The sequence below is a fragment of the Gopherus evgoodei genome, chromosome 16, assembly GCF_007399415.2.
Source record: "Gopherus evgoodei ecotype Sinaloan lineage chromosome 16, rGopEvg1_v1.p, whole genome shotgun sequence".
In the NCBI taxonomy this organism is placed as follows: Eukaryota; Metazoa; Chordata; order Testudines; family Testudinidae; genus Gopherus; species Gopherus evgoodei.
Window position 1 is genome coordinate 6,346,707 of NC_044337.1, and position 262,021 is coordinate 6,608,727.

The 262,021-nt window shown below is 48.1% G+C and overlaps 6 protein-coding genes across 8 annotated transcripts; 4 read left to right on the forward strand and 2 right to left on the reverse strand.

Annotated features, from left to right (window-relative positions):
- Nucleotides 1–1,050: 1,050 nt before the first annotated feature.
- SAPCD2 (suppressor APC domain containing 2) lies at nt 1,051–34,088 on the reverse strand. Its single transcript, XM_030535645.1, has 6 exons — nt 33,575–34,088; nt 12,675–12,808; nt 4,435–4,581; nt 3,172–3,273; nt 1,947–2,072; nt 1,051–1,288 (listed from the first exon to the last, which is right to left on the reverse strand). The coding sequence occupies exons 1-6, from the start codon at nt 34,086–34,088 to the stop codon at nt 1,160–1,162; spliced, it is 1,152 nt and encodes a 383-aa protein (XP_030391505.1). The 3' UTR covers nt 1,051–1,159.
- A 27,660-nt stretch (nt 34,089–61,748) lies between these two features.
- On the forward strand, nt 61,749–88,672 carry UAP1L1 (UDP-N-acetylglucosamine pyrophosphorylase 1 like 1). The gene is made up of 9 exons (XM_030535799.1): nt 61,749–62,037; nt 71,627–71,831; nt 74,353–74,528; nt 75,821–75,993; nt 76,857–77,050; nt 79,085–79,225; nt 83,735–83,920; nt 85,443–85,509; nt 86,981–88,672. The coding sequence occupies exons 1-9, from the start codon at nt 61,749–61,751 to the stop codon at nt 87,065–87,067; spliced, it is 1,518 nt and encodes a 505-aa protein (XP_030391659.1). The 3' UTR covers nt 87,068–88,672.
- Nucleotides 88,673–98,551: 9,879 nt separating this feature from the next.
- MAN1B1 (mannosidase alpha class 1B member 1) lies at nt 98,552–127,789 on the forward strand. 2 transcript variants are annotated; one of them, XM_030535794.1, is made up of 13 exons: nt 98,552–98,753; nt 100,987–101,095; nt 101,816–101,943; nt 103,359–103,519; nt 105,401–105,510; nt 107,684–107,869; nt 111,436–111,584; nt 112,249–112,437; nt 115,418–115,608; nt 116,860–116,980; nt 119,619–119,816; nt 122,031–122,162; nt 124,639–127,789. In XM_030535794.1, exons 1-13 carry the CDS (start codon nt 98,631–98,633, stop codon nt 124,840–124,842), a joined length of 2,001 nt encoding a protein of 666 aa, XP_030391654.1. In that variant the 5' UTR covers nt 98,552–98,630; the 3' UTR covers nt 124,843–127,789. The 2 variants fall into 2 exon arrangements, with proteins under 2 accessions (XP_030391654.1, XP_030391655.1); XM_030535795.1 differs by lacking the exon at nt 100,987–101,095 and having other exon boundaries at nt 98,675–98,753.
- A 2,457-nt stretch (nt 127,790–130,246) lies between these two features.
- On the reverse strand, nt 130,247–166,032 carry DPP7 (dipeptidyl peptidase 7). The gene is made up of 13 exons (XM_030535798.1): nt 165,856–166,032; nt 165,343–165,456; nt 159,544–159,683; nt 158,630–158,793; nt 157,004–157,139; nt 150,781–150,862; nt 148,464–148,630; nt 145,543–145,603; nt 134,025–134,143; nt 133,788–133,944; nt 132,961–133,025; nt 132,039–132,109; nt 130,247–131,212 (listed from the first exon to the last, which is right to left on the reverse strand). The coding sequence occupies exons 1-13, from the start codon at nt 165,974–165,976 to the stop codon at nt 131,080–131,082; spliced, it is 1,530 nt and encodes a 509-aa protein (XP_030391658.1). The 5' UTR covers nt 165,977–166,032; the 3' UTR covers nt 130,247–131,079.
- On the forward strand, nt 134,150–145,517 carry LOC115636098 (kelch-like protein 9). The gene is made up of 4 exons (XM_030535797.1): nt 134,150–136,154; nt 138,201–138,453; nt 141,587–141,747; nt 143,867–145,517. Exons 1-4 carry the CDS (start codon nt 135,102–135,104, stop codon nt 144,257–144,259), a joined length of 1,860 nt encoding a protein of 619 aa, XP_030391657.1. The 5' UTR covers nt 134,150–135,101; the 3' UTR covers nt 144,260–145,517.
- Nucleotides 166,033–183,872: 17,840 nt separating the features above from the next.
- LOC115636226 (dual specificity testis-specific protein kinase 1-like) lies at nt 183,873–246,773 on the forward strand. 2 transcript variants are annotated; one of them, XM_030536056.1, is made up of 9 exons: nt 183,873–183,969; nt 222,110–222,309; nt 231,375–231,496; nt 231,666–231,714; nt 233,069–233,218; nt 237,798–237,971; nt 239,152–239,235; nt 240,967–241,053; nt 243,365–246,773. In XM_030536056.1, exons 2-9 carry the CDS (start codon nt 222,121–222,123, stop codon nt 243,464–243,466), a joined length of 957 nt encoding a protein of 318 aa, XP_030391916.1. In that variant the 5' UTR covers nt 183,873–183,969; nt 222,110–222,120; the 3' UTR covers nt 243,467–246,773. The 2 variants fall into 2 exon arrangements, with proteins under 2 accessions (XP_030391916.1, XP_030391915.1); XM_030536055.1 differs by having other exon boundaries at nt 183,896–183,969; nt 222,113–222,309.
- Nucleotides 246,774–262,021: the final 15,248 nt, after the last annotated feature.

Below are 262,021 nucleotides of genomic sequence, written 5' to 3' on the forward strand. Positions count from 1 at the left end.
GCTGCAATTGCTTCACTGCTCAGAAGACAGGCCGAAGAGGGGAGGGAAGGGAACAGTCCATCTACATCCTGCCCTCCAGCTGAGGTTTTTCAGTAGGGATTCTTAGTCCTGCGTTCATGGGGAAGGAGGGGGCTGGCTCCAGGAGCCTGCTAGCTGCTCCCTTGTGCATTTCAAGTAAACAAACCAACCAACCAAAATTTGTTACCCCTGGTGGGGTCACAAGGAAAATCTTTTCTATATTAAGTGAGTGTAACTGATGCAGGGATGTGTGCCTGAGTCTGCAGGCAGCCTGGAACAGTGCCTCAGAGCCAGGAACTGTCCCACACAGCTGACTGGGGTGTTAACTGACATAATTAAGTTTTGGGGTTAAGTGTAAACATTGACTATTTCATCGCTACTTCGAACACGAGAGAGGGGGGCTATCGTGCTATGAGGATCTGTACAGCTCCTGCAAATAGGGTCTTGGTGTCATGAGTGGTTGAAGCTTGGGACAGTACCATCATGGACATTGACTCTAGCCCAATGCTGGAGTGAGGGGTTAGGCACATGAAGGACTAGTCTCTGAGTGGTCCCTGTGCCCCTTAGATACCAACAGGAGTGTTAAACAGCAATACAGAGTCCTCTTCAGAAAGCAGCCCGCATTCAGCCGTGTCACGCAAGGGGCTGAATACTGTACAGCTGCAGCGACGGCACTTGGAGGGAGGAGAAAACCTTGGAGTACGGTGCTCCCCCAGCCACGAGCGAAATGAATCAGGAAGACTTGCACAGTGCCCCACTCGGTTTCCAAGGCAGAAGGGCAGCAGCATATCCAAGACAGAGATGCTGTCCAGTCACAACACAGTGCACAGATGTGTGGAGATGCCAGAGCTCTGCAAGAGAGACCTGGGACAGGCTCTGGTATGAGACAGGGATCAGTTCAGGTGCTTTGCTAGCACCTCTGGACCTATCGCAAATGAGGCGCAGCATCTCCAAGGAGCAAGGGACCCAATGAGACCTAGGCAGAAGTCACAGCCCCATAGAAACCCACAATAAGCCTAGGCCCCATGGAGGCTCAGAGCTGGTGTCTGAACTAGGCTGGCTGGGGCTGTTTTTGCAGTGGTGTCCCTGCCCAGTCCCTCCCCGGAGCCCTGGCCTGGGGTGTGGGAGGTCAGCTGGGGGGCTAGATGAAGGTGGAGTCCATCTGGCTTGTCTCATGGTTATTTCGGGCCCGTGCCTCAAACAGCTGCTTGATCAGGGCAGATTTCTCCTGCTCCAGCTGGGTGATCCGCTCGCTCTTCTCAGTCACTTCCTGCATAGGACGAAGGCAGAGCCCTGGTGAGTGGGGAACATTCCCTGTGGGCAGCAAGCCCTTCCCAGGGTCCTGCCCCTCCCCAGACATCCCAGACGACCGGCTGGATCTCCTCAACTCCAGGTAGTTTCATTTGGCCAGAGCAAACTCCAAAGCTCTGACTGCAGCCCCTCGTCATCAGTCTCCACTTAGCCTGTCTACAAGGCAGATCACATGATGGGTACACCTGCCCCCTCCCTCCCGCCCCATTTCCCAGAGGCCAGAGCAGTCAGCTGGCACCCGACGTTCCCCCTCCACCGTCCTCAGTGAGATGGATTCCAGTGGCGTCCAGCTGAAGTGCTCAATTCCCTGAGCCGTCGAGGCCCCTTGTGGTGAGATGGCAGAACCAGAAGAGGACGCCCCTCAGCAGCCTCATTTAATTGGGGGGCTCTGAGTATGTTTGCTGTGCAGGGTTCCCCTCTCATCTCTGCACTTCTGTTAGGCCTGCGTCCCACTCCCACAGCCATCCTCTCTCCCCCTGCTAACCTCCTCCCCCAAGATCCCCTCCCTCTGGCTCCACCTGCCACAGGGGCTGGCTCCCGGCTCCCCTGCCCTTCCTTTGCCCCAGTTCCAAGCTCCTGACCCTCTCCCGGTGGGGGGGGCTCCCCCACCCCCTCACCTTGGTGAGAAGCCGGTTTTGCTCCTTCAGCATACTGATGGCTTGCTGGGGCCCTGCCAGGGCAGGAGGCGGCGAGGGGGCAGCAGGGACCTGTCTGGTTAGCGCCGACGAGGAGGATTTCAGAGGCTGGGAAGAAGAGGCAGTTAATCTTTCTGCAGCCTGTCCTCACTAGCTTTCTGCTTCCCCAGCCTCAGGCCAGCGCTGGGCTCTCCATGTAGATCACCCATCACAGCCCTCCTCACACCTGCCTCCTGGCGGCTGATGCCTCCCTGACCTGTCTCCACTAGGTGCATGTCGGCCTGGCATGTCAATACACATGCTCAGCCTGCAGAAGGCACTGCGAGCTCACTGCTTAACCCACGGCGAGTTGGGGGGAAGCAGCTGCCAATGGACTCAGTTCACCAGCAGAGGCAGCCAGGGAGCTCATCCTCCAGCACCAATCATCTGCACCAGGGTTTCGTCAAGCTGTGCAGCCTTCCCCCTCCTCGCCCCCACCCCAGAACCAGGGGGCTACTCGCCTGAGAGCAGTGGAGTCACGTTTGGCAGCAAAGAGGGAGGAGAGGAAAAGAAACTGGCCATGACGTGACAGGTGCAGCGGCTGGGTTACATCCTCACCCTTTCTCCCAGGGGCACAGGGCTAAGGCGTCTACAGCCCCCTGCCCCCCACAGCACTGATCTCACTGGGTCCCTTTGCAACCTGGGTCTGTCCTTTCCCAGCATGGAGACTGTTTTAAAGTCTCTAGAGCCCTGCCACGGGCTAGAACATGCCGGAGAGTCACTGTTCATTCCCTGGGACCAGTGGAATTACCCGACTGTATCAGGCCAGGGGTCCATCTAGCCCAGTGGCCTTTCTCCAACAGCAGCCAGACCCAGCAGAAGGAGCTGGAGGTCTGAAGGAGGCAGGGTTATAGTTCTGCAGGATTCAGAAAGGGGTTAGCTGGTACATAGATAATTAGAATATGCAGAAGTGCTTCACCCCGTGACCACCTACAGGCGTCCCGTGACCAGGTGGGCTCTAAACCCTTGTTAGGTTAGAGCCAAGAGTCTCCAGGCACCTGCTCCTGTCTCTCAGCTGAGGGACCAGGCATTCCTACGGGGCCATAATAATTCTGTTTCTGGTCTGGTGTCCCTCTTTATACACTGCTCCCATTGACCTAATAGAGAGCAATACAAACGGCCAGCCCTGGAAGCAGGGGCACTGGTGCTACCAGGACAGTGCTCTCACCTTCCCCGAGGTGGACAGGAGCTCTCCGAGGCAGCGGTTCACTTCCTGCAATTTGGGTAGAAGGCGACCCAGGTGGCTTTGGCTCCCCTCCGGGAAGAAGTCCTGGAAGAAGCAAGGGTGGGAAGGTGGAACGAGGAGCCAGTTCTCCAGTACTTCATGCTGCTGCGATGTACAAGCAGAGACAACCCAAGAGCTTGCTGGCCTTCATCGTAACTCCACGGACTTCTCTTTCAGGACCCAGCCTGGCTGGCAGACTGGGCGGGTGGAAGGGAATATTCCAGCCAATGCAGACTTTAGACTAGGGGGGGACGTGCATTTCTCCAGAGAGCCCAGGAGGGTGCATGCCAAAGAGGCTGCTGGGGCTCTCATCTCTATTTACAAAACCATCCTGGCCCAGCCTCATCTCTCTCCTGCTCTGAAACGTTGGACCAATTCCGCATGCGTCAGAGGAGGGTGACAGGATAAGCACATGACCTAGCCAGCTGGGCAAGGAGGCATAGGTATGTGTACGCACAGGGGAGTGAGGAATCCTTCCTGGAAGCCACAGAGTTGATCCCCTTCATTATCTCCCATCTGCAGAGCTACTGGGATGATTAACCATCATTAAGGCCCAGATCCTCAGAGGTATTTAGGCTCCTAACTCCCACGGAAATGAATGAAGTTACAGGCCAAACTCCCTTTGCAGATCTGGGCCTAAGAGCTTCGGAACCTTCTCCAAAAAGAAAACAATCCACTGAGCATCTCACTGCCTATTTGGGTGCTGTTTTGCCAGGGTGGAAGCAGGAGTGATGCCAATGAGGCCAGAAGAGTGACTCCTGCTGGCACAAGGGGTGAGTTGAGCCTGCGATTAAGTCCCACAGGGTAGCTCCACGCTGGACAAAGCAGGGTTCTCTAGAACAGGCCAGGCAGCTTCTCGGCTCATTTGTGGGACAAGAGGGGGAAGAGAGGTGACCTGTCATATGTCTCTTCCCCTTCACAGGTTAAGTGATCCCAGCTGCCCTGACCCCTCCACACATGTAAGTTCCACATGTACCCACTCCCCCCATCCCCTTCACAGCTCACCTCCGCTGACTGCAGTGGGAGCAGAGTGACAGTGCTGAGTGCTTCTGCACATCTCACCCCGTGTCTCCATTAGATCGTTAAGGGGAACTGATATTAGAACTTGAGGTCTTTCCCGTCTCTGGTTTTAACCAGTCCTTTATCCAGTCCCCCTAGGCAGGGCACTCAAAAGGTGAGACGGTCCCTGGAGAGCCCCACACTTACGTTTGTGGTTTTGTTTTTCCCAAGGTGTTTCTGGCGCTCCTGCACTGTCTGGATCTGCTGGTGGTACCATTCCCGGGCGTGCTCCACCGTTTCCAGCCCCTGGAGCAGGAAGTCCTTCTCCTGCTCCAGCTCCTTCATTTGCTTCAGCTGCAAGACAAAACCCAGGAACTTTAATATCTCCTCCATCCAAACCTATGGGACATCAATCACAACTCCTGCCCTCCTGAGAACGGGTCCTGAATCCAGGGCTGGGAGTCCCCAGAAAGCTGCCGCATCCTGGCCTCTACCCAATGGCTACTGAACCCCCCTGGACTGAGAAGCTGCTAGGGCGATAGCCCCAGCCAGGTCACCACCCACAGGAGCTCTGATTGGAGGATCACCTGGCTCCACTAATTGGTCCAACTACACTATTTAAGCCAAGAGGAGGAACAGGAAATTTGTCTAAGCAACAAGGTGGATTCCTGTTGTGGCTGCATTGGACCCTGCTTGTGCCTGACTGCTGCACCCAACCCTGTTCCTGCCTTTCTGCTGTCTTCACTCCTGTTCCCACCGTGCTTGTGCCTTGCCTCTCCTCCTGCCTTATACCTCACCTCCAGGCCTGGCTCTGACCCCGGCCTCTGCCTTTCAACTTTGACTCCTGCATCTGACCTCAGCTTCGATTCTTGGTTCGGACTCTGGCATGGCCCCTGAGCCTTGGCTTCATTCCCCAACCTGTACGCCTGCTCTGCCTTTAGACCTGACCACCTACATCCTGGTCCATAACACCACCATCCATCCCTGGAGCGAACCGAGGCGACGTGTTCAGAGAAACAGTCCTGCCAGTCTCGGTTCTGGAGCCAGTCAAGAATGACCTAATCCAAAGCCCAAGTCACTTTGCTTTGGGACCAGTTCATGACCACATCAAGCACAGAGGAGACGCTCAACCTCTAACCATGGCACAGGTGAAATGTGGCTCATCCCCTTGTGGCAGCTTTAGAGAAGCAGGAGCAGAGAGTTTGGTTTCCTTTAGGGAGAGAGCTGCCAGATTTGGGCATCCTGACATCAGCTGATGAGCGAAGGGATGGAAAGCTTTTCTCTGTCCCCTCCCCCCTGCTCATGGACCCTGGCATCCCGTCAACCTGCACATTCAGCTATAACCAGCCTTCAAGAGGATGTGGAACTAGAACAGGCATAGAGACCCGTAGCCTAACTGGAGCATGGGGCTTTTTTACAGTGGAATATGAAGCTTGGCTCCAATCAGATGCTCTGGGGTGAGGCTCACTCATGGGAGCCTCCTTTCTCAGCAAGTCTAGGTGTCCCTTTACCGCTGCACCATACTGGCATCCAAGAGACTAGCTAGATCAGAATTGCATGGACATGTTTGTCTGGTCAGACACACAAAACGCCCCTTTACCCAGCTTACAGAATTGTAGGACGGGAAGGGATCTCGAGAGGTCACCTAGTCCAGTTCCCTGCACTCATGGCAGTATTATCTTTCATGTATTATGTTTCAAGGTCCTTTGAGTTTTTCCTAATGGGAGGTGGAGACCATGACACCCCATTCCGATCCATCATGCCGCTGCTGCAAATCCAGAGGAAGACAGACAACCAGAGAGCAGATCGTTACTACTCAGAAGGTTCTTGCTCCACGGGAAGCAGGTTTCTCAGCTAGCTTGAACCAAGTGCAGGTCATGGTAGAGTCTCCCCTCCGAACGCCCTTCTTTCCTTCTTCCCCCCAGGCTGCAGCTCCCACCCTGTCCCACATTAGATCAGTCCTGTTGCTCTGTTATAAATAGTGGCTTGATGGGTTAGGTCAATAGGAAACCTTTGCATTGAGATCTCATCTCAATTGCCCATGCAGCCATGGCAGGATATTTTCTCCTCTGAGCTTAAGCATTTCCCTGATCACTCTGCAGGAACCTGCAGTTTAGCCTCCAGTCCATGATGCCGGATCTCAGATACTCCAGAGCTCCACACTGCAGTGTTCAGAGGTGTTTAAGGGAGTTAGGTGCCAAATTCCACAGGCTCCTTTGAAAACCCCTGGTCATTTAACCCAACATCTTCAAGCTTTGGTGCCTAAAGCAGCCACCTTACAGAAGTTTAAGGTGCTAGCTCACACTGTGTGGAACGTTTATTATTGGCAAAGAACAGCAGAGTGAAACACACATACTAGAAACCTAGGAGATGCAGGGTTAAGTTCTCCTCTGTCCAATCAGGCACTGACTCACATACTGATAACTGTCATAACCTTAACCCTGCCCCAACCAAGCAATCTTCTCAGAACAGAGCAGAAAGCATTGCACATTGTTTTACTTGATGTTTGGGCTTAACGAGGGCTATTAATTATCTGCTGTCAGAAGCCGGGTGGTGCAATGTGCCATTGGCTCAGCACATGGACTAACTATATGACTCCACAATAAGCATCCCACCTTTTGAGAGGGTGATGAGCAGAACGGCAGCACCAGCCATTGCTTTCCCAGGGTAGCACTCAGCCACATGGTGCGCTGGGGATCCCTCTGGTCAGGCATGCAATGAAAACTCCTGGCAGTAAAACAGCTGGAGTGAATTTCCAATGGGACAATACTAGAGAGTGGGGCCAGGACAGTTAAAGCAGCCTGGCTCTGCACACGGGCTGGCCTTAGGTCACCAGCTCTTAGTTGTGGTGAAGAGGGTTGGGGCGGGGGGGGAATCCCCAGAGTCACTTGAAGGGCTGCTCAGGGCCACACTTTCATTCCCCCCAGACGGGGCTCAACCCCAAACCCTGAACCAAGCCAAGAACGGCAGAGTTAAACACACATACTAGAAACCTAGGAAATGCTCCAAACCCTGAACCAAGCAAAATGGGACCAGAATGTGAGAAAGAATCAGGGACCCAGCGAGAGCCAATGGCCCAGAAACCAAGCAGGCGCCGTTCCCATGGACAGCAAGCGTTTCTGCCCCCAGGTTTGTCTGCATAGCAGACATAGGACATCATGGGGGTGTGGTTCCTCTCTCTCTCTCTCCAGCCAACACAGATGCCAGCAGGGCGGTAGCTGCCACCAGGCAGAGAAGATGGCTCTTCAGACAAAGTTGGGGTATTCCCCCACCCCAAGGCTGCTGCACTAAGATTAGGAGGGGAACTGCCCCCCCCAATCCTAGAGGTGACTCACGTGAATTTTACCCCTTCTTTAAAAGAGGGACAGACCGGAAGGTTTTCAGCCACCCTAGTGCTACATTCCCGAGGGGCTGCAGCCCAGCCCACAAGCAGCCAGCTGCAGGGACCAGAGCGACAACACCCCAGTCTGACCCGAGTCCCCGCTGTCCCCTGGAGGAGCCCCAGCACGAAGCCTTCCCTGGAATCCACTCGTCATGGCAGCTGCGTATGGGGCATTTGTTTCCCAGCAGCTGGAGGAGATGGGTGCTCCCCTGAGCCCAGAGAAAGGGGCCTGGATACAAAGCCTGCCCCCTCAGGCATGGGCATAGTTTGGGAGGGCAGGAGGGGTGTTGCCCCCCAAACTGCAAGTCTCAGGTAGGCGTGGAATTTGCCCTCCCCCATGCAGAGTCCCATTGGCCTGGCTTGAGCTGCCCCATCACATCCAGAAGTCAAACTATACCATCAGGACACCGGTAGACCTTAAGAAGATGGCTAACGGCATACTGGGCTGCATTAATAGGAGAAGCATTGCCAGCAGATCGAGGGAAGTGATTATTCCCCTCTATTTGACACTAGTGAGGCCACACCTGGCGCATTGAGTCCAGTTTTTGGGCCCCCCTCCCCCATTATAGAAGGGATGTGGACAAATTGGAAAGAGTCCAGCGGAGGGCAACTAAAATGATCAGGGGGCTGGGGAACATGACTTACGAGGAGAGGCTGAGGGAACTGAGCTTGTTTAGTCTGCAGAAAAGAAAAGCAGAGTGAGGAGGGATTTGATACCAGCCTTCAACTACCTGAAAGGGGGTTCCAAAGAGGATGGATATAGGCTGTTCTCAGTGGTACCTGATGGCAGAACAAGGAGCAATGGTCTCAAGCTGCAATGTGGGAGGTTTAGGTTGGATATTAGGAAACACTATTTCACTAGGAGGGTGGTGAAGCACCGGAATGGGTTACCTAGGGAGGAGATGGAATCTCCTTCCTTAGAGGATTTTAAGGCCCAGCTTGGCAAAGCCCTGGCTGGGATGATTTAGGTGGGGTTGGTTCTGCTTTGAGAAGGGGGTTAGACTAGATTCCTGAGAAGATTAGGGTTGGAAGAGACCTATGATTCTATGACTAAAGCTCAGAGCTATACATCTCCCTGTCAAATCAAGTTTTGGTGCTTTCATTTCTAGAGCACCTACTAACTGGAGACAATGCAAGGCTTCAGCAGTGTGGGCTAGACACCTAGGTGCTAACCTGGGACCTGATTTGTGACCCAGGGAGAAACGTCACCTCCCTGTGCCTGCTTCCTCATCTGTAAAATGGGGAGAATGATACTTCTCTCCCTGTCGAAAGATATTTGAGATTCACTGATGAAAAGTACTATTGTTATTATCTATTTAGACTGATACCTAACACAATGCGGTCCTGAGACAAGCGAGGGCCTACAAGTGCTCCCCTAACACAAATAAACAAAAATCACTTTGAGATGCTTGGAAAAAAGCTTCTATAGCTGTATATAGCAGCCCTAATACAAACAAGAGACACAAGCAACTGCATGTTTAAAACCACTGCAGGAAATGATTGAGTCCACATCTAAGGAGCAACAGCAAGAATTATTAAAAAGCCATTACAGAAAAATCCTTTTCAAAATGGTCACATCATGATGAATCTAAACACACAAAATCCCCTCTTCTCCAGGCTGCACCCCGCCAGCAACACAACCCAGAGCCCACACCCTTCTCTGGGCTTAGCTTTTTCAAACACAAGATGAGTTTGCAATTCAAACGTTGACCTGTCAGGCCTGTGAACCAGGCACAGCAGAGCAGGAGACGACTGCCAGTATCCAGGGATTTCACTGTTACTGAGGGGAGAAAGCAAGCTGAGACACCGCTGAGCACTGCTCACACCTCATAGCGGGTGTATAGCCAGCTCACAGAATAAGAGGGACTCAGCTCATAATCTTAGAGGCCACTCGCATGCATTTCACTTCTTTAAAAGAGGGACAGACTGGAGGTCTATCAGCCTTCCCAATGCTTCATGCAGCCTGCCAGGCGCCCGCAGCCACAGCAATCCCTTGCAAGCCATGCTAGTCACAACCTGAGCCCGCCAAAGCTGATCTCTTCCCTTCCCCTTTCAGGTGACAGACTGCCCAGGACGTACCCACAGGAAGAACTGCAGAGCCTTCGAGCTGCACAGGCTGCTGCTCAGAGGAATGAAGAGGGTGCTGTATGTCGTGAGGACGCCCATCCAGCTGTGTCCGCAGCCTGGCACCGAATGCCCTGCCCTGGGCCCTGCCCGGCCAGTTACCATGGTGACTGGAGGAAAGGACAACATCCCACTCGCGGGTGGGACAATGGCATCTCTGCTCAGCGAGCGGACGGAAGGCATCTAGTCCGCTGGCAAGGGAGGAGGGTCGGTGACAGATGCTGGTGGAGGGAGCTTCCAGGATGGGAGGAAGAAGCAGGGGGTTCCTTTCACTCGAGTGGGGATGGCCTGGACGGGGGGGAGCACTTCAGCCCGGGATGCTCACGAATGAACGAGCTTAACCTCTCGTAAAAAGCCTCGCTCCAGCTGCAGAGAAGCCACAGGGGAAATAGGCCAATCAATGGGCTCAGTGAAAGACAAGCCAGCTGGATACACGCTGTCCTGGGGCCACTACACAATCACTCCCAGCGCACACAGGCAAGAGGGGTCAACCACACTCCACTTGCCCACTGCTAGGGCACAAGCGGGCTGCAGCATGGTGCTTGGAAGTCAGAGGGGGCTCTGGTAGCCCAAGGAATCAGTATTCCGAGACGGGACTGATTTGTTTTTAGGCTGATCAGGAATAACCACCCTCTGCCCAAGGCTCCCAAAGCACTTTACAGCCTCGAGAGAGAGGAGAGGAAGGCTGGTCCAGGGGTTCAAGCACTAGTCTGGGCCATGAGAGATCTGCATTCAATTCCTGCTCTACCACAAGCATCCTGCATCATGCTGGGTAAGCCACTTAGTTTGTCTGGCTCAGTTCCCCACCTGTCAAATGGGTATAATAGCCCTGCCCTGCCTCCCAGGATCAAGAGAGTAAAGCCTGCGAGGAGCTCAGACCACGGCACTGGTGGCCAGAGAAGTACCCCACCCAGACAGAACACCCCTGAGCAGTCAGTCAGTGCCATCACCACCATGCTCCAGATGGGGAAAGTGAGCCCAGACCAGGGAAGGGACTCACCCGCGATCCTACAGACAGGAATCGAACCCGATCTGCCAAGTCCCAGGCCAGCTCCTGACCCACAAGCCCAGCCTACCTCGCTTCTCCAGCTGCGCCTATTAGCAAATGTTAAGGCATAACATTGAAGTCAGTGATTGCCATCCACAGTGCTGAACGCTGCAGAGAGCTGGGGGTACAGGAGTTCCCCTTAGCTGACTCTTATCTGAGTAAGGGCCCCTCCCCATCTCAAAAGCAGCAACCCAGAACATCCAGTCTGGCTGAATGGAGGTAGAACACCACTTTCCTGAGGCACCTATTATTCCCCTGCAAGCGCTTCACAGCCCAGGCCCTGCTCCAGCTCCCACAGTGAGCAAAGGGGATTAATTCTCAGCACTGCTGCAGCTTGCTTCAGCAAATAAGCTCCTAATTTGTGTGTGCGCAAAGCTTCCCACTAACCCCTGGGGAGGATCAGGCCAGGAATCAGAGCGTGTTATGTGGCCGGAAGCCGCTGTGCCGACATAATCAATGCTGCACAAAGGCAGCCCACGTGCCCTGTCAGCTCCGTTCAAATTGGGAGCGGGGGAGGAGGAGGGGAGAAGAGATAGATATTGGCATTTGAGAAAGAAAAGAACCAGTGCAGCAGGGCAGCGCGCTTAGGATAAAATAATGCAAATTACTTTGCACACAAGATACAGGAAAGGCAGGAGCTTCCATTAATGTTACTAATTCAAACTCCTCATAGGCAGGATTTTGGATCCTGAGCCGCGTGGGTGAGCTGATAATATCATGAGTACTTTGCTCTTTTTCTACGCAAGGCACTTCTATTGCACACCATGGCTCTCCAGAGGCCGATTCTCCTGCTCTGGGACCATAGAGAGGGGACAGGCTCCCTGGCCTCAGTGCATATTAGCAACTCACTTACCACTGACAAAAGGTCTCTTGAGGATCTTATGCCAGCTGAGGATCAGGCATAATGGATCTCTGCTCCACTGTGCTCCACCCCTTCCCCACCATGCCAGCAGTGGCTAGGATAGGAGATGGCAGAGAGTCTTCTGCAGCGGAGAAATTCTCCACCAGCCATCCACAGAGGTTTTAGTGCAAAGGGGACTTAATTCATTACATCAGGGGTAGGCAACCTATGGCACGCGAGCTGATTTTCAGTGGCACTCACACTGCCCAGGTCCTGGCCACTGATCCGGGGGGCTCTGCATTTTAATTTAATTTTAAATGAAGCTTCTTAAACATTTTAAAAACCTTATTTACTTTACATACAACAATAGTTTAGTTATATATTACAGACTTATAGAAAGAGACCTTCTAAAAACATTAAAATGTATTACTGGCACGCGAAACCTTAGAGTGAATAAATGAAGACTTGGCACAGCACTTCTGAAAGGTTGCTGACCCCTGCATTACATGATCCAGCCCCTAGAGTTTGGCCCTGATCCTCAAGTGACAGGGGCCCTGACAGATCTCTGCACCAGCAGAGAACAACTGAGCCTGTACCAGGCAACATATGTCTTTGCATTTAATTTCTCTGGTATGTTTGCAAAGAAAAAGACTAAAACATTAATCTCTGCAGAGACACAGCAGTACAAACGCACCTGTCTGATTATCACATTAGAGCATGAGGCGTTTACAGGCTACCTAGCATCCTTGACTGTTCCTTTTGCATATGTTGCAGGATAGAAGGTGATTTGTAAGAGACTGTGCAGTGATGCAATACAAGAAATATCAGAATCTCTCACTAATACCCCCAAAAAACCCAAGTTCATGCTGCCCCGTAGGACAAGTGTAACCACAAAACACCAGGGTGGACCAAGAGTGAGACTGAACATCTCTCCTTCCAGTACACCCATCAGGCAGCAAACAGCACGTAGGACAGCAGAGCTCCTAGTGGTTGCAGCTACTCCTGGCAGGAATGACAGTGGCTGGGAAACCAGGACAGAGCTGCTCCCCTACCATGCCATAGTCCACCCCGTTGGTGATGGTGTGTCTCCGGTGCTCACCGCGACCTCTCTCATGCCGCCGAGCGTCCGCCACCCCTGTGCAACTGCCCTCACCATGGGACTGTCCTGTGGGCTTCCCATCGGCACCTGCAAAGGAAGAAGGAGATGCACATTTTGAAGAAGGCACCATGCATACACCCAACATGAGAGGATCGGAGGATTTCTCCTTATATTCTAGATGCTTTAAAAAAAATAAACAATTTAAAAAACACCCCTTTAACCCATTAAAGTCATGGCTGAACATCAAGATGAGTCTGCAGGTTGGGATTTCCGCCTTGCTCTGGCAGCCACTCACCTCGCCATGCCTGGGTATTGCAGAGCCCTCAGATGAGCGCATGACCTTTTCCCCCGCGCATGTGCTGCAACACATACACAGCTTACATCCCAGTTACTCCCATGGGACAGGACCTCACGGGTGCAAGTCAGGGAAAGCGGAGGGCCAGGCCCACCAGCGAGCGGCCAATGCTCACATTTGTAATAAAAGCGAATGCTGGAGGAAGACGTAACACTCTCGCCTCTACTTTCTCTAGGCAGCGGAGGTGGGACTGACTGGAGAATTAATCACAGCTCCCATTAATTGCAGCAATAACAGGTTAAGCAACTTAAGAAGTCAGCCCCACACTGCAGAGGGTGGGGAATAGGGTGACCAGATGTTTCGATTTTATACAAACAGTCCCAATATTTGGGACTTTGTCTTATAAAAGCTCCCATTACCCTTCTCACCCCCCCAATCCCAATTTTTCACACTTGCTATCTGGTCACCCTAGTGGGGAATGAAGGAAGAGTACATCAGTCAGCTCACTGCAGGGGAAATGAGCCCTCACCTCACAATCTGTGCCTGGCCCTTCCACCAGCACTCATGCAAATCCAACCTCGAGCTCTTCCAGGCACCAAGAACAAACATATTTGACCCTGGTACGGAACCACCTTAGGGGAGATCAGATGCCGGACACCACCCCCTCCCAGAACCTAAACCCACACAGCAAAGGACAATCCTTGTCGCATCAGCAGAGTGAGCAGCCCACGTTGCCAGTCGGATGGGCAAACAAGACCCACCAAGGTTCTCCTGGAAGAGTCCGTTAAGAAACAGAGCTTGGTAGCTAACTATCAGAGTTCACGTCCCTGAGTGCCCAAATATCGACCCCTGGCCTTCTTAGGGGCCTTGTCATATTTAGTCTGCCAGTGACTCTGAAGCAGGTCAACCCTTCCCCATTGTGTCACGTGGCCTCCTGCGCTCATACCCTGTAGCGGACAGCCAAGAGTCACCTCATTAAATTATACTGGCACCTTTGGTGAAGGGTGCCCATTGTTCGTTATGCAAAGGTGCTGCTTGGGGGCACAGAGAGGAGGGGAATCCACTCTGGATTCCATAAGTGACCTGCTGGGCACTGGATCAGAGCTTGAGACTTTCCTTTGGTGGAGCCACACCAGGCACAGGGAGACAGGAAGGTTCCATTTCTTTCTGGTCAGTGCGAAAAGCTACATTTACATGTGCTCCTGCCTCACAGCAGGATTCCTGCAACCCCTCTGGGTCGGTCACCGTGGCCAAAGCGATCCCAAGACCTGGGCTGCTTTGCCCACTGGCCTCAACAGCTGGAAACAACCAATCCACCAACACACGCTAGGGAGAGTGGGCAGGGCGGGGCCTTCAGAAAAAGTTGTGTAGGGTAGATTAGAGCAAGGAATGCCACTGGCTCCACCTGATCCGAGAGGTGGGTCAATCCAGGGGCATGTGGGTCAGCTGTACACATGGGACTCAAGGGGTTTATAAAGCAGGGCCCCCATTTGATTTCACGAGGGCCATGACAGACTTTGGTGCTCATCTCCTGTAAGGGGCAGGCTGCTTCCAGCCCAACACCGCATTCATCACCACCTAGCCAATTAGACCCTGAATGACTCCCGCTGCCTAGTGCTCTCCTGGCTTGTGCTGCCAACTCTTCTACTCTCCACACAAAGTCACTGGCTCCAACACAACTGCTGTGCTCGAGGCTGCTATGCATTTGTTCAACACCAGACGTTTGCCTCTTCCCTGCCTTGGCTCCTGAGGTCCGTGATCCCCTCCCCAGCCAGCACAGAGAGCACTCCAGGCCACCACCAAGCTCTCACATGATATTCCAGAGCAGCAGCAGCCGCCACCTATCTGCCACTGGGTCAGCACAGAGACCAGTTCCTGAATGTATGGAGACAGCGCTTTCATTGGGCTTCCCACTCAGCGGAGCCACTTTGCATAGCGCTGGAGTCAGCTGCAAAGTTCATCCATATGATTTAACAGCACACACACACACACACACGACCCAGACATGTGATCAGTGCCAAAGGAGCAAGATTAGCCCCAAGAGCACAAAGGAGTTTGCTTGTGCCCTGCATCCTGCAGTGAGGTGCTGAAGCCAGTGCCCATCTATCCAGGGCCCACCTGCTTCCCCCCATCCCAATTTCCCCTGCCACCTACATCAGACCTCACCTTTGCACCTCCTGCCCACTTCATCGCTTCAGCTTGCCCTGCCTCTTGGCACACAGACCTGCAATCCAAGATTGCTCTTTCCTGGCCTGGCCTTCTGAGAGAAGGCAACAGCAGGACAGGAACGAACAGCAGGGGGAAGCTACTCATATTAGGATCCCCCACTGGGGAAGCAGGCTAGGGGGAAGATCAGAAGAAATTCCATCCTAGAATCTGGACCATGCTCTCTCTCTCAGTGGCCAGAGCCCAGCCTCACATCCTCTTCCCCAGAGCACCCAGCAGAAGGTAGCAAGTTCCTAGGTGCCATCACCTAAGGATTAGCTCCTCCTCCCATACGCAGATGTCAGAGCTCAATGTCCAGGTTCCGTAACCAGGAGATGAGCTCTGTACTAAATGAGGCCTTGTAACCCAGCCTCCAGCTGTTGAATTGGACTCTCCTCCACCACGAGTTGTCTGAAACGCTGCCCCACAGTCACCACAGGGAGAGGAAGCTAGGCCAAGCCAGTGCATAGCTGTGGCAGACAGTCACCTGTTGAGCCTGGTCCAGGATTTATGATCAACTGAACAATGAGGCAGATGCAGTGATGGACTCTTGAGTTTACCTAGTGTGTGAGACTTTCCCACCACTGCTTCCACTCTGAGATTGCAGCTCTCTGGCAGGGGCGGATTAGCGACTCCTCTGTGAGGCACGTGCTGTTTAGTGCTCATGGCAGTGAAGGGCTGACAGCACCAGACCAAAAGGGGTAGAGCAGAGGCATGATCTGTGCAGAGTGCCTGCAGCTGCTTTAGCAATGCACTCCTGATCCAGAATGCCAGCTGCTGCTCGTTAATCCACCGAGCAGAGCGTGCTGAGCACACAGAATGGGGCTGTGAGACTTTTCGCACTGTGAACACATCAGGTAGGGACAGAGCCACAACCAAACTCGTGACCCTTGTGAGGCTGAATGGCTAGTGAATCAACAACTGCACTAATCAGAGTCGACAAGGCACAGCTGGAGAGTCTTTGAAAAACCTTTGGCTCCCTATGATACTGAAGGAGGAATTGATGGGGAATGTGCCAAACAATCTGAGAGGAACACATCCATCTCTAATGCTGCATGATGCACCTGCCACGCACACCAGGGCATCTCCTCCTTGCCAAGCCGACGGACTGTCCCCAACTGAAGGCAATCATGGTTTTCTTCATTAAACTAAGCCCCAAGGCATATACGGGAGCCCTCCTGGATGAAGAGCATTACAGAGGCAATGACCAAATACAGAGACTTATGCTGCTTTTACAGGCTTGTGTCTACTGCAGATTTGGACACTGTGCTGAGAGTGAACACACTGGATTTTAATCCCATCTGACCCTCTGACTCAGTGGGTAGCCCCAGGCAAGTCAACTGATCTCTGTGCGCCTGAACTAGGCCCGATGAAAGACAGAAGATAAAGCACAAATCATGCTAACAACCAGATGTTGCATGTGAGCCAGCATTCCCTGGGGGAGAGGAATTAACTCATCAGCAGATGGAAGGAACCTGTTAGGCCATCCAGGCCCCTGCTCTGCCAGTGCAGCACTGCTCTCTGCAGAACATTTACAGGGGCCTTGTCCAGTCTAGGTTCAAACAGGAACAAGAGAACAGCAGCCCAATATCTTGTCACCAGATGCCTCATGGTAGTTTTACACTTTCCCCTACCAGGCAATTATGCCATAAGCTGCCCAAGGGGGAAATTTCTTCTTTACCCTTTGATGGTTAGCGTTTGGCTTGTGCAATAAAAGTTATAACTGCCCTGTTTCCATCTTCCTGCCTGTGCTCCCCTTCCCCCACACTGAGCACTCAAAAGGGGCCACTACAACTGACAGGAGCTTCAGCACCCCGAGGACAAATCCCAGGTGAGTCATGAGCTGGGGAGGGATGAAGGATGGGCCAGTAGTTCAGGCACTAGCCTGAGATTCAGCAGCTCGGGTTCAATCCCCTGCCCTGTCACAAACACATAAGAACGGCCCCACTGGGTCAGACCAAAGGTCCTTCTAACCCAGCATCCTGTCTTCTGACAGTGGCCAATGCCTGGTGCCCCAGAGGGAACGAACAGAACAGAGAATCATCAAGTGATTCATCCCCTGTCGCCCATTCACAGTTTCTGGCAAACAGAGGCTAGGGACACCATCCCTGCCCATCCCGGCTAATAACCATTGATGGACCTGTCCGCCATGAACTTGTCTAGTTCTTTTTTGAACCCTGTTATAGTCCTAGCCCTCACAACATCCTCAGGCAATGAGTTCCACAGGTTGACTGTGCGTTGTGTGAAAACAAAAACAAAACAAAAAAAACAAAAAACTTTCCTTTGGTTTTAAACCTGCTGCCTATTAAATTTCATTTGGTGACCCCCAGTTTGTGTATTATGGGAAGGAGTAAATAACACTTCCTTATTTACTCTCTTCATACCAGTCATGATTTTACAGACCTCTATTATATCCTCCCTTAGTCATCTCTTTTCCAAGCTGAAAAGTCTCACTCTTATTAATCTCTCCTCATATGGAAGCTGTTTCATATCCCTCATCATTTTTGTTGCCCTTTTCTGAACCTTTTCCAATTCCAATATATCTTTTTTGAGATGGGGCAACCACATCTGCACACAGTATTCAAGATGTGGGCGTACCATGGATTTATATAGAAGCATTATGATATCCTCAATCTTATTATCTATCCCTTTCTTATGTAAATGTTTTCATTAGTAGATCTCACCTCTTTTGCTAAGCGCTTTAAGTTTTACAGATGGGGAAAGTGAGGCACAGATCCCCTGTTCAGTGACTGTCAGCACAAGTTCTCATATTCACTGGTGATGGCTCAAAATTGGCTCGAAAGGCCAATAAATTGAGACTCAATCCTCTTGCCACATTTCATCTCTGCAGCAAGTTCTGAGTCGCACTTTTTCCACAGTTTACTGGAATTCAAAGCAGAACTCAGTTGCACTAGGACAAACATTCTCAGCTTGAGCTCCCAGTCTGTTTTGATCGCTCTCCAATGAATTGTTGGATGATTTCAGCCTCAGTTTCCTCTTATTATAGATAGAAGAAACTTTCCTTCTGGTTCGTTATCCCATAACTGCCTACAAACAACAGGGTCCCTTACACCTTCCTCTGAAGCAGCTGGTATGGGCCCCTATAGGAGCAGGATGCTGGGCTAGATGGTCCAACCCAGTATAGCAATTTCTGTGTTCCTAGAAACAGGAATAATAAAAATGGTTGGCTTGTAAACAATAACAGAGCACTTCTTAAACCAGGGGTTCTCAAACTGGGGGTTGGGACCCTTCAGGGGATCATGAGGTTATTACATAGGGGAGTCGTAGGGTGACCAGATCACAAGAGTGAAGTATCAGGACACATTGGGCGAGTGGGGGGAGGGGGGAGGGAAAAGAGCCACAAGTGCACAGCCCCGACCAGAGCCATGAGAGGGGCACACAGCCCTAGGAAGCCGCAAGAGGGGTGTACAGCCTCTGCTGCAGCCCGCACCACAAACCATGGGGCAAGGACTCATGGCCCCAGCTCCAGAAGCCCCGGGGCCAGGGGTACAGGACTCCAGCTCCAGCCCCCGACTGAATCCGCAGGACAGGGGCGCTGGATCCTCGTTGCAAAGTCAGACCCAATTGCAGGGCAGGGGAGCAAAGAGTAGCAGTGCTAGCCCTGGCTCCAGCCCCAGCCACAGTCACAGAGAGGCGGCCCACAGTCCTGCCTTCAGTGGCTGAAGCAACCCAAGTCACAGAGGTCTGGAATCAGGGAGTGTCACAGCCCCCCAACTAATTAAATATGGATTACAGCTAAATCTATAAACATTCAGATTTATTTGTACACTAAACAAACAACAGGGGTAAAGGGCCGGGTTTTTTATTCAGTCAATAAATCAACTTCCACTTTTGCAAACCTCTCAGACATGCCAGAAGTCTAGTACTTCTTGGATGACTAAGTATCAGGGAGTAGCCATGTTAGTCTGTATCCACAAAAAACAAACGAGGAGTCCAGTGTCACCTTAAAGACTAACAGATTTATTTGGGCATAAGCTTTCATGGGTAAAAAAACCTCACTTCTTCAGGTGCATGGAGTGAAAGTTACAGATGCAGGCATTATATAATGACAGGAAGAGAAGGGAGTTACCTCGCAAGTGGAGAACCAGTGTTGACAGGGCCAATCCAATTAGGGTGGATGTGGTCCACTCCCAATAATAGATGAGGAGGTGTCAATTCCAGGAGAGGAAATGTTGCTTCTGTAATGAGCCAGCCATTCCCAGTCCCTATTCAGGAACAATCTACATGGACACACCCCCAGAACCCCAACCAGGGGTATTCTATCTGCTATCCAAGATCCATAAACCTGGAAATCCAGGATACTCCATCATCTCATGCACTGGCACTCTGACAGCAGGATTATCTGGCTATTTGGACTCTCTCCTCAGACCCTATGCTACCAGCACTCCCAGCTTTCCTGAGGAAACCACAATCCATTGGTGATCTTCCTGAAAACATCATCCTGGCCACCATGAATGTAGAAGTGCTTTACACCAATATTCCACATGAGGATGGCCTATAAGCTGTCAGGAACAGTATCCCTGATGAGGACACAGCATGCCTGGTGGCTGAGCTTTGTGACTTTGTCCTCACTCACAACTATTTCACATTTGGGGACAATTTATGCCTTCCAGTCAGTGGCACTGCTATGGGTACCTGCATGGCCCCACAGTATGCCAACATTTTTATGGCTGACTTAGAACGATGCTTCCTCCACTCTCTTCCCCTAGTGCCCCTCCTCTACTTGCACTACATTGATGACATCATCATATGGACCCACAGGAAGGAGGCCCTTGAAGAATTCCACCTGGATTTCAACAAAATTTCCACCCCATCATCAACCTCAGCCTGGACCAGTCCACATAAGAGAGCAGCTTCATGGACACTACAGTGCAAATAATTGATGGTCACATAAACACTATACCGGAAACCTACTGACCACTATACTTACCTATATGTGTCCTGGATGGAAGCTGGAGGCATCACATGATCCATTGTCTACAGCCAAGCCCTAATATTGGAGAAAATTTGCTCCAACCCCTCAGACAAACACCTACAAGATCTTCATCAAGCATTCTTAAAATGACAATACCCACCTGAGGAAGTGAGGAAACAGTTCGACAGAGCAAGATAGGTACTCAGAAATCACCTACTACAGGAGAGACCCAACAAGGAAAATAACGGAACACCAATGGCCATCACATACAGCCCCCACCTAAAACCTCTCCAGCGCATTATCAACAATCTACAACTTATCCTGGAAAACAATCCCTCACTCTTGAGGAGACAGGCCAGTCCTCGCTTACACACAGCCCCCCAACCTGAAGCAAATACTCACCAGCAACTACATATCACACCACAGAAACACCAACCGAGGAACTAATCCCTGTAGCAAATCTCATTGCCTACTCTGCCCCCATATCTACTCTGGCGACACCATCAGAGGACCCAACCACATCAGCCACACCATCAAGGGCTCATTCACCTGCACGTCTACTAATGTGATATGTGCCAGCAATGCCCCACTGCCATGTACATTGGTCAAACCTCACAGTCCCCACATAAAAGAATAAATGGACACAAATCAGACATCAGGAATGGTAACATACAAAAGCCAGTAGGAGAACACTTCAATCTTCCTGGTCATTCTATAACAGATTTAAAAGTCACTATTCTTGAACAAACTTCAGAAACAGACGTCAAAGAGAAACAGCAGAACTAAATTTCATTTGCAAATTTAACAGCATTAATCTGGGCTTGAATAGGGACTGGGAATGGCTGGCTCATTACAGAAGCAGCTTTGCCCTCTCCTGGAATTGACACCTCCTCATCTATTATTGGGAATGGATCACATCCATCCTGACTGAATTGGCCCTGTCAACACTGGTTCTCCACTTGCGAGGTAACTCCCTTCTCTTCACGTGTCAGTATATAATAATGCCTGCATCTGTAACTTTCACTCCATGCATCTGAAGAAGTGAAGTGTTTTACCCACGAAAGCTTATGCTCAAATAAATCTGTTAGTCTTAAAGGTGCCACCAGACTCCTTGTTGGATGACTTTGCCATGGTCATGACTTGCTTCTGGGCAATCACAAAGCTGTAGAAGTCTTTGCAACTCCTCCGGAAATTCATTTCGACAAGGGTTTCACTCTGCATCAAGTCTATGCTGCTTCAGTTCCGGACATCAGTCCATGCATCTTTCATGATTGAAAATACATGCTCTGTGTACGCATTGCTTACTGGTATACCGAGCACGTATGACACCAACTTCGTCATGGTCAGTGCTACCATCCTTGTTTCTCAGCACTTGAGACCAGAGTTCCCCAACTGAGTAGTTTCCAGGCTCCAACTTGGAGCTGATGTCTGATGATACAGTATTCATCACAGAGCTGATCAAGATCCACTGTTTTCTGGAGGTTTACAGCTGTCATGGCTGCAGACAGATCCTTCTATTCGAATGCCTTATTCACTGATGTTCAAGCACTGGGTATTGAACAAGTAGCCCGTTGTTGGGGAAAAAAAGAAAAGAAAAGAAATCATTTATTCAAATATAGGATCAACACATCATAAAATTTCAAGAAGTCTTTCTGGAGACATGCAGCAGTGACAGGCAGCTCTCAGTTAATGCATTCTCAACTTTGGAGCCAAAGAATTTGTCATTCTTCCGTTGAAGTTTAATTCTCAGAGTATTCATTATGGCATACACTTCACATGCTGTCATCCTCTCATTTTCCAAACAGAGCACAGTATCATTGTCCTGAAAATCTTCATTCTCGAGGAAAAAACAGATGAACTTCAACTTTGCTAGGCCCCTCACCTTGTTCACTGTTTTCCATGTCCAAGAACAGCATCCACAGTGATTTTGGGCACTTCTCACTGCCCAGAAACAATATAGCACTGAACAGCCTGCCACATATTTACAAGCCTGTTTACAGCTGGGAAAAGACTCAGCCAGCATGTCAGAACATGGCACAGTAAAATGGCATACTCCATACCCACAAAGTCAAACATATCCTTCAATGCTGCTACGTTCTTAGCAGAACTGCTGGACTGATTGAATGTCTTAATCATCAGAATCTCCATGTCAACGTGTAGGGTATTGCTAGCATGTTTCATGACATTGTGCACAACATGGGCAGGGCAGTTTGCAGGCAAGATATTTTCGTTCTGTTTTTTAAAATTCTGGTACACTGATTGTTGCTTTCCATAATTCACGTTTGCACTATCAGCACAGTATGAAGACACTTTTTTTAGGTCTAGTTTGTATGTCACAAGTTTTTCAAGTAATGTGTTGCTTATTGCCTCTGCGGTCTCTTCGCTTTGCTCATAGAAATCTAACAGTTTGTCTTGGACCCCATGTTCAGGTCTCCAGTATCTCAGTGATAAGGGGAAAGTTTTCACATTGCCCTTGTTAGATGCTGTCACGGAGTGTGGGGGAGTCCAGCCCTGCACCCCTCTTCCTGGGACCCACAGTGACTTTTAGCCAGCCAGTAAAACAGAAGGTTTATTGGACAACAGGAACGCAGGTTACAGCAGGGCTTGCAGGCACAGTCAAGACCCCTCCATCGAGTCCTTCTGGGCTTTCAGGGTACTTGGATCCTAACTAGGATACCCTGAATTCCGCCCATCCAGCCCCAAGCCCAAACTCAAACTGCTTCCCTCCTGCCACTCCCTTCCTTTGTTCCCCTTCCCGGGCAAAGGTGATGACCTTTCCCCTCCCTTACCTAGCTCAGGTTACAGGCCCTGGCATAGTCCATCCCCTAAAGTCCTCCCCTGCTCTCCCACTCCCCACACAGACAGCCCCTACTCCATCACAGATGCAACTGTGGCAACTGAGGAATAGGGACCATCTGGCTTGCTGAGGTCTTTTAAAAATTCTGTTGAGAGCGGTGACGGCACATTTTTGATCAATGCCTGTGCTTTAGTCCAGCCACAGCTGACGTGCTTCGCAATCATTGAATCTGGATACAAGGTAGAAGCCAGTTTAAGTTCACAGTCACACGAGCAATAGGAGTGTTGATGGACAACTGTGTGCTAAACTTGAGTTAGCTCAACAGCGATAACCTTCTTATCGAAGGATTCATTTGGCTGCTGAAAAAATGTGAGACCAAGGTATTGCTCTTGTGAGTCTGGGTGTTTTGTTCATGATTTTTTGAATCAGCATAATGCTTAACATCAGACTCACCGCCACAGCAAATGCTAAATTCCTTCCTGCATGCTTTACAAAAGCCTTTTGTATCACACTTGTAGGATTTCTGAATCCAGGTGTAAGTGGTTTCCCTTTCTGTCCTGTATCTGCACTCTTTTTTTTTGGTTTTTGGTAGTTGGCTACTCCCTTGCCGTTGCCATTTCAGGTGGGGATTTCAGCTGAAGGCGTTAGCTAGCTAGCCAGCCACTGAAAAGAAATGCAAGAAGCACAGAGACTGTGTAGTTCATTACATGCCCACTGTAGTTTGTCCTGCAGTATGCACTGTGATTCAGAACTGTAAACTACATATCCCTTCTGTAAATTGCGTTACACCTGAAAACAACCCGAAAAACCAAAATTGCCAGTAGATAACACATCCCAATTGGGTTTAATGGGAAACTCCCAATCAACTAATTTTCTATTTCACAACCAAATTTTAAATTTTACCTGAATATCAGGATAAATGGCGTCCCAGTTGTACATCAAGCAGATGTACGCCACCAGGTGCAATCCCCGATTGCCAATGTGGGTAAGTGACCTGGGCAGCAGCTTAGCAGTGCTCAGCGCTGGCCTGCCCTGGGTGGAATCGGCATGTGCAGAGGCCGGTGTCTCCTTTCCTTGGCTCTGCCATGAGCTAGGTGGACTGGTCTGCACACACACTGCTGCGGGGAGCATGCAGCTGTAATCTCTGTGGGGCACCTTCCCCTGCCTCCCCCAGGCAAAAACATTGTGGAAAGAAAAGCTTTGAAATGGCAACTCTCCGATTCTAGCAGCCTCCCCCATCGAGCACAGAGCGGCATCTTATTTCAGAGCCAGCACTTCTAGCACTTCCGCTGCATCCATGGAGTGGCTGAAGGGGACTTCCTGCCTGGCTCTGCAGGCCGGGGCTCCCTGTGAGCTGACCTACCCAGCCCTTCTTAGGGGCACCCCAAGTTACATAAGAACATAGGAACGGCCGTACCAGGTCAGACCAAAGGTCCATCTAGCCCAGTATCTGTCTACTGACAGTCGCCAATGCTAGGTGCCCCAGAGGGAGTGAACCTAACAGGCAATGATCAAGTGATCTCTCTCCTGCCATCCATCTCCATCCTCTGATGAACAGAGGCTAGGGACACCATTTTTTACCCTTCCAGGCTGTTAGCCATTTATGGACTTAGCCACCATGAATTTATCCAGTTCCCTTTTAAACATTGTTATAGTCCCAGCCTTCACAACCTCCTCAGGTAAGGAGTTCCACAAGTTGACTGTGCGCTGTGTGAAGAACTTCCTTTTATTTGTTTTAAACCTGCTACCTATTAATTTCATTTGGAGACCCCTAGTTCTTCTATTATGGGAATAAGTAACTAACTTTTCCTTATCCACTTTCTCCCCATCACTCATGATTTTATATACCTCTATCATATCCCCCCTTAGTCTCCTCTTTTCCAAGCTGAAGAGGCCTAGCCTCTTTAATCTTTCCTCGTATGGGACCCTTTCCAAACCCCTAATCATTTTAGTAGCCCTTTTCTGAAACTTTTCTAGTGCTGGAATATCTTTTCTGAGGTGAGGAGACCACATCTGTACACAGTATTCGAGATGCGGGAGTACCATGGATTTATATAAGGACAGTAAGATATTCTCTGTCTTATTCTCTATCCCATTTTTAATGATTCCTAACATCCTGTTTGCTTTTTTGACCACCTCTGCACACTGCGTGGACATCTTCAGAGAACTATCCACGATGACACCAAGATCTTTTTCCTGACTCGTTGTAGCTAAATTAGCCCCCATCATATTGTATGGATAGTTGGGGTTATTTTTTCCAGTGTGCATTACTGTACATTTATCCACATTAAATTTAATTTGCCATTTTGTTGCCCAATCACTTAGTTTTGTGAAATCTTTTTGAAGTTCTTCACAATCTGCTTTGTCTTAACTATCTTGAGTAGTTTAGTATCATCTGCAAACTTTGCCACCTCACTGTTTGCCCCTTTCTCCAGATCATTTATGAATAAATTGAATAGGACTGGTCCTAGGACTGACCCTTGGGGAACACCACTAGTTACCCCTCTCCATTCTGAGAATTTACCATTAATTCCTACCCTTTGTTCCCTGTCTTTTAACCAGTTCTCAGTCCATGAAAGGACCTTCCCTTTTATCCCATGACAGCTTAATTTACGTAAGAGCCTTTGGTGATGAACCTTGTCAAAGGCTTTCTGGAAATCTAAGTACACTACATCCACTGGATCCCCCTTGTCCACATGTTTGTTGACCCCTTCAAAGAACTCTAATAGATTAGTAAGACACGATTTCCCTTTACAGAAACCATGTTGACTATTGCTCAACAGTTTATGTTTTTCTATGTGTCTGACAATTTTATTCTTAACTATTGTTTTGACTCATTTGCCCGGTACTGATGTTAGACTTACCAGTCTGTAATTGCCGGGATCATCGCTAGAGCCCTTTTTAAATATTGGCGTTACATTAGCTAACTTCCAGTCATTGGGTACTGAAGCCGATTTAAAGGACAGGTTACAAACCTTAGTTAATAGTTCCACAACTTCACATTTGAGTTCTTTCAGAACTCTTGGGTGAATGCCATCTGGTCCCGGTGACTTGTTAATGTTGAGTTTATCAATTAATTCCAAAACCTCCTCTAGTGACTCTTCAATCTGTGATGGTTCCTCAGATTTGTCACCTACAAAAGTCTGCTCAGGTTTGGGAATCTCCCTAACATCCTCAGCCATGAAGACTGAAGCAAAGAATCCATTTAGTTTCTCCGCAACGACTATTGTTTTTAAGTGCTCCTTTTGTATTTCGCTTGTCAAGGGGCCCCATTGGTTGTTTAGCAGGGTTCCTGCTTCTGATGTACTTAAAAAAACATTTTGTCATTACCTTTGGAGTTTTTGGCTAGCCGTTCTTCAAACTCCTCTTTGGCTTTTCTTATTACACTCTTGCATTTAAACTGGCAGTGTTTGTGCTCCTTTCTATTTGCCTCACTAGGATTTGACTTCCACATTTTAAAGGAAGTCCTTTTATCTCTCACTGCTTCTTTTACATGGTTGTTAAGCCACCGTGGCTCTTTTTTAGTTCTTTTACTGCGTTTCTTAATTTGGGGTATACATTGAAGCTGGGCCTCTATTATGGTGTCTTTAAAAAGGGCCCATGCAGCTTGCAGGGATTTCACTTTAGTCATTGTACCTTTTAACGTTTGTTTAACTAACCTCCTCATTTTTGTATAGTTCCCTCTTTTGAAATTAAATGCCACAGTGTTGGGTAGTTGAGGTGTTCTTCCTCCGACAGGAATGTTTTGAATGCTATTGTATTATGGTCACTATTTCCAAGCGGTCCTCCTATAGTTACCTCTTGGACCATCTCCTGCACTCCACTCAGGATTAAATCTAGAGTTGCCTCTCCCCTTGTGGGTTCCCGTACCAGCTGCTCCATGAAGCAGTCATTTAAAGTATCGAGAAATTTTATCTCTGCATTTCGTCCTGAAGTGAAATGTTCCCAGTCAATATGGGGATAACTGAAATCCCCCACTATTATTGGGTTCTTAATTTTGATAGCCTCTATAATTTCTTAGCATTTCATCATCACTATTACTGTCCTGGTCAGGTGGTCGATAATAGATCCCTAATGTTATATTTTTATTAGAACATGAAATTTCTATCCATAGCGATTCTATGGAACATGTGGATTCACTTAAGATTTTTACTTTATTTGAATCTACATTTTCTTTCACATATAGTGCCACTCCTCCGCTAGCACAACCTGTTCTGTCCTTCCGATATATTTTGTACCCTGGAATGATGGTGTCCCATTGATTGCTCTCAGTCCACCAAGTTTCTGTGATACCTATTATATCAATATCCTCCTTTGTCCCAAGGCACTCTAGTTCACCCATCTTATTATTTAGACTTCCAGCATTTGTGTACAAGCACTTTAAAAACTTGTCCCTGTTTATTTGTCTGCCCTTTTCTGATGTGCCAGATTCTTTTTTATGTGACTGTTTATCATCTGATCCGGCCCTTACATTATCTTCTTCCGTCCTCTGTTCCTGACTATAACCTGGAGATTCCCTATCATCAGACTGTCCCCTAAGAGAAGTCTGTGTCCGATCCACATGCTCCTCTGCAGCAGTCGGCTTTCCCCCATTTCCTAGTTTAAAAACTGCTCTATAACCTTTTTACTGTTTAGTGCCAGCAGTCTGGTTCCACTTTGATTTAGGTGGAGCCCATCTCTCCTGTATAGGCTCCCCCCATCCCAAAAGTTTCCCCAGTTCCTAATGAACGTAAATCCCTCCTCTCTACACCATCGTCTCATCCACGCATTGAGACACTGAAGCTCTGCCTGCCTACTTGGCCCTGCACGTGGAACTTGGAGCATTTCTGAGAATGCCACCATAGAGGTCCTGGATTTCAGTCTCTTCCCTAGCAGCCTAAATTTGGCTTCCAGGAATCTCTCCTACCCTTCCCTATGTCATTGGTACCTATATGTACCACGACCACCGGCTCCTCCCCAGCACTACACATAAGTCTGTCTAGATGCCTCGAGAGATCCGCAATCTTCGCACCAGGCAGGCAAGTCACCATACAGTTCTCCCGATCATCACAAACCCAGCTATCTATGTTTCTAATGATCGAATCTCCCATTACTAACACCTGCCATTTCCTAACAACTGCAGTTCTGTCCCCCGGAGAGGTAACCTCAGTGCAAGAGGCAACCCCAGCACCATCTGGAAGGAGGGTCCCAACTATGGGAAGGTTTCCCTCTGCTCCCATTGACTGCTCTGCTTCCCTGGGCCTTTCTTCCTGCTCAACAGCACAGAGGCTGTCTGAGCGGAGGTGGGACAATTCTACAGTGTCCCCGAAAGCCTCCTCAACGTACCTCTCTGCCTCCCTTAGCTCCTCCAGTTCCGCCACCCTGGCCTCCAAAGCCCGTACGTGGTCTCTGAGGGCCAGGAGCTCCTTGCACCGACTGCACACATGTCACCCACCCACAGGGCAGGTAATCATACATGCTACACTCAGCGCAATAAACTGGATAGCCCCCACTCTGCTGCGGGGCTTCTGCCTGCATTGTCTCCTAGTTAATGAAAGGGTGGTTTAAAGAAAGGGGGTTTGGAATATGGTTTGGATTATAGGTTTTATGGGGACTACAGGGGAACAGGTAGGACCGACAAGGGACCCCCCCCTCCCTTCCCAACTCCCTTGCAAAACTCCCTGTTCGCAAGCCCCCATTCGCAAGCTTGTGCGCAGCTTTATAAAGCCCTGGCCTGAGTTAATGCTCTGCTCACTGATTAAGGCTCAGTCAATTACCAGAGGCTTCGAGCTTTCAAACCTTCCTTTGAAGCTCACGGACTCCAACTGCCAGCCACAGCACACGGCCCTTCAAACAACCAAACAAACAGACTGACAAACACAAGCTCAGCACACAGCAAGTAACCCCCAAACACAAACATACACACACTACAGTCAGTCGCTTACCCCACAGATGCTGTATTTGCTCCTCCTTCACCTGGAGAACTCCCTTGCAAACCTCCCCGTTAGCAGCCCCTGTTCGGGAGCTCAGAGTGGTTCCGCTCCAGGGCTGTCACTCAGCCTTGGGTGCCGAGAGCCATTGGAACACTCCAGCCCTGGGGTTGGGCCGCAGGTCAGCAGCCACCTGGGCTCAATTGGTTGGGGGGAGGTGTTCCCCTCTGTTGTCAATGCAGAGTGAGTGTCCCAGATGGCAGAGCTTTCTGGGGGTGCTGCCCTGGCCCCTTAAAATAAATGGGTGACTTCAGTTCACTTTGGATCGGTTGGATCCCAAAGCTCATTCGCCAAGAGTGGGTTTGGCTCTGCTGCAGGGCTAAGCCGGGTCACAAAGAGCTGGCAGGTGACAGCTGAACTGAAGTGTGACTTCTGTTCTCAGCCTCAAGGAAAGGGCAGCGCTTTTCTGTACTGGGTTTACAATGGAGACTCAGCAGCGCCAGGCGCACACTCAGAAGGGGCCCTGGCGTGGCCGCTCCATTTGTGCTGCGCCCCCAGAGCCCAGCTGGCCCCTCTCCACCCCCTGCCCTGGACGGTCCCCAGAGCAGCTCCAGTTCTAGACAATCTCGTGCCCGCCCTGAGGGCCCTGCCTGTCTCCTCAGAGCCGAGCCGACCTGAGCCGAGCCACCTGGAACTGGTGCAGAAGTGGGACCAGATTCAGCCAGTGGGGGGAGGGGAGTGGGGGGGCTTGTCTGGGCCCCTCCAGGCAAGTGGGTCCTGAAGAAGCCTAGAAGGGACAGGCCCTGGCCTGGCTGATCACACTGCTCCCAAGAGTGATTCCCTGCCCCGGGCCACGCTGCTGGCTCAGCCCAGCTGACACTCACCTCCGGGCCCTGCCGGCTTCCCAGGAGCCGCCCCAGGGAAGCACTGCCCAGACCCACCCCTGCACTCCCTCCCCCCACCTTCAGTTGAGGAGGTAAGTAGCGGGAAGGGCAGGGCCAGCCAGGGGCAATGGGGTAAACTTGTCCACCTGGCCCTGTGCTACCAGCATGCCCCTTCCTGTTGGGGGTGGGCCCATGCTGTGCCACACAGCTCCCCTGCCCAGCAACCCCTGAATCCACTGTGCCCTGCACCCCCTGAACCCCCTATGCCCAAAGCCCCCCTCCAAAAGCCTTCCACCACAAATGCAGTGTTGTGCACACCATCACCCTGCCCAGCGCCTCCCCACCCACAGCTGCCCAGCACCACACACAGAACCCCCCACTCGCTAGTTTCCCAATACACAGATTTCTCCTCCCTCCCTCCCAGTGCCCTTCCTCACAGCCCCACCACAACTAAACAATGCCCCACACAGACTCCCAGTGCCCTGACACAGATTTCCCCCACTGCCCAGCACCCCTGAACAGCCCCCCACTGCCTAGCACCCCAAAACTCACAAACCTCCCTCACTGCCCAGTGTCTTCCACACACCTCCCAGACACTGACTCCATCACACTCTGCCCCCTTCCCTGGCCGCACAAACCAGCCCTGCTGGGAGGCCTCTGGCTCCTAGGGTCAGAGCGGTGAGGGGGGGGGGGTCTCCAGATTCTCCACGTGCTGCGCCCGCCACATGCGTGAGCTCCGTGGCTCCCACTGGCCTGGAGAAGTGCCAATGGGAGCTGCCGGAGCTGCAGAGCGGGGCTTGCAGGCACCAGCAGCGCACAGAGAGCCCCCCGCCCCACCCCTAAGAGCCAGAGGGACCTGCCAGGGGGCTAGGTGGGGAGTCCTGGCAGTGCTTACCTGGGGTGGCTCCCGGGAAGCATCTGGCAGGTCCCTCTGGCTCCTAGGGTAGGGGGGTGCCTACAAGCCCTGCCTCCCCAGCGCTGATTGGGCAGGATGGAGCCAGTGCAGCATGCAGAGACCCCCCTCGCCATCTCTGTGCCTAGGGGCTGCACTGCTGGCTCCTGCCAGCAGGCAGGCACCGGGAGCTGCCCCAGGAAGCACTGCCAGCCCCGGGACTTCAGGTGCATGCCATGAGCGAACCCCAATATTGGGACCAAGGGCAACCCAACCAATGTGTGGTCAGGACATGGAACAAATCTCTTAAAATCAGGACTGTCCCAATAATATCGGGACATCTGGTCACCCTAAGGGGTCGCGAGCTGTCAACCTACACTCCAAACCCCGCTTTGCCTCCAGCATTTATAATGGTGTGAAATACTTTTTTAAAAGTTTTTCCCTTTATGGCGCTTGGGGGTCACACTCACAGGTCTACGATGTGAAAAGGGGAACCAGTACAAAAGTTTGAGAGCCACTGTCTTAAACTGTGACCCATGAACTACAGGAGGCATGCGGAGCACTTGCTGGTTCAGCAGTTCAATAGCAGTAGAAGACAACTAAGTACACATGGAATCTTTCCTAATGTTACAGCAATTGCTTAAATGGAAAGTAATAGCAACAGGGATGTAGTGTGATCACAAACAGAAGGGCAGGTGGCCTCCACAGGCATGAATGGGGCTTGATCCACAAGATAAATCATTCTGTGAAGATGAGGTTCCCACTATATAAAAAAAAAGTTTGAGAGTCTATGTTACCATCAAACTTAACTCTCAATTCGTTCAGTCACATTTGCTCAGCTAGCAGGGGGCCCTTTCGCTGACACACAAGACATGGCGATCAGTCAGTAAACCTGAACTAACATCTTAACGGCTGCATTTCTAGCCACCAGGCTGATGTCACCAACATTTAGGCAACAGAACAACTATGGGCATGTTAATGTTAAGCCCCTAATATTTCTTGTTCATCACTATAACAAGTCACCACGTGATGAGGAATATAAGTTAAAAGTGCACCAGTGATTGCCTGGGAGCTGGAAACTGGAGTCAAGTACATACTGTGTAAGTAATGCACTACAGGGCCTGATCTGAAGTCCATAAAAAGAATTCCGTTGGCTTCATCGGCTTGCATCAGACCCAGAAGTAGTGAATTTTTTGTTGTCTTATATCAGAGGGAGAAACAGGTTTGCACTGCTTGAAACCAGAGCTGCAGGTGTTGGCCCAGACACACCCTGGCCTTCTGCCATCACTACCAGAGCAATCCAGCAGCAGTGGCCCTTTTCATGATTTGAAATTATGAAATTGCTGAATTTCCAAAGGTACCACAGCAGCAAACTTTCCCACCTCAGAGGAAGCATTTTCTTGATCTGAAAACCATCCAAAGGATCAGATATTTCAGAGCCAATGACCAGATCAAAGCCCAACAGAAAGTAACCTGAACCAAAGTCTTCAGGAAAAGCAGATGAGGCTGCAAGAGAGTGATGGCACATATTCAGTAATCTGCACTCCATGTGAATACTGCTGTTACTCCTCCACATGATTCTCCAGGTGAGTAGCATCTTTGGGCTAGACTGTGATATTCTTGCTCACATAGAATCGTCACTGACATTCTGAGTAAGCCATTATTCATGGTGCCAAGTAGGTTTCAATGACCCTTTTGAAAGGCAGACAAACTGGTCCTTCCTCTGCATGCAGTGTTGTTGGAGCCATGTCGGTCCCAGGATATTAGCGAGACCAGACAGGTGAGGTGAGATCTTTAATTGGGCCAACTTCTCTTGGTGAGAGAGACAAGCATCAGGGTTTACACGCAGCTCTTCTTCAGGTAGTCTCAATGAAGTCAATGGAGCTGGATGCTACTCAACATGAGCACAGGTGGCAGAGTGTGGCCAGAGAGCAGGGGCCCCAAATCCTGCCACCTGCTTCTGTGTTTGTTGCCAGTGTAGAGAGAAACCCCTGCCCAAATTACTCCTTTTAATTAAAAAAAAAAAAAAGTCTCTCAACTACAAGCTGTGCAGGCACAGGAGGAGAGAGCAGTCAGGCTGTGAGTTTCAGACCAGGGTGCTGTGAGGGCACTGATCAAGACAAGGGGTGGAGGCTAAGTTCCCTGTAGTCTGCAGGCCATGCAGCAACCTATTTAGCACCATGCAGGTGCTCAAGGAACCCATCCAGGGACCTGCTGCAGCTGGGGCAGGGGTACTCCCCACCCCAATCTCCACCTAGCCTGGCCGCCAACCAGCCACATCCAGGGCAACTCTTTCCCAGCCCAGACCTGTTAGGGCCAGGGAAGGGGCACCTATCTTGCAGCCCCAGCCCTCAGAGCTGCAAAGGCTGGAAAAGGTACCTCTCCCCCCACCCCCAACACCCAGGTGCTGCTGAAGGGGGAGAGAGAGCTGGGGGGAGTCCTCTCTTCCTGTCATAGCCGCTAAGCACCCTCCTGTACCCCCAACCCCCTCATCCCCAACCCCAGCCCAAGGCCCACACCCCCAGCCAGAGCCCTCACAGTCCATATACTTCAATCCTCTGCCCTAGCCCTGGGCACCTCATCCCCAGCCAGAGCCCTCACAGTCCATATACCTCAATCCTCTGCCCCAGCCCTGAGCCCCCCCATCCCCAGTCAGAGCCCTCACCCCAACCCTCTGCCCCAGTCACACCTCACCCCCATCTTGGTGCACACAACAAAATTCATTCCGCAGCTGGGAGGAGCAGTGGGCCAGGTGCGAGCCGAAGGCTGGGAGAGGCAGGCAGCCTGCGTAGAAGTTGCCGAGAGCGGGCTCCAGCCCCAGGAGCTGAGAGGGGAAGCGGGTCTGGCTCAATCCAGCCAGCACCAGGGGCCCAGCGAGGAGCAGACACCCCCACCCAGGGGCTGCGGATCTGCAGCCCGTCCCTCCCTCACTCACCTCTGCTCCTGCCCCGGCTCTCCCCCTCGGTCCGGGGCCCGGGGACTCCCGGCGGGCTGGGGATCTTCTCCATGCTCCGGGACGCGCTGCCGGCGAGCCCGCTGGAGCACCTGCCCTTCTCCGCCAGCGGCCTGGGCTCCCCTTGCCCTCGGGCCGGCCCGCCCTTGGGGGCGGCGGGGCGCGCCTTGCCGTGGGGGTCGCATCCTCCCGGGGCCGGCCGGGCCGCTTTCCCCCCGTTCGCCGGGCTCAGCAGCGAGGCCCGGAGCCCCAGCACGAACCTCTCGAAGGTGAGGTAGCCGCTGGCCGGGGCCGCCTGCCGCAGCCCCTCCAGCACGCCGGGGGGGAGCTCCCGGGCCTCGGCCCCCTGCCAGCGGGACTCGATCTCCCGCAGGTGCACGTAGCCCCGCCGCCGGTCATCCAGGATGTCGAAGAGGGTCCGCAGGCTTTGCAGGAAGGCTCTGGGCAGCCCCTCCGTGCCGCAGGGCAGCGAGCGAGCCCCGCGCTCCGGAGCCATCAGGGCCCAGGGCAGCTGCGGGCTCTACGCGCTGGAAATTGTTACACCGAGTTCCGCGGGGAACATCGCCCGGCTACGGGATTTTGTGTCATTTTTTTTTTTTTTTCTGAATGGGGCACCCCTTTCGGTGACGTCACTTTATTAGCATTCTCCTTTTCCATTGGCTGGCGATGGGCAGCCCCGCAGGCTGATTGGCTGAGGAGGAAGCTGGCCGGTTTGATTTTCCAGCGCGGCAGGCCGGCCCTGCAGCTCGGTGTCATTTAAACCTAACCCAACCCAAAGAGCCCCTTCCAATGGGTCGCTGAGACCCCCCTCCAGCCGCCCTCTCCACCCCCCCCTTCAGGTTGGGTTTCCCTCCGCCATGGGGGAAAGGCCGGGGGAGGGGATATTTTCTACTCAATCAATGCACTCAAATCCCCAACTTTGAGTGTGTTCGGACAACAGGGAGCTCCTTTGTGAACAGTCCGGATAGGACCCCTATATCCCCTATCGTCACTTACACACTAGTGCTCCCTATGGCTGTGACACTCGCAGCACCCATCGCTGAACTTCACCCACCACCAGGAATCCTAGATTTCAGAAGGTTGCCCTGAGGTTGAGTGGGCTGGGGGTGGCCCCCTTACGCCAAGCCACGGGCAAAAGCCTTGTCCCTATGCTGAGATAAGGTCCTGCAACTTGCTTTTCCTCCTGCGGTTAAGGGTTGTGTCTGTGGGTTTCAGTGAGTCATTTAAAACCTCACCTACACATTCCCCCCCTCGTTTTAAATACATCAGTTCACTCAGATTGACACAGACCTTGAGACAGCCATGTTTATCTGGGAATAAAACAGCCTAGAAAATTCTGCTGCAACCCTACCAAAACAGAAGTCCGGCTGTTGGCAACTATGCTGCTAGCAAAGGACACTACTTGCATGAATGCCATTCTTTCCTGTGCTCATCCTGTGTACCCTGCTCTTATAAACAAGAAGGAGAGTCATATGTGGATCTATTCCTCTGAAGTACCTGTACTACCAGCAGATACATAATGTGTAAACTCATATGTCCACAGTTCTTAACAAAGCTGGTAGGTCTTATTTTAGGTGGACCTGATTGGAGCTTCTCCCAGCAACAGTCAAGTCATTTCTTACATTTGAGTTTCATCTTTGTGGAGACTTGAGAGGGCCATAAATTATCTACAGCTTTTTCTTTTTTCGTGTATTAAATATGAGTCTTCCCCACATTTTGAATGAGAGACTGAAATGAACATGCTGGTTTTCTTTTGACTTTCATAAAGTCTTAGTGGCCCCAGATATCTTTGTGCAATAGTATAATCATGGATGTTGGCTGAGCTTTGGGAAAAGTGTAGTTAATTCACTGCTGCTGCAATCACTCAACAGGGATGGCACATGCATGTTTCCATAGGTCCTACAGGATTAGTGTCTATTCTCAGTGATGGACTGTAAGATTTGCCTGGTATGTTATGCATGTGTGACCTATTTATTTAAAATCTCTGTCTTATTTCAGGCTAATAATATGATCACACATTGAGAGAGGTCATGAAAATGTGAAACTGTTCATAATGCTTCTAGCCCAGCATAGAAGTGATTTAAGTACTTTGAACCTCTAATTGTTTTTCAGCCACCTATGTTAAGTGATAGGGGCCTCAGGCTAGTTCCCGGTGGGCAGGTGTCCTCATAAAAACAAACAAACCCAGCGCCAGTTTGAGCCAAAACACCATTGCTGCATTGTAACAGGAGCAAATCCTCTTTTCCTATAGCAGAGGATTCATCTTACTGGTTCTATGACTGTAAATCTGTTTATATGGTACAGAGTTAAATCATCCAACCGTCTCATTTTAAAGATCTCATTTCAGCCAAGAAACAGTATAACTTCAAGTCCTCTGTTACTTGAGTTCACTCTGAAAGGCAAATTCTCCTCCCTCAATGACGAATGACTTTTTGGTACCAAACAAGATGATCATATCAGCCTGATATTTTCTCTGTACTGCTCTGCAAATCCTCCTCCCTGCTGTTTGAACCGGTGAACAGTGGATCAGAGGAAGCACCCTTTATTTTACCTGTGTTTTTTCTTTTCCTAGAAAATTTCCTAACTTTAAATACTTCTTCAACCCTAAGCACAGACCCTGCAAGAATGTAAAGTGCAACTTTGCTCTAAAAATGGGATTATGAGACCCAATGTTTCCCATCTCTCAGTAGCTCGAGAGCAAATCTGCTCAGTGACCAAGGACAAATGTGTCAGGATGAAGCTCCAGGAGAAGCATTGTGCACAGCTTAATATGAGTCAACAATGCGATACTGTTGCAAAAAAAGCAAACGTGATTCTAGGATGCATTAACAGGTGTGTTGTAAACAAGACACGAGAAATCATTCTTCCGCTTTACTCTGCACTGGTTAGGCCTCAGCTGGAGTATTGTGTCCAGTTCTGGGCACTGCATTTCAAGAAAGATGTGGAGAAATTGGAGAGGGTCCAGAGAAGAGCAACAAGAATGATTAAAGGTCTTGAGAACATGACCTATGAAGGAAGGCTGAAGGAATTGGGTTTGTTTAGTTTGGAAAAGAGAAGACTGAGAGGGGACATGATAGCAGTTTTCAGGTATCTAAAAGGGTGTCATCAGGAGGAGGGAGAAAACTTGTTCACCTTAGCCTCCAATGATAGAACAAGAAGCAATGGGCTTAAACTGCAGCAAGGAAGATTTGTGTTGGACATTAGGAAAAAGTTCCTAACTGTCAGGGTAGTTAAACACTGGAATAGATTGCCTAGGGAAGTTGTGGAATCTCCATCTCTGGAGATATTTAAGAGTAGGTTAGATAAATGTCTATTAGGGATGGTCTAGACAGTATTTGGTCCTGCCATGAGGGCAGGGGACTGGACTCGATGACCTCTCGAGGTCCCTTCCAGTCCTAGAGTTTATGAGTCTATGAGCTTTCAAAGGATTAATATAGCTCCCTCCCCAGGTTTTGCTCTTGGTGTGCTTCTGGAACAATTTGTATAGGGGGTGCGGAGAGCTATTGAACCAAACTGTAAATTCTGTATATGATGAAACCACTTCAAGACAAGGGGTGTGGCAGCACCCCTAGTTCCAGCACCTATGGATCCAAATTCAACTGTCAGTTTCCAGTTACAGTTTTCCTTTCCAGTTTCAGGCCTGCAAAAGGCCCTATGTGTGGGTACAACTGCTGGGAATTCTCAAAGAACTGGGAAATCCTGAGCATAACCTCAGATTAGCTGGTAGCTGCAGTCAGCAAGCTCACAGTCAGTTATCCTTGGAAAAATGTCCTTCCTCCACCACCATCTTTGTGATCGCTGGAAGTTTTGAATCTATTTGACTCTCAGTGCAGTAAACACTTGGATATATAGTGCTGGGATGTAATGCTGTAATGTGTTGTGATTATGAATCGAGGCACCATTTTTTCCCTTTTGCATGGAAATGTTAGTTCAGATTTGCCCACAGTGAACTGGGACGTAACTTCCCCTTGCAATTCAAGTCAATGCTTTGCCATATTTTCCATATGAAAGTATCCTGTGGAGCCTGTCATAAATCAGACAACACACGTGGTGCTCTTTTAAACTCCTTCCATGAGCAATAATGCAGTTAAAGTGAATGAGAGAGACTAGTGTGGTTTAGGTAATACTACCTAGCTCTTAAACACTGCTTTTCATCAGTAGCTTTCAAAGCACTTCACAATCTTTAATGTATTTATCTTCACAACATCTGCATGAGAGAACTCTGCTTTTACTGTTTACAGTCCAGTAGGAGTCACCCTCCTGGCTTAAAAAAACAAAGGATAACTTCAGTTCTTTAAATATAACTGATGCAAGTTGCTTATTTTGAAATCTGTTGAGGTTATTTGAACTGACAGAACTCTCTTTATTTTTTTAATACCAAACAACTTAGCAGTTGTTAATTCTCCCTGCCCACCATCTATTCTAAAGCACTATAAGCCAGTTAAACAGACCACTGGATTCACCACTTTCCCTCTCCAAAGAGGCATCAGCCTTGAGGTAATACTTTTGACTGTCACTGCTGAAAAGTGCTATCAATGCTTTACAAAAATGAGGAAGCATTATTATTCCCATTCTGTGGGTGGGAAAGATGAGGCACAGAAGATGGCTGCTGTCACACAGTAAGCCACTCTTCTTAGCATATGCCTCAGGTGGCACGTGACCAGGATTCACCACCGAATTTGGTCTGCTGATTGGATCATTAACTTCCCCGGCCAGGCCAGGGCACTGATGGGGAGTACAACATGAACACTGATCCATGCCACCCTGGTTAGCCAATGATAGACTGAGAATAGAGCCAAAAGTTCCTGATTTACATCCCCAGTGCCCTGTCCACTAGACTACACTGCCTCTCCTTGGAGAACTGATCCCAAATTCTCACTAAATTTCAGCTTGAACCCAGAACTCATCATAACGGGGGGGGGGGGGAAGAGGGGGTGTGATGGAGATTGGGTGGTGATATCTCCTGGTGCCTCACATGGGGAAAATATGCTGAATGCCTTTGGATGCAATCTGGTATATAAAAACTCCACAGAGGTGATACGGGGGAGGCAGTTTGGAGCACTCACAGCGATTCCCTGCAGGGGAACCTGTTACAGGGTAGTATGGAGCCAGAAAAGCATCAACACACAGGACATGGATGGCAAGGGGATGCAGGGAAGCCAGGGGGAAGGAGCCAAAGGAGCCCAGGAGGTTTCTCAGTGGGGCGTGGTGGTTCTGTTTGCACTGCCAAAGGCCGAGTCCTCCTGTGATGTTTTCTCACTCCTCATGGCCGCCTTGTGGGGCCTTTCCAGGACTCATTGTTTGCTTTGGAGGAGGGCTTGTGCTTTCCACAAAGTGACTCTTCTTCCCCTCGTCTCTTTCCCCATCCCCCAAAGCTGACTGACTGGCTGCTCACAGACCAGCCCATGGAGCTGGCTGGTTTTCCAGGTGACAGAGAGGAGGAGAAACAAATAGCTGAAATAAACTTTTTTTTTTGACAATCTGCTTCAGGGTTGGGTCAGCAAAGCAGGGAATTGTATTTCCAGTGAAGGCCGCTCGGGCCCTGATCATGCCTGGGGAACCAAGTGCTCCCATTCCTGTGTCCGGACCATTCTCCAGACAGGACTGCAGCACCAGTTTGCCAAATGGCTAATTAATGTTCCCTCTCACATTGGGGTGGCTCCACCCAATACTAAGCCTATGGGAGACTAAACGGAGGGTACAGATAGTTGAATGTCTTAAATGAGCAGAGAGAATGAAATAAAGCCCAGGAGGAAAGCTAGTGATAAGGCAGCCTTCATTCAGGCCTTGTCTAAACAGGAGTTGCTCCAGTTTAAATTAAATTGCCTTATAAAGCAGTATAAAGCCACGCGTGTGTTCTTACAATGGTTTAAAACTAGTCAGATCAGGTTAACTTCCACCTGTAAAATTACCAATACAAGCTAAACTGCTAAAATTCAGTGTTACAGGGCAGCATAAGTTTCCTTCTCCTTGTCCCTGCGCCGGGGACGGCATTAGGCTGATTCACCCGATTCCCCGGAATTGGGCCTCACGCCTAAGAGGGCCCCATGCCTTAGGTGCCTTTTTAATTTTGTTTTTTTTTACTCACCTGGCAGCGGTCCGCTCCAGGGGTCTTCAGCGGCATTTCAGCTGTGGGGGGTCCTTTGGTGCCACGAAAGACCCAGAGCGGACCCCTCACCGCCGAAGTGCCACCAAAGCCCCAGACTGCCGCCGGGTATTTGAATCAGGCCCCACAGTTAATAAAGCCGGCCCTGCCCTGCGCTTGGGTTGGCCAAAGAAAAGGTCTCAGACACCTCTTGCAGGCGCTTCACCCAAGTTCTTTTACTTACAGTGGCTGTGCAGTCCCTGCTCCGACCCCTCACTGGGTCCACTGACCTTTGAGGCTTGTGTCAGCCAGCAGAAAGAGACCCTTAACCCTCCTAGCTTCCTGTTTGGCTCCCCCTGAGCTTTTCTCTGGGTTTATAGCCTTTCCAGTCACCAACCCAGCTGGTTCCACTAGGCTCAGCACATCACCCTGAGCCTGCCCTCATTAGGGCCTGCAGCAGGGCTCCCTGCTAAGGGTCTTGGCCCATACACCCAGGCATCCTACAGGGAAACAGGGGGAAGCCAGCCCTTTAGCAGGGCACTCAAAGGTTTTATACCTCTGCCCTGCAACACCCAGGTTTAAACAAATAGTGTCCATGCATGGGTGCAACTTCTGCGTGTAGAAAAGGCCTCAAAATATATGTTAGGGCATGGCTGTCTGTAAGCACGACCAAAGCAAATGATTGTGTTTAGGGCCCCTGCAACCCATAGTGCTACGTGTCTCTCTCTCCACTAATAGGGTGAAGGGGGATGGGAAAGCAAGTCATAACCTGATCTGCATCCATCTCCTTTCTGCAACCTTTTGGGGGTCCATCAATCAACCAGTTTCCCCCACCTCCCACCCTCCATATGCATCTAGTAGTATCCAGAGCTAATAGATTTGAGCTTTGTCACTAGTGTTTGGACCTGAGATGCCCTTGACTTATCTGGCATAACTGTTAGGGGTTTGGTGTGCATGACCTCCTTTCATTTCTAGGAGTCTGCAGCAGCTGCCATTTTGTGAGAAGAGCTGGGACTGACTGAAGAGACACATGCTGCACTCTTCACTTCTCTTTCTTGTATTGTTGTTTCCCTCAAGCTAAACAAGAGCTTTTCCATCCTTTTTCATTTGCAAACCTGTAGAAAATTTCAAATGGAGGTACAGACCCCTTTGGAATCATAGAATCATAGAATGTCAGGGTTGGAAGAGACCTCAGGAGATCATCGAGTCCAACCTCCTGCTCAAAGCAAGACCAACACCAACTAAATCATCCCAGCCAGGGCTTTGTCAAGCCGGGCCTTAAAAGCCTCTAAGGAAGGAGATTCCACCACCTCCCTAGGTAACCCATTCCAGTGCTTCACCACCCTCCTAGTGAAAAAGTTTTTCCTAATATCCAAGCAAAACCTCCCCCACTGCAACTAGAGACCATTGCTCCTTGTTCTGTCATCTGCCACCACTGAGAACAGCTGAGCTCTATCCTCTTTGGAACCCCCCAGTTGAAGGCTGCTATCAAATCCCCCCTCATTCTTCTCTTCTGCAGACTAAATAAGCCCAGTTCCCTCAGCCGCTCCTCATAAGTCATGTGCCTCAGCCCATTAATCATTTTCATTGCCCTTCACTGGACTCTTTCGAATTTGTCCACATCCCTTCTGCAGTGGGGGGCCCAAAACTGGACACAATACTCCAGGTGTGGTCTCATGGTGCTGAATAGAGGGGAGGTAGTCTGCGGACCCCCAGAGGTCCATGGACCACAGGTTGAAAACCACTAATCTAAACTAAAAGCCACAAGGGATCAATAATTGATATTGCTTGTTGTCTTTCTCTACGAATTTGTTTGAGTTCTGATAAAAGAGCAAATTTGAATTATAAAGCTATTTTGCAGTTAAGAGCTATTCTGTTTGGATGTTTCGAATTCTAAATTCAGCATACTGTAGAACAGATGCTGTGTCCTGTTATATATAATCCATGATACTGCTTCCTGTGGTAAAACAGATGGCATAGCTGCAGCGACAGGCATCAGTCAGGCTGTGAAAATCAGGGCCTTAGCAGAAGGTGGACTGAAACCACCCACTTGTTTGAGCTCAGCAATGAGGAGCAGTAAACTAGTGTTTGTTTTGGGAAATACCCTACTCACTTAGGCTGGAAGGAAGTAGGGCCCTGGAATTTCAGAATTGAAAGGCTCTGTCCATTCCCATTACCAATCACCTGAGCCAGTCTAGCCTCTGACATTCTTGTGCTGAGATGGGGGCGGAGGGGAAGAAGCAGGAATTTACAAACTCTACTCTGCAGATGTTGGAGTCATGTTTGACTTTAATGTTCCGCTCTGTACACACAATTTGCTTGCCTCCTAGCTTGGATTGTAACATCCACATTCCTGATTTCTCAGGTCGTCTAGCTCACTATGTGCCTCCTCAAGCTTGTAATTATCCCCTTCTGACCTGCATTAAAATTAAAAGCTTTAATCAACATGTTAGAGCAGTTAATCATGGCAGCCATGTGGAACTCATCGAAAGCAGCTGGATTTTGAGAAGAGCTGGATCACAACATGGCCACTAACAGCACTTGTTGCTAGGCAAACTAAAGTAATTACAGTATTCGATGTTATGCTTTAGGGCATAAATGGATCAGTGTGAGTGGCAGGAAGGAATTTTTCTCACCCATGTGCAGAGCTGCACATTTGGCCCGGTGTAGCACAGTTGTTATTCACCTTTCTCTGAAGCATCAAATATTGGCTACTGCTGGAGGGAGAATGAATAGGCTGGATAAGACAGTCAGCTCTTTGGGGTAGGGACTCTCTTGTAGTTCTGTGTCTGTACAGAACACGCAACGGAGGGGGGTCCTGATCCATGACTGAGGTTCTTACATGCTATGGAAATACAAATAATAAATAAATTCCTGTGAAACCAGCTGGAGAAAGGTTTCTAGGAGGTCGTGCTTACCTTGGTGTGACAAAGTGGGTTTTTCTTCCTCATTACATTGTACGTGAGCCTCTGTGAGTCTTACTGTGTTGCATGAATACTGTGTGTGCCTCAGTTTCCCTGTGTATTGCACCAATGCCTAGGAGGTAGAAATACAGGGGTGTGACTTCTGCTGAGACCTTCGGGGGTAGGTGAGGCTCGTCCAGCTGCCTGCACCTAAGTGATGGTCGATGCCCTTCATAACCTGAGACCCAGGAGGGATGCCACCAGGTGACACTTTGCCCAGAAGTGAGACAGAGACAAAGGAGGGGCAATGCGGGTACTGGAGGTCTGGTCACTGGGAGATGGGCAGTCTTTTCTTCTGTTGGGGACTCGGAGGGGGGGAGTCCAGGCAGTCTGGCCTGGGGTCCCCCCAGGATGGACTTTGCTGAAAGTCACTGATTTCTTTGCTAATAAGATCTGTTCTATGCTGCGTTCCTGTCGACTAATAAACCCTTCTGTTTTCCTGGCTGGCTGAGAGTCCTGGCTGACCACGGAGTTGGGGTGCAAGGCCCTCTGGCTTCCCCCAGGGTCCTGTCCAGGGGAAGAGTATGGTGTGAACAGAGATGCTGAATGCTCTGAGGCCAGTCCCAGGAAGGTCATAGCCAAAGAGGCTCCTTGCCCTGGAGAAAGTGCACTGAAGGGAGTCACGATACCCAGAGTCCCGTCTGGCTTCATACAGAGCAGTTCCAGAGCATCGGACCTGTGACTACATCACCCTTGGCATGCCATACATCAGGGAATCTCGATAAACTATCTCAATTCATAAATCAGGCAGCAGTGAATATAAAAACATCCAAAGGTATGTCTACACTACAGGATTATTCAGATTTTACATAAACCGGTTTTATAAAACAGATTGTATAAAGTTGAGTGCACGTAGCCACACTAAGCACATTAATTCGGCGGTGTGCGTCCGTGTACCAAGGCTAGTGTTGATTTCCAAAGCATTGCACTATGGGTAGCTATCCTGTAGCTATCCCATAGTTCCTGCAGTCTCCCGCCCCTTGGGTTGAGATCCCAGTGCCTGATGGGACAAAAAACATTGTCACGGGTGGTTCTGGGTACAGCCTCACACCCCACCCCCCCGTGAAAGCAGCAGACAACCGTTTTGCGCCTTTTTTCCTGGGTGAACTGTGCAAACGCCATAGCACAGCAAGCTTGGACCTTGCTCAGATCAAGACCGCAATCATGGACGTTGTAAATACCTCGCGCATTCTTGTGCAGTCTATGCTGAACCAGGTCCTGCAAAGCCAGGCAAGGAGGAAGCAGCTACGGCAGCGCGGCGACGAGAGTGATGAGGACATGGACACTGAATTCTCTCAAACCGCGGGCCCCTGCGCTTTGGAGATCCTGCTGGTAATGGTGCAGGTTCTAGCCATTGAAAGCCGATTTTGGGCCCGGGAAACAAGCACAGACTGGTGGGACCGCATAGTTTTGCAGGTGTGGGACGATTCCCAGTGGCTGCGAAACTTTCGCATACGTAAGGGCACTTTCATGGAACTTTGTGACTTGCTTTCCCCTGCCCTGAAAAGCCAGAATATCAAGATGAGAGCCGCCCTCACAGTTGGGAAGCGAGTGGCAATAGCCCTCTGGAAGCTTGCAACACCAGACAGCTACCGGTCAGTCGGGAATCAATTTGGAGTGGGAAAATCTACTGTGGGGGCTGCTGTGACACAAGTAGCCAAAGCAATCATTAAGCTGCTGCTACGAAAGGTTGTGACTCTGGGAAACATGCAGGTCATAGTGGATGGCTTTGCTGCAATGGGATTCCCTAACTGTGGTGGGAGCGATAGATGGAACCCATACCCCTATCTTGGCACCGGAGCACCAGGGCACCCAGTACGTAAACTGCAAGGGGTACATTTCAATGGTGCTGCAAGCACTGGTGGATCACAAGGGACATTTCACCAACATTTAAGTGGGATGGCCGGGAAGGGTTCATGACGCTCGCGTCTTCAGGAACACTACTCTGTTTAAACGGCTGCAGCAAGGGACTTACTTCCCAGACCAGAAAATAACAGTTGCGGATGTTGAAATGCCTGTAGTTATCCTGGGGGACCCAGCCTACCCCTTGATGCCATGGCTCATGAAGCCATACACAGGCAGCCTGGACAGTAGTCAGGAGCTGTTCAACTACAGGCTAAGCAAGTGCAGGATGGTGGTAGAATGTGCATTTGGCCATTTAAAGGCACGCTGGCGCACATTACTGACTCGCTCAGACCTCAGCCAAACCAATGTCCCCTTTGTTATTGCTGCTTGCTGTGTGCTCCACAATCTCTGTGAGAGTAAGGGGGAGACCTTTATGGCGGGGTGGGAGGCTGAGGCAAATCACCTGGCCGCTGATTACGCGCAGCCAGACACCAGGGCGATTAGAAGAGCACACCAGGAAGTAGTGCTCATCAGAGAAGCTTTGAAAATGAGTTTCATCATGGGCCAGGGTATGGTGTGACTGCTGTGTTTGTTTCCCCTTGATGAACTCCCCCCCTTGATTGAGTCATTCCCTGTAAGCAACCCACTCTCCCCTTTCGATTACAGCTCGCTTAAGGAAATAAAGTCACTATCGTTTTAAAATCATGTATTCTTTATTAACTCATTATAAAAAGGGGGAAAGAACTGACAAGGTAGCCCGGGTGTGGTTTGGGAGGAGGATAGGAGGGAAGGAAAAGGCCACTAAAAAAATTTCAAAGTAAAGACAGCCTTTTGGTTGGGCTGTCCATGGGGGTGGAGTGGGCGGGTGCACGAAGCCTTCCCCCACAGGTTCTTAAATGTATGGGTGAGGAAGATGTGGAACATGGTGAGTGGTAAGGGTGGTTACACAGGGGCTGCAGTGGCACTCTGGGATCCTTCTGCTGTTCCTGAAGCTCCACCAGACATCAGAGGATGTCAGTTTGATCACACAGCAGCCCCAGCATTGCATCCCGCCACCGCTGATCTTCCCGCCTACACCTCTGATCTTCCTGCTGCCACCTCTCATCTCGAGCGTCCCTCCTGTCCTCACGTTCACTGGCATCTTTCCTTAATTTGATGCCATGTCCTTCCACTCATTCAGATGAGCTCTTTCATTGCGGGTCACTTCCATGATTTCTGAGAACATTTCGTCTCGCATCTTTTTTTTCCGCCGCCTTATCTGAGATAGCCTTCGGATGGAGTAGGGAGGCTTGAAAAATGTGCAGCTGCATGAGGGAGGGAAAAAAGGGAGAGAAGTATTAAAAAGATACATTTTACAGGACAATGCTTATGCTTTTTCACGGTGAACAACACTATTCACCTTACATAGCACATGTGATTTCACTACAAGGTGGCATTTTGCATCTTAATATTGAGTGCCTGCGGCTCTGGTGTTAGAGATCTCACAGACGCAGGTCCGGGCAGCAGAATTCAGCTTGCATGCGTCGATAGTAAGCCATTGTCATTCGGCTTCTGCATGCTTCATATACACAGTGCCCTCCTTTCCCAAATACCAAGCAAATCCCATTCAGTGCTGCTTCTTTCCTGTTAACATGCAGCAGCAGAAACAACTCCCCCATCCAATTCTCTGGGATGATCGCTTTACCCCTCCCCACCACCACGTGGCTGGTATCATGGAAGATCACCACTAAACACCCCGCTACCCCCTCACCGCGTGGCTGGTAGCAGGGAAGATCCCTGCTAGCCAAACAGGAAAAAGATCAGCGCCATTCCCCCTCCTGCTCCCGCTTGGCTACCTGCAAGGAAGGATTTCTTTTAAGCAACAGGCAAACAGCCCAATAGGAATGGTCATCTCTGTCCCCTTAATTAAATTTCTGAATTTCAACCAGGTTACCATGAACGATATCACTCTCCTGAGGATAACACAGAGCGGATGTTGCTTGAATGCCAGCAATCACTGGGACCATACACAGCTAGGCTTTGTCATGCAATGATACCAGATTACTTGCTACATGCATGGCATGGTCAAGTGTCCTACCATGGAGGAGAGAATAAGGCTGCCTTGCCCAGAAACCTTCTGCAAAGGCTTTTGGAGTACCTCCAGGAGAGCTTCATGGAGATGTCCCTGGAGGATTTCCGCTCCATCCCCAGACAGGTTAACAGACTTTTCCAATAACTGTACTGGCCGTGAATTCATCCCAAGTCCTCAGGGCAAATTAATCATTAAAAAACGCTTGCTTTTAAATCATGTTTTATATTTACAAAGGTACACTCACCAGAGGTCGCTTCCATGGCTTCATTGTCTGGGCTAGTGGCTTGGGAGGGTAATTCTGTCTGGGTGAGAAAAAGCTCCTGGCTGTTGGGGAGAACGGAGTGCTGTGTGCTCTCTGCAAGCTCGTCCTCCTCTTCCTCCTCTTCATCTTCCCCGTCCGCAGAATCCTCAGCCATGGCTGAGATTACCACCCCCACCTTGGAATCCACGGACAGGGGTGGGGTAGTGGTGGCGGACCCCCCGAGAATTGCATGCAGCTCAGCGTAGAAGCGGCATGTTTTCGGCCCTGCCCCGGACCTTCCGTTTGCTTCTTCAGTTTTCTGGTAGGCTTGTCTGAGCGCCTGAACTTTCACATGGCACTGTACTGAGTCCCTGGTGTGGCGTTTCTCCATCACAGCCTTGGAAATTTTTTCAAATGTTTTTTCATTTCATCTTTTGGAACGGAGTTCTGTTAGCACGGAATCCTCTCCCCATATAGCGATCAGATCCAGTACCTCCCGTGCAGTCCATGCTGGAGCTCTTTTTTGATTCTCACGAGACTGCATTGTTACCTATGGTGATGAGCTCTGCGTGGTCACATGTGCTGGTAAGCTCTCCACGCTGGCCAAACAGGAAATGAAATTCAAAAATTCGCGGGGCTTTTCCTGTCTACCTGGCCAGTGCATCTGAGTTCAGATTGCTTTCCAGAGCGGTCACAGTGGTGCACTGTGGGATACCGCCCAGAGGCCAATACCGTCGATTTGCAGCCACACTAACCCTAATCCAACATGCCAATACCGATTTCAGCACTACTCCTCTCGTCGGGGAGGAGTACAGAAACCGGTTTAAAGAGCCCTTTATATCGATATAAAAGGCCTCGTTGTGTGGATGGATGCAGGGTTAAATCGGTTTAACGCTGCTAAAATCGGTTTAAATGAGTATTGTAGACCAGGCCCAAGGCAGAGCTAGACGTTAGACAAACAAAAGCTCAGGGACAGCCAGCAGTGGCTTTTTAAAGTCAAGGTCTTAATATAAACAACAACTTTGTTGTTTATGGCTTCAGGGGAACAAGAGAAAAATACAAACTAGAAGGGAAAGGAATGGCTGAGGATTTCCAGGAGAGAGAACGAAGTAGGAAGAATGAATGACGTCACTCACGAATGATGGGGCTAGATGGTGTGCACAGCAGGCACTCCATGGTGCGAGCGGTGTGGCACGGGAAGGGGTGTACCTGAGTAGGTGCAACAGGACAGGTTCTACTCCCAGCCTTGGTCCCTTTTTGCCTCTTGTGGGGTGAGCGAGGTGGAATGGCTCCTTGGGAGATTCTACCCCCAGGACAGGATTAGTGCAGGGCCAATGCAGGCAGCCCGATCCTGCTGTCCGTTCTGTGCTGCAGAGCAGCCCACAGGCAGCCAGGCAAAGCTCTCGTAAATTACAGTAGCTGCTCTCTGTGACTGGCGTCCTGCTGGCTCCGAGCAACCCCCATGTAGGGAGGTACAGAGCTGGTTTCAAGCCATCTTTGCACCCTCTCTACCTAAGCTCCAACACTAGAGGCCCAGCACAGAAACTAGCCCAATCTCTCCTGGAGCTGCCCAGCGTGCAGACTGCCCGTCTGTCCCTCTTGCACATTCCTTCTGCCAATACATCTTGCCAACTCCTCCTCTTGGGGGGGGGGTTTGCTCCCCAGCTGCAGTAAGAGAGGGCAGTCCCTGTGCTCGCATTTGGCCCTGCAACGAGGGTAGAAAGGAGGATGAGGAGAGCTCCTTGTGCCGTCACCTGTATGTGGCCAGGGCACAACCTCACCCCTGTTGGAGAGGGTCCATGCATGCCGGTTCTGCAGGCCTCACGTGGGCTCTGCTGTGTGCCTCTGTGCCATATGTGACAAACTGGGAATGTTCTTAATGTGTTCTTTGAATGCTGAGTGGGGAGTGTTGGCCTGGAAAGGTTGCAGGGGAGTTTTGCTGGGACCGTCTGCATTGGGGATGGGGGACTTTCCTTGAGGGAGGCTACCTGAGCACGTAACATGAGAACCCAGGAAGGGGTTGGAGGCCAGGTGACACCTCTGCCTGGTAAACTGGACAAAGGGTGGGGGAGGGCTGGAGGGAGTTTGTCTGCAGCTGGCTGGGAGAATGGAGGGGAGCCCAGACGGGGCTCTGGTCTCCCAATGCGGCTCTGCCTCCCTGGCCCCCCAGATGGACCTAAGGGGGTCCTGTTGTCTGTACCGGCAAGGCCTGTCTTGGACTGTGTTCCTGTCGTCTAAATGAATCTTCTGCTTTCCTGGCTGGCTGAGAGTCCTGGTGAATCTCAGGAAGCCGGGGGGAGCGGGGGCCGTGACTACCCCGACACTCCGTGACACCATGCATGTCAATCCTGCGCTGGAACAGTACTGTCATTTCTATGCTGTCCACCTGTCCCTGAGCCATGAGTTTGCCATAGTGACGCAACCCACCCCCTCCCACTGAAAAACAGTTTGCCAGAGAAATGACCACCCAGTTAGTGAATACAGCTATGCAGACCCAGTGCATGATAAGTAGGTGTAATCACCTATGTCTGAATTCGGTCAGGACACCCGGGTTAATAGAGCCAAAGAGAGGCAGTGTTGCCTAGTGAAGAGAGCACTGGATTGGCACTCAGGAGACCTGGTTCTACCCAGGTCTGCTGGGTGCCCTAAAAAGCATTGGCCTGCTAAACCCAGGGCTGTGGGTTCAATCCTTGAGGGGGCCATTTAGGGAACTGGGGCAAAAATCTGTCAGGGACAGTACTTGGTCCTGCTGTGAAGGCAGGAGACTGGACTCGATGACCTTCTGGCTCTATGAGATAGGATTATCTCCAGATTGAAAACAAATTTGAGGGGCCAGAGGGGCCCAAACTATGGCCTCACCCCTATGCCCCGCCCCTGCGCTGCCCATTCTCCTCGAGCCGCTACCCTTTCCTCCCAAGGCCCGTCCCTTGTACCACCACTCCTCCCATCGCTTGCTCCCTTATGACCGGTAAAAGTGTGGGGCCCTGCCCCCCCCTGTCCGGCACCCCTGGCTGGTTGACTTTGGACCAGTCATTTCAACTCCCTGTGACTCAGTTTCCACATCTGTGAAATGTAGATGATGATACTGACCTCCTTTGTAAGGTACTTTGAGATCTATGGATAAAGTGCTACATAAGAGCTAGGCATTATTAATCCCATGTCATTCTATTGATACTATGAAGTTACATGATTCATTCCAGAAGTTTCCTGAGCCCCATTTGTGTGTGTGTGTGTGTGTGTGAGAGAGAGAGTGAGATGGGTCATAGCTGTTGAATTGTGAGGCTGAGATCTAGCTTTGGTTCCACACAGCAGGGCTGTAGTGGTAGGATTTTTGGTTTGGTCTATTTTTTGTGAGATGATGCTGACCTCTTTGCACCTCGGAGGGGTGATTTTTCTCTTAATCTGAGCCATGGGCTGGATTCAGAGCAGTTAGCTGCAGGAGTTTGTGCATCTGCATACAATGGCAGGTTGTCCTATTCAAAGGAGAGGGCAGTCCCTGTGCCTGATTTGGAAAGGACAGGCAAACAAACAAACAAAGGTCTCTCATGAAGCACAAAGTGGGAAATTGATTTGTAATTGATGTCCAGGTAGGTGCCCTTGCAGTTCTCCAGCATAATCCAAAACCCTTCGTTTCAGTTGGGTACAGTATTTATTTCTTCTCTTCCTCACCACTGTCTAGCATTGCTCTGTGTGGCCATGTCCCATGCCAGAGGTGGCTGCAGATCACTGTTTACAGTTTATGGAGCATTTTGACATAGCAAGATCTTATTGTTTGCTTTGCAACAGAGCCCTTTCTGACTCCAGCCCACAAAACAGGAATACAACCCTAGCCACAGAGAGCACATGATAGAGACTGTCCACCCTCCTTCCTCCTGAAAACAGAATGCTGCAGAGAGGGTGAGACTGAGGGCACCTGCCCACATCCCCTCTTTCAGGACAGAAACTTGTGTCTGGAGCTTCCCAGTAGCAGGATTGGAAAGAGTCCCAGCCACCCACGCCGCTAGGATCTGTTGTTTGTTTCTTTACATTTAGTTTCTAGTTGTGATTGGATCACAGCACTGGGGTGTGCAGGAGCTGGGGGGCATAACTCCAAAGCCAGCATTGCAAACAGGACTGGGCAAGGGGCAAATTGCATTGCTTCAGGTTGCAACACCTAGTGTCTTGTGACACTTGGTGTGTAGTGTCAATAACTGCAATTTATAAGAATTTGCTAAATTGAACAAGGGCTTAACTTTATGCAGTGCAGGTATTGCTATTGAACAATGTCATGTGTGTCTAGGTAGCCAAATACATATAACTAGGCTTGGAAGGATTAGATTTTTATCGGTAAATGTTGACAAATGTCAATTGCACCATATACCCACAAACCTATGACAAAATATTTCCATCAATAATAACTGGAATTTACAGATAGGCCAAGTGAGAAAAGTGCTGCTTGAGAACTACTCTAGAGTTTGATTTAAGGATATTTACTTTACAGAGTTTGACATAGAATCATAGGACTGGAAGGGACCTTGAGAGGTCACCTAATCCAGTCCCTTGCACTCAGAGCAGGACTAAGTATTATCTCTAGACCATCCCTAACAGGTGTTTGTCTAACTGCTCTTAAAAATCTCCAATGATGGAGGTTCCACAATCTCTCTCAGCGATTTATTCCAGTGCTTGGCTACCCTGACAGTTAGGAAGTTTTTCCTAATGCCCAGCCTAAACCACCTTTGCTGCAATTTAAGCCCATTGCTTCTTGTCCTTGCCTCAGAGATTAAGGAAAACAATTTTTCTCCCTCCTCCTTGTAACAACTTTTTATGTACTGGAAAACTGTTATGTCCCCTCTCAGTCTTCTCTTCTCCAGACTACACAAACCCAATTTTTTCAATCTTCCCTCATAGGTCATGTTTTCTAGACCTTTAATAATTTTTGTTGCTCTTCCCTGGACTTTCTCCAATTTGTCCACATGTTTCCTGAAATGTGGCACCCAGAACTGAACACAATACTGCAGCTGAGGCCTAATCAGTGCAGAGTAGAGTGGAAGAACCATTTCTCCTGTCTTGCTTACAACACTCCTGCTAATATATCCCAGAATGATGTTCGCTTTTTTGCAACAGTGTTACACTGTTGACTCACATTTAGCTTGTGATCCACTATGACCCCCAGATCCCTTTCTGCAGTGCTCCTTCCTAGGCAGGCATTTCCCAATTTGCATGTGTGCAACTGATTGTTCCTTCCTAAGTGGAACTTTAGATTCGTCCTTATTGAATTTCATCCTATTGACTTCAGACCATTTCTCCAGTTTGTCCAGATTATTTTGAATGTTAATACGATCCTCCAAGGCACTTGCAACCTCTCCCAGCTTTATAAGTGTTCTCTCTATGGCTTTTGTTGGCAAAATTTTCTCAGTCAGAGGTGTGAAAAAACACCCCCCTGACCAACATAAGTTTCACCAACAAAAGTGTCGGTGTGGGCAGCATTATGTTGGTGGGAAAGCGTCTCCCACCGACATAGATACCGCCACTCACTGGGGGTGGTTTAATTATGCCGTCAGGAGAGCTCTCTCCTGCCGGCATAGAGTGGCTACACAGGAGACCTTACAGTGGCGCAGACATGGCCTTAGTGAATATTTGGGGTGTAAGTTCTCCACTGATGTGGTGGCACGTGAAGAAGCATGATGCTGCTGGAGGGAGTGGAAAGGGTTGAGAGAGGCAGTTCTCACTGGAATGGAAAAAGTGGTGATGAAAACCCCGGAAATCACATTGTCATCATATGACTTAAAGACTAAGGATAAACTTCCTGTTATAGGTGAGAGAAAATAAACAGCTGTAGAAAGAAAAATGATAGATTGCAAAATCACAATAAAACCAGAGGAAGTGTTAGAACAGAAAACACTGTGAGATGTGATTGCTCAGCTCCTAGAATCAATCAATTGTAATTAACACCTTATATTAAATAGGACAATGACATCCATCTGCACAAGGTAAGTGATGGTACATTAAGGACAAAAAGAGTAATAAAAATGCCATTTTTTCAAAGAAATAAATGTTCTGAGTGAAACTGTATTTAGAGGGGAATCCAGGAGACGGAATCTCATTCAGTCTAGAGGACAACAGTTAAGACAACCTTGTGAACTGCTAAGAGATTATATGCAGAGAGGTTGCACAGATGTAAACTGACAAGGATTTCTTATAGGGCTTAATCTTGCTCTCATGTCAGTCAGTGGCAAAACCCCCATTGACTTGAATGGGCCAGCCCTTTAAACATCAAAATCGTATGATCACGAGGAAAGTTTTTAGGGTGGCACATTGCCCTGAAGGCAGCTCAGTTCATCCTTTCAGACAAACAATGCATTTCACACAGGTGTTAGGTAATAAAGCAAGTCCTCACTCACCTCTCCAACACCCAAGTTCGTGCGGAGTTGGAATTTGGGCACACAATTCTGTCAGAGACCAGACAGCAATGCGTTGATCAACGGGCTCACACTACCCCAAAAGCTTTAGAATAAGTGTGGCCCCTTTATTAGGGGTGAGCATCAATATTTATACACAGAAGTAAACAAAGTGATTAATAAAAGATAATGGTCATGCATAATCAATCAAGATTTTACAGGAAAAGCAAGTTTAACAAGTAAATGCATAGAGATAAAGGCTAATGGCTACTTGAGGAAGGGGGTGTCATGAGTAGTTTGCAGGTCAGTGCTTTGTTCAAAAAAAAGGTTCAGAAAGGATTATGCAGAGACGGCCAGTCTGGGTGTTTTTTTGGCTCCAAAGTTCACCAAAAGTTTAGACCCAACATTCCTCCATTTGTAGCTTTGAGATAACTATTAATCAAAAAGCTACACCCTATTTCAAGATCTCAAGGGCCGCTTGGCAATTTCAGCCTGGGCCAATTCGAAGAGAGTAAGGCTTTTAGCTGAAGTGGGAAAAGAATAAACTGACTTACATGAGTTTATGAGGGAGGGGACACACTGAATACAGCAACACAGTATTATAAGGACTACCATGGCCCCAACAACACCCACCAAGAGGTTTTTAACCCACCCAAGTCCGGGCAGCCAATTCCATAAGGCTCCCCACCAATCATAAGGTGGCTGGCCAGAGGAGTAGTTTTTAGCCATTTCCCTTAGGTGTTTGGTACGTTGAAAAGTGTCAGAGTAGGTGTCATTTACAAAAACACAGCATTCTTCATTTATGAGGGCGCAAGTTCCTCCCTGGGCTGCTAACATCATATCTAAAGCCATTCTGTTTTGCAAAGCCAACTGGTGCAGCTGGGACATTTCCCCGGCCTGATTCTCAAATAGGGTTGCAGTTTCATTGGTCAAAGATTCTAATAGTCCCTGTAGACGGATGATGGCACCCTTCAAGCTAGTGTGACCAGCCCACCGCTGCCAGGACAAACCATCACGGAGATTAATATCTCTGTCAGTTTCACGGATGTTACGAACGTGGGGAAAATGAGGGGGAGTGAGGGAGATCCGAGAAGGCGGTGCTAGCCATGCCAAATAACATGACCCTGCCCAATCAGGGGAGAGAAAATAATAAGCCTTGGGCCCGCACACCCAGTATGTTCCATATAATGCGTTTTGGGTATTCCATTTCTCAAAGTAGGAGGTAACCCACCACCCGTTGTACCACTGTTCCCCCGGTAACGCAGAGGGGTCGTTGTGTGAACTGCAGAGGCACAATTTGGTAGTGTTGTCCTCAAAGGGCAGTGTAGTATTGCTTGAGCAGTTGTAGAAGGCAATTGTGTATCCTTTAACAATTAGTTGGACACCCTCGAGATCTGAGCAGGGCTTTTTAAAAACTGACTCTGAAAACCTGCCCCTCCATGAAAAAGTTGAAAAGGTTGGATCGGGGTGAGGGATCCACATATGGGATAAGTGGGATGCGCAAGGCTTGAAGCCAAGATTTTTACTAAAGGCGGTGCCATTAAAATATATGTTGCATTTACTTGTTCCCACAAAAGTTGACCCTTTTTCTTTAACAAAACACAGTGATCCTGTTTGATTGGTTACCCTGAGATATTTGTTAATTGGCACTTCTGTTTTGTCCCATGTAAGATTGGGTTGGACTGGATCTTTTATTCTAGTCGGTGGCATCCAAGTCATATTAGCAGTGGTTAGGGGAATGGGTGTGAAGGGGAGTCCCTGTGCTGCATTTACTGGAAATTGAGTACATACCCAGCAATCACTTCTATTTCCTAAAATACGAGTTTTAACCTCGTGGGAATATCTAATAAAAGCATTATCTTCATAAGCAGAAAATAAACTAAAAAAGCATAAAAAACATACAGTTGTCAGAATAAAGGGTCCTCTCATTTTTTTCGAGTTAATTTAAGTCTAATGTCTGAGAGAGGTAAGCTGGTCCACTGGTCGAAGGCAGTGTCCTCAGTGGTGACAAGAGCTGCTGGTCCGTCACTGTGGTCCACTACGGCTGGCTTGACGTGGGAGTGGTGGATCCAAGATTTGCGTCCTTCCAGGAACACTGCAGTGTGGGTTGTCAAAAGAATCTGGTGGGGTCCAGTAAACCTTGGCTGGAGGGTGTCGTCACGAACGAACTTTTTGGCCCAGACGAAGTCCCCTGGTTGGAACGGGTGGATTTGTTCCTCCAGCGGCACGGTCTGGGAAAACTGCGAGGCTTTCCAAAGGGTACGGAGGCGAGCCTGTAGGGAGAGAAACTGACACGCAGTCATATGATCCCCTCCCAATAGTGAAACATCAGCACGTGGTAGCGCCCCGCCTTTGAAAGGGGGGTGTCCATAGAGCAGTTCAAAGGGGGATAATCCCAATGCGCGGGTTGGGCGAGTACGAAGGTGAAACAGGACCAAGGGAAGTACCTGAGGCCACTTTAATCCTGTTTCCTGACAGTATTTAGCCAATGTAAACTTAAGTTCCCTATTCATACGCTCAACTTTCCCGCTAGACTGGGGGTGGTAGGGTGTATGAAAGGAGTGTGAAATGCCCAGTCCTTGTTCTAAATGGCCAAGGACATGACCAGTAAAGTGAGGTCCGCGATCTGAGTCGAGCACAAGAGGGATGCCAAAACGGGGTACAATATCTCTAAGGAGAATCTTCGCCACTGTGGCAGCAGTACAATTAGCAGTAGGAAAAGCTTCGACCCAGGAAGTCAGAGGGCAAACCAAAACAAGGAGGTGCTTTTTCCCAAAAGCCTTTGGCATATCTGCAAAATCAATTTGAAGATGTTGAAATGGAGCAGCAGGCGGAGGTCTTCCACCCTTAATTTTGTTAAGAGGTGGAGCAGGTCCATTACGCTGACATGTGCTGCATGCTTTCACTATTGATAGGCAATAGGGTTGAATGCCTGGAGCATACCAAAAGCGAGCGATAGTGTCCACGAGGGCGTGCGTGCCGTAGTGACCCCCTTTATCATGGTGCCAGCGAACTGCCACGGGGTACGTGGAGCGAGGGAGGCAGGCTCGGCCATCTGGCATAAGCCAGGTCCCTTTGACCAGAGTGGCCCCGAGGCTTTCCCATGATTTTAGTTCAGCAGCGGGTACTGGTACGGGGTGCGGTGGAGTAAAGGAGGAGGTTGCAATAGCCAATGTGGGCATGGCTAAAGGTAAGGTGGCAGCCTTCTTGGCGGAGGCGTCAGCCAGGGCATTCCCACGGGTAACGGGGCTGCTATCTTTAGTATGGGCCCGGCAGTGAACTACAGCCAGGACAGAGGGTTTTTGGAGGGCGTCCAAAAGCTTGTGGATGAGGGGGAGGTGCTGAATGGGTTTACCGGCAGCTGTCTGGAAACCTCGAAACTTCCAGAGGTGGATATGACAATGCACAACTCCAAAAGCATATTTGCTATCAGTAGAAATGGTAACGGTCTTACCAGCGGCCAACTGGCAAGCTCGGGCCAGGGCATAGAGTTCAGCGGCTTGGGCTCCCCAGTTGCCTGGCAGTGAGGTGGCCTCTTGAATGTCCCATTCAGAGGTGACAGCATAACCAGTGAAACGCTTGCCATCAACATAGAAGGAGCTTCCGTCCGAGAAGAGGATGCAATCGGGGTTGTCCAGTGGCACGTCAAACAGGTTGTCTCTTATCTGTAAGATGCTGTAAACTACTTCCACACAGTCGTGCTGGTCCTGGGGGACTGGCAGGTCAGGAAGCAAGGTAGCTGGATTAAGGGGTCCACACCTTTCAAAAATTAGGTTAGTGTCTTCTAAGAGTTCGGCCTCTAGCTGTTGCTGACGATGGGCCGAAAAGACTTGGGTTGTGCCCCTACGCAGAAGGGCTGACAAGGCATGAGAGGTCCAAACCGTGGTAAAATGACCCAGGGTTAGGCTCTTTGCCTTTGTGATCAGCAGGGCAGCTGCTGCCAGAGTCCGGGTGCAGGATGGGGTTCCCTGAGCGACAGGGTCGATTTGCTGAGAGTAAAAAGCAAGCGGGAAATGGTGGGGCCCGCTCAGCTGGGTAAGGACACCACTAGCAATTCCGCCCCTCTCGTGGACAAAAAGGTGAAAGGGTTTGCTGTAATTGGGGGGGCGGAGAGACATGGAGGAGGCCACACTGTCCTTGAGTAACTGAAAGGCTTGAATAGTGTCCGGGGACCACTGCAAAGGGTCAGGAGCAAGGTTAGCAGTGAGTCGGTGGAGCGGTTTGCTTAACTCCCCGCAGGACGGCAACCAGGGGCGACAGAAGCCAATTAATCCTAAGAAACCTCGAAGTTGTTTCTTGGTGTTCGGTAGAGGGCAGTTTTGAATAGTCTTTATGCGGGCTGGGTCCATCTGTCTTCCTTCTGGGGTTAACAGGAAGCCCAGATATCGGACCTTCTGTGAGACCCACTGAATCTTTTTAGGGTCTACCTTGTGGCCTCTGGTGTGTAGGTATAATAAAAGTGCCTTACCATCGATGCGGAGGGCAGCTTCTTCGCGATTACCTAATAGGATGTCATCTACGTATAGGACCAATGTGGATCCCTGCGGACTGGTGAAACCTTCCAAGTCGTGGCGGAGGCACTGGCTGAAAATCGTGGGGCTGTCTCTGTAGCCTTGAGGAAGTCGTTGCCAGACATAACTTTGTCCCTCCCAGGTGAAACCAAAGAGATACTGAGAGTCTGGGTGCACAGGAATGCTGAAAAAAGCTGATTTTAAGTCAATAACAGTGAACCACTCAGCATCCCAGGGGATTTGGCTGATGATAGTAGCTGGGTCAGGAACTACTGCATGAAGAGGGACCACATACTGATTAACAACTCGTAGATCCTGTACAAAGCGCCAACGAACAGGGTCTCCGTCCTTTTTAGGAGGCTTTTTGACAGGCAGTATAGGGGTGTTACAGGGAGTGCGCTGAGGGCGGACTAGCTTTTGTGCAATGAATCCCTCAATAATGGGGCGGATGCCCTCCCGGGCTTCCAGAGACAGGGGGTATTGAGGGACTGACGGGGGGGTTAAGGAAGGCTTTACCTGAATCCTTACGGGCTCTGCCGAAAGGAGCAGGCCAACATCAGTGTCAGAAATTCCCCAGAGGGTTGAAGGCAAGTCAGTGAGGTCAGGGGAGAGAGAGAGAGGTGTTTCCCAATTACCCTGAGTAGGGGCCGAATCTCCTAACACTGTCATCAATAATCCTACCCCTTCAGGAGTGCAGGTTAAAGTAGCCTCAAGCTTACAGAGTAAATCCCGGCCCATCAAAGGGATCAGACAAGCTGGGGAAAAAAGAAAACGGTGAGAAAAACATTTATCAGCATAAATAACATTCAAAGGCAAAGTGCGTCCCAGAGACTGTGGGTTGCCCTCCACCCCAGTCGCAGTTTTAACCTCAGAGGATAGCCAGGGAGAGGGGGCATGATTTAAAAGAGAGAAAGTAGCCCCAGTATCAATGAGGAAAGAGACAGGCAGTCCCTGGACTGAAAGGGTTAAACGAGGCTCTTTGCTGGGAGGGGAGAAAGTGAGAAAGGAGCCAGCTAAAGACATTAAGGAAATAAGACCATCACATTGTTTGCCTTCGCCCCCGGGGTACCGTCATTGAGGAGGCTGAGTTTGCTGCAGCTGCTGCTGTTTCCCGTAGTTGATCCAGGCCTGGGGAATGGGCTGAGCTGGTGGTGCAGGGGTGTATTCCTCACTTGTGTAAGCATCTGCGGATGCAACCAGACCCTCTGGGCGTCCCCAGGGGCATTCACGTTTAAAGTGACCAGGCTGTCCGCACTGAAAACAATTTCCTGATGGCTGGGGTCGCCAGGACCCTCTTCCCCGGGCACCCTAGAATCCCCTGCCACGGCCACGGCCTTTGCCTCGAACACCGCCGTGAAAAGCTAAAGCCATCAGCTTATATTCTTCCTTTTTCTCTTTCTTTTTACTACTTTCCCTTTCTTTCTCCCAGGCAAAATCAGCTACTTCCAACACTGAAGTGACTGACTCACCTCCCCAACCAGGGCGAAACTTTAAGAAGTAATCCCTTACAGGGGGCACCGACTGATTCACAAAAAATGAAATAAGAGTAGGGTGGTCTGCTTCTCTCTCAGGATCCATCTGAGTGAACATTCGGGCCCCCTCCAATAGCCTCGACCAGAACTTTCTGGGCGGCTCATCAGATTCCTGCCCAATCTGCATGAACTTAGCCTGATTAGGCGAGCGGCGAGCCATTTCCTTGAGTCTCTCTAACAATCGCTCTCGGTCTGTTTGCAGCTGAGTCAGCCTTAGCTGAGTCCAGTCTAGGGGATTCCAGCCAGCGGCCAGATCCCGCCTATCCATCCAAGTAAAATTAGCTGCATTGCTATCTCCCCATGTCCTTTCTGCCATCCACAATCTACTACGTTCTTCTCCGGTCAAAACTCTACTTAACAACTGATCCACATCTGTATAAGTAGGATTATAACTTAAAAACAATCTTTCTAGAAGTTCTATGATCTTTCGGGGATTTTCCCCAAAAGACCCTGACAACTGTCCCCACTCTTTCAAATCCCATTCTAGCCATCCTTTATATTCCACAATACTAGCATGTTGCAATCGTCCATCATTGCCCATATAAGGTTGATCGTGCACCTGTAAAGGCATCTCTATAACCATACTTTTATTATTCGCAAGAGATTTGACGGAGACATCCTCTGGGCTATCCTCAGGGGGGGGGCATGCACCCTGCTGTACCTGCTTGGACCTAAGCCTAGTAACTACTCCTCCCGAGGTTTGCCCCTCCAATTCCTCCTTATCCTTCTGCACAAATTCCAATCTGGGATCCTGCAGATTCCCCTCTGCTACAAGGAGAGAGTCCCCCTGCGGAGGAATAGGGGCAGGTGCAGAGGGGACCAGCTGACGAGTCAAAACACGCCGTGGTCTACACCCTTCATCGAAATAACCTGGAGGGGGTTCACTCTTGGGAGAGTACCTGACTGCCATAATTTTTAAAGATTTCCACAGCTCTGCTGCTGTGTCCCAACAAAACCAGTAACATAACTGTCCCGGATGGTCTTTTTCGATCTGGCTCTTTACTCCTCTTAAGGCAGCCTGTTCGAAAGAGCCATACGAAGGCCACCTCATCTCCGAGTCGGCCAATACCGCGGTATACCCAGTCCAATTCCTTACACATAGTGTGTACAACTTCTTCCTAGACATTCCTGTCTGTACTGGGAGTTTCCCTTCATTCCATAACTTATTTACAATCCCCAACGGACTCTCAAGAGGCACGCTAGTCCCATGACCCATGGTGTCTGACAGGAGCCCTCCAACTGGCGTTTACCCTGCTGTCCAATACACGACCCCTCAATATTGAATTGGCTGGGAGAAATCTCCTGTGGCGCCTTGCCAATTCATATATGAGTGGTCTGACCACTGGACAGAGGTACCGCACCAGAAGGAATCCCGGACGAGCCCCCAAATTGTTAGGTAATAAAGCAAGTCCTCACTCACCTCTCCAACACCCAAGTTCGTGCGGAGTTGGAATTTGGGCACACAATTCTGTCAGAGACCAGACAGCAATGCGTTGATCAACGGGCTCACACTACCCCAAAAGCTTTAGAATAAGTGTGGCCCCTTTATTAGGGGTGAGCATCAATATTTATACACAGAAGTAAACAAAGTGATTAATAAAAGATAATGGTCATGCATAATCAATCAAGATTTTACAGGAAAAGCAAGTTTAACAAGTAAATGCATAGAGATAAAGGCTAATGGCTACTTGAGGAAGGGGGTGTCATGAGTAGTTTGCAGGTCAGTGCTTTGTTCAAAAAAAAGGTTCAGAAAGGATTATGCAGAGACGGCCAGTCTGGGTGTTTTTTTGGCTCCAAAGTCCACCAAAAGTTTAGACCCAACACAGGCTACGGTGGTTCTCAACCAGGGGTACGTGTAGCCCTGGGGGTACGCAGAGGTCTTCCAGGGGGTACATCAACTCCTCTAGAGATTTGCCTAGTTTTACAACAGGCTACAGAGACAGCACTAGGGAAGTCAGTACAAACTAAAATTTCATAGAGATGCTGACTTGTTTATATTGCGCTTTAGACTATACACTGCAAGGTAAGTACAGTATTTATGTTCCAGCTGATTTATTTTAGAATCCTCTGGTAAAAATGAGAAAGTCAGCAATTGTTCAGTAACACCCAGCTGTGATACTTGTGTATTTTTACGTCTGAGTTTGTAAGCAAGGAGTTTTGAAGGGAGGTGAAACTTGGGGATCTGCAGGAGAAATCAGACTCCTGAAAGGGGGACAGTTGTTGGGTAAGGTGGTTGAGAATCGCTTGACCAGCACAGCCGGGGAGGGAGCGCTGAGCTGCACCAGGCAGCCAGAGAACGTCACCTCTGTCTGCCTCTCTCGCCCCATCCTCGGTAACTTTCACACCCCCCCGCCCCGCTCTGACAGTGCGTCTGCCCCGGGCCTGCCCCCATCTCCCGCAGGCGGCCCCAGCTCTGCTCGGCCCCGCCCCGCCCCGCCCGGCTCAGGAAGCAGCGGCCCCGCTCAGCGGGCTCCCAGCGCCGGCGAGGCGCAGCGCTGCAGCCGGCTCCCGGGGCGCGTCCCGAGCCGCGCATGGCGCCGCCGGAGGAGACCCGAGCGCGGCTGGCGCGGGCCGGCCAGTCCCACCTGCTGCGCTTCTGGGCCGAGCTGGCCCCGGCCGAGCGCGCCGCGCTGCTGGCGGCCCTGGCGCTGCTGCCGGCGGAGGAGCTGGGCGCGCACTGCCGGCGGGCGGCGGAGGCTCGCGCGGCGGAGCGGGGGCCCCCGGAGCGCTCGGGCCGCAGGATGGAGCCCGTCCCGGCCGAGTTCCTGGGCAGCGTCAGCCGCAGCGAGCCGGCCACGCTGGCACGATGGGAAGCGGAAGGTGGGTGAGCGAGCGGGGCCCCGGGGCTGCAGTCCCGCTGCCGGGAGCTGGGCGGGCTTTGCAGGGGCCGGGTCGCCTCGGCCCCCCTCCCCGGGGCCCTGCTTCCTCAGCCCCCTATCCCCATGTCTTACCCAGGGCCGGGTTAACTTTTTGTGAGCCCCCTGGGGAATGAAGGGGCCAAGAGCACAGGGCGGATTTGGTTTAAATCATGATTTAAATCACTAGTCAGGAAGACTCGATTTAATCATGGCTTGCTATAGAAAAGTGCAGCCTTGGTGGTTGTTATAAGGTTAATCCATATTCTTCACAACTCAGCTAGATATGTAGGGTTCGTTGTTAGAAGGTACACACTATGCACTTTTAAAGTGATCTATTTTGAAAACTTTTCAGGTTGGTTTTACAGCTATATCAGAAAGTGAATGATTGTTTGGTTATTTCATTTACCAAAGGTAATTGAAGCAGGTGTTTATGAAGTCACTGAGAGGTGAACTATCGCCAATTCAACAGATTAATTATTAATATTCGGAGGATTTTCTTGCCAGGCTGTATTAGGAGGAGAACATCACCAGACAGACATTTACATTGTTTTATTTAACTAAAATAACATTAAGTATTCTGGATTTTTTTCTTTAACAGCAAACATATTGTATTTTAACAAAAAAGCATATGTCCTTGCTTCTCACAGTTATCTCCAGACTTCTCCTGGTCCAGATCTATTCCACCCCCAACCATTTTCTATTCATTGAACTTTTTGAAACTTTGCACTTTTAGACAGAGGTAAGGGATTGACTGTGTACACAAATTTGCAGAGGGATAATAGGGTTGAGGTCTTATTTCTCACCTCTATTTAAATACATAAATAAATATAAACATTTTTGCTGTTAGCAAACATATTATCTGTGGAGACACAAATCCACAGTTTGAGTTCTGCAAAACTAAGCATCTCTGATGGTATCTTCTAGACTGAGCACTGAGGCCCATTGGGTAGATAGAAAGATTAACCTAAATAATCTATACAGAAACCCCTGGAGCCCCATGAGATTGTGTCCCTAATCCATGAACTATTGGAACCCATTTACAAAACTTTTCCTAAACATCACATGAATATATTGTCTCATACTGTAGAATGAGAATTTATAATCCCTGTTCTATGATGAGATATCTTAGTTTTAATGAAGATACATTATAGCTCAATCTATAGATACTTTTTGAGGAAAAAACCTATTTTATCAAAAAAAATCCGATTTAAATTAAATTAAATCTTTTTTTTAAAAAAGAATCATTGATTTTTATCCCCCGTGACAGGGAGGCATGGTGTGTGTGGGGGGGAGGATTGGTCGCCAGCTGGAACAAGGCAGGGGCCAGGGGCAAGATGAGCACAGTGGGACACAGTGAGGAGGATTGGTCCCCAGCTGGAACGAGGCAGGGGCCAGGGGCAAAAGCACAGCGGGCCGGGAGCTAGGGTTGGTTGCTGGAGCACGGGAGGGGCTGGGGTAAAGTGCAAGCACAGCAGGGCTGGGGAGGGGGTAAACAAGATCCCCCCTGCCCACGTAGGGCAGATACCTACCTTCTCCCTGGTTCTAGCCCATTCTCTTAGTCTCGGTCTGCACTTAGCTGCCCCTCCTCCAGTGTGATGAAGTGGGGATGTTTTTAATGTTTTCTCTGAATACTGTGTGGGTGCCTCAGTTTCCCCTATGCATTTCTTAAGTATCTCAGTGGTGGGATAAGGGGGTGTGATTATTGCAGAGCCCTAGGCAGGTGTGACGCTGTCTGCACAGAGAATGGCTGATACCCTGTCTCCTGGCAGCTGATGGCCTGGGCCCCGACCCTGCAAGGTGCCAGCTGAAGGTGTGAACAAAGAGATCATTTTTAAAAGTGAGAGGACTAAGTCTTAAGGGGAGGGAGAAGCAAGTGGTGGTGGGCTAGGGAGTGGAGAGAAGCTAATGGGCAGGGCCGTGTCTGTTGTACTGCCCAGGAAGGTTGGAGACTGTGGGGATCAGTCAACACAGTATCCCCAGACCAGGTGATGTGACAGCCGGTGGTGGATTTAGAGCTAGTGGGGGCCCCCCAGCCCTGTGCTCAGCTTCATTTTTGGGGCCCCTCCTTGGGACCCAGCCAAGAAAAAGAACCTTCTCTCCTATCTCCCCCAGCCCCCGTTTTTCATTCTTTTTTTCTTCCTCTTCCTCCTATAAGTAATAGCAAGTAAATGAAAATAAAGTGAGGTACCTTGATTGTTCTTGTAGTCTAACTTATTTTTCCACAGAACACTTGAAAATCGCTGGGGGTCTCGGCAGGCCACTTAATGATCTTTCCAAATAGTGTTTGTACCATTAGCTAACTATTGTAAAGTGCTTTGGATGAGAGCGCTTTATAAACAAAAAAAATGTGAAAAAAGTTGGGGTGCAGGGTCTGGCCAGGGCTTAGGGTGTGGAAGCGGGCTGGGGGTGCAGGGTCTGGGAGGGAGTTAGGGTGCAGGAGCGGGCTGAGGCTGGAGGTGTGGGGTCTGGCCAGGAGTTAGGATGCAGGAGGGGGCTCAGGGTTGGGGCAGGAGGTTGGGAGGTGGAGCGCTTACCTGGGGCAGTTCCTGTTTGGTGGAAGGAGTGCAGGTGGGAATGTGGGGGTGTGCGTGCAGCAGCTCCTGTTTGGTGCGAGGGGTGGGGGTGTGGATGGGGGGGTGCAAGAATCAGGGCTGAGGTTGTGGGGGTGTGTGAGGAGAGTGCAGGAGTCAGGGCTAGGGTTGTGGGGGTGCTCCCAGCCCCCTGCTCTGAGCAGCTCACAGCAGGGATCTGGAGGGGGTATGCCCCAATTCCACCCCCTTCCCCAAGGCCCTGCCGCACCTCATCTCTGCCTCCTCCACTGAGTGGTGTGAACGTGTTGTGGCCCCGCTCCTCCCCCTCCCTCACATCGGCAAACAGCTGTTCAGCGGCAGGGGAGGGAGGAGCTTGGCTGCTGGTGGAGCCTGCCCTGCAGCAGGAGCCAGAGCGGTGGGCGGGGGGCAGAGAAGAGGGGGTCGGGTCAGGGCCCCTTTGCAGCGTGGGCCTGGTGCCATGGCAAACCCAGTACTGGTCTTACCCATTTCCCTAGGCTCAGCCGCATACCCAGAGCTCTGCTACTTCTTACCCTGTTGGGGCCGATGCTGCTGGACTTGGGTCTTTTCTCCCCCTCCCTCTGGGCCTGGTTACTCCACTGGGTTTTCTGCACAGGGGCCCAGTCACTGACACCTTCCACACCCCTTTTGCAGAGGGGAAGGTGAAATATCTCCCTAACAGAAGGTGGGCATCATTAGGAAAGGGTAGAAAATAAGACAGGAAATATATTGCTTCTATATAAATCCATGGTACGCCCACATCTTGAATACTGCGTGCAGATGTGGTCACCCCATCTTTAAAAAAAAAAAGGTACAGAAAAAGGCAACAAAAGTGATGAAGGGGATGGAACGGCTGCAGTATGAGGAGAGATTAATAAGACTGGGACTTTTCAGCTTGGAAAAGAGATGATTAAGGGGGGATATGACTGAGGTCTATAAAATGATGACTGGTGTGGAGAACATAAATAAGGAGATGTTATTTACTCCTTCTCATAACACAAGAACTAGGGGTCACCAACATAGGGGTCAACTGTATATAATTTTTGGTGGTGCCCAGAATGGGTCTAAGCATAGGACAGACTGGGGCATCCACCCCAGGCCCTGTGCTTTGGGGGACCCCATGCTTCAGGGGGACAGGAGGTCCAGGACAGGGTTCTGGAGTCCCAAGCTGGCAGGGAAAATGGGCTCAGGGGTAAATTCAGCACGTCCGGTGACAGTCCCAAGGGTGTCTTTGTGACTGAACCTTCACACCCAGCCCCAGCCCGCCCTGCTTCCCCCTGCCCTGCCAGCTCCCAGCGTCACTCGGGGGAGGGGGCGGAAGCTAGAAAGAGGAGGGGCAGGGGCTTGGAGGAAGAGATGGAATGGGGTGGGGAGGGGACAGAGCAGGGGCGGGCTGGAGCCGGGTTGCTCCCTGCTGCTGGTGCCAGGCCCCCACTTGCCCCCCAGGGCACCCTGGACCCCACGTCCCCTGAAGCACTTGGCCCCCCAATGCACGGTAAGCCCAAACATTACCTTCTTAAATATTGGCCACGGGCCCATATAGATCTGGATTCTGCTTTCAGTGGGGAGCCGATGCAAAGAACAGGACCTGCGCCTACTGAGATCAATGGCAAAACTTCCAGTGAATTCAGGGGGAGCAGGATAAAGCCCTGTGCTGCTTCAGTACCCTTAGAATGCAGCCATCCGATTCATAGAATCATAGAAGATCAGGGTTGGAAGAGACCTCAGGAGGTATCTAGTCCAACCCCCTGCTCAAAGCAGGACCAACACCAACTAAATCATCCCAACCAAGGCTTTGTCAAGCAGGGCCTTAAAAACTTCTAAGGAAGGAGATTCCACCACCTCCCTAGGTAACCCATTCCAGTGCTGCATAACCCTCCTAGTGAAATAGTGTTTCCTAATATCCAACCTAGACCTCCCACATTGCAATTTGAGACCATTGCTCCTTGTTCTGTCATCTGCCACCACTGAGAAGAGTCTAAATCCATCCTCTTTGGAACCCCACTTCAGGTAGTTGAAGGCTGCTATCAAATCCCCCCACTCTTCTCTTCTGCAGACTAAATAACCCAAGTTCCCTCAGCCTCTCCTCGTAAGGCATGTGCTCCAGTCCCCGATCATTTTTGTTGCCATCTGCTGGACTCTCTCCAATTTGTCCACATCCCTTCTGTAGTGAGGGGACCCAAAACTGGACGCAATACTCCAGGTGTGGCCTCACCAGTGCCTAACAGAGGAAAATAATCACTTCTCTCAGTCTGCTGGCAATGCTCCTACTAATGCAGCCCAATATGCCGTTCGCCTTCTTGGCAACAAGGGCACACTGCTGACTCATATCCAGCTTCTCATCCACTGTCCATTCTGTGTCAACAACACCATTTGCTGCATTTCTAGGAGAGGAGTGAAGAATATGGTTGTTATTTATGGGTATTACTGTCGTGCCCGGGAGCCCTAGTCATGAAGCAGGGCCCCATTGTGCCAGGCGCTGTACAGACCCAGAACAAGATGGTCTCTGCCCCAAGGAGCTGACAGTCTGAGTATAAGACAAGAGATGGATAAGATGGGGGCACATAAGGAAACAATATTGATCAATGACGGAAGGAATTTGTGAAGGCAAAATGTAAATACTTGAGTTGGAATTGAACCAGCCGCTGGGGCTAAATGTGCTGCTTCTCTGCTTGGAGATGCTATCTTAGGAACCCTCTTGCATACAATAACCCTGCCCGGGTGTGCGAAGGTGCAGCTCAGTTTTGCTAAAGGTTTTGATTAGCTGATGTTCAGTCCAGGGCACTGTGGGAACAGGGGTGGAACGCTCCAGATGCAGCTCTTCGCCTCCTCAAATGCTCACTGAACTGGCCTGGTTTGATGCCAGCTCCCAAGTGGAAGGAGATACGCTGTTCCCTTCGTTACTCTTCTCACTCTGGTATCGTTAAGCTAGACCCATGCAGCAAGCTGTGCCACCATTTGTGCCAGATGCTCGCTCACATCAAAAAGAGTAATCGCTGCCAGAGGAAAACCATGTCGAGAGCCCGTTAGATGTGCACAGAGAGTTTTCTACCTATATTTGATAAATATACGTCCATTTTATTTAACGTCCCTGTTAAGCTATACCTGCGAGAGTTTCTTACACTGCTGTTTTATGGCATTTGTTCAGTCATTGCACGGACATCCCTTTAGCGTTTTGGCACTGACATTTGAAGCCCATCTTACCCTTGCATTGAGGCTCCAAGTCTGAGTCCATCTGCTATTGTTTTTTAATTTGTTTGCAGATAATTAGGCTGACAAATCCAGCCAAGTTCTTAAACACAAGAGTGCTAACAGACAGTGTGGCAAATGTTAGTGACTGAGGGTGCTCTCTGCTTGCTTACCATGCACCATTTGTTTGTCTTGCTGTAATTAAGCCTTATGCTTTATCTTGTTCTCTGCAGAAGAGTGATAGGCAAAACTCAATGAACTGGCTGACGTAGGGCCTTTGCCTTTCTGATCATCGCTGCACCAGCATTGCAAGGCCTTGTCTACATGCACAAATTGTGGTGCTTTAACTGTACTGGTATAATTAAGTGATACACACACACCCATCCCCCAGCGTGGATGTAGCTAATCTGGTATAAAGGTACTTATACCAGTATAGTTTTTTCCTGTAAGGGAAGGGAGAAAAATTGTACTGCGGTAAGGCATTTTTATATGGGTATAACTGCATCCACACAAGGGCTTGTAGCAATTAATTATTTTGGTTAGCTACCAAAATAGTAAAATTGGTACAAAAACTGAGTGTAAACCAGGCCTGCAATGATTTCCCTTCCCCCACAGACTCTGTTTTCAATGCTGACCTCTTTGTCCAATTTTAAGCCATCACACCAACCCACGTGGCCACACAGGAGTCTGTGATTTTTGCCTGCAGTTGAACCTGGTCAGCTTGCTGCTAGAACTGTGCTTAGCAGAGTCCAGTGTTGATTGTTATGCTGTCTGAAGTGGCTCATGACCATGAGCGCCTGCCTCAGAACAGACTGTCAAAAGCAGGGCGGACACCCCAAACTGGTGGGTTGTTTTATAATTAGATTTCACCATGCCAGTACCAAATGTGAACTCCTGGATCACTAGAACAGTGTTATCATGCAGGCACAGGCAGTCTCCCGTCTTTCTTGTCACCTCAACAAATTGCACTCAGTGACACATGGTCACTTATACCAAAAATTGAAAATATTCCAAGTTATTCCCAGTCCCAAGAGACCAGTCACTCACCCAGGTAGAGCTGTATTCTAGATCTCCCACCAAAGACGTTGCTGGCAGCCAATTTCGTAGAAAACTAACTGTAAGTTTATTAGCTAAGAAAAAGAAATGAGAGTTATTGAGAGGTTAAAGCAGGTAAAATGTATGTACAGGTGAGTCACAGTTTATAATCCCAAAGGCTGGGAGAGATGTAATAAATTACTGGTTTCCCAAAGATTTTTCCAGGGTACCCAGATTCTCTGCTTTGCGTCCGATACCCACCTCTGTAAGGGTCTAAACAGTCCAGAGATACAGGATCTTTCCCTGAATCCGTGCTTATAGCTTCTTCTCACAGAAAACAAGCTGACAGGATCACCATCCAGGTGGGCTCGCTCTTTGATTGGTGGCCAGAGAGGAGTCTTAGATTTCTGGTCATCACACACACTGATCATTTGCCTTCAAATGTGCACAGATTTAGCACTTTTCTGCTAAAGTTCTTCATCTGCATCACACAAGTCGTCTTTCTCATTTGATGGGTTATTTAGTTACAGAGGTATACGAAATGTAAATGTTTGCAATTACATTAGAACAGGATACAGATAAGTGAGATCAATGCATGTAGCAGCCTTCATGAAGTTTAAACACCAAGTACATTCTGTGCAATTAATAACCACTTTAATCTATCCTAATACACAAGTAAATTGGCCTGGGGCTTTGGCATGAGCTGGCACCTGGTCTGCCAGCATCACAGTGGCCACACAGTATTTCATGAGTTTTGCCAGCAATTAAAGCTGGTCAGCTTGTGTCTAGAGTTTTGCACTAGTCAATATCACATCCCTTCCTTTCTGAGAGGGACATAAGAAACAGAAGTAAAAGAGAGTCCAGTTCTAGAGGAGGTTAGTGGAGAATGAGCACATGCACGGTTCTCCTGCACTCAGAGCTAAAAATCCCCAAAGCAGGAACCTTATTTACATAGCTCATCTGTTCTTTCAGTTGGGTCTAGCCTTTGATTTGCTGAGCTTAGCCTCGCGTGCTGTTATACAGAGCACAGCTAGCAATATCTCAGCACGCAGTGGGCGGATGGGAGACGTGCGTGTGAAAGACAGAGGGCAGGCCAGGTGAGAACAGAATAAGCACCTTTCATTTTTAGACCTGAGCATTTCTTTGCATTTATGTCGGGCTCTGTCAGCATCAATGAATTCTTATACACCCACCTCCGCTCAGGTTGGAAACTCCTTTTTACACATTGGCAAACTGAGGCACTTGCCTGGTGAAAGTCAAGTGAGGATAAATAACCACTGGAATAACTTACCAAGGGTTGTGGTGGATTCTCCATCACTGGCAATTTTTAAACCAAGATGGACCCTTTTCCTAAAAGATAAGCTGTAGTTCAAACAGGAATTAATTCAGCAAAATCCTGTGGCCTGTGTTCCCCAGACTGTATGAGCACCACGTCCCTTCCAGCCTCGAAATCTGGGAAGTGGTTCACTGTGGCTTAGTGGAAGTGAGGGAGAGAACTGCTCAGAGAGCGGCCTTGAAGGAAGAAGCTGAGAGAAGATGAAAGTGGGTAGCAGCAAGGAGGGATCCGTAAGAGGGGGAGCAAATGCATTTGGGGGCCTACTGAGCATTGTAAAAAGGCCCCGTCATTCCCATTTTCTGCTCCAGTGGGGAAATGGGTTTTCTTTTAACTTCAGGACTGTCCCATTCGGAGTTTAACTTTGCGTAAATGCTCAACGTGATTGGACCTTCATATGGGTTGTTGTAAAGTGTTTGCTTAATTGCAGTCTGGAAAAGTGATCTGTGTGCCGAGATGTGTCTTCTCACCCTTGGGGTGGTGTCCCTTTAAGTGCAGTGTGCTGAACAGTGACACCATGGTATGCAATTACAGTGTTGTGTAATTAGCTTTCTAAAGTGCTACTGTTTTGGCATTACCAGCTATTTTGGAAGTGATAATACCCCCCCTCTGCCTGAATATATCACCATGGTGAAGCTGAGCCTTCTAACCATGGACAAAGAACTGGCAGCAAACTCATAGCCAATGGGCCTAGTGCATCTTTCATGTACAGTAACACCACTGACACCAGTGAGGGGTTTTGTCCATTGCTTTTACTGTTGGAAGCTGAATCTTTGCTTTGTGTTGTGAGATAATGGCAAGACCGCCACTGGCCTGTTCCTTCTGATCGCGAATTTGGAGAGCGGGTTGCTTTTCTTCAGGTTTAAAAGTGGTCAGGAAAAGAAATGGCTCCTTATTCAGTGTGTCTGTTCGCTGTGTGTTGGCGTCAAAAGCAAGATGTTACTCTTTGTAACTTTGCAGAGCTGACAGAACACAGCAATTCACTGGGCTGTATCCCTTTCCCCTGCAGATTTCAGTGTTTGCCACAAGGGGGCACCTTGCATTTGATTCATATTGGGTGTTGCCCATTTGTGGTAACTTGCAGATGGTACGCCAGGAAGAAAAGCGCTTTACCACACTTGTACAAATGTCAGCACTAACTAGAGGCTCATGCTTTAAGATCAGGACGTCAAAGGTTCAATTCTTGTTGGCGACCCACCAAGGGGTGTGGTGTTACACGTAACCTTTGAGAACTTGCTTAACTTCTCTGTGCCTCAATATCCTGACCTAAAAGTGGGGAGAAGGTCCATCCCTATCACATGGAGATGGGGAAGCTGAATTCTTGTCTGTACAGCACTGTGCTCCTGTACACCCACAGAGGTGCCTGGAGCACTCGTTCTTTTTGTTTGCTGATCCGTCCATTTCCTTCCCCTTGTTTTCTCTCGTGGGGCTTCTATCCCAAGCAGGTTTCCACCAGATCTCACAGAGCAAAGTGGCGGTGCTGCTCCTGGCTGGAGGGCAAGGGACCCGCCTGGGCGTGGCCTATCCCAAGGGGATGTACAGCGTGGGGCTGCCCAGTGGTAAGACCCTGTATCAGATCCAGGCAGAAAGAATCCGCAAACTGGAGCAGCTTGCCGGCAGGAAATACAACACGACATGTACCATCCCATGGTAGGTAGCATGACATTGAGTATATGTGGTACAGCAGGAACAGAACACCATTTGGGTATCCATCACCTGAGAAACTCGAGGCCAGAGCACTTGAAATCTGAGAGAGGTGGATCCTTCAGCCAATGAGATTGGGGTCTCTGGGAACTAACTATATGCGAAAATCCTGCTTAACAAAGCTTGTAACTTGCTGAAGTTAAGTTTTAGTCTGTAGAAAGCATGTTTGGCCTGTCACCGTTCGTATCTCTTTCACTCCTACTTGAAATCACTTGCACCTATGGCTGTTGTTAGTACTAAACTTCATTCTTGTTTTATCACAAAACCATCTCAGCCCTGTTTTAGTGAAGTGCGGGTCTTCAGCTAACCAGCTCATTTGTGCCCTCTCCTTTCGGAGGTAGCAAACTTCTGTGAGTGTCCGGTGAGAGGGACTGACCGCTGCAGAAGGACATATCTAGGGAACTCTGGAATTGGGGTTCACTGATTGTTACCGCAAGGCCAGTTTGAACTGGCAGAGTCCTGGAGGGTTGCTGGCAAGACAGACGCACTGCTGTGTTGGGCAGGAGACATGGAGCTTTGCAGCAGCAAAGCTCACTCTGGCTGAAGCTGAGTGGCAATACGGTAGCTCCCAGTTTGGGGTGACCCGAGCTAGTTGTTGCACAAACGTGAAAAGAGCAGCCCGAAATAGGACACTGCCAAGGATGGGAGCCTTGAAATGCCACCTACTTTAAAGGTGGTTTATTTACAGCTGGACTCATGATCCCATGACTGCCACTGGCTTATTTCCTTTTTCCAAAACCTCAAGGTTTCAAAACAATCTAAATGTGCAACATGCAAAAAGATAATTGTGTTGGTGGGTGGGCGGGTGGGGGAGGGAAAGAGAGAGAGCACTGCCTGTGCAATTATTGGAACAAGTTATTGCTAGCTCTTTGTCCTTAAAATAAAAGCAGGGTTCTTGTCAATGTCACCTCCCTGCCTGGTCACAGGCAAAGCAGAGGCACAAAAACATCCCTGAGCCGTAATCCAGGTGCCGCTTTCAAGTAGTTGCCTAAATACCATGGTGCTGTAGGTTGCTCTGCTGTAGAGCTAATGCCATATTAATGGAAGTCTATCTCGCACTGCGTGTATCTGACTGGATCTGTGAGTGCTTGCGGCTCTAGCACCTCTGGAAATCCGGCCCGTTATTTTTAGAATGTCAAATCTAAGTTGATGACATTTGGCGTTTGCCTGATGCTCTGTTCATTATGAAGCAAATAGTTGGAAAATGCAGCGCACCAAACCCGGAGGCCAGTTTATTGTGCAGGCAGGGAGAAGTAAGCCCCATGTACACATGGACGTCAGGGAGACCGGTGCTGGGGTGGCTGGTCTGCTATGCAGGAAGGAGACTCCCTGCAGGCTTATAGTAATGGGAGTTGCAGAGCTGCTTAGGGGGGAACTGAGGAAAATGAGCACTCAACATCCTTGTATTAAGGAAGAAAAGAAAATTAAAGGGAGGGGAAGATAAGGGAGGGGGAGGAGAAAGAAGGCGAGAGAGGAATAAAGAAACTGGGTTGTGGGAACCCACACACAGCTGTGAGGCTGGAAAATATTGCTGTATTTCTCTGGCAGAAAAGAGGCACTGGAAAGCTTTGATTCAATCTACTGAAAATTCAGCACTGGCCCATAAGACCTGGCACAGGTCAAAACCCACTTTGAACCCTTCTTCTTCCCTTTCATGATGTCCGTTTGATAAGGCAAAGAGGTTGTTTTGGTCCCTTACCTCGGTTGCTAACTGACCCTCTAACGCATGGGAGTCCAACTCATTTTTGGACAGGGACATGTTTAATTATGGTCAAAGTATAAATTCAGGCCTATACTATTCCTTGTAGAGATCCTATAGAATTGACCAGAAATGGAACCCCTTTGTAGAAGTTTAAGATCAGTAGCAGAGAGATCATTCTTTATGAAATGCTGCAGGTTATTTAAAGTCCCTATAGATTACATCTTTATTAAGTTTGGTCTATAGCAGGGGTGGCCAGGGGTGGGCACCGGAGCCACATGCGGCTCTTCAGAAGTTAATATGAGGCTCCTTGTATAGGCACCAACTCCGGGGCTGGAGCTACAGGCGCCAACTATCCAATGTGCTGGGGGTGCGGGACTCACTGCTCACCCCCTGGCACTGCTGCAGGCCCTTCCCCTACTCCACCCCTTTCCGCTCCCTCCCCTGAGCCTGCCGTGCCCTCACTCCTCCCCACCCGCCCCCAGCCTCCTGCACACCACAGAACAGCTGATCAGGAGGTGCAGGGAAGGAGGGGGAGGCGCTGATCGGTGGGGCTGCTGGCGGGTGGAAGGTTCTGGGGAAAGGGAGAGCTGATGAGAGGCTGCTGATGTATTACTGTGGCTCGTTGACAACAGACATTGGTAAATTCTGGCTCCTTCTCAGGCTCTGGTTGGCCGCCCCTGGTCTATAGGATTTTTCTGTAAGGGTATGTCTTGCTGTGCGTGTGTATTAACTGCATTTCATCCTGACTGTTCTGTTCTCCTGTAGGTACATCATGACAAGCGAGTTTACACTGGGGCCAACAGAGACGTTCTTCGTAGAACACGATTACTTTAACTTGGATAAGAACAATGTGATCATGTTTGAGCAGAGGATGCTGCCAGCTGTAACGTTCGATGGGAAAGCCATCTTGGAACAGAAGGGGAAAGTTGCCATGGCACCAGGTACCCTGCAGTTAGCACGTGATAGTCACAGGGGGAGCGTGTGTTGAAATTCAGCCCCTCTCTTGGGCACACAGGGGACTCCCTGCTGCCAAGTATATTAATGCTCCTAATTCACTTGACCCTGGGAGTTCAGATAAATGCATGCGGTGAACAGTCATTGAATGACAAAGAGCGTGATGATCTCACTGTGCTGGGTGTTCGCCCACATCGCAGAACCTTTAGCCCAGTCTGGGAATATTGACCGGACTGGAAGAGCAGGGACTGGTGCAAGGCAGGGCTGAGGTGCACTGGCAGAGCTGTATGTGTGTGGGATGAGAATGGAGGAGGGGGCAGGATTATAATAAGTGCTGCATGCCAGAACTGAAGTCCATCAGCAGAGCTCCTTACGGGCTGCTGGGCCACCCCCTGCCTATGCTATGCTGGGCTCCAGTCAGTGCTATCGATTTGCCTGCAAACCCCAGAGAGAAATGCTGCCAGGCTGGGGAGTGATCACGTGGCTGGGAATCTCTCTAGAGGAAGTAGGGAAACATCTCTCTTTTCTGGCAAAGTCTAACTATCACCTTAAAAAACAGTGGCCTCTGCGCCCAGCTTGTGCGTGATTAAAAGAAGCAGCAAATCTGGGGAAGTGATGTGCCAAGCCTGTATTGCTGCAGGGGTATCTCCTCCAATGCCGAGTGTAGCGCTACCTTCCCTGGGAGGTCTTTGGAGTGTTGTAAAGGCTGTAGCCAAGTGAGGATGATCCACTTTATGTGTATGTTGCAAAGTGTTCAAGGTGCCTCGTACAAAAAACAACACAGTTAAAGGGAAAATCCGGCTGTTCTTTAAAACTGCTGTTAAAAGGTAGTAGGCCAAAACCACACTGAATTTTTTTTTTAAAGCTGTATTTTAACTGTGGATGACTCTGAAGCTTTGGAAGACAAGTGTGTCTGTCATTTCTCCACCTCTGTTTAATTCTTCTGTGGCACCTGCCCTCCAAAGGTCTCGACACACTTTACAAATGTCAGTGAACAAAGCTCCGAAGCCCCTCTTGTAGCATAGGTCAGCGTCACTATCCCCATTTTACAGATGGGGAAACTGACGCACTATAGTGAACTGACTTGCCCACGGTCACACAGTTTGTCCAGGGCAAAGCCAGAAGTAAAATGCATCTGAGCTGACTCCCAGTCCTGTGCTTTAATCACTGGAGAAACCCTCCATGTTATAGATTGTTCAGGGCATGTGGAGTCTGCATTCAGTCAACGTGTGGTTTGAGTGGTTAAGGAAATGGGCCCCCTCTTTCTTTTGTATTTCAGATGGCAACGGAGGCTTATATCGTGCTCTAGTGGACAACAAGATCTTGGATGACATGGAGCGGCGCGGTATCCAGTATATCCATGTGTACTGTGTGGACAATATCCTCGTCAAAATGGCCGATCCCGTCTTCATCGGCTTCTGCGTGTCTAAAGGGGCAGACTGTGGTGCTAAGGTGAGGTGATGCTGACATTGGACCACTCCCCCAGCGTGCCTGTTTGTGTGTGTCAAGGCTCTGGGGTGTGTACCACGGCTCAGCAGAGTTCAGGTGACACCTGTCCATGCAGCTTCCATCATGATCCCGCAGGGAGAGCTGCACTAGTGGTGAATCTTGCATCCAGTTTGTACCATTGTAGGTGCTAATATAAAGCCCTGTGCCCCTTGAACAAGGTACCATGGCAATCAGGTTTAGATTATTTTATGGGCTTCATCAAATTGCACAGGAAATTACAAACTGAAATTGTTTCTTTTCTAACCCCCTGCTCTTCCTTCAGAGACCTAGAGACCAGGGGCTTATGTACACTGGGGTGTCTTTTACAAATACACCAGACTAGGTGCTCCCTTAGTGGGGAATTAGATGGAGAAAGCTAGCATGTTTTTGTGACGATACAGCAGCAGGCCCTTGACACTTATTGAGAGAGATTTGTGTAGTATGCAATTAAGTGTTAACATAGATAAAGATCTTAAAGGAAGTGACTAGAAATATTTTGTATTTCATGTTGGGTCAAATGAAAGGCCCTTGATAGAAAAAATGTGCCTGAGAACACTCTGTTCTTGCTGAACATTGCATTTTCTTCCAAATGCTTTGGCTCGTAAACTGGTTGAATACTGTCATTAATAAGCCAGATTCATGAGGGCAAAATGCACCACCAATCATGCCCGGTGCACATGGCAATGTCCCCTTTGTTGTGCTGCTATGGCATCTGAAGATCAGCATTTAGCAGAACCTCACTGCGCGTTTTCTCGCTAGCACCCAGCAATGCCAATGGAATCCCTGCCTCCTGGCTGCTCCCCATAGCCTCTGTCTTGTGGCTGCAGGTGGTGGAGAAGGCCTATCCCACAGAGCCTGTCGGGGTAGTGTGCCGTGTGGATGGGGTCTATCAGGTGGTGGAATACAGCGAGATCAGCCTAGAGACCGCACAGATGCGGAGTCCTGATGGGCGGCTGATGTACAGTGCCGGCAATATCTGCAATCACTTCTTCACGCTCGGCTTCCTTGAGACAGTGGCACAGTAAGTTCCACTGCACCTGCCAGGTCACTTTTCAGACTGAAAATATCCGTGACAAACTATCCTGCCTGCTGTGGTTTCTAGGCTTCTGTTATGGGATAATCTCCTCCCAGCCCCCTTCTGCGGAAAACAGGTGCATCCTCTTAAGTCCCCAGCACCTTCTTCTACTCACAAGTTGCACTCACTGGTGTAACGAAATCACCTTAGTTACAACAGTGCAAAAGCTCAGGTCAATCTGGTAATTACTGAATTATGCTAAACGGGGGTAATTGCAGCTTAAACCCGGTCAAGTGCACTTACCTTAGAGATTTGCTCTGGTGTAACTGAATCAGTTCCAGATCAAGTCAGTGACACCAGTGCAAGTTTTCAAGTATAGCCAAGCCCTGAGTCTGTCTCTGACTCTGCTCTGGTTGAAGTTTCCGCCCATTGTTCGGAAGCCAGCCGCAAGTGGGGCTGTGATCTCATTTCCCATAGCAGCTCTGGCAGGGATGCGCTGCAGAGCCAGCTCACTGAGTCCCCAGTGAGGGGAGCCAGAGCTCTGCTGAGCTCAGCTGCAGTGTTGGCTGATTAAGGAGTCCGGTCATGTCAGTCATCTTCGAGGGGAAGGATTTTTTTAATCCTGGTGCTGGGGGAGAGGGGTGAGGGCTCATACATGGATGAAGAAGCTCTCTTAGTAAGATGCAGGGGAGCAAACCTTCATCAATAGAGCATGGGAACCTTGGCTTCCAGGCGCATTGCTATAGGGGGTTGGAGCTGTTGTTTGCGATGCCCAGGAGAGAGGTAATTCAGAGAAAGCAGCTGTCCGTCTGCTTTGAACCATTTCCTACCCACTGAGTACGATCCAGCAATGGGAGTTAATTCCAATGATCTTGTGTTTCGTTGGCTGAGTGTGTTCTCCCTGCTTCCAGGGAATTCCAGCCCACCACTCTCCAGCAGGACAAGTTTCTTCACATCATGTACAGTTCAGTCCAGCTCTTATTTAAACTTGGTGGCCGGTTGGTTTAATTTCCCCCTCTCTCTGCTGATTGTTATTGCGAATTTGTGCTCTCTGATTGCCTGTCAGATCTGGGCATTCCTGTAGCCTGGAGTTCCTGAACCTAAGCAGAATAACTGCCTGATTAGTTTAATATCACACCCTGAGCAGAGAGCCTTTGCTTGTTGATGGAATCACTGTGGTTACTTCATCTTCTTAAGAAAGTGACTCTACCTGGGCCGACAGGGAATATGCATGTTTGGGGCTAGACAGGGAGGGAGAGAGCCGCACAGCCCAGCAGTGCCCACTGGCAGATTAAGGAGTCGCACCCATGGGTTCCAATGGTTGCATCATAAAGTTAAGGGATGGAGCAAAATTACTGGGCTCTGGAAAGAGTGACTGTTGCCCCTAGAGTTGAGGAGGGAGGTGTCCAAGGAACCCCTGGGTGCCCCAAAGAGTGATGTTGGCGATTCACTAAGGGGCACTCTTCTCTTGGCCCAGCACAGTTCCGGGGACACTACGCTGCCAGAGGGCCCCTCTCCTTGGGTGAGGTGCAACACTAAGGTGGTTTAATAGGTGGAGACAAATCCAGTGAGCTTTTTTTAGTTTCTGTTCGGTCTGGAGTCGGGCAGATCTTTTATGGAGTTCAGCGGTAGGTTTGTCTGAGTAAGGGGCTTTAGCTTTGGCCTGAGATCACTAAAGAGCCAGTGGAATTAAGGTTCCTGGTCAAATTCCAGCTCTGGCAGTTCTTTTTTAAAAATTCTTTCAGCAGTTTCAATTGGACACAGAATTCTTCTTCGCTTCCTGCCCTGCGCGGGTTGTGTGGTTGGTGGCACAGAACGGCTGCCACGTTTCCCCACAGAGGTGGCTGCATTTCTGTAATCATTGAAGTGATCCGTAGGCACAATTTATCTATCTGTTTGTAAAGAGCTTTGGAATGAATGGCACTGAGTACGGCTAATAGTAGTAATACGAGGTCTGCTTCTGAGACCTGAGATTTCCCCTGCCTGTGTTTTGGGTATGAAGTAAATGAACCTGGTTCTCCTCATCTTTCACCCTGGCAGGAAATTTGAGCCCCAGCTGAAGCAACATGTAGCCATAAAGAAGGTGCCCTACATCGACGAGGAGGGAAATCTGGTAAAGCCGCTAAAGCCAAATGGGATAAAGCTGGAGAAGTTTGTGTTTGATGTGTTCCAGTTCTCTAAGTTAGTGGCAGACGTCAATCTTTTCTTTCTCCGTATTCTCTTTGACTGTGGGTTGCAGCAGGCCTTTATGGGTAGCGTGGACTTTGAAATTAGCAATGGGGAGGCTGGCAAAAAGACTGCTGCATCTGCTGGGGTCTTCCGATACTGTGATGGCCCAGGCACTACCAGCTTCATATTTCACATGCCCTGTAGGGCATGCTGTGTTCTGGAGTGCATAGCCCCAGCACCTGTGAACTCTGCTTTGAATGTCTGCAGATGAATGACTGCCCGCTCCACTGGTTGGTATCTAGTGGCGTGGGCCTTTGCCCATATGTGAAACAAGGAAATCCCATGCAAAGCCTACATTTGCTAAATTCTCAGCCACGAGGTTGTAAGCCCCCAGAAGTCAGGCCATCTAGAATTGCAGTCCCTATGGCAACTGTGACTCGGTTACATTTTACATACATATTAAGCCCATATTAAGTGTTCAATTAGCACCATATACAGCTGTACCACATGTTATTTAAGGATTGTATGGCCAAGTTACAATTGCTGTTGGAACAATACATGTTGCCTGTCTTTTTAATGCATGTAAAAAATCAGTCTTAATGTAGCATTAATCTGGGGGGAAAGGGAGTTGCACTTAATAGTTCAAGGATCTACAATCATTCTTATTCTAAGCTCTGTTTTCCTGGGTCTAGAATTCAGCCCTAAATCATAGACTATCAGGGTTGGAAGGGACCTCAAGGGGTCATCTAGTCCAACCCCCTGCTCAAAGCAGGACCAATCCCCAGACAGATTTTTACCCCAGTTCCCTAAATGGCCCCCTCAAGGATTGAATTTATAATCCTGGGTTCTGGAGGCTAATGCTTAAGCCACTGAGATTCACTCCAGGTTGAAATATAAATACAAAGGAACCTCGGCCTGAGTGTGGTGGCTTCTTGTTTTTAGATTTTAAAATCAATTTCTATTAAAGGGATTTAATTTAGGATTGAGCTTGCCGAAGTTTGATCCAGCTGTTTGCACCGTACAGCTGCTTGCACAGTCTGGGGAAATCCTGTGGTTTTTGGGAAGGTTATTTTTTAATAAACAAGTATCCCTGAAGGGGCTGCTGACACAAACAAGCCCTACTGAGCAACTCAACAAAAATAAACCAGTGTACCACGGTGGCAAAATAATTCTGCTACAAAAACAGATCTGAGTTTCAAGCTTCAAAAGGACTCATTATAAGCAATGGTTTTTAACTGTGGCACAATGCACTGACAGATGCCTTTCACATTTGAAATGCAAAAATATGTAGGTGTTGCTTTGGGGAGATTCTGTTTGCATTTCCCATTATTGAAACACAGCTCTTTGCAGGGCCGTCCTTAGGATTTATGGTGCCCTAGGCGGGATTATTAAACTGGTGCCCCTGTTCCTGTCTTGCTCTTAGCAACACAAACATAAGCTTACACTATTGGAAAACTTGCCACATGCATTATTAAAAAATGATGTGATTAAAACCAGTTTAACTTAATTAAGCACATTGTAATGCTGATGGACTAGCACTAAAGAAGTAGCACTATAGAAAAAAAATCTGATTTGACAGAATGATGCAAATAATATAATTTTTTAAATTTGTCGACATTTTTTTGGAAATTTCTGTGCAGAGATATTGAAACAAGGATTTGTTTTTAATTAAAAACAATCTTTCTGGCTTTTTTGGCTGCAAAATCAGTAGTAATGTCATCATATGACAAAGACAAAGTGCAAGAATAGCAAGACCAATCAAGTGTTCCTGACTCCTTGTAGAGCGGAGATAGTTTTTAATGAGCTTTAGTTTTGAGAAATTCCGTTCTCCTGATGCTGCTGTTGCAGGAATTGTCAGTAGAATACGAGTGGCAATGTACACATTAGGATATATGTCAACAAATTTGCTGCTTTGAGTAAACTGTACAACGTCCATCATCGATTTTGCATGTGGCAACATTGATGACAGTGTACTCAATTCTTCACACAGTTCAAGTCCATTTAAATAAAAATGATCGCTGTGCTTCAGGAGGCTCTCTAGGTAAGAGGTCCCCAACGCGGTGCTGGTGGGTGCCATGGCGCCCGCAGGGGCCTCTCAGTGCACCTGCGTACTGGCTGGCGGACGAGCATCTGCCGAAATGCCGCCGAAATTCGGCGGCGACGCCTCTGGATGACACCGCTTGTCACTGCGGCATTTCAGCGGCATTTCGGCAGATGCTCATCCACCACCATGGTGGGGACCACTGCTCTAGATTCTTGACTTTGTCATTAGTTGCTCTTGTTTTCCTATTTCATTGAATTTAGTCCTGCTCAGCCCACTACCAGCTGAGTGAATGGAACCCCAGGCCGACAGCGGTTTGAATGGCTCAGCCGGGGTCTCAGCCACTGGCCTGCTCAGCCCGCTGCCATCCTGGGGTTCCTTGGGGGTCCCGAGGCCAGCAGTGGGTGCTGAGTGGGGCTGGTGGTCAGGACCCCGAGTGGCAATGGGGCAGCAGCCGGAACCCCAGAGCAGTGGCAGGCTGAGCCGCTCAACCCACTGCCTCATGCCATCAAAAATCAGCTCGCATGCCACCTTTGGCACATGTGCCGTAGGTTGCTGACCCCTATTCTATACATTAGTACGGAGATGAGCATATTACAGTTGTTGGAAGGCTCTATTTAGCGGTAACAGGGCTATAGGAAAGTCAGTCAACGTTTTTTGTTTCTCTAATGAAAACTAGTCCACTCCCTTCCCCAAACCAAACTTGTGACAAATAATTGTCAACAACTTAATTTTCTGTTTTTGGCTAAGATATTGATTTAAAAAAAATAATATTGAAATTGAATTCAGGATTGTTAGCAAGCATTTTTGGCAAACAAATTTGTTAAATGACAATCTAAATGGCAATGCAGTACTGCTTTCATGCTTGGCTCATCCCCCAGCCTGCTGGTCCAACAGCTGCAATAGAGGAGATAGGTGGAAAACTGCAGGACCCCAAAATCCATCTCTTGGGGTGCAGAGTGGCAGCAGCAGCAGCAGCAAACCCTCAGGTCTGATCACAAGCCAATGGGTGCCACTGCCGGCCCGACGGGCCATGGTGAAGTTAGCACAGCATCTGATCTCAGGGACGGGGCACCCATGGAGCCACAGCAGCTCATCCTGCCCTGTGCAGCTCCCCCCGGATGAGATGAATCACTGCCAGCCTGGGGGAGAGATGTGCTCCCCAGCTAGGGTGACCAGATCCAGATGTCCTGATTTTATAGGGCCAGTCCTGATATTTGGGGCTCTGTCTTATATAGGTACTAATTACCTGCATCTAGGGTGACCAGACAGCAAATGTGAAAAATCGGGATGGGGGTGGGGGTGAATAGGATCCTATATAAGAAAAAGACCCAAAAATCAGGACTGTCCCTATAAAATCAGGACATCTGGTGACCCTACAGGTGAGTTCTTTCCCCAACCCCTTCCCAGAGATCCCAGCAGCCAATCCCTTCCCTCAGACTGTGCAGTATTCGGTTCTCTCTAGGACCCAGCAGCCCTGCTCTTACATGCTCTACTGCTTCCCCTCTGTCCGGGTTCCTGGCAGAGCGGTGCCCCCAGACCTAGTGGTGCCCTAGGTGGCTGCCTGTTCTGCCTATGGCTAAGGACAGCCCTGGCTCTTTGTAGGATATGTCTGCACAGCCCATGGCAGCGAGCCTCCCAGCCTGGCTCAATAGACTCAGCTAGCAAGGCGTGGGCTAGACAACTGTGCAGACAGCTCAGACTGGAGCTTGGACTCTGAATGCTAGGGCAGGGGTAGGCTTTAGTGCCTAACCTCCAGGCTGAGACACAACATCAAAGCGCTGTCTACACAGCTGTTCTTAGAACACTAGCATGATCCCCATCCCGGGCTGGGAGGTTCCTTCCACAGCTGTGTAGACACAAACTTAATATGCTTCTTGACTGTATTGTGCAGGAGGCTTGTTCGTAACCAGGACTAGCGTTTCTGACCCCAGACCCCTCCTAAAGAAAGAAACTAATTTACTATGACAGGTTCTTGATTTAGAAAAACCGGGCTCAGAGTTCAGCTGGACCTGTTTGTTTGTAACAGATTTTCATGTGCAGCATAGCAGGGCTTACCCAGCCTAGCTTCCGGCCTTACTGCTGCCGCTCAGTTCCCCCTGCTTGTGACCCACCCCCTGGGCTCACGGTCCCTTATCACCCTTCTAGCTGGGGCTTCCCAGCCAGCAGGCTGCTGCACCCTGAAGGTCTCTCTCCCCCCAGGCCTTCTGCCTGGGGGCTCTGTAGAACTGTCACCTGCTCTCTTCACAACAAATTTCCTGTCCAAACTGCCATTACGTTCTCCTTTACTCCTGTGCTCCCATCCCACAACCCTTGTATTCACTCACTCCCCGCCTGGCTTCGTTCGGCTGGGGCAATGCTACATCAATGCTCCCTAGGGTAAGCCCCCACCCTGTGAAATCGGTACGTGCCTGTACCATCAAGAAAGGACCAATATTAAGCTTTTTCTCTTTTTCCTGACCCCTTCTCTTCTCTGATAGGAATTTTGTTGCATTTGAAGTTTTGAGGGAAGAGGAGTTCTCCCCATTAAAAAACGCCGACACAGCCAACACAGACACTCCGACCACAGCTCGGCGGTCCCTCCTTTCTCAGCATTACCGCTGGGCTCTGAAGGCTGGAGCCAGATTCCTGGATGAAAATGGCAGCAGGATACGAGAGAAACTCAAGTGAGCCCCTCTGTGACATGTTCTGTTGTTTCCCCCTCAGGCGCTACCAAATCTGGGCTCGTTTGTGGCATTTTAGGCTGTTGCATAGAATTTGTTACTTTTTGGGGTAGAATTTCCTGCAGTGGTGGTGTGGTTCTTGTTCTTCACCAGGCCTTTTGTTAACATGCTGCTGGAAATCAGTACTGATAACTGCCCCTGCTGCATTAGTGATCAGTATGTAAGGCTAAGATTTAGTCATGGGTATTTTAAGTAAAAGTCATGGACGGGTCACAGGCAATAAACAAAAATTCACTGCCCGTGACCTGTCTGACTTTTACTATAAATGCCCCTGACTAAATCTTATCCGCACCAGCCCTGCTGTACTTGGAGTGGGAGGGGGGGAGGCTTGGGGCACCACTGCACTCGGGGTGGGTCTGGGTCTGGTCCCATCGGCCACTGCTCTGGGGGACCCCCGGGCCAGCTGCCTGGGGCTACCAAGCAGCGGCTGATGCGGCTGCCTCTGGGGCCACTCCAGCAGCGACAGTGCGGCTGGCTGCGGGATGGCTCCAGAAGTGGCTGGCCACGACAGCTGTGGAATTTCACGGACGTTGTGGAAAGTCATAGAATCCGTGACTTCTGAGACCACCGTAACAAACACGCAGCCTTAATCATGGGAGGTGGAATGTGTTCTGGCTGCAGGTCACAGGGCAGCCAGTGTACGGATCCCCTTAATGGGGTCGAGACACCCATAGGGATAAACTCTGGCAGAAGCGTCTGCTGACGGAACATCCACCGAGGGCTGAGGTTGCAGCAGGGTAGCCACAACCGGAGTTATGCCAAGGTTGTGTAGGGGCCCATGCATCCACAAATGTCAGGGATGCTGTGTGGAAAGGGGGCATGGCCAAGGCAGGCAAGGAGAGTACTGAGTCAGTAGTTCACCTCCACACACTCGTGGAGCTCTGGCAGGATTTAAAGCTGACCCCCGAGATAGAAATCCCAGAACAGAGAACGTTAGTGGCAATACTGCCTTTGTTGCAGTCATTCTTCTCTTGGCATTAAGGGCTTAGCCAGCACCACAGAGGTGTAAGTTACCCGATCTGCACCAGCTGTTCTGAACAAGGCCCCCAGTACTTCTCATTATTCCAGTGTTTATGTTCTGTTGGGTACTAACATCTGGTTGTCAGCTACTATATAACAATCCCCATTTCAGATGCTTCCTTTCTCACACTTAATTCACACAAACTTAACCATCATCTCATAGTCCAGTAAACCCAGAACTTGAAGCTGTTAACATGAATTGAAAAGCACATCATCAAAATCTGCGTGCATTTGGTTCTTTTGATTTGAAGTAGCTAGGAAACATTAACTCCTCCTATTTACCCATAATCCAGGTTCAAACTGTCACGGGACCTGGGCTTAATCTCTGGATGTAAACTATCTCTTGCCCTTTTGGTAGCCTGTTCTGTTCGGAGAGCTCTCTCAAGGATGCTATCATTGTACAGACATATAAAGAGAACGATTAATCCTGTGTTTTATTCTTTAGTTTATCAGGAACTGAAGATCCTCCTGCTGTGTGTGAGATTTCTCCATTAGTGTCTTATTTTGGAGAGGTGAGTATAATTGTCTCTGCAGATGTGTGTGTGTCCGTGTCCGTGTCCGTGTCCTGTTGAAACAATAGGTTTCTTCACCTTGCAGTTGCTTGGAAATAGGGTAATGGTTAGACCAAGCGGCCTGAGATTCATTTTGCTTCTCATTTCTGGCTGTGCCACTGACTAACTGCATGGCATTGGTTGACTCCCTAATCTCCATGTGTCTCAGTTTTACCCATCTATAAAGTGAGATTTGTAATACCTCTCTCCCTTGGGGCTGTGAGACTTTTTCAAGATTTTATAAATGCTTTGAGCTCCTCTGACTAAAAGCTTTCTGGACGTGCAAAATATGATGATTAATAAATTCATCGGGCCAAATCCTCAGATGGGGTAATTCTGCACACCAATTTACATCTGATAAGTATCTCTCCCATAGTGAGCAAATAATACTTAGCAACAACACTGCTTGGTATACGCTTTGCCTTTCTGAAAGACAGGATTTCAGAAGGAATCTGTAGAGTCTTGCTCCTGAAACCGATAGTCTTTGTAGGACAACTTTTATTTTTTTGGTGTGTATCTGAGGGGGTGGGAGGAGTCGTCTCTTCCCCTCACTACTTACAGAATTATGTAGGAGAGACTTTCTTTCTGTGTTTCTAGCCAGGGCATGGTGTGGAAGGAAGGATTACCTACACCACTGGGAGAAGCCCTCCTGTCAGCATAGGTAGTAGCTACTCTGTGGTGTTTAGGGGTAGACAAGTTCCTAGAGGGTTTTTGTGAGCACTTAGGTCTTGTCTTAACAAGGGGGAAAAAAGTGTGTTCTTAATTCATGTTAGGTCATGCAGGACAACTAATCTGAGGCAAAATCCTAGTGAAGACAAGAGCAGTTTGTAGTTTTACGCCATGTTCACAGGTTGCGGTAAAGGCAGATGCGTCTATGCTGCTGTGGCAACACTAATGTTTTTAGCGCACTAGTTCACTCAGAGCTATCACATGTGTGTCATCTGCCCCAGCTGAGAGTTACTTGGCTCAGCTGCTGTGTAGACATAGCTAAAGACTATGAGGGAGCCTAGGGTTAAACTCTTTCTTCTAACACATGTTAACTACAAAATGCCTTGTCTTTACTAGGATTTTGTCTGGAGTTAGTTACGATGTGTTTACTAACCTGCATTAAGAACACACCTTCGTTCCTCTTGGAGATGCACCCTGGGAGGTCTGTTGCAAGGGGGTTGAGCTATGCCATTCCCACTGACTTTACTGGGCACTTGGTGGCTAAGCCCCTTTGCACCTCTGTGGAAGCCCAGGGTTCAGCTTTATAGCATATTGCAGGGGAAGCTGGGGCTGCTTGTCTGTACTTGTTTCTTTAGACAGAAAATCTTTAGCCTCCTGGGCTGTGAGTCACCCTTCCCCAGTACTAAATGCACTAAAAATAACAACATTAACCAAGTCTGATGTGTTTACAACCTAATTGCATATTGTTTTCCTATATTTTCAGGGTCTGGAGGCACACATGAAGAACAAAGACTTCTATTCACCCTTTATACTTGATGAAAGCAAAACAGAAATGCTGGAAGATGCTTGAATGAAGGAAAAATAAAAATCTGGCCATCAGCTCTATGCTGGGAACAGACACTGCTAAACTGCTGGCTTTGTTATTAATGATTGAGATAATTGATTGGGTAGCAATTATGCTGACAAATATATACACGTACGCTAATTCTGTTTGCTAACTTTGAAGGCAGCATCTTTACCTCAGCATACTTGTAGGTTCAGATATGAATGAAGTTAGATTTGTGCTCTCAGTTACTAAACAGATTTTATTTGTGCATTTGAGCCTTTTCCTTTTATATTAGAAGAGCCATTGGGACCAAATCCATCTGCTTTGCAGTTTAACGGGTCTAATTCTCCTCTCACTACTTCTGATTCCCACTGACATTATTGGAAGTTGTGTTTGAATATGAAGATTAATCTGATGCCCAATTCTGTAAAGGGCTGATCACGCTCAAGTCCCATTCCACCTTGCAGGATTGAGTCCTTTCTCCTGAATATCTGGTGGTGGTTTTTTGTTTTTTTTTACCTAATCCTGCAAAGATCCCAATTCTGCAATCATTGCTGACGAACAGTGCTCACTCAAGGAGCCCAAATGCACAGAATTGGGGGTTCTTTCTTCATTGGGGCTCTTGGTGTGAAGAAGTGTTCCTTAACAAAAGGGTTGCAGAATTGGGAAGAAAAGGTTTGCATGTCCAGGAGTCACCTCACCAACAAAATATGAAGGAGATATGCAGGTCAGAGGGATTTTACCTGGCACAGTGCTACATCTTAAGGTTGTGATCTAGTCTTTAAAAATCAGTATAAAAAGGTTTTTACAACATCTTTCCACTTCTTTTGGCCTGAGGTGAACTTTTTTCCCTTTTGCTTTATAGCATATCTCTAATGTTTGGACTTTATCTAAGTGCCTTAAAACAATAATTGGAATAAATCCAGGTGGTAGAGAAAACTGTTAAATCCAAAGAACAAGAACTATATGTATCCTGTTGTAAAGCTACGCAAATATCTAGATGAGTTGATGTACTCCCTAGAAGACCTCTGCTTACTCCCAGGGGTACACATACCTCTGGTTGAGAACCACTGCCATAGAGCATCTGTACACCACTCATAGTAGGTTGGTTCCCGCTGCAGAGGTGGCTGAGTGCACTTCCTGTTTAAGAGGTGCACTTGTGGTAACAGAGGTCATATATTTAAACAGTGCAGGTGTTTTTCTAAAAGTTGAATATTTTTATGACCTGTAGTAAGTAAATTAATAATTGTATTTGGTAGGAAAAGATTTAATCAAATCTCATGTTTCAGGGTTTAAACTAATACAGTGGTGATAAGATCAGATCTTACTGCATTGTACAATTGAGTATACCTGCATTTCATTTATTTTTTGTTTAATTTTAAATCCGAAGATCAGGGCAACTATCAGAGGCAGGGTATTGAACTTGGGCTAAATGTGTTGAAGCAAATTTTCACGTAGCTTTGAATTTTGTAAATGATTGAATGAACTACTAATACTGCTTGAGGGCACAGAAGACCAAAACACATCTTTAAACCATTTCTGTTTATCAGATAAATGCGGGGAGGGATAGCTCAGTGGTTTGAGCATTGGCCTGCTAAACCTAGGGTTGTGATCTCAATCCTTGAGGGGGCCATGCAGGGATCTGGGGCAAAAATCTGGGGATTGGTCCTGCTTTGAGCAGGGGGTTGGACTAGATACCTCCTGAGGTCCCTTCCAACCCTGATATTCTGTTTACTCCCAGTATAAACTATGTCAGCAATAACATGCCTTTACAACCTAGTGGAAGGGGTGTGTCCAGTATTCCTGCCTGCCTTGAAGTGTTGTATTACTCTGATTGTCATAACTTCCTTCTTAAAGTTCTCTCTAAATAATGTTTATTGAAAAGTGCAAGGTTGAGAACCTGGGTTATTAATTAATAGAGCACGAGTAGCAAACTGCATCTCAATCCTGACCTAGAAGAAACAACTGTAAGGATGAGGTAGAAGTGCCTTCTCCTTGGACGCTGGACTCTTTGACGCTGTTGTGCTTTGTGATGTGGAATACCAATCCACTGAAATCTGCATTGAGATCACCAAAGTCATTTCATCGTTATAAAAATATACCGAGAGTCTATTGACCAAATACTGCATTTGCAGATGCAGTTCTACAGATATCTTCAGGGTCAGAAAATTTGTCACCCAGAGTCGTTTCCCCCCCCCCTCCCAATAACAGCCATTTTATAAAGCTAAAGAAAGCAATTGGGGAATATATTTAATTTGGATTCTGATATTTCAGCTGCCCCGATCAGGAAATTGTTGAATCTATTATTAAACATAAATCTTTTTATAAACTAAAAGAGTGAATTTTTAAAACTCCTGCCTCTGAACTGTACCCAGAATTTTGGTGAAATATAAAAATAGCCTGTAGAGTGATTTGTAATTTATGCAGTGGGCGCATAATTTCTTAAGAAAGAATCTAAATTTAGTCTGCCAGATTTGCATGTGTGAGTTGTATCTGCACATATGAGTTGCAAATGGCTATTTGCACATCCAGATCACTAATTGCATCCGTAATTACTTCATTAGCATGTGTAACCAGTATCTTAAAGATTGATTGTAAATTTGGCACTTGCCTGTGACAGTTCAGTCTATAATCTAAATTGCAGGATTTTCCTGAGGTAATTCTGTTTCAGTCAAGTTCCTGAATGATAGCTGAAGACAAATCTCACAGTATCTCTGTGAGTGATGCTTGTTGTCAGGCACAGGTTTATCTTAAACTACACTGTGCTCAAAGGACACTTTTTTCCTGCAGAGTGCCTCTGGCAAATGAGTACATTTTCTTCAGAGCCTGAATTACAGTTCAGCCCAACACACTTTCATCTCATGAACATGTAGCTCCTGATACAGGTTTTTATACTGTGTTCAAATAGGATCTGAATGAGAATACTGAATGTTCATTTTCTGACTCCTTGTGCCTTAAACTGGAACATTAAAATGGATTGGAAGGGAACTCCTTAAATACTAATTATGTGTATCTGTTATGTATGGGGTTAAAATAATTCTAGAATTTAGGATGAATGACACTTTACAAAACAAAGGGAGATCACTCTTTTATGTCTCCCAAAGTTTTCTTGACTACAGTTCTATAATAAAGATATCACTATGATTTCTAGTAGGTTTTCATCTGTATTTCTTGCATGTGGGTAATACTCTGGTATTTTGTCCCTGGATATCATGGATGTTGCCACTGCTGCTGTGGAATACAAGCATAGTATTATTGATGATCTGTTTTAAAGATATTGGCATGGTGCACTTTCTTCCAGGATTATGACAGAAACCCAGAAATGGAGCACAATAGATGAAGTTTGACATTATGGGAGATGTATTTTTCAGCAGAACATTTTTTCATAGTGTTGATTTTTCAGACTTACCAGCTTTAAATTAAAGTAGGATAACAGGCTATGTGATGGAGTTAAATGTGGGTCTAAAATAGGTGGTGTGCCTCTTGATAACATACAGCTGAGCTCTAAATTAAGTTTCACAGCTGTTGTTTATATAGAAATTTACACCAAGGTAATAAGTGGAATAACACTTTTACTCAAACATCACACATTAGCAATCACTTTTAAAGGGCACCCTATTTATGGAACAATCCACAGGAAAATCCTAGTGATTCTTCACAAGTGGCAGATTGGTGATGTCTCTGCTGGTTTGCTGGGCTCTAGTACTTTGATAATCCAAGGAGGATCGTTGTACATCCTCCCATTCCCTCCTCCACCCGTCAGGCTGAGTCTGCAAAACAAGCTGAGTTTTCAAACTGCATGAATTGATGATTTATTACCAAAGGAAAATAAACACCTGGAAACCAAACCAAATGTGAATTCATTAGTCTTTGTTTCTGTAGTTTTATAACTACCAGACTAGTTTTTTATGTTTTTCTCTCTTTAATTCTCAAACACTAGACAAAGTTAAGGCTTTCAGTTTTATTTGTAAATCTAGTGACAAATGGTCTCCCAGAGATCAGACAAGCATTTCCTGTTAATTTAGTGCTAGTCTGATAGTGGTGAGAAATGAAGTCCACTTGTAGAACTGATAGGACATGGGCAGCTGCAAACTCTCTTTCCCCATTGTGCTTCAGACCTGACCTGGAGGGGGACCTACCTCTTAGAGTGTAGAAGATTGGATTGTTTTCTGAGGTTACAACATAGTCTACTGATTATGGTCAATGGTGATGGTAGGCTTTGTCCCATTGGACCTGGACCACTCAGGATAAAATAGTACTGAAAGAACCAACCCCATTCACATCATCTGCCAAACAGCTGATAGTCGATGTTGGTTTTTGGTCACTGACCTTCAAAGCAACGAACTAGATCTAAACCATAGGGCTCTATGTCTCTCTACCAATCTCATGTGCCAACGTTTGTTAAAGTTCTATGGTATAGTCTACAGTAATGGCCCAAAACACTATTTCTCACAATACCTATAATGTAGCGTTTTAGCATAGCTGCCAGCTGTTGGCTGCTAGAAGCTGGGACTGGACAATGGGGTGGATTGCCCAGTTCTGTTCACTTTCTCTGAAGCATCTGGCATTGGCCACTGTCAGAAGACAGGATACTGGGCTAGATGGACCATTGATCTGACCAGCATGGCCATTCTTATGTCCACATTTGACCACAATTGTTTTGGTTTTGGCAATTCTCTCATGAGTGTTCTTAAGCCTAGCCAGTGTTCTGAGGACCTAAGCAGCTACCATCTTCTGTAAGGTTGACCTCCTCATAGAGGTTGCTGGCTGATTACTTACCCAGGTCATGTGGACAGCTAGAGTTTTGCAAAGTTGCTGGACAGAAATCAAACTCTGGTCCACGTGTTTATTAGAGATATTGGTGTATGCAGTGGTGTTGTAGCTGTGTTGGTCCCAGGATATGAGACAGAAAGTGGATGAGGAAAAAACAGTTACTCACTGTCTCAACTTCTTCGAGATGTGTTGCTCATATCCATTCCAATTAGGTGTGTGCATGCCGTGTGCATAGTCATCAGAAAGTTTTCCCTAAGCAGCTCCCATTGGGTCAGCTGTGGAGCCCCCCGGAGTGGTGCCTTCATGGTGCTGAATATATGCCCCTGCTGACCCGGTCCCTCAGTTTCTTCTTGCCAGCTTGTAAGGGTGCAGACTCACCCCTGCGGCGCCTCCTGCTGATTGTCCTCAGGAATTAGCTCACCAGCCCTCTGGAGCGCCCTCTGCCAGCCGGTGATCCGCTACTGCTGGGCCGCTGTGTCCCTCCTAGGACCCCAGTGCCCCTTTAACTAGGAGCTGTCCCCTTGCAGTACCCTCACAGTTCTGGGTCTCCCCCTCCCAGGGGAACCCCCACCCACTATCCCCACTTTGCCTCAGTCTTGGCTACTGCCCAGTCTCCATCTAGTCCCAGTTCACTGTGGCAGACTGCAGTATCAGCCACTCATCAAAGGCAAAGGGTTTGGACTGGCTGCCTTTGCCTACCCCGGGGCTGCCCTCTGCAACCCCCAGTACTGGTTGGCCTTATGCTAGGCTGCAGCCTGAGTCTTTTCAGGCCAGAGCTTCCCCAGTTCCTCTGCCTTTCCCCAGCCCTGCTCCATTCAGGTACCCCGTCTCTAGCGCCATGCAGCCAGGCCCTTCTCCCTCTACAGGCAGAAGGAGACTGCCTGGGCTTCTGGCTCCCAGCCTTTTATGGGGGACAGCTGGGCCTGACTAGGGACTTTGCTCAATCAGTCCAGGCTTCTTGCCCCAGCCACAGCCCTCTCCTGGGCTGTTTTAAGCCCTTCAGGGGAGGAGCAGGGGACCACCCTGCTACACAGCTACTCCGACAGAGGGGTAGGAGGGTGGGTATTGGAATGGATATGAGCAACACATCTCAAAGAACAACAGTTACAAGAAGGTGAGTAACCATTTTATTTTCTTTGAGTGATTGCTCATATCGATTCCAAGTAGGTGACTCCCAAGCCTTACCTAGGTGGTGGGGTTGGAGTTATGGAATTGCTGATTGGAGCACCGCTCTGCCAAAAGCTGCAGCATCTCTGGTGTGCTGGATGATGGCATAATGAGAGGTGACTGTATGCACAGAGGACCAAGTTGCTGCCCTGCAGAGTTCTTGTATTGGGACATGGGCGAGGAATGCTGCCAATGAGGTCTGTGTGTGCCCATGTGGAGTGTGCCGTAAGTGCTGGGGCTGGTATCTGGGCCAGTTTGTAGCATGTGTGGATGCATGATGTGATCCAGGAATATATTCTTTGAGATGAGACCGGGAGTCCTTTCTTCCAGTCTGCCACCACTACAAACAACTGGTTTGACTTCCTGAGCAGCTTTGTGCACTCGATATAGAAGGCTAGTGCTCACCGAACATCAAAAGAGTGGAATGACTGCTCGTAGCTACTGGTATGAGGCTTAGGATAAAAAACAGGAATATGTCTTGGCTAGTATGGAAATGTGACACAACCTTAGGAAGAAAGGTTGGGTGAGGTCTGAGTTGCACCTGGGGTCTGAGTAAGAGACTTTAACTCGGACACTCTCCTTGCTGATGTAATGGCGACCAGGAAGGCTACCTTCCATGACAGGTATAGCTGGGAGCAAGTCACCAGCGGTTCAAGGGCGGGAGGTGGGCATTAGTCTGGAGAGGACCAAGTAAAGGTCCCATGCAGGAACAGGCTGTCTAATCTGGGGATGCAGCCGTTCCAGACCTTGAGGAACCAGCCAACCATGGGGTTGGCGAAGACGGAGCATCCACCCTCCCGGTTGGAAGACCACGATAGCAGCGACGGGTACTTCTATGGATGCCTCTGCCAGGCTTTGCTGTTTCTGGTGCAGAAGGTACTCTAGGATGAGAGATATAGGTGCCTGAAGTGGGGGTGTATGACACTGGTCACACCAGCAGGTAAACCTTTTCTACTTTGCCAGACAAGTGGCCCTAGTGGAGGACTTTCTACTGCCGAATAAGACCTTCCTTACCTGTTCTGAGAACAGAAGCTCCATGGTCTTCAACCATGAAGCTTCCAGGCTGTGAGGTGGAGGGACTGGAGGTCGGGGTGATGAAGACAACTGTGATCCTGAATGCTCAAGTCGGGGAGGAGCGTCCACTGACAGCTCCAGGTGCATGATTGTACCCACGTTGTCATGGCCATGCTAGTGCCACCAGAATTCTCTCCACCCCATCCCTGCAGACCTTGAGTACGATTTTGTGCATGAGAGGGGTCAAGGGGAAGGCGTAGAGCATGCGGCCTCCCCAGGGTACCAGGAATGCATCTATGATTGAGCCTGGGCTGTGCTTCTGGAAAGAGCAGAACACTGGGCACTTTCTGTTGCCCCAGGCAGCAAACAAAACAACTTGGGGAAACCCCCACCTTTTGGAAGATGGAGTGTATGACATCCAGACAAATGGACCACTTGTGCATGTGGAAGGATCTGCTTAGGTAGTCCGCCAGTGCGTTCTGAACTCTTGGTAGATAGGATGCTTCCAGGTGACTGGAGTGGGCTATGCAGAACTCCCATAGCTGGAGAGCTTCCTGACATAGGGGAGAGGAGCAGGCTCCACCCTGCTTGTTGATGTAAAACATGGCAGTGGTGGTGTCCGTCAGAACTGCCATGCACTGGCCTTGTAGTCAGGCCTGGAAGGTTTGACATGCTAGTCACACCATCCTCAGCTCCTTGATATTGATATGGAGTGAGAACTTCAACTTTACCATGAACTTGTTGAGTCCTCATAGGTCTAGAATGGGTCTGAGACCCCTCTTGGTTTTGGGGATTAGGAAGTATCGGGAATAGAATCTCTTGCCCCAGAGCTCCTGAAGAACCTCCTCCACTGCTCCTATGGTGAGGAGTGTCCACGCCTCCTGGATAAGGAGTTGCTCATGAGAGGAGTCCCTGAAGAGGGATAGGAACAGGGGTGGGAGGGAGGATAGGGGCAGAATTGGAGAGAATATCCCAGTTTTACCGTGAGAAGAACCTAGTGGTCTGAAGTTATTTGGGACCAAGCACGGTAGAAGTGGGATAGATGGTCCAAAAAACTTGTGGAAGGATCCAGTGCTGAGACAGGTGCTCCATTCTTGAGTGGACATTCAAAAGGTATGTTTTGAGCCTAACGAAGGTTTGTTCAGGCCCTGTTCTTGCCCCAGAGGATGGGAGGGCATGTGGCTGCCATTTCTGCCCCCACATCTATAAAGATCCTGCCTTGGCCAAGGAGGATATGATCTCTGTTGTTGTAGTTGGGGTTTGAAATATTTTCATTGGATTGCCAGGGTGTGCATATCCAATGACTTCATAGTCACCCAGGAGTCCTTTAGGCTGTGCAGCCTGGAGTCTGCTCTGAGAATAACCCTGTGCCTTCGAACGGTAGGTCCTGCAGGGTTTGCTGCACCTCAGAGCAGCCCTGATGCTTGTAGCCACGAGCTCCTCCTCATGACTATCCCAGAGGAAAGGGTGTGGGCAGCCGAGTCTGCAGAGTCTAGCAAGGCCTGCAAGGAGATCCGCGCCACTGCCTTCCCTTCGCCAATAACTGCTGAGAACTCGGCTCTAGAGTCTGTTGGCATCAGCTCCTAAAACTTCCCCAGGGAGGCCTGTGAATTGAAGTTATATCTGCTGAGGATAGTTTTCTGGTTCACTATCCTCAGCTGCAGGCCCCCCAGAGAGTAGACCTTTCTACCAAAAAGGTCCATCCCTTTCAACTCCTTGGATTTAGGGGTTGGTCCCTGCTGCCCCTGTCTCTCCTTCTCATTAACCGCAGCCACTACCAGCGAGCATAGCTGCAGGTGTGAGAACAGGAACTCATAACCTTTAGAAGGGACAAAATACTTGCGCTCCATGCCTCTAGCAGTGAGCTGGATGGATGCAGGGGTCTGCCACAGAGACTTAATGTTGCTCTGGATCATTTTTATTGGGGCAGAGCTACCCTGGAGTGGTCTTCTGGTGCAAGGATGTCGACCATGGGATCCTCAGGTTTGACAACCTCTTTTGCCTGCAATCCCATGTTACAGGCGATCTTCCACAGAAGGTCCTGGTGAGCCCTATGGTTAATTGATGGAGGACCTGAAGTAGAAGCCACTGCCTTGTCCAGGGATGAAGCTGAGGAGGCTAAAGGTGGCACGGGGTCCTCCTGACCCTCCAGCTCTCTGATCTCCTCCTGGTCAGTGCTAGGAGCCTCTGAGGTGACTGTTGTTGCAGGGGCAGTAGCCTGGCTCTGCAGTGTGACTTGCATCAGAGTCGACTCAGCGGCAACTTGGACAGATGGTGGGGCGTCTGCCAACGTCATCTCAGATCCCTGAGGCGTAGGCCTGTCATTGGAAAAGCCCCATTCTCAAGCCTTATCTACTGCTATATACACTAACTATACAACTAACTAAGAGCTAAACTACAACTATCAGAACGTACACTAAGGGAAGCACATGCTAGGCAAGCGACTGCTGTTCCAACAAAGGAACTGAGGAGGGGCTGGGTCGGCAGGGCCATATATCCAGGGGACTCCCCAGACCACCCGAAAGGAGCTGCTAAGGGAAAAATTTCAGGCGTCTGTGCATGCGGCATGCACGCACCTAATTGGAATTGATATGAGCAATCACTGAAAGAATATCTTTTACTGTACCAACTTCTGTTGGTGAGAGAGCTAAGCTTTTGAGCTTACACAGAGCTCTTCTTCAGATCTCGGAAACTTAATTAGAGTGTCAGAGCTAAATACGTGGTGGAACAGATTGTTCAGCATAAGTAATATGTTAACATAAATTGAAATATGTTAGTTTAGCATTAATGATCTCTTCTACCTTGTATTTAATGGTGACAGTCTGACTGTTTCCCAGACTTGAAGAAGAGCTCTGTGTTGTAGCTTGAAAATTTGTCTCTCTCACCAACAGAAGTTTGTCCAAAGAAAGATGTGACCTCACCCACCTTGGGTCTCTCACAGATATTGGGACAGGTTAGCTAGCAATCCCAATTCACGGAATTATATCTTATCCTCTTCCATTCTCCCTGCAGTTTCCATTAAGTATGATTCTTCTTCACCATGCCTTGCGCTAAATGTTTACATAGCCTTGTGTGCAACTGTTAAACAAGGGGCCAGCGTAAGCAAATTTAAAGTCTCCTACAAACCTATGTGATCTTCACTGCTCCAAATTCCTGCGCAATATCAGCCTTGTGGGAGGGGACTCACTAATGTGTTCAGGACTAGTGTGTTTGTGAAGGACATTAGAGAGAGTGGGTGGAGGTTCCCTGCTAAACACTGGTGGGAGTGGGGGAAATTTGCAACGTGTGCAAGCCAGGGAGGTCATAAAAGGGGGAGCACTGTACTTCCCCACTGGCCTCAAGAGTCAATGTGCTTTTCAAGAACTAGGTATTCTCATGCCAGAGCTTGAACACAGGACCCCTCAAGTTGTGCCCTGGGGCTCTCTGTGGCTACCTGTTGTGTTGCATTGAGTTGCCAACCCTCCAGGATTGTCCTGGAGTCCCCAGGAATTAAAAATTACTCTTTAATTAAAGATTGTCATGTGGTGAAACCTCCAGGAATTCATCTGATGTTGGTAACCCTAGCTGCATTAGCTGAACTGGTTTTGGTAAAATGGTTGCTGTGCCTCACCCCCACTGTGGCTGCATTGTGGACAGGTGAAAGGATCTCTATCTGTAGCCAAAGGGTGATCAAATTCTGCTCTAACTGTCCTGCCTGGCTGGTGGATGTAGGGTACCACCTGGCTGGCATTTGATTGGCCTGGCCTTTTTTTTTTATGGCTTTGCCAGAAAACTAATTTAATCTGCTGTTTGTTTTTTTTAAAGTGGGTCTAAAGATTTGCATTATTATCACAATACACTGGGATATCCAGTGTTTGAAGTTTCTGTGGCCAGCTGCAGTGTTCCCACCTCCACAATTTAAGCGATAACAGATCAAAACTGTTGGAAATCCAGCAGCTGTGTGCCACCACCACGCAAGCGCATCGCATGCGGGTGAGAGAGGGCCTGAGTCGTGTGACATTACTGATCTCTTATCTATATGTGTTATCTCTCTCGATACGATTAGCGGCTGTTGGAAGCGGGGTTGCGGAGTTGCTTTGCGGTTGGGATTGTGGTAGGCTTGCTTTGTGGGGGAGGGTGCCGGGTAGGGTGACCAGACAGCAAGTCTAAAGAATCGGGCCAGAGGTTGGGGGGTAATAGGAGCCTATATAAGAAAAAGACCCAAAAATTGGGACTGTCCCTATAAAATCGGGACATCTGGTCACCCTAGTGGGGGGTTGGTTTGTTTTTTGCATTACAAAGGTGGTACCCCTCGGTGGATATCTGGGGGGGGGAGGTGATGTTTCACAATGAGGTTCGCTCCCCCTTGCAGCGCAATGCGCGATAATGGGGGGACGGGCACCTCTGGGGCCCCCACGGCCACCCAGCAGCCGAGGCCCGGCGTTGCTAAGGCATGCAAGCGGGAGGCTGTTGCTACGGGCGCCATAGAGTCCCGCTGGGCGGGAGGCTAGAGAGGCACCCGGAAGCGGGCTCGTCCGGCGCCGCGCCGTGGCGGCTGGGAGGCTGCGGGGCAGGATAATGGCGGTTGGGGCGGACGGCGGCTGGCGGTTGGGAGCCGTGCGCGCGCCGGCCTCTGCGTCCTGAAACCGCCGTTATGTACTCGGCGCAGCCGCCGCCGCGACGGGACTTCATCTCGGTGACGCTGAGCCCCGGGGAGGCGGCGGGGGCAGGCGGCTACAACAACAGCAAGGCCTGGAGGAGGCGCTCCTGCTGGAGGGTGAGGGGCCCGGCTGGGGGAGCTTCCCGCGGGAAGGGGAGGGGCCCGGGTGACGCGGCTCCCCGCCCCCTCCCCGCTGGAGGTTGAGGGGAGACCCTGCTCCCCGCTGGAGGGGGAGGGGAACCTGGTAGCCCCAGCCCCGCGCTGGAGAGAGGGGGAGCTGCTGGGGGTGGCACCCTCAGTGGGGGGGGCGGTCGGTATCCTCAGCGGGGGGGTTTCCCCAGCAGTCAAGGGAAGAGGGAACATCCCCCCGTGTTTGAGGGGTACGGGGGTGGCAGGACCCCCATTGCAGCGGGAGCGGTGCTCCCCGCCTGATGTGGAGGAGGGTTGGGGAGATCTCCGACACTTCAGCGGGGGTGCGGAGGACAGGCAGTGCCCATTCCCCCACTGAAAGGGCACCCTAGATGGGGAGGAAGGGGGCATGAGGCACCCCTGCCTGGGGAAGCGGGGTAACAGGCTGGCATCTCCCAGTCCAAAGAAAAGAGGTCGGATATACCCGGAGGGGCACTGGACAGCCACTCCCCTCCTTTTATCCTACCCATCTCAAGGAAGAGAGGTAGGATGCTGGTGAACATGTTCATGGGGAGGGTCTGGGGTCACAGCCTTTCGTCTCTCTTGAGACAGGAGAGAAATGAGGTGAAAGCCTTAGGAACTTCATTCCCTTCCTACCCTGGCGAGCTGCTGCAGTTCTGCTTGCCGGAGGGAACCAGGTTGGGGATGATCAGGTAGTTGTGATAAAAGGTGATATAGGAGATTGAGCAATATAAACGTCTCACTCTTTGTGTTGGGGAGGGATGTACAAGATCAGTGTATAGCAGTAGTCCTCAGACTTTTTATCTCAACCCCCCCTTACCCTGTTCGCCTCTCCCCATGCCCATTGCCGGGAGCAGGGAACGCAAGCAGGAGTAAAAGGGGCTGGGGCTGGGGCTGGCAGCCGGGGCCCTGGGTATAGAGCCAGGAGCAAGGCTGGATAGCTCCCCTCTCTGCCCCCCTGTGGGGGCGGGCTGGGTCCTAGCTGCACTCTCTGAATGTTCCTCTGTGCCCCCTAGGGTAGTGTGCCCCACAGTTTGGGACGTCTGCAATACAATGATCAGTTTAGGGAATAACAGGAAATGTACGTCTATGCTGGTTGGCAGAGTGAAATGTGTTGACATGTCAGTCTTCACTGAAATGTTTGTGGCCTGTGGATGCATCTGGTCTCTCAATCCTGGTAGGAATGGAGTGTGAGGCTTGTGGGAAGTACCCTGGTGCAGAAGAGCTTCTGGGAAACTGAGGGATGTGCCCAAATGCTGCTATGTCCAGTGAGGGAAGGGTTTCCTAGTGCAAAAAATTAACAGCAAGCTGTTACTCTGTTTGTTTTTTTGTTTTTTTGTTTTAAAAAGGGCTAGTGAAATGGTATGTATGGTATGGGGGCACTAAAATATACAAGACCCAAAATGCTATCACTAAATGCAGTTTACTGAACATCTGTAATAGAAGGCTGGTTTTTACTGTACTCTGGCTTCTGATTTCATAGGATTGTACTTAAGTGTGAACCTTCTCTTGTCTTTTATTTTCTTGTTAATTATGCTGTTGGTTTACTGCACTTTCCCAAAGCTGAATGTGGGTGGTTGTCTTTTTTTGGTGACAGTCTCTTATTTACATAACAGTTTCACAAAGAGTGATTGTTCAAGGTGGAGTGTCTTGCTTTTCCTCTCCAGCCTGAGATGCTTATTTTATTTTTAAGCTTCCTCTTTTGATGCACTAATGTCATTTTTTCATTCTTCCTCCTCCCCTCACCTATTTTTCTTCTGCTTTGCATGTCCCTTGTGTGCACCTTGTTGGCCAGAAGGGAGGAGCCTCTTGGCTCTTTTCTAGAACCAAATCTGGGCAGATGCATAGATCAGCCAGTGAAAGATTGCTGTAAAAATCCGTGTACTGTAGCTGATGATCTGTCCGGGAGATTTATCACAGTGCAATTTCTCAAATCTCTACAGACTCCGGCAGTGGGTGGCTCTAATATTGTTCTCAAATCTAGCCTACCATATGCTAGCATGCTGTGTTGCTAGTTTCCATATCATGACAAAGTAACTGATCTATTTTCAAAATAGGAAACAGTGTAAAACTTACACATAATCAATTTCATTTCTTACTCTGAAAGAACTTCCATGTGTTAGTTTGTTTGACAGCAATGGGCTGGCTTTCTACTTGTCATGCTAAAGAGTCTTCCTCTTATTTATTTTCTTTCTCAAAGAAATGGAAACAGCTTTCTCGACTACAGCGGAGTGTAATTCTCTTCCTGTTTGCCTTCTTGGCAGTCTGTGGAGTCATTTCATACACAAACATGGGGGAACAGTGGAAAAGTACGTCTTTCATACAGTTCAAGGTTGCCCTAATAAATGTCATAAATGGTTTAAAAAATTGCTTATTAGTTTTTGTAATTACATTTTTACAAGGTGTGCTCTACGTCTCCAGAAAAAAAATATTTTATTTAGAAGTTTAGTAAATGTGACATACATTTTATTGCAAATGTTCAGGTAGAAACTACTCTATCCATTCCTTTTAAAAAATTTAAATAACAGTTGTTTCACTTTGGTTCTTCATCCTAAATATCTGAAGTGACATTTTGTTTTGGCTAATAATGAGTTTAGAGGCTGCAAACATCCTTAGTACTTAGTTTAAAAAATAAATGAAATATCAGCCCAAACCTGAAGACTTAGACGGTAAGATAAACAATTCTCTCTTCATTGTGATTATGCAGAAGGCTTGAACTCTTTAAGCACTTTTGGGAAACAGGTCTAAGTTTGCCTTCAACACTGCCTTCTTACAGCGTTGAAAAGGTTTTTTTTTTAACACTTTCAGTTAGACATGTAAGATCTGTTGGCTTCCCTAGTTTGCTGCTTTTTTGTTTTTGTTTTTTTTTTTTTTTGGCAAAGGTATCACTTGCATACAAAATACAGGTGATTACCTTAGGGCTTATCTACATTTGGTGTGGGGAGAGTTAGTTTTCCAGCTAGCTTCGAAACTATTAATTCCTTATGCAAGGTAGTTTGATGTGTACTGAATGTATTTTATACATATAGGTATAATGAACAAATCATCAGAAGATCAGAAGACAGAACTAGAAATCCCTGGATTGAAACCAGCAAATCCAGCTGTTTTACCAGCACCGCAGAAAGCAGATGCCAACTACCCAGAGCTTTCACCTCAGGTATTGCAAGGAAAAATGTTCCTCTTAACCCTACCTAATAGGGTTTGTGAAAGCTACAAATAGCATTTAATTCCAACAGTTGTAAAGGAAAAAGAAATGAAGGCCTGGTGTAAGAATTAATTTCCTATGGGTAGAGAACTCAACTCTCAAGAAAGGCTTTGGTTCCAGTGTAGTATTTCTGGCTTTTGTTTGTATCCATAGACAAAGAGGAGAGAATTGCTCTGATTTCTGAGAACTCTCTTCTTAGCTCAATCTGAAGGAGCTAGTCAGCTGTCTAATAGGAGCACTAATATACAATGAAAGCATTTGGGAGGTGAGATATTTCTGGAATTCTCAGGAGATGACATATGGGCTTTGTTTAATAGTGAACTTGTATTCAGTATGTTTCTTAAACCACTGGTGTGCTTGTCACTGCTGAGACTTCACGCTGTTGTGACCTGGTATTATAGGCTCCATTTTACTATGTTGATAAATCTGCTTGTGCTTGGTCTAGAGGCACAGGCCTACCACCATTGCCTGCCTCCCATTCAGCAATATGTGCTCTAACCCCTCTAACTCCAAACCTCAGCCCAGGCTCTGTGGCTGGCTGGAGTGTGTACAGTTGAATATGAGTCAGAGGGTAGTTGGCATCTCTGGTAAACTGCAACAGCTTCCCAGAATAGATGGAAATAATAATAAATCTGGTAGCTCTCTAACTCTGAGATCCCCTAAAGGTGTGTGAAAGTTATTTATTTTATGGATACGCTTCTAACGGATCATACAAACGGTCTGGTTTCCAAGAAATTCATTGGGGAAGTAATAGGAAGAAGGAGCTCTGTTTAAAGTGTGTGTATGTGTCTCCACGCACATTCTCCTGTTCACACAATTAGTTCAGGGAATTTAGGATTCTTTGTTTTAAATGAAAATGATCTCTCATGTGATGCTTTCTTCTAATTTGTATAATGTACATCTACTATGAAAAATAATTCCTGGTATTGGATCACTTCTGCATTGTGTAAGCCCTTAGGAACACATCTCTTTGTTATAACTAGTGTCAATTGTTGTACCTTGTTATATATATGTTTATGACAAGTTCACATTTTTGACAGTGCTCTGTGTTTTTTATACACACACACGTACGTACGTAATGATACAGGTAGCCTAATAGCCTCACTCGTAACTGTTACCCAAGGAGCTATGTACAATTTTACCAGAGATTAAAAAATTCAAACATGATTTCCCTCCTCCTCAGCCTGTCTGGTTGAGATGAATGGTTGTATGCTGTGACCTGTAGTCCCCTGCACTACATCTCTATATTAAAAATGAGGGTATTTTCAGGTTGCATTGTAGAACTCTAGGATGCTTCTGGACTGGGTATTGGCCACCCATGCAGTAGATCATATGCATCTTGGTTTACTTTTGCCTTTCTTTCTTAGAAACATTCAAGGCTGCTTCATGTCCGACGTGGTCCTCCTAATCTGCAGATCAGACCTCCACGGAGAGATGCAAGGGTAAAGGCCCAAGATATTGCTGGCAAGACTGAGGAAGAAGGTGGCCAGGCTGATAAAGAAGAGAAAACAGATAAGTCCATTATTAGGTAGGTAGAAGTATTTCCAAATAGTTACAGTTTGCTGGAGCAGTCTTCTAGTTTTGTTTTTATTCTCTCAGAATCTATTGGGAAAAAGATGAATGTACAAATTTGTGAGGGCTTTTCATAGTCTGCCTAGAATGTTGTTTTACTTATATGCTTCTTTGGCCTTGCATAACAGCAGAGTGTTGATTTTTGCTAGATTGATTTGCTTGGTTAGGTGAGTGTTTGGTGCCCAAAGGCTCTACTCAGGGGTTTGAGGCCCCATTAGACTAAGCACTGTACCAACGACTTCATTGTTCAATATAGAAAGAATAGTAAAAGTTGACCACAGATACCTATGGTATGTTTACACTAGATATAATTTCCTAAAATTTTTCTCACCCTTGCTGCCACTGGTGCAGCTCAGTTGGTAGTAGCAGTGGCACCTTGTCTGCGCTAGTGTTCTAGCCATCATATCATCTAAACCCTCTCACAGTGATTGTAGAATCTTATCTATCCAAGCACTCCCAGCATTGCTACCACTGACTAGAGCGATACTATTGTCAGCAATGCTGGTAAATCTAGGAAAACTACTTCAGCGTAGGTCGGTAGTATGCTATTAACAATGTCAGTATTAATGCAGTAGTAGTAACTGGATCTATAAGGTCTATCTTTTTTTAGCATACAAGCTTTGTGAGTTCTCTCTGGGTAGCTAAAGTTCGTATTGAAATTGCATTAATGCACAGATACATAAAAGGACATTGTCAAAACTATTAATCCTCAACCTGAACCTTTTCTTGACTTTGGTACTGTTTATAAGGTTTTACCTTCAGGAGTCTATGTAATTCTTTTCCAAACTGATTTATGATGCCACTTTGGTGAGAAAAGCATGTAACAAAACAAGCATTTTACATTGCTGCTGTCCTGTGTTCACAGCTGATTTCTTAATTCTCATTTGCATGATACTATTTTAATCAAGTGCGAGTGATTCATGCAATAATTTCAAACCTGGAAGACAACACCTGTAATATTTCAAATGCAATGATCTTTCACACATTTTGAGTTTGTGTATTTCTGATTCCTTTAAGAAATTCCATTACAGCAGCAACGCTTTCATGGAATCCTAAAAGCCTTCATGTTTCTTAATTCAATTCAATGAAAGAGTTGTTACTATTTGCCTGGAAGAAATCACTGACTTCAAATAGCGATTAATGAGCCAATAAGTGATCTTTTCCTATCATGTGCCCTGATCAAAATGTCATTTAGTTCCCTAAAAAACAAAGAGGAGTCTGGTGGCACCTCGAATACTAACAGATTTATTTGGGCATAAGCTTTCGGGGGTAAAAAAAACCCCACTTCAGATGCATGGTGGGAAAATTACAGATGCAGGCATGAATATACTGGCACATGAAGAGAAGGGAATTACCTTACAAGCGGAGAACCAATGTTAACAAAACCAATTCAGTCAGGGTGGATATGGTCCACTCCCAATAATTGATGAGATGTCAAATGGACCACATCCACCCAGACTGAATTGCCTTGTTAACACTGTTCTCCACTTGTAAGGTAACTCCCTTCTCTTCATGTGTCAGTATATTTATATTGCATCTGTAATTTCACTCCATGCATCTGAAGAAGTGGGTGAGGGGTTTTGTTTTGTTTTTTTTTTAACCCACAAAAGCTTATGCCCAAATAAATCTGTTAGTCTTTAAAGTGCTATCGGACTCCTCATTATTCTTGTGGCTACAGACTAACACGGCTGCCCCTCTGATATTTAGTTCCCTCTTTATCAGGCTGTTGTGAAAATATGAAATGAACAATGTTTGACAGTAGAGATAAGGATAATCCATTTTAACTCGTCTCTGTTTTAATCTAGTTAAATATTATTGAAATACCTTGTACTTGCAGTTGGAGAGGAGCAGTGATAGAACCTGACCAAAACACTGAACCTCCTTCCAGTAAAATAAAGGAACCAGAAAAACCATCATCTGTGGAAGAGGAAGATCAGAAAGAGCCAGGTAGTAGGCTAGAGACCAGCACCTTTCTCATTATTGACCATGAGATTTGAATGTTTATATCTCCCTGTTCACATTCACAGTCAAACTTATGCCATCCCTTTAATTAAATCTGCTATTTTTAGCAAAGGTAAAGTTGCTTCCTGTGGGAAAGGGGAAGAACTGAATTAAAAGAGGTTATGCATTATTCATCTAGAACATCTAAGTCCTGCAGCATACATGATCTGCTGTGACAACCTACAGGTGCATGTTTTTTCAAGGTTTTTGGTGATTCACAAATAATACTGAGAACTGAGAATATGAAAATAGTGATGCACGAATATTGCATCAGATGTACTAGTTGTTACCATGGCACAGCATACATGGCTGTAATTGCCAGATCATGTATCGATAGACTGCATGCTGTAGTTGCGGCCACTGTGCAGCTCACCTCTACCTGCTTGCCACTCCCAAACAAAGTGTATGTTTTTGCTTCTGATGTATATTGGGTGCATGCATCTGTACCCTAACCTTGACCTGGATACTGCGTGATAACATTGGTAATGAAATGGAAGATTCAAAAACAAACCACAGTAAACCATAAGCCCCAGAGTGATTTATTAAATTGAGTATATTTAAACTATACTTACTTATGCTTAATGAAAGTGCTGTCTTTATTTCTGCAGCAGCAATGCCTCCTGTGTAAGTGGACAGCAGTGGAACCAGGATGGCCCTACACTAGGGAATGTTTTTGAGAGCTTCCTGGTTATTGGCTTCTCCTTTGCCTTGCCAGGAGATGACATCGTTGTGTTGAGGAGTGCTATAGGCACCTGCCCTCAACCAGCTTCCCTGCTCTGCAAAATGTACATTCCCCTTGCTTGGTGAAGCATTTGGTCCCTCCCATTTAAATATGTCTTGCTACTGTTTTTTCCTGGTTTCCCAGTGTGTGCATGCCTTCATGCACAACCTTCCTCCCCTTATTTAAATTGGCCTCTCTTGCCTTTTTCTCTCTCCCTGAAATTGAAAAATAGGAATAGCACTGAAAATAGGCAGCATGGCCTGATTTTTCTCTCTGCTCCACCTCCCAAAAGGAGAAATGCCCTCCCATTGGGAAAAATAGCTGTTTAGAGAGATGGCTTGAAAAGGGCGACTTTTTTTCTCAACAGTGATTTGCTGGTCTCTTGGAAACTGGTCGGGGGGAAAGGAAGTGACTTCCTCCATTTAATTAATCACACACTGCTTTTGAGGATTACCAGGAATAGACAGCTGCAGCAGCTGTCTCTTCAGTTGCTCTCCCAGTGCAGGAAAGAATCTGGGAATCTGCTGTCCAATGAGCTAGTGGGACGGAGTTCTTGTTTATTGCAAACCCTGGGCTTTACCTGTAATAGGATGCAGTGCATAGGCATCCTGAAGTCTAAGTTCCCTTAATATAGGTGGGACTGATAGCAACACCTGTTGTTAGGGTTGCCAGACACTCCCATAATAAGAACCGTTCTTCAGTTGCTCATAACTTTTTGCCAGACTTTAACCACTTGGGCTGAAATTTTTCATGCTGGGTGTCTGCCTCAGGCTGAACTGTTTTTTGGAAAATTTCAACCAAAACTGTTCAGCTGTTTTCGAGATGAAGGCTAGGGAAAATAAGTTGTTTTGCTGATAAATTCTGGTGGTCTTTTCTGTGAAAAGCTCTAGCACCCCCATGGTCTGGAGCAGGGACTTGAAATTGGGTAGTAGAGGAATGAGATAGGGATCCTGTGGTAAAAATTTATTATCATGTAACTAAAACTGTATCATAATGCATACTCGCAAGGGGACTGAATTAAGTTTTTACAGGCAGCCTTAATTCTGAGATATCTTAAGTTAAAAATGCTTGACTTGGCAACCTTAATAATGCTCTTTTAACATTAACATAGTTTTTTGTGTGTATTTCTCTAAATATTAGTTTTGGAGTTCAGTGTTAATGAGATTTCCATTGCTGACTCACTAAATCATTGGTTAAAAATATTGACTGCTTACTGCAGGTTGGAAAGACCCTATTAAAAAGGAATAACTTCAGGTAACTGAAGCCAGTGTAATGTAACCTTTAGTTGCAGAGATGAGGGCTCTTGATTTTGGGTAGAGTTTGTGGAGAAGAGTCTCATATGGCTGCATAACTCTGAGCTTCAGCATTCTTCAACAAGGTGTTGGTTTCCATTCACAGTGCCCATAAATGAACGTCAGATGGCTGTGATAGAAGCATTCCGCCATGCATGGAAAGGTTATAAAGAGTTTGCCTGGGGACATGATGAACTGAAGCCTTTGTCCAAATCCTACAGCGAGTGGTTTGGACTCGGTCTTACGTTAATTGATGCTTTGGATACCATGTGGATTTTAGGCTTAAAAGAAGGTAATTTTCTTCCCTGTTCCTATGTTTCTCCCACCTCAGTACTTTTCTGGTTCCAACAGTTGTTGTTAAGGCCAATTTATCATTTTATGCTTGGTGGCTGAGAGGCAAAATGTTTTATTCCAATAGCTTTGGGGGATTCTCTGTATCTATTGAACTAATATGTTCAGAGCTCCTTAACGAAGGCAATTGATTACACTTTGGCTGAGCAAATTTCATTTTGTCCATGGGGAAAATCCAAAAATTTACTGTTTAGGGGGGCACTTCTTTGTTTTTAAGGTGTTCCTTCCAACTGCATCTGATATGTAAAAGCATTTGTGGAATAATTTTGCTGGCTATATCTATTGATGAATTGGCATTCATGCTAGAAATTGGAGACTGGATTATTGGGTCTGCCTGTGGTTGTTTCCGTACTAAAACAACCAGTGCCTCATGATGGTGCTCTGGTTACTAAGATACTGGGGGGGACCTTTCTAAGTCGCAGTCTTGCAAAGTCAGTCTGGGATCTCTTAGCTTGTGTATGATCACTGTTAGTAAAGATATTCTGCATATGGAACTTAGTTAACAATTCTGTATGTAAACCAGAAAATAATTCAGTGTTTTGTTGGATCTGCAATGCTTAAAGGAATAAAGCTAATAACTTATTTGTTTTTACTATAAGTATATAAGACACAGAATCCACACAGATCTGTGATTAAGGCAGTGGTTTTAAAACTGCAGGTCGCGACCCAGTACTGGGTCCTGGCATCTCTGGTAAGCACCACCAACCGGGCCATTAAAAGTCCCATCAGCTGTGCTGGCCAGCTAAGGCAGGCTAGTCTCTACCTGTTCTGACGCTGCACTGTACCTTGGAAGCAGCCAGCAGCAGGTCTGGCTCCTAGGCGGCGCCCCCACGGGGTTCTGTGCACTGCCACCGCCCCAAGCACTGGTTCCCATCCAATGGGAGCTGGGGGTGGGGTGTCGGTGCCTGTGGGCAAGAGCCGCACGAACCGCTTGCACATCTCCTCCTAGGAGCCGGACCTGTTGCTTGCCGCTTCCAGGGTGCAGTGGTGCCAGGACATCAGGAAGCCTGCCTTAGCACCAGTGCTGCCCCGCTGACTGAGAGCTGCCTGAGGTAACCCTGTGCCCCAATCCCCTGCCCAAGCTCTGAGCCCCTCAAACCTGGAGCCCCTTCGTGCACCCCAAACCTCTCATCCCTGGCCCACCCCAGAGCCTGCATGCCCAGCCCAGCCCTGACCCTTTCCCACACCCTGAACCCCTCATACCCAGCCCTGAGCCCCTCTCAAACCCCAAACCCCTCTTCCCCTACTCCATTAGGTCATGGACAGCAAGAATTTTCTTCAATTGGGTCACCAAAAAAAAGTTTGAAAACCACTCGATTAAGGCAGTGCTATTTTTATTCACTTTTCTGACTTTAACCACACTTTAATGCTGATAAGCAAGCCACATTTTTACTTGCTTAATTATGTATTGTCTAGCAAAATTCCCTCTTAAATTCAATAGGATACAGTACTCATCACTTCCTATCCCAAACTGTTGTATACACTCTGTTCACTGTATGGCAGTTTTCCTAATTCACTCCAGAAGTGGCTGTGTTTTGGTACTGAGTTTTAAAACCTCCAATTTCATTTTTTTTTTTTTAAGCTACTGTCTTACATGACTACAGAAAAAAAAAATCACTTAATCGGGACCTGTAAGTTAAACAAGGAAAGTACAAAGCAGTATTTACAAATACCTGAAAATGTCTCCATTGATGTGCTTTGAACAGCTGTGGCATCTGTGGAGACAGCCACCTTTATAATAATTTCACAACAAACACAGTTTGACATGTGTCAAGACTGGAAGATCAGATCTGCAGCTAACGGCATAAGAAACTGCAGGAATCTTCCACAGTTCTATGTTTTCTTTACTTGTTTGATTTAATACATACATTTTTATGTACAATTTAAAATAAAAAAAAAAATCCACTGTGGAAAATCTCTTGTTTGTCTCTCTCACTGCATGTCTGAGCTCTCTTGATGTTTCATCAGGTTGACAGTGTGACTGTAGTTCATATTTAAATATTTTATAAGAATGCAGAGTGCTTTTAAAATAAATTATTAGTGATTTAGACATGTTTAAAATGGACGTCTGTTTGCAAACTTTTATATTTTGTTGCAGTTCTCCTTTAAGTGATTGCTTCATAGTCTGTAAAGCTCTTTGGGATTCTGCAGGATAAAAAAGCTCTATAAATGAAAGTAGTATTAGAGTGTGAAAATCTTTCTCTCATGAGTCTGTGAATATAAAAACTGCTTCTGTAAGATAATTCTGGATTTCTCTATTGCTAGACAGTGATAAGTCTGACAGCAGAATTTACTGAAATGTAATGTAGAAAACCTATTTTGTCATCCTTATTTAAGGTCTGTGTAAAAGAATGTGTTTGTAAACAGTGATTTTTCTCACAAGGGAGACGGATCTGTGGTAGGTAGATCTTGGTGAGCTATTCTAGTGATAGTTTAACATCCAGAAGCCTCAATTGGAAGGGCATTAGTTTCTAACCTTTGCTTTCTGTGTCCAGATAGATAATTGCATAGATAATTGGCAACATTTTAAAGAAGCAACTTTGTTTTCCCCAGTACAAGTTCCTGTTAGTCATAGATGCCTGGTGTCCTGAATACCTAGAGATCTTGTGGTTAAAATATTAGCATGGGACTCAACAGACGTCTGTTCAATTCCCAGCTCTGCCACAAACTTCCTGTTTGACCTTGGGCATGTCTCTTAATTCGTCTTTATCTCAGCACCCAACCTGAAAAATGGGGAATAACATATCCTACTTCATAAGGCTGTTGTGAGGATAGTAATTAATTACGGTGAAGTAATGCAAGGCCATATATATACATAGATAGTATGTTGGGAAGCTGACAGGCAGTAGCTTTGATTTAAGTAGCTTTAACTGAAATCTAAAAAGTCTTATGGTGGACGTGTATGGCCAGTAAAATAGGTGGTAATAGACTGCAGGCTTATATTGAGAGAGGTGGGTTATTGAGATACCAGGATAATTGCCATTTGCATTATTTTAATAAAGAAGGAATGTGCTTTTACAAGATCTGCTAAACGTAATTTCTCTACCAAGTACTTGTCTCTTTGCATATCTCCACATTGTTGTATTGCATAGGAATTAAACTGATGCCAGGTCTAACTTCTCCTGGTGTGTATTCGTCAGTGTATTTGTAATCTCTTCAGCTTGCCCCTTAAAAATAAAGTAAAAGCAGCAAAGAATCCTGTGGCACCTTATAGACTAACAGACGTTTTGGAGCATGAGATTTTGTGGGTGAATACTCACTTCGTCGGATGGCTCATGCTCCAAAACGTCTGTTAGTCTATAAGGTGCCACAGGATTGATTGCTGCTTTTACAGATCCAGACTAACACGGCTACCCCTCTGATACTTGAAAATACAGGTTCCTTTTGATAAACTGAATAAGAATGAAGGCAGTATGGCATACTAACTCTTGTAATCTGGTCATTTGAGTGTGCTGTTGTAACTACAGTATGTTTCCTCCAAAAGTTGTTCTCTTTTGTGCCTTGCAGAGTTTGAAGAAGCAAAGAAATGGGTGGCAACTGATTTACTGCTTGATAAGAATGTGGATGTGAACCTCTTTGAGAGCACCATTCGTATTCTGGGGGGTTTGCTGAGCGCCTACCACTTATCTGGAGATAGCCTCTTCCTGGAAAAAGCTGTAAGTGATTGACTTTCACAGTCCCAGGTAGAATGTGTGTCTTGTGTTGGGTAAAGTGGCAGAAAGGTTCATCAGAAAGTAAACTCTGCCCCGCTTTTCCTCTATATTCCACCATTACTGCCCTAGAGGCTTCTTGAATGTTTTCCTCATCTTTGCCTTCCTGGTGTCATCAGAGCTCTAATTACCTTGGATTCCATTTTAATTGGAATTTCCCTTAATTCCTAATGTAAAGACTAAGATGATACATTTAAGGATCTTTATTATATTTTTACCCAGTAATATTTTGTTTTTATGGGAAGAAAGTGCTAGTCAATGAATTGAGTGGTTACACTCAGGTTCCCTGTCTTGGGAAATACAGTGGTATTCTCCTTCCACTCCCAAGTGCTGGGACAAAGGCCTTGTGCTTGCATTAAGGATTATTCATAATTTCAGATTGAAAACCTGTTACAGGGGATGTGCAGAATGAACTGTAGTGTACAGCAATGGGAACTAGGTAGAAACTATATGCCAATTACTGAGAAGTAGTGATTCTTCTTAATATTTTCCTTTGTTCCACATAAATGGGCTGAAACTAAGCTGCAGTTCTTTTTCCTGTTCTTTTTTTGTTTGATTGCTGAGAGAAATAATAAAAAATTTTTGTTCCATGCTTTTGGGTTCTCTTTAGAAAGACATTGGGAGCAGGCTTATGCCAGCATTCAACACACCATCCAAGATACCATACTCAGATGTAAACATTGGCCGAGGCACTGCCCACCCACCTCGTTGGACGTCTGACAGCACCGTGGCAGAGGTGACCAGTATTCAGCTGGAGTTTAGGGAGCTCTCTCGTCTCACTAGAGATGAAAAATTCCAGGTATGGGAGAACCAGTTGTCATCTTCTTTTCCTCTCTCCACCACTACCTCTCAGCCTCCACCCCATAATTGGTGAAGTTCACTTAGATTGCCTGTACTCTTTTCTCCTTCCATTCTTCTAACAGAGATCAAAAATATTTTTCACTGTGGCAGCTGGAGCAGATTTCATTGGTCGATGAAAGTAAATGCCATTGCATTGCTGATCCACCTCCTACCAAACACCATCTCTAAAACATCTTATCTGGAGTAATTTTATGCCTACTCACGCCATACACATCACTATTTCTTAGTAGTTACTCCACCTTTCAGTTTGCTGGTGAATTCCTGGTTCTTATAATCTCACAACTAAAGAGAGTTCAATGACATATCCAAAGGGAAGCAGCTGGGGCAGGGCAGAGTCTATTACTTTTCAGTTGTTTTTTTAAAGTAAATAGCACAAAGCTCATAGTAGAGGTGAATAATTGCTCCTTTCATCAGAAAGAACTTACAAGAAAAATCTTTGTTTCTGATATGCTTGTGGTATCTTTTGTGTTGTCTGAGACTAGATTACCTAAAACTGGCTTTTCGAAACACCAGGCTATAGATAAACTATATAGAGCTGTCCTCTAAGTATTTAAATTCTATAGGAGGTGCTTAGATATCCCTACATTAATGCTAGTGTTGAAAGCAACTAAACTCCCTTCACAAGCTGCAGGGTGCTTACCAGCTGACTCAAATTCCAGTTATGGGCATGGTGTGAAGATTGTATCTGGGAGAAAATAAGCCAAAGTTCTAACAATTTCAAAGGCAGTGAGAGGTGTATTCTTTTAGTTTTGGAGGTGATTTTGTGTAGTGCTCCAAATCAATTTATACATAAGGCCCTACTTCATTCCCAATATTGTGGATCCCACAAAAGTAGGCTTCCACTGCAATTTTGATTTTTTTTTTAATTAACTTACTTTGCACAATCCACAATTTCACATACGTTTTGAGTATGCAATTAGTACTGCACTAACATTCAATGCCTGTAAAATGTAAAAGGGTAAAGTAACTGGACTCGATTTCTACAGCAGCTGTGTTAAGACTTTGTCTTTTGAATTTTATATTGTGCCAGTCACTTTTTTAATAAATGAATGTAAGATAGTTGCAGCAAAATATCTGGTTATCAAAAAAAATAGCAGGCATAACATAATACTTGAGTGTTTAGATCATTCCTGCAAATTTTTCTTAAACACATTCTGACTTTTCCAAATCACTGCTGTTAGTAAAGGTCCATCATTATTTTTCTGCAATTTTTTCCCCCATGTCTTGTCTGCAGCTCCTCTGCAGTTATTTGAAGATCATCCAACAATTCAAGCTGGGCCTTATTTATACAGGTTTCAGAGTAGCAGCCGTGTTAGTCTGTATCCGCAAAAAGAACAGGAGTATTTGTGGCACCTTAGAGACTAACACATTTATTTGAGCATAAGTTTTTGGGCTACAGCCCACTTCATCGGATGCATGTTGTGGAAAATACAGTAGGAAGATTACACACACACCCACACACTCACCCACCCACCATGAAACAATGGGTATTATCATACACACTATAAGGAGAGTGATCAGTTAAGGTGAGCTATTACCAGCAGGAGAGAAAAAGAACTGTTTGTAGTGGTAATGAAAATGGCCCATTTCCAGCAATTGACAAGGAGATGTAAGGAACTGGAGGGCTGTGGGGGGAGATAAGCATGGGGAAATAGTTTTACTTTGTGTAATGGCCCATCACTCCCAGTCTTTATTAAAGCCTAGTTTGATGGTGTCCAATTTGCATATTAATTCCAATTCAGCCGTCTCTCGTTGGAGTCTGTTTCTGAAGTTTTTTTGTTGTAATATTGCGACTTTTAGGTCTGTAATTGAGTGGCCAGGGAGATTGAAGTGTTCTCCAACTGGTTTTTGAACGTTATAATTCTTGACGTCTGATTTGTGTCCATTTATTCTTTTATGTAGAGACTGTCTGGTTTGGCCAATGTACATGGCAGAGGGGCATTGCTGGCACATGATGGCATATATCACGTTGGTAGATGTGCAGGTGAACGATCCCCTGATGGCGTGGCTGATGTGATTAGGTCCATCACTCAAATATGTGTAAAAAGAACAGGAGTACTTGTGGCACCTCAGAGAGTAACAAATTTATTTGAGCATAAGCTTTTGTGGGCTACAGCCCACTTCATCGGCTGCATGTAGTGGAAAATACAGTAGGAAGATAGAGAGATATGCACACACAAGAGAACATGAAACATAGCTCACCTTAACTGATCACTTTCCTTATAATGTGTATGGTAACACCCATTGTTTCATGTTCTCTGTGTGTGTGTATATCTTCCTACTGATTTTCCACTACATGCATCTGATGAAGTGGGCTGTAGCCCATGAAAACTTATGCTCAGATAAATTTGTTAGTCTCTAAGGTGCCACAAGTACTCCTGTTCTACAGTTATTTGCAGGAACTATGCCTGTACATTGTGTGTGCAGTGGTCCCTAGCTATACTCGTGTCATGAAAATCTCAGCTTAAAAAAAAAAAGTTGGCATCTTTACCAACTTGAGTTGAGCTATAGCATTATTGAGAAATATTTCTGAACTTCACTGATCTCCTCCAGAACAGACACTGTTGAAGGTGTTGCAGGCCACTTAACCTAACGTTAGAGTTAACCTAATGTTCTGTCAGTCGGTGTTTGAATCTGACTTCTAAACGTCTGAGGGACCTGGACTCACCACCATTGCTGAGTCTAGCTTGAGAGAGTTGTATTCTTGAAAAGGAAAGTTGATAAAAAAAAATCTCTAGCTATTCCCACCTCAGATTTGCTGTAGTTTCTCTGAAGCCATAAGCAGCAACTGTATTGGAAAAGGGAAAAAATCCCACTACCGTTGACTGCTCCAGGCCATTTAAGTAACATTGAGCTGTGTAGTTGCATTGTCTCATTCAAGGTGTATTTTTTTTTTTCAATTTATTTTTTTTCTGTAGAAAGCAGTAGATATGGTGATGAAGCATGTACATTCTCTCTCAGGGAAGAATGATGGGCTGGTGCCCATGTTCATAAACACCAACAGTGGGCAGTTCACTCACCTGGGTGTCTACACTCTGGGAGCCAGAGCTGACAGCTACTATGAATATTTGCTCAAGCAATGGATCCAGGGTGGGAAGAAAGAAAATGAGTAAGTTCTCCCACATCCTATGTCAGTTTAAGAATGATGTAAGCTATGAGACTTGCTACCCTAGTTGGCGGTTTAGAAGGAAGAGTATATTATGCAGACTCTGATATGAGCGTACTTGTGAGTAGTTTAAAAAAACCCTCAACAACAAACAAGCTGGGTCAGCAGACCTATTGGTAATTGCATAACAATGTGAGGATCAGACTTCAACTTGCAACTCTGATTCCCCCCTAAACAGGGTGTTGAGGGTTATGATTGTTACAGATGTGGGGGGAATTTAAATTGTTTGCAGCAGGTTCTGTTGTGTAAATAAAATGTTGTTGCTCTGTAGGACACATCTGCTGGAGGGCAAGTACCACATTCGTGACTATCCCCTTTCTAGTCCAGATACAGGACTTAAATTTGAATCTGGTGCCTTGGATTCCAGTGTGTTTCTCTTGTCTAGCCTGAATAACTGGGAAGCACCTTGTTTTGGGATGAGAGGGTTTGGAAGGGTTGGTGGGACTAGGGAGGTGTTATTGTGGGAAAGAAAAGCGCTCGCGCGCGCTCTCTCTCTCTCTCACACCTACCTTTAACTATTAACCTTACGTAAGAACGGCTATACTGGGTCAGACCAAAGGTCCATCTAGCCCAGTATCCTGTCTTCCGACAGTGGCCAATGCCTGGTGCCCCAGAGGGAATGAACAGAACAGGGAATCATCAAGTGATCCATCTCCTGTTGCCCATTCCCAGCTTCTGGCAGAGGCTACGGACACCTTGCTTCTAGAAGGTGTCCTGCAGATAAGGGTTGAAGAATATCTTTAGGGAAAACTTGCATGACTTCTGCCAGTGCTGTACCTGTTGTGTAGATGCAGAACTTCAGTCTCAGTTGGTTCTGAATCCAGCACCTTTCACAAGCATTAAAATTCACAGAGCACTTCTTTACTTTTTAAAATTGTTTTAATTATCATGCTATTCTCAGAAATATATATATGTGTTTTTTCTCCTACACACCCTTGAAAGAAGCCAAAGATGATTAGATATATTGGAGATACATGGTAGATGCATTTTGTGTAAGCATGATTACTTGGATTTTTCTTGATGCTTTATATTTGACTAAATATCTTAAGTAGTGCCATTGAAATCAAATTGCAAGTTTCTACTTTACAAAAAGTGTGGCCTTTGAGATGCATGTACTGTATCTAAAGTATGATTGGATAAATCTACTTTAAAATGTGTATATTTGGGCTAACTGGGAATGGTTTTAATTCACAGACTGTTGGAAGATTACATGAGAGCTATTGAGGGGGTGAAAAAGCATCTACTTCGGACATCACAACCCAAGAAGCTTACTTTTGTAGGTGAACTTGCTCACGGACATTTCAGTGCCAAGATGGTAAGTACTGTACCTGATTTTTTTTCAGTGGCTCTTATGAATACTGTTGCATTCCCCCTGAGCTGTCTGCATTTTTGTAGGGGAGAGATCTTGAGTGCGGTAGTTATAATAGCTATTTGATCAAATGTGTTTTCTGTGTGTGTGAAGCAAAGGTTTTGATAGTGGCTGCTGGAAGATCCAAAAAATGAAAACTACCAGGGACCCTTGCAATTTGCAGATGCTTTGTGCATTTAGATTACACTATGATAGCCTGTGAAAGGTGGTGGTTTTGTTTGTCTTTCTGTCTGTCTGTTTTCTGGGCAGGTGCTATCTTAGTTTAAAAGTATGCTGGGTTCAGGTCACTAGTGACAATATTGAGTAGCTAGGGTACAGATAACAGTCCCTGCTATGGACAGAGGCCCTTTCTTAGGTTTTTATTTGCAGATCTGAATCTCCCTGTGAGTTTCCACTTGTGCTTCTGCAGTAGAAAACATATTCAGTGCAATCATTTGTTACATCATTTCAGCATTTTAAGCACTGAGATACACAAAATAGGTGCTGCTATTCACTTTTTCTACAATGCAAAAATACAAGGAAGTAAATGATCTAGTTAGTAATTAAGGCATGAGTGTGGAAATCAGGGGATTTGGAAGTTCTGGTATTGGCTCTGCCACAAACCTACTGTGTGACCTTGGGCAAATTACTCCATCTCTTGTTTCCTGCCTTTTAGGTGGCAAATATTTGATGCAGGAATTACTGGGTGAAATTCTGTGCCTGTATTATACCAGAAGTCAGATTAGATTATGATGATGAACCCTTTTAGCTTTAAAGTCTATGAATTAACACTCCCTTTTGAAAAGTACTTGGAGTGTTTTCTGTGTAAGACATTTATGTAAATGAAAGTGACAAATATTTAAGTGAGCAGTGCATTACTAATGTATGTGTAAATCTGCCCCCTTAGCACTGCACGTATGAGGATATTAAATTCAGTCCCTGCAGGGCACAGACTTTTATAGCATTTCATTTATCGTCTCTGCTTGAAGGATACGACTGGAACCTCACCATACCTGACTAGTTGAACTTTGGTCTCTCTACATTGATATTACCATCAATATTGATCACTGTCTGTTGAACTGGACGGGGATCTTGAGAGCTTTGTACAGAGGTTCTCTATGAGTACTACGAGATTGGCAGGTGGTGATGGTGGTGGCAGTGGGTATCTGATAACCCCTTTAGGATTTTGGAATGGTAGAAATGAACAAAACTCCAAATTTAATCTGTAGTCCTGTTGTTCACAGCATCAGTAGTGCATTAGCCTTACTGGAAGGGACTATTGATTTTACTGTAAACTGAATTTCAGTGAAGGGGAGTACTGAGAATTGTATGTGTCATAGGTTCCCAACTTGTTTGTGTACTGACTTTGAGTGTTGAATTATTCATGTAACATTTCATAGTATTCTCAGAAAGATAATCACATGTAACTCTGTTGTTTGAGAGTGTTGCACAATCCTTGTGGTAATACCTATGCTTCTGTTCCTTGAATAAATAACTGAATAATAAAGCTGTAGTGTGTAAAATTCATGAAGGGAAGATTCTTGTAACCATTTGGCTCCTGCTGCTGCCTCTGTGCAGGAATAAAATCCACTGTTGTTCTGTGGAATGTTGGCTGTACCAAGGAGACGAGCCTGATATACAGAGGAATACTCAGGATGCCTGACTGAAAGTATCTGGTGTTTCTGACACTCAAATGCATAATAACAAAAAAATTAATTTCTAGTGGTAGGAAGGATGTTCAACTTTACCCCATGCTCCGTTATATTCATATTAAGATTATCATATCAGTTATTGCTCAGAATAATCTATATTTAAACTTCAAATACTTCCCCAAAACCTGTTACCCTTGGTTTCTATGGCTAATTTCTATTTTGCCTTTTGTTTTACTTCAGTCTCTGCTTCAAAATATCAGAGCTCATGAAATTTGCTTTCTGTTCATAGTTTTTATCTTAACCCTCATCCTTCTCTTCCCTATCATTTTTCTTTTGTCTACTTTTTGTGTTTGAGTAATTTAGATTTTAAGCTGTCTGGACCATTTAAAATGTTTAAAGGAATCTCTTTAAAGTACCGTGAAAAGTTAGGGTGCTATATAAATATTAGACACACTGTAAATTGAGGTGGTGGTGTTTTTTTCAAATTGACACTTTCTGATAGAACCTCTTGAAATGCTGTCCCCTGAATTCTTTTAAAAACTAATTTTGTAAGGGTTTTTTTGGTTCCTCTCTTGATTGATTTTAAAGATAGTTCAGTTTCTCCCTTGCTAATTGGCAGTACAGGGTAACAAAGAAACTGACTTTACACAAAGTGTTACGAAATGCACTAGGGTGGTAAACGGAACAAGAAGAGAAATTTTTTCCACTAGCTTTTTTTGGTTTTAGTAATTTTAGGTGTTACACGTATCAATAATAGCTACAAAATCTTGTGACTTCAAGTTGACAGTAAGTCTCCTTTAGTTACGGTGCCAGCCTCATGTCATGTTACATTTCTGCTTAACAAATAATTGTGGTCTTTAAGCGCTCTCTATCCTTATTGTACTGCTCCAGGGTAAGTCAAAGTCTTGTTTGTTTTAATACTTCTCACAATGGATGGTGCTTTTGTCTTGCAGGATCATCTAGTTTGCTTCTTGCCTGGGACGCTGGCTCTTGGCGCTCACAATGGGCTGACTGCTGATCATATGGAGCTGGCCAAAGCCCTCATAGAAACTTGTTACCAGATGTATGCTCAGGTAGAGACAGGCCTGAGCCCAGAGATTGTACACTTCAATCTCCATGCACAAAAGGACCGCAAGGATGTGGAGATCAAGGTAAATAGCCCTAGGATGAGTCACGTGGGGGGGTCATGTGGGGAGAAGTCATGTGAGGGGGTTACATGGCGGATGGGGACGAGTCACAAGGGGGGATCATGTGGGGAGGGCATGTGGCCCCTTTAGCTGGTGCCCCCTTTGTGTCCCTCCCACTAATTGCCTGTCAGAGAAAGAAGTCTGCTACATTTTCCCAAAGCAAAATGTAACCAGAAAAGTAAGGCCATCTTAAGATTTTGTGGCGGGCTGGTGAAACTATTGCTGGACTCCTTGCTCCCAAGAAAATGAAAATGCCCTGTCTATTATTATCTCTCCGCTATACAAGGGCCAGCTGCAGGTTTATAGGAGTGGTTAGCAATATGAGACTTTTGTACTCACCTCAACCTAACTGATTCATGTTACGTAAATGGGAGTGGACCTTCAGATCACCACTGGCCTTCTCTCCTGTTGGAGAAATGGTACCTAGCTCAGTATGCTGGGATCTCTATGTATCTGGTGACATTTGTAAGAAATTTCAATAGAAAAAAAAAAGTATCACACAAATTGACATCTGTGTATCTCTTGCTTTGGATACCTCTGTGCATATATCACATTGTTTCTATGAAAGCAGCAAAGAATCCTGTGGCACCTTATAGACTAACAGACGTTTTGGAGCATGAGCTTTCGTGGGTGAATACCCACTTCCTCAGATGCATGTAATGGAAATATCCAGGGGCAGGTATATATATGTGTGCTAGCAAGCAAGCTAGAGATAACGAGGTCAGTTCAATCAGGGAGGATGAGGCCCTGTTCTAGCAGTTGAGGTGTGAAAACCAAGAGAGGAGAAGCTGGTTCTGTAATTGGCAAGCCATTCACAGTCTTTGTTCAATCCTGAGCTGATGGTGTCAAATTTGCAGATGAACTGAAGCTTTTTCTATGAAAATCTCAATATCTATGAAAATCTCAATCCACACCTGGGGAAGGATGTTCTTTGTTTTGATGGGTAAACTTCCTCCCTGTCTCTCCTCAGGCAAACACTCCCCAGGCTTGAAATTTTTGAATGATCTCTTAACATTCACAAGCTGACTTGCATATAATTATTTGAGCCATGTGTGAGTGATGGAGGAGAGTTGACTTATCAAGGTCCCATCCAGCCCTACATGTTCAAGTCCAGCCCCCTGCACTAAGGCAGGACCAAGTGAAACTAGACAAAGGGTAGGCAGCCTATGGCACATGTGCTGAAGATGGCACGTGAGCTGATTTTCAGTGGTACTCACACTGCCCGAGTCCTGGCCACTGGTCTGGGGGGCTCTGCATTTTAATTTAATTTTAAATGAAGCTTCTGAAACATTTTAAAAACCTTATTTACTTTACATACAATAATAGTTTAGTTATATATTACACACTTATAGAAAGAGAGCTTCTAAAAACGTTAAAATGTATTCCGGCATTTACAGTGATTAAATGAAGACTCGGCACAGCACTTCTGAAAGGTTGCTGACCCCTGAACTAGACCATCCCTGACAGGTGTTTGTCCCACCTGTTCTTTAAAACATTCCATGATGGGGATTCCATAGCCTCCCTTGGAAACCCATTCCAGAGCTTAACTACCCTTATAGTTAAAAAGTTTCTCCTAATATCTAACCTAAATATCCCTTGCTGCAGATTAAGCCCATTATTTCTTTTCCTACCTTGAGTGGACATGGAGAACAGTTGATCACCGTTCTCTTTATGACAGCCCTTAACATATTTGAAGACAGCCATTAGGTCCTGCCTCAGTCATCTTTTCTCAAGACTAAACATGCCCAGTTTTTTTAACCTTTCCTCATAGGTCTCATTTTTTTAAACCTTTTTATTGTTTTTGTTACTCTACTCTGGACACACTCTCTCTTCACTTTACCCACTTCTTTCCTAAAGTGTGGCGCTGAGAATTGGATGCAGTGCTCTAGCTGAAGCCTCACCAATGCTCAGTAGAGTGGGACAGTTACCTCTTGTCTCTTATGTAAGACAGTCTCTTCTTCTTTTTTTTTTTTTTTTTTGGAACTGCATTACACTGCTGACTGACATTCATTTTGTGATCCACTCTAATTCCTGGATCCTTTTCAGCAGTATTACTACCTACCCAGTTATTCTCCCATTTTGGTAATAGTTACCAAAGAAGCTACAGGGTACAGTCAAATTGCTCTCTGCTAATGTATCCTGCTCCCTGACTGAATTATGATCTTTACTTTTTTGCAGCCTGCAGATAGGCACAACCTGCTGCGACCTGAAACTGTGGAAAGCCTGTTCTACCTGTACAGATTCACAGGGGATAAGAAATACCAAGACTGGGGTTGGGAGATCTTGCAGAACTTCAATAAGTATACACGGGTAAGGCCAGCATGCTGAGCAGTAATGGTCTCAGGAGTGTATCTAGGCAAAGTGTTCTGCATATAGGGACTTTTCAAAGTAAAGCTGAAATTGCTCATGTTCCAAGAATCATAAAAATATCTAATAGGTAAAACAAAGCATTAAGAGCTTGACAGAATATTACAGTATGTACTCTCCCTTGAAGCCTATGTACTTAGGCTTATGCATTTAGTACTTAGCACATTAAGGAAAAAGCTTTTATCAATATTAAGAAATAAAAGTCTATGTCTTAAGAGAATTATGAGGAGGACAGACTTTCTAAATTGCTGGGATGGAATTGTCAGCAGGACAAAAATGCTGAGCTATATCCAAACAAGTTTTGTTTTGTTTCTTTTCAAGTGGGTCTCAGCATTACTTTTAGCAATTTCAGATATAGTTTCTAAGGGGCTAGGATTTTCTAGTGCAAAATACCAATATAAAATACCTTCCTGGTAACTCACTGACTTCAAAGCATCAATTGCTTTAACTGCCAAGATACTTTAATAGATACTTGTGAATATGTATCCATTGTCTGTTAAATCAGGGGTTCTCAGCCTTTTTCTTTCTGAGACCTCCCCCCAACATGGTATAAAAACTCCAGAGCCCAGTGGGGTGTGGGAAACGTGGGGCTCTGGCCTCCAGGCATAGTTTGACTTCTGTTTTTTTTTGAGGGCATGGGGTGGGAGGGGAGAGCAGCAGTGGGGCTCGGGCCGGCTCCACACAGCAGGGCTCGGGCGGGCTCCACACAGCAGGGCCCAAGGAGGGAGTGCTCCTTCCACCCCCTTACTCACCTCAGCAGGCCACCCAGCCTGTCTCGATTGTGTGGGGGAGGAGGGGTGTGGCATGGGGTACAACCACAAATTCTAACTCAAAGTGGGTAGGGGGTTGAGCTCTAAAAGTTTGAAGACCGTTCAGGGTGCAGGGAGAAGGGTAGCTAGGGGCTGTGTGTGGGGAGGACCCTCCTCCACAGTTGCTGCTCCCCGAGGGCTCTGCTGGCCCCAGAGCTGGGTCCCCCTGCCGAGGTGGCTCTTACTGTTTGCGTGAGCAGTCAAAGGGGGCTGGGAGCTGAGGAGCAGCTGTAACCCCATGGCACCAGCCACAGCAGCAGCTGCCCTACTCTGCCTGGCTCCAGCCTCTGACCTGGCCACAGAGCAGGGCTTCACAGGAGTTGGGGGAGAGGAAGTGGGTGGGGGGTGGAGCTGTCCCCGGGACTGCCCCACTCTGGATAAGGCACTACAATTTGGGGTGGGGGGGGAAGAGCCTCTTTTGTTCCCCCAACTCTGCACCCGTGCTCGTGGCTTCAGCCCCACAGTGGGGTATTGGGGTTTGGGCTTCAACTGTGGGCCACACAGCTCCCATGGGGGCTGCAGATCCCTCCAGTTTAGAACTGCTGTGTTAAATGATTAGATTGTGTAACTGAGTTGTGATGTTGATGGGATGTCACTCCCATAAAATTTACCTTTTAACAAAGATAATTTGAGAAATGAATGTTGGTCCAGCAAAGTTTCACTGATCCTTCCTTGAAACCATAGTTTCTGCTGTGATTGGGTCAGAGCTCTCAAACTAAGCAAGATCTGGCTGGGATGGTACAATAGCTGGGTGGAAGGTTTCAAAGGAGAAAACAGAGTGCTGCAGGAAATCGTGTTAATGCCTCAGTAGGGGCATTCTTCCCTTTCGGTATGTCTTCACTACCGGCCAGATCGACAGGCAGCGATCGATCCAGCGGGGATCAGTTTATTGTGTCTAGTCTAGATGTGATAAACTGATCCCGAGCGCTCTCCCGTGGACTCCTGTACTCCTGCTCTGAGAGGGCAGGCAGAGTTGATGGGAGAGCGGCAGCAGTCAACTCATCGAAGTAAGTTCATGTTAAGTACATCGACTTCAGCTATGTTATTCACTTCGCTGAAGTTGTGTAACTTAGATCAGTTTCCTCCCCCCCGCAGCCTCCGTGTGTAGAACAGAGTGTTTGCCCCAGCATAACCTTAGAGGAGCACTGTGTTTCTAAAAGTATCTCTTGGATGAGCTATACAATTATAGTCCAGACTGCTTAGGGCCATGGCATCTTTTATGACCATTTCTCAAGAGTGGGGGTATTAAGCCTGTTTGTCCTGACCAATTTCAACCTGGTAATTACAGTAATCGCCTCAAATTTCTTCTGCAGTTTTGATGGGACATTGTCCTCTTCATTTGTCTCTTATATTTTTCTGCTGTTAAACATGCAACATTTCACAGTGATGTGGCTTCATTTTACTGTATGTAGTTTGTGTATCAGTTTGTAAAGTGTTTTGTAATGCTTCAGAATTGAAAATCTTTATGTAAGTTGCAAAATATTATTTTGAAAGCTCTGTCTGCTTTTCTAATGTTAATTTTTTTTAAATCAAAATTGAGAGTTTGTAGATAACGGAAGTTCTTTTTGGCTTATAGAAATACATAAAATTGTTAATTGTCTTTTGCACAGGTTCCTTCAGGTGGTTATACTTCCATTAACAACGTCCAGAACCCCAGTAACCCAGAGCCGAGAGATAAGATGGAAAGCTTCTTTCTTGGGGAAACACTCAAATATATGTTTCTGCTGTTTTCGGATGACGTAGACCTAATCAACCTTGACAAATATGTATTTAACACAGAAGCTCACCCCCTTCCTATCTGGGCACCAGCATAGAAGTACTATGTGAACCTTTGGCAGCGGGCTGTTACTTTGAGTCACTTTACTGTGCAGGGTTTGAACTGGGATAGCAGAGAATTGCTCTATTTACCCTTTCTTGGTTTTTAAAAAAATTGGAAAAGCATCTCTGATTTCGAGAAATCTATCAGTCTTAAATCTAACTCTGTGCTTTAGCTCGGGGATGAACAATCTGTGCACACTATACTGCTTTGCCTGGTTTTGATGCAGACATCATGGTTGGGGAAGCAATTGCAATGTGGACCCTGATGTTAATAGGTTTCTGAGCAACCAGTGACTCACTCATGCCATTCTCTGTGGATTTTGGTTAGATTTCAGGACAGCAACAAGTAGTCTTATAGCACAGGATTGTCTCTGGAGAGAAGGATGTACTGAAAAGTTTTGACTCCAGCTCATTCCATGGTATGAGCCTGTAATATCTCCATATGGGATGTGGGATAGACAGAGAACTGTACCATTGTTCCAGTACAAATGGGGATGTCAGTAATACTGCTGACACTTTGATCTCATTCCAAATCAGTGAGCTGTGCAGCATTATGTCTGAAGAGAGAAGTTATGTTTCAAAAACATCTATAGTACAGCATCTGAATTTATTGAGCTGTGGCTAAAATGAATGAATGGTGGTAAATTGAGTACAGAACTTGCTGCTGATTTAGTTCAAAGTGGTATACAATTTTGTAGATGTATTGCATTTTTTTTTAACTTATCTGCAGGAATGCAGGAGACAATGTGAAAAGCAAACTATACATACATGCATTTATATTTATATATATTTGCATCAGTTAGACTCAGGTATTCTGACTGAAAGCTGCTTTGCGAGGTTGAGCTACAGAAAAGCTGGTGAGCACATTAGGTGTAATTCAAACTCAACTTTCTCAGATCTTGGATTTTAAAAATATTATGTTGGATCAGTGAGGCTTGTTGTTGTACAGAGTAATTCCTACTATTTATCTTACTATGGATTAACGAGGGGTTTTCAATTCTTTTTTCTTCTTCTTTGAAGTACCTTGCTTGAAAGTGTTATGTTCCCCTGTAGAATTAAATACAGATGGTCTGAGGGTCTTCTGACATGGATTCAGAATGTGGTCCTACTGAGAGGGTCTTCCCTCTCACTAGTACTGCCCGTAGACTTGCTAAGAACTGTTTGGGTCTTTGAGGAGAAACTAGACCTAGTGCTTATGTATAAAAGTATCTTCTGTGAGTCTAGGGTCTTGCATTTTTTATTTCTGGAAATGAGTTTCAAAACATGAATTTTGAAAGTAGCTAACTTTTATGCAGTCCTGTGCACACCAATAAGTTGTGAGAGAAAAGTGCTAGTTAATTTATTTTGGGGTTTCTCTTTCTGTCATAGTTTCCATTCCCACAGGTCTCATTAATGAGAAGGGAAGTTACAGGTACGTGTGTAGGTACAATCGACTCTAAATTTGGGGCTGAGAAATAGTGGTAATATAAAGCGACCCATAGCAATTCACTTATGGATTTAACAGTAAATGTAACTTTCTGTTTTATGAAGTAACCAATGTCTTTATAACTTGTCTTGCTGGAGTAGGACATTACTATTTGGACCATTTTTTAAATATATAGGCCGTACTTACCATTCCTTGATGATGGCACATGGAAATGAAGAAACAATTACTGCAAATTATATTTCTACATATATATAACACAGAGAGAGAGAGAGAGAGAGGTACCTTTTTTTTAAGTTTGTTGATGCTGGGAGTTGGGGATTTGCTGATATCACAGGTTAATGCAGAATGAGGTGATCCACAAGTTCAAGAATTTTAGTAATCTTGGAATTCACAAGGTCTCCCCCTTAAGTGCACACTGGAATTTAGAAGCCATATCCTAAGGCTGAATAGTTGTTTTGTTGCTTGATTTTTACATGGTTCATAAGAATTCCGAAGTGTCTTGGTTGTATTTAACGAGGCTTAAGAGTTAATTTTCAGGAGGTGAATATACACCCTAGTGCAGAGAGCATATGCAAGGTTCTGTGTATCACTTAAGCCCTGTATTAAGGTCATAAAGTGCAGTTGCACTCTTAGAAGCATTTGACTCTGCAAAAATGGCACTGTCGGGTTCTATGTATGTTGTGTTGTGATTCCTTCTATATCACATGAGCTCAGTGTACAAGTAGAAGGATATGGGATGAATTTCACTCTGAATGAATAAAGTGAGGGAGGAGTAAACATTATCCCCTTCCCCTCAATCCTAAATTTCTATTCCAAAGCTATTGGTCTGACTTATTTCTTCTCTGGCTTCATGCTGTCTTAGGAAACTAACTTACCGTAACTGGTGGTTTTTGTCAAATCTTACCTTTTTTTAATGTTTTGTTTAATATTGGTCAACATGCTGCTCAGGGTAGAACAGAAACCTAATGTCAGTTTGAAACCATCATTTATTATGCCTGAAACATGTAAATAGTCTGACAATTGGCGATCTGATTGCTCCCTTTCTGACTGCTGAAGAGGAAGCTTTAATTGCTTGTCATGACCTGCTTTTGTGCCCCCTCAAAGATACTTTCTTGCCTCTGATTGGTCTGTGAAGTTTAAAGGCACAATACTCCACCTTGATGGCACAGCACATCCTCTTCCTTTCCAGGCATGATAGGACCAGTGCTCATTCTTGGTTGGAAAGATTCCACTCCTGTACTGTATGGTACTTTGATCCAAAGCCTTAAGTGCAGTGAATATAATCCATCTACTTGGCATATCCATGTATTGAATCAGTTCCCATACTCAAATAATGGATTGTTGCGGAAAGGCCATAATTTAATCCAGTGATGTTAAAAGCCTTTTGCCGCGAGCTGCCTTGGTTACTTTCCAAGAGCTTGAGTGCCTTGCCTAATTCTAACCAAGTGCACACACTCAGACTATTCATTTGAACTTGTGACTGCCTCCACTGAGGAATAAATACTGCTTGGTTTGTTGTGTATGGTCACAGCCTTGAAGTACTGCACACTTACAGGGTGAGGCTAGTAGTGGGGTCTCATTTAGGTACCAGAGTTTTAAACTAGGGCTTGGAAAAATCTATTAGCCCAAAGTAGATATGAAAGGTGGATATAGGGCAGAAGGGAAACCCCCATTTGAGAAGCCTAGCCCCACTGCAACCCCTTAAGTACGGGGATTTCTACCAAGGGGCTGTGCCTGGAATCTGTTGGGCCTCCTCCATATTTTATATGGTCCTGTTAAGAGTCTGATTAAATCTGAAGCTCCACTCATCCTCTCCAACTGCTGGGACGGAAAGAAGCTTTGCCTTTCATTCTCCTAGTGCCTCCGTTGTGAGGGGTTGAGAGGGCAAGTTTCTGCTACTGTAGGCTTCCCTAGACTTTTTTTTTTTTTTGGTTCTTCACCTGTGAAACTACAGTACGTACTCCTGCTGCTGTGAGCTTTTTCAAGAAGCAGCCTGAAAGTAAAAGGAAGACAAGTTTCCTTGCTGCTCTCAGGATGCTGAACAGCAGCAATGAAACTGACAAGTCTAGTTAGTTTCACATTGCTGCTTGGCAGTCTCATGCCTGCAATGAAAACATTGCATCTGTATAGCTGCAGCCTCAAAGAAAATACTGCATTTATTCACTGATGGAAGGTTATTGGCACAATGCAAAGGACTAAAAACTTCAGTTTTTTAAATGAAATCTTAAGTACTGTTGGAAGTGATGACACAAACTTTCATGCTGCCCAGGGAAAGTGTCTGACTTGTGTGTGGATTTTTCAAGTCCTGAGTTAAGCTATTATATTCTGTAACCAGAGGCAGCATTTACTGTTTCTGGAACTTGCCCCTACCCTCCATATGGTTGTATGTCATGATACAGTGGAATGATGAGCCTTTTGGTAACAAAGCCATTGCTGTAGGTCTTAATCCAGCATGCTGGGCTGAGTTAGTGGGAGGAGCTGTCTGCTCCTCTTACCAGCTGGTCAATTCATGTCTTGTGAAACATTCCTAGTTCTGTCTCTTTCTCTGAACTAGTTACTCTGACACTTTTCCCAGGAAATGGTGTATGGCCTTGCAATAGCTGTGACTATCCCAGTTGCCTCTTTGTAGGATGTACTTGATAACTAGGTTATTTCACTATATACTCTCTTTTCTCTTACCAAGATTAAAAAACCATTAAGGAAATCTCTGCTAAACTGGGTCAGATTTGTCTGCCCTAGAAATCTGCAGATTATGAAGCATGACACTCCCCCTGCCCCCTCCATTTGATGAAGCTACTTTTTGACAAGACAAAAGCTGAATTATGCTTCAGAGCCTCACTATATATTTAACTTATCCCCACACTATATCATCTAAAAGCCTTTACTACTTGATTTCCTCTATACTTCGCCGACTTTCCTTTTTTAGCCACTTCCAGGCGTTCTCCCCTGAAGAGGAACAAATCTAATCTGCAGAACTTCCTTGCTAAGTTTCATATTTTAGACTCTTTCACAAGGTGCAAGAGGGTCAAAAAGAACTCTTGCCTCATCTTGAAGTGGAAAGTTGGAAGTCCCCCAAAGGGCAGAGCAGGCCACTGGTCACCACTTGTTCAAAGATTGTAGCTTGCAGAGTACATTCTAGGTGGCTCACACCTCGCCTAGCTGCTTTGTTAATGTATCATGGGACAAAGGCCGATTCTAACCATGGGCATGGTCTCTGTGTGGTTTCTGCTTTTCAGGAGCAGGGAATGCTAGCAAGGCCATATAGCAGAGCAAGAATAAAAGGTTGCCAAGAGATACATCCACCTGGCCCTGGCTTATCTTGGGAGCTAGAGGTGGGGATTCCATTGGGGGAGGGGGAGAGTTGACTTTACTCCTTTCCCATCTCTCCTCTGTAGAGACATTCCGTGCGCTCGCATGGGGCACTATGAACCCTGCTAATTGCTGGAATACTTCAGCTGTAACCTGTGTGACTCTACTTACTACTCCTTGCTCTACATGGGAAACTTACTCCCAGTGCCTGGAGGGTTTGCTTTGAATCATGTGAAAAAGCGTCAAGGACTGGCCCTAGTATCTATCTGAACCAACTGGGGCATTATGGAAGCAGAGATTCATCAGTGTAAATATTAACCAACACTGAACATTGGGTTGAGCAATGGTAAGAAGCTGAATAAGTGCTGTACTTTGCCCACTTCAGTAACGCGTGTCTGGAATGATCTCTTGATGGAGGCTTTCCAAATGCTCCCCCCCCAGCCCCCCCCGTAATCATGGTAAGGATATACCTTTTACTTTAAGGCATATAATTCATTAGTAAGATGTAATATTTTTTCAGTCTTGCTAGTATTGATTGGTACACAGTATTTGCAGTAGGTAAGAGTCTACTTGTTAATGTGCAAAGATGAATTTATTTCACCTCTCAGGGTGAGAGAAAAATATCCTTTTTGTATCCTCTTTGGTTATATTCAGAAGCCAGCCCATGGAATTCTATCACATACTTTAATAAACTTGTAATTTATTTTAAAATAAACGTAGGGGTCATCATTGGAAATGTGACTACTTCTTCACTGCTACTGTTCCTGTACAATAGCTGTTCACAATGGGATTACCTTAGATAGGGCACACGCTCTCCAAACGTTAGTGTCTACTCCACAGCAGACGAACCCATATATATTTTTTTTTACAGTGACTAATCTTTCTGGAGAAACTGGTCTCTTCATTTGAATCCTACAACTCACTGATCATTATAACTAGTACCTTCATTCTACTTCTTCACAAATCACCCAAGAGAACTTTCTCCTTTTAAGCATTTATTTAAGAACACACTGTTTCTAGCTGAACATAAACTACACGTGTCCTCTAGTCTTGTGCAACACTGGAGCTTGGTGTGGGCTGTGAATAACCGTACCTCGCTCTCATAGCAGGGGAACATTCTTTCCTCTACCATTCTGGAAAGCATGTACATGAAATATGACCCAGTTCCTGAGGAATGGTCTAACACTTGCAGGCAAGCTTTTATTCTCCCCTTCCCCCATTACAATTACATCTGTGGTACAATGCAGGTAACGTGTGACCGGTGCAAAGTGCTATTGCCTTCAGTCAATGGATTGGCCTACTTGTTTTCTTTTTACAGACTTGATTGACTCACAGGACACTTTAGACTGGTGAATTTTGATCACCTTGGTAGAGCTATTTGAACTGACATTTTTGTCAAATGATCTGTGCACAAGTAGCTCCCATGGCTGCCACCCTTGTGCTTTCTGGTACACATGCTAGCAGCACAACACTCCTGCTGGCAGCTGGATGGATATCTTCACGGTGATATACCCGCAGATGACATCTCCCAGGCTCTCTCAATCCTAGCAGACTTCACCCACTTATGGATAATCCTTGCTTCTAGGTTGCGTCCATCTGTGACAGATGGAGGATCAGCTGGATTAGATCCTCTGTAGGGAATGCCAAGCATATACAATAGTTAGTTGTCCATATCCCAATACGAGCATACAGTTACTCAGAGGCCACAGCAGCCATGCTCAAGAGTCACTGTGGGATTTCATTTGTAACTAATCTAGTCAGCTGAGGTGCAAAGGATCTAGTTTCCTTACATAAAACATTTGTCACAGGAGGGCTTCCCCTCTTGTGAATGGGATAGCTCCAGCCATGGAGAACAAGGCTGTAGACATACCGCCTGCTTACCATTCTAGTAGTGTATAACCCTGAGAAAAGTTACAGTACAATCCACAGTAATGGTGGGGAGATGGTCAGTGTGCCTGCAGGAGATGGAGTAATGGGCTGTCCTTGAGTTGGGGTAGCTCAGGATGGAAGGCACACTATTGTCCTCTCTGCTCAGTGCACAAGGCCATCCAGCATCTAACTAAGGAAAGAAAGCATGAGTGGTGGAATGTTGCAGTGTGCACTGCATATAGGCTGTTGGGTTACTGGGGCAGGGTGCTGGCCCTACTGGGGAGAAAGAAAGCACTTTTCTGGAAAGGAGCTTCCACTGAGAACAACTTGGCACGAGCTCTGCTGAAGAGAGCCCTTCCCCAGTGATCAGACCAAGTGAACATGGTAAAACAGCAGCTACAAACCAAATACCATTTCCATGCTCAAGGAGAGGCAGACCGGTGAGTTGTGTAAGTGGACAGCTCTTCTTCCAAAGCAGCATTTCAGCAGCTTAGTGCCCACAGTGCTTGGTGGGCTGTCTCCTGCTGAGGGATCACCTAGGCCAACAGGGAGGCTGTAAGCAAAGGCTTATGGTTACAGGCTACGTACCGGAGATCCAGATGATGAGCACCTCCCCTAATGGTTATCGCAATTAGTGAGGAACTGAGGTTACTTTTTATCTGAAACAATAAAATGTGCAAATCAAACTCCCTATACCAGACAAGTGTGTTGAATGAGGGCTTTAAAAATTAAAGACAGAGCCAGGAAGGGCAAGAGGCCACTGACTTAGTCATTAGCAGGACAGGCACAGGTGTTTCAAGATCATCATAAGCCCTTGTTTTCCTCCCACTAAGTCAAATGTGTTTTCTCAAATGAAATTGACATTTCCTCCATTACAGGTGAAAGTGTCAATGTTTGTGGCCAGGCTTATTTCCCCAATAAAACAGATCTGTCCAGAACCATGAGCCTTTCAAGCTTTACCACGGCTGCATCAGGTCGTTGGGAAGAATGAATTCATTTTTAATTTGCACAGATCTGATCTTCAGCAACTAGAAGTTAGGGTGTTATTGCTGCTGTAGCTCAGAATCAGGAAGAAGTTGGCTTTCCAATGGCCGGTGGAGCAACTGGAGCTGGAGTCAGGGGTGCCACAGCCACAGCTGGTTCTAGTTCTATTTCACCAAATTCAGAACCAGCAGAAGCTAGTGCAAAGAGCTGTTATGTCTAAAATGAAGGGGTCTTTGCTGCAGCAAAGCCAATATAATCAAATCCCCTCTTTGGCAGAAAGAAGCAGCCCTACCGATAGACTAACTTACCATTTGCCACAAGGGTCCTGGGGCTGCCAAATAGTTTAGCAGAGCAAAAATACCTATTAAACAGAATGGACATAAGCAACTGCTCTGTAGCTATTCGGCATTTCCATGGAGCAGCCTAAGATGGTCTGTTAATGCTAGACAGAAAGGGTGAGGTCAGCCAGGTTAAGAACTGGGGTATCTCACACCTGTGCTCAGCCCATAGTAAGGCAGATACTTACGCCACCGCCTGCCCATGGATCCAAGTCTCCATTTGAAAATATTATGTTGCTTGCAGCTTTCAGGTCTGAAATTCACACAAATGATATCTGAGGGGCCTCTTTACTTTCCTGTCCATTTACCAAAACCTGTTTAGCTGCTTCAGAGTGTACGAACGACAGTGGAAAATTAAAAAAAGATTCTTGGCAGTCACTTTGGTTTTCTACTTGTTTTTAAGTGAAGTACAGGATGGGCTGATTACAGAAAGCCAGGCTTCTCCTGGACTCTGCCACCACCTCCCCTCTATAACATGTGCATGAAGAGCAGATGCTCAGAGGGGGAGGGGAAAAGGAAGCTGTGCCAAGAAGAGATTGCTGCTCATTCTTCCAGAAAGAAGCCAGTCCTGTCCAGCTCCACCCCAAGCATGACCTGCCTCCATGCTTTACTGGGGCCAGTCTGCTGTGTTGGTGCAAGAATCACTAGGGTGGGAGGAGGCAGAGTCAAAGTAGGAGCTGGGAAAAGCCAGCAAAATGTCAGAGCTTGGAGAGGGGGCTGGGGCAGGAGAGAGGGTAGGGCACAGTTACGGTCCTAGAGGGGAGTTGCAGTGGAGGAGCATTAGGGAAACGGGAGCAGAAGAGGAGACACTAGAGACTAGATGATTTGGCTGCAGTCCTTCAATAAGAACAGCTGCAACTGTACGAATCACTTGCCACCCGTGATCTGTGTGTATATTTATAACTGGGCCAGCCCTTCCCCTTAATGCTATCCAGGTCTCCAGACCAGAATGCAGGGACCACAGTGGGGAAATACACAGATGATGCCAGGGAATAAACAGCAACATGCAGCTTACCGCTGCCCCAAAACATTGTTTGCAACCAGTCCCTTTGTGGGTGCACGAGCCATTTGTTGAAGCAGTACTGCTGTCTCATAGCCTCGGTGAACGGGATTTCAGGGAACATGTCAGTCACGTTGTTGCTGCTGAAGGTTAAGTTGATCTCAGTACAAGCCTGTGATAGAAATGGGAACTGTCAAGACGGAAAAGTGGAGGATCTGTATTAAAGTCCACTGATTCCTCCAAGCAGTGTACCTGATAGTCCCACGCCTCAGCATCAGGGCCAATGCCACAGCCAGTCGGGTCAGAACATTTTCTGTACTGTTTGTATATGTCATAACACGGGACCATCCCAGTCGAGTTGTAGAACACTCCTGCCAAGCAGAAAGACAATTAGGCTGGGCTGTCAATAGCTCAATGGCTGCGCTACCCAGAGCGACCCCAAAGTACTCAAGCTGAGAGACCAGCCAGAGAAGACGACGAGATCAGGGTGTGTGGACAGGGTAATAGATCTAAAAGGCTGGGTGCCATTCTGAGCCAAGCTGTAGTAAAGATCACAGCTCTCCACCTGCCTCGTCATTAGATCACCACCATCTCTTCGCTGGCTGTGGGAGAGCCTTCTCTGCAACACCCAGCATCCGCAACAGGCCCCCTGGGTCTTTTTGCCTCATTGGTTCTCCCATCTCGTTCCAAATCTGGTCTCAGCCCTACATGAGTCTGACTAATGCACTTCAGCTGTTGTATAGTCTCACACACAAACTATCCCGAACTGAATGCACAAGGTTAATGTCTGTCCACCCCCCAGGATGTATTTACTGCAGCTTCAAGACAGCAACTTAAGCAAACTGGCCAATACCAGCCCTGCAAAGAGAGAGAGAATTTTGTTTGATCACAAATTGAAAAAGGGAGGGCGACATGCCCAGACTTGCCCAGATGAAAACAAGTACCTGGCCTATACAAGTCAATCAGGCGCAGCATGGGAGCTGGAGGACACTGGGCACCTTTATGCGGATGAATAATTGGCAGACAGAGAAGAGAAGGAAGGACTGTTTGCTGCCTGCCACTCAAATGACCTGCTCATATAGTAGCCCAAAAGGAACACTACAGACAAACGCTAGCCGTGCCTCGGTCTCCTCTGCCGAGCACACAGCCCTTGGTGCCCCTGCTGACTAGGGGCCAGGATTCGGAAGAGTCTGACAGACACAGCTCCCCAAGAAGTGAAACTAAAGGCTCCACTGAAAGACCCCTACATGGGGGGAAGGAGTCACTCCTTATAGACACCTGCAGAGAGATTCCTGCTCTCCTCCTGGTCAGAAGGCAGCTTTCAGAGGGATGTCGCTCAGCACTCAGAGCCAGTCTCTCACATCGGACACATACCTGGCTAAACTCCTGGACGGAGCATGCAGCCTCCGCTCACAGAACGCGCTGTGCGATGTAACGCTGGAGGCAGATGGGGTTCGCTTTCCAGCACACAAGATCATTTTGGCTTCAGCGAGCAATTACTGCAAGATCCTGTTTGTTGGAAACTCGACACGTGCCGGGAGCCCCGATGCGAACGTGCAGCTGAAAGCCATCAGCGCTGGGGGGCTGAGGAATGTTCTCAACTTCATTTACTCCAACAAACTGGAACTCTCCCTACAGAATGTGGAAGAGACGTTCAAGGCAGCAGAAACCCTTCTCGTCCGGGAAGTGATCAAGCTGTGCTTTCAGTTTCTGGAGGACGGCCTGAATCACAACAACTGCCTGGACACACTCAACATCGCTAGGAGGCTTGGTCCAGAGGAGTTGAGACAGAAAGCCATGTACCACGTAGGGCAGCACTACAAACAGATACTGACTGATCCTCGGTGCATGAAGGAGCTGGACAAAGAGACCCTGTGTGAAATCTTAGACAAGACAGACATGGCAGGGTGCACCGAGCTGGAGCTATTCAATGCTGCTGTAAGCTGGCTGCTGCATGACAGCGCGAGGCTGAAAGGAGCGGCGGATATTTTAAGGCGAATCCGATTTCCTCTCATTCCTCTGCGGGATCTGCAGAGATACGTGCAGGAAACACCCATTATGAGGACAGACTCGGAGTGCCATAGGTACCTCCAGGAAGCTCTAATCTACCACTCCCAGCTGTACGCTCAGCCAGTCCTGCAGACCCAACACACAAGCATCCGCTCCAGCTCCTCTATGCTGCTGGTTCTTGGTGGCAGAACCACGGATAACAGAGTCTGCAGAGACATGTGGGCTGCGGATGAGAGCTGCAGTGCATGGAGAAAGATAGGTGACCTCGCCATACCCATCTACAACCACTGTGTAGCTGTGATCAATAACTTCCTCTTTGTCATCGGCGGCCAGTCCAGATTTGATCCTGCAGGGAAACATCCTTCAAATGAGGTAAGGCGCTTGAGGTTAGAGGGAATCAAGTCATTGAAGGGAGTTCAGTACACACAACAGCTCAGATGAGCTAATGCCAGTTTCCCCACTAGGTACCTAAAGTCAATGTTCAGAGGCGCTGAGCTTTGACAACTGCACTGAAGTCAGTGGGGGTCGCAGGTGTCCAGCTTAGTAACTGGAAAAAAAAAAATCAGACCCCTTACTTAGCTGCCTAACATTCATTGGAAAGCGCTGGCCTTGAAGATGACAGAGACAAATAGCCCAGCTGAGATTTTCATTTAAAAGAGCTGCCTGGCACGCGAACGGTCTCCCTCCAGTTCACAGCACTGCTCAGGATGGCTGCAGAGTAATGACCGGGTTCAATCACTTGTCACTCTCCTGGAGAGGTATAAGAGGAGAAGTCATGTTTGAGGTCAGACCGGAGTCATCTCCTCCAGGCTGCCTAGGGCAGGTCTGCTCCGACAAGGTATTTCCCAGTGCTCTGTCCAGTTCTAAAATCCCTCTAGGGATGGGGCTCCCACCACATCCTTGGGGAGACAAGTTAGGCCAGTCAGACACTCTCTCTCTGTTTAGCACATTCCACTTCCGTGGATCACATCAGAAACCTTTGTACGCCAGCCCCAAAACAGGCCAACCTCAAACACCTGACGTAGTAGAACACCAGCCCACATCCATCAATCCTCATGGCTTTGATCTCTGCTGCCTGGCCCAGTCCTGCTGAAGCAGGATCATATTCAGACCATCCCCTCTGCCACAAGAATTGCTCTAGCCCTGGCAAGTTACAGTTCGACTCTCCTTAAAAAAAGCACCTCCATTTCTCTTGCCCATGAAGGGTGAATACCCCCAGCTCCAGTGCCTTGCTCCAGCCTAGGAAGTAAGACGCCATTGTTTCAGGGGTTAGCTAGAGAGTGTTAGCCCAGTGGAGCTCAGCGTCCCACCTGCTAAATGTCACTTTGTGCTTAGAGCCCAAACTGGTTGCCCCCCAGGGTCTCTGGGAAACTCTGCCCCACAAGCAGACTTAACGTGGGGCGGCGGGGTTAGGGAGGCTGCAGGAAGCAGCACAGTGCTACCAGCATCCCAGAGGCTCTTCTGGTCTAGTCCCTTCAACACCACCCAAAAGGGTCAGTTCTGCCCAGGAGATGAGAAGCCTCAGACCAGGCTGGGACGCAGCACTAGTCAGTTGATGGCAAAAGGACAGAGGGTGATAGCGGTGCTGTGTCTTCAGCAGAGTGAATTAACATGCCAGCCTGGCGGCTGTATAACTTTACCCACGGTCAAGCCAAGTTCTGCCCAGTATGGAAGAGCACACAGGTTTCCAGCTGGAAGCCTTGTTGTGACAGCCACCTCTGTGGTAGTTTCCCATGGGGCAGGTGGGATTCCCGAGACAGCCCATCTCTGTCATGCTACAGCACAGAGCCTTGTACCAGGTTCTTACCACTTGCCCTGTTTAAATAAGTAGCTCAAGAAACACGTGCAGCTTTCACTGTGACCAGAGATGTGACTTTGTGGAGGGGGCGTTGCATAGATCTTACCCACACACGTTTAGAAAAGCTATGTAGCATTTAAGTCCCATATGCAGCCAAGGCTGTGCAGGTTGTTTAGACTTGGGGCACACCAAGTGCCATTGAAAGGAACCATTCTGGCTGGGCTGTATTAGCCCTCTCAGCTGAAAGGGGGGATACACGGGAATCCCGGGCTGGGCCTGTAGCACACGTAGACGTACTGTGCTAATTCTAATCTAGCTCGCTTGTGAACTGGAGTAGTGAAGCTGTGGCAACACAGGCTCAGGCATGGGCCAGCTGCCTGAGTAATTATCTGGGGCTTCAGGCAGTCTTGTACAGCCCACATTAAAGCCTGTGAAGCTGCAGCCTCACTGCTCTGGTACCCAGGCTCGGCCGATGAAAGCTAGATCAGGTCCGTCTACACACCTGCAGTAACACCCTGAGTGCGGCGCGTAGCAGTTCTTAAAGCCCTGCCTGTCTCCCACCAGCCTAGCTAGCTGACTGCCTGGCGCAGTGACCACTGTTCCCTCCATTGTGATCCTAGGTGTTCCGCTTTGATCCCCGTGACATGTCATGGCTCCAGGTCTCCAGCATGCTGGAGAGGCGGACGCGCTTCCACGCGGCTGTGCTGTCTGATCGCATCCTCGCTGTGGGCGGCGGGACGCTGCTGGGGAAGCTCACCAACACTGTGGAAGCATACCAGCCTGCGGAGAACATGTGGGAGTGCGCTGCTCCCTTCCCTGTGCCAGTGGCTGATCATGCAGGCACCACCCACAAGGGAATCCTCTACATTTCAGGTGACGCTGCTCTTGGGACGCATGTAGCTACTTTGCTTTTACCAGTAAGCTTACAAGTCAAGTAAGACGGGACCTGGATTGACCAGGGAAATCCATAGTGCTGTATGGAGCTGGTGAATCAGTAAGTGGTGCTCCTCCTCCCGAACCAATGCCAGCCGTTACATCAGAAGGCAGCGTCTTTCAGAGAAGACTTACAATAGGATCTGGGCCAGCTGCAGTTAAACATCCCATTGCATGTTTTGTCAGAACAGGAATTTTGACCGTGGTGTCTTGGCCAAATTCCAGCTGCTTTCCTTTAAGAAAGCAAACTAGGGTGAGACTTCCAAAGCACTGCCGCATGTTTAGCCACACACGTGACATGCATTTTAATGGAAGATGTGGGACTAAATCCCCTGCACTGTTCTGGAATGCTCAGCCTAGGCAGTGAAGCACAAAAAGTAACTGAAGTGTAAGCTCTTCAGGGCAAGGGCCAGCTGACGTTTCTGTACAGCGCCTGGCACAATGAGGCCGCAGGCCTTATGCGGACCATGGGCACTACTGCAATATGATTTACTAATTGCATATCCATGCCCTGGTAAAAGAACATTACTAAGGTTGCAAAGTCAAACACTCAAAAGTTAGAAAATGCCAAAATTAAGGTTGCCTGGGCAACCCTAATTCAGCCCCTTTGTGCGTAAGCACTTCCATACATTCTTTAATTACATAGTCACATACTGTTTTTTCCACAGGACCCCCTGCATCATTCATCCCGTGCCCCAAAGCATGGAGACACTAGAATTTTTCAACGAAAAAGCTGCCAGAATTTTCTAACATGGCAAAACAATGTATTTTCCCCTAGCCTCAATCTTGGAAACGCTACACTGTTCTGGTTGGAATTTTCCTACAAAAGGTTCAGCCTGAGGCAGACACCTGTCATGGAAAAATTCAGTTCAACCATTTAACGTTTTGACAATGTTTTATAAGGAACTGAAAAGAAGTCTTATAAATGGGAAGTGTTGGGCACCCACAATAACAGGCAGTTCTACCAGCCCCACCTATGACATAACTAGCTAATGCAATGTGTTAAACACAGCCGGAAATACAAAAATTAAGGGTTCCTTCAGCAATTGTTAGCTTGGACATGTAGTATAATGTACCGTCATCACTAGTCCCAGGGCTGCCCGGGGGGCGAGGGCAAGTGGGGCAATTTGCCCCGGGCCCCGCAGGGGCCCCGTGAGCCCTAGCCTGGCAGCGGTCCAGGTCTTCGGCAGCATTTCAGTGGTGGGGGGGGGGCCTTCAGTCACTCCGGGTCTTCGGTGGCGAGAGGCCCTTCAGTGCTGCCGAAGATGTGGCGTGACTGAAGGGCCCCCCGCTGCCAAAATGCCCCACGAGCCCTGGCCCAGCGGTGGTCCGGGTCTTTGGCGGCATTTCGGTGGTGGGGGGCCTCTTCAGTGCTGCCGAAGACCCAGAGCGACTGAAGGGCCCTCCACCGCCGAAATGCTGCCGAAGACTTGGACCGCCGCCAGGTGAGTACAAGCGCCACAGCTCCCTCTCTTTGCCCCAGGCCCCCTGAATCCTCTGGGCGACCATGGTTAGTCCTGTTTCTTGTCAAAAGCACATCATTAACACAATGACATTTATGGTATTGCTTGTGTGCTATAAGATGATTTGACATTGCAGTAGGAACCTTTTGGTTTTTGACTTTCATTTGTTTTAAGGCTAGAAATAATCATTGGGATTGAGTTCCCGGACCTCCTTGATTTGATTTTAACTGTGCAATCTGCATGGTGCATTTAATATATAATTATACCGTGGTATCTTAGGAGAAGGACACTGAAGCGTAAGACTCGGAGATCAGTTCTACCTTAGTGTCCAAATAAGCATAAAAGCCCCTCTGAAATGGCACGTCTTAACCACCGGATCCAGTGCAACCAGAGTGAGCGGCTGACATAGGTTGGAAGGATGGCCTAGTGGTTCAGGCACTAGCCTTGGGCTTGAGAGACTGGGATTCAATTCTTTGCTCCACCACCGACTTCCTGCAGGAGTTTAGACAAGTCCCTTAGCCTCTGTGTCTGTTTCCCATCTGTACAATGAGGATAAAGATGCTCCCCTACCTCCCAGGGCATCGTGAGAACGAATGTATTAAAACCACTGTGAAGTGCTGACCTCCCATGGTTCTGTCTCATTGAAGTTAGAAAGGAAGATAGGACTGGATCACTGAGTCTAGTTCCCTGCTATCATAGGCAGCCCCATCACCGAATCCCATTCATAGTACTAGCCCACGGGGTCTTATCCACAGCTGTGTCCAATCATACTGAACACTTCAACATGCAGTGCTGGTAGGAGAACGTCAAACAAAACGTGCTGTATCCAAGCAGACAGCCTGGGGGTGGAGAGTGTTTACACAATCTGGAAAACCTGGGAGTTGTGTGTTGTGTCAGCCACATTTGGCCTCCTGTCCTCCCTTATCTTTATCTCCAAGACTCTGCCTGTCTGCATTCTTCAGTTCAGTGAGCATGAAGGGGTGTGCAGCCTCCTGCCTCAAAGAGAGCAACTGATCTGCTGCAGCCCTGAGATACCCATGGGAGGGGTGTCTTAGACTCAGGGAACGGTTCGAGAACAGGAACTGGCTCAGATTCAAGAATCAGGCAAAACTTGAAAATTGAAAAACATTTCAACAGGTTTCTTTTTAAATAGCCACTTTTGTGCATCTCTGCATGTCCTGGTGCCAAGTGGAAACAGATCTCTCAAGAGCGGCTGTTCCTGCTTCCTGGTTGGGTTGGAAATACCGCACGTGCCATAAAATCTTGTGAGGGAAAAATGTGTTTGCAGGAAACACTTTTCACATCCAAGAGGTTTGATTTTAAAACCTCCAGACCTCTCGATGCTCATCTGGCACACACCACTTGTAACAACGTCCTGCCCTTTCTGGTGAGGAAGCCCCTCTGCACTTTGAGCAGGAGAGACAGCTGGGTCTTCAGGGTACCACACTGTGGCAAGGCTGCATATGTAGCTGGAACACTTTCCTCTCCCCATGACATAGGCAGAGATGGCTGGCAAGGCCCCCTTAATGCCTGTTTGCAGAGTGCAGAGAGCCGCTATGAGAACAGCGTTAGCAGGGCAGAGGGATTCTATTCTCGCTTCTCTCCTCCAGGGGGCTTTTCTGCTGGCAAGACCTTGAGGGACACGTACAGCTACCTCCCTCGCCTCCGGCGCTGGGTCGCTAACCGTGCCATGACCTTTGCCCGCTGTGACCATGGAATGGCTGCAGTCAGAGACAGGATCTTCTGTATTGGAGGCAGGACTTTAAATGCTGTAAGTTGGGCTTTGTTTTTATTAATGGCCAGGTGGTGCCCCAGATGCAGGCTTTCTTCCTACAGGTCCTAATCTACAGCTCTGTATTATTCCAGTTTGATGACACTGTAAACTTCATTAATTTCGGTGGATTCCAGTCTTGCTTCAGTGTACTAATGCAATGGTGAACCAGGCCAATAAGCCTGTACAAATGCCTAGGTCCATAACATTGTTTTCATGAGTTGCTGCCCTGTTATAATCAAATCCTAGTTACTACCAATATCAAGAATATTTACAGCATCAATGGAAATGTTTTAAAAGTCAAATCATTCCTTTGCAGTCACATCCTAATGCAGGAGTGAAACTAATGAGCCGATTCTCCTCATGCATGCTGAGAGAAATGCAGAAAGCAAGCAGGAGAGAGAGAGGAAGGATGGTCTAGTGGGTAGGGAGCTAGCCTGGATTCAAGGCCATGTTCTGTCACAGACTTCCTTGGACAAGTCACTTAGCCCATGTCTACGCTACAGCAGCTATAGCAGCACTGCTGGGGCTGCAGCTAGGGTGCCACAGTGGCGTAGATGCTTCCTACATCGAAGGAAGGGGTTTGTCCATCGATGTCGTTGATCCATGTCTGAGAGATGGTACCTATGTTGATGGAAGAATTCTTTTGTCACCTAGCTGTGTTAACAGTGGAGGTCTGGTCGACCTAACTACATCACACAGGGTGCAAAGTTTTTACAGCCCTGAGCGATGGAGCTAGCTCAATCTAATTTTTAGGTGTAGACCAGGCCTAAGTCTCTCTGTGCCTCAGTTCCCCATCTGTACAATGCGGAGAATAGCATTGCCCTGCCTCCCAGGGATTTTGTGAGGATAAATACATGAACAATTGTGCTGCACTCAGATACTACAGTAATGAGGGCCATAAGAGAGAGAGAACTATCAAGTAAATCAGGTTTCTAAAGCTCTTTCCATTTTACTCATTGCAGGGGGTTAACATAGGTGAAGGCTTTTCTTTTAGAATACGCTGTCCTGTGGCAGCCTGCCTGGCAAAAGGATTCTCTGAGTGTCTCCACACTCCTCCAGGAGAATTCAATGTGTAACAAGCAACCCTGCTTCGGGCCAAGCACCATCCTGCACTGACGGCTCCTGTGGCATTCTCAAGCACTCTGCCTCCAGCCTCTTGCTCCATAGGCAGAGGCTCAATGCATAAGGATATACATGGTTTGTGTTAAGTATCAGAGCGGAGCCGTGTTAGTCTGGATCTGTAAAAGCAGCAAAGAGTCCGGTGGCACCTTATAGACTAACAGATGTATTGAAGCATGAGCTTTCGTGGGTGAATACCCACTTCGTCGGATGCATGTGGACCACAAAGCTCACGCTCCAATACGTCTGTTAGTCTATAAGGTGCCACAGGACTCTGTTGCTTTTTATGGTTTGTCTTATTACTGACATCGACAACTCATTAGTGGTGGAGCAGTTTTTCAGGCCTGCCTCTAACTGGATCTCTCTGGTTTTGTGCCTTCAGTTTTGGCCACCTGCATATCCCAGCATGGTGCCCTGATCTGCAGATTCAGACAGGTACCCAGGTATCTAAGTGGGTTAAATTGGTGGGTGCAAAACCACTGGCCCTTGGAGCCTTTGATGTAGAGAATGGGTTGATATAGATGGAGCTGTGGATGACACCTCCTCTCCCCCAAGTTTCTTCTTGGCTGCTGTCCATGACATGACACAACACAACCCACCATTCAGGGGCTCCCCCATAGTGCCTTAAATCTAACAGGGACAGGCCAGAACTTGGGCTGTTTCAGCTCCTAGGTGCACTTGCTTTTCCCTGCATTCCCTCTCCATTTTCCAGAGAGGAACGACCCCTCTTCACAGCCATTTTCTGATACCACTTTGCTGTTTCACTTGGGTTTCTTAGGATGCTTTTAAATTAACTGCTACATTTCAACGGTGAATGAAGCACCCTGAGCCCCCTGGTGGGCAAACAGTTTAAGAACACAATTTGCCTTTAACCATGTCTTAAGACGCTGGCATCACTCACTGGGTGGGGGATCATTACATTGAATGAGTCCAGTGCTACAGTACCATCCACCCAAGCTGTCATGTGGCAAATCAGTGTTTATCTGGTTCGTTGCAGGCAGAGGAATGGATTCAAGTGAACGAGACAGAACATTACTGTCCGATGACTGACCAGTGGACCACGCTAACACTATCCCCCTTCGGCTTCTGCCAGTTCAGCGTCACTGTGCTCCACTCTAGACTCTATATCACAGGAGGTGGCTCGCTGCGACACATGAGTAAAGAAGATGGTGTGTTCATCTATGATCCCAACGGGAGGATATGGAAGAAAGCTGGCTCCCTGCCTCAGGCTTTGGTCGATCATGCCTCCTGCATGTTTCAACTGTCCTGTGAGATGGCAGCTGACCAGCAGGAGAGAGGAGCGAAGTGCTCACCCAGTGGCAACAGCAGAAAGAGATCCACTCTCAGCTTGTTCATCACCAACAAACAAGAGCCCCCCTTGGCTTTTTAGAGGGAGCAGGAATTGGATCCGTGAAGGAGCTCCTCTGATGGAGCACTTGGCAAATGCCCTAAGCATTTTAAGAGGTCTCCTCAATTCCTAGCCAAACACTGCTGCTTGGGATTTGGGAGCAGCACATTCTTGGCTTAACATTAGCATGTTGCTGGCGTGCACTGTTGCGGTGGCAGTGCAAGCAGAATGAACGAGGAAGTGGAGGCATGTCCTAGCCACACTGCGCTGGGCTGGATACTTCTCTAGTTTTAAAAATAAAAAATATTTTCCCTTCTAAATCTCTAACATATGCAAACCTTCTTTGACATGAACAAAGATGAAGTTTAGAACTACTCTTTTTAAAAAAAATAACTCAAGTGTTTTACTCAGAAAATTGCACACAAAGTTCTTTTAAAATGTCAAACATCTCCTTACTAGTCCCCTTAAGTCCATACGTTAGATACCCTCCCCTCCCACTGAGAAGTCCAATATAAACACAGAGATGCATAGATTTTAAGGCCAGAAGGGGCCTTTAGGCTACTTGAGGCCCAGTCAGCATCCAGCTGTGGCCCATATGGCGTCCTTAAGGCCGTACAGGTCATATATATCTTGTGTGGCTGAGGCTCATGTAATACAGAGAGCTGCATGTATGGCCCACAATGGTAAACAGGTTGAGAACCACTGAGGTAGTCTGGCCTCCTGCAGACACAAGCTAGAGAACCTCCAGCAGGGACTGCTGGATCGAGCCTGTAACTTTTGATTGAGCTGGAATATGGGTAAAATTTTCCAAAGAGCCTAAATGACCTAGGAGCCCACGTCTCACTGAAAGTGCATGAGACTGAGACTCCAAAGAGCATAGGGACATGTCTACAAGAGCGTACGTAGGCATGCTGATTCCAGCTATTGTCTAGCTAACATGGGTAACAATAGTAATGAAGATGTGGCAGCCCAGGCTAGCAACCCAAGGACCTACTCGGGGTCCCCAGCACGCTTGTACTGTGGTTGCTAGCCCATGCCAACATATCTTCCCTACTACTGTTCCCCCTTGCTAGCCTCACACCTTCCCTGGCAGTGCAGACATACCCTGAAAGTCACTTTTGAAAAAATGGGTAAGACCCAAGCTAATAGTTACGTCATGTGGGAGCTGAAAGGTTAATTCATTGTCTGGGAAGTGTTAAGGTCCCTGTGCCAATGCAGTGCAAAGTGTTCCATAGCTCCTAAAACAATATGGGAGAACTCAGCGTTCACAAGGGCTTCTGAAGGAGAGAGTTTCAAATAAGACAAAGCTGATAAAACTAACTCACCGATAAGAGCCGCCAGTCCTTTAATATGGTCCTGGTGTGCAAGGATCTGGTCACAGCCAACCTGGATAAGGGGGACACACACACTGGTCAGTTTCCAGACAGATGTTTTAAATGACAAACAATTAGAAGTTAATTTGGAGGGCTCAAAGAGATTATCCTGGAAGCTTAAAAAACAATGGAATGAGGAGAAACACTCCACTCAGACTTTGAGGCCAGAAGGGACCATCGCGATCTAGTCTAACCTCCTGCATATTGCAGGACACATACCTCACCCACCCCTTCAGCAATAAACAGTAACTCAGCCAGAGGTTAGGGGACTTGCAGACGTCAAGTTATAGAGATGCCACCATTTTCTCTAGTTTAAACCAACAAGTGAACCGTGCCCTCACCACAGAGGAAGGTGAAAAACCCCCAGGGTCTCTGTCAATCTCACCGGAGTGAAAGTTCCTTCCCAACCCCAAATATGGCGATCGGTTAGACCCTGAGCATATCAGCAAGACCCCCAGCCAGACATCTGGGAAAGAATTCTCTGAATAACTCAGAGCCCTTCCCATCTAGTGCCCCATCTCCAGCAGTTGGACATATTTGCTACTAGCAGTCACAGATGGGCCACATGCCAAGGTAGGCAATCTCATCATGCCTTCCCCTCCATCAACTTATTTAGCTCAGTCTTCAACCCAGTTGCATTTTTTGCCCCCCCTGCTCCCCTTGGGAGGCTGTTCCAGAACTTCACTTATCTGATGGTTACAAACCTTCGTCTAATTTCGAGTCTGAACTTGATGATCAGTTTATATCCATTTGTTCTGTGTCAACATTGGCCCTTTAAGTTAAATAACTCCTATCCCTCCCTTGGATTTCTCTCTCAGATGTATTTATAGAGAGCAATTATATCTCCTCTCAATCTTCATTTGGTTAGGCTAAACAAGCCAAGCTCCCTCAGTCTCCTTTCGTAAGGAAGGTTTTCCAGTCCTCTGATCATCCTAGTAGCCCTTCTCTGCACCTGTTCCAATTTGAATTCATCCTTCTTAAACATGAGAGACCAGAATAGCACACAGTATTCCAGAGGAGGTCTCACCAGTGCCTTGTATAATGGCAATAACACTTCCCTATCTCTACTAGAAATACCTCGCCTGATGCATCCTAGGATTACATTAGCCTTTCCACAGCTACATCACGTTGGCAGCTAATAGTCATCCTGTGATCAACTGATACATCCAGGTCTTTCTCCTCCTCTGTTGCTTCCAATTGATACGTCCCCAGCTGATAGCAACAATTCTTTTATTCCCTCAGGGCATGACTTTGTATTATTAAATTTCATCCCATTTCTATTTCTCCATTTTTCAATGTCTTCCAGATCTTCTTTCACTCAGGCATTTTAGCTGAGTTTAGCTGCTTTGTAAGGGGATAATGGAACAGTTGTCTTCTAATTACAGAGTATGTTGGAGGACCTGGCCAGGAAATAAGCAGTTCACCCTGGAGCCACAACGTTAAAGGGCTGCAGTAGGTTTTGACAGCAGAAGCAGGTGGGGGGAATCGAAGTCAGTTACCAGTATGCCAGTGTTCAGCAGCTTTGGGTGACAGAAAGTGCTAGGCTAATAACCTAGAGGAGGAGGCCAAGATTTTCAAGAATGACATTGCTGCTAGGGGCTCAACTTGAGACACTTTCAAAGGAGCAGATGGTCAGAGGGCCAACCACTCGGCCTCTGAAAACCAGACTCTCTAAAGGGTCTCAAATTGGGCCCCCAAAATCACCAGTTGCTTGTGAAAATCTTGGCCTGGGGTTTTATCAGTCGTCACTTTCGGTCCAACGTGGACCCCAGGCTTCTCCACACCACCTGGCATGGTGCCTCAACTGCCTGAGGAGGACCACCTATTGGAGAGGATGGGGAAGGTCATTCTTTGTGGCTCATTCATAAGCTCCTTAGCAAAACAGCCAAGTGGAGCAATTAGGAACTTGGGGAAGTTCTGTGCTGTAGCACAGTGGTCCAAGAGCACTGCAAGCCACACACCAGAAATGGAATGAAGACCAACAAGGCCACCTACTGCCCTAGATGGATTGGGAGGAGTGACTGAAGAGCACTGTACCAGGGTCCCAATCCTTTGAGCTATTCAGTGAGATGGTTTGGATCAGGCACTGGATTGGACCTCAGGATACCTGGGTTCAATTCCTGGCTCTGCTACTGGGTGACCTTGGATAAGTCACTTCCCCTCTGTGCCTCCGTTTCCCCAGCTGTATGGGGAATGATGACACTGACCTCCTTTGTAAAGTGCTTGAAGGTCTAATGATAAGAGCTAGGTATTCTATTCTATTTGTATTCCAGTGTCAACAAACCAGTGTATTATTCTAGAAGGGATATCCACAAGTCACAGCCTTGCTCTCCAGAGCGTGTTTTCCCTGGGTGGATGGAGAGAGGAAGAATTACCCGTGACAAAGGTCAAAAGGATTAGTTGTCTAGAAATGATCAAAAATATAAATTCTGGGGAAACAAATCCTGTTCTTGCTTCCACTGTGCTACCCTGTATAGTCTATGGCCTGGCAACGAGTGATTCTGGGTGCTTCAAGGTGGTGGGGCAGGAGGCTGACTTGAGACATCTTAAAAGGAGCTTGATTGTTAGGAAGGCCGAGTCACTTGCCCTTTGAGAATCAGAACCCTTTAAAGACGTCTCAAGTTGGACAACCAAAAAACAGAGGTTCCTAAAGTGATTAGACACTTTTGCGAGTTTAAGCCAACATGCTCATATTGTGTGTAACTTGAGCGAAAGCCGCGTTTGGCTGATGCTGACCGCAGCCATCCCTCCCAGAGCAACCAGTTTCAGATATATTTAGTAGCAGAACACAGAAAAGAACACACAAGATGATATTCATTGTCTCAAGAGGGTGTAAGAGCTCTTCCTGATCCCTCCAGCGCCCTGGCACTCACCTTGACTGGGTTAGCAGGGAAGTGACCCATGAAATCTGTTTTGTAAGGATAGTCCATCATAGCCATCATGGTGAAGGCATTTCGAGCGAACTCAAACAGCTGGTAGACATCTTCCTTGCAAGAAACCCTCTTGCACGTGGACATTTCACTGCTGATTCTATCGTAGGCTGCAAAAGGAAAGAAAAGTGATACAAAGGGTGTAAACTGATATCACAGAGCCGTGCCATGTTTCCTTCATTCCACATGGCTGGCTAGGCAGGAGTAATATGAAGCTATGAAAATAAGAACAGGGTTTGTAATACTACATATTAACTTACACAAGTTTGGATGTCCAGATGCAAATGTCCCCCATTGTGTAATAACCCTGCATTCTTCCGCTGACCTAGCTGCTTCTTGGAGGTATGTGCGGGAGGTGGCTTACCCACGCCACTGGGAGAATCCCTCCTGTTAGCATAGGTAGTGTCAACACTGAAGCACTACAGTAATGTAGCTGTGCCAATGTAGCATTTTAAGTGTAGACAAGCCGTTACTCCTTTCCACTCCTGGAGCCTAGTCTCTCCCCAGCAGGACACAATTCCCACTGGAAGCTAATGAGGATTACTGGTTCCCTGCAGCAGGAGGGTCAGACTCTTTCGTTTGCTCCCAGAGTTGTTTTCACGCCCATTAGCTCTGCAGGTCCAGCATAGCCCTGGGGGAATGCTACTTTGTGCTGCCTCAGCTGAGTTCTCAATCCAGATTCCAGGACAGGCAGAGGCAGAAAGATTCCAGCTGCACTGTCAGATCTGGGGTTGAATTTGCAGAACTGGTAGTTACCTATTGGGTGTCTGGGAAGTGGGCGGGCAAAGCCCGCCCACTGCTAAAGGATCCTCCCCCAGCCTAAGGGGAGGAACCACAGGGCCACAGAACCCACTGAGTGCGGGGGACAACTAATAAAAGAACAGGGACAGGAGTGAGGTCAAAGGGTCAGAAGGAGGGAACCTAACGGGGACACCGAGCAGAGAACCCCGGACAGCGCCCACTGCTCTTCGAAGGCGTCAAGGGAGCCAGTGGACGCTGCCCAGAGGAACTCCGCCAGGATGCGTGATCGGACCATGGAGCGGAAGCAAGCCCCACAGTCACCGGAGTCTCCGTCGGCCAACCTCCCCTCCCTGGTCGCGTGGATGGCCTTTTTCGCCAGGGCGAGGAGGAGGTTGACCAGGAGGTCCCGGGACTTCGTGGGGCCACGGATAGGGAGTGCATACAAAAGGAGGTGAGGGGAAAAGTGTAACCAAAAATGTAAGAGGATGGCTGTGAGGAGCCGGTGTAGGGGCTGCAACCTGGCGCACTCTAAGTAAACGTGCGCCAGGGTCTCCCTCACGCCGCAGAAGGGGCAGGTGTCCGGGACAGGGGTAAACCGCGCCAAGTACACGCCCGTGCTCACGGCCCCATGGAGGAGCCGCCAACTGATATCCCCAGTGGGCCTTGGGACCAGGGCGGAGTAGAGGCTGGCCCACCGGGGCTCCTCAGAACTGGTAGTTAGTGGGGATAGCATCTTTTTCCATTTGGGAGCTGTGAAAGTCACTGAGTGAGAAAAACCTAGGGCCCACAGCGTCACCACAGCTCAGATGCACCTTAAAATGCAAAGTTCATCTGGAGAGGCCTGCTAAAGTCAGGAGAGCCGGCTCTGAAAAGAAGCCCTGCTGCAGACACCTTAGGTTAACTGAGACTGCACCACACAGTGTCCTCTCTGGCACAGTTAGCAGCAGTGGTTGAATTAGTGGTCCCAACACATGTCCTCTTTACCTCCAAGGAAAGGAGCTGGAATAGGGACCAAGCAAACAAGAAGTGAGGGAGTGATAAGTAAGAAGGAACGGTGAGAAAAACAATATTTGATAAAGGTTCCAGTAAGAGGCTGCTTGGGATCATCAAACAGTTGCTGACATCACCGTCATCAGCTTGCACACAATGTACATCATCTGCTTGTGCATCACGTGTATACACATAAAACAAAAAAACCCTGAGGCCTTGTCTACATGAGGAAGTTACACCCGCCTAAGTAAAGGTGTGATTTTAAATTGGTTTAGTTAAACGAGTGCAAACCTCTGTGAGGACAAACTTATTTCAGTTTAAGAGGGTCTCATTTCAATCTAGCTGAAGTGTTTCATTGTAAATCAAAATAAGCCACTCTTAACCCCAGATAAGGGTCTGCACAGGGGTTTGCACTAGTTTAACTAAATCAGCCTAAAAACTGCAACCATCTCAATCCGAGAGGACCTTGGAGATGGCTCCTGCTTGCTATTCAGAAGCGTTATGCCGTAGGCAGGCAAGCTCATCTTACCTCCACTCAAGTAGAGGTCATTGATTTCCTGGAAGGCTTTGCTCACGGCCTTGACACAAGCTGGGCTCGAGCTCTGAAAATCCTAAAATGATGAGAGAGAGAGAGATTAGAGCAGCCAAGTCAGGAAGTGACACAAACAAGGATAACAGCTCTGAGGTCTGTATCCAAGGGGAGCAGCCCCTGCCTTCCTGAGCAGTCATAGCAGACGGCACTATGAGCCACCAACAGGGCTAACGGACTACAAACCACTTTGGCAAGTCATATGTACACTCTTATGCAGGGTGTCTCAAACAGGGGTCACCGCTTGCGTAGGGAAAGCCCCTGGCGGGCTGGGCTGGTGTGTTTACCTGCCCTGTCCCATTGGCCCGGACCAGCGAGCTGCGGCCAGTTGGGGCCGCGATTGGCCAGACCTGCGGACGGGGCAGGTAAACACACCGGCTCGGCCCGCCAGGGGCTTTCCCTACACAAGCGGCGACCTCTGTTTGAGAAACCCTGCTCTTATGGATGGTACTGATACAACCTCTGCCCCCTCTTCCAAAGGATCCGCCACCTATTCCCCCAGGAGCAGTAAGCTACACTTCCATCTTCTCCAAACAAAACGGCAGCCAGTTTGTTTTCTGCCATCTCTCTGCTAGAAAGAGTCTGATATAACAACTTCTTCTCTCAGTATAAAGTGACAGGAGGGGACCCAGCAGAACAAGGGAATGGGTCACGGTTACAGAGCTCCAAGGCCTTGTTTCTTATTTACACTAAGGCCACTTGGGAGCATTCTGCCAGTGCAAAGGGTCCTTAAAAGCAAGAGTAAATTATGTTTTAGGAGGCAGCATTGCTTACTGGATAGAGTACTAGATCGGGACTCAGAAAACCTGGCTTCTACTCCTGGCTCTGCCATTGGTCTACTGGATAACTTTGGGCAACTCACTTCCCTTTTCTGTGCCTCAATTTCCCTTTATCATTTACAAATAAATTATCATTATTGCCATTTTACAAAGTGCTTTGAAGTCTACTGCTGAAGAAGATATAAGAGCTAGGGATTATTGTTACTAATAACACTCATTAAGATCCTTTATCCTACCAGAGGGGTGTGAAGTAGCCACAGGTGATGCCTACACTAGGGAAAAAGTGTTAACAGTTTTTCTAGTGAAGACATGGCCTTAAGGTAGCAAGAAGCAGGGCCCTAGTTTCTATTACCACCTCTCCCGATCACCTACCAAGCTTGGTACTAAATGACTTGTGCAGTGTGCACTCCAGGTGTATCTGAGTTGCACACAAAAGCCCACATTGAACTCAGCCTTGTGAAAAAAGTGCACATGCACGTATAAGCACGGCCACTACCTTCGGTGCTACGCTCTTACGCCCCCCATCTCTTCCGTGTGTTATGAGGCTTAGTGTTTACAGAGTGGTTTGGAGAGCCTTCAACAGAAGGCACTTCACTCCAAGTAAATGCAGTCTAACTCCTGCAAAATGAATGAGAGGAAGAAAACAACTGCAAATGAATCATGAACTGTTTGCCTTTAGGAATAACAACAACACAGGTGCATTCTCTCACCAAGGACAGCAACTGAACTCTGAATTGCCTTCTCTTCAAACGCACACAATGCTCTATGAAGATTCCTTAAAGGCGAAAGGAAGCACGTTTTAAAAAAAATACACAAAGGGACAGTTTGGGGTCTTAACGCTGCAGAGAAACACATTTTGGGAGTCGATGGAAAGGGGTTTTTTAAAATGTAAAAGACCCAGCAGAAATACAATTTCAGGTTTCTGCACTAACTAATGGTATCATTAATACCTAAAGCAGAGCAGGGAGCTACGTCTCACACGCTGCGTTAGGGAAGGAAATAACTTCACACACACAAGAATTCTCAGAGCTGGGCCAGGCTGGTGATTAAGAGGAAATGGTTTCAAATATTTAGTTTTCAAAAGTGTACCTTTAAGGCCTAACATCCTGTATTCCCTTTCTCATTTAAGATCCTAAATTGTTCTTTTTATTTGGTCACCTAAAGAGCATTTCAGCTCATCTTCACACAAGCCATTCCCTTTCCTTAAGATTTTTCACAGATCTCTCTGGGTGCTAAGCCACCAAATCTAAATAAGGTTTTCAGAAGAAGAGTGTGCAAGCTCAAAGGCACTAGTGTTTAGATTAACCAGCAGTTAACTTAGGGCCAAGTTGAGGAAATGTTCATTCACATCAGTGTGTGGAACTCCATTCCGCAGGTCACCAAGTCAGACACAGTGACTATGCGCCAAGCAGCACTGGACAGTTTATCCCCAGGAGTTTATCTGTTGCTTTGCAAGCAAAGATTGACAGAATCCAGTCAACTACCTTGGGACATAAGTTCCCTCCTACCTTTCCAAGTGTACTGGGAAATGAGCAGGAATATTAAAGACTCTTTTTAGCTTCCTTTGATGGCAAAGACAGAGGCAGGATATCAGATTGGAAGGAGCAATGACCCGGTAAATGTGTCAGGATTTCAGTGAGAGTTTTGCTGCTCACTGGCCAAGAGGAATGAATTTCCCTCCTCTGCTTCAAAAGCAAATTCATTTTAAATTCCATCAAAGAGGAGGGAGGAGTTCTGCAGGCTGCCCTAGTGAGAATTTATTAATCACAGTCACATGGTACTGGAATCAGGATATGGGACTATGATGGGTGTACCAGGTAGAGCCCTGCTCGGGACTATTTTTTAAAATCCCGCCCCGTCATGCAATACCCACTCCCACACGTTTTCTTGCATTTTTTATCCCACTCCCACTCACACAAACCTTAGACCCTGCAAATGCCACAAGAGACAGATTCACTCATGCAACCAAAAAAAGGTCAGGGGTGTGTGTGTGTGTGTATTTTATATAATATATATAAACTGAATTTGGACACTATTTTTACCACTAAAAGAATAAAACAAATCTTGCTTAAACGATATAAAAAATACTTTAACTCCTGTTATAATAGACATCAAATCTCTTTCTATCCCTCGCTTAAATTTAAGTATTAAAACCTTTATTTTTTAAAAAAAGAAAAACTTGCTTTACATTGCTGAAATTCTATTTATGACAAGCTGATGAGAGATTAGTGTTTTCCTGCAAATTACCACAGTCTGTTTTTTAGGGAGGGGTTTTGCCCACCTGATCCCACCTACAACAAAATACATTTTACCTGCTCCTGCTATTATGGGGCCCACGGGATCCCAATCCGGCTGCAGCGCTCTAGTACCAGACCCTTTGAGGCCATCCTATCACTCCCCTTCTCCTAGGAAAGGAGCAGTGAAGGTGGGTCCTCCAGGCCTGCCTAGAAAGGCTACAGGAAAGCAGCCAATCAGAGCGCAGCAAGTTCATATAAAAAGAACTGCAGGGCCCCTGAACAGGTCAGTTCCTGGCTGGGACCACAAGAGATAAGACAGAGGAACTCTCCAGGCACAGTGGCTTGGAGAGACCCTGCTCAAGCAGGGAACAGATGCAGGAAACCCAAGGACTATGGCAACAGGTGAACATGACCAAGTGGGAAGCAGCCCAGGAAATGCAGCAGCAACTATCAATGGAAGCAGTAGGTATCTGGTGTTTATAGGGTCTCTGGATTGTAGTGTGACCATATGTCCCGTTTTGGCTGGGATAGTCCCTTTTTCAGACCTGTGCTGGCTGTCCTGACTTTTTTGACAAAACTGGGCATTTATCCCATTTGCTCTTGCTAATTGATCATCAGTTGGCAAGAGCAAACTGGACAAAGCCACAGTTTTGCCAACAAGTGGGGTGGGACCTCTGTCAGGGTGTGGTGGAACATATGTGGGGTGGCAACTGATGAACTCTTGGTTATCACCTCCTGGAAGGGGACTGAACTGAAAGAGTGACTTGGTCAAATAGCTGAGGCAGTGAGAATTGCTGTGGACAAAGTCTCCAGGGAAAAAGCCTTGGGAACAGTGCTCTATAACATGGCAGGGAAGGACTTAAAGCTAGCCCAGAAGGAGCTGAGAACTGAGCCCAGAGATGAGGCTAAAGACACCAACAAGGGCACAATAACAGTCCTTGTTGGACCTTTGTTACCCCAGAAGGGGTTTGTTCATGTATACTGACTGTGTGAGACTTGGACAGATGGCTGAGCCACTGAAGGACCTGCCTGACAAGGGTAACAACCTACAGGAGGTGAAAAGAAAAGGGAGAGTGCAGGATCACAGCCAGCCAACAGGAAGCGCTCCCAAGAGGTGCGCGCACCCCATCACTCACCTGGTTCAATGGCTCTATGTCTAGTCAGCAGCCAGTATCAAGCGGAGTACCCCAAGAGTTGGTCCTGGGGCTGGTTTTGTTCAATATCTTCGCTAATGATCTGGAGGATGGCATGGACTGCACCCTCAGCAAGTTTGCAGATGACACAAAACTGGGAGGAGTGGTAGATACGATGGAGGGTAGGGAGAGGATACAGAGGGACCTAGACAAATTAGAGGATTGGGCCAAAAGGAATCTGAGGTTCAACACAGGATGGAAGAATCCCATGCACTGCAAAGACTAGGGACCGAGTGGCTAGACAGCAGTTCTGCAGAAAAGGGCCTAGGGGTTACAGTGGATGAGAAGCTGGATATGAGTCAACAGTGTGCCCTTGTTGCCAAGAAGGCTAATGGCATTTTGGGCTGTATAAGTAGGAGCACTACCAGCAGATCAAGGGACGTGATCATTCCCCTCTATTCGGCATTAGTGAGGCCTCATCTGGAGTACTGTGTCCAGTTTTGGGCCCCACACTACAAGAAGGATGTGGAAAAACTGGAAGGAGTCCAGCGGAGGGCAACAAAAATGATGAGGGGTCTGGAGCACATGACTTATGAGGAGGGCTTGAGGGAACTGGGATTTAGTCTGCAGAGAAGAATGAGGGGGGATTTGATAGCTGTTTTCAACTACCTGAAAGGGGGTTCCAAAGAGGATGGATCTAGACTGTTCTCAGTGGTAGCAGATGACAGAACAAGGAGTAATGATCTCAAGTTGCAGTGGGGGAGGTTTAGGTTGGATATTAGAAAAAACTTTTTCACTAGCAGGGTGGTGAAGCACTGGAATGGGTTACCTAGGGAGGTGGTGGAATCTCCTTCCTTATACGTTTTTAAGGCCCGGCTTGACAAAGCCCTGGCTGGGATAATTTAGTTGGGGGATTGGTCCTGCTTTGAGAAGGGGGTTCGATTAGATGACGTCCTGAGGTTCCTTCCAACCCTGGTATTCTATGATCACAGGAACCTTCACCTGCAGCACTGGCTCATATCCTACCCTGAATGTGACCACCTCTTGATCAATGGCTTATGTGAACCAAGCTACTGGCCACTGTTGAGCTCTTGGCGTATGAGCATCAGCACTGCTCCTTGTGTGCAGTCTCCTCAGAGAAGCCATCGATTGGACAGATCTGGAGACTGAACACCTCCTCTGCCCTCACAGCAGCAAGGTGAGCCTGAGGCAGATGGCCAGGCCAGCTGCTGGTTGTGCTATAGCTCTTCTGTGGATTCACTGAGGATTTCAGTTTTCACAGTCCTCAGCCTGGGACTTTTCACTAGCACAATGTTCCATGTTCTCAGATTGTCAGCTAGAAAGGCACCTGCAGCCCAGGGGACCTTATAACATAATTCCAATGATGTTAAAATAGTCCCAAATAATAAATCAAAAGTCTCTTTATCACCCTGCAAGTGTGCAAGCAATAGTTGTCTTGTGTTTACAGGGCCTTTCACTCAAACTGATCCCAAAGTGCTTGGCAAACTTTGCCAGTGTATTGGGAGTCATTTCACCCACTACTGAAATGCAGCTACCTCTAGGGGTAAGCAGATGCCATGCAGTGTTTCATGCAGAAGAAACAGTTCAGGACAGGAAATGAAGAACAGCAGTTGTGATTACAAGGGGTATTTATCCAGGCATATCCAGTTGTGATTACAAGGGGCAATTTACCTGGAAGCTCCCAGGATGAAATTTGGCCAGTACACTAGTATTAGGATAATGTATCCTTAATGACAACAGGGGGTCAGAGCTCAGTTTTGCTACCTACCCAGGAGACCTCCATCAACACAGCAGCCTCTACCCCACGCTGGCCTGCTGGTTCAGTGTGGACAAAGGGAAGGGCGTGGCATCCTGCAGCAGCTGGTTTTCCTTAGAGGCCCCCATTCCAGCCACTCACCCAGCCCAACACTGTCACGAGGAGATGACAGGTTGGAAAGATACTGCCATTTGGAGACAAGTCAGCTACTGTTCCTTCAATGGGGCTTCCACTTACTGCAGTGACAGCTTGAAAGAACTGGTGGGGGTCTCCAATCCCAGACACAGACAACAGAGGAGCACTGGCAGCTAGTGCTCCAGCCACAATGTTAGGATATTTCATTCTCATGTAAGCACTCAACATTCCACCGTAACTGGGGGGGAGAGAGAGAGAGAGAGAGAGGAGGGTTACTTCATTCAACACGTGATTTAAAGCAAACTTCTCTGGTAATTTGGGCCCTGTGGAGCCAGCAGTCGTGGCCTCGCCCAACCCAGTGAGCCTGGAATCTAAATGAGAATCTCATCTTACATTTTTAAAAAAGCAGCTCTCTTGTCCTCTCCTTTCCAAAAAGCATTAACACAAATCTACACCCATCGCTGAGGCTGAGAGGCGCAAGCGGCTGGTCTCCACTCTGCAGAGGGCAGCCTGGGTGTGAGGCCATCTAAAGATCTCTCACACATACTTAAAACGAGTTAATTATGCTTAGGGTGTATCCTCAGCCTGTAGCTGCTGACCTTTCCTAAATCCTCCAGCAGCTCCCTGCATACCCTGGAACTGAAGTCCTCTCTTTACCCACAGAACAGCAGCAGCACAAGATTCCCCCATGTGGCCCAGCCAAAGTGCATCATCAAGATCCCCTCCAAAGTCATGTGGGGAATTCAGTCTCCATAATGCCTTAGCCTCTCTGAGTCTACCAACCACTCTGATAGTTTCAGTACTGCAAACACAACTGACCCTAGTGATTCCCTTCATGCATGCTACTGAAGTGCAATCCATTAATAAAATCTTTCCAGTCACCAACAGCCTGGGCTGAATGTGAACTGGAGATTTACTGGTCAAAAGCTCTTTGTCTCATTACCAGTTTCCTGCCTTCCCAGTATAAAATGTTTTGTTACAGTTTTACATTAAGGATCCCTGTCTCTTGAAGTTCTTGGGTGCAGTGGTCCAACGTTCTTGGTCAGCTCAGGGACAGGCACAGAACCTGGAACTACACCTCTACCCCGATATAACATGGTCATGGGGAGCCAAAAATCCTTATGCATTATATCCTTACCATTCTATTGGGGTAGTGGTAGCAGGGCTGCAGCGGTGATTTAAAGAGGCCAGGGCTCCGGCCGCAGCCCCAGGGTAGCGGCAGCAGGGCTCCAGTGGTGATTTAAAGAGCTCCGGGCTCTGGTTGCTGCAGGGAGTCCAGGCCCCTTTAAATCGCCAGCCAAGCCTCACTACTGCAGCCCCGTGGTAGCGGCGGCAGGGCTCCAGCGGTGATTTAAAGGGCCTGTACTACTCAGCATGGTCTCCTATTTTAGACCTCATTTCCTTGCAGGGGACTGAAGGCTGCTGGGTTGAGACTTTATGGCCCTCATCCAGACAGCACACATTTTAAACAGAGCAGAGATCAGGAATCAGTGCTAGGAAACAAACTGAAGCAACTAGGGGGAAGGGGCTGCATTCCAGAGTTATATCCTACCATGTGCAAATACCCATCGAGCTTCAATGCAAAGAAAACTGAAGTGAGAGAGCAAGGAATCCTGGGAAAGCATGCATTGCTACTGGAAGGGGAAGCCTGTAAGGACAGCACCACATCAGTTAGGGAACAATGTAGAGAAGGAAGCTAAGGACCTGGAGAGACCTGAGAGCATTTACCTGCCTCCGAAGGCAATGACTGGGCAATCCCTGGCACCATACTGCTTTTTAAGCTCTGTAATGAGCACCGCATAGTCAGCAAGGGCTTGTTCCACAGTGAGTAAGCCGATATTTTCCCGCTGCATTGACAGTTTCCCAAATGGAAGAGATGTCCCATAATACCTCTGAAAGAAAGCGAGGGATAAAGAGATGTTGGACCTGCTGCATCATATCTCCTCTCCTCTCCTAGGTCATCATGTTCAAGCCTGCCTGGGTCAGCAGAAGCTGAACGTCATTGCCTTCTTTCAGCTGTTTGGTGGCCAATTTAAAATTCCCTGGTGGTCTGTCCTCTTCGTAACTGACAAGTAGTCACATGACAAGCCAAAACAGTGGGCATTAACTGGCCCCCTCATTGGCCATCTTAGCAGAGAGGCCAACAACTCAAAACCCCAAAGGTTGAATGAGTGATGAAGATTGAACCCTCACCTCATTCATAAACCTTTGACTCCACGCAGCAACCCAGACTAGAGAGAGCTTATGTGGGTGGTAAATCAGGGCAGAATTTGCCCCAACAGTTATGAAGTCAGGCACAATAATGCAGACCCCCAGCACACACCATTCTCCAGCTATGAATCTGTTGATGTTCAGAGCTAGAGAAAATTGATTACAAAAGCACCATTCTAAAGTACAATACAGCCCAGGTTTTGCTGAATGAACTATTATTTATCCTGCACTGCTGATGGGCACAATAAATAATGCAGAGTACGTGGTTCAGTAGGGGAGAGTCACTAGTATGTCTAGAAAGGCCATGGGAGCTGCACAGCAATTTCAGAGTAAGGGATTTGTAGCTAATTATCCTGGGACCATTGGGGTTGCTGCTGGCAATATCTGATGGAGATAAAATATGGAAAAAAAAAAGTTAATAAAATACTCACATGCTCTGCAAAAACCACTAGCGCATTCTGCTGTTCTGCCAGCTCAAGGATGAAGCCAGAATTCTGAGCAAATTCCCAAATGTCTCCTTCATTCCCAGTATAAAAGAAGATGGGCCCAACTCCCTTCTTCCAGAATTCAGCTATAAAAGACAGTCATTAGAAGCGCATTAGAGAAAACAAGAAGTGCCTGGTGACGCATGCTGGGGTATGGCTATACGTGCAGCTGTACAGCGCTGCTGCACTTTGAAGTGCGAGTGTGGTCACGGTGCCAGCGCTGGGAGAGAGCTCTCCCAGCGCAGCATGTACTCCACCTCCCTGTGGGGATTATTTTATAGCGCTGAGGCACTGTTTACACTGGTGCTTTACAGCGCTGTAACTTGCTGCTCTCAGGGGGGTGTTTTTTCACACCCCTGAGCGAGAAAGTTGCAGCGCTGTAAAGCACCAGTGTAGCCAAGGCCTAGGACTCAGTCCCTCAGCTATGTTAATGGGGAGTTAAGGACTGTATGATAGGGCTGAATTGTTCTTTGAAAAGAGATTCACTCAGGATGGTACGACACACTGAGAAATACAGACATTCCAGATTTAGGGCCATGTGCCATCCCAGTTCTGAGCATCTAACAATATCTCTTCTATGCCTAGAAATCCCTAGTCTCAGAAAACTGCAGGACACTAGAAACAACTGTCCCCATAGTAGTAATGAAATCAGCCAAAAACATTTATCTGAGCTCACTTCTCCACATGGTGTATGAATGGGCAATACATTAGGAAAAATCTGGTTGATATCCATCCGTATGTGTTGTGTCTAATCTCCCATTCTTACTGGGATATGTAATTTAGCTCACCATTCTGAAAACTGTTGCAGATCACATATATATACTTGTCTATAACTGAACGTGAGTGACAGCAAGATCCCATGCGGTGCCTGTGGATTGCTGAGTTTTAATGTAGACGTGTGTCCGGAAACAAACATTTGTGAAGTGTCTAGCATTAGACTTTACACTCCTACTGCTTAACAGAAATATGACTGAAAATTTATTTTTGACAAACACTTAGTGTAAAGTTATCGATGCAATAAGCAGATAAGAAGAACATAAAAATGGCCATACTGGGTCAAACCGAAGGCCCATCTAGCTCAGTATCCTGGCTTCTGACAGTGGCCAATGCCAGATGTTTCAGAGAGAATAACAGAACAGGCAATCATCAAGTGATCCATCTATCATCCACTGCCAGCTTCTGGCAGTCAGATGCAAGGCCACCCAGAGCATGGGGTTGCATCCCTGACCATCCTGATTAATATAGCCATTAAGGGACCTATCCTATGAACTTATATCATTCTTTTTGAACCCCGATATAGTTTCGGCCTTCACAGCATCTCCTGGCAATGAGTTCCACAGCTGACTGCATTGTGTGAAAAAATACCTCCTTTTGTTTGTTTTAAACCTGCTGCCTATTAATTTCATTTGGTGACCCCTAGTTCCTGTGTTATGGGAAGGAGTAAATAACACACACTTTCTTCATACCAGTCATGATTTTATAGACCTCAATCATATCCCCCCTTAGTTGTCTCTTTTCCAAGCTGAAAAGTCAAAATCTTTTTAATCTCTTCTCTACCTTTGTAACTCTTCACAGTCTACTTTGGACTTAACCATCTTAAGTAATTTTGTATCATCTGCAAATTTTGCGACCTCACTGTTCACCCCCTTTTTCCATATCATTTATGAATATGTTGAACAGCACTCATCCTGGTACAGATCCCGAGGAGACACCACTATTTATAATAGTGATAAAGTATTTATAAATCAGTTGTGAAATCACAGACTCAGGTATGGGACACGGGTTCCTTTGCAAAGGGGCCTCTTCTGTTTCCATGACATACATGGGTTATCAGCAGAGAAATACAGAAGAGGTAAATTACCACTAAGTGGGACTATAATCAAATATGACATACTGGAAAGATCACCAAAAGGGACTAGCAATTCTCTGAAGAACCAGAATGATTTGGTCTTATAGCCAACCTAAGTGTGGCTTATTAAAAAAAAAAAAAAAAGTTGTTTATTCTTAGACTGAAACTTTGGACAACTCCCAGCTAATCTCACGAGAGTCAGCAGACCATCTTGTGAAATAAATTTGGGCAGCCAGCTGTCATTAGTTGTTTCAAATCCTTACTGACTATCACAAAAGGCCCACAATGCACAAAAGGAAAGTGTTGGAGTAGGGAGACACACCCAGAACTCCTCCCTCCCCCAGATATCTTGCAACGAACAGAACTACTATGCTGATGTTCCATTTCTTTTACAAATATTATTTAGTTCCAGTTTACAGAGTTTGGCCTGACATGACACTGGGATCAAATAAGTGTAACAATTAATTTAAAATAAGTGTTTCATTCAGTGATTTAAATAACCAACCATGCAACAAATTAGATGAGCACAAGAGAGTACAGGATACAAAACTGTTGCAGCAGACACTTCATGGCGGAGAAGAGGGAAGCAGAAACTATGGGTGGTCTTTCTCTGCCCCCCCACCCCGACAGTAAGATTATAAATGGGAGCTGTTGACTGTCTGATCATAGCACCCCCCATCCTCCAAAACACACACACCCACACCCAAAAACCCCTCAGCAGTGCAAAATTTGAGTCTCCTGACTTTCCAGGACATGTTTAACATCTGATTAACCATTTGTTTTCTCTGCTGTATTCAAAGCACCAAGCTGCACCTGCAATAGGTGCCACAGAAGTTACCAAAAATAATAATCCAGGCGCAAAGCAACAAAGGCCAGTTCATGCCTCACATAACTGGTCACTCCATGGCTCTGGGCTGGCCACATTTTGGATCCTGCATTCAGCTCTGCACACCTCATTACCAGAACAAACAACAAACTGGAGGAATACAGAGAAGAGCAACAGAAACGATGAAAGAACTCCAAACTGATTTGTGAGGAAAGATTAGAAGAGCTAAATTTGTATTGCTTGATTAAATTAACTACTATCATAGCCCTAACTGTCTACAAGTATTTGATGGATGTAAACCTTGAGGAGAAAAGGAAAGGATTTACAGGGATCCAGGAGGAACCCCCAAGTTTTAAAAAAAAGAGAGGAAAAAAACATAGTAGTGAGATATATTTGACTGGAATAATCTTCCAAGGGAAGTAATAATAGATGCCAGATCACTTAAGGTATTTGAAACTGGGACTCAAAGGATGAACTAGTACAGGCCTGTACAACTGGTAAAGCGGCGAGAGCCACATTACTCCAGAGAAAACAGCAGAGGGCCAAAACCTCCCGGCCCCGCAGAAACACCCCACCCCAGGGCTGCCCAGCCCTGCGGAAACAAACCCTCCTTCCCCAGCGCTGCCCTACCAAAACAGCTGTGGGCCAAAAAGGAAGGTTGGGGGTGGGGAGGTGATACTTTATTTTAAATCAACCAGGGGCTCCCAGCTGAAGAGGTGGCTGGGAGCCCAAAGGGGCAAATTAAAGGGCCCGGGGCTCCAGCAGCTGGGAGAACCCGGCAGGGCCGGCTCTAGGTTTTTTGCTGCCCCAAGCAAAAAAAATTTTGGCTGCCCTCTGTCCCAGCCCTGGGTTCCCTCCCTGTACCCCCCTACTGCCCCAGTCCTGGGCTCTCCCCCCAACCACCCACACCCCCTACCACCCCAGCGCTGGGCTTCCCTCTTTCCTCCCCTCCTGTGCCCTCCCCCCACCCCACTGCTGCCCCAACCCTGGGCTCCCCCCGACCAGTGCCCCACACACACACCTCCTGCCGCCCCAACCCTGGGTCACTGGTAACTCACTCCCAGGGTGTGTCATTCAGCAGGAATTTTGGATGTGCACAAAACACAGACAGGATTGGTTCCCATATGGTTACAGAGCTGCAGTAAAGTGGAACAATTTTCAGCTTGTGTGATTGGAGGATATCTGGATGCAGATTATAAGACTGTCCTCCATAAATGAGGAAAAGTTGAGGTGCCTTTTTCATTCTTTCATTCCACTCTTTGTTTCTATGGGGAATCTGCCAATGCAATATCACTGTTTTCTTTTTAAACAAACAAAAAGGCAATGGCTGTTGAAAATAGCAATTCCAATCCTAATAAGCATTTCTTGCTCAATTTTATTCTACTTTTACTACAGCAAGTTACAGTGGATCAGTATATTTGATTGGGAGAAATGAAGTACCAGCTGCCCAAACTGAGCTTGAGCACTCCTGAATTTTGAGGTGTTCAAATCTGGAAGGCAGGTGCTGGGGGGCAGGGCTGTGGACTCCTCGGGGGAGCATGGCAGCAATGTGTCTGGAGCTGCATGGAGCCAGACACGCTGGTCTGAGTGGCACAGTAAGGGGGCAGGGGTTGGAGAAGGGGAAGGGAGTTCCAGGGGGCAGTCAAGGGACAGGGAGCAGTGGGGGTTGGATGGGGCGAAGGTTTGGGGGGGGTAGTCAGGAGACAGGCAGTAGTTGGATAGGCATGGGAGTCCCAAGGGTTTATCAGGAGACAGGTAGGGGATGGGGTCCTGGGGGGAAGTTGGGGGGGTCTCAGGAGGGGGCAGCTGGGGACAAGGAGAAGGGAGGCTTCAATAGGGGCTGGGGTCCGAAGGGGCAATCGGGTGACAAGGAGCAACGGCATTTAGATAGGGGGTGGGGTCCTGGGGGGGCAGTTAGGGGCAAGGGTCCGGGGAGATGGGTATCAGGGGACAAGGACCAGCAGTGCTTAGATAGGGAGTGCGGGTCCTGGGGGGCAGTTGGTGTAGGGGTCCAGGGAGGGGGCAATCAGCAGCCGCAGGTCGGGAGTCAAAGGGCTCTGGGCTGCCCGCAGCCGTGGGGAGCTCTGAGCCCTTTAAATTCCAGCCGCGGCGGGGATTCATAGGGCTCTGGGCTGCCAGTCGCTGTGGGGAGCCCTGAGCCATTTAAATCCCAGCCGTGGCCCCGCCGCTGGAGCCGCAGCCGGGATTCAAAGGGCTTTGGGGTGCCTGAAGCCGTGGGGAGCCCTGAGCCCTTTAAATCCCAGCCGCGGCTGGGTATCTCTGCGGGCAACCCAGAGCCCTTTGATTCCCAGCTGGGGCTGAGATTTAAAGGGCTCTGGGCTCCCTGCGGCTGCCGGCAGCCCAGAGCCCTTTGACTCCTGGCCGCCCTTTTGATTGCCCACCCTGGCTGAGATTTAAAGGGTTCTGGGCTCCCCGCAGCTTCAGGCAGCCCAGAGCCCTCTGACTCCCGGCCGCAGCTGGGATTTAAAGGGCTCTGGGCTCCCCGCTGCTGCGGGCTGCGCAGAGCCCTCTGACTCCCGGCCGCGGCTGGGATTTAAAGGACTCAGGGCTCCCCACGGCTGCTGGCAGCCTAAAGCCCTTTGACTCCCGGCCACGGCTGAGATTTAAAGGGCTCTGCCCACCGCGGCTGAGATTCAAAGGGCTCTGGGCTGCCCGCAGAGCGCCGTGTGCGGGGGATTTAGAATCCCCCTGCGGGCCACACAGTGAGGCTCTGCGGGCCGTATATTGTGCAGGCCTGAACTAGTAGGTCTCTTCCATCATTAATTTAATTCCATGAAATGGTTTGCTATGCTGCAGTACAGCAGAGCCAATGTGGAATACCAGCTGCTGTATTCCTATCACAGGGAAATTTGGAAGTACATTTGATGTGTCATTCTGGAAAAGCCACAGGACAACGTTTCTGTGAAATTTTCACCATATTTCCAAAAATCACTGACAGATGGGCCCCCACATAACAGAGTCCAAAAGAATTTGCAGATCTGGGCGACAGTAAACACATTTTGGAGATGAAACACAACTCTGTCTGAGCCCCCACTTGTAAAGGACGTACCTGTTGTGAGGTATCGCTGTAGGAAGGTCTTATTGCCATACGATTCAAAGTTGAAGTGATCCAATACCTGCTCAAAATACTGCTCCTTGTAAACAGGCTCTGGTGTTCTGTAAACTAAAGAATCACTGGCTGGGTTACACTGGATTTGCAGGCAGGGTTTAAAGGGGCACGGGCAGTAGGGTGACCAGATGTCCAGATTTTTGTGTGTGGGTCTTATATAGGCTCCTATTACCCCCCACCCGTCTCGATTTCTCACCCTTGCTGGCTGGTCACCCGAACGGGCAGGCTGTGTAAAACGGGTGTCTACAAAGCTTAAGGGGAGCAGAGACGTTCCCATGCCGCTTTCTAAGTATCCCACGGAGGTGGGTTATTCTGACTGGGAGAGATCCCCCCCCGATGCGCATGGAGCGCAGGGCTGGCTCTGCTCCGGAGTCACTCCACTGGCCAGGCGGAGGGAAGCGGAGCCGCTCAGGGCTCTCCCAGCGGGCGGCGGGTCGGTACCGGGGCACCTACCCCGTGCGGGCCGCGGGTCCCCTCCCTGCCCCTGGGTCCCCAGGCCCCGCACCAGCGGCAGCACGAGGAGCAGCAGGAGTGGGCGCGAGTGCGCCCCGGACCGGGTTCCCATGGTAACCATCGGCTCGAACCCCCTCCCGCCAGGCGCTCGCGGCGGGGTCTCGGCGGCAATGGGGCACTCACATGACTCGAGGGTGATCACATGACCTCGGGGGGGTGGTGGCTGGAGCCGGGAGATCACGTGGGGAGGGCGCCATTTCTACCGAGGCGCCGCCATCTTGTTTAATGAGGCCCCTCCCATTAGTCTTGCCCTGGAGGAGACTGGTTAGCCCCAGGGGCCCGATGAGAGGGTGGGGAGAACCAGGCCAGGTGGGGCTAACCATTCTCCTCCAGGGAGCTGGGGCTGCTGGGTCCTTCTGCAGGGGGAGCAGTTCCAGAGAGGGGGCATTGATGTGGCTTAGTACATGGTGCAGTTAGGGACCAGGGTTACTACCTCTGAAGTGCAAAACCCGGCAGGCGCACTGCAACCCCAACCACAAGGCAGCTCCACAGCCCCACCCTTTCACCAGCCACTGACAGGGTCTGGACAGAGAACTTATAGATCGGATTCATAACCTCATTTTCTTACTTAAACTGCGGAAGTGGGAACGCTGCAGCATCTTTAGCTAGGCACAGAAACGTTTAACATTAGCTAGCCCAGTGCACTGTGATAATAATACGAATCTTTAGAACCAGGTGTAAACAGAGTCAGGATGAGCTCTACCCTGACATCTGGTGGTGAATTATGGGGAGTGTGGAAAGGAATTTTAGGTATTTGCATTGGCACACCCACCCCACCTAGCATAGCCCACGGCAGCCTGGGATGGTTATTTTGACAGCTCTGGGATTCCCAATTTCTTTGTTATTGGGGCAGGAGGAATAAAGTGTTGTCACCCTGATTATGTAAATGAGGAACTATGAGACTGCTTTATGACAGAGATGTCTCAATATCAATGAAATAGCACTTGCTAGACAAGGGACGTGGGTGCCAAAACACACTGAAGTGAGAAAGGTTGGGGACTGGTGTGTGTACCTGATAGTATGGGTCCCTTTTGGGGGCCTGGAACATGAATTGCACATCCTCCTCTCTTCACTGTTGAAGAGCAGAGCTAATTTTGATTCTATTAGAAGTCTACATAGAGGCTGCTGAGCTCAATTCATGTTGGGCCAATAATGCACCAGCACTAGGGCTCCCCTACTACAAGCTGAAATCACTAAAAGAGCTAAGCTTACTGAGCCGAGATCACTGAGTGCTGTGTTAACTAGTGGCGGAGCCTGAAGATCTATTGCTAAGCGGCTGGCAGAGTGGAGCAGTTTGCAGCATGTTGAAGCAGCCCATGGAACAGTGGGTGGGGTGGACAGCTCATGGGGCAGCTGGAGGAGCGGCACAGCTGGTGTAGTGGAGCTGGTTGTGGTGAAGGCTGCAGCAGAACTCCACGGAGAGGCAGAGTAGTTGGCCCTGGCCCACGTAAGGTGCCCCTTAACACCCTGTGTGTTCCCCCACTCCCGTTTCCACCCAGGCTAGGGGGTTAAACTCTGCAGATAAACTTTTGAACTCTAGGGTGGCACTGACCAGAGACTTTCGGGTTTTTGGACTTTGGGGTGATTGGACTTAAGACCCTAAGGGGGAAAGGACATTGCCAAACGTACTTGGAGGTGGGTTTTTGCTTATGTTTTGTGTTATAATCCTGCTTGTGGTGTTTCTCCAACGCTATGCCACATTGTTTCCCTCCTTTATTAAAAGTATTTTGCTACACTCAGACTCTGTGCTTGTGAGTGGGGAAGTATTGCCTCCTGGAGGCGCCCGGGAGGGTGGTATGTAATTGTCCCAGGTCACTGGGTGGGGGCTTGAGCCGGTTTTGCACTGTGTTATTGAAACGGAACCCCTGGATACTGAACCTGGCCCTTGTTGCTGCCAACTCAGAGGGGCAGAAGGGTTACACAGGTAAAACCTGGCAGATTAAATTATTTTTGTGGCAACTGGCAAATCCCAGGCTGGTCAAATACTGGCCAGGTGGTAACCCTAGGTGCAGCCCCTGGGGGCTGGAGCATAGGAGTATGATGGGATGGGGCTAGGATGATGGGGTCTGGGCTGTGATACAGCTTTAGGGGAAATTGGGATTTGCCATGGCCCTGCATGAAGCAGCTTCCAAGGAGCTTTGGCCGGAGCGCGGTAGCCCCGCTCTCCCGGCCAGAGCACTGCAGCCCCACAACCCCATCCAGAGCTTCGGCTGGAGCGCAGTGGCCCCGCTCTCCCGGCTGTCAATCTGAAGTGCTGCTGAAGACTGGGAGCGCTGCCCAGTGAGTACAAGCCCCGCCCTCCCAGGAATCAGCCCCTGCACTTGCTAAAACCAGCCCTGGCTGGGGGTCATGTGACCCTACGTGCAGCCCCCACACACGTGTCACTTATGGATACTGGTGTGGCTATTCCATTCCTGCCTCTTCAGGAATCAGTATATCCATTTTTAGTAACACAGGGTACTTCACAAATAGCATCTAGTTTTTCAAAATGCTTCACAGAATGTTTGGTTTCCTTAGTAGCCTCCCCTCCCTGCTCCATCATGACTCTTCCCCCCTGCACCTGCTCCTTGCTTACCCTTCCCTGCTCCATCAGGACTCTACTTCCCCCCTTTAACCTGCTAGCTGGGTGAGTGTTTTCGCTTTCAGTCTTTTCCAAAATAAGCAGGTTAAGTACGTTAGTGTGTAATTATCAGAGGGTAGCCGTGTTAGTCTGGATCTGTAAAAGCAGCAAAGAATCCTGTGGCACCTTATAGACTAACAGATGTTTTGGAGCATGAGCTTTCATGGGTGAATACCCACTTCCTCAGATGCATGTAATGGAAATATCCAGGGGCAGGTATATATATGTGTGCTAGCAAGCAAGCTAGAGATAACAAGGTCAGTTCAATCAGGGAGGATGAGGCCCTGTTCTAGCAGTTGAGGTGTGAAAACCAAGAGAGGAGAAACTGGTTCTGTAATTGGCAAGCCATTCACAGTCTTTGTTCAATCCTGAGCTGATGTTGTCAAATTTGCAGATGAACTGAAGCTCAGCAGTTTCTCTTTGAAGTCTGGTCCTGAAGTTTTTTTGCTGCAGGATGGCCACCTTAAGGTCTGCTATAGTGTGGCCAGGGAGGTTGAAGTGCTCTCCTACAGGTTTTTGTATATTGCCATTCCTAATGTCTGATTTGTGTCCATTTATCCTAACCAGATCAGCCACACCATCACTGGTTCATTCACCTGCACATCCACCAATGTAATATACGCCATCATATGCCAGCAATGCCCCTCTGCTATGTACATCGGCCAAACTGGACAGTCTCTACGGAAAAGGATAAATGGACACAAATCAGACATTAGGAATGGCAATATACAAAAACCTGTAGGAGAGCACTTCAACCTCCTTGGCCACACTATAGCAGACCTTAAGGTGGCCATCCTGCAGCAAAAAAACTTCAGGACCAGACTTCAAAGAGAAACTGCTGAGCTTCAGTTCATCTGCAAATTTGACACCATCAGCTCAGGATTGAACAAAGACTGTGAATGGCTTGCCAACTACAGAACCAGTTTCTCCTCTCTTGGTTTTCACACCTCATCTGCTAGAACAGGGCCTCATCCTCCCTGATTGAACTGACCTCGTTATCTCTAGCTTGCTTGCTAGCATATATACACCTGCCCCTGGATATTTCCATTACATGCATCTGAGGAAGTGGGTATTCACCCACGAAAGCTCATGCTCCAAAACGTCTGTTAGTCTATAAGGTGCCACAGGATTCTTTGCTGCTTTTAGTGTGTAATTATAACTTCTAAGACATCATTTTAATTTACCATTTAAAATGATTGTGGGTATGTAGATGTTTCACAAGGTAAGTTATTTCCTGCTGCCCTCTTGTAATGCATGTTTTAGGCAATGCAATTTAAGGTGATTAGCTTAGAAATGGTAAAATTAAATGTGGGTAATTTATTTGTATTAAATTGACCAATCAATTGTTTAAATTTGTATTTACCCAAAATCTGCATAAATCAGGACAAGATACCATTTCAAAGCAGCAATTGTAAGAGTAAACTTCAACCAGAATTTACCTTGTAAAACTGTAATCCAAGTGCACCTATTTAAATATCATCTTTGGCTGATCCACTGTGCAAAGGTGCAGTGTACAGAGCAATCTGTCTTAAATAATAGGAGGAAAATAAAAGAAAAAGCAGAGGGACCCAGAGAACCTTTCTGCTCAAACAAAATGATTTGATATTCCTATATTTCTAAAGACCTGCATTTAAACAGATATTTATTTTGAGGTTGCATAAATCTCTTAGATTAACTCATTCCCAAACTCATTCTGAGACACTTGCACAGGGGCTAGTGGATTCTTTACATGGGGTTGCTCCATTATCCTCCTTTCAAAGTTGGTGCATCACAGCTGTCTTGCTCACAAACACCTAGGCAATGATAAGGAAGCTATTTGAATAGAACAGGATGTATCATCATATTTCTAAGAGAAACTGCTTACAGCAGTGGGCTGACCTTCCTGGGACCTGCTTCTATTGTTCAGATCAGCAACAATACTGCTCAGCGTAAAGAACTTTTTTATTGGCTGTGGTAATTCACTTCCCTTGGCCCTAGATCGGAAATATGAAAACAGAACTTTGGAAGCCTGTTTAAGATGACAAGAAGGATCAAGTGTGTAATCAGTTGTAAAGGAGCCCTACAAATCATATACTTAGCTTGCACCTGTCTCCCTTAAACCAGGGAAGTAGGATCAATGTATCCTCGTTTCTGAAACAGCCACAGTTCCTTTAAGATCCAAGTGGTATCTTTTATATTAGATGCTCAAGAACTTCATTAGCAGTTGGAAGGAGGAAGTGGGATTGAATTTAAAGCCATAGGAAAGTGACAAAAGTGCTTGGTTAACTCTGCAATGTATCATGGGTGGGAACATTTCCTCCTGAGTCCCACAAGTGTCCAGCTTATGCCTTGAAGCTGGAAGGTTGATAACATTTGAAATGTAGAATCCTGACAATTCCAGACTGGCCACCAAATGAATGTCCACCACCTCTAAATGGTTAATCTCAAAGTAATCACAAGGGCTATTCCTGCTCCTGTAGATATCAGATCCTTTTTGGTGAACCTTCTTAATTTATTTGCCTTGATGACTTTCTGGGCTGGGGGTAAACTTGGTTTTTAAAAAGGGTGTAAATTCCCCCATCGCCCCTGAAGTCCTGATTTCTCAGCATTACTAATTAACACAAGTTTGGGGAGAAAACAGACTCTCTTTGTGCTGACTCAGAGCCTTAATGACAGTGACTGTGGCAGAAGCCACTGCTGCTGGGCAGTGCAGTGAAAGATTTCTGGAGGGTCACACTAATTTCAGACTTAATTCCTATCCCTGTATGTGTTGTGTATATTGGTGACAGCAGGAAACAGCATCAATGCTGACATGAAATAGCATTACCGAGGGGAGCAAATTGCCTACTCAAGTGATAGCCTAGCCTCTTCCAGGAGGAAGGGTAGCAATCTGAATTCTGGGAGGGCAAGTAGTACCACAGGCCTGCCCTCTCAGACAAATGATTCCTTGGGATGACACATGATAAAATGGGAACAGGAGTAGGGGTCAAAGATTCAAACCAAGGATACCTAGTGGGGACACCAAGCAGAGAACCCCGGACAGGGACCACTGCTTCAGAAAGTAGTCCAGGGAGCCTGTGGATGCTCCCCAGAGGATCTCTCCCCAGATGCATGAAACAGGGTATTGAAGTAGGCTCCACAGCCACAGAGAACCTCCCCATCGAGCTGCCTCCTCCTGGTTTGGAGATGGCCATCTTGGCCAGTACCAGGAGGAGGTTAAAGGGAACATCTCGCAACTAATACTTTGTCCTGCCATGAGTGCAGGGGACTGGATTAGATGATCTCTCGAGGTCCCTTCCAGTTCTACGATTCTGTGATCCTAAGTTTGTGCGCCACAGATAGGGTGTGCAGAGAGGAGCAGGCTTGGGGAAGAGTCCAGCCAGAATCACAGCAGGACGTTCTGGAGGAGCTAGAAGACACTAGCTTGACAGCCCTGCAGACTGAAGGTCTAATCAGAAGTGAAAGCTTCCTTTACACTGCTTCCTGCCAGTGTGCCTCTCCAGACCACTCGGGCCTGTGGTGCTCATCCTTTCCCATACTCTGCCCCCTTTTTCCATGCCAGGATCACCTGCCCAGCCCAGGATCCTCTTCCCAGCCAGCTGCCATCCTCCCATTTACCAGTGTGGGAAGAGTAGGGTGCACATGCCTGCCTGAGACTTGTTCCCAACCCCCAGGTAGAGAACCCCTGGCCTAGACTAGTAGGCATTCCCATCTCTGTAGCCCTTTCAACCCTTGGTTTCAATCATCTGGGCTGAAACAGTGGTAGTGATGGAGACACCTGTCCACCAGAACTTGGACTGAGCCTGACAGCTCCTCTCATTTAGGCCGAACAGCTGTCCTTTGGTGGGGACTTTAGCTACTGACCTTGCCTGACTTAGAACTGTCAGCTGCAGGTGAAAGGCTCTTTCTCTCCCCTTGCTAATCTCTCATTAACCCCCACCTGCTCCCCTGGCAAATCCCCCAGTGGGAACAGGAGCAGCTTTAAATGCCCATGTTTTCAGCAGCTGATTCTGGGCCTCCAGCAACTTAACCTTGAATATCCTTGACGATTGATAACATCTGCCTACTAGCAGGAGCGGATGTGTTTTCATTTGGCATTTTTTCAAGCTGTAACATCAGCCCTGGGAAAGCAACTTACTGTGTCTTGTACGTGCATTGTCTAAAGGTCTGGTTTCCAGGCTGTAAGTGACTCTTGACTTCTTTGTGATGCCTACTCAGTACCGCACACACCTATAGCACTGTGATACATCACCACAATGTCAGAGATGGACTTAATCAACCACTGCTCCAAACTCCCCTGAACTTCAGGAACGTTCCCATCTGGATCTGACCTTTGTGGCTTAGGCAGCTCTCTACTGGTATCTGCTTTCACTGACACACTGTGGGTTTCTCCAGTGGGGCCCTGCAAGAGTCCAGTGCTGGGGCTCGTCCTTCTCAGGCACAGCGGGGAGCCAGGGTGCCTCCCTACCAGCAGCAATCTGTCCAGGGCCCGAACCCCTCAGCAGGAGCTGAGCAAACAAATGATCTCTAAACAAGGCAGAGTCCCAGCCCTTCAGCAGAGGCCAAGTAAACAGAGTCTATAAGCCCAGCCCTGAAGCAGGGCGGGGCAGTAAGCAGTCAGGCTCAGGCCTTTCAGCAGGCTGAACGAACACAGGGTATGGCTACACTTACAGTTGTACAGCGCTGGGAGTTACAGCTGTCTTCGTACAGCTGTGTAGGGAAAGCGCTGCAGTGTGGCCACACTGACAGCTACCAGCGCTGCAGTGTAGCCACATTTGCAGCGCTGTTGGGAATGGTGCATTGTGGGCAGCTATCCCAGCGTTCAAGTGGCTGCAACGTGCTTTTCAAAAGAGGGGAGTGAGGGGGAACGTGGGAGAGAGAGAGAAAGCAGATTTTTGGATCTGTCAGCTCCCTGCCTTGCAAGTTCTAAGGACTGGAACATACACATCACCAACCTGCAATCAATTTAAAAGTTTCAAGCCCTTCCCCCACCCCTCTTATTCTCTAAATGCAAATTATGCACTCGTAAATAGCCTTCAGACCACATAAGCAGCTGCTCAACACAGACTCCCCCCTTCCCCTCTGCAGTGTGACTTCTCTCTTCAAGCAAACAGCTGTGAACCTTCCAAAGCAATTCCCCTGCCTGCCTCCGCTCACTCCAGCAAACAGGAGCTGTGTTTGTTTTTTAGATAAGCAGCTCAGAGCTCAGCCATTCTTCCAGTTTGTTGTCAGCAGGCATTCTGGGATACCTCCTAATACCCTGGAGGCCAACAACAGCACTTTTGGTGGCCACACTTGATAAGCAGCACTGCATGAGCAGCGCTACATCACCAGCACTGCAATTGTTACACCCCAAGCAGACCAGGTGTACAGCCAGCGCTGCAGCCAGGGAATTACAGCGCTGGATGTGCCTTGCAGGTGAACAGTTACTAAGTTGCAGCGCTGTAAACCCACCACCAGTGCTGCAACTCTCCTGTGTAGCCAAGCCCACAGTTAAGGGTCAGACCCTCAGGCAGGGGCTGAGCAGCAAGTTAAACAGTATATAGGGCCTTCTCAGGCCAGGAGGGAGGGGAAGTCTGCCACACTTGGAAGGGTGGTGGGGGAACACAGGCCCTCCCACTCCACTGCGTTCCAGCCCAGGGCCCTAGCAGCAGCAAAGACTCACTGCCATCAGTGGGAATCCTGGCCACAACACAATAACATCAGTTCAGGGTCCCCTGGAGCCAGACTGGGGTTGGCTACCCCCAGGCCACTTCCAATCTCCCCTTCTCTAGGTACCTGTCTCTCACCAGTGCCATCTGGTGGGTCCCAGACCACGGGCTCCTCAGGATACCAGGCATAGGGAAGCTCAGGCCGCTCCTCTGGATACCAAGCACAGGGCAGGCTGGACCCAGCAGCATCAATCCTCTCCAACAGCCCACACCTAACTGAGGTGCTGGGGCCGGGCTTTTATACTTCCTGTCCCACCCCAGGACTTCCGGGGGGGGGGGGGGGGGCAGGGACAGGTGGCAGTGGCTCCGCCCACTCTGGCGTCAGTTCTGGCCCATCCTTCTCAGGCACGGCGGGGAGCCAGGGAGCCTCCGTACAGGACCAAGCCTTAAAGGGACAGTCAATCCACTGGTGAAATGTGCCGAATATAGCTAAAAATGCCCTGCACTCCTTACCGAGCTGCCTGAGATGCTGCAGCCAGCAATGTCGAATAGCAAAGCAAGTCTTTCCATGTCGGAGTTTGGAACAAGTTCTATACATTTGTCAATCCCCATAAGAATCAGTGTGTTTAGAGCAAGAAACCTGACTGTAGGCGTTTTAGATAGGGCTAAGTTTTCTACCTGCTCAGCCCTGCAAATTTCACCTGGCACCTCAAAATCCAGCTGCAGATCTGCTTTGTGCATGTGCCTGCAGAGTCACCAGCAAAGACCATGTGTGGCAGTGGAAGTTGAAACGCAGCCAGTGATTTTTTTCTAATGGTCTGCTGAAAATGGATTAAGGCCTGAAAGGGTCATGGACTAACTTAAAACATGGGAGGACAAGGCAGACAAATCTTATGTAGTAGGGCCCCTTACAATTGCAAGGATTTGGGGACAAATCTCAGAGCTTGCGACCAAAGAGAGGTGTAAAGAGGGCTGCTCAGTGATGGAGTACACCAAGCCCCTAAGGTGCCAGTAGCGTGCTAGGTGTGCCATGGCTCTCAGTGGCAAGCACTGGAGATTCTTCAGCAGCAAGGCCGTGCAGGGACTAGCTGTGGTGGGTCCCAATAGCCGCTCAGAAATGTGGGAAAGGATATTTTATTTACTGGGGCTGACAGAAAAGTGAAAGGTAATAAATCCCCACAGTACAGAAGCTTAAACACTTACAGTTCAAGTGAGCGATTGCCATGAATGTCTGGGTCACTGGGGAAGTCCAGTTGAGAGTCAGGGTTCTTCAGGCCTAGTGCCTGGGGTATTGTATCAAATGACCTATGGAATGGCTTCAGTCCTTTCCAGGGACATGAACACCCTGGTCAGCCTTTCCAAAGTTCAGGGACAAGCGTGCGTCAGCCCGCCAGACTCAGATCCTAGTTGGGCAATCTCCCCTTGCATATCAGTTCATCTTTGGGTTGCTCCGCTGGGCTCTGCAGGGACACCTGGATATCACACGTCGGAAGGTTGAAAGCTAAGTGTCTCTCCTTGGGATCGATGTGATGGAGGAAAAGACATGCAAGTCTCTGCCATTTCAGCAGGGACGAAACCCACAGTTTATCTCTGTTCTGTCAGATCTGCCTGGTTTTAGCATGTTCTCGATGGATTTGGTTTATGATGAACCCTTTCTATGAAGCATTTGGTGACACTGGCTATGACAGCTGTGAATTTTCAGGTTTCATAGAATTATAAAATATCAGGGTTGGAAGGGACCTCAGGAGGTATCTAGTCCAACCCCCTTCTCAAAGCAGGACCAATCCCCAACTAAATCATCCCAGCCAGGGCTTTGTCAAGCCTGACCTTAAAAACCTCTAAGGAAGGAGATTCCACCACTTCCCTAGGTAACCCATTCCAGTGCTAGGTAACCCATTCACATGGGACCAAATTCTTACAACAGCAACATAGTCTACATCCGAGTGGTTTAATGGTATTGCACATGATGTGTTGACACAACAGTTGTCACAGCCAGACGCAAAGCCCAACCAGGGGCCTTTAAATGTCCACCCATGAAAACTACAAAATTCAAGACAGATTGCAAACCTCACTGTACACTAAATCATGTGTACTGCTTGGGTTGTAGGGTGCTGCTGCTCCTGCCTTCTTGAAAATATAGAAGGAACCACTAGAGGGCCCCTTAGCTAAAGAACTGGGATTCATTAGGCCTTTGTTTCAAAAGAGGAACTGGGGGAGTAGATAGGCCTCTCCAGTGAGACTTTTAGAAGTTCAGCATGTGTCTAATTATTTTAATGACAACAAAACACTGGGATTATGGCATCCTTCAAAACAATCCCAAGTCACTTTATAACCTTAAACTGACTGAAAGCAGTGGTAAGAAAGCATGTCTAAAACCTCAATTTAAAAACCAGACCAGATACGGCTGTCTGATGTTGAGCTTGGAGTGGATTCCAGAGCTGCTGATCCGTGGCTGCTCAAAGTCTCTACTCAAGGCATTTCAGGTCAGCATTTGGCATGTGCCTAATAATAATCCAATTCAGAAATGAGTGAGCAATGGGGGCAAGAGGACAGGAGAGAAACACTAGGATGATGAAGTTGTTATTAAGAGTCTTGTAAGTGAAGGAAAGGACTTTGACAAGGGTATGAAATTCCACTGGCACCAAATAAGGGGAGATGTGCTGGTGCTTGGGACATCTTAGTGCTAATAAGAATTTGAGCTGTAGTGTCTTCCATTAATTCAGGAGATCTGACTATAAGCAGCAGACAAGAGGGTCTGATTTGCAAACTATTGATAAAGCCTCATTCCAGCGTGTAACACCAGAAACTATGTTTTGATACTAGGATCTCTAAGAAAGTTCCAGGGGGAAGGGGACAGGAAGGTTTATATATATGGATGAGAGTAGGAGTATAAAGTACATTATACAACAAGGTGAGCTGGATTCAAGATCAGTTTAACACTGGGAATTACATCCTGGAACATTTTGCATTACTGCATTGTAAGGATTATGGCCATTTACTATACGTATAGGCCAGTTGCCAGTTAACTGCATGTCTGTGACAAAGACAATAGAAATCATAAGTTTAGGTTACTAAAGCACAAGCCCTTCTGACCCTATCATAGAATATCAGGCTTGGAAGGGATCTGAGAAGGTCATCTAGTCCAACTCCCTGCTCAAAGCATGACTAGTCTCTAGACAGATTTTCACCCTAGATTTCCCCCTTAAGGATTAAACTCACAACCCTGGATTTAGTAGAGCAATGCTCAAACCACTGAGCTATCCCTCCCTCCACCATCACAGGTGGCAGGGGAAAACACCATATATAGCAAATGTGGACAGGTCTGCCATATCCCAGGAGATGACCCTGGTACAAATGCAGAAGCCATTACATTACAGAGCTTAGTTTTCAAAGCTGGGTACCTTAAGCAATATTTGGACACCTAAATTTTCATATTAGGCACCTAAGATGGGTATTTAGCTGCCTACATTTAGGTTTAGGCTCCTGCATTTGAAAATTGAGCCTTGTATGATGCTTAGCTGGAGAGATTACTGTAGAAGAGGCTGTAATGTAATTAAGTAGTGGTTAGTTAATTCACTGGCCTATGCCATGTTCTCCGTAACTTCTTGATCAGACCCCGGACACAGCACATTTTACAGAAGTTAAGCTGTATGACATGTTACACTGTGACATGATTATATTACACGTGTAATAGACTATTCACCTTTTCATCTCTAGTCCTGGTCACTAATGACCAAAATTTATTCCCATCTTACAACAAGAGTCAGTGGGGTGCGTGTGTGTATGTGTTCAGTTCCTAGTTCACATTACAAAACTACCCCTATAATTTGCCCCCCTTCTTGGCAGTGGAGGCCCAGGGTTGAGTGGGTCATGGGGACTGAACTCCAGAGGGCAGCCTGGAGGAGCTTGCATTGTTGCTCCCCACGCTTTACCCGATTCTACAAATACATGGAGGATTTTGGCTGTCAGTCAATTTACACACAATAAACTCCTTACACATTCTAAAGAAAACCCTGTAAATCATGGGCCTCACACAGAAATGACAAAGAATCCTCATCGCACGTAGAAGATTGTGTGTCCTGATAGCTTTGGCCATGCGGCTCACTGATTAGGTCACTCATGGTTCTCCTGACCCTGACTGAGCAAAATAAACTCAGGCTTATAAATTATACTAAAAAGATCCTTTGATCTTTCATGCTGGGGAGACCACGTCTTGCTTTTCGCAAAATAACCCAGTGCTTGGTATTGGCTGGTTCGTTAGGGCAGATTCAAATTGAGTTCCATGACTTCTCTTATGAGACAGTTCTCTAGTTTCTAAAGTAATGGTTATCACTGGAATTGCCAGGATGCATCAGAGCACAGGTGCATCTAGCCCAATATCCTGTATTTGCTAGTAGCCAGTACTAGCTCTTCAGAGCAATGGATATTCTTGTTATCCATATAAATAGAAAATCCTTTACTGAATCCTGCTCAGCTCTTGGCCTCAGTGACATGCATTATGGGAGAAAAAGTGTTCCTTTCTTGCAGATTTGTATTTGCTGCCTTTCACTTTTATTGAGTGCCCGTGTTCTCGTATTGCGGCAGAAGGTAAATAGAAGTTCCCAATCTACTTTCTTCTATGCCATTCACTATTTTGTATACCTTGATGATGCTACCTCTTGTTTGCCCCCTCTTTAAGGTTCAAACCACCCGGGGCAAGTTCAGAGGTGATTCTAGGTGAGTGGGAAAGGAGTTTATTAGGTGTAACTCACATCTACCTGCTGTCATAATTACAGTACACGGTACATCAGTTTACACTTACCGGTTGGGAAGTGGGGTAAGTGTTAGGGAGTCTAAACTACTGTAAGGGAGTCTAATCTACCACACCTTACACACCAGCTCTGACTTTGGCTCTATAATTTATAATAGCAATGCTGCTGTGTGTGGGCACTTACTGCTGAATAGTTTAGTATTTCCTTAGTGTTTTAATAAGGACATTTTATTTTCCCATCAGTACAATATGATTATTCTCCATATGCTATTGCCTTGAAAGTTATGTTATTAGTTTTGTTTACAACAGTCTCTTTCAGGACTTAGTACCTGTCTAGGTCCTATTCAAACAAAAACCAGAGGTGTATATTTAAGTTTAACTATGCATGTCAATGGGATTATGCGCATGCTTAAAGATAAGCATGGGCTGAAGTGCTATGCTGGATCGGGGCCTTAGCACAGAGGTAGCCACTATCTGATCAGCAGTGACACCTGCCCATAATTGCTTATTTAGTCTCAACTTCTCTTCTGGTTCTAAAAATAAACAAAATAATCAAAACCAGAGGGCCTGTGAATATCACCGCTTATGCAGACCAGGAAAAGTGATCATTATCCCCTCCAAAATTAGGGAGACTATCTGGCAGGATGCTTTCTCTAAGCAATCGCAAGATAATTATGAATAATTATTTGCTCTCCATCTGCAATGTGCTCAGTGCTGTACATTGCACAAAAATGGTGTCCCTGCCCCAAGGAGTTTACAGTCTCAAAGATGAGTACATAGAAGACAGTGCACGCTGGGCAAGACAGAGCTGGGGGTGACTTTGGAGTTCTTTCTTTCCCCAGCTTAAAATAAATTCCCTTCTAATCAGAGCGGCTCTATGTATTTTCCCGCCCCAAGCACAGCAGTCTCGCTACCTTTGGCGGCACGCCTGCAAGAGGTCCGCCGGTCCCGCACCTTCGGCGTACCTGCTGCCGAATTGCTGCTGAAACCATGGGACTGGCGGATCTCCCGCAGGCATGGAGCCAAAGACAGCCCGGCTGCTGTCCTCACACAACTGGGAGGGCACCCCCCGCGGCTTGCCGCCCCAGGCACACGCTTGGAGTGCTGGTGCTTGGAGCCGCCTCTGCTTCTAATGGGTATCAAGGAAGAAGTGAGTTGCAAGAAGGGAATCGGTATCTGGTCTTGCAAACTGGGAGGTCTGGGACTCATTGCTCCCAAAAAGAAAAAAATGCAAGGAGGGAAATAAATGAATGGGGAATTAAGGCTGCTGTGGCTGTTTGCAGCACACGCCGTTGGTCTATATTCAGGGCCTGACCCTGCAAACCTGTACTCCCTTGAAATCAGCGAGACTAGGCCCATGACTTTGGCATTCCTCAGTTGGGGGCTTTGTAGGCTGGGGGCTTGGGCCCAGATTTGCAAAGGTATTTGAATGATTTCAATGGGAGTTAGGTGCCTATATATCTTTGAGGATCTGGGCCTCTGATCATAACTGCAGCTATGCTCTGCAGACATCCCTGAACTGCCACACAAAGATCATGAAAGATGGTAACTGTGGAGCCCATTCTGCTTTCCAGCTCTACCCCTTCCAGGAAAGGAGACTTACACAAATGGTTTCTCATCATTAGCCAGCTGCATCGCAGCACTGGTGTTTAGACGAGAGTAGTGAACCGGCAGTAAACAGCTTTAAGGTCCGGTACTTGGTAGCCATTAAGCATTTCATCTGCTACTCACTTCCAAGTGCTTCACTGATCTGTCTGGTGAGGCTGCTTTGAAATCCACTTTCCGCATTCCCAGCTTTTTTTGTCCGGTAGCTCTGTCTCTCCTAATTGGGGTCCTGCAGCGTCCTCACATGAACCGACTTCCTCCTTGGCCCTGAATGAATTTGCCCACATTGATGATTTAATGACTGTTGTCCCGTTGTATCCTGGAGATTCACTTCCTGGACATAAATGGTTCTGATGTTTTATAACTTGGACACATTTTCCACACGCATCCAGGAAACCAACTGGACTCTAAAGTACAGAGAATGGCAGAGGGCCAGATTTTGATCTCACTTACGCCTCACTGAAGTCAATGGTGTTGCCTGGGTGTGAATGAAGGACTAGTGAACATACAGAAATCCACGGCCATCACACAGATTATTGGGGTGGATGTGTTTGGCCTTATGGATGCAGGTAGCCACTGGAAATCTCATACCACTTCCCCTGCTCAGCAGGGATGTTCCTTCTGCAAGAAGGCTAACCTAGTCCACTAATAGCCCTGTTGAATGGCCTGGCACCCTTCCTCGAATGTAGCAACCAATATTAAATAAATGGAAATAAATGAAATTAAAATAATGGCTCCACACATTATTATTTGCATTAAAGTAGCACTTAGAGGCCTCAGCTGAGACGGGGACCCCATGGTGCTAGACCAGGCGTGGGCGAACTTTTTGGGTCGAGGGCCACATCGGGGTTGCGAAACTATGTGGAGGGCCAGGTAGGGAAGGCCGTGCCTCCCCAAACAGCCTGGCCCCCACCCCTATCCGCTCCCTCGCACTTCCTGCCTCCTGACTGTCTCCCTCAGAACCTCCAACCCATCCAACCCCCCTGCTCCTTGTCCCCGACCGCTCCCTCCAGGGACCCCCACCCCTAACTGCCCCCTGCGACTCCTCCCATCCAACCTCCCCATTCCCCATCCCCTGACTGACCCGACCCCTATCCACACCCCTGCCCCCTGACAGGCTCCCTCGGACTCCCATGCCTATCCAACTGCACCCTGCTTCCTGTTCCCTGACTGCACCCGGAACTTCCTGCCCCTTATCCAATCCCCCCGCTCCCTGCCCCCTTACTACACTGCTCAGAGCAGCAGGAGGTCGCAGCCCCACTGCCCTTGCTGCCCGGCAGGAGTAGCAGGCCAGAGCACTGGCGGCACAGCGAGGTGAGGCTGCAGGGGATGAGGGATGGTGGGGGTGGGGCTGGGGGCTAGCCTCCGTGGATGGGAGCTCAGGCGTCAGGCAGGACGGTCTCGTGGGCTGGATGTGGCCCCTGGGCCGTAGTTTGCCCACCTCTGTGCTAGATGCTGGACAATTAGCACCCCATAACAGACAGTGCTTGCCTCTCAGATTGCAAACTGAATAGCCAAGGAGGCCAACAAAATGTGGGAGGGGAAACAGAGGCACGGACAGGTGAAATGACTGGCGGAAATGGAGGCCAGAGCTGGCAGACCCAAGTATAGAATGCAGGTTGGCTAGGTCTCTATCCCTTGCCCACACAAGCTCTTCTGCCTCAATAGAAGGAAAGGGAGGTGCAAATACAAGATTTCAGTCATCGGTTACCCTGGGTAAATCTGCTGGAGTTCGGCTATCTAGCTCTCTGGTAATGGGTGCACTAGATACACACAAGATCTGAAGGCATGTCTCTGATTTCAGCATTGTCCCCAGCATTCTCCGCTGCACTCTCTAGTAACAGCAGTCAGGTATTCACATCTGCTGACACTGATTTATGAGGGATGTTCTCGGAGGGAGGGGAATGCTAAACAGAGCTCTCCATGCTGCAGCCCAAGGTAAAAAAGGCTCATTCCTTCATATTCAGCAAACCGGAATGAAATCTCCAGGGGAAATACAGAAAGAAGAGGAAGTTCCTGAACATGTCAGAGCCCAGGAACAGTCATGGGGATTATTACATAGAGAGCTAGGGTGACCAGACAGCAAGTGTGAAAAACCGGGACGGGGTGGGAGGTAATAGGAGCCTATATAAGAAAAAGGCCCCAAAATCGGGAGTGTCCCTATAAAATCAGGACATCTGGTCACCCTATAGAGAGCCAGAGCTTAGTTAGTGGGGAGGGATCGGGGTGGAGGGTTTTAATTTCCTCAGCTTTCTGTGCCTAGGAAAGGTAGCAGGAGGGAGGATGGAAGGTAACAGCAGCTCTGTCTCTTGAGAGAGGGAGTGTGACCCGAATACACCAAGGTTCATTGCTCTAGACTATTGGGTGCCATTGCGTTTCTGTGGTGGGATGGGTGCATTGTAGTGAAGGGTGGGGGCAATGAAGGATTGCATACATTGCATGGGGGAATGGGCACAGTGCACTGGTGGATGGTGGAGAGCTAAATTCCCTGTAATCTGTGCAGCCACGCAGCAGGCTGAGGGCCCTGCAGGTGCTGAAAGGCACCCCTGCCCCGGCCTGGCCCAGCCAAGCCCCTCCGGAGCTGCCAGGGAGAGAAGCCCCTCCACCCGCCAAGCCCAGCCCCACCGGAGCTGCTGCGGCTGGGGAGAGGCGCCTGTCACCCAGCCCCAAGCTGCTGCGGCAAGAGGGCTAGGGGAGTCCTCTCTCCCTGATGCAGCCTTGGGGCAACCTGCACCCCAAACCCCTTACCCCCAGCCCCACCTCAGAGCCTGCATCCCCCACACCCAAACCCTCTGCCCCAGCCCTGAGCTCCCTCCTGCACCCCAAGCCCTTCATCCCCAGCCCAGAGCCCTCATCCTCCCAGAGGACAAATCCCTTGGCCCCATCACCAACACATATCACCTCCATAGTGGTGCACATGACAAAATGCATCTCCCACATGGATGTAAAAAAATTAGCGAGCCCACTGGCTGGAGAGTGGGTATATTGCATTGGGGTGGGTGTGTATTTTGCTCCCGGGGGTGGCTGGATTGCGCGGTGGAGGTGCACTAGAGGGTGGGGCTATTGCTCTGGGGATGGTGGGGGCCTTGCACCGCCAGGGGAATGCACGATTGGAGCCGGGTGGGGGCCCTGCACCGCCAGGGGGTGCCCGGTGGGGGGCTGCCTTGCACTGGCCCGGGCTGTGCGATGCGGAGCAGCCGCTCCGTGCGGAGCTGGCGGGGGAAGCGCTGCGCTCAGCCCCTCGCAGCTTGCCCGGGAGGAGGGAGGAGACAGGCAGGCGCTGCGCTCAGCCCCGCTCCCAGCGCCGGCGGGCTCGGCTGCCTCTCGCCTGCCTGCTGCTGCCGGGCGCGCAGCTCCGCGAGGAGCAGAACGGGGCGCCCATGCGGGCTCTGCCGCCTCTCGCCCCCGCAGCGCACGAGGGAAGGAGCCGGGAGCCCGGCCGGCAGCAGGTGAGTGCGCGCCGCGGAGCCAGCGTTCGCCTGGCGGGAGCGGGGCTGAGCCGGCCGGGCAGGGCTGGAGCTCGGCGGCGGTGGGGAGACAGCTCCGCCTGCCTGGACCTCCCCGCCCGCGGCTCAGCAGCTGCGGGGGTGCACCCCCGCCTGGGGATCCTCCTGGCCGGGGCACCGGTGGGGGCCCCCTCTGTGCAAGCGCCGCCTGCCGTCCCTAGCCCTGCCCACAGCTCCACAACATTGTCGTTGTTGTTTCTATTGTAGCAGCAGCAGCAGCCTCAGAGGGCAGGTAGAATCGGGCCCCAGCTGGGCTGGGTGCTCTGCACGCTCACTCCAGATCCCGAGGGGCGTGCACCTCTCCTGGGTGCAGAGTGGTAGATGCCCCACAGACCAGTTGGGCAAATGTAGGTGCCTGCTCTGAAGGTGCCGCAAAGCATTATTTTCACTTCTGATCATTTTAGCGGAAACACCTAATTCAGTTTTCTTAGTGGCCATTGGTAGGTTTCAGAGTCAACACCCAGTATATGATTGTGGGTGGGTCACACCTCTCGGTGCTAATGAGTCAAATTGAGTCCTGATGCAACAAGGGTGCAACTTCCATTGACTTCAGAAGGTGCTGCACTCCCTTGGGCCAACACTGAATTTGGTCTGTTTTTGCTGACTGACACTGTCTGCAGACAACAACTGTATCAGGTCACACTGGGAAGGTGCTTTAGAACCTTGAGGGTAGGAAATTTTCTTCTCTCAAATAAAAGCTTAAATTCTGTGGAAGCTGATGGGGCTGCCAGGAAAATGCCGGTATGGCTGGGCCTGGCTTGGATGGACCCCCGGGAACCAGAGTTCAACATACTAATGATGATCAGTTGCCCATGTGCTGGTAAGCAGTTGTCCTGCAGAGGGATCTGTATTGCAGAGCTGAGGGAAGCACCTCGCTGCGTGCTGTATGGCTAAATTAATTCATGTTTAAAGGCACTTTAAGATTTTTGACTGGAAGAGATTATTTTACCATTCTGTTACTATTTGTATTAGTTGAATGCTGCAGGCAAGTTAGTTCTTCCGCAAAAAGGCTTTTGGTCCCATGGGCCTACTTTGCGCTTTCCCACAAAGCCTTCTTAATGGAAGAGAAACCCTGCCAGGGCCAGGATCAGGACTCCAGCTGTGCCCCAAAGCTGTCCTTTTTGGGGAGTGGAAAAGAAGCATGTTTAGAAATTAAGGGGCCTGATCCTGCAGTTCCCCCTAGGCAAAATTTCCATTGAATTCAGTGAGAGTAGAGCTTGCATTAGGACTACAGGGGAGGAGCATCAGGGATGCTGTCCTAGATCAGCCCAGTGGTCCATCTAGTCCAGTATCTCATCTTCAACAATGGCCAGTACCAGCTGCTTCAGGGGAACGGCCCTCGGTGTTTTAAGGGCTGCAAAGAAGGAACAGATACTGGGAGAAAAAAGTGTATGTGTGACTCAGTGTGAGGTTTTACGTTCACACTCCCTCTCTTAACGGGATGCCTTTTTTTTTTCTTTAAAAAACAATTCCTATAACTCTAACTAAAGTAATTTGCTGTTAATGTTGACCACGGATCATGTCAATGCACATTTTAGCACTGAAGAAGAAAGGAGGTTCCAGCCCAGTTTATTTATTTGCAGAAAGTTTCCCCTTCCCAGCTTGTTTGTGATGGGCTGCTCACCCCAGACATGACTCACAGACATAGTTCTACCACAGAGGAAATCAGGGACAAGTGCCCAGTTGATTGTGGTACAAGTGATTGCACAACAACTACCTCAAATTAGTAGGGCAGGAAATTCCAAAATAGGTTTGTGAGGGTTCACCCAAGGCTGAAATTTACTTTCTCAAATTCAGCAGTTCCGATGTGCAGAAGTTGGGGAAAGCAGACACTATGCGTAAGGGATGGAAAGAAAGAGAGGACTTTGCCTCTTCATTGCTCTTGTTTAGTATCTGTTATCATAAGCAGATGGTTAAGGATTAATGTCTCTCTTACCTGTAAAGGGTTAAGAAACTCAGTAAACCTGGCCGACACCTGACCAGAGGACCAATAGGGGGACAAGATACTTTCAAATCTTGGTGGAGGGAAGTCTTTGTGCTTTTTGTTTTGTTCGTTGTTCGCTCTTGGGACTAAGAGGGACCAGACGTACATCCAGGCTCTCCAAATCTTTCTGAATCAGTCTTGCATGTGTCAAAATTGTAAGTAATAGCCAGGCAAGGCAGATTAGTCTTATGTTTGTTTTCTCAACTTGGGAATGTTTCTTTTTGCTGGAAGGATTTTTACCTCATTTTGCTATAACTTTGAATCTAAGGCTGTAGGGTGGGGGTCCCTCTGGTCTGTATGAATCTGAGTACTCTGTAAAGCATTTTCCATCCTGATTTTACAGAGATAATTTTTACTTTTTTCTTTCTTTAATTAAAAGCTTTCTTTTTAAGAATCTGATTGATTTTCCTTGTTTTAAGATCCAAGGGGATTGAGTCTGAACTCACCAGGGATTGGTGGGGGTAAAGGAGGGGGGATCAGGGCCGGCTTCAGGCCTTAGCGTGCCAAGCGCGTGCTTGGGGCGGCATGCCACGGGGGGCGCTCTGCCGGTTGCTGGGAGGGCGGAAGGCAGCTCCGGTGGACCTCACAGGCGTGCCTGCGGAGGGTCCGCTGGTCCCGCAGCTCCGGTGGAGTATCCGCAGGCACGCCTGCGGGAGGTCCACCGGAGCTGCGGGACCAGCGAACCCTCCGCAGGGACACCTGCAGGAGGTCCACCGGAGCCGCAGGACCGGTGGGCGGCAGAGCAACCCCTGTAGTGTGCCGCCATGCTTGGGGCGGCAAAATGGCTAGAGCCGGCCCTGAGGGGGATGGTTTATTCCTCCTTGTTTTAAGATCCAAGGAGTTTGGATCTGTGTGAAGTCTCTCAAGGCAACCCAGGGAGGGGAAAGTCTGGGGGGAAAGGAGAGGGGATGGTTAATTTCTCCTTGTTTTAAATCCAAGGGGTTTGGATCTGTGTTCCCCAGGGAAGGTTTTGGGGGAACAGAAAGTGTGCCAGACACTAAATTCTGGCTGGTGGCAGCGTTTCAGGATCTAAGCTAGTAATTAAGCTTAGAAGTGTTCATGCAGGTCCCCACTTTTGTATTCTAAAGTTCAAAGTGGGGAAAGAAACCTTGGCATCTGTATTATAGTAACGTGCAAAGGCCTCAATCAGGAGAGGGTCCCATTGTGCTGGGTACTGAACAAACCCATGAGATGTCATGGCCCCTGCCCAAAGAGCTTGCAATCTAATTTCAGACAAGATGCAACAAACCAGCATAGCAAACAGTAGGAGTGAATGGGGGAAGGGGAGTCTGATGGTGCTAAAACCAAGTGATTGCATAAGGTGACTGTTGCACAGCTTGATTGTGTTCTCCTCCCCTCAGGTATGTAACTTGCACCTCCCCCCCCCCACTGTTACCCCATCTCCACCTGGTGTGTTGCTCTCTTTTTCCCCACCTCTTCGGTGTGATTCAACCCTGGTTGTGTGTCCCCCTCATCCCTCCCAGAAGTGTCACCCCTCTCACACCCACTTGGGTGCGTTATTTCCCCCGCTCCCCCACGTTACGTGGCAGCCACATTCATCCCCACTCCCAAGCATTTAGTTATTTTCTGACAGGCTTGTTACCTCATCCCCTGCCTGAGAACCTGCTTTCTGACCTCTCTCCACCTTGAGGTGTTGCCTCCTCCTCCTCTGTTTATTGAGCTGCTGCTCTGTCTCCTACTTCCATCTCCCTGTCCCTCCATTACCCCCCCCCCCCCGATAATAGAGGGTACTCTGGAAATGTAGGGCTGGAAAGTTCTGTTAAAGGGAGAGTGGCAAGTGGCAGCTTCATAGGCATCCAGTTTAAATCAATGTGTTGAAAGTTGTTTTGGTTCCTACATCTGCCCCTAAGTCTGCTGCCCCAGCCTGTTTTTGTGGTTTGACAACTATGCTTTCAGATTTGTAAATGTGTGTTTTCTCCCCAGCTACTATATGAAAGACTCCTACAGACAAACAGGAGAAAGTGACTGTACAAGAGAAGTGGGGAATGCAAAGTGCTGACAATGGGACAGAGTAAATACGCTGAAAAAGGCAAATCTTGAATGATAAGAGAGACTAGGAATACTGTACCAGCCAATAGCAGAGTGGCCTTAAAAGGGGCTGAACTGAAGCAAGTGGAAGCTGAGGGGGCTTGACACTCAGCAGCATCAGACCCTTTTTGAAGACCGAGTTAAAGATTGGAAATAGAGATCTGTTGGTTTAAGCCAGTGGCCCCAACGCGGTGCCTGCGGGCACAATGGCGCCCGCCGGGGCATCTATGTGCGCCTGCGTACTGGCTGGTGGACAAGCAGCTGCCAAAATGCTGCCAAAAAGCGGCATCATCAAGAGGTGTCGCCGCTGAAATGCCGCCAAAAAGCAGCATCACCAAGAGGCGGCGCCGCTGAAATGCCGCTTACTTTCGGTGGCATTTCGGCAACGGCGCCTCTTGGTGACGCTGCTTCGTCGGCTTCTCAGCTGCAATGCCTCTCAACGATGCCACGGTCCTCGGTGGCTCATTGTCCGGTGCCTGCCACCCAGAAAAGGTTGAGGACCACTGGTTTAAGCCAATTTTATCAGAACATTTCCCTCAAATCCTTTAAAGTCAGGAGATTCAGAGCTGAGATTAAAAAGGATCACGTGGTTCAAAAATTGAAATATTAGATCATTGTAGTTCAAAAAATCTCAGTGTTAGAAAGATTTGGAAGTCGTCGGGCCTGAATCCAACAAGGTTCTTAAACACATGATTGATGTGAAGCACCTAGTTCTGCTGACTTCAGTGGGCTTCCTGACCTACAGAATATTAGGTACATGTTTAAGAACCTGGCTGCATTGGGGCTTTGGGGCCTCATTCTATCCCCCATGGAAGTCAGGGGGGCTGAGATCAGGGACCTGTCGGCACCACCACCTTCATCTTTCCATCAAACCTTCCACTAACCTGCTCAGTTGAAAACTGGTTCTTGCACATAATATCAGTCTTGTCATCACTCAGGGCATTGTGCATTGATGGCCAGATGCAGCTGCATGTGCGATCTCACCTATGCTATTGTCACACAACACCCTGCCTGGCTGGATAAATCCCACATTTCAGCTTTAAAAAATAAAAATAAAACCCAGCAGCAATAATCTCTGTAATAATAAGGGTTGATCTTTCTTTAATTCCTGTTTTTATGAAGGGTCCAAAAGCATCTTAAAAATGTATGGACTGAAACCTAACGTCCTAGAGCAGGCAAAACTCCCGTGAAAGCCAATCAGCAAGGCCTTCAAGATTTGGTTCTGTGTTTACATAGCACTACTTAAATGCACCCATGTTGGGGGTGTAGGGGGCAGTCATGTGGAGAGCACACTGAACGACAGGATAAGGAAGAGAGGATGTTGTGCCTGCAAAGGAAATTAATGTGTTTGTGCTCTTTTCCCCGCCTTTATAATATAGATAGAAGGCTGCTTGGTTTTTACCTTAAGAATGTCAGGTGAGGTCCTCTTTGTTTTTTGCTGAAGGTCGTCTTAGAGGACTCCGGGAGGTTTGTCAGCCATTATTTGAAGGAGCAGAGCTGTTGGATCTTTAAAGAGGTCGTTTCAGAGTCTCTTCAGGAGTGGCGCTAGGCTTTCTGGTGCCCTAGGCAGAATTCGGGGGGCGGCATTTTGTGCGCTCCCCACGGGGCGCACGGGAGCTTCCAGTTCCGCTCCCGTCACGCTGCCGAAGAAGGACCCTCCGCCGAAATGCCGCAGGCGACAGCGGCAGTCATTGAGCTGCTCAATTGCCTGCCACTGTTTTCCGTGGCACGTTGGCAGAAGGTCCTTCTTCGGCGGCGCGACTGGAGTGGAACCGGAAGCTCCCGCGCGCCCTGTGGGGTGCGCGCAAAATGCCGCCCCCTGAATTCTGCCTAGGGCGCCAGAAACTCTGGTGCCACTCCTGCGCACAAAATGCCGCCCCCCGAATCCTGGTGCCCTAGGCAACCGCCTAATGGAAGCGCCGGCCCTGCGTCTCTCATACCTGATGCTAACTAAGACATCAAAGTCAGCACAATCGCTTTCCTCTTCTCGTCAATATTAATATTTGCAAGGGAAATGTAAAGTAGCTTGCCTTGGTTCACATTAATACAGTCTGGTTTGTGTGGCTAGGGTCCATGCCTTGGCACTGAATACTGATGGCAAATGCTTTGACTCCTGTTTCTCAAGTCTTGAATATGAGCTTTTGGGGATAGAGGTTTCACTCTCTCTCCCGTGAATCCTGCCATATGATAAATGTTTGGAATTCGTCCTTTTCCATTTGATCAGTGTCGGGATCAGTGACACCAATATTTCTAACAGGTCTGGTTGCAATAGGACAGATGGCAGGTGCTGCGTTTAAAACAAAACTCTATGGGTCACATTCATCCCTGTGTAACTTCATCAAAACCAGTTATGCCAAGGATGAACAGGGTCCTATATGTTTTGTGATATATAGATAATTAATGAGCTCTATCATAATTACCCCGAGGCTATGGCTACTGGGATAAGAATTGTATAGCCTTATTCCTAAGTGACCTAGCTGTAGGTAAGTAGTGCAAATATCCTTCTCAATAATCCTTCACTATTCCACTCTGAAAAGTGTCTTTATAAACACAGCATTGTGGGGCTCTGAGTTCATTTCCTCTCAGTAACTCCAGATCAAGTTTGCTTGGTTTATAATTAGGAAGACCGCTTGCCCTGCAATCACCCCCTGTGATCTGAAAGCCAAGCTTGGTACTTGCTGGCTCATGTGCCAAGAGCCCTGAAGAGTCTGCACTCAGAAATCAGTGTTGATGGTGCGTGAGCCAGAATTGATCCGGCTCACTCTCCCAACGCTGCATTGGCTCTCAGGGACTAACTGGAATAGGGCATAGTAAAATGTCGGGCCAGATTCTTGGGTGCACTAAGGTCATTCTGCTGGTGTAAATATGGTTTGTATCTTGACCGAGCCCCCGGTATTATGTATGCTGGTCTGATTCTGTGCCTACATAGATCACCGGAAGTGCAGCAGGCAGCACAGTTGAGAAAAGGGGCAGGGCCAAATGGAAAGAAGGCATGGTGTAGCCGTTCCTCCAGGTGCAGTGCCTGGGTATTTTCCTTGGTGAGCCACCCTTCAATAATATGGAGAACTAATGTAAATTACAGCATCTGAAAGGTTGCTCCACATGTCTGAGGTTCTGGGGACACCTGTGCTGTATGGAGGGAGCAGCTCTGTTCACCACCGCCACCCCCGAGTGCTAATTGTCTCTTACACTGACTCACTCTATGTCCTTGGGTTAGTCGCCTAGCCTCTCTTTTGTTCAGCTTTAGTTTTCCGAGCTGTAAAATGAGGATAAAAATACCTGCCTGCTTCACAGGGGGAAATGTGCTTCTTGATGACTCGTTGTCTGTACAGCACTTGAATTATGTTAAGCGCTAAGTATCCTTATTCTGTATTACCACGAGGTGTCAGCCCATTTATCTCACATTGCCTAGGGCTGTTACGATCTGCCCTGTGCCTCCTGCCAGTTGTGTGCTAGTTGAGATGGACACTCATTGAAGGCCTTGTGTTTGAGGCCTCCAACATTAGCCTGCAGTGGTTACTGTGACGTTGCATGTAAGGTTCCTGGAAACAGCCTGGTTGCCTTGAGAAACTTTGTCTAACACAAGTTCCTGTGCAAATACTGTCTGTTTGTACTGTGCTGCATGTGGAAATGCATTTGATCCAGCAAGGACAGCCTGTCTTTCAGGGAAGGTGTATTGCAGAGATGGATAGGTCACTGACAAGCCATGGGAAAGTTTTAGTGCCTCACAGCTGTGTCTATGCTACGGAGCCTATACTGGCATAGCAATGTCATATATACCATAAGCCTGTAGCGTAGATGCACCCTGCGCCAACGGAAGGGGTTTTTCTATTGATGTAGCTATGCTGACCTACGTTGTAAGTGTAGACCAGGTCTAAGAAGTCAGCAGGCAGGTGCGAAAAGGCAGGACGCAGTGAGGAGGAAACTCTCAGCAGTAGAGAGAGAGCGATCAGTAAGATATGAGCTGATCCTTAATAAATGTGCTGTATCAAGTGACTCCCTTACTAAGTCGGTTCTCATTTCTTCGTTTTGGCTCATCCCTGGTGTGACTCCACTGACATCAGGCATCAGCGGCCCCTGACGTCTCAGCACCAAAGAGAGAATGTCTGGATTCAGGCCTGGTAGAAGCAGGTGTGATTCAGAGGAGTTGGACATACTTACATGGGACCTGGATTTGAGTAGCCTGCTTTGTGGATATCTGCTGAATAAAGCAAGGAACTGACTCTCCTGGCTGCTGCTGCTTTTATCTGAAGATTTTATTGTTGATTCAATAAGGAAGAGCTCAATATATCGATCTCAGTGTCTGAACGGCTCTGTACAGGGGTACGACTATACCATGTTCCCCGGCACCCTGCTACAAGGCTAATTAGAAACATCAAGGATGGCCCTGCCATGAAAAATAATTATGTGAAACTGGCACCTTCTTACTCCGCAGATTGCTCCTTGCATGTGTCCCCTCGCACCTGTTCACCCCCGGCCAAAGGATCAAGGGGTACAGTCACTCGGTACCTCAGTGATGGTGAGGAGGGGCAGGGATAGCCCGAGAAGTGCCTGCATCAGCCAACAGAACTAAGTCAGCAGAGATGGCAGAGAGAGGGAATGCAAGAGTAGGCTGGTGGGTGAGGCACTGGACTAGCCCTTGGGAGATGTAGGTTCAGTTCCCACCTCCACCGTGCACTCTTTGTGTGAGTGTGGGCAAGTCCCTTGACAGGAGGATTATAGAAGCACAAGAACCATAGTAAGCCTATGGGATTTGTGCTCCAGTTCCTTAATCTCTCCATGCCCCAGTTCCACAGCTGTGGACCAGGGCAAACAAGGTTTTCGTTTCTCCAACCTTGTGTATTTATATTGGAAACTCTTTGGGGCAGGGGCTGTCTCCTACTGTGCGTCTGCACAACACCTAGAACAATGGGGCCCTGATCTCAGCAGGGGCCTCAAAAGGTACATTTACACTGCATTGTACACTTGAGTTTGTGGGACCTGGGCTTACAGTCGCTTGACACGGGTCTCACTGCCGTGCTAATGCTTCCACACTGCACTGTGCAGACCTTCTGACCTGGGTCTGTGGCTTCCCCTGCAGCACTGGAAAATGACAGGGCTTGGACCTGAGTCACAGTGGGATTCAAGGTCTGGCACCCCCCAACAGAGTCCTAGGACCCAGATCCTGAATAGAGTCAGTCTGATTTGTGTGTGGACAGGAGTGGGGCTTTGGCTCAAACCTGAGTCACAGCCTGGGCTGAGAGTGTGGTGTAGACGTACCCTAATTGCCCCAGTAATACACATAATACTAGTAATGAGGGACTGCATTCCGCACCCTCTAGATAGCTATGGTATAGCCCCAGTTACCCTAGGGCAGTGATGCTCAGCACACCTCAGTGGTTCAGGAGTCAAATTAGCGATCAGCATTACCCAAAAGAGCCACAGGAGTGTGAATTCAATGTTGTATTTACTGTCATTCTCTCTCTCTAAATATACATATGTTATTTGCACAGCAAATAAGTTAATAACTTAATTAGTTAATAACATAGTAAAAGCATCCCCACTGGTTAATTATTAAACCACATGGTGCTTTAATATCATGTGCTGCAAAGAGCCACAAGAGCCACATTAAAGAGCCACTTGTGACTTGCGAGCATCAGTCTGAGTATCGCTGCCCTAGTGTCTGAGCACCTCAGTCTTTTCTGTATTTATCCTCACAGCACCCCCCTGAGGCAGGGCTGTGCAGTTATCCCCAGTGTACAGATGGGGAACTGAGGCACAGAGAGACTAAAAGTGACTTGCCCAAGGTCACCCACGGTGCCTGTGGCAGAGCAGAGAGTTAAATCCACCTCTCCCAAGTTCTAGGCTAGCGCACCCTAACCACTGCACCCTCTCTCAGCAGTTCATGTGCCTTTGTATGTTGCTTTCGTGAGCAGCTATTAAAGGGCAAAGATTCTCTCACCCAGTGTGGGCTTAAAGCCATCACCGTGTTAAAGTACGGTGCTAATAACTTCATTTCTCTCCCATTGAGTGGCCCCACCAGCACTTAGCTGCTTCTTAGAGTGGCACAAAATCACATTTTGTTTTTTGAAGGAAAGTAAGTCCGTTGCATAAAAAAGCCAAAACACAGTCTTAGAATCCAGAAGCTGAACTAAGGCTGAGATCTGGTGTTGGGATTCCCTCTGAGGCCTTTTCCACTTGACTGATCTGGATCCCCTCATCCGGTTCTGGGAGAACACTTTATCCAGTTCTCTGGAATCCAGATTCATCACTGAGGTTTCTTTATTATCACGTCATAAAGCGACACCTGAGGTTCTGGTGTAGGGGGTTGGGCTAGGGTGCACCACAGCTGCAAAAGCACATAATAATCAATCAGATTATATGCAAAGACTAATGCCCACTCATTGTGTTTTTACATTGCATCACTCTTTATAATTGGTTTACTAATTTTTGTAACTCATCCCTGTATAAATCCTAAACCATCTACAAATTTCAAAATATACTAGTAAGCAAAGCTGCAGCTTCAAACTTATCCCACTTACTCTTCTTACTATTTCTTTATTCAGTAACTACATGTTTTTTTCAAGGCTACTTGTGAATTCATGCTCTCTCCATTAATTAACCTGTTTCCTTAGTTCTGTTTTCTTTCATTGTTCATGCAAGGCCTACACCTGGCATCTTGGACTCTCTCCTTGATTAGAATCCATATTTTTGAAGTTGCGTTGCTGATCTAGCGCTGTTGTCAGAGAAACAAGCACAGGATGGATGTGCACCTGGCTGTCGTGTCAGAGAATAACTAGGAGTGATTGTATGATGAATTCCTAAAGAGAGGTGCTAGCTGTACTGAACAGTCCTTAAATATGTCGAATTCAACAGAATTCGTTAAGTTCCAACCCCGTCGTCATGCTGCAAGAGCGAGCATTTTGCTTGTGAGGATGAGTTGCATAATTCAGTAAGAGGGACTTTGAAAATGTGTCTTCTAGAATGGAAAAACATCCAAAACACAACCGCCCCGGGAGATCTATTAGAACAATTTTGCACTGTAGCTTTTTGCAGGGGAAATGCTAACTTGCAGAGTGCATTCGTTTTCTCACCCCTACATAGTAGCAGAGAAATTTGCCTAAAAAACCAAATCTTTTGTCCGTATTGAATTTGTGCCTTTGAGCAGCATCTAAACTGAAATCATTTAGCTGCTAAGGAGCCATAGTTTCAACTTGGGAAGTGAGAATCGATGGAACTATTGTGATTCATTTCCCAGTTTTCTTTATAAATATTTTGAGGTGTTCTAGATGGCAATTAACTTTCTTTGCTTAGAGTTTATCATCATTCCACCGGGGTTGCAAAAGGAACCGCATATGCCTCGATAAATGGCCTGGCAGATTGTAGCGTTCCAGCAGATAAGCTTCCTCGCTGGTGTAAGCCATCTGAACCCAACAGGGTTACAGTGAGAATGGCTTACGCACTTGAAGTCCCCCTGTGCCCTTAGCAGAATGCTGGTTTGTGGCAGTGATGCTCCTGAGCAGAGATCAATTTGTAGCAGGATTTCTTTTCTGGGGAACTATTTTTCCTCTTTTCTCAGTGATGGAAGAATACCCTGTCACAAAGGTGTGCTAAATATTGCAACATCCACATCCAAATGGGGGCTCCTGGGAAGCCATTTGATTGGGCCTCTTCATTACAAGGCCCAAGGTTCAGGGTGGAACCTTACTCCTGCACCAAACTGCCGTGGGTTGCGTGGGGTGCATTGTTTAATTTGTGCCAAGGCTTGCTAGCGCTGAGCCTCACGCCTCTGGGCTTGCCGTGTCAGTTATGAACATAAAAAAATTGCTTGAGCTCCAGCTTCTCTTTCATTACAAATTAAGTAGTGGTGGGGTGGGACGCAGAAGAGAGCATCTGTTTGTAGAGAGGGTTAGGGGTTCGGGGTGAAGGTTTCCTGTTAAACAGTGTGTCCCCAGAAATGTGGAAAGGAGAGGCCCTGATTCCCCAGGTGGTTTCAAGCCATCATCATCACAGGGCTCTGTCAGCCCAAAGCGTCATGAGCTGGTTCAGAATGATGAGCGGTGAAGATCCCAGTACCATTTCAGCCGTTCCAGGAGTGGCAGGGCCTCTCTGCAGCTGCAGGTTATGTAGCGTGGTGTGAATGGTCCATGACTCTGTTAGGCCAGAAACACTGCCCCTCTCCACTCTCACTCCTGTCGGTCCAGCACTTCGTGTCGGAGTCCAGGGATAACCGTACACAGCCTGGAGAGCCGGATGGAATCTGCAAGAAGCAGCAGAGAAAGCATCTGAGTCAGATTGCGAAACCACCCCCACAGATGGCACTAACCAGGCCCCTTGTTGGCAGCCTCAGCAGAGAGGCCAAGCGCTGAATGGGCCATTGACCGAACTCCCTTTGTGCCCTCAGAGCCGTCTGTGCAGGCCGGGGTGAGGTACACCAGCAGGGCGGTGGGAGGGAAGCCAGCTGCCCAGGCTGTGCCAGTTCTGTGAATGCACAGAACTGGTTTCCCTGAGGCTGTTGACCCAGCGCCATTCACCACCACAAAATCCACTTCATTCTGCTGAGGTTTTTCCTTCTCTCGAGCATGTTTCTCGTGGCCCTGGCCTGCGTCTCTCCTTGCTGTTGGCTGCAGGGCTGTGGCTCCTCTGCCAGCGTTCTGCAAGGGATCTAGTTTAGGGGGATGCATTTGTTTGTCCAGGAACCAGCTGAGATGCAGTTCTAGAGTCAGCCTGGTCTGACTCTGATTTGGTAGAGTTAGACGGGGTGTGGCTCAGCTGTGGGGCTGAGGGGACAGAGCAGCCACCTGTAGCACCCTTCCCTTGGAACGGCTCTGATCCTGGAGATAGCGATAGAGATATTGGGTTCCTCTCTGTGCACCTTCTGCAGGCTTTTCTCTCTCCTCCTTCTGGCACTGTGCTTCCTTTGCTGCTGCTGGTGCCTTCTCATGCAGATCTAAAGTTCCCTGTAGTTTGAGAGGATCCAGTTTGACTTGTCTGCTTATTAATAAATGACTCATCCTCTGCTCTTTCCACTGCCTCTGTTCAGGCCTTGCTTTGGCATAACTCCCATTGACTTCAGTGGGGACTGAAGTTCAGTATTGGGCCCGAGGAATATAGGGATCAATGGGGACACCGGTGATGTGATCCACACCCCAGCTTTCCACTACTGGAGTTAGGGTTCAGATCCCAATTTGTACCGCAAGAGAGAATTCGCATTGTGGTCTCGCCATCATCTGCATTTGTGCCTGTCACAGATCCACAGCATGGCATGGCGCTTCTGCTCCACCGAGACCTGGGATTGGAACGGCAGAGGATGTGGGGCACAGCGGAGGTGCATTGGCAGCGTGGTATGGGGGGTGCAGGAAAGGAATATTTGGGGAGGGCTGTGAGTTAGGATTGAGATGCACATGCTGAGCTGTCTGGAGAATCCAGGGGTGGAATAGCGGGAGGAGCTGCAGGATTGAGGTGCCCTGGCAGAGTCCAGGACTGGAACAGCAGTGAGGCCGCAGGACCAGACTGAGGTTCATTGGCACAGATCTATGTGGGAAGTGAGCATGGCTCCTCCCCACGCTGTTCCTTTATCAGAACAGCACAATTAATGCTTCATTTTCGTGAGAACTAAATTCACTCCTGGGTCTGAAAATGACTTTAAGATTAACATAAATTGCCTTGACAGACGCTTTTGCATTTTGATGAGTTGCCACTTAGTGTCAGCCAGGATCTCGGGGGTGGGAGGGTGAGGAATGGAGCTGGCAGTGTGACTGGGGCACGGAGAGTGTCACTTCAGCACTTGCCCAGAGTCAATGGGCAGATTTGCCAGACTGCGATGCAGAGCTCTGTCCTGTGGGCTGCATCTCTGGGCACGGCCTTGGTGATGAGCCAGGGATGGGGCACGAAAGTCTGAAGTGTCTGTGTTGGCAACTGGCCCTGTTATGGATGAAATGGCATGAGAAAGGACCCTGCTGGTAGTGACGGTTGCAGTAAACAGGGCGTGAGTGCTGGCAGCTCAGGTGGGGGCGGGGCGGGGGGTCTGGCTGGCATCAGCAGGGTCAGCAGGCGGGGCACTACCCATGCTTGAAGAGGCATGAGGGTTGGTGTGTGCAGTGCTAGAGGGCACTGCTGATGAGTGCTGAGGTCAGGCCATTGCTGATGGTGGCAGAGGATGGGGCACTGCCTGCTGCTGATGCCAGTGGCAATGGCTGGAGCACAGCCAGTGTTAGTAGTGGCAAAGTGTGGGGCACCTGTGGGAGTGGCCTGGCACCGTGGTACTTTGGATGCTGACTTGTCCTCCCCCAGACTCCCCACATCGCTGCTCTCACCTCTGGGTATTGTTATGGCAGCATTAGAGTGATGAGGCTGTAGACAGGGTTGAAGTTAGAGATGGAAAGACCTGCAGGACTGTCTAAGTCATCCCTTGTGGGTGGGGGACTGTAACGGGGTGGCTTGGTGCTCGAGGCCAGGGGCTAGCCAGCCGTGGTCGCAGAACAAGGCACACCTGGGCTGAATCAGGTACTTCCTTATGATGGGGGAAGCTCGGGAAGCCTCTGTGGGGAGTGAGGAAAGGCTCCTGCAGGGAAGACCCTGAGACCCTGTCCAAGCAGGAGACAGATTGTGAAGGCCCCAGGCAGGAAGGCCTTGTGTTGTGTGGATTTAGGAATGGCCTTTGTTTTGAGGATTTTGAGTTTTGTTTGCAGTTTAGTTTCTATGAATGAACTCAGTCCTCGGGGTTGGGGGGGGGGAGGGGGATGGGTGTACTTTTGACCAAGAAAAAACCTGAAGAGAAGTTTTATTTGAACAGTCTGAGAGGGGAAACTGAAGCAGGCGGCCCGTAGTGTAACCCCAGGCCATGAGAGGCGCCTGGTCTGGTTACAGGGGCCAAGGCAGGGTTGTCCCTAGAGCCTAATCTTTGATGTCTGGTTCATATTAGGGGTTTTTTTAAAGTAGAAACCATGGGATTTCCATCCTTTCCCTTGGACTGTTCCACCGCTTCATAGATCTCACCACTAGGAAATGCTTCCTGCTATTCAGCCCTCACAGCCAGAAGGAAGCATCTAGTTCAGGGGTGGGCAAACTTTATGGCCTGAGAGCAATATCAGGGAATAGAATGAATGCTCACAAAATCGGGGTTGAAGCATGGTGGGGGATGCGGGCTCTGGGGTGGGGCTGAGGATGAGGGGTTTGGGGTGTAGGAGGGGATCAAGGGGTTTGGAGAGTGGGAGGGGGATCAGGGCTGGAGCAGGGGGTTGGAGCATGGGGAGAGGCTCCGGGGGTGCAGGCTCCAAGCGGCGCTTATCTGAAGCGACTCCCGAAAGCAGCGGCAAGTCCCTTCTCCGGCTCCTACGTGGGGGTGCAGCCAGGCGGATCTGCACACTGCCCCATCTGCAGGCACCGCCCCTGCAGCTACCATTGCAGCGCATAGGAGCCTGAGTGGGGCCATGCTGCGGCTTCCGGGAGCTGCGTGGTGCGGCCCCGGCCGGAGCGCTGGAGTGCATGTGAGCCATGTAATGTGGCTTGTGGGCCGTAGTTTGCCCACCCTCTGATCTAGTTCGACCTCCTGTGTATCACAGAAACCGCACCCAGTTACCCCTGCATTGAGCTCAATAACTGGTATTTGGCGAAAGCGTCTCTTTCAGAGAAGCATCTGGGCTTGATTTGAAGGAATCAAGAGATGGAGAATTCACCACTTCCCTTGGTAACCTGTTCCAGTGGTTAAACACCTAGCTCCTACTTTGTTTGTACTACATAAAAATCCTCGTTCTGTCCGTACCCTTCCTTTTTTCGGTGACTTATAACTGCCTGAAAAAAATCTCTTTTGGCTATGAAAGTTCATGTTTTCTTAGGGGGCTTGTCTGCTTGAGAGAGTTTTATTTAAATGGACCCAGTTCCTCCAATGTGGTCCTCTCTATGGTATTTTTATGGCCCCCATCAGTAGTATCAGCGCCTCACAATCTTTAATGCCTTTATCCTCACAACGCCCTTGGGAGGCAGGGCGGGGCTAGTATCCCCCTTGTACAGATGTGGACTGAGGTACAGAGAGACTAAGGGCTTGTCTGCACAGCAGGTTACTGCCTGGCACTCCAGGGCTTTCACATGGGACGTGGCCAGATGGTGCACTGTAGATTCACTCCCCGGCTTACTAAGCATAACGCACCATATAGACATGGCCCTGGTGACTTGTCCGAGGTCACAGATGGAATCTGGGGCAGGATAGGGAATTGAGCCCAGTCTCCCACGCTAGTGTCCGAACCACCTGACCATTTTCCTCTCTCGGTTTGGTTTGAGGGTGGCTTGTTTTGAGTTACTGAAAGTTAGAATCATAGAATCTCAGGGTTGGAAGTGACCGCAGGAGGCATCTAGTACAACCCCCTGCTCAAAGCAGGACCAGTCCCCAGACAGATTTTTGCCCCAGATCCCTAAATGGCCCCCTCAAGAATTGAACCCTGGGTTTAGCAGCCAATGCTCAAACCACTGAGCTATCCCTCCCTCTGATTAGAAACAGGTTTAAGCAAACTGAAACAGGCGACTCAGGCTAAAATACGAGTGTCCACACAGGGGCTTGCGCCGCTTGAACTACATTGGCTTAAAAACCGTAAAAAAGTTAAAGTATCACAACTTTCTTGTGTGGACAAGGCTGTAATGCAGCGGAGAAAGTGTTCGGACATTGGGGTAAAATCCATCCAGCCATTGCTGAGTTATGCAGGTTTTAAATTTCATTCAGTCAGCTACCTTGCCGTGTGCTAGCGGGATGGGCACTGCCCTGCTGCTGCTCCACGCAGTTCTTCATCTTTATGCAGAAGGGAAAGTAGATTTTGTAGGTTCTCTGTGTAGCCCTTCTACATACAAATGTTTCCCTGTTAAAGGAGACGTGGGAAGAGGGGAAGAATTTGGGCTTGTGTCATTGTAGCCTGGAGGACAGTACCTATTGGGTTTCTGGGAACTGGGCGGGTGGAAGCCCGCCCAATGCCAAAGGATCCCCCCCAGCCTAAGAGGGGGATCTACAGGACCTCAGAACCCAACTGATTTCAGGGGGACAACTAATAAAAGAACAGGGACAAGAGTGCAGTCAGAGGGTCATAAGAAGGGAGCCTGACGGGGACACTGAGCAGAGAACCCCACCCACTGCTCCTTGAAGGCGTCAAGGGAGCCAGTGGTCGCCGCCCAGAGGAACTCCGCCCAGATACGTGAATGGACTAAGGATCGGAAACAAGCCCTACAGTCACAGGAGTCCCCATCGGCCAACCTTCTCTTCCTGGTTGTGTAGTTGGCCATTTTGGCCAGGCCAAGGAGGAGGTTGACCAGGAGGTCCCGCGACTTTGTGGGGCCACGGATAGGGAGTGCATAGAGAAGGAAGTGAGAGGTAAAGTGCAGCCAGAAACGTATCATGAGGACAGTATCATGGCAGGAAACTTGTGAAACTACGAAACCATAAGAAACAAAAGAATGAAGCCTGAGCAACTGAGTGGAGAACGAACATTTAGTTAGACTGTTTGTAAGTCTGAATTAACACCTTTCTAACTACACTGTCTAATCAACAATTGAGAAAAGAGTTTCTTTGTTAAAGAGTCACCTCCCCCCATTGAAATGTGAGAGCTCACCATAGACAACCTGACAGCAGAACTAAGGAAGGCCAGACTTGATATTCCTAATCTTTTTCTTTTTCTTTCAATTAAAAAACCACCACATTGTGTTACTCCTCTCAACTCTTCATCATAAAGAAGCGAAAAAGGCCACAGGACCAGTTAGATACAATCCTTTGCAGATCATCTTTGAAATAATCCCCCCAATTGGCTCAAAGGACATTCGGATGATTGCTGTGTCCCTATTTTCAAAATGGCTGTAGTGGCTAGTGGTTAATGCAGAAGACTAAGAGTGTGTCTACACTGCACTCAGGAAGAGTGGTTGCAGCATGTGTACGTGTCCCCAAACTAATTGCCCCAAAATTACAGTGAAGCCACTGGAGCACAGGCTAATTTCCCATTACAAGCCCATCCCAGGCCCTGGGCAGGTAGTGGGATGGTTAATCCATGCTGCCTTGCCTTTGCTGCTATTTTTAGAGCTAACTCAGTCAAAGCTAACTTGGGTATGTGTGTACATGTGCTGCAATCACCCCTCGTGACTGCAGTGTAGACAGACCCCGAGAGTCAGAGCTTCAGGATTCGGTTGACTGTGTGACCCTTAGCAAGACACTTCACCACTGCGTGCTTCGGTTTCATTTCTGTCAAAGGGGGATAATGATACTTACTCGAGTGGGTGTGAGGCTTAATCAGAGTGAAGCACTTTGAGGTTATCAGATAGCAAAGTACTGGCGCTGATTTCCGTTCCCAGGTGACGCTTGCCATTTTGCACTTAGGCATGGACAAACCTTGTGCTTCTGCCTGGATTGCTGATTTTTTAACACCTATGCCTTTCAGTACTGGACTAGAATCGATGTTATGTCTGCCTGGATCCATATTTGTGTGCTGATCCATGTACATTGATTGATTTGATCTTCCTCTCCTGTGTCAGGTCCATGGTCTCATCACGTCTGTTCTTTGATGCCCAGGGTGTGGCTGCGTAGATGACACTTCAGACACAGTCTCACTTTCTGGTTAGGCCTGGAACTGTGCTACAGAGAATGCCCCGACGCCGGCCAAGGTGTGCAGATAAGGGAGACAGTACAGCAAAATTAACACTCCTATCAAGCAGGGCATTTTAAAAAATCCTTTTCTCTTTGTGTTTTTTGGTGTGAGTGGGAGCGATCAGGCTTCAGTGAATTATTCTGGCGCATTATAGCCCTCTTGTGCTCTCATTAATCGTTTCAAACCTTGTGATGGTCTAGTGTACTGGGTCCCAAATGGATTGCAGGTTAATTCTAAATGCAGCACAATTGCTCTCTGCTTTGAGGTAGCTGGTGCAATTGTCCCTTGTGTGTTCATTTTGGAGAGTGATCCCTGCACTCGGCATTTTAGATGCTCGCAAGTTAAATGCTGTGGGAGTGGTTGGAAAGAGCCCATTTGATTCCAATTTATATCCCACTAAAAAGAAAGGCAACAGTAGTGGCATATTAAGCTGTTCCTTGATACAACAGGGAGCCCGAGCAAGAGTAGAAAGTGCCTGTTCCCTGGTCATCTTGTGAACTCTGGTGGCCTGTGAGCCAGGAGTGCGTGGAGATACCACAACGAGGCTCGCCCAGACCCCGTTGGCTTTTCTTGTCCCGTCACCCCAAACATGGAGTCACTGTCGTTCGAGATGGGCTTGAAACAAAACCCGGATCCAGCACTGCCTGAACTGTTGGGGTGTGTGGATCTGGAGCCTTGTGACCCAACTGGCTTGTGTGTCTGTAATGGGCTGACCCAACCCCCCTGCAGACTTTGGGGTGATCTGAACCTAGATCCCAGCCTTGCAGCTCAAATTCAAGACAAAGTAGCAGAAAGTGCTTGTCACGCCAGCTCAGCAGGTGCTTGATTCTCTCTCCCCTAAACAGGTCAAGCTGCAGAGAAGCCAGTCTGTGTGATTCATGCTGTGAAGCCATCTCTGATCTGCTGGGATATGCCCCCTTCCCTCCTGCTCGCTGTGTCCTGGGGTGGATGGAGAAGTTGGGTCAGAAGGGGGGGGTGAGGTAAAGGCCTGTGACATGAAGCCTTGCTTTGCCAGAGCAAAGGAAAAGCCAGCTGCTTGTTTCCCCTCTGAGTGCAACTGACCCAGTGATCACTGGATCTCCGCTCTGCAGGAGCATCTGCTGACACACACGAGTGCGACATCCCAGGCTCTCAGCGTGCCGCATCATCTCCAAGAAATGGAAGAGTGTGGTTTTTTTCCCCTTTGTAAGCCAAAGTCAGCAAATACATTGCTCAGCAAAAACCATCCTGCAAGGCTGCTCTTTCCAATCCCTCCCTCCTAGCAAACCGCATGCAGGCCTGTCTTGCTGACATGTTGGGTCGATCCAACGCCAGCCTCCCTGTCCACTGCATAAGGGGCTCATTTCCTCACATTGTGCCGTCTCGAGGAAAGAGACGTTTCATCAAGCAGCGTGGATGGTTTATTATCTCAGGCTCTGGATGTCTTTTGCTTGCCACTGATTGGGCATGGGGTGAAGCTTGGAAGGGTCAGACTGATAGAATGTGTGGGATACAGGCTGCACACCAAAGTCTGCTCAGAGAACATAAGAACGGCCATAATGGGTCAGGCCAAAGGTCCATCTAGCTCAGTACTGGGAGGATAAGGAATGCAGAGGAATTAACCATTAACTTGCTCCAAAGTAAAAGCCCCTTTTAGGTTTTGGACTTATTGATATCCACTCTAGCACAACTTTGTTATTGTTATCAACTCTTTGGGTGCAGTCGCACCTAGAGGTCCCAACCAAAATCAAGATCCCATTATGCTAGACACATGCATAATAAGAGCTTACAGTCTTCAGAGTTCAGGCAAAGGAAACAGAGACCCAACAGGTCAGAATCGAACCCAGGGGTCCTGACTTCCAGGCCAGTGCCTTATCCACAGTGCCTTGCTGCCTCTCTAGTGGTCTCCCATGGCCGGAGAGAGAACACAAGTAATCCCATGGGTAGACTAACCCCAGCCATACAGTTTGCACTGCTCTGGTGTCTTCTTTCTGAAGAGCTCAATGGATTTTATCCACATTAATTCATGAAGCCTTCCAGCCTCCTGTGGGCACGTCTGTATCATTTTAGGAAGTGGCAGAGTGGATGAGACCACGCACTGGTGGTCCATCTAGTCCAGTGTCCTGGCTCTAAAAGTAGCCAGCTGCATAAAATGATGGGTCAAGAGGCCCTGCAGCAAGCAGTGACGGGAAAGGTTTTTCCTGTTTTTCGTGTCCCCACTTTACAGAGATGAATCAATAGGAGACGGATTCTGTCAACCATATTCTCATTCTCCTTCCCCTGCTTAGCGCTGTGTGATTGTGGAGAAAGAGCTGGAGTGGGGCCCTGGCATTCAGGACTCCTGGGTTCTCTCCCTATCTGCCTCTGATGTTTTGGGTGACCTTAGACAAATCACCTACATTTTCCACTTGTAAAATGAGGTGAATAGCACGTATCTCCCAGAGCAGTTTGTGGAGCTGTGTTAACTATAAAGCAGTTTGAGAGTGTCACAGAAGAGTTGGGCACTTCATGTGGAGAGTAGGGGTTGGGTGAAATCTCATTGAAGCTGGTGGGCATAACTACTGCCCTTCATTCAGGATAAAGAAACAGTTAAGCTCCTTTATGGACCAGGTAGCTGAAACAATAGAAACCACCACCCAAAACACAGGCGCATGGCAAAGCTTGAATAGAAGCTGAACTAGGTGGCCCAAGGGGCTTTCGTGGGACTGACTGCAAACACAGGGGCTGGGGCATTGGTTGGTGGAGGGGTGTGGCTGTGTCTGCGTGACAGAAGCAAGCAGCAGAAACACAGGACTCAGAGAAGGAGTAAAAAAGCCCCAGACACAGCCAGAGAGAAGCCCTTTTAGTGTCAGTGCCCTGTGGGGAAAAAAAGCAAAGTGAGTGAGTTTTTGGGTGAAGTGCTGACTGAAAGAGGTTTGGATCTGTGTACAAAGGAACTGTCTGCGGCTGTTTGTTTCTGTTAGAAGGAGAAATGGACGGTGGAACAAGGTATTTCTCTGGTGCAATCCTGTTAATCTGCAAAGGATGCACAAAGTCCTGTTTCCCTGAACACAGTAGGAATCAATCAGCTAGATCAGTGGTTTTCAAATGGAGGTATACGAGCTTTCTTCAGGAGTACATGAGAAAAATCCTGTCATGGCGGACAAAGCACTGTATTAAGACTTGGCAATCTAATTAGGTTTGCCACCCATCTGGTTTTAACCCAGACAGTCTGATTTTTGGTTTCTGTGTCCAGATGCCATTTACGGTTGCCAGGTGCCTGGTTTTCAGGGACCTGACAACACTAAATGATACCTCAACCAACAGTCTGGTTACGCGGGTCAGTGTGTGGTATGGCACCATTAACCCATGCCAGCCCCTGCTCAGCCGGGGCCACCTCCTACCTGCAGGCAGATTCCTTGAGACAATCCAGTGAGCAATGGAGGGAGGGGCTGAGTGGAGCAAACAATAGGTCTGGGTCTTGAGGGAAGAGGCAGAGCAGGGGGTGGAGCCTGGGGAAGAGGCGGAGCAGGGCGTGGGGGTCTGGTTACCAGCAATTAGAAAGTTGGCAACCCTAAATCTAATCATAGATATATTATGCCCTATCTCGGAAGAGGGGGGGTGGTATGTGGTAGACTAAATTCTTTGGAAAGTGATACGCAGCCCAAAGTTTGAAAACCACTGTGCTAGACCCCTGAAAATTGGCTAACCACTTGGACTAAAAAGGGACAACATTTATTATTTCCATCCCATGTCTCATCACTCGGTGTTTAACATTCTAGTTACTCATTAACAGAAGCTGGCAGAAGCCCACTGGTTTCCAGATGGTTTGGGGATGAAATAAACCCGGTTCAAGATGGAAATTAATATTTAAGAAAAGTTACAGCGCGTGTCTCTAGCATTCAAAGGGATCTCGTCCCATTCTTCCATAAACAGCCAGTAAGTAAAATGCGTTACTGTCGTATGGCTCATTGAAAACATAAAGCACTCGTTTAGTGCTTCTCACTGTTGAGCCACCCACTTACCCTGCAGCACAACTGCACGTGGCTGTTTCTAATCAGATCAGTTCTCAAGGACAACCAGTAAAATGCCTGAAGAAATCAATGACACGTGCTGGAGTTAACCAGCAAATAGAATTCAAATTAGGAAACAACAGTGCCAGTCCTGACGAGAAATAGAAACAATGGCATCAGTATTCAGCACTTTTCATGCATGGATTTCAGAGCCCTTAGTACAGGGTATCGTTAGTCCCGTTTAATAGACGGGGAAATAGAGTACAGAGAGGGAACGCGACTCATCCCGCAGCAGAGCTGGTGTTGGGACCCGGATCTCTTGATTTTGAGTCTAGTGCTCTAGCGACTGGACCAGGCTATTTCGCCAGCTGGGCTGACAACACTGACCATAGGCGCCGACTTCTAGTTTTCCCTGGGGGTGCTCTGCCCCCAAGGCTCTCCCCCACTCTGCCCCTTCCCCCAAGGCTCTTCCCTCATTCCATCTCTTCCCGCTCCCACTCTGTGCCCTCCCCAGAGGCCCCACCTTCGCTCCACCCCCTCCCGGCCCTGCTCCACCCCCTCCCTGAGGCCCCTGCCTTCCCACCGCTTGCTGCGTTCTGCCCTCCTCCAAACCTCTACCCGAGCTGCCAAACAGCTGTGGCTGGTGGGCTGAGCACCCAGCGCCTATGACACGGACTGTGTTAAAATGGCGTTTGTTGGCTTGAGTGAGTGTTGTCTACACAACGTCCAGAGATGTGGGACTAGGTTTTCAAATGCTCAGCACCTGGAATTGGGGTTGGAATTTCAGAAGAGCTCAGCACCCAACGCCCTCCCAAAGCACTGAGATCACTTGACAGTCTGGCCCCAATTGTGGGTGCTGAGGCCTTTTGAAAATTCTGGTCTTAATCCCTGCCCATAATGATAGGCAAGTTACTGTGATTGCACCCTGTGCTGCATTCTCTACAGTGGTTGGAAACACAGGCCACTCCAACATTTTAGTATTAAGATGACAGTGCATTTTTCATAATAGTTGATATTTCTGGATTGAGGGGGTAGGGGAAGGATATTCTTGCTATCTCTGATCCTTGATAATTCCCACCCTTTTAGCCTCTTACTCCTTTTTAACACCCGCTTGGCTTTGCTTCTGCATTTGTACAGCATATTAAATATAGGAGCAAACCAGGTTTTATATATACTAGTGACATAGCTGCCTTTTGACATCAGTTAAAAGCCTTGTACAGAGAGAGTCTAATAGTTCCAAAAGCTCCTATGAGGGGAACAAAGAGTGCAGGCCAGAGAGAGTGAAGATAGACAAGTAATTGTGTGACAAGGAGTGTGGAAGCAGCTTGTTGGGGGGTTCTCGGTGCAGTTGTAATGGGACTCTGCGGGGGAGTCCAGGTGAAGGTGGTTGGGGCTCAGCCGGGGTGTGTGTGTGTGTCTGCATGTCGGGGGATAGAGCTTCTGGGTGTGGTGGACTCAGTATGGGGTCCTGATGCTGGGGGAGTGGGGTTCAGTGGGGTGGGGATACAGGTGCAACTGATTGGGGCTTGGTGGGATGGGGATCTGGGTACGGGTGGCTCATAAGGGTAGTCCAGGTGCAGGGGGAGTGGGGCTTATTGAGGGGTTCTGAGTGTGGGGTGGTGAGGCTTGGTGAGCGGGTCTAGGCATGAGAGGGTCTGGATGCATGAGGGTTGGGTGGATGAGGGAGCAGCTCCCTGTACAGGGATCCTTCCCCCTGCGTCTGAGGAGTGATGGGTCCGGAGAGGGAAACGGGAGTTTGCAGAGTTTCCTGCAGCCAGGAGAGAAATCTGGGGATTGGTCTGACCTGGCCCCAGATGCCATTCAGGGGAAGAGGAAGTCCCGTCCTCCCCAGCCCAGCCAGACCTAGTGGCTGAGCCCAGCACAGGGTAGAAGCCACCAGCCGGGTCTTCCCCCGTTTCTCCTCCTGCCTCACAGTGATTTACCTCTGACAGTTGCCCTGGGCACCCGAAACATACTGCTGACTGCTCTTGTGGCTTCCTTTTGCTTCCCCATCAGAAAGTCATTTTTCTGCATGGAAGCAAAGAAATCTGTGGGGGACTTAAATTCTGTGCATATGCAATGGTGCAGAATTCCCCCAGGAGTAATCAAATTTATTGACAATAGGAAGATAGATTTTAAGTGATTATAAATGGTAGGCATCAAGGTTAGAAATAGTTACCTTAAGAAATAAAAATAGAAACATACATTTTAAATCTTAAACTTTTAGTCTAAGCAAGAGTTGAATCATACAGCTTTTCTCATCCTGACAGATGATACAGGCAGGTTACAGTTCCTTGATACATAGGCTGGGCTACCTTCCGGCCTGGGTCCAATCTTCACCAGTTCAAAGTCTTTGCCTTCCAGATGTTCTTCCATGTGTTGAGTTGGGGGGGATGAAGGAGAGAGAGAGGCCAAGAAATGATGTTACTGTCTTTTATATTTTTTCCCAGCTTGCTGAAAAGATCTTTGCCATGAGGTGGGTTACTCCAACCCCATTTTGTAGGTGCTTCCTCCGAGAAGTCTCTATGACAGTGGATTGTGAGTTGATGAATGTTGATGGGTCATTAACACTGTCCTGCTATTAATGGGTGCTCCTTCCTTGTAACTGGAAAGGGTGGTTGTGGGTGTTCCCAACCTCACAACACATTTCAATAACAAATATAGTAATACTTCATAACTTCACATACAGTGCAACATGATATTAATATTCAACAGATCAAGGATTTTAACATATCTCACAAAGTATACTTTGTACAAAACATACCATAATCATATCACCAATGGTGAATATGGGGGTTCCAGGGTGCTACTTTGAGGTGCAGACTGCTACACCTTCCCAGCAAGCATTCACATGTCTATTTTTCCCCCCAAAATACTTTTATTACATTTCCCCAAAATATGGTTGCCACCCATGACTCACAAATTGTAGCAACATCCAGGCACATGCTCCAAAACTTCTTTTGTCTTAAGTAGGGGCTTGTGATTAACTTATCCTTAGTTATGTTAATTGAACGGTGAGTTTACACCCATCAATCTCAATAGGGCCTGTGATTCATCCAGTCACTAGCTCCTCTCGGCACAGAAGTACAAAGCAGCAGAAGGAAACTGGGGCGGGAGGGAGCTGTAACTTGGGAACCCTTTGATCAAATGACCCCAAATTTGGATCACTAACCTTATCCTGTGCCCTCGTGAGTTTAACTTTAAAGCATGTACAATGGCAGGAATGGAAACTTTCCAGCTGGTTTTCTGGGTTGGCATGTGCACGTTAAAATGTACATGCTATGCACTACCTTGGGTAAAACTCGACAGACTGAGTCTGTTTTGAGCTGCATCACATCAATAGTTTGATCTCTAGCTCTGCGCACATACGCGCGCGCACACACACACACACATAAATAAAACCCCACTATCTGTCCAGAACCCCTGGCAGAAGTGTCCCCAAATTTATGTCACCAACCCTTTCCTGCATCCTCCCCAGGCACAGCAACCTTCAAAGGAATCTGACTGAGCATGTCAATTTTAGAGGGCTTAGGTCAACGTTTAAACAGAAGTCATGACGCCACCATAGCTGTGGGGCACTGTTGCACCACTATAATGTGGCTCTAAGGGCTTGGCTACACTGGCACTTTACAGCGCTGCAACTTTCGCGCTCAGGGGTGTGAAAAAACACCCCCCTGAGCGCTACAAGATACAGCGCTGTAAAGCCTCAGTGCAATCAGTGCTGCAGCGCTGGGAGTGCGGCTCCCAGCGCTGCAAGCTACACTCGTAAGGGATGTGGTTTACGTGCAGCACTGGGAGAGCTCTCTCCCAGCGCTGGTGCTTCGATCACACTCACACTTCAAAGCGCTGCCACGGCAGTGCTTTGAAATTTCAAGTGTAGCCATACCCTAAGTGTCTTAGTCAATTTTGAAAATGGAGCTTACAATGCCAAGTCATTTGAGACACTTTGGGAAATTTTACTCTTTTTAAAACCAGAAGGGACCATTATTTAGGTTCTTGTCTGAATTTCTGCCAAGTACAGGCCATGGAATTTCACGCAGTGATGCCTGTATGAAGCCGATAACTTCTGGTTGAGCTAGAGCATCTCTCTCAGGCCACGTCCAGACTAGGAATTAAAATCGATTTTAGATACGCAACTTCAGCTACGAGAATAACGTAGCTGAAGTCGAATTTCTAAAATCGAGGTACTCACCAGTCTGGACGGTGCCGCATCGATGTCCGCAGCTCTCCGTGTCGATTCCGGAACTCCGTTCGGATCGATGGAGTTCCGGAATCGATGTAAGCGCGCTCGGGGATCGATACACCGCGTCCAGACTAGACGCGATATATGGATCCCCGAGCAATCGATTTTAACCCGCCGATGCCGCGGGTTAGTCTGGACGAGGGCTCAGAAAGGCATCTCCTCTTGACTTCAAATGATGGCGAATCCACCATATTCCCTGGTAAATTGATCTAGTGGTTAATTACCCTGATTTAAAAATTATCCTAATTAAAATTAGTTAATTAGCCTGACTGTTAAAAATGTTCAGCTTATTTTATTTAGTTTCAATTTCCAGCCTTTGGATCTTTCTTATACCTTTATGTATTAGATTGAAGGATCTGTACCGTAAGAAATGTTTTCCTTGCGTAGGTACTTCCTGTGAGCAGGTTATCTTATAACCTTCCACTGATAAGATAAATAAATTGAGCATCTTAAGTCTCTTGTTGTAAGGCAAATTTTCCAGACCTCAAATCATTCTTCAGTCTCTTTTCTGATTGTGACTAAAGATGAGCCTAAGTCAGAACCCTTAGATCTTAATCTCCGCATACATTGGAAGAGTTTGGGTTTGGATCTAGATCACAATCCAAGGTGAAATCCTGGCTCCGCGGAAGTCAACAGTTTTGCAGTTGACTTCACGGGAGCCAGGATTTCATCCCAGGCTCTATGGCTCAGAGCTATGTCTGTTTAGGACATGGTGGTAAACACATGATCAGAGTGGGTTTATCATGTCAATATAACTTGAAGGTGGTTCAGCCTTATTTAACATTTTTCCTGTTTGTTTTTTATACATTTGAAGGCAATTTGCTTCACTTTAACAATGAAAAAGATATTTGTATTAAAATCAGATGCAAAATAACTCTCTGTGCTATAGCATAACCTGATTTTAATTTATCTTTCTGTGTGCATAAGGCCTGATGTTGGTTGTTAGAAGTTGGGAATTATTTTTTTTTTACGTGACTGAAGAAATCGATCCTGCATAACAAAGTTAACTTGGAAGAAATACAGGCTTAGAATAAAAATTTTAGTGTGATTTCAAGACATTTTTAAGAAAAGCGAATTGTCCACTGGTGTAATTGCAAGATCCGTGGAAACTCAGCCAATCGTCATGCGTACATTTGTATACTGTAATCCTATTGGTTCAAATGCTGTAAGGATTGTCTTGGGATTTTCTTACACTTGGTTAGAAGCCCGATTTCATGAAGTATAACTTTATCCAAGGGAGAGTATTATTTTCACTGCACAGTACATGGAGTTCTGTTATACCTGTATCCTTTTTTATAGCCTTTTGCATACCTGTTTGGCGCATATATATATGTAATATATATTTTTTTTGACAGGAGAGCAAAATTAGATGTGTATTTTTAATAGTCAGCAATATAGTATGGGTGGGCAAGTACAAGTTGTACCTGGTCTGGTCATTATAGAATAATCATTCTATTATGATTTTACAATGCTCATTGCTAACTTTGTATCAAAAAGCCAGCATGGGCCAAAATCTGCTCCCATTTACAAAATGAGTGTAAATCAAGAGTAACTGCTGAAGCCTCTGTATCCATACCACACCACACTCATCACCATGGTATCTCAGCACCCTCTGCATTTACACCGGTGGAACTCAGCAACACCTTCGTCCCAACATCTGTCAGTCTCTTTTTCTGCATCCTTCCCCCCAACTGACTAATCATTTTAACCAATAGGATTGCAGTATGCAAATTAATTATTGATGATCTCAAGGGAGGAAGTGGAGGAGAAGAAAAGTGGTGGAAGGTTGGAGTGATTTACCACTCATGTCACAATTAGCCACTCGGGAATATATTGTTCATAGGGTAGCAGCAGAGTGAGACGGGGCGAGAGGAGAGGCATAGGATTGCAGGGGCTTGAACACAGGCAATTTGGTTGGCGATTAGAGCATGGAACTGGGATTTAGGAATCCAGGGTTCTGCTTCTAATCCCAACCCTGCTACTGGCTTTGGGTGAGATCTGTAGCCTGTATTATGCAGAAGGTCAGACTAGATCAGCGGCTCTCAGCCAGGGGTCCGAGGCCTGCTGGGGGGCCAGGAGCAGGTTTCAGGGGGGCCACCAAGCAGGGCCAGCATTAGACTTGCTGGGGACCAGGGCAGAAAACCGAGGCCCAAGGCAGAAAGCTTAAGCCCTGCTGCACGGATTTGAAGCCCAGGCTTAGAGTCCCACCACCCAGATTGAAGCCGAAGTCTGAGCAGTGTAGCTTGGTGGGAGCCCCTGTTGCCTGGGGTCACAGGCAATTGCCGGCTGGCTACCCCCTAATGCCGGCCCTGGCTTTTATATGCAGAAAACCAGTTATTGTAGCACAGAGGGGCCATGGAGTTTTTATAGCATGTTGTGGGGGGGTGCTCAGAAAGAGAGAGCTTGAGCACCCCTGGACTAGATGATCATAGTGATCTCTTTACGCTTTAAAATCTGTGACTGTAGGAGAGAAGGAAAAAGAAGAGGCAGGAGAGATGAGGAATGGAGATCAGATGAATATCAGAGCAAATCCATCGATCAAACCCTGCTCATACATGAGTACTCCCTCGTTTCCCTTGCTGCTATATACTGCTTTAACTTGGCACTGTCGCAAATGCAAAATGCCTAGAAACACACAATTGGTTTCCAAAGGCTAATGGGTCTGTGGCTTCTGGCGTTGCCCTGGATTTCTGCTTCCATTGCCAGGGTTGGGCAGCTGATTATAGGTTACGAAAACAACCACATGTGCTAAGAGCTGTGGCCATGCAGCTGGGCTGGGTTTAATTAAATAGGGCCAGGGCTGATGGAATCTGTTCCCTGCAGATGGGGCACTATGTGAAAGGTGGAATCCCGTGCTCCATCCATCTAGGAGGGTGGCTAGGTGAGGAGAAGGAACTGTTTACACCATGCGGCTGGCACATGCAATTAAAACCTTTCTCTCCTGGGGCTCATTAGGAGAGGCCTGGAGGGGATGCAAAGTGAAGCTGGAGGCGCAGATGGTGACTGGGTTAGGCTGAGGCATGACCCTGCAGGGGGGCTGGGAGGCTGTGTGGAGCCATGAGGAGGAGCGTTGGCTGGGGGAGAGCACGCAGCTACCCTTGGCCGCACTAACTGTATTTGCCTTCCCCTCTCCTGCCAGAGCACTGCTCCCAGGATCCCCAAATGCCACCCGGGTCATCAGTAAGCTCTGCCTCCAGACAGGCGTCGTGATTGTGGTAAAGGGAGAAGCAGATGGGCTGCCAGCGGGGGGGTAGGACAGGCTGAGGGCGGTGTCTCTCCTCTCCGTGGCGCTGATGTAAGTGAGAAGTAGTGCCATTGAACTCGGTGAACCCTGCTGTCAGAGAGCAGAGAATCAGGTCTGAAATGATAGGGATGGGGCAGAACTAAATCAAAATAGTAAGAGACGGGAAAGACCATGTGGTCCATCTCCGAAGAGGGGGGTGTAAGGACAACAGACTTAGAAAGTGTCCTGTTTACAAACATGACGTTTAGCCCCCAGAAGTAGTGATGGAAGAGTTCTGTGTCTGGCAGGAAAGGTGCCACCCTGAAGTCCTCTCTTTATCTGCAGAACCAGCACATGCTGCCCTGCCATGGTCCCTTGGTATGTCAGCTAGTACTAATCACCTTGGGGGATTTTGCAGTGGGGATGCATGATCACTAGGAAATGCCTTGGCACCAACAGCTCCTGTTTGTAAATAGGATTCGGATGGTGATGATCTTTGCTCACTGCTGACCTGAGCTAGGCTTGAACCATCAACAGGAGGCTTTATAACCCATGAGCAAATCCCTGAGCTATCCAGTGTCTCCCACCTGTGGCCTCTTTTTCATAACTACTCAAATATCCTATTAATCCACCTCCCCATGAGTGGCAAAAGCAGGGCCGCCCAGAGGATTCAGGGGGCCTGGGGTCTTCAGCGGTGGGGGGCCCCCGCTTCTGCAATAATTTGGTGGGGGGGGGGTCCTTCCGCTCCAGGACCCACCGCCAAAGTGCCCCGAAGACCTGCGGCGGGGACTCCTGCCGCCGAATTAACACCGAAACGGGACCCGCTGCCGAAGTGCCTGGTCTTCGGCGGTAATTCGGCGGCGGTGGGGGGGACCCCCCCCCGCTGCCGAAAACCCGGAGCGGAAGAAGCTCCGGGGGCCTGGGCCCTGCAAGAGTTTTCCGGGGCCCCCGGAACAAGTGAAGGACCCTGCTCCAGCGGCCCCGAAAAACTCTCATGGGGGCTCCTGTGGGACCTGGGGCCTGGGGCAAATTGCCCCACTTGCCCCCCCCCCGGTGGCCCTGGGCAAAAGAGCCTTGGCTGTGAAGAAGCTCACAACTAGTTAAGTCCTGTCCTAATGCAGTGGAAAATCCTGGTCGCAGTGGTATGGGGCATGGGCAGCAGTTTTCCCATTCCAATCTGCCGTTAGCTTTGACATCTTTGAGCTTTTAATGTGCTAAGGAGGATATTCACTTCTAGTGTCAGATGAGGAGGGTCAAAGATCAGTGGTGCCTGATTCTCCCTTGAGGCCAAGAGCATATGGGCTGTGAAGAGCAGGATGAGCCAGTGGAGAGGAGGCGGAGGGATGCAGGTGAGGGATGATTGTTCTGGAGACATGAAAAACTGGTTACTACATTTAGGGAATAAACCACAGCTGGTGCCTGTTGGGAAACGGAAGTAATTGAATAAGTGGCAATAACAGAGAGAGAAGAAAGCAGGAAGCAAGATGTGACTTATCATATCCATCTAGTTTTTTGAAACAGTCAAAGGCCTTGTCAGGCCTGGTTTTGATTCCCAGAGCTGACCAGAGTCTGGATTGTGGCTGTTTCAGGGGCTGGGTGGGAGATGGCTGCACAGGTCAGTATTACACAAAGGGGCTTCCCAAGCACCTCCACTCCCACTCCCAGAGGTGAACTCCCCGTTCCTGTCGTCTCTCTCTTTTGACCAGGAAACTGCCCCCGCAGGTCTTCTCTCAGCCTTCCGTGAGAGCTTAAGCTGTGTAGAAAGGCATGTGGAGTCTCTCTCCCTTGACGTCAGTGCTGGGCTGATCTTTTCCCTCTGGTTTACTACCCTGCTTCCTTTTCTTTACTGACACCTTTGGTAGTAAGATTTCCTGTCAGAACTGCTAATAAACATGATAGAGACTTTCTTTTACAAGACTGTGTGGGAGCTGCTGGCCAGGCCTGGCTCTTCACTGGGCCACCACAGAGCTTGTACTTCCTCTGGAAACCTCCCCACAGTGAGAGCTATTAGAAACTCCAGATTCATAGGGCTTGTCTACATGGGGAAGTAGCCAGGAATTGCTATCTCAATTGCTACCTTCCTGTGGGAAGTAGATTAAGCTAAACCACCCAAAGACTCTTTGGGCTTGTCTACATCACAAAGTTGCAGCGCTGGTGAGGGAGTTACAGCGCTGCAACTTTGAAGGTGTACACATCTGCAGGGCATCACCAGCGCTGCAACTCCCTGTTTGCAGCGCTGGCCGTACTCCCGTTTTGTCTCGGGTGTAGAGGATCCAGCGCTGGTGATCCAGCGCTGGTAATCCAATGTAGACACTTACCAGCGCTTTTCTTGACCTCCGTGGAAGGAGGAAGCCTCTGGTAATCAAGCTGGTCTCCTTTCCCGGTTTGCTCTCTCGTTCCCGGAACCCCGAGCAAGCAGGTCTCCTTCCCTGCGGTTTGCTGGGTGGCTCCGGGAACGCGAGAGCAAACCGCGGCGAAGCTGGTCTCCTTCCCCGGCTTGCTCTCTCGTTCCCGGAACCCCGAGCAAGCAGGTCTCCTTCCCTGCGGTTTGCTGGGTGGCTCCGGGAACGCAAGAGCAAACCGCGGCGAAGCTGGTCTCCTTTCCCGGTTTGCTCTCTCGTTCCTGGAACCCCGAGCAAGCAGGTCTCCTTCCCTGCGGTTTGCTGGGTGGCTCCGGGAATGCGAGAGCGAACCGCGGTGAAGCTGGTCTCCTTTCCCGGTTTGCTCTCTCGTTCCCGGAACCCCGAGCAAGCAGGTCTCCTTCCCTGCGGTTTGCTGGGTGGCTCCGGGAACGCGAGAGCAAACCGCGGCGAAGCTGGTCTCCTTTCCCGGTTTGCTCTCTCGTTCCCGGAACCCCGAGCAAGCAGGTCTCCTTCCCTGCGGTTTGCTGGGTGCCTCTGGGAACGCGAGAGCAAACCGCGGCGAAGCTGGTCTCCTTTCCCGGTTTGCTCTCGCGTTCCCGGAACCCCCCTTGAAGCCGCCCAACAGCGCTGCAGTGTGGCCACATCTAACACCACTTGCAGCGCTGGTTGCTGTAAGTGTGGCCACTCTGCAGCGCTGGCCCTATACAGCTGTACTAATACAGCTGTAACAACCAGCGCTGCAAAATTTTAGATGTAGACATGGCCTTTCTAGTGCAGAATAAGAGCGTCCACATGGGGAATTAGTGTGGAATCGTTATTGTGCTTTAAAGTCACACCCTCGGCTGTTTTGCAATAGTCTCCCCACATAGACAAATCCACAGAGAGTAAACACTGAAAACCGAAACAATTTGGAAGTAGGAGGAAGGGGTCTGAATGTTGCATTCTAGGGTATGTCTGGGGGAGGAGGGGAGTAGTGCTTGGCTATGAGGGGGTTTGCTGAGAAATGTATGGGGGGAACATATTTTAACATGCTGTAACAAATACAAAATATCCAGCTTTGCAGACAAGGCTGTTGTTCTCTATCTGGCAGGGAGGGTTCTGCCAACGTGGGCCTCGTTTTGTTAAGTCACTTGCAATGTTTGAGATAATTGTTGTGAATTATTGTGCCATATGCATTTAGATGTGAGAGGAATATATGTGACCCCTGTTTGGGTAGCAAGAGGTTTTCTGTGGGAAGTTTGAGTGCCTGACAGGCCCAGGCACTTCCTGAGAAGACATTTTCAGTGATCTCTGAGCATCTCAGACATGTACATATGACCTGCATTGCTGCTTTAAAACAGAAGTTGAATGTTCCGAGCAAAGGGTATTGTTCATCTTAGCCGCACCCCAGGAGCAGATGCAGTGTCAGGCCCTGGTTTCAGAAGTTGGCCTGTTACATGGAAAGCCTTCGTCAAGTGTCTCGGATTAGGAACATTCAGCTTATTATGGTTGAAAATGCATCACGATGTCAGAGAGGTGCTAACCGTGTTATGGGATGTTCAGAAAGACTATGAGGAAGAAAGAGATTGAATACCAGTTGCTGGTCTAATGTATGGTTGTTTGTGGTAGTGCCTACGGACCCGCCATGATCAAGAACCCATTGTGCTGCGTGATGCACTGACACATGTAACCTTTCTGCCAGGCCGAATTGATAGCAGGAAGGGCTGGGTTTAATGCGTAGGGGTCCCTTCCCTACAACGTAATGCAAAACCAGCTCGAGCCCCCACCCAGTGACTTGGGAAAATCTTACACACACCCCTGGGCGCCTCGAAGAGGCAATACTTCCCCTCTCACAAGCACAGAGTCTCGGTGTAGCAGAAAAGGTTTAATTACATGAGATAAACAACAAGCATTAAATTGGGAAAACACCTCAACTAGAGTTCATGGACCAAACCGTGAGCAAAGACCCACCCCAGGAAACTGGGCCGTGTCCTTTTCCCTGGGCTCTTGAGCCCAGCAACCCCCAAATCACCCCAAGACTCCGAAGTCCAATACCCCAAATGTCCCTAGAGTCCAGCAACCCAAAGATCACCCACAGTCCCAAAAGTCCCGCAACCCAAAAGTCTCTGTCCTGGGTTAGTGCAGCCCCAGAGTTCGAGAGCCTATCTGCAGAGGTCCCCCTCCCCCAGCCTGGGTAGAAAGGGGCACCTTACGTGGTCCGGGGTCAACTGCCCTGCCTCTCCGTGGGGTTCTGCTTCCGCCTTCTCCACGAACTGCTCCGCTCTACCAGCCACTCCACTCTGCTCCTCCAGCCATCCCCACAAACTGCTCCGCTCTGCTCCGCCAGCCGCTCTGCTCCACCAGCCGTCCCCACAAACTGCTCGGCTCTGCTCACTCTGTGGGCCGCTCCACCCATCCCACAGCTGCTCCGCTCTGCCAGCTGCTTTGCTCCACCAGCTGTCCCGTGATCCGCTCCAGCCGTCCCCACAAACTGCTCAGCTCCACTCACTCCGTGGCTTCACAACTGCTCCACTCCACTCTGCCAGCTGCTCTGCTCTGCAGTATAGCTTCAGGCTCCCCCACTAATTAGCACAGTACTCAGTGCTCTCAGCTCAGCAATTCCAGCTCTTAGTGATTTCAGCTCACGGTAGGGGAGCCCCAGTGCTAGTGCACCATTAGCCCAAAGTAAGTTCAGCTCAGCAACCCGTATCTAGATTCTTAAGGGAATCAAAAATCAACTCTGATATTCCATAGTGGAGAGAGGAGTAGGTAGAACTGGTGCTTCTGGCTCACACAAGGAGCCTACACCACCAGATACAGATACCTGTCCCCAGCCTCTCTCAATTCACTGGGTTTTGGAACCCATGTCCCTTGTCTAGCAAGTGCTATTTAGTTGATAGTGAAACCCTTTATCATAAAACAGTTTCATAGTTCCTCATTTACTAAATCAGAGTGACAACACTTTATTCCTTCTGTCCCAATAAAAAGAAATTGGGGATCCCACAGCTGTGAAAGTAACCATTTTAGGCTGCTGTGGGCTATGCTAGGTGGAGTGGGTGTGCCTATGCAAACATGATCAGCCTCTGAAATTCTTTTCCACACTCGTCATAATTCACCACCAGATGTCAGGGTAGAGCTCATCCTGACTCTGCTTACACACATAATGAGAGACGAAGAGTTTACAGTCTCAGTAGACACGTCATGCAAAGGGGAGGGAATAGGGATAGAACAGACAAGCAGGGTGAGGGTCAGCAAATGGCAAGGTAGTGCCACCATTTAAAAAAATTCTTGGCATGGTCCTTGATGAGAAGGGTTAGTGTGGTGGACAAAGGTGGAATTTCTCTGGGGAAGTTGCTTCCTAACTTCTGTCACTTAGTGGCTGCTTTATGCCCTGAAGCATGAGTGTTTCTGTAGCCCTTTTAAAAAAAAATACAAATAGTGTGACCCAACTAATGTAACTGTGGATGTCCCTTATCCATTTTGTAATCCTGCTACGGTCTTGACTCCAGTGATCTTTTGTGGCAATGAGTTCCATGTGTGAATAATGCATTGCGTTAAAAACAGATTTTCCTTCTATCAGCTTTAAATGCTCTGCCTTTCTGTTTCCCTGAATGTCACCTTATTCCTGTAGTATGAGCGAGTAAAGAGGAGTGGCCATCTACTGTTTCTGTCCCATTTCTTTTTTCTCATGCCTCTGTCATGCCCAGCTCAGCTCCAATTGCCAGTGATGGTGTGAAGGTCAGAAGGGAGCCAACTGGTGGAGCAAGTGTGACATGATGATGACGTCTTCTAAGTAATTATTTTAAGTTCCTAAAGGGGGCAAGATCCTCAGCTGGTGCAAATCGACATGGCTCCCTGAAGCTCAATGCCTGGTGGTGAATTACGCCCACTGAGAATCCGGCTCATGTGTCTGGCCCTGTTGCTCCCGGGACAGAAATGAATTCCAGATGGAATGAATTGTACGTGATGGGAGCACCAAGGGTGCAGTGGAATGCGCAGAGCCCTTTAATCTGCTCACACAATAGCACAACTTTGTATGTTATAACTTTCATCGGGATGCAATGATGTGTTCTCCCCCCACCCCCCCCACCCCCTCAGCCGTGGGCTCTGTTCCATTGCCCAATCTTCTTGCAGACACTGCTCCAAACTGCCAGGTTCCTAGGAGGCCTTCAAATAAATCTTGGCATTTTAAAAGGCCATTTCCCTCCACCCTACATGTCGGCAGTAATCCGAGGACAAACGGCCCCCTTTATATAAAAAGGAAAAAAATCGGCCCCGGTCTGCAGAATAATGCAAGGGGCCCTTTCCAGCCCCCTGAGGATGCTGCTGGAATCCTCCTGCATACAAAGAGGTGATTGATGAACTAAGTCAGCCCGGGAGGAGATGGTACGTGGGAAAAAGCTGAGCGGAGAGGCTCTGAAAGGGAAGCCTTTTCCTGTAAAACAGCCACCTCCTGGGAGGTCAGTTGTCCCTTAAGCTATTGTGCCTGGTGCACCCAAAGAACAGGAGAAGGTCTGACTAGGCTGGGAGGGGAAAAGGGGAATCCTCTGTTGGATTGCTTGCATAGCAACACGTGACCCCAAAGGTCACAGTAGCACCGAGAAGACATTGAAAGCCCACTGGGTGTGAGGGTTTTTGTATGGCTGGCTGGCTACAGCAGCAGTTTGGGAGTCAGAACTGGGTTCCGTACCCAGCTCTACTGCTTGACTTAACTGTGATTCTGGGTAAGTCAGTTCATTGCTCCAGGGCAGTTTCCCCATGTGCATAATGCAAGTAACGAGGCTGACGTGCCTTGCACAGAGCTGGACAGGCCTGGAGTGGTTCATGCAGGGCAGGACACGTGAGCCTGATCCACCGGCAGTTAGTCCACTGGGCTTACCCCTCCTGCATCACCTGGGGGTTTTGGTTGTACAGACCCTTCTGTCCAGGGCACTCCCTGCTCCCAGGCACTAATCACCTTTTGGAGAGTGCTTGGAGAGTCCCAGCTTCAAGATGCTACAGGAGAGCAGATGGTTACTATTCCATCAGGCAGGCTGTCCCCCTTCCCCCTCACCTGAGCCGGCTCTGCTCCTGCCTGCTGCTTGGATCTGTATATTGCAGGAGATGGAAGAGCCTGGTAATTTCTCAGGCTGGGTGGGGAATGGAGTCCCAGTGTGGGGAGACTTCAGGCTTTGCACTTTGTGTGTTGGCATGATGCCAACTTGCTGAGCTCTCCCCAGGCTGCTCCCAGCGGCAATTTTCCTGCCACCTGCCATCCCAGCCGGGCCGGAGCAATTAGCTTTCCTCCAGGAAAAGCCAGCTCCAGGAACTGATGAGGCTTTAATAACAACAACAGGAAGTCTTGAGAGGAGAAAAGCCATTTCAGGAGAGAGCCTAAAAGGATGTGATGCTTGAATCCATCGCAGCTTCTTGTTTTACCTGTACTAGCCACAGCTGTTGTCCCCCTATCTCAAGGCCAGAAGGGACCATTGTGACCTTCTTAGTCTGGGCACCTGCACAGAGCATCCCTAAAATCATCCAATCTTGATTTTAAAATGGTCAGTGATTAAAGAATCCACCAGGCGCCTTGAGAAATTGTTCCGGTGGTTCGTTACTTTCACTGTTAGAAATTTACGCTTTATTTGCAGTCTGAATTTGTCTCGCTCCCACTTCCATGGTGCAATGTGATTTGTTTTAGCAGCCGTCCCCATGATGTGCGAGACGGGACTGATCTCCCCGGAGCCCTCCAGCCCGATGCAGTACTACGGAGAGTCCTCCGACACCTACTACCATGTTGACCGCTGGCAGAAACTCCGGACGGCTGTCAGGAAGCTGGAGTTCTGGGAAAACTTCAATGCTGAGCTGATAGGAAGCGGCTTCTTTTCCAAGGTTTACAAGGTAAAGCAATCGGGGTGGCCTGACGTAACATGAGAGGGGCTGCCCTGGGACATGGAGCAGCTCTTGGCATGCAGGGTGTGGGATAAATGTGTCCATGCGGAGAACTCCTCCTCCTAACGTCTTTCTTGGCAGGACGCTGCTCTGCCGTCTTACTCCTCAGACTTTCTTCCTCCGACCTCACCCTGTGAGACTGCTTGAAGTTGGGGAGGAGAGGAACCGCCCCCCCGCATTGACCCCTTTTCCCCCCTTCATAGAAGCTCTGAGAGCGTCGCTTTGGTTTATGATGAGGGGGAAGACGGTTTTGTGCCTGAAGCATGGAACTGGAGGCCAGGAGTTCTGGCCCTGACTGTGCCACAGACTGTGTGTCTCCAACTGGCCCCAACTCAGGCCCTGAGTTTTCTTTTTTCCCAGGAGTGCTCTTCCCCCTCCCTTGCCCTGCCCAATCTGCCCCTTCCTGAGGTTTCGTCCCATCTTTTTCCAGCCTGTTCGAACCCCTCCTGCGAGGCCCTGCCTGCTGCTTTCCACCCTCCCCCAGCTGCCTAAACAGCTGATCAGCAGCAGCTGCTGCCCGAATAGCTGGGCTGGTGGATGCTGAGCACCCGCTATTTTTTTTCCAGCTCCAGAGCACCCACAGAGTCAGCGCCTATGTCACTGAGTGACCATGGGCGACTTGCTGCCTCTTTCTCAAGCTCCCCTTGGAGGAGTCTAGTTTGTCAGTGGTTGCCAGGTACTCTGAGAGCCTCAGATAAAAGGGGAGCCATAGAGGAGATAAGAATTGTGACCCTGTCCTGGCCAGTACAAGGCTTGAAGATATTTACACTGTGTACAGATTTGGTGTTGAAAACAAAACTGAAATGCGCAGTGAAAAAGAATCTAAAATTAAATCCCACACACTTCCTAAAGTAGCAGCCTCCCACTACCTCTGGAAGCTCCAGCCCACGTGCTTGTCTCTTGATGCATCGTCACAGTGTGTTAGACTAGCTGGTGTGGTGTTATGGGCCGGTGGGTCATGCAGAGCAGTCAGATTGGGATGGGCGGGAATCCCTCAGGGCAGGAATCCCATAGATCACTGCCGGCTGGTCTTTGATGCCTCGTGAGGTACAAGCAGGTGACACCTAGCAACATACCAGCGGATGATGCGTAGCATCATACCAGCGGGTTACTGCTGTGTTCTGAATGTAGGTGCTTCTGATTCACTTGCTGCATCAGGCACAGCTGAAGTGGGAGGCTGTTGAAACCCCGCTCTGGTTGCTGCTCTCCATATATCACCTGTCCACCTTCTCCATGACAAAGTGCTTGGAGTGTCTCATGCAGGGGGTGTGGCATGCACGTGGCAGGAATCATATGTAAATAGTGCTTAGTTTGGGTGTGGATGACCCACTCCCCATTGCCTAGTTGACCTCTATATCCACTGCCTTGTGACACTCGTGCGAACGGCCCATGGGTGAGGGGGGGGGAGTTTCTTTAGGAGAATGGGGCTCAGACCTTCAACTCCAGGAGAGGCTGCCATTTCCTTTCCTTTGCTTTTTTCGCAGTGTCACCTTCTAGCCAAATTTGCTTCTCTACTATTTTATTTTACAGTAGCCTTCCAGAACGCTGCAGCTCACCATAGTCTTGTTAATGGGGATGTGACACATACATTGGATGGAAACAAATCTCCGATGGATCCAGCAGTTTGGTCAGAGCCATTTTGGTGTGACTCTGTTCCTTTGGACTCTATAGAATGGCTAGCCCTGGGAACAAGACAGTAACCTCTGGTCTTCTCCATGCAAGCGCAAGATGCTACCACCAGATCAGTGGGTTGACCTATAAAGACACTTTGGGCCAGATCCTCAGCTGGTGTACGTCCGTGTTGCTTTGTTGAAGTGAACGGTGGTATGCTAGTCTACACCAGTGGGGGATCTGCCCCTCAAAGTGTAGAAAATTTAGCAGTTAATTAGAAGTATAATTGTGTGTTGACTTTTCAAGGTGCTAACTTATCTTACATCCATCACTGTGGTATCTGAGCCCAGTATCTGTATAAAGTTTTGGTGGATTTCTGGTTGAGAGAGATTTGTTTTAAAGGGTATCTCCAGCTCGAATGATATAGTAGCTCTTTTCAAGCCTGTGCAATGCCCCTCCCCACTTCCCACAAGAGTCTTGGTTGAGTGATCACTCATCCCCACCTCCCCTGAGTGCCTACTGCCTCTTCTCTCTCTCTTCTGCCTTTCTTTAGCAAATTACCGTAGTAACAGTTGCTGTTTCTATTGTGTGTGACATTTCCAGTCTGTCCTACTGCTGAATGGGATTCCAGCAGTAGGCAAGTTGGAGACATACAGTTTGAATGAAGATAAAATAACTTTTGTTAAAAGCAAATATATAAGAAAATAAAGGTTGAATGAGATGCTTGGTTCAGAGACTTGGAATGCAGAGAAGGACGGGTCTTGGCTATTGTCCTACACTGGGACTTGACATTTGATTGGAGACTCAAGTGTTACGGTTACTAAGCATGCTGATTGTTTGCATTCCCAATTCCCCATCTTCCTTGTAGGTCTGGTGGTCTCCTTTGGACCCAGTATCCTGTAACTGTGGCATGTTTGTACCGTTGAAGATGATGCTTTGATGTTCTTTACCGGTAGTTGCTCTCCTCCAGAGAGCTTTACGCTCATTCATGCAACCTCTCAACATAAAATCCCCCACGTTTCTGATCTGGGCACTGAAATGTTGCCTGTAGTGTCTGTGCAGCTGTCATTTATCTTTCATCTCACACAAACAGGTAACTGTGTAAGTCCTCGTGTACAGACAGCCCCCCAACCTGAAGCAAATAGTCACCAGCAACTATACACCACACAAACACAAACACTAACCCAGGAACCTATCCCTGCAACAAAGCCCGTTGCCAGCTGTCCACATATCTATTCAGGGGACACCATCATAGGACCTAGCCACATCAGCCACACCATCAGGAGCTTGTTCACCTGCACATCTACCAATGTGATATATGCCATCATGTACGAGCAGTGCCCCTCTGCCATGTACATTGGCCAAACCGGACAGGTTTCTACGCAAAAGAATAAATGGACACAAATCAGAGGTCAAGAATTATAACGTTCAAAAACCAGTTGGAGAACACTTCAATCTCCCTGGACACTCACTAACAGACTTAAAAGTGGCAGTTCTTCAACAAAAAAAACTTGAAAAACAGACTCCAGTGAGAAACTGCAGAACTGGAATTAATTTGCAAACTGGATACCATTAAGTTAGGCATGAATAAGAACTGGGAGTGAATGGGTCACTACAAAAACTAATTTTCCCCTACCTACTGTTACTCACACCTTCTTGTCAACTGTTTGAAAGGGGCCACCCGGTTTACATTGGCCTCATTCTCAGTACAAAAGTGATTTTTCCTCCCTTGGTATTCTACTGGTGAGAATAGCCCACTCCCACTTTAATTGAATTGTCTCTTTAGAACTGACCCCCTACGTGGTAAGGCAACTCCCATCTTTTCATATTCTGTGTATATATACCTGCCTACTATTTTTTTCCAATCCATACATCTGATGAAGTGGGCTGTAGCCCACGAAAGTTTACGCCCAAATAAATTTGTTAGTCTCTAAAGTGCCACAACTCCTCGTTGTTTTTGCTGATACAGACTAACATGGCTACCATGCAAGGTGGCTAGAGAGGAAGACTCGACTTGGATTTCAGCACTCGACAGATCTGGGTTCAGTGCCCGACTCTGCCCTTGACTCACTCTGTGACCTTGGAGCAGGTCCCTTTCCCTCTGAGTGCCTCAGTTTCACCCTTTCTGACATGGTATTCAGGCTCATGGTGTGCATGAGCCTTGATTCATGAATGGTTATCTAGTACTTTAAAAGTTCATGATGATGACACTAGTTAAAGGCAAAGCCATGGATGGATTTTTGCTGGTCCAGGTTTTAGATACAATTGGAGATAAGATTTGAACTTATACAGCTCCTTTTGTTGACGGACCTTACATTAAGCAAGCCTCACAACTCCCTGTCATGCCCCTCCTTTTTGATGAGCAGAGTTTAAACTTCATCTCTGTCCCCTGATTTAGGCCCAGCACAAGCCCCTTTATCACTTTTCAGCTTGTGTTCAATGGTGGGAAAGCCCCGGAGATACCTTTCTGTCCCTCTGATCCTCAGGCTGACCCAGGGCAGAACTGGACCCCAGCATAAATTAACAGCCAAAGGGCTGCTCTAAGATATGCTGGCTAGGGACTGCTCTGCTGGCAGGGGATTGGGACGCGCTGTGTGCTCCAGCCATGCCCTCAAGCCACCTAGGAATGTCTCCTCCGCCAGGTGGTGGAGAGCAGATGGCCCAGATCTGCCTATGCTGACTGTACACCACTTGAGGGATCCCCCTTATATCAGGGGAATCCCTGGAAGCTGGTTAGGGCAACTCCCCATGTCCTTTGGGATCTAGCCCATAGAAAGGCAAAGGATTATTGATGTCCTGATCTTCTCAGTCTCAGGGATCTGGGTTTAAATTCAGGGCTAGGTCTCCATCTAAAGCAGGTCTGGTGGTTTCATGCTTGTCATTATCTCCTGCATTTCCACCTCAACAGCTCCTACCCTTCAGCATAAACTAATAACGTATGTAACAGGATAAGCAGACAGAAGGAAAGGGGGGAGGAGTCATGTTATTGAGCAATAAAGCAGCCTGGTAAAGAGCCAGCTGTGACTGAAGTGAGGTGGGCAGTTACCTTCCTTATGGTGCCAGCACCGACCCAGCTTGGGAGAAGGAGAGAGGGGCAGGAGGAAAGGAATTAAATGAATGACAGTGGAAATGGTACCAGCTTATTAAGCACTACATTGCAGCCCTGACAGCAAAACCTTTCTATATAATAAAGGATGTTAGCGAGAAACCCAGTCCCTGGTGACTCACTCTGTGCCTGCAGTTTTGAAAGGCTGCTCTGCAATTCTGCATCCGATTGAAGTAGTGTAATGTGTGTCTAGGGACTTTAACAGCTTGGCCACCACAATGCGTCTGTTTAGGGCAGAGGTGGGTCAGGAGGAGGATGGGGCTGCTCAGAAGCACGGGTGAGGGGTGCCCGTGGCATGTCTCCAGAAGTGCTGCACAGGCATGGAAGATCATTGGCACCGTTGTCAGTTTTGCACAGAAAATAAGGGTGGAATTTGCATAATGGGGCCGCACGTTTCTGTTCAGCTGCTGTTTCTCTGCACTCTAATGAGCTAATAAACCTCCCCAGAACGATATGGTAGCTCTTCTTAAAGCTTTTAAGAACTTGCAGCTTGTGAGTCTAAGAACCCCTCAGTGCCAGCTGGCAAAGGGTTCGCTGTGCTGTCAGCAACTCCAGTCAGATCTGACAAACTAATTACACCCAACACTCCCCTTTCATAGTGTTTATCCAGAAAGTGTCTTGTGAGGTATCAAGTGAAAGCCAGTAACGCTCTGGTCCTTAATATCATCATAAAATACATGTGTTAACCCTATATGAGGAGGTATCTATATCTACTGATATTATGCTTTTAAGTCAACAAGGCCGAGTGGACAAACAGGTCTTCTACCAGACAGAAGCATATCTGTGCGGCTGTACCCGTCTCCACGTAAATGAAGCCTTGTGAACCAAATACAATGGGAGTTACATTTGGAAACAAAACGGGAAAAACAAACTAACATGGTGACGTGAAGACAGCCTGGTGCCAGCACACCAGAGAGCCAGCAACCCGGATAGAAGAGTCCTGCCTGGGGGGAAGGGTGACCAGATGTCCTGATTTTATAGAGACAGTCCTGATTTTTGGGTCTTTTTCTTATGTAGGCTCCTATTACCCCCACCCCCATCCTGATTTTTCACATTTGCTGTCTGGTCACCGTACTGGGGGTACACTTCAAAGGATACATTTCAAAGGTTTACTGGACTAGAAGAAAAAGGAAAAAGAACCTCTTTGTTATCGATTTACCGACCTTGAAGGGCGTAAGTGACTCATGAAAATCTAGATCCCGGTGTGACTGTAAACCAGCAAGTTCTGAAGAAAAGGTTTTAGTTGAGAACTGGCTTTAGATAAGACTAGCTCGCTAGAGTGACGTTCTAGGCTTGGGGAAGCAGGTTAGTTTTGTGTTTTGCTTGTAACTGTTGCCTTTCCCGTTATTCTTATTCCACACTCACTGGAATCAGTGGATCTCTGGTGTTTGTTAACAAACTTGTATTTGTTTTCACGGTAAATACCTCACTGCCCTGCGTTATTGTAAAGGACCTGATCCTGACTTGCAGCCTTCCTGCTGTTGTACAGTGTCTCTTTGGGGATAGCTTATCTGGTGATTACTGTGGGTGTCCTGTGACAGGGGCTGGACACTGCAGGGGGATGTGCCTGGGGTGCACCTGCAAAGTAAACGAGGGCTGGCAGAGTCCTGAGGAGAGGGCTTGAATCCTGAAAGGCGAGTGTTGTCCAGGAGCCGATGCCCAGCTGCCACAAGATGGACTCTCTCACTCGGGTGGCAAGGGCGTAACAAGGTCACCTGCAATCCTGGGTGCCCCGAGAAGGTGTCTCACAGCCGTGGACATCTTAAATGCTCTCTCTGCCTTTTGCGCAGCCACAGATTTCAGGAAGCTCACAGCCTATGGAGTAAAATGTCATTCACTCTCAGGGTGCTCTGTGTGCACTGGTAAGTTACCAAGTGCAGTAAGGAGATGAATAGCAGGATCGGGGTCGAGCTGGGTTAGGATACCAGGAAGCCAGGGTCAGATACCAGGTAAGGTTACAGACAAGTAGCAGAGTCGGGGTCAAGCTGGGGTCAGGAGCTGGAGTTTAGGCTCTGCGGCAAAGCATGATCAGGAGCAGAAGGAAGCAGATGGTCTGCGTCATTGCTCAGACAGCTCCCCAAGATGGCTTCCGGTTTCTATACCAGCATGAGCCACTCAGCGGGCTGCGAGGGCCCTGCTGTGCGGTACTTCCTGCAGTGCCTAGCTTCACAGGGTCCTCTAGCAGAAACCAGTGCTGATGTGGAAGTGTTGGCAGCCCAGAACCCTTATGGTCCTAGGTTCGTGCAGTGCATCTCTATCCATATCCTGTAATGATGGTGCATGTCATAATAATGCACATTGTAAAGTTTGGTTATAGATTAGTAAATCCCATGGTTGGGTAATGCATGATCTAAAACGTCTTTGCAATCTGTTTAAACACAGGGGCCGGGTTATTCCTGTCATGGGTATTTGATTGCATTATTCTTGGAAGGGAGCAGACCTGAGTTATCATTGCCCCAAGGCTTATTTTATCTTGCAGCCCTCATTATAATTAGCATTCCTCTCTTTCCAAACTGGATTGACGTGAGTCTCTTTGTTCCGTCCACCTGCTGTGTGGGGTGGTTACCTTATCTGTAAGGTAGCCCGTGCAGGTAGCCGTATCACACATGACGTTTTGGGGCATTGAATGTGTTTAAACGGTTTTGTCCTTTGAACAAATGACAATAAGGGCAGAAAGTTAAACAGCGTGCCTGGGTTCACCCTGAGAGCCCCAGCAGTAATGTCAAGAGACTGATCAAGGCTGTACCAGCTGATTTCCTCCACCTAACAATTACCTTGGTTTAAAAATAAAACATTAAAGAGACAGTTGGCCAGAGGTGGAGTTGGGCAAGAAATAGTTTTCCCATCCTGCAAATATTTTTGAGAGTTCTAAATTTTTCTTGTCTCGAATCCTGATGAAAGGTTACAAGCTTGAAAATATTTGTAAACTGAAACCCTGGTTGGTTTGTGTTTTTTGTTTTGGTTCACCAGAAACATTTTGTTTCAACACTTTAGAAATGTTTTGTTTCAATGTTGACCTTTTTTCTTTTTTAAACCTTTTTAAAAAAAAAAATCAAAATTAGCTTAGATGTTGAAATGAAGTCATTTTGAACAGGGTCTTTTGTTTAAAAAAAGTCAAAACAAAACATTTGGACGATTTTGAAACTTTTTTCCTGCAGTTTTTTTCCAGTTGGGAAATGTGTGGAATCCGGCCCTGTTGAATGAATGGTTTCGGTTTTGACAAATCAGCATTGAATCAATTTGTCAGCACTTCGTTTTATGACTTGTGGGGCCTACCAGGATTTAGGCAGACCCCTTGTAGTGACAGTAGGCACACTGACGCTTTACAGCGCTGCAACTTTCTCGCTCACGAGTGTGAAAAAACACCCCCTGAGCGCAGCAAGTTACAGCGCTGTAAAGCACCAGTGTAAACAGTGCCGCAGCGCTGGGAGCACGGCTTCCAGCGCTGCAAGCTAATCCCCACGGGGAGGTGGAGTATCTGCAGCGCTGGGAGAGCTCTCCCCCAGCGCTGGCGCTGCGACCACATTCACACTTCAAAGCGCTGCCGCGGGAGCCCTCCTGCGGCAGTGCTGTACACTTGCAAGTGTAGCCATACCCTCTGTTATCAGTCTGGGACCCACAGAGCCTCAGATAACCACAGGGTCTGTCAGTGCCTAGCTGCCTCAGTGAACTGTGTCCATCACTGTCAAGGCCTGTTTCTACCACCGGAGGCAATAGAGGTCTCTGCTAAAAATGCCTTATTTAGTCTATTATGTTTTTAAGGGGAAGTTAATGTTCTGTTTTTGTGTCAGAATTTGAGAAATGGCTGCTGGCGGGAAGCCCGGGAAGCCAATTTCACTAGCTGTTTCCTGCGGAGGTACATGGGAGAATAACCTTGCCTTGAACCGCCTGCTAACATGCATCTCTGAGAGTGGCGGGGAGAGGAAAGCCCAGATTCCATGGTCCATTCAGTGTCTCGATGGTGCATTGTGACATAGGCCCTGACCAAGCAAAGCTCATGAGCACATGCTTAACTTCAAGTGCAGGAGTAGTCCCGTTTGGGTCTGCTGGGCCTGGGTGCTCTGGAGCTTGGGCCTGATACTTGATAGCCCTGTGCCTTGTGCAGTAATTTACACCTGTGCAAAGCAGGTATGGAGCTGTGTGGTAGCATTTTAGCCCTCATGTTGCACAAGGTGTAAGGCAAGCGTGGCACGAGGCCTTGTGTGATCTTGGATAGGATTTCCTTTCCTTGTTGGGGGCTGGCGTACATTACTGGGATAAACTGCATCTCACTGTGTCGTTTTTCACGTTGCTCCAGGTGATTCAGAGTGCGACCTGCAAAGTGATGGTGGTGAAAATCTACAAGAACGACGTAGACCAGGAGGTGATAGTGCGCGAGATTAGCTTGCTGCAGAAGCTCTCCCACCCGAACATTGTCAGGTGGGTGGCGCCACAGGAGAGGCAGTGACTAGGGAAGAGGGCACTGGTAGATGTGCCAGGCCTGGCTTTTTAAGTCAAGAGTCAGAGTTTGAATCTTTGGATTCATCTTTCCAGTAGTTTTTGTGCTATGGGAAGAAACCTAAACCTGAGTTTTTGTCCTGCCTCGTAGGTACCTGGGGATCTGCGTGAAGGATGAGAAGCTGTACCCAATTCTGGAGGTAAAGGCTTGTTGCTGGGATGCTTATTGCTTTAAATTGTGAGGACAGTCAGGGTCATAGGGGATGAACTCTTGCAATCTCGCTGTTCAGAGGAGACGTGTAAAGCACAGGTAACCCACACTATCGCTTTTCCTCTCTCTAGTGGCTGGATCACATGTAGATGTTCACGAGTCTCCTGCTGCCACCGAGCGAACAGAGCTGGTCTTTAGTTCTGGCAGGTGGAACTCACGCTTTCGGATCCAGAGACCCTAGGTTCTGCCCTGGCACATGGGTGGTGTTGCTCACAGATTGTGTAAGGCACTTTCACTGCAGGGAAGGAGACAGAGCGGAACTGCACTATAAATGCAGACAGTACATTTCCCATAACACAGATATAGGGCCCAATCCTGCACGGCGTTCTCGGGCAGAATTCACGTCTTGTCCGACTAAAGAGGGCAGGATCAGGCCTGTAGTGTCTTCCAGAGAAAACAGCGTCTCAGACTAGACTCACACAAATGACGCTGAAAGGGGGTAGGCTGGGGAAACCAGAGCTGTTTGGAGTGGGTTGCGAGTGAGCAGAGAGATTCAGGGAGGAGCTGCAGAGAAGTAGCCTCTTGTACCAACAGTGTCAAGATAATATTGAGGGGCAGAGAGGAGGCTGCTGTTCGATGAGCAAGGAGGGGAATAAGAACGAGAGGTGGCCAGGTAGAGCAAGTACCTGGAAGCAGTAGAAACACTGCAGCATTTGACAGCACTGACCTCAGGCACTATGGACAGGCTATTTGGGAAAGGCCCACTGGTGCTGTAGCTCATGATCCAGCTGCATCAGCAGAGGTTGGAGGGGGAGTATTGCATGGCCGTGCCCACATACCAGCCTGACTTTTGTCAGAGCGCCAAGCTCCACGCTGAAATTCACTCACTCAGGCTCCTGCCCAACACATGTATACCCATGTGTGTCCTTGCTGTTCCCCATGGCACAGGCCCTCAAGTGGGGGTGGAGTACTGGGGCTCCTGGGGTTAATCCGGTGCTGCACGCTAGTTCTTTCCTGGTGTTCAGTTGCAGTCTTCTGCTGCACAGTAATGATTTGCTTAAACTGCAATAGTCCTTGTGGTGGAAAATTTGGATACTGCCACAATCAATTATTCTCTTTTAATGGGAGTGTTTGTACAGCACCCAGCACATTGCTGCCGTGATCTTGCTTGGGGCCATTGGGTGCTGCTGCAGTACTCACCACTATTGCGAGAGAGGGGCTCATGAGATCAAGCAATTCTCAAACAGAGATGAACTGGAGTGTTTGTACAGGTGTATTTGCAGAACCTCCTTTCCAGCAGAGCGTGGCCTCCATTGACTCCCTGTCTTGTCTTGTTTTTGCAGTACGTTAACGGTGGGTGCCTGGAAGAGCTCCTGGCCAGCAAGGAGATCACCCTCAGCTGGAAGGAGAAGGTAGACTTGGCTTCAGACATCACAAGGGGGATGGTCTACTTGCATTCCAAGAACATCTACCACCGGGATCTCAATTCCAAGGTAGGCTGTGCTCAGAGGTTGACATTCACCATCCCTGGGTAAAGGGCTAGGTCTGTGTACCACTTACAGGGCCAAGACACCACATAAGTCCCACTTGAGCCCACAGGGACTTATATGGTGGGACTTATATGGTGTCTTGGCCAGGTGCTGATCCTCTTCACCAAGGGTGAGTTGTGAAAGCTTCCTTGATGTAGCCTGTCGTTATGTACCAAGGTAGGAGATGTTGGAAGAGCTAAAAATAGACTCCTTAAAGCACAGTTATGGTCAGAAAAGCAACTTGGGTAAAAATGGACGTGCCAGGATTCCACATTTCTTCTCCCGCTGCGGCTGCGAGATGTCTCCTATCCAACTTGCGAATCAAACCCAGGGTTCTGTCTCTAACCACGAGCTCCACAAGGGAGAAGAGCAGCGAGCCATCAATAACAGGGAGGGACAAGGTACATTGAGGTATTTTGCCCTGCCACCTGAACTCTTTCTGCTTTAGATGTGTAGCTGTAATGGTTCCCACTTGGGGAGCATGGCCTAGTGGTCACGGCTGCAGCTCCTGACTGCTAAGGGGGTTGTAGGGATGGGAGGCCAGCGCCTCCCACTCCACTGGACTCCGACCCAGGGCCCTTTGGACTACCAGTAGTTTGGCAACCAGGGCTGCTTAAGGCTGTCCTCCCTTAGCCTCTTCCTCCTGTCCACCCCCCCATTCCCTAGGGTCAGCTTAGTCCAAGGTTTTCCCCGATGGGTAACACAAACCGCACTAGGTTAAGAGGGGGTTACCAGTGTCCAAGTCCCACAGGGTATTTCTCTCTCTAGTTGTCTCTGGGGTGGGTCCCCCCTTTCTCTCTGGGAGGGCCCCTTTAGGCAGCTGTATCAGCTTCCCTCTGCTCTGCTGGAGCTGTGGGCTGCCGGTCTGCTCACTTCTGGCTCTGCTGCCCAACTGATCTAATTCCCTGCCTTTTAATTCCTCCAGCAGATGGAGCATTTGCTGCAGGTGTGTGTGTGCGGGGGGGGGGACGACTCAGAAAGAAAAAGGTTGAGGACCCCCGCCTTAGAGGAGGGGAGGGAGGATGGCAGCCTTATAGAAACACAGTAGTGCCACCAAGGACAGGATCAGATCTCCCATTGACTTCAGCAGAGCTGCTCTGATTTACAGTAGGGAGCAACACAGATTTACTCCAGCTGAGTGTCTGACCTCAAACCCAGATCTGACCAGAGTCCACCAAGCTTTTACTGGAGCAATAACCATGATCCTTTGCAACTGAAGCTAGGCACGTAGTGATCTGGTTGCTGCTACTGTGTCGTGACTCCTCTATTGATGTTCCCTGAGCGTCTCGGCGGAACCTTGCAATATTGATGGAGTTTGGCTGTGATGAAACCAGCTACGCTCTACAAGCCCGAGGAATATCAATACAGGATGCTGGCTTGGCTTCACTGTCCCCACAGCTGTTTGCCCAGCTTAATCACCAGCCATCAAAACACAAACTCCAGTGGGTAGCAGCTTGGCAAACAGGTTCAGTCCGCCTGTGGCTTTCCTCACTGATGTCCTATAAAATTCATTTATCTGCATGTTGCATTAACTCACTACAAAATCAGAGCCACCCTGGTTCTGCTCAGAAAGTCAGTGCACATTTCAGAATGTCACTGCACATCATCTGTGTCTCTCTGCAGTTGTTTGGCTCTGATATGAATTTCTGTTTCCCTGCAATGCTGATAGCCTAGACATGGGAGGGTGGGGAGGGGAGGCAGGCATGAAATCCACTTGTTAGTGGCATCCAGCTGTCTGAAGCAGCTGTTTGCTTTTTTCCAAACCTGCCTCACTCTGACCAGACCCATAGGGCAAAGTTCTGTGGAATTTGACAGAGATGAAACCAATAGGTTTCCATAGACATTGAATAGGATTCTGTAGAAATTACTCTCCAAAGCCTACTGGCATAGGATTTAATAGAAAATGATCTGCTTTTTAGAGGTGGCATGAACCATTCTGTAGCAGGGATTTATTTCGCTGTTCAATTGTGCAGCATGGTCCAAAAAATCCTATAGAAATGTTCTTGTTTTCTGTCCAATTCTATAGGACTTTGCCATAAGACAAGGGGTGTGTGTGTGTGTGTGTGTGTGCGCGTATGTGTGTGTGCACTGTGCAGTCTGAAAAACCCAAACCAGGTCCTATTATATCAACCCCCTAACAAAGGTTAGTTGTGGGGAAAGCTGTCCTGATTTTAGACCATCTCCCTCTATTTACAAATACTGAACCAGGCTTCGATTTTAGATGCCTAATTCTCATGAAAATGTAAGGGATTTGTGCATGCATCTCCCTTAAGTGGCCTTGAAAATCTCAGCCCAAACCTCTCACCTTTCCAGGGTCACTGCTAAAAATTAGCCCTCCCGCTTCTTGTAGAAGCAGCGAATTCTAGGCACCGGTTTCCCGAGTGATTGATGTGCCCCCCTCGGACCGACGAGCTATAATTAAGGCCCTTCTTTTCCAAGTTTTCTTTTGTTTAAAATTTCCCAGGAATTTGCCAATGTTTGTTACAAACATTAAAAAATGGGGGCATATTGGTGGAAAAAATTAACTTCAAAGTTTTCTGGGTAACTATCAGGATTAACACTGGGGGATGGGAGGACAGGAAAAAAAGCAACAAGTGGAGAAAAGTAAGAGTCCTGAAATGAACCAAGTTTCATGCGGTGGTTTCCTTCTGTTTATTTTCTTTTAAAACCAGAGGTGGGACATGGAGGCTAGGATCCAGGAGGTGGCAGGTGAAAGGGCCTGTGGTAATTGCATGAGAACCTGCTAGAGAGGATCACTCCCCTATTGGAAACAGACAAATGTAAATACTCTTTCCACTCCTCCTGAAACAGATGGAGGAAAGAATGTTTTGTAAGCTTGGAAACATCCCCTGTGCCTTAAGGCTGCGCTGAAGGGTGGGGGCCCAGAGGGGAGCGAAAGGCTGCACTCCTTGAATTCTGGTCTCCCTGCTGGACAGAGCCCCCCCTGCTGACCCCAGCCTTCCAGCACTGCCCCTGCACAGGGCAAGCAGCTGGGCAGCGCTGAATGGCTGAGATCAGCAGGGGGATCAGACAAGATCTGTCCATCTCTAGCAGCTCTGTCATTGCAGTATATGCCCATCGTTTCTTGAAACGCCACTGTCCAGTCTGCCTGTCTATCTGAAGCCATTGCTACCCACACTGAACTTCGTCAGTGAACCCGAGCCTGTGCTGGCTAGTCCCTGTGGTGCACACGGGGAACAGTAGCACAGAAGGGTTCTTCAGTGAGGCCAGAATGATGCGTAGAGACTTTGTCATCAGCACATAGTTCACAGCAGGAACGGGGCCTTCTCTCTGATGGGGCTTGATTCTGGCGTCTGGATGGAGCAGGGAAAGGTGGCCCACGTCACTGCCGTTGTTTGTGGGTTTGCGGAGGATTTGCAGTTGAAGTATTGGGGTCATGGCCCATGGGCTGACAGGGTCCTGTGGCTTCCACAGGTGGTTCCTGCAGGAGATTCTTTCCCTGTGTGGGGTGGGAGGAGAGATTTGGAGAAAATGCTTCTTTCCACTGAATAAATTCTCCTCTGCCCCTTTCATCTACCTCCTCCTCTACCCGTCTTTTCCATCCCACAACATCCTCTGTGCTTTGAAAAGACTCCATATGAGGGGGGTGGGGAAGGATGGAAGTGCAAGGATGGTTCTTACAACTCTGGAAACCATGTCGGTTTCCTCTTATCCCTAGGCAGACAGACAGTGTCAGTCTCTCTCTCTCTCTCCCTCTCTATCTCTTGACACCCCACCCCCCTACCCCTTTGAAGTAGACCAGCCAAGCAGCTCTGGATGGGGCTCGGCTCATGGGTGAGACAAATGGGCCAAGAGAACATGCCTCCACTCGTGTTGTTCTCCTGCAGCAGGAAAGGTTCTGCAGAAAGGCTCCTTTCCTGCCAGGTTAAGCTAAAGAGAAACATGAAAGCTGTGTGCAAAGAGGGGTGGCAGAGTAGGACCTGAGCCTGGCCTACTGGCCATGGTATTGCTGTCTCTGCAACCCCTTGCCAGGGAACTCAGAACTGGTTTTAGGAAGATACCCTGCTGGGAGGGACCAGAGCCCTCTTTGGGAGGGGTAAGGATTGAATGAAGAGCATTATGACAGGAGAGGCACCCTGGGCTAGTGGTTTGAACAGGAAGCGGGAGGCAGGAGCTCCTGCAATCTATTCCTCACTCTGCCATCAACTCACTGTGCAGCCTTGGGCAAGTCACTTAAATGCTCTTGCTGCAGTTTTTCATTGGGCGAGCACAGCCCCCCTGGGGGTCATGAGGGTCACTTCAGGTCTGTGCAGGGCTGTGTACATGCTGCTGCAAACTGTGGCTGGGACTGGTCATTCAAAAGTCTCCATCCCGCATGAGCATCCTGAAAACATTCTGTCCCCTCCGCTCCTGTTGATGCTAATACGCACTCTGTACCTCCCCAGCTCAGCTGAAAGCTGGTCAAGTGCGTGAGGTGGGTGTGTTGCAAGAGGGGTGGGTGTGGGAGGCTGGAGGAGAAAAAGGCTCAGCTGCTCTATGCATGGGAATCTCAGACTAGCAACCCTGGGGGGTTTCGTTTCAGAACTGCCTCATTCGCGTGACCCAGCGGGGCCGGGAAGCCTTGGTGACGGATTTCGGTCTGGCCAGAGAGGTGGTGGAGCTGCCCGTGAAGAACCCAGAGAGGAAGCTGTCCCTGGTGGGCTCCGCCTTCTGGATGGCCCCTGAAATGCTGCGGGGGGAGCCGTACGACAGGAAGGTACAATTCTCCTTCTCTGCCCCTCATGTGTCCACAAGGTCCAGGTCAGGTCCCCCTTTCACTCTCCAGAGCCTCCTGCACGATCAGTAGTGTTAGCGTCTCTTCCAGATGGTGGCTCCGTGATCTTGACTTGGTTATGAGTTTACGGGTCCCTGGCAGGTTCAGCTCTACACCAGTGGGGTCCGAGGCCTGGCTGAGTGTCACCCAGCATGATGAGGTTCCCGGCCAGACCCTTCAGCACGAGGGCACAAGAGCTGTGCTGGAAAATCTTTCTCCATGGGATAGGTGGGAAAGGAAAGCAAAGCTCCACTTCCCATAATGGGCATTGCTCTCCCTTCTTTCGTCCCAACTCTGCTCTCTCGAGCTCTCCAATGAGTTAGGGAGCCTTACACGCTTGCCTAGTAAAGTTCCTTTGGAGACAAGAGGTTCTGAAGCTTCAATGACCCGGTCAAGTTATGGCTCCTTGTGGGACATGTTCTCCCTGCTTTGGAGAAAGAGATGGTGAAGCCTCTGTTAAAGAAAACACTTGAGCAGGTTGTTTGGTAACTACATGTCTGTGTAACTATTGTGATCACTCTGCCCTCCATTGAAATGCAGCCAGCTCTGGGTAATGCGGCAGCCACTATAAGGATGCCAGCGACATTGAACGAAGCTTTAGGGACAGGAAGGGAAAAAGAATATCATATGCAGTTATCCACATGTGAATTAGCTGAGGATACTGCCGTTAACACCCCTCCCTCTTGCAGCGTTTTGGGTGTTTTTCTTAAAGATCTGCTCTAGGAGTTATTTTGGGGCAGTTCTATGGCCTGGCTCTATAGGATGTCAGACTAAATGATCACAAGGATCCCTTTGGACTTGGAATCTATGACAGAGGTGTCACTGGGTGTTTGGCCATTTGCAGTGAGTCCCTCTGTTTTATGTCTCAGCTGAAAGACAGCACCTTCTGCAGTTCGGTGCACTATATGTTGAAAGGAAGAGAGCAGCTTGGTGAATGCAGGCAGAGGAGGAAAGGCAAGGGATTGTTCTCTTGTTACACGTTTCTCTGCCCATACGTCTGACACGCCCTCGGTTTTGGGTGACTTCAAAGCAGGGTCACTCTGTCTGCCCTGCTTTTTCTGACCCTTTGCTTCTGTACGCACCAGAGCCCCCCCTCACTCTGTGTTTCTGCCCCCTCTTGCAGGTGGATGTGTTCTCATTTGGCATAGTCCTGTGTGAAATACTAGGCAGAATCCCCGCTGACCCGGAAGTGCTTCCCAGGACGCAGGTAGTTATTACTCCAGCTCAGGTCTGAGCGGCTGGTTCTGCATGCTCTGAAGTTAACAGATTGGGTGCCTGTGGATTCTTAGCTCTACAGAGCCTTGGCTTGCCCCCTTCCCTCCCCCCCCCACACCCCCGACCTGCTTAAAAGGTTGTGTTGTGGTGGTTTTTATTTTTACATGTTATTTAGTTGCCACCTACAGTTTCGGTGGGAAAATCATCAGCTTTGATCAAATGTAATTAGTTTTTCTGAAGCGCCATTTTGGTCCCCTATGTTTTCACCTCAAACCTCTCTTCCAGACATTCCGTTTTGAATTGACATTGGAGCTTTTAAGTTGAATGGTCAATTCAAAGCACAAATAGTGATTCTATATCGATGTTTTGAACTGGAACATTGTGGCGTTTTGTGTAGAAAGGGTGAAATACTGTTTCGATTTAAAAATGGTGCGTCGTTGGTTTGTTTCAACATTGCCAAGTCAAAAATGCTCACTTGGTCCACAAAGTTCTTTCCTGTTTCAACGGCTTTGTCCAAACCAACGTGGCAATGCTGGACTTGCCCTGGGATGGAAATGCCCTCTCCATCTGTGTGCATACGAGGAAGGGAATTCTATGTCAGAGGCTCCAGAAAGTCGTGCTTCAAAGGCTGAAGCTACGGACACAGAAACATTGAGATGCTGCAAAGCGCTGAGCTCCTGCTGAAAGCCAGGCTCTCATGGTAACCGCGAATGCTCATCACCTCCCAGAATGGAGCCCACTGACTGGCTGCTACTTACGCATCTCCAGCTCAGGTGCTGACACAGTGGCCCCGATCACCATGGTATCTAAGCACCGCATAATCCTGAATGTATTTTTCCTCATCCCTGCACCCCGTGCCATAGGGCTGTGCCATCATCCCCATTTACAGATAGGGAGCTAAGGCCCCCAGAGTTTAAGGGCCAGATTTTTAAAGGTAGGTAGGCATCTAGTGGCATTTTCAAAGTGCCTGCTTGAGAATTAGGCACCTAAAAGAGCATTTAAAACCCCCACTAGGAGCCTGTCCGGAGAGGGAAGTGAAAATCTGGCCTAAGCAATACAGGAAGTTTGGGGCAGAGCAGGGATTTGAAACTGGGTCATCAGAGTTCTCATCTAGTGTTCTAACCACTGGACCATGTTTCCTTGTAAGTTCTGAAAACATTTCAAATCATTTATGCCAGAGGAACAGCATTGCCAAAGGGTGAGCGAACACGGCTGGCAACTGGGAGTCTGAATCTTTTCCTGGCTCTGCTGCTTATCAGTCAATCGATCGTTTTTCTAAAGTGCCAGTTACTTTGGTACGTCTGTGTGCTCAACCATTAGTGTAATAGCTGTGACTGAGGGGTTGTGAATCACAGGCCATGGGTCAATGCTTTGAGATCCCTGCATGAGAGGCGCGAAGGAAGGGCATGGGGTTGGTTTGTGACCCGACTCTTCCATGCCATGTCTCCTGCTTCTCACTGAGGTCCACATGTCCACCGATGGGGTTGAGCTTCAGGGACTGGGAAGTGCCTTTAGAGGGAGGGTAAAACATCTGTCAGGTTCCATCTCCGTGGCCAGCCTCCTGGAAGGAGCCATATCCTGAGCCCTGCAATTGTTCTGAGGTGTCACAATCCGTCCCTCGGCGCAAAGCGCTTTCCCACAGTCCACACCCCACCCAGTCAGACCATCCCCTCCCCCTCACCTGCCATTGACCAAGAATCTCGTTGTCTGTCTTCTCCACCAGGATTACGGCCTGGACGTTGCAGCTTTCCAAGGAATGATCAGTGAATGTCCCAAGCGGGTTTTGGACCTAGCCGCAAGTTGCTGTCGGGTAGGTTTCTGCCTCTGTTTCCTTTCTCTCTCTCCCAATTTTCCCATCTCACTTGCTGTGTGTGAGAACTCAAACTGCACTTCAACCCCAGTGGAGACAGCCCTACACCTTCCTCACAGCCCTCTGCCCCTTGAGTGACTCAGGGACCTGGTAGCGGGGGCAGGACACTGAGCCTATGTGTGACAATGGCAGAGTAATGAGGGAAGCTGGCAACATGGGGGCCGATTTTGTATCCGGGGCGTCATTGCCAATCTTACCCGCTGCACCACAAAGGGTTCAAGGAGTTGCACTGGCAGTAATGGAGAAAAGTGCATGGATTTTCCCCTGAGTCTCTTCAAAAATCCCCTCCCCTTCTCTGTGCAGTGACTTGGTCCCACAGCAACAAAAGGTTAGATGGCCGCTGGCATATGCAGATGTCTGATATATGAATGGCAGGGATTCAGATGGAGAGACAGGACCTAGAACATGCCCTCTGCCTGCATTGCTACCTTTAAAAGTTTGTTCTCCGGGACCCACCAGTCACACCACAGCATCTTTTGCTTTTTCATTTTCCTTTAACTTCCATTTTTTAAAATAAAATGTAACAGAAATAGCAAAGATGCCTCACTATGCTGGCTGGAGCAGCTCTGTTGCAAGGCCTTACTGGGCAGGCTGGAAATGAGGCAAAACCTCACCACGTTACTCACAAAAAGGAAGAAACAAAGGCAGTTTCTCACCCAGGCAGACAGCAGAGAGGTTCTGTGTCTATATTCCAACTAATTACTTTGAAACTCAAAGGCAGCAAATTAAAAGAAGCTGCAGCAACAATCCTCATGATGTGTCATTAGTTTATTCCAGAATCAAAATGGTGAATCAGAGGTGGGTAGCTGGCTTCAATTCACGTGTCTTCAGCTCCTGCGTCTCTAAGGCTGACACAAGGAGAAGTGGACGGTGATGATGATTCAGGCAGCTTGCGTAGAGCTGGTCTGTGTCATACAAGGTGAAGGACCTTCCCACCGGCCTCGTGCTACACAGTGCTTCAAAGGGAAAAGTCCTTGACGATGCAAAACGCCTGCCATGGCCAGGCCTGCTCAGGATAAGATGTGGCAGGAGGGATTCAGGGGGAACTTATCAAAGGCACAAATGGTGGCTAGACATTCGACTCCCACTGGAAGGCAGTGGGAACTGGGTACTTGCCTGCTTTGTGGCTTTGAAAACCTCCCCCTAAAATCCCCTGGCCCTGCACATTTTGGGCTGGATTCTGATCCGGATCCTCAAAGGTACTAGGCACCTAGCTCTCATCCATTTCAATGAGAATTAGGTGCCTAAATATCTGTGAGGATCTGGGCTTCTGTCCTAGAAACACAGCTGGGCTGATTCTTCTCTGTGCAGAGGAGAGGCACCTTGCATGTCTCCCGCTCAGGTGCCTCTAGGGCCCAGTTCAGCCACTCAGCCCTGGTGAGCGCAGTGCTGTGGGCAGCTTCACTGGCATCTCTGCTGCCATGGCAGGGGCACAGTGTTACCAGCATGCAGGACCTCTCCTGACCTCAGACTGGGAACATCTGTTCCAGGGCTCTGCCCGCTCTGCAGCTCCAATGCCTGATGGTCCTTTGCAGCTCCTATGCACTGGGTTAGTGGTGCAAAGAGCTGCAGTGTGGGGTTGAGTTTCCCTGAGAGAACCAGAGTCTCCCCTCATGCTGGAGTAAAACCAGGTGCAGGAGAGAGGAGAACCAGGAGAGTCTTAAGCCTCAATGTCCTTGACGTTGTTAGACCCTTGTGCAAATGCTGTGCCAAGGTTAGGTGTAACCAGGGGCTTGATCCTCTGTAGAGCAGGTGCGACACATTGTGCAAACAAATTCAAGGCAAAATGGATGAGCAGATGGGCTTGGTCCTGTGTTAACATGATACAACCGCTAAGAAGTTAGACTAGGGGCAAAGAGAGGACAGCATAGCTATGGGGGAGGCTCATGGTGATGTCCACATCTCAGACACCGTCCCACCTTACTCCTTTTGGACCCTGCTGCCTTGCGAATAAGGGAGCAGAGGGTCTCGGGACTTCCCAGAACTCAGCGTCCAGGGCTGGGCCTAGCGCCTAGCCTTACTTGTGCCCACAAGTTGCTTCCCCACTCCCTCACCCTGGAGCACAGCGCCCCTGTGCTCTTCTGCGTGCACCATGGGAGGACTTGCAGGGTCGAGACCCCAATCAGGTCTGCAGCTTTGAAGTTCCACTAGCCTAGCTTGCAGCCCCTGAGGGAGTCACAGCCCTATTTTCCCCATGTCCCCTCCCAGCAGGAAATTCCCTTCAGCCTCTTGTTCCTCCTCCCCCCTTCAGGTGGAAGCATTCAAGAGGCCCTCTTTCTCCGAGCTGCTGGATGAACTGGAAGACGTAGCAGAGAGTTTGGAGGCTCTAAAGGACAATCAGCTGTCCGGATGATTGCCCAGGCTCTTCTGAACCCTGATGGCGTCAGCCTCAAACTGTAAATTAGTCGTACATCGGAAAAGGCGAGAGGAGAAAGAGGGCGAGTGTGAAAGAGCAAAGTAATGCCCTGGTATTTATTTAATCGTGTTCTCATTCTCACATGGAAAGTGTGGCTTGAAAAATACAAAGGGGGAATCCTTCCAAGGGATTTTTTCTAGCTGAGGTTTTTAACAGAAATAATTCTGACGCTGAGCAGTCTTTGCTTGGTTGGTTTTTTTGTTTTTTTTTTTAAAAGAGGAAGATACTAATTTCTGATGTAAATACAGACGGTGAGAGATTCTGGAGGGGACACTGGATAATTGACTCTCAGCTGGGGATGCTTTCTGAAGCCCAGGATAGAAGTGTGTCTTTCCCCCTCCTCTTCCCCATAGTCCTACCTGTGTCTCAGCCCTCCAGTCTTCATTGGAGCCATCGCTGGAGGCTGTGGATTTGGCATTGTGTAAAGGAAAGGGGTGACATGGCAGATTGTGAGCCAGTAAAGTCGCCTTACAGTACATAGCCTTAAAACCGTCCTCCAGCAGCCTTAGGAGGAGAATGCATTCTGTAATGGCTCTGGTCATGTGACCTTCCTAGAAACTGACCAGTGTCCAAGCACCCTTGTTGTGCTCAGAGCATTTGGGGGTTTCGTGTAGACAGAGGGTGATGGTTTGGGAATCCTGATTGGCTGCTGAGGAACATTCCACTGAGATGGGTATTTGCTTTAACAAATATAAACTAATGAACCAATGTATACCTTTGGAAAAGCTGCATCAGGGATGCTTGCTGTGTCACAGGCGTGTCCGTGCCAGCAGAGGGGCTTGCTGTGTCACAGGCGTGTCCGTGCCAGCAGAGGGGCTTGCTGTGTCACAGGCGTGTCCGTGCCAGCAGAGGGGCTTGCTGTGTCACAGGCATGCTCGTACCATCAGGGGGGCCTGCCGTGTTACAGGCGTGTCCGTACCATCAGAGGATCTTTGTCTGGTACAGGAGTGCCCTAGCTTTCTTACAGCAGGTGCTAGACTGTTGGGGTTTATTCCCATGGCTCTCATACTCCCAAGACTCCTGTGACAGGGTCGCCCACTGAACAAATACATCCCAACAAGCTCTGAGGCAGGTCTGTCGGGGGGCTGCTAGTCGCTGGTGAGGGGACCATGAGGTGGCTGAGTCACAGGCGGCAGCCCTGGATTGGCAAGCAGGCAGGATAACACCGACCACCTCCGCCCAGGGGAGATCCCTGTGAGTTCCTGGCTGTGTTCACGTCTTGGTGCCCCTTGTCGTGGTGTCGTGATGCGCACACGGGGCACTGGGACGTGCGCTCCGTGATGCAGGCAGTCGGGATAGGGTTTCAGCTGGGTGTACTGGGGTTCGCAGCCCTGGCCTTCACTGATTTGGGATCCGCCTCAGGTCCCCTTCTGCCGCATCACTGTTCTGGGTCCATCCCCAGCTGCCCTCTCTGGGGGCAGATGTAGACACACAGCGCTCCCCAACAGGCAAGTTCAGACCCTGGTACCGTAATACTCACCTTATGATTCTGCCTTACCCTATTAAAGACAAACCACTCCCTGAAAAGAAAGCCTAGTTTATCAGTGCACCTAAGCAAGTGTCCTGAACCTTGCGAATGGGATCCCGTCGTCCGGTCCATGCAGGCCCAGCCCTTTGGGGTCTCTTTCACCTCTGCGAAGCACCCTCCCGTAGCGGTTTCTGAACTAACATTTCCAGGCAGATGTGTTGTATGGGGGCCTGGCCGTGCCAGCGCGATGCTGGAGACAGAGGCGGGCTTTGCAGAGCTGCAGGACAAGAGCCGTCTTTGTTAGACCCCCTTGATTTGTTAGTCAGGGATGGGGAGGCTTTGGTCAGAGAAGTCGGGCCACAGCAGTACAGCTTGTTCCCGCCCGAAGCAACGGAGGAATTTGCACAGGCCCAAGTCCTGAGGCATTGTGGGGATGCACGAGCCTCTGATTTATGGGCTCAGGAGGAGAAATGAAGAATGTGCCAATCATCTACCCCCTGTGCAAAGCCATCTCCTCGTGTGTGGGTGTTTGTGTGCGATGACACTGAGCCACCTCACAGGGTGTTGTGTACGTGAATCAAAGGGCTAGCGTGCTTTGCCGATGCTAAGGTCTAAGTGTTATGTTTTCTTCTGGGATGGGATCCAGCAGGAGGAGGTTAAATGCAGTTAGGGAAATAGTTGGAGGAGTTGGGGTGGGCTGAGATGGGAGGGATTCCAAATTAGGAGCAGGAGGGGGAAGGGTTAATTAGCAGAAACCCTTTTCTAGAGTAAACTTAAAAAAAAAGGCAAGAGATAAATCCAGCATCTGACTGGATCTGGGCTTCTCCTAACACATGGTAAGGTCTTGTATGCCAGTGATTTCTCAGCAGCAGGGCCAGCTCCACCGCTGGTGTAAAGTGGTGTACTTCCATTGAATTGCATGGAGTTACGCCACTTTACTCTGGCTGAAGCGCCCGCCCCTACAGTGTGAGCTCTTTGGGGCAGGGCCTTTCTGTGCAGTACGGCTGAACGCAAGGGGGTGTCAGTCCCGCATGGAGCCCTCAGGTGCTGCCCTCGTACAAATGAAGAAGCACAAGTGGGGAAATTCACACAGTGAGGTGATGCGCTGTAACCTGACGCCCGGCCATGTCTTACTGTCTGTTTCACACTGACAATGTCCTGATGAGTGTTTTCAGCTGCTCCTTGGCTCTGGCAGCGCCCTGCAGGCTGTAACAGGCAGCACCTCGAATGCAGAGACTTCAAATGCTGGCAGATTCTGTGTCCTGTGAAATACAAACAGCTGTGTGGGGAAAGGGCACTGACATCTGTGCAATTGAATGTCTGCGGGAACAAGGGGCAGCGTTGTAATGGTTTTGCATTCTCGCAAGGGACTGCAAGGATTTGGAAGTCTGCAAGAAACATACTCAATGCAGCGAAGATGCACCATACAGCGAGAGATTTACTAGCTCGTACATGTTTCTGGATGATTATTTGTTGCTCCATTTTCCTCTGTATTGCAGCTGATGAGTTTATACACAAGGGACTTCTTGCTTAAGAGTTACAATATGTTCAGCAAATATGGATTTCTGTGCAGCAGGCTCCGAGGAGCAGAGTCTTAAGGAGCAGCGGGGTGAGATTCCCTAATTCTTCTGCCTGGGAGGGAGACCGTGGCTCTTTAACTCACTTCCCAATTTGGAGTCTCTGTACCAGCTGAGTGGAAGTTACAGGCAGGAGCGGCGCCAGGGTTTCTGACGCCCTAGGCGGACAGCCATTTCGCTGCCCCCCCGCGGGTCCGGTGGACCTACCCCAGTCATGCCGGCGGACGGTCCGCTGCTGGAAAGGCTCTGGTGGAGCTGCCGCAGTGATGCCGGTGGGCAGTCCGCTGGTCTAAAGGCTCCGGTGGACCTGCCGTAGGCATGACTGTGGTAGGTCCACCGGAGCCTTTAGACCAGCGGACCCTCCGCCGAAATGACTGCGGCAGCTCCACCGGAGCCTTTCCAGCAACGGACAGTCCGCTGGCATGACTGTGGTAGGTCCACCGGACCTGCGTGCCACCCCCCCCCCCCGCAAAATAGCGCCCCCCACAAATTCTGGTGCCCTAGGCCATTGCCTAGGTTGCCTAAATGGTAGCTCCGGCCCTGGTTACAGGAGCTTGTGTGTTACTGCCTGGCAGCACAAACAGCATTGATATGCACTGTGTATCTTCAGCGTGAGCCAAGCCTCGCCTGTGTCACAGCAAAGTGCAGGGTAGTAGAAGGCAAATCGCTAGGTTTGCGTTGAACTATTAAAAGGTGATGCATGGTGAGAAAGGAGGAGACCTGCTGAGGAATTCCCCTGCCCTCTTCAAAGCAGCCAGGCTGTACAATCAGCTGTTGGGGGGGGACAGGGGATGTGCCTCTTAATCTCTTGAGGGCCAAGTGCGGTGACATTGTGGAGCAAGACCCACAGCCCAATCCAACGTCCATGTGTAACTCCCGTTGGCTTCAGTGGGAGCTGGACTGGACCCTGTAGGAGGGACATCAGGGTATGTCATAACGTAGAGGGCTCTGAATGATGTAGGGCCTGATCCAAAATCCACTGAAGTCACTAGATCAGAGTCCCATGGAGCATAGGACTGGAAGGGACCTCCTGGGTCATTGCGTCCTGTCCCCTGCTTTGCAGGTCACACCCACCGTATCATCCCCTTCGTGAACTTATCAAGCTCCAGCTCAAACCAGTTCAGTTGTTTGCCCCACACTGCTTCTGTTGGAAGGCTGCGCCACCGCCTCGCTCCTCTGATGGGCAGAAGCCTTCTTCTGATCTCCAGCCTAAATACGCTCCTGGATATTCACCCCTGTTTGTTCTTGTGCCAAAATTGTCCTGGAGCTTCGGTAGCTCTTCTTCCTCCCTGGGATTTCCCCCTGCTTCCCTCCCCAGGTTTTTATTGGCTTCAGTGGGCGTTGGTTCAGGCCCTCAATTGCTTTAATAACATTAACAGAGATCTTCCCCTTTGCCTCCTCTCCACAGCATCTGGATTCTGAGCTGCCTGAGCTCTGTTGCAAATACTGAGCAACAGTAACAGTAAGAGGGATCCAATTTGGCATGGAAGGCAGGTACATGTGGGTCTAAAACGAGGTCGGTCCATGCTAATTGGGAGTACTGCAGGGCATGGGCATAGGCCTGCTTCTGAAGGTACAGGCTGCAATTTTTAAAAGGCCCTTGTGGGATTCGGTGCCCAAGTTCCATTAAATTCTGGACTGGGTGGAGTTTGGAGGCCTGCTCCATAGATTGGACAGATCTGGAGCAGAGGGGGATGTGGGTTGCTTTGTATTATTTGGCTTGGCTGCATGGGCAGTGCTAGGGCTGAGTGGTCTCTGCAGGATTCTCACACCTGTAACCTCGTCTCCCGGAACAACCTCCTTGGTACATGAAGAATGATCCTCTAGCAGTAGGTGTGTCCCACTCAAGGCAGTCTGCTCCTTCAGTCCTTCCAAATGCCCACTTTCCATGTGACTGGCTCCTCGTTGGGGGGCTGGAACAGAGGTGAGCCCACTCTCCACTTATTCACTGCAACCCAGCCAGTCCCAGCAACCCCTCACCCAATGCAGCGAAGACCAGAACAGGGAATAGAAGTGAAAGGGACAGATCTGTTACTGCAGAGTCAAGAGCACAAGGTCTGACCACAGTGAAAGTTACAAAGTAGAACATAATTCTAAAGTGAATGGAATCTTTGTTGAAGTATTGTCGGCTACTTTTAATTGTATTGTTCTTAACAGTAGCATCTTTCCATGGATGCCTGGAAAGGAAGCACATTAGTTAAGGGATATGTTTCGTACACACTGAGGTTGTACAAAGCGGAGGTGTCATTGGGAGGGTTAACCAGACGGATGCGTAGCTCTGTACAAGGGTAGCCCTGGCTGTGGCTGGGAGCTGATCTTGGCACTCAGCCAGTTCTGGAGAGCTGAATGAGGGAGAAGTTAATGCCAACCAGGTCCTTTCTAGACATCGGGGGTGAAATTGTGGCTCCACTGAAGTCAGTGGGAGTTTTGCCATTGCCTTTAACAGAGCCAGGATTTCTCTCTGGATGTTCAAAGAGTTTAAAGCTAGAGATGAGCCAAAGCAAACACCCTGTTTCTGAACACACTGGGGAATTTCCACCCCAGATGTGAAGAGCGTTGCTGGGATCTGTATGTAGGAAACTGGCTTTGATGCCCCATCCTGCTCTTTGGGAACGTCCAGCTCAGAGCCCTGCCTCTGAAATCAGGGAGTCACGATGCTGGGGGATCTGGGTAGCTCTGCTGTTGTCCTCCAGGTTGCATTACTCACTTCCCAGTCACAGGCTCAGCACATCTGTTCCCTAGCAGGAGCCCGCTCCTCCAGCTCCCTTTCTCTCTACTCTGACAGACTCTCTGCTCCACATCAGCGGGCAAAGGCACAGACCATGGTGCATGTACGGTATCCAACAGGACAGTGTGTTTCTGTCACATGATGTCTTTTTAAAAAATGCCACTTTGGAATAAAGTCCAGTGCTTCTTTCTCACACAGTCCAAGGCTCCTGTGTGTGTGTGGTTCTCCTGCGTTGATTGAGTAGTGTCACAGAAAGTCCACTCACTGTCAGTTATGGCATCTAAACAGATGGTTCTTGCTCTATTTATCTGTGTAATTGATGCTATAAATCTGTAGTTAAATTGCACTTGCAAAACAGCTTTAACTGTGAGATGGCCAGATCTTCTGCTGTTCATCCTGTAACGGGGCCAGCTGATCTGCACTAAATCAGACCCTTCGCTTTAGTTTAGGAGACAGACGTTCTAGAAAACAACACATGCGACTTGCCAAAACAATCAAATTGACACTTCTATCCTGGCGACCCGGGCTGATCCAAACGGACCCAGCGACAGTAAAATGATTTTCATTCCTAGTCACATTTATATTTTATGCTTTCTGACTCATACATGGCAAACAGCAGCATTAATTGCTTTTTCAGATGCAGCCCACTCACAAGAACACCCTGTAAAGGCAGAGGGAGGATGTGTTCTGTTTTGCAACAAGGTTATGGACTAACAGGCTTCTCCTGTCTCCAACCAAAACTGAAGTGGAGCGGAAGTATAGCAGCTTCTCCAGTTCCCCTTCCGCCTCCCCTCGCCAGTGAGAACTATCATTTGTGCTAAGTGGAGAAGACCACAATTTTAAAGCACCTGATTCTCATTCACCACTCGTGGAGTAAGGTGAAGTGGTAGTGAAAGGAGTTAACACCCTGCCCGTTGCCAGAGCTGTGTAAAGGAGCCCTAGTCTAAATAAGGCCCTAAAAAGTGGAAGCCTAAAATTAGGTTCTTAAATCCATATTTAGCCACCTAAGTGCAGGAAAGGAGGACCCAAGAATCAAGGGAAGAAAAGCCTTTGATGTTTCTGCAGCCATTTTCTAAATGCAAATGATCACATGATGATCACACATCTGGATCTATCTCACTTGATTGTTTCCCTGCCATTGCAGTGGCCTCGGGTGTTGGTGCATCTTGGCCCTTTCTGTTCTCTGCCTGTGGCACATATTGGTCTGTTTAGTCTACGTATCTAGTCATATTTCTGGTGGGCTGTAATCGGGGCTTAAATTCTCATAGACTTATTTCCTGGGGCTTCAGCCCCGTGGTGGCCCTGGTTCTGCCCTGGAGGTTTGAAATTATTTGCCAGAGCTCTGCTCCAGACAGCTCCAGCCTGGCCATAATACTTTGGTCTAATTTCAGTGGTTAGCTTTGATGTGCAAGTACTGGGTGTGGTTGGTGGCCTGCAATAGACAAGAGGTCAGACTAGATGGTGGGGTCCCTTTGTGACCCTTTTCAAAACCACCAAGAACCTGGTAGCTCCCATCAGGCTCTTGTTTTGTAAAAATCTTGGCCTAAACCTTTAGGCTCTGAATGCTGGTCCTGTTCAAGTCATTGACTTCCAGGGAGGCCCAGCATCTGGCCCTGGCAATGGAAAGTTATGCAGGCCAGGAATGCTCAGTGTTCGAGTGAGTGAAACCTCTTGAGTTAACACTGGACAGGGATTTGCTGCATCACTAGAGTAACCCACTCACCGTCCTGTAGCTGGAAAGCTGGGGAGATGTTACATGTTGGTCTGGGTGTGCTACATGCCTGATGCACCCAGGATGTGGGCCTGACAGCCCTCAGCTAGAAAGCCTGGTTGCTTTAGATCGAGCTGTAACAGACTCAGCCTCTGTGGGTGGGGCATGTAACATACACTGAACAGGAGGCTACACACTTCTGCACGTAGGAAGCTTATTCCAAGCATCTAAGGGCTTGGCTGCACTCGAAACTCCAAAGCGCTCCCGTGGGAGTGCCTTGAAGTGCGAGTGTGGTCGCGGCGCCAGCACTGGGAGAGAGCTCTCCCAGCGCTGCAGGTACTCCACCTCCCCGCTGGGATTAGCTTACAGCGTTGGGACACTGTTTACACTAGCGCTTTGCAGCGCTGTAACTTTGCTGCGCTCGGGGGTGGTTTTTTCACACCCCTGAGCGAGAAAGTTGCAGCGCTGTAAAGCGCCAGTGTAGCCAAGGCCTGAGGCTCACAGGAGTCTGAATCCCAGCCCAGCCCCTGTTTATGTGATGGCTGCTATCTTGGCCAGAACCAAGGACCTCTGGAGTTACAGGGATAGGTCTCTACAGCTTGATCTAAAGAGCCAGACTTTGTCACTGGGGCTGTAGCAGACCCATATCCTTCATTGACCAGGCACAGAGGTGACGCAAACACACATAGTGGCCAGTGGGTCACACCAGCCAATGTTTTCCAGTGGCCTGTTTTGGGGGCCGGGAGAGGATTGTGATCAGCTCACAGCTTCCCGATGGGGGAAGGAGCAATTGTCAAACCACAGCGGGAATGCCCATGCGACCCTGCAACTCTGGGACTCAGCTTCAGGGAGCCGTCAGAGGCATTCCTCCCCCCTGGTGTCTCCCACGGCCTAATTGCTCATCATTTGCATTCAGAGCACGGCTGCAGATGCTTCAAGGGGTTTTTCTCCTCTTGCTTGCTTCTCTCCAGCACCTTAACAAGGAAGAGGGGGTTTCAACACACTGCGAGCGCTGGAGAGGAGCGGGAGGCAGGGCCTGCGGTGCTAGTTGAGGAAATGGCTGGGATTATTTATTTATTGTGCTTTTCCCAGGAGAGCTATGGCAGGACGGAAATGGTTGCTTAATGCTTGGGGGTGAAATTGATCCAAAGTGGGGACAAAGCCACATGCTGGTCCCCAGAGAGCTAGAATTACAAGCTGATGGGTAATTATGGGACACGCTTCCTTTTAAAATGTATGTGGTACAGGTAAAAGAGCCTGTGGGGGCAACCTTGGGTTGCGATGTTCCCTATCTGGAGCGGAGGATTCCACGCCACAGTGTTAAGCACTGCTTCGTGTTTATGGGTATGCTGCAGGCAGGCTGACACTTGAAGGGGACTTGCCTGTGCCCTAGCAATTAACCCCCAGATGATCCTAATTGGATGGCTTAATTAGCATGAGTGACCCCAGCTGTGAAAGAGGCAGGGAGAGCTACATAGAGAGGAGAAATGGGGGAGAGGTTCCCTTCTCTCTGGGAAGGGTCTAGTGAATTCAGGCTGAAGAGGGCCAAAGGATGTAGTTAATCTCGGTTGTGGGCCCTTGAAAAGGGTCAAGGCACAGAGGGGCTTCCCTGGGGCCCCCAGGCCCTGCAGAATCAGGTTCCCAAGTACTGGTGGGTTATTACTTGTAGTGCATAGGAGTCCTAGACATGACAAACAGAACAAAAAGATGGTCCCTACCTTAAAGCATTTACCATCTGAGTTTTAAGACCAGAGATCAGTGGAGACAAACAAGGGGGAGCACAATGAAATAATGAGACCATAGTGGTCAGCGATATGACCAGCCGTCTCAACCCTACACCACAAAACTGGTCCACATAATTCTTATTGGGGAATAATAATAAATAATTACATAGGTTCTATACACGTATATAATGAAATTGCAGTCCCTGCGATCTAAGTATATGCCAAGAGATGGATCCAGCCAACAGAGTGGGTGAGCACAAGGTAGCAATAGGACAGTTATGATTAGCTTAGTAAGCAGCAGCAAGACACCTGAAAAATCGCTGCTCTTCTTGCAGGGTCACAGTGTATGTGAATCAAGTCATGTTATCTTATTAGAGACATCTAATATTAATCAGATGAGCGTCAATGAAGATTCACCCAGTTTACACCAGTGTCAGATCTGGCCCCATATCTTTGCTACTTTCCAGTGAATTCAGAAAGGCACCACCCCTGTGTTCAGTATGATTTACCCAAGGCCTGATCCTGCCCTGCCAGAGAAAAGGGGAATTTTGCTAATGCATTGAATGAGATGGGGATTGGAAGCCAACAGCAGAACGCCCAAATGTCACTGAAGGAGATGCAGTGACATCTGATGGCCAAGTGGGATAATTACAGTTCTGAGGTCCCATATAGTGGGAGATGGGTAGCTCAGGGCAGATGTGGGTTTTTCAGCACGATTACCTTTTAAGAATTTTGCACAGACCTTTTGTGAAAAGTTCTGCAATGGCAAAACTCCCATTGACTTCAGTGGGGCTAAGATTTCACCCCCCGTTCCTGGGGATGCTCCATTGCTCCAAATTTACTAGGACATTTAAACGCACAAAGAACTCAAGCTCCAACTTTAAAACTTGTCGTCTCCTATGTGACTAATCCTCTGGTCCTCCCTGAGCTTGATAAGCTTGAAATATTTTACGGTAAGTAATGGACCAAATTTTGCTCTTAACTACATGGGTGCAGCCTCTTTGGCACTGCGCAGCTGCTGCTGCAGCACTCCAGAGTGCTACCACTCGCTATTCCTGCAGCTAGCGGAGTAGGGTCATTTAAACCCCAGGTCATGGAAAAACAACTGTGTAACTCCGCTGATCCAAAGGTGGGGGGTTGCGTATCAAACACAACCTTGCACCATAAAGTGCTACGCAAAATAAATGAGTCCGCCGTGCAGCACCTCCAGCTCAGCAACATTTTTATTCTGGTGGTTTAAAAATCCCATGGAAATGAACTGGCAAAAATGACAAGGCCGCCACCCTAAAGTTGCAAATTAAAAGTTAAAAAAAGGCGAAAACGCAAAAGTGACAGTTCTCAGGCTAATGTTCTTTCTCTTTGCATTTTATTCTGGATTTGCAGGGGTAAATGAGAGCAAAACCTGATCCAGGTACTTTAGTATACTGGATGATTAGTCAGGCTGTAGACCAGTGGCCCTCAAACTTTTGAGAGTTATGCGTCCCCTTACCCTTGTCCGTGCCCCTTCTGCCCACCCGGGACTGGGAGTGGGGCTGGGTGGTGCTCTTTGCACCCCCCCGGGGGGCTGGCTGGGCCTGCCGAGCCCCCCGAACATTCCTCTGTGCCCCCCTGCGGGGGTGTGCCCCACAGTTTTGGGACCTCTGCTGTGAACAGGATACAATTTTCAACAGCACCTAAATGACTTCATGAACTCCAGCTGGCCGCACATGAGATCAGTGCCACTGGGAGCAACAGAGGATCCTGAGGTCCTGGGGCTGGGTCCCTGCTTTTCCAGCTAGTCTCTCCTCCCTCCAGCAGAGAAGCAGCAGGAGCAGCCCAAAACAAGACACTTCACTACACACGTTCTCCCTCTGGGGAGATGAAAGAGCAAGCAGCACATGACAGTGTGCTAAGCAACCTGACTGCACATCTGCTGGTTACTACAGGGATGAGCACAGTTTAAGAATCTACACAGAATATAAGAATTTTGAAAATGTTGCCCAAAATCCGTATCATGCATGCGAATTAACACGAAAGCATCTTAATCTTAGCATTTCCTGCTGCCTCTTTGCATTAATGGAGGTCCCTGAATTTAAATGCATTTTGCGCCTGAAAGAGTATGTTGTGAATACTGAACACCTTTGAAATTCTCTTTGGTAAACGCTCCTCTGTGATCCGGTAGCTCACTGGTATAACCATGAAGAAAATCTCCCAGAATCACCTTGTGTTTTCTCAGACACTCATGAAATTTCGATGGAATCATACTTGGCAAAGTAGTCGATGTTTTCAAGTCGCTGTGAAGTTCGTAGCATCCTATGAGAAAAATATAAGCAGAGTCATGGTAATCTGAAACCACTCTCCCGAAAGGTGTTTTAGCTGGGATTTCTGCATCACATCATGTAACTGGAACACTGGGGTTCTTCTAGGAGGCTCCATAATGGAGAGCACCTTGTGTGTGAGATTCCTCTATCCCAGCAACAAGGGACTGTTTCACATTTCCAGGAGCCCTGCAGAATCTCAAGGCTTCAGAAGTTAGTTTTCTAGCTTGTCTGAAAGGCTGCTTCTGACCCTGCCTTTGTCTCAGTGCTGGATGCGACGAGATAGGGGCCTTAGGATCAGGGACGGCCGTAGGTGCCTTTTGTTGCCCAAGGTGGAAAACATGTTTGACACCACTACCACCAAAAGGTGCAAGCAACCCCCTGTCATAACATATTCCCAGATTTGGACCTTAGTGTCCAAAATATGGGTGTTAGCATGAAAACCTCCAAGCTTAGTTACCAGCTTGGACCTGGTAAAGCTGCCACCACCCAAAAAATTAGTGTTTTGGGGCACTCTGGTCCCCCCAACAACCTTCCCTGTGGACCCCAAGACCCAAATTCCTTGAGTCTCACAACAAAGGGGAATAAACCATTTCCCTTCCCCGCTCCCGGTGTTCCCTCCCTGGGTTCCTGGAGAGATATACAGTAGCAAGCTCCGTGAATCTAAACAGAGGGACTCCACCCTCCCTATTTCCAGTCCTGGAAAACACAAGTACCAAGAGAGAGCTAATCTCTCCTCTTCCTCCCTCACCCAGAGGGTATGCAAAGTCAGGGTAGTAAATCTAACACACAGAGATTTTCTTTTCCCCCGACTTCTTCCTCCCACCAATTCCCTGGTGAGTTGCAGACTCAATTCCCTGGAGTCCCCACTAAAGAAAAACTCCAACAGGTCTTAAAAAGAAAGCTTTATATAAAAAGAAAGAAAAAGTACATAAAAATGGTCTCTCTGTATTAAGGTGTCAAATACAGGGTCAATTGCTTAAAAGAAATATGAATAAAAAGCCTTATTCAAAAGAACACAATTCAAAACACTCCAGCAACTACACACATGTAAATACAAAAGAAAAAAAAACAATAACCCCTATTGTTTTATGATCTTTGTACTCACAACTTGGAAACAGAAGATTAGAAAGCAGGAGACAGAAAAATCCTTCCCATAGCCGAGAGGGACAGACACAAGACAAAGAACAAAGAACTCACACGCAAACTTCCCTCCACCCAAATTTGAAAAAGTCTTGTTTCCTGATTGGTCCTCTGGTCAGGTGTTTCAGGTTACTCCTTTCCAGGTGAAAGAGACATTAACCCTTAGCTATTTGTTTATGACACGCCCCCCAAATTGCAGACAGTGGGGAACCTCACTGGCGGCAATTTCCTCCTAGAACTTTAAAATAAACAGATTAATACAACACATGCACCTTTACATATACTACTAAGTATATAACTAACAGACTTTTACATTTTAAGAACACTTTTTGACTACTGGATTCTGGAAAACTCTGACGGGAAAGTGCATCAGCTACTTTGTTAGAAGCTCCTGAGATGTGCTGAATTTTAAAATCAAAATCTTGGAGAGCTAAACTCCAACGAAGAAGTTTCTTGTTGTTCCCCTTGGCAGTATGAAGCCACTTTAGCGCAGCATGGTCGGTTTGTAGCTGGAACCGCCGTCCCCAAACATATGTGCGTAGCTTTTCCAGGGCGTACACAATGGCATAGCATTCCTTTTTACTGACTGACCAGTGACTTTCCCTCTCAGACAGTTTCTTGCTGAGAAACACGACAGGATGGAAGTTGTGATCCGTTGCTTACTGCATGAGAACTGCTCCTATTCCACGCTCAGATGCATCCATGGTTACTAGGAATGGCTTGTCAAAGTCCGGGGCCCTGAGCACAGGGTCAGACATGAGCGTTGCCTTAAGTTGGGTAAAGGCCTTTTGACACTCATCAGTCCACTTAACTGGAGTTGGCTGGGTCTTTTTGATTAGGTCGGTTAGTGGGGCAGCGATTTGGCTGTAGTGTGGTACAAATCGCCTGTAGTACCTGGCCAAGCCTAAGAAGGATTGGACCTGTTTCTTTGACTTTGGGACAGGGCACTTTTGGATAGCATCCACCTTGGCCTGTAGGGGGTCCTAGCAGAGAAAAAGAAAATAATATTTATACTGGCTTCTAGATTATATCTTTTCCACAACGCTGCACACCATGTCATAACATATTCCCAGATTTGGACCTTAGTGTCCAAAATATGGGTGTTAGCATGAAAACCTCCAAGCTTAGTTACCAGCTTGGACCTGGTAAAGCTGCCACCACCCAAAAAATTAGGGTGTTTTGGGGCACTCTGGTCCCCCCAACAACCTTCCCTGTGGACCCCAAGACCCAAATTCCTTGAGTCTCACAACAAAGGGGAATAAACCATTTCCCTTCCCCCCTCCCGGTGTTTCCTCCCTGGGTTCCTGGAGAGATATACAGAAGCAAGCTCCGTGAATCTAAACAGAGGGACTCCACCCTCCCTATTTCCAGTCCTGGAAAACACAAGTACCGAGAGAGAGCTAATCTCTCCTCTTCCTCCCTCACCCAGAGGGTATGCAAAGTCAAGCTAGTAAATCTAACACACAGAGATTTTCTTTTCCCCCGACTTCTTCCTCCCACCAATTCCCTGGTGAGTTGCAGACTCAATTTCCTGGAGTCCCCACTAAAGAAAAACTCCAACAGGTCTTAAAAAGAAAGCTTTATATAAAAAGAAAGAAAAAGTACATAAAAATGGTCTCTCTGTATTAAGGTGACAAATACAGGGTCAGTTGCTTAAAAGAAATATGAATAAAAAGCCTTATTCAAAAGAACACAATTCAAAACACTCCAGCAACTACACACATGTAAATACAAAAGAAAAAAAAACAATAACCCCTATTGTTTTATGATCTTTGTACTCACAACTTGGAAACAGAAGATTAGAAAGCAAGAGACAGAAAAATCCTTCCCATAGCCGAGAGGGACAGACACAAGACAAAGAACAAAGAACTCACACGCAAACTTTTCTCCACCCAAATTTGAAAAAGTCTTGTTTCCTGATTGGTCCTCTGGTCAGGTGTTTCAGGTTACTTCTTTCCAGGTGAAAGAGACATTAACCCTTAGCTATTTGTTTATAACACCCCCATGTCCCCTAAATGGGCATTTGGCACCTCTGAATGTTGGCACTGAGAGTGGCTGCCCATTCGCCCACCCCAAAGGCCAGGCTGGCCCGGTTTATGAGTCTGAGAATGCAACCGTGCCTTTAATGTTGAATGTGGACCTACCAATCCAGTTGCATCAGAAACTGTGTTGTGGCACAGATGTGCTAACCCAGTGATTTTCAGTACTACGCCACGGAATGTAAGGCACTGGGTCATGGCAGCTCTGCTCAGCACCGCTGACTGGGCCATTAAAAAGTCCCATCGGCGGCGCTGCCCGGCTAAGGCAGGCTAGTCCCTACCTGTTCTGACACTGCGCTGCACCCTAGAAGTGGCCAGCAGCAGGTCCGGCTCCTAGACAGGGGGGACCCATGGGGCTCTGCGCCCTGCCCCCGCCCTGAGCACCGGGTTTAACCCTCACCCTTTCGGCCACGGAGGACTTGATGGACCTGTAACTGGAGCCCAGCAGCATGGCTTAGTAGGCTGGAAAGGTCACTGTTGTGGACACGCTAGGCTTATGCGTCCACACAGGCTGTATTAGTCAGCCTGGGAACTAGATGGACTGAGAGAATCCTGGAACCAATGTGTGTCCAGTAGCTGGAATAAACAATCCCCCTTTATATTCATTATGGCCTGTCTTCTCTCTACCCCCAGCGACCCCCCCAAGGACCATGGGAGATGATTGTTGCAAACTCTGTCTGAACTCAAGATTCTAAGGCATTCAGCAACCCAAACTGGCAAGTCTGTGTTTTACTTTTGGCACCTGGTGGTCCTGCCTTGCTGGAAATGCCCTGCATGCCTATTTTGCCCCCAAAATTAGCAAAACTGAGGTTATGCATGTAAGAAATCAGTAGGGCTGCTTTCCAGCAAAATCTTGAGCTGCACCACCAGAAAGCATGGAAGAGCTGCCGCTGAGGGTACAGAGCTGGTGTGGAAGCCCTGACCTCCCACTTATCTCCTGGGATCCACTGGCTCCTAGGGGATCTGTGGGGCTCAATAATTGGAGAGAAATCTGCATGATTAAAACCCTTTGGAGTTTTTGTCCCCTTTAGCCCCCTCTCATAGGTCCTCTCACAGGAGGTGGTGACTGGGGCTACGTACGGGCTTTAAAATTTGGCCCAGTGTTTAGTTTTACTGCACAGAGGGATTCTAGGTATTGGAGGTTCTATAGCAGAATACATCAATAGATCCAATGCTATACACACACACACACACACACACACACACACACACACACACACACACACACACACACACACACACACACACACACACACACACACACACACACACACACACACACACACACACACGTCAGATTCAGTCCCCCAATCTCACATTCCCCTTCAGTGAAAAATCTTTGTTCCCACACTAAAGAGATCCAAATCTGTAGCATCCATCCCGCTTTGGCCTCCTCCAGCACCACCCTCTGGTAAACCAGCAAGAGGCAAAGGCAGCTCCTGGCCAGTCTCTCCTGGGACTTCCTGTCACAGTGGTTAGGTTTCAGAGTAGCAGCCGTGTTACTCTGTATCCACAAAAAGAACAGGAATACTTGTGGCACCTTACAGACTAACAAATTTATTTGGGCATAATCTTTCGTGGGCTACAGCCCACTTCATTAGACGCATGCAGTGGAAAATACAGTAGGAAGATATATTTATACACACAGAGAGATCATGGGAAAAAATGGGGGTTGCCATACCAACTCTAATGAGACTAATCAATTAGAAACTCCCTGAAAAAGCACAGGAACCAATCTGCACAGCCACAGCCCTAGAGCCCCAACCATGGGTATTCTATCTGCTACCCAAGATCCATAAACCTGGTAATCCTGGATGCCCCATCATCTCAGGCCTTGGCACTCTGACAGCAGGATTGTCTGGCTATGTAGACTCTCTCCTCAGGCCCTACACTACCAGCACTCCCAGCTATCTTCAAGACACCACTGACTTCCTGAGGAAACTACAATCCATTGGTGATCTTCCAGAAAGCACCATCCTGGCCACTATGGATGTAGAAGCCCCCTACACCAGGGGTCGGCAACCTTTCAGAAGTGCTATGCCGAATCTTCATTTATTCACTCTGATTTAAGGTTTCACGTGCCAATAATACATTTGAACATTTTTAGAAGGTCTCTTTCTATAAGTCTATAATATATAACTAAACTATTGTTGTATATAAAGTAAATAAGGTTTTTAAAATGTTTAAGAAATTTCATTTAAAATTAAATTAAAATGCGGAGCCCCCTGGACCGGTGGCCAGAACCCGGGCAGTGTGAGTGCCACTGAAAGTCAGCTCATGTGCTGCTTTTGGCACACGTGCCATAGGTGGCCTACCTCTGCTGTACACCAACATTCCACACAAAGATGGACTACAAGCCACCAGGAACAGTATCCCTGATAGTCACGGCAAACCTGGTGGCTGAACTTTGTAACTTTGTCCTCACCCACAACTATTTCACATTTGGAGACAATATATACCTTTGAGATAGCTGCACTGCTGTGGCCCCACAGTATGCCAATGTTTTTATGGCTGACTTAGAACAGCACTTCCTTAGCTCTTGTCCTCTAACGCCCCTACTCTACTTGTGCTACATTGATGACATCATCATCATCTGGACCCATGGAAAAGAAGCCCTTGAGGAATTCCACCAGGATTTCAACAATTTCCATCCCACCATCAACCTCTGTCTGGACCAGTCCACACAAGAGATCTTCAATAAAAAAAATTCAAAAAATAGACTCCAACCAGAAACTGCAGAACTGCAATTAATTTGCAAACTGGACACCATTAAATTAGGCTTGAATAAAGAATGGGAGTGGATGGGTCATTACACAAACTATAAACTATTTCCCCATGCTAATTTTTCCCCTACTGTTACTCACACCTTTTTGTCAACTGTTTGAAATGGGTGATCCTGATTATCACTACAATTTTTTTTCTTCTGCTGATAATAGCCCACGTTAATTGATTAGTCTCAGTAGAGTTGGTATTTCACCCCTCATTTTTCATGTTCTCTGTATATATATATATATCTTCCTACTGTATTTTCCACTCCATGCATCTGATGAAGTGGGTTTTAGCCCATGAAAGCTTATGCTCAAATAAATGTTAGTCTCTAAGGTGCCATAAGTACTCCTGTTCTTTTTTGTGATTAGGATGGAGTTCTGGATCTGAAGTCTAAGGGAGGCAAGAGGGAGCCATCAGGAACAAAGGGAAGGGCAGGGGAAAGGAATGGAACCAGAGACAGAGCTGAGCTGTCCAGTAATGCTGGGTGCCCAGATGTGTTTGAAATCTCACAGCTGGGTTAGGGATTTTGCTGCCAGCTGATTCTCTTACCCAGCGAGGGTCTGATGAGCTTTTCTGTCATCCCCAGACCTAGAACTCATGGAGAGGGATAATGACTTCAGGAAGTGATTGACATTTGGGAGGGGTTATTTCCATGAATGATGTGACATTGCCCAGCTCAGGAATACCCAGGGATGTTTTTTGGGGAAATTCAAATGTTGGATATTTGCTCTTCAGACACGTTAACCCCATCTTTACATTGAACCCATCTTGATTTGAGCCAGGAGAGAGACAGATTTATCTGTAACCAAGGGCAGGGAAACTGCTTCACGGAGACTGTGAAACCAAAACTGCAACAGTGGTTTCCTTACCATTGGCTATTAACACATGAATATTGTTGTTCCATAGCCAGAATTCAGAGAGCCAGCTGCCAAAACCTTTCTAGGAATTCCAGTCATGCAAAAAACCCACCCTCTCATCCGCCTGTCTCTGGAATTGGAAACCTGCAGCGCAGAGACGGGTCACATTTTTGTTTTAG

Bases quoted from the DNA above. Each gene is read 5' to 3' on its own strand.
- LOC115636098 (XM_030535797.1), top strand. From the start codon at position 135,102: ATGTCGCTCAGCACTCAGAGCCAGTCTCTCACATCGGACACATACCTG. The intron at 138,454-141,586 runs GTGACGCTGCTC...TCTCTCCTCCAG, and splicing joins GGGAATCCTCTACATTTCAG to GGGGCTTTTCTGCTGGCAAG. The intron at 141,748-143,866 runs GTAAGTTGGGCT...GGTTCGTTGCAG, and splicing joins GAGGCAGGACTTTAAATGCT to GCAGAGGAATGGATTCAAGT.
- UAP1L1 (XM_030535799.1), top strand. From the start codon at position 61,749: ATGGCGCCGCCGGAGGAGACCCGAGCGCGGCTGGCGCGGGCCGGCCAG. The intron at 79,226-83,734 runs GTTAGTGGCAGA...CTTCTCTGATAG, and splicing joins GATGTGTTCCAGTTCTCTAA to GAATTTTGTTGCATTTGAAG. The intron at 83,921-85,442 runs GTGAGCCCCTCT...TTTATTCTTTAG, and splicing joins AGGATACGAGAGAAACTCAA to TTTATCAGGAACTGAAGATC.
- MAN1B1 (XM_030535794.1), top strand. From the start codon at position 98,631: ATGTACTCGGCGCAGCCGCCGCCGCGACGGGACTTCATCTCGGTGACG. The intron at 111,585-112,248 runs GTAAGTGATTGA...GGTTCTCTTTAG, and splicing joins GCCTCTTCCTGGAAAAAGCT to AAAGACATTGGGAGCAGGCT. The intron at 122,163-124,638 runs GTAAGGCCAGCA...TCTTTTGCACAG, and splicing joins ACTTCAATAAGTATACACGG to GTTCCTTCAGGTGGTTATAC.
- LOC115636226 (XM_030536056.1), top strand. From the start codon at position 222,121: ATGATGTGCGAGACGGGACTGATCTCCCCGGAGCCCTCCAGCCCGATG. The intron at 231,497-231,665 runs GTGGGTGGCGCC...CCTGCCTCGTAG, and splicing joins TCCCACCCGAACATTGTCAG to GTACCTGGGGATCTGCGTGA. The intron at 237,972-239,151 runs GTACAATTCTCC...CCCCTCTTGCAG, and splicing joins GGGAGCCGTACGACAGGAAG to GTGGATGTGTTCTCATTTGG.
- DPP7 (XM_030535798.1), bottom strand. From the start codon at position 165,976: ATGGTTACCATGGGAACCCGGTCCGGGGCGCACTCGCGCCCACTCCTG. The intron at 133,026-133,787 runs GTAAGCTGCATG...TGTGAATTTCAG, and splicing joins AACAATGTTTTGGGGCAGCG to ACCTGAAAGCTGCAAGCAAC. The intron at 132,110-132,960 runs GTAAGTATCTGC...TTATTGTTTCAG, and splicing joins ATCCATGGGCAGGCGGTGGC to ATAAAAAGTAACCTCAGTTC.
- SAPCD2 (XM_030535645.1), bottom strand. From the start codon at position 34,088: ATGGCTCCGGAGCGCGGGGCTCGCTCGCTGCCCTGCGGCACGGAGGGG. The intron at 12,809-33,574 runs GTGAGTGAGGGA...CTTCCTTTGCAG, and splicing joins GAGCCGGGGCAGGAGCAGAG to GTGCCGATGGGAAGCCCACA. The intron at 4,582-12,674 runs GTAGGGGAGCAG...TTTGTCTTGCAG, and splicing joins ACGGGGTGGACTATGGCATG to CTGAAGCAAATGAAGGAGCT.